This window comes from Melitaea cinxia, chromosome Z (genome assembly GCF_905220565.1).
Source record: "Melitaea cinxia chromosome Z, ilMelCinx1.1, whole genome shotgun sequence".
Taxonomy (NCBI): domain Eukaryota; kingdom Metazoa; phylum Arthropoda; class Insecta; order Lepidoptera; family Nymphalidae; genus Melitaea; species Melitaea cinxia.
The window spans coordinates 1,285,121-1,515,339 of NC_059424.1; the positions used below are offsets into that span (position 1 = coordinate 1,285,121).

The window sequence follows — 230,219 nt, forward strand, 5'->3', positions numbered from 1 at the left end:
ACTATTAGTGAATTCCTATGAATCTTCCGCATCTATAAGGGGGATTCACAGGCGCATAACCTGAAGAAGAGATTCAACGCTGCCTCCAAGTCTTACAGGTAGTAAATCGCTAGGGCAAAGTTCAAACACAGCAGAATTGGCGAGAGACTATTGGGCTTTCCAAATGGAACCCGTGCCTTTTGTTTCTTACAAAAGCTGTCGAAGGTAACGTTTTTTAGTCTACACTTCCATCATTGCGCGAACCTGAAGGTTCTCTGGCACATTATGCGAAAAAGTAAGCGAAAATTCTTTGCACTCTTTTTGCGTCGAATTCAACTCTTGACGATGAGGGAAAAGCACCATCGAGCATTCCACGGTGCGAGCACGCGATGCGTAATGTGCACTATGAGCAGTGTCGTTTGTCGTGTTCTGCATTCTTTCGATGCCAAGAAGTCTAGTGGTGCTAATAGTATCCACCAGTGGTTTGCAACCAATGTGTGAGCTTCGTGTGCATTCTTTCCGCGTACATTCAAAGTGTGGAATGACCTTACTAAAATTTGGGGGTTTTCAAGCGTCTAGTGTCTACATCTTTTCTCTAAAGGCCATGGGCGACGGTAGCCATTATAAATCAGATGGCTTCGCCTGCTTGTGTGCCCCATTCTTATATAAAAAAAGATTAATTCATTGTTCATAATGATTAACTGAATCCCGAAATAAACGATACAGAATGTTATCCACAATTGGGCGCACGCTTGACTTGGATAAAAGGGGATTGCTTTTCAGACTTCAGTCATTTCTGAAGTGAAAACTCTATAGGTATGTATGCCATTTTTTTATTCTTTTTTCCAGGAAGCACAAGATTAAGTGACATTGTGGATAATATTTTACTAATTTTTGCTTACACACCTTACTTGTTATAATACCCTGTAAATAGGGGGCCCTGTATCATTGATACGGCTGATACGGCAGTAGTTACGCCCTGAGTGGCACCCAATTCCCTACTGCGGGAATACGTATATTCTCAACTTACTTTACTCTATTCTTTTTAACCCTGTTGTACCTGCTTATCTAAAACGACGATTTAAATTTCTTAGTGATTCCAATGAACGCAGTCTTCGTTCTGAGGAAAGCTTACTTCTTGAATTTCCCTCTCACTCCTCTTTCTTTTATACTAAATCTTTCACTGTTCAAGCTTGTCGACTTAGGAATTCTATAGACGTGTAAAATCGGTTTCTATTTTTAACCGACTTCCAAAAAAGGAGAAAGCTCTCAATTTAACTGTATTTTTTATGTATGTTACTTCAGAACTTTTGACTGAGTGGACCGATTTCAACAATTTTTTTTTTAATCGAAAGGTGGTGTGTGTCATTTGGTCTCACTTAAGTTTATTTGAGATCTAACAACAACTTTTCGAGTTATATAAATAATACGTTTTTACTTGACTATTTTCGTCTACCTACGTTGTATTATACCGCGTAACTTTTTACTGGGTGTAACGATTTTGATGATTTTTAATTTAATCGTAAGCTGATGTTTATCGTGTAGTCATATTTAAATTTTACCGAGATCTGATAAGAACTTTTTGAGTAATCTTTAATAACGCGTATTTACTTGACTATATTTTCGTCTACCTTTGTTGTATTACATGTCGATGTAATTGAAGTCGGCTTTTTTTCCTTTGCGTACAAGTCGAACTCGGTCCACCCAGTCAAAAGTTCTGAAGTAAAATATATACAAAAAAAAGAAAAATACAGTCGAATTAAGAACCTCCTCCTTTTTTGGAAGTCGGTTAAAAATCAATTTGATACGTATTATTATTTTCTGTTGGTGTACAATAAAGTGTATTGTTATGTTATGTCATGTTAATCAACCACTCTTTAAAAAAATTGAATAGATTACGTAATTTGCCTAACTAAAAAAACATAATTAAAATAATAATTGAAAAAGCCGCCTTCATGATTTTTGTGAGTGTACAGTACATAATGTGTGAAATTGTTGTGATTTATTTAGGTACTAAGACAAACGTTTTATACTATGTATGTACTACATTACATAATATATATATTATTCTTACACTTATACTATATACTACATGTATACACTATAATTATGTATGTATCTCAATACCCATTCTTACACACACCTCAACCATGTAATTACATACCTAATTCATAAATAAAGTACCTAAGTATTTCGATAATTACCCACAAAAATATAGTAATGTATCAAGTCACAAAGAGTATCCAAGTCAAAATAATAAAACATAATAATAAGTAGTTTACGAAATCCAATAATAGTAAAGCCGAATCACAGCAATACGATGCAGAACAAATTCAATAAAACAAGCCAAATTCAGAAAAATAGCACTATGCGCTATATGTACTCGTAGTCAATAAGAAACGAAAGATGCGAATACTCAAATATCGTCAACAATTAATAGCTGAATAGCCGGCGCACGCACACTAAGAACGCGACAGTCACACGTAGAAAAAACGGAGCGGAGATGGTGCGGGGCGCGGTAGCGGCATGCAGCGCGACAGAAACATTTTATTCAAATACCTATTTTTGAAAAGTCTCTTCGGTACCCTTTCCTCTTAATACCATACGATAGTTTGTGTTAGGCGATACGAAGTTCGCCGGGTCAGCTAGTAGTTATATAAAATTTACGTTTCGTGAAGTTATCTGAAGTTTCTATTAATATTGAGTATTAGCCGGAAAAGCTGGAGCCGTACAATTTAATAAATCCATAATAATGATATGATATAGACGATTTTTGTAAGCGCGCTAATCTCAGGAAATACTGGTTCGGATCTGGAAAATCTTTTTGTGTTGGATTTAGGCTGGTTCCTCCTCGAATTATCACGTGTGAAACCGCGTAACAGCTAGTAGTGAATATATAAAGGAATTTACATAGGTATATTCATTCTTATTTTAAGAAAATTAGATTTGTTGGGTTGTTGCTGTCCTATGATATCCCAACGGTACAGAGGGCCTTCGTAAGACGTTTCCATCCGCTTTTGTCCTGTGTCACTCGCTCCACGTCCCTCCAATTAAGCCCAGCTGCTCGCAGCTCGGCGTCGACAGTTCGCTGCCACGTGTGCGCCAGCCGGCCCCCGCGCGGCCTCCACGTGAACGCGGCCCTGGCAGTGTTGTCCTCTGGTCTTCGGAGGGTGTGCCCTATGACGTGCGGACAACACTTCCAGACTTGTTGGGCATCTGAATAATAATTATATGAACAAGTATGTTAAACATAAACACGGTCGTCTGATCCTAAGAAATAAAATTTAAATTGCCTACGTTTTAAGTAACAGCCGGCTGATATGAACACATATTTTTTTTTTGATAAATCATATTATGATTATGCGTATATGAACAAACTAGCTAGTGCCCGTGACTTCGTCTGCGTAGGATCAGTAAGTACTTCGAGTAGCTTATTATCTTCTTAATATCTATATTTTTACCAAAATGCATCAAAATTGGTACTGTGACATAAAAATCATTTTTTTTTTTTTTTATAAATTTTGATCCACGGGCTCAAAATGCCCGTGCCTTTGTTTATCATGCATGCATTATAATACTACAGGCGATTTTATAATATATTAATTATCAATTTTCATTGTATTTATGGTTCATTTATTTTGCGATAATGGCTTACTCATAAAAAACTGTCGCGGACTTTTCTGTAAGACTAATTAAGATAAACATTTCTCTCATACATTATATACGTGTAAACTCCACAGTTTTTGCAGCGCACGTCAGAATAGCTCGCAGATGGCATATTTTTTTTCAACTTACTTGACAATTGTCGTTTTATTTTGGATTTTATCGTTATATTGTTATGTTAAGAAAGAATTATTTCTGAAAAGTCGTAGGAAGGCGTGTGTGAATTGCACACGCGAACTTTTTTTGAGATTGGTAAAATTGGTGTGAACCTCAATTTGCGAAGTTATTGTACTATTGTTTATCCAATATATTTACAAGTCTTACAGTGATTTTTTCAATATGTACAGTTTCTTACGACACTAAATAAAAAAATAAATAAAACATGAAAATTATCTTATGTTGACTCAGCTTTGAACCCGTATTCGACTGTAATTGAAATACATTTTACGTACACTCACTGTTGGCATAAGTGAGTAAACACGAAATTACACAATAAGATTTTTTAAAAATACGATTAAAACCGTGGAAAATTGCTAGTAATTAAACTAGATGATGCTTTATCATGTCATTTAAGCACTCTATAAACATTAAATCCTTAAAAAGATATAAGTTATAAAGTATTTTGTACTTATGTTTTCCAGACGGCAGGAGTGAAAATTCTGGAAAGTCGTAGGAAGGTAGACCGTTGCGATGACGATGATCACGATCTCGTCAAAAAGTTGTAAGCGCCACGTAATGTATTCTGTCACGTTCTCTCTTACACATTAATGTGTTTATCGCTACATCGTGTCACATTTTCGTTTCATCGAAACTTCAAAACAGTTTTAAAATAATTTTGCACATTGTTTTAAAATATAAAGAGGGTTGAGCCCTTCTCGATATGAAACTCGTTACCATAGCAACGGTGTAACAAACAAAATATTGCATTTAAATTGCTAATGCTTCACGTGTTTACTTGAAGATTTACTTTCAAGCTAGCTTGAAAACTTCATTTTGTATAAAGTTAATCTAGCTCGTAGGTACTCTAGAATTCGTTTTAGTCACTCTTTTATTATGTATTTTTATTCACAACAAATTGACATCGTAAGATTGGAGTTCAAACTCTGGTCTCCACGGCAAAAAACACAGGTTACAATTTTTTTTAAGAGTAACCACTCCTCTTCTAAGCTGTATATCAAAATAAAACATTAACCGAATTCAAAGTTAGATCGAATTTCAAATTTTTTGTTATGACGAAAAAGTTACACTGACGGACAATTTAAAAAAAATATATGTTTCGTCTTTTAGCTGAGACATCTAAAATTCTTTTTCCATAAATACCTCTCTTGTAAATCATCATTTCAGCCTATTGCAGTCCACTGCTGGACATGGGCCTCCACAAGTTCACGCCAAGAATGGCGCAAACTTGTGTGTGTCGCACATACTCACTACGCTGGGCAGGCGGGTTGGTGACCGCAGGGCTGGCTTTGTCGCACCGAAGACGCCGCTGCCCGTCTTCAGCCTGTGTATTTCAAAGATCTCTTGTAAATATAAATGTTAAATTAAATCTGATTAGGATATAATTAAAAAGAAATTACATTTTTACTTGTATTTTTATTGATTTATTGTGCTGTAAAAAACATTTACTCAAACATTACTTCAAAATAAATAGTTAGAACAGTCGGCCGTTACCTGTAACACAAGCATTAAGTTGCTTACCATAGGAACAGCCGACCGTGTGTGCATGTTATAAGATAAAAAAATAAATAAAAAAAATACTGATATTTTAGAGAGATATCGTCTTTTACGTTATGTACTAATTTTATTGGAAAACCCCGTATTTACGTAGTATGAGTGTATTATTTCGTACTATCAATATCGCGTTGTCTTCTTCGATAAAGTAAAAAGTTCGCTTATACAATTACCATACAAAATTTAACTTAAAAAATGTACACAGAATAATTTAATAAATTTGTTGAGTATATCATGTGAAGCCTTAGCCGATAAATACCTAGCTCCTCGTCAGAGGATGAAATTATATATTATTCCTTTGTAAATCAAAGATTCATTGTAGTTTATATAATAATGCTACAAACTTCGAGAGATTTTCAATTCGAATACGCTGATTAAGATCACGATATCTTGATCATTCTTTTTTTTTTCATTTTTTTTTTACAAATGGCCACTCTTTGTCAACTTGCGTTAAGTGATTACTGTAACCTATGGACGTCTGCATCACCTGGTCTCAAGCGCAATGCCGACTGTTCTCCCGCTATCACCACACTATCCCTAATAGTTCTAATTTTTTTTTGACAATAGGAACACAGCACTATCTACTCGAGAACGGATTAAAACACTATTTGGCTCTGATCATCTGTAAGTTTGAGCTTCTTCAACTTTTGTGCTGCCTCTGATTTTCAGCATATTTCTAGCTTTGCTCCAAGATGAGTAACCGTTAAAATCATATCATTTCTTGACAAGGTCCATTATCCTTTTACGGAATCAAAGCAAAGTATGATGCATAGTTGACGCAATCTGAACAAACATGTTAATTAATAATGAATTTTCAGTGTGTAATCATCTGACAAGTATTTACGCAGTTCGTTTTACGATTTCGCCGCAGATTGAAAGACGAGCTGTCTTCAATTGACTTTTGTCCCACTTTTAATATCAATTTATTTTTGGACGCACGAAAACAATTAGATCTAAAAATATTACGTTCATGAATTGTATTCAATGATAAAAGTACTTGAATATGTTACAAATCATGCGTTCGAAATTTATTTCAATACGTTTTTATTTTAGAGAAATATTAAAAAATAAAGCGAAATTTAATGTTTGAAAATGGAATGACAAATAGGGTGTCAACTATAAGTTGTCTTAAATCAAACTTTTCGCCAAGCGAAACAAACGATAAATATTAAACAACATAATAGGTTCTTTGTTTTAAAGCGAAGTTATAAATTGTTTAATAACATGTTCTCTGATTACTGATACGTATGTTATTGTGGAATGTATGTGGTTGTTGTGCCTGTTTGAGTCTGTTCAGAAGCGTTGAATCTACCCTGTTGAAACCAATGCTAAATTTTAAAAAAGAGTAATTGTCGAGTCTCTTACGATTCAGTTGAACGCTTCCACCTTCTTCTCTTACTTTTCAGATGAAAGTACATTACGGTTTTAACAAATCCGGTGGTAGCTCCATGTTTACCTAAAACGTTATTGTACGTTGACAATATGATTTTATTTGATTTTATGGAAGACTTGAATCAACACATTTCAATATCTAAAAGAGTATATTTTATGTTTCATGAATTAATCAATTTGTAATTGATTTAAAATAGTTTCATAATAATCTTATCTTGTTTAATTTAATATTAATTAACGATTCTGATAACTTTATACGATTGCGTGATTTTTTTTATATAAGTAATCAGTAAGCTGATCTTGGTTCCTGAATTTTTTTAAAAAAATTCTTTACAGCTTATAAATTTTCCACAATCTGTTCTAGACCTCGAAAGTTACATCCAATATATTTGATCACGGCTTATTTTATCTGGTTGGAACTAGAAATGTTGAAGATATTTTTCATGACAGACTTGACGTTTGAGTACTATGATTGATTAAAATATTTACATCTACGTGCTTAACTGATAATCTTAAGTATTATTGACTGATAAGGTACGGATATCTTGCTGGTATTTTTTATCAATACATTTCACTGTAATTTCGCTTAGATTGAAGTGTAGTTTTATAATTTCATAATATTTCTTAATAGCGGTTAAATAAAATTTTACGTGCATAACGTAGGAAGTTAGCTAATTTTTTTAATATCTTGCAGATAGTAAGCGACGTTAGCTTTCATGTACCTACCTAACGTACATTACAGGGATGAATTGAAATAATTGTGTTGGCTCGCAAACGAAAGACAAACGATTTTAATTACATCGACCAGTAATACAACGTAGGTAAACGAAAGATAGTCAAGTAAATACGCATTATAGTATTAAAAGACGTGTCTAATTATTTTATATTAAATTGAAAGCAAAAGTCCAACAGACGATGAACAATTGTTAAATATGAAGAACCCAAAATCCTGCTCACTTTTTTTGTAAGGGGTAGCAAATCAGGAAATACATTAGTCCGTGTCGAGTTAAAACATGATTTAAAAAGCTTACATTAATTTTCTGTACTAAAAAAAAAAACTAAGTAATTTTTGACTGAAATGGCGTACGCCCTGCCGTCGCCAAATCGCCTGCCCAGCGTGGTGACTACGGGCAACACACGTGAGTTCACGCCATTTTGACGCGAACTTGTGGAGGCCTATGTCCAGCAGTGGACTGCGATAGGCTAAAGTGATGTGTGCCCGTTGATTTTTGTTTTATTTCAGCTTGGATATTAACCTTTGACTTGAATCTACATTATCCATACACAATGCCATCTCATGACATTATGTTACATACACATAAAACGAACAGGGTTTAAGACTCCGCTGTCTTGACATCTATAGCATTATGGTATAAAGGGCACTGAGTCTAATTAAAAAGAAAAATACAATACATATTTATTCGCTTCCATTTCCATTCCATATGCAGTGGAGCAGCGTGGTGGATTAAGTTTTTACCCTTTTCTGACATGGAGAATGAAGCCTATGCCCAGCAGTGAGATGTTACAGACTGAATCAATCAATCAATCATTTATATATCTTTATATAAATAAAAATGAGTATTGCTAATGGCGTAACTCGAGAATGGTCGAGAATGGCTCGACCAATCCGGCTAATTTATTTTTTGTATGTTCCTTAAGGCCCACGGAAGGTTTTAATACTAAAAAAATCCCATATTAACTTTTGACAGAAAAGTCTGTCCGTGCAGCTAGTTTATGTATAAGGCAATAATTAAAAACTAGTTATTTATATTCAATATCGTAAATAATCTGATTCAATGTAAAGTATCTAGAATCAAACCACAGTAGGATTAGAATCTTGTGGAAACACACAAGACAATCTACCAACAAACAACGCCTAAACCACAAAAACTTGTTACGACTCTAATAGACTACGATGCAAGAGTTATATATAAAGACAACAGTACCAATATGTCGTTAGCTTACGATGGACTCGACAAGTCTAAGCGGATCTTCCCTCATCGTAATCGAAACGTAGTGGAGTTTAACTGAGGTAGGGCACAGCAGGAATTTCCTGCTCAAAATATGGAGCAGCTCGACTGGGGTAGTACCTCGACCTTACAGAAGATCACAGCAAAATAATACTGTTTTCAAGCAGTATTGTGTTCCTGTTGGTGAGTAAGGTGACCAGAGCTCTTGGGGGGATTGGGGATTGGGTCGGTAACGCGCTTGCGATGCTTCAGGTATTGCAGGCGTCTATAAGCTACGGTAATCGCTTACCATCAGGTGAGCCTTTTGCCGACCTAGTGACATAAAAAAAAAAAACGTTTTATTACACCGGGATGACAGCGAAACGATGCCGTATAGATATTTGGCAGACGGCGCTTAAGAAGTCCGCTGGCAAATATGATGATTGATTACAATATTAACTTTCTATCAATACCTATAGCGATAAATATTGAGCATTGATTTTATTTAGATTTCCCGCCGATAATTCTTTATCAGCACATTTTGTTTTAAGTACGTGAAGTTATTTTTTCTCTTGATATCGATAAACCAGAGTCACGATTTCGTTTTTCATTAATGTACGAGTATGCAATATTATTTTCAGTACATGTAGAGCATTATTTTAATACGTTGTACGATCACAGATTATATAATTTTAAAATTGAAAATAATAAGACCGAAGAATATTAATTTTTAAAGACAATATCTGTTAAGTTATATATTATTATATAGATATATAACACGTAACGCCATATTTTTTTCAAGCCAAATTGTACCACATAACCATTCCGTAAGAAATTCGTTCCTCCAACAACATAATATTGAATCCTATAAAATTTAGACAAATTCAATTCAAAGACGGCACAATCCAAAATCATCTGTCTCATTTCCTAAGAGCAATTGGATTGAATTTCAATGAGTGTGATTACGGCACGGTGGCGAGACCTACGAGGATAGACGCCCAGATTGGAAACAATTTTTTTTTAACTGAGGTAGGGCACAGCAGGAAATTTCCTGCTCAAAATATGGTGCAGCCCCACTGGGGTAGTACCTCGACCTTACAGAAGATCACAGCTAAATAATGATGTTTTCAAGCAGTGTTGTGTTCCTGTTTGTGAGTAAGGTGACTAGAGGTCCTAGGGGGAATTGAGGATAGAGTCAGCAACGCCCTTGCAGTGCATCAGGTGCGCCGTACGCTTGGTTGCCGACCTAGTTATATATAAAAACATAAACTAAAAACATTTTTTTACAATCCAAATATTCAACCCGAGCAGGAATCAAACACGCGACCGCTGGCGTGTTGGCGCTAACACAGCACACGAACCACTAAACCAGAGCGGTCGTCATATTCTTCTCCTATTTAAATATAGCTTAATTCTCCTCAGTGATAACGTAATATAAAACGTTCACTTGGTGAAATAATTCTTAAAATCTGTCCAGTAGTTATTGAGTATGTATGATATAGCATCGATAAGTGTGGACTGAAAAACAATAATCCAATCATCAGTTATATAACCGTTTTTTGTCTAATAATAGAATAACTAGATTTTAATTTATAAGGAAAAGTATATTTTATTATTTTGTATATAAGTTAAAATAAGGTTAAATATAAACAATAATTATAATTCACTAGTTGTACCCGGAGCGCGTTGCTACGCTTTTTTTTTTGGTCGTACCAACTCAGAAACCTTTTTGGGCTCATGCACTACACTGCTGAAGATCATGACACGATCAAGTGCATAGTTTACGATCCTACAAAGGATATACAGACAAACATAAATATATATAGAATAGATATATTACTTTATTATAAAAAATACTTAATAAAATTAATTTTAATGAAGGGTTTTTGTTCAGGCAGCATAATGCCAATTATGGTGTCAGGCCGTCGGTGTATTTTTTGGTTTTAACGCTGTATCCTGGTCCAGATAATACTTTGATGATTGGCTGTTTTTATGTATAAGATACTAGCTGTGCTCCACGGTTACAGTCGCGTTAGTTTTAAGAAAAAAACTTATTGAAGTACTATATATCGACTTCCTCTATGGCCTATCGAAAATAAAAGAAAAAATTTCGATTCGGAACAGTAGCAAACGAACAAAGCCTTAATTTTTAAAATATTACTAAAGATTATTAATTATTTTTAAGTATTCGTGTGTTCAATATTTAATTAGCTTGATGTATTTTCCTTAGTTTACACAAATTTCTGAACGCACATATTTTGACAACCAATATATATACGTCAATCCTTTTTCATAACTGATAATTTTATACATTTTTTAAATCTAGAATACGCAATAGCGTTTTCGAGATCCGAATATCGTGTATTTATTTTGTCGATTTGAAACCTTTATTTAAATACGGAGAGTTTACCGTATCGACGGGATGAACAATGTTTGACAGTTGCAAAAAACCCATGACCTTTTGTTTGGAATTTTTTTCATTTTTTTTTCAGTTGTTCTGCTATTTGGTACGGAGACAAATACAACAAATCAATTTACACACATATATATATATATATATATATATAGGAAATAGTACAATAATACAAAAAATTAAAAAAAAAAACTTATTATACAAGTAATACATAAAACAATACAGTTTCCAATAGTAAACAATTCACCAATGAGTTAAAAAGCACACATTAATAAGAAATAATCGATAAATTACACACAGATATATAAATAGTTCATCACTCATCATCATCATCACTTCGGCCTATTGCAGTCCACTGCTGGACATAGGCCTCCACAAGTTCAGGCCAAAAATGGCGTGAACTCATGTGTGTTACGCGTAGTCACCACGCTGAGCAGGCGGGTTGGTGACCGGTTTGTCGTACCGAAGACGCTGCTGCCCGTCTTCGGCCTGTGTGTTTCAAAGCCAGCAGTTGGTAGTGGAACTGTGTTATCCTTTAGTTGCCTCTTACGACATCCACGGAAAGAGAGGGAGTGGCTATATTCTTTAATGCCGTAGCCACACAGCTTAAAAATATAAATAATTCAAACAGTAGCAAATTGAATAATTCGGTAAACAAATAGGTAATTATTAAGATGTGTGTATATCACTGTCAAGTAGGTAGCACACTGAAGTTAATACGAAAAATTGCCTTTACATTTGATACTGACGGTTCAAATATTCGGAATATTCCATCAAACAATAAACGCTTATTATTATATTTAGCTTAATCATCTTTTACATGTTATTTCCTTGTTTCGATAACAGCGTATACTAATATAGTTTCAGTAGGTAATGTTTACGTTTAATTCGTATTACTTGATGTGTTTTTAAAAATGTTAATTTTGATATTAACATTTTTTTAAATTTATTATCTCTCCAAATTGCCCATGCCTTTTATTAACGTCATGCATTTGCATTTCCTACAGGCGATTTATTATTTAAGACTTCAGATCAACAGTCCTGTGTCTGCATAGTAAAGAAAGAACGTGGTCCGACGCTGATAGTATTTCTCTATTACAATTTTTTTTTATTTATTATTTGCGCATTTTTCAATTTTTTATCGATATTAAAATTATTAAAATAGGCGGAATCCACGGACGCTAAATCGTCTAGGAAATTTATATGAAATATTAGCTTTTATGGAATAGAAAATATTATAAAAAACTAAGAACTTGTTAATGGTTTTTTTAATGAACCCGATTTCTATAAAGAAAATGCACATCATCATCATCATCTCACGAACGCCCACGGCTGGCCATAAGTCTCCCCTAAAGCTTTCCACGATGATCGGTTCTGCGCAGCACGCATCCAGCAGCTTCCCGTGACCCTGACCAGATCGTCGGTCCACCTCGTGAAAAAAATGCACAAACTTATTATCTCATATCGGGGTGAATAATCTTCCTTTCATTTGCTTCTTAAGGATTGCATATTTGCAATATTTTTCAGTCAGTTCTGTAACTCATACTGAATATTTTAGAGAATATGTTTTGATACAGATGAGTAGTAATGGGGATGAACAATAAAGAAGAATAAATAACTAGTATACTTAATACAAAACCACTCTGGTGCTGTGGTGCCAGAAGTCGCCTAAAACACCGACCGTTCGATTCCCGCTTGGGATGGATATTTGTAAGTGTACAAATATATCTATCCCGTTTGGAACTTTGGATGTCTGTCCTTGTAAGTGTACCACCGTGCCTCGGAGAGCACCTTAAGCAGTCCATCCCGGTTATTATCATAAATACTTGATAGTGATCGTTACTCATAGTAGGGAATATATCCGCCAACCCGCAGTGGAGTACCGTGGTGAAATAAGCTCCAATCCTCATCCTATACGGAGAAAGAGGTCTATGCCCATGGGATGTTAGTGGCTGAATCGAATCGTATTGTTCAAATCAACTTCATTTTGAAAAACATTCATGTCTATAAAATTTTCATCACGTTTAAGAGAACACGAATTTTTTCCTAGTTTATTTGTTACCAAGCGGAAAATACGCCCTACCATATATAACATAACAAGGTAACACACGCGTGTGAAATCGACGAAAATTGCATTTGGCGGTTTCGTGGAAAGCTTATTAAAATGTGACATTCGATTTCAAAGTTTTTTAAACGATCACACGATTATGACAAAAATGAATTGACTTAACGGCTCTCACTAATAAGAATTAAAAAAAAATCCTCATCATTACATAGTCTGTCTGTATGCTTAGATCTTTAAAACTACGAGCGGATTTTGATGCGGTTTTCTTTAGTAAATAGAGTGATTCCAGAGGTAGGTTTATATGTATAATACATGCATAATATAGTAGAGGAACACTGATTGTTTTTGCAATCGTGCGAAGCCGGGGCGGGTCGCTAGTTTGTAGATAATTATATCGCAATAATGAGTTTATTTTGTTAGTATTTATTAGAACTTTATTTTATGTTGTTGTTACCTAACATTTTTCATTTATTTAATGTATTAAAAAATTATTTGAAATTAGATTCTTCAACTAACATAATATTGGTAAAACATGAAAACTATGTAATGAATAATGATTAAAGAAATAAGTATTATAAATTACCTATAAGTAAGACTAGCTGACCCCGCAAACGTTGTTTTGTCATTGATGTTATTAACCCCCTTAATACCTCCCCTTATAACTTAGGGGTATGAGAAATTGATGTTGGCCAATTTTCAGACCTACCCGATAAGTAAAATTTTATAAAAATCGGTCCAGCCGTTTCGGAGCATATGTTAACTAACATTGATACGAGAATTCTGTATATATACTATGATATTATATAGACTATAATATAATATATACTATGCTATAATATATACTATGATATATCTTATAAGATATAATGAATAAATAGCAACGTGGTAACGCCTCCCAGTTTGACATAATATCGGGATATCAAGTCGTAGTCCCTTCCTCAAGCGCTAATTAACAAGTAACAACCATTTTTTCACAAATGTCTGCAATTAAAACATTTGTAGGTTTTCCAATAGTGACCCGTACTTGGTCTAGTTACAGTTGTAAGCAACGAACAATAAAATAACCCATCAAAAGTGATACATTTGTATTATTTCCGTTCAAACTTAACCTGATCGTCCAGTTGTCCTATTTTCCTCAAGGCTATTTTTCGTCTGTTTACGGCGCCAATAGATCGCGGCACATGACATTGGGCGGGAATCGAATCGATGGTGCCGGCGTCTCACTGTCTGAGTTTCTTTTGACGTCACTGGGAAATGTGTGGGAGAAATGTAAAGGTGAGCGTATACTTGACGCAGAACATGATGCTCGAGATAAATTACAAAAGGAAAGAACGTTAATTTCGTCAACATTACCTACGTATTGTTTTTTAATTTAAATGGAACAATGGAACGCAACGCTAATTAAGAGGAGTATTATTTCTCTTTGATTTTTTGTATGTACCTTAAATATTTCCACAGTCGGGCTGTTACATATTTCGAGCAAAATATTTCCAGTCCTGTGTCTTTAATAAATTAATTTGTTAAAAAGGTACTTTAAAAATTGCAAAAAAAAACATAGAGCCTCCTAATTTTTTGAAGTTGGTTAAAGTTATGATTATAGCTGTAACGTAGTGAATAAATGTTTTACTCAGGTGGGGCACAGTAGGAAATTTCCTGCTCAAAATATGGAGCAGCCCGACTGGGGAGGTACCTCGACCTTACAGAAGATCACAGCTAAATAATATTTCTTTCAAGCAGTGTTGTGTTCCTGTTGGCGAGTAAGGTGACCAGAGCTCCTGATGGGAATTGGGGTCAGCAACGCGCTTGCGATGCTTCTGGTGTTGCAGGCGTCTATCACGAGTATATAAGCTACGGTAATCGCTAACCATCAGGTGAGCCGTACGCTTCTTTGGCGACTAAGTTATATATTAAAAAAATGTTTCGTACGTTCGGCATTCGCTACTAAGTGTGTTCTTTATTTTTTACTCTTACGATTAGCCCTTACGACATCTATAAGACAATGATAGGACTTTGAATTCATCAGAGATATATTTTATAATATTTTGACAAAAAACTGGCCAAAAGGCTAAAGGTTTTTGATAAAAAAGCCATATCGTCATTAATCCTCTTAGCTGATGGCAATATCGTAATGGAAAATGTTTCGAACATTAATATTTTAATGAAAGCGCCTGTTTTGGACTTGCTTGGTACAATTTTCATCTTGTGACGTCACTGCCCATGAAAGTTACATCATTTAGTAATAACCGATTGATTATCGATAAATGTTACACTCCCTTCCTATCATAAATACGCCTGCAAAATAGTACAACAAAGCCTAATCCTATCATAGGTTTATTTTTAAATTTCTGATAAAACCCCATTCCTGTCACACAGCTATTATTTCAATGTATAAGTTTTTTTTACTATCCTTGTCCCACATGGTTTAGTATCAGATCAAGATATTTATTTTTAAATAACATTAATATATGGTAGCCTACTGCGTACTCCGTAATGGGATACATACTCGTATTAGATAATGATTTAATAATGATTCAATATAATGATTTATATGTATAATGTGGATGTACCCATAAAATAAACAAATAAAATAAAATAAATAAAGATATTCCTTTGTACCTTTATCTCGTGTCACTTCATGACAACCGATATTTTATACATATTTACTAGCTGACTCGGCAAACGTTGTCTTGCCGCTAAACGCCATTTAAAAATAGGGGTTGGTGGTAGAAGGGTGAAAGTTTAGGGTTGTATGTATTTTTCAACGGCAAATCATAATAAAATAAAAAAATAATTATTATTAACTAAATATTCAAAAAAAAAATAGGGCTGGACTACCCTTAACATTTAGTGGGATGAAAAATAAATGTTCTTCGATTCTCAGACTTACCCAATATGCACACAAAATTTCATGAGAATCGGTCAAGCCGTTTCGGAGGATTTTAACTACAAACACCGCGACACGAGAATTTTATATATTAGATGTAACATTTACTAACACATACATTAACGGCCACTTTCAATACTCTATATACCTCTGAATATGCTTACTAGAGATAGAATTTTTACGTAAGCTCCATATAAACTGTGTTATAATCTATCGTTAGTGACAGATAGATTATTAAAAACTGCCGTTAAATATTTATTACAATTACCCGGGACTGGATATAGTGTTTGTCTATTTTCAAGTCGGTATCACACACAGAGAGTGGCCAGCACGCCCGACCCCCGATTTACAGATTTCACTCCGTGTACGTCCTAATTTATTTACGCTCCTTCAACTGTACCAAATAATTATTTCCTAGAAACAGCTTTATATACAATATTGTATTATTTGATAAGGAAGCAAACGCTATTTCCCAGAATCTGAAATTATATTTCGAGTCACTCGGTTTGATCCGCAGTAAATTAATACAATCAACCGTTTTCTACTCACCTCGTGATGTTCAATAACATTTAATTAATATTCATGTGATCGTAGACAATACTTATTTCCTTATTCACGTCTAGTCACTTGATTTTTTTTAAGACAAGGATGTACAAAAATGTATTATTGTTTTTTGCACACAAGAGTGGATGAAAAAATATCTCGAAATTTCAAATTTGCTACCACTGTATTTTTGGCTAGTACCTGACAGGTGACAAGCAATCGTGCGTTCCGCTGTCATAAACATACCATCAGACGGTTCATATGGATACCGTAGCCAATGGAGGGCTTCAGAACCATGAGCACTGCAAGCGCTACGGTGACACGACGCTTGGTCGAGGGGCTCACCATAGAACAAAATATATTTGAGAGCAATATTATTCAGCTGTGATCTTCTGTAATTCTGTGTATACATCCCCAGCAATGCTGCTACAAATTTATAGCAAGATATTTCTTGCTATGACCTAATTCGATAAATTGTCACATATTTAGCTCTATAAGCGTCCAATACTATTTCTGAATTAGCTCTTGATATCATCACAACCAACTGCAGCGGCCGATTATTATTTTGTAGTCTGATTTATATTTTTATTTACCGTGATTTTTCTAAACGAAGATACAAAGGTATGCTAATACCTATCATCATATCATCATATATAGTAACTTACTGGAATGAGAATCCTATGTCAAGGGTCCGGACCATTAACGTCATAATAAGCATCTGTACGCCCTTATGTTAAAATTTGCTATGAGTAGAAATGGACCGCTAAAGCAACTAACAATTGCTGTGATCTCTGAAAAAAAAGAAGAAAGGTTTAGATAAATAGATAAGATAGATAAAATAAATAGATAGATAGAGAGTAACATAATAAGTTTTAATTATTTACTAGATAATTATATTTGCAAGCAAACGAAAAATACCGACTTCAATTATATCGTCAAGTAATACAACGTAGGTAGACAAAAAAATAGTCAAGCAAATACGTGTTGTCAAAGATTACTCCAAAAGTAGTAATCAGATCTCGATGAAATTTAAATGTGACTACATGAAAAACACCGGCTTTCGATTAAATAAAAAATCATCAAAATCGGTACACCCAGTAAAATGTTATGCGGATTTTCAAGATTCCCTCGATTTCTCTGGGATCTCTTCATCAGATCCTGGTTTCCTTATCATGGTACCACACCAGGAATATCTCCTTTCCAACAAAAAAAGAATTGTAAAAATCGGTTACAAAAGGTAGCTCGATTCTTGCGATTATCATAAAATGGGTCACGAAGTTTCATGACTAATGCGTAATTTAGTAAATAGAAAATTCTGTTAGGAGATCTTATCTGTGGGAAATCCCACTGTACACCCAGGCAGTTAAGTCGAGCAAGCACTTGTTATGTTAATCCTTTATTTTATGGTTTAATATTTTAACAACCGTATTTTATTATGCGAGTTGCATTTATTACAATGAATACGGAACGTTTTATCACTCTTTTATGATTGAGACCCAATGTAGAGACACATTAAATTATTAATACTTCTCGTTTGTAACACGTAGGTAATAAGTCACAAAAAAAACGAAGAACTATAAATAATAATTATTGTTAATTAATAGTAAAAATCAATTCGTCAGATCACGTGAGATTACGTGATCGTCAGATTACGTGAGATCACATTTTAACATTTTTTACACATAAGCAATCAAATATTTTTGCCAAATGTTTTTGGGCTATTTTCGGTTTTAGGCCATCTATTCCATAAAATAATTGAGTCACGGGAAATATTTGGAATATATTTCGTCTGACCTTCGCTTATTTATTTTTTTTCACTATCTGTTGTTGTTTAATTTGTCACATCCCAAGTACGTATGCTCAGTTTGTGCCGTATCTCATGTTCAGTTTGAGCCCCTCGCGAATTGAAACGGGCCATGACCTTTACGCCCTAGGGTTAATACATCCATGAATCTACGACACAATAAATGAAGTTGAAATCAAAGTATTCATGATATAATTGCTGAAGGCACATTGGGTAGTTCCTAATACATCAAATGATATAATGGTTATAGAAATTGACAATTTTACGTATAACATTGTGGTACAGTAGTCCCTGTAAGTGGTCTTAGTGATAATTCGCACCCACCTCGAACTTACCGAGTTCATTTCAGTTCAAACATGGACATAGAAAAAGACTTTTTAAGAAGTTTAGCACCTTAGTAGATACGTTTACGAATGTAGCACAAAGTTATATATTATCCTTATGTGAAATCAAAAGAGCACTTTAATTTTTAGGGTTCCGTAACTCAAAGGGAAAAAACGGAACCCTTATAGGATCACTTTGTTGGCCACCTGTCTGTTAAGACCCTTTTTCTCAGGAACGCGTGAAGGTATCAAGCTGAAATTCATACCAAATACTCAAGTCTAGTGTCCCTTAGAGCTGTGGAAAAATCAAACTTCTAAGCCAACGTACTCAAAAGATACAGCCGTTTATGGTGCAAATTTTCGACACTCGCAAGGGAATCAAAACCTACAGGGTACCTACTCCCATGAACTCAGAATCTTGAAATTTGGTACGAAGCAACGTATGGCACAGATAAACGAATAATTGTGTTTGCTGACAAACGAAGAAAAACCGACTTCAATTATATCGACAAGTAATACAACGTAGGTAGACGAAAAAATAGTAAAGTAAATACGCATTATCAAAGATTACTCTAAAATTTGTAATCAGATCTCGATGAAATTTAAATGTGACCACATGAAAAACACCGGCTTGCGATTAAATAAAAAATCATCAAAATCGGTACACCCAGTAAAAAGTTATGCGGATTTTCGAGATTCCCTCGATTTCTCTGGGATCTCTTCATCAGATCCTGGTTTCCTTATCATGGTACCACACCAGGAATATCTCCTTTCCAACAAAAAAAGAATTATCAAAATCGGTTCAAAAACGACGGAGTTATCTCCGAACATACATTAAAATATATATATATATATATATATATATATGTATATGGTCGAATTGAGTAACCTCCTTTTTTGAAGTCGTTTAAAAATTATGAAAAGCATAATAAAAATTTAGTTACATTATATAATAAAAATATTTTAAATAATTTTGTTAATTTTGTTAATCTTTACTGTGAGTAACGATCGCTATCAGGTGTATACACCTGATAGCGATCGCAACCACGATAGCAACTGGGACCGATAGCTTAACTTGCTCTCCGAGGCACGGTAGAGAGACGCAAAAGGACAGACATCCAAACCGGAAGGACATATTTGTACAATTACAACTATACGGATAGTTCCCGAGCGAGAATCGAACCAACAAACTGCCGATGTTTAAGCGTGTTCATAGCACACGAATCACAATACAATACAAATACTCTTTATTGTACACTATCAGACAAAAAAAATTACACCGAAAAAGAAAAATTTAAAAACACGTACAAACGGCGGTCTTATCGCTAAAAGAATCACTACACCAGAGCGGTGTTGAAACGTAGGATACGTATTATAAAAAGCAAGCTAGTCGCAAAATCGTTAGTAAAATGTTTTATTTGAACCATGTATGTTTTCTCATGTATGTTTTTTATGGCAAAAAACTATATGGTCGGTTCTACAAAGTTCTGACAAACTCAGATATAGACCAACATAGCTCTGTATTCTGGTTACAGCCCGGGAACCTCTTTGGAGAGGTTTAGTCTGTGTAATTATAGACGAAAGGGGAAAATCTACACACCGATGATAAGGCCTGTCGTAATGTATGGATCAGAATGTTGGGCAACGAAAGTGACAGATGAAAGAAGAGTACACGCAGCCGAGATGAGAATATTGAGATGGATGTGTGGAGTGACGAGGAAAATTCGGATTAGAAATGAGTATGTATGAGGTAGTGAGGAGTTTAAAAGTAACAACCGTGACGGAGTAATTGAAGAGCAGTAGGTTAGCGTGGTAAGGCCATGTAATGAGGAGGGATGAACGCTATATTGGTAAAAGAATGTTTGGGATGAATGTCGAAGGACGAAGAGCGATCGGTGGGCCAAAAGCGATGGATAGATTATGTGAGTGAGGACATAAGAAAGAAAGGAGTAAGCGCTGATGTGACGAATAATCGAGGAATCGAAGAGGAAAACATGATATACCAACCCTACATAAGTGGGATAAGGGCAAGAAGATGATGAATTATAGACGAAGTTATAAAGACGAATAATTTCCGGAAACATATAATGGAAGATGGATCTCCAGACATATGCCGAGCCTGTCATAAGCCTGGATAATCCATTAAACATCATTATATCCGGGTGCAGTCATCTTACTAACAGTGAGTACTTGAACTATCTCTATAAACCCAACGCCATTTCAAATGGTCGTGCATTGCTCTACTGGGATCGATATATTGTCACTGACTGGTTTATTGCAGCCAGTAAACCTGTTATAGTGCTAGTAGACTGATTAGCGCGCCGAGCTGTTATTGTTGAAATTACAGTCCCACATGACGATAATCTCGTAAAGGTGGAAAAAGAAAAATTAAGTAAATACTTAGAACTGGCCCACTAGATAACCGGTCTAGGCTACCTAGCATTTATTACTTACTAGCTGACCCGGCGAACTTCGTATCGCCTAACACAAACTTTATCGTATGGTATTAAAGTTCAAATTGACTTTTAAGTATTATCACAAATCTTTTGTATGGGAGTATAGAAAAGTGTTGTTTTTAGACTTTTTCAGGAAATTTAAATTTTTTTTTTGAATTTTTCTCTCCGTAAGAACCATCCTCGTACTTCAAGGAATATTTTAAAAAAAGAATTAGCGAAATCGGTCCAACCGTTCTCGAGTTTTGCGCTTAGCAACACATTCAGCGACTCATTTTTATATTATAGATTTATGCATACTATATTTATATGTGTGTCTTATACATATAGCACTCACACATCAAGCATATGCGCACGATACCCATAGTATACGATGGATTTGATATTTTAGCTCTTATAATGACACTAGCTGTGCCCGCGACTTCGTCTGCGTGGAATTTAATAAAATAATTATTGTTCAATTCGCAGTTATAAAATATAAAAAATAAAAATATAAGTAGCCTAATTAGGAGTAGTTACTTCTTATTACATCAGCTATCTGCCAGTAAAAGTCCCGTCAAAAGTCCAGCCGTTTCAGAAATTGACCGGAATAATCAGACAGACAGACAGACATAAGGATAAACAAAAATTATTAAAAAAACTATTTTGGTATATGTACCGTGTCTACATATAAATTTAGTAAAAAGCGGTTATTTTAATATTACAAACAGACACTTCCAATTTATTTATTTGTTAATATTTATTTCGTCATTAAAATAAATGAACGATATAGAAAGACAACCGCGCATGCTCCAAAATAAGCCTAGAGACGTAATTTGTGATAATAGATTAATAGCTCTAATTTTTAATAGCTAAATTAGTGTTTAAAAGTTAAACTGGCATATGGAATGTAGCCTCGACAATAACTATTCATATTCTTTGTTAGTCAATGATCTATTAGTGAAGTGTTTCGACTAACACCTTGAGAAACTCTCGCTTGACTGTTGGATCAAGGATCAGATTTAAAATATAGTGTTGCTTTCTTACTCAGCCTGGAACCTTAATTTTGTGCCTCTACCTGTCACCGGAGGACTACTGTTTTATATTGTTAAGTATTTTTATAAATATATATTTAGGAACGTAATAATAGTGAAATATTTTGAATAAAAACATAAATAATTATGGTTTGTAGGTAGGTATTTAGTTATAAAAATATGACACGTACTAATGTTTTTAAAATGTTTATTCTGTCCTGTATTTTGTAAAATGTTTTCTATAGTAACCACATTGCTAGTTGTTACAATTAAAAAAAAATATTAAGTATAAATATTTTTTTATATCTATCTTATGAGTGTTTAACCATATGGCATGTCAATCAAAGCCATCATATCCCAAGCTATAACATATAACAAATTAATTTATACATCAAAATAGTCAAAAATCATTAACAAACTGACTCCATACCCAACTAAAATTATTTTAAACTAATATTATTATTAAATCTGAGTACCTATATAAACATAGTGAGTATAATAATATGTGAGCTTTTATTGTATTCATTAATATAATTTTATTTTTAATCAATTGATTTAAAAAAATAAAACGTACATATTGCAATAATGGTAGCACTGGAGTAAAGTGTTGACACACTAAAAAAATATTGGCTTTGTATTTATTTTATAGAACATAAATGTTAATAAATAATATAAAAAAAATATTTGAACACAAACTGTATAACAATAATCTCTAAATACTTTATCAAATACAAAAATGACGATCTACGATATTAAACCTCACCTTATAAAACGTGTTTTCTCTGTCTAACTTTTAGCAAGAATACCAATAAAAATTATGCGAGCATTAAATATATAATACTACCAATAATATTTTATGTCATTTATATGTTTTTTTTAATTTATTATTAAAATAAGTTATTTTTTTAACGTCCTTCATAAACGAACAGGAGCGTTTCATCAACAAAACAAAATGCATCCAATCAGTAATCAACATGGCTTGTATCTAATGGCAGCCAAAGATATTGTGTTGTAAAATATTGTGTTATAGGAGTTTTAACTGATATATGGCCTAATTTCATGAGCATTTATTAATATTTATTTTAATTCCTATAACATATGAATTGATATCGTGTGTGTTGACTTCATTTTTATTCAATAACGCTAGGAGCAGGTGAGGTGACATGCTTGTCAATAATCAAAAGAAATGATGAATGAATAAGTAGTGCCGGGATTTTGATATTCCTCAACAATGAACGGATGTGTTTTTTTTCTCGGTAAATATATAATAATACGATTGAAGTTGTATCTTCATCATTATCATGTTACATAGTTCATCCATTTATCGGCAGTTCAGAGCGTTTCGAAGCTAAAGATCATCCTTTTTTGTAGATAACATTTTTATCTGTAAATATTATTGAATATTTATGTTGCGTGGGTTGAGATCTCGGGCGATTATGTAACGTAGGTTCGTAAAACGCGTGTCCACGCAGCTTTTGTCTATAAGTTATTGATTAGTGCAGGGCCAATACACAGTGCAAACGTCAAACAACCAGTTGCTCTCACGATAAGATGGCAGTGCGACGTTGTTGCTTGTAGATCTTAAATCGGTAAAATAACATTGACGGTCTAAAAGTGATTCGAAAAACGTTATTTTGATTCTTAGATATCTGAAGAGACTTCCATAAGGCAGGGGAATATTTATTTTCAGGTAATATTTTTAAAAAATTCTAATATATATTATTGTTAAAGAATAAACATTATTATGGGGATTAAAAAGATAATATTTTAGAACATATTAAAATTCTTCATACGTTTTTTTATCCACATTAGAACAGTTTTTTATATATAAAAAGACTTCATATGTATTTAAAAAATAAAAACATATGGATACTTAATGTATGAGTTTGAAAGTATATCAATTGATACAGAAGTGTTATTCAACAAGAGCATATTCTTTGCAATTTTAATATGAACCGTGAACCATATATCCATTCAAAATAATAGAACTAAACAATTACAATATTAAATGTATTTAATAGAAAAATTATTGTATCATCCAACGAACACCAACTAGATACCAATAGACAACACACAGGCTACACGGAAGAACACACGGGCTATTTAAAAACAAAATAGTGTGTTCTTTATGCTTTTGTTAAACGTATGTCTTTCGTACGATAATAATAACATATTGTTTTGTAAGATATGTATCAACAGTATTTGTCTCTTGTGTTTTGACAATACTTTGACGCAGTTGCCGATTTAGTCTCTGTTTTCGACAAAAGCTTGAAGAGGCCATATGGTTGATCTTAATCTGGATGTCTTTGTGTTGTGTGTTCCTAGATCACCAACAAAGGATATCCATCATTCAGCGTGATTTTAAAAGGGTTATTCATTTTTATATTTTTTAACTTGCTGGTATCGATACATGCTACGGGCTATTTTCCGCAACTCGACGTCTTGATGCGCCTTTTTTGCGTGAACTTGCTGGTATTGTGCTTCGATAAATGTTTGGTTCATAATGATTTATATCAACTACACGTGTGTGATGCTGATGATAATATTATAAAAAGTATTGTCTATTTCTAAAAGGTTTACCTGTATTCAATTCATAATTCTCGAGATTTAGAGATTTATATTGAATTGCTCGTCTTTTTATGCTGATTTGGTTCGTGGTGTGGAAATATTTTCATGTTAATTTGGTAATAATTGTGAACATGTTAACCAGTATGTCTTCTGGAACTTGCCAAAATTAGGTTGGTGAGAATGTGCCTTAAACAATCAGAATATTTAATTTTACTTGACGGACTAGTTACAACTGCTTATTTGTAGTATAATATTTGGTTAAATTTGTTACACATACAAACTTACAACAACTGCTCCAGCAATAGAAATTGAAATTATTTTAAATTAAACTTCTTATTGTCTTTTAGTGTGTAAAATAATATTATGTAGAGTATATACATAAAGAAAGAAAATTAACAAATCATATATGAAAGCTAACATAAGCTGCTTATATTAAAAAATTCTTAATAGATTGGTGGACAAAAAGAAATAAGTGTTCTAATTTATGAAAATGGACATATGTTATTTACCAGTGACTATAACATGCATTTAAAAAAAATGCATTAATGAAGGTAAGTAAAAAGTCATAATCGGAGCTTATTGTCGGAATTAATTCAAGAACATAAATACTAATCCATTTAGCTATCTATTATTATTGTGCTGAAAAACTAAATTATTTTGCATCATATCAATAGAAAGTTCTAGTCAAAAAATTTCAAGTTTATAAAGCCTTGCTGCAATTTCACTTTTCATATTTATTCAATTTACTAATTTATGATCATTGTGAAAAAGTTCCAAATTATATAAGGTTGGAATCCCACCAGCAATTTTAGCAGTTATTTCTTTGCAGATGGGTTTTCTGCTTGTATGCTTCTTTATCAAATCTATACATATAATAAAATGGTAGGAAAGTCAAAACTGTACATTGAATATTTTTTTAAAAGAATACTTTGGGGTGATCTACTATCGATACCGAAGCCAAAAATATGGTATTTAGAATTTTAGTTGGGTCAACATATAGGCTACATATTATCACGCTATCACCTACGGGGAACGAGCAGTGAACCTTTATTTCTTCAACGCATATAAGCTAGCTTCACACTATAAATAAAGACATTCTGTAGTATATTTAGTATCAGCATTGCACCCGTGCGAAGCCGGGGCGGGTCACTAGTAAATAATATAAACATATTTTAAATAAGTAATAATTAAGGTAGTTAAAGTTTACAGATACACATATATAATTGAATAGAGAGTACTCGGCAAAAAATTTACTAGAAACTGTTAACAATATAAAAAAGGGTGTGTGTACTTATGTACATGTAACAAGTTATACTTCTTTGACTAGCTAACATCAGGGTGTCGGGGTTTCTGTGACGGTGTGCACGCACATAGTAAAAATTTACTCTCATCATTTTTCCCTAAAGCGCCAAAAGAAATATAACTTTAAAATATTGAAAGCTATTATATTATTATTTAGAAATGTCATTTATAATAATAATAATAATAATATTCTTTATTGCACACCATTAAAAGATACAAACAAAAGTAGTATAATTAGAGGAAGATGTACAAAGGCGGTCTTATCGCTAAAAGAGCGATTTCTTCCAGTCAACCTTTGGGTATAGGACAGCGTATAGAAAAGCGGTTAGGAAGTGTAAAAATAATTGTTATAGAAATTAGAATACATCACAATAGATTATAAAATTATTTATATAATCTTATAAAGATAGCCTTTTTAATAGGACAACGATGGATAAGCAATATTTTTCTAGATCTTTATGAATTCTAGTTGAAATTTAGTTTCAAGCAAACTGAACTGCCTGTACACAAATATTCCTTGTTGATCAGGTGCTGTAAAGTATTCACGTTTTAAATATTCTACATTTCATCATCATTTTTCATTATTGGTTTGTAGAATAAGTGTAGATGTTGTGTGTTATGATACTTTGTTAAAATCACTAACTACAGTGTATCTAATGAATAATTAGTTGAATTTTGTAGTAGTACTTTTTTTATATATTTAGTAATTTAAACATGTTTGATCCCTTTGTAATGTGCTAAACAGATTACAAATTCCATCTAAATTATAGCCAAAGGAGAGGTTTTTGTTTTTTCAATTTATATTATTTCAATTTTGACGAAGTTATAGCTTCATTACATTTTTTTTGTACAACAGAGAAGACATTGAAAAGTTGTTACTTATTAAAGTTATTGATTTTACATTTTAAGTCATATTTTATTTTAAAATTACTGCACAAAAAATTTTTTGAACGCCATTTTTGGCGCGAACTTGTGGACGTCTATGTCCAGCAGTGGACTACGATAGGCTGAAATGATAACTGCACAAACTCAGTATTAACCAAATTTTTATTATTCTGAGTTAAAAATATCTTGTCATTAGAATTGTTGTTCTAATGACCATGACTTGAAATTGTGCGTAAATGATACACAGATTAGGTTTTGACTTCACTAAATTACAATATTACAATTTATATACACAAGTATAGCTTGACACCGTTCACCAATCTCTTATTAAGGAAATACAGTAAGAATAGTGTGATCCTTTTTTAATTTTAATTACAATAAATAACTCGTGTATTTAACAGAAATTTTATTTTGTTTGTATATCAATAATAAAGAACAGCTTTTAATCTTTACATCATATTATCTGAAGTGCAAATAATATTTCTTGTTTGAAGTGTGTCAATTTAGTCCAACATTCAATATTTGATTATTTTCACTACTACAATGTTCAATATAATAAATGTTGATAATAATAATAATAAATGTTGATAATATATTTTTTTATTCTGTGTTTATTAATAACAAATATAATTTTTATATTGATCCAAATTTGGGATCAATGTAAAAATAAATATAATAAATAAATAAAAAAAAGCCTATTAATGAGTTTATGTGCAAAATTTTATATGCATATTATATATAATTTGCAGTTTGCAGCAGTCCTGCTTTCTGCTCCAAGAGTTGTGGGTTCGAATCCCACCAGAGTATGTTATAAATGCTATATATCAGTCGAATATTACCTATAACAAGCATTAAGTTTCTTACGTTAAGAACAGAATCGTATGTGCATGGTATATAATATTTATTTGTCTTTTATAAAATGTATGTAGGTAATATATATTTATTTGATATTGTTATGACTGTACAGGTTTAGTGCAATAATGCTTCCTTCAATATGAAGGAGATTATGAAGGAGATGGTGGGTGGTTGCTGTGTGTGCTCGGACGAGCGCGGTTGGCCTGACAACCCGCTTGTTTACTGTGATGGCAATGGCTGTACTGTTGCGGTTCATCAAGGTATAGTATAATAGAGATTTATATTTACTGTCTTAAAATCTTTAGTGATTTCAGTAATGTGGTGGAGTTCCGTTCTATTGAGTCAGGGCATCAGCAGGAAATATCTTATTCAAAAACAGAGTAATCGTACCATCTCTGAAACGGCTGGACCGATTTTAACGGGATTCACTGGCTGATAGCTGATGGTAATAAGAAGTAACTAGGCTACTTTTTTAGAAATTATTTATTTTTATAACCGCGAACTGAACAATAACTTTTTTTGTTAAATTCCACTCATATGAAGTTGCGGGTACAGATAGTAATAAAATAAGATTAAATATTAGTTGTCTTAGCAAGTATGGAACGGGTTTGTTTATTATGATATCTACTACTACTACTACAATAACCATTTCTAATTTCAATTATGTATACTTGCTTGTATGCAATATAAACACAATAAGAGACTTAACGTATTTAATATTCAGCTTCTGATGGAAAAATTGATTTTAGAAGTTGAGAAGTTGATTTTTTTTTTATATAATAAGAAAGGATTAATAAATATAACAACCGTTACATCAGTCACATAGTAGAACATCGAGTTAATTTCTAGCATTAAAATTGCACTTAATTAATTCTCCAATTAGTGTAAGTGTTTTTGCCTGTTTGACCTTTCTAGCATTACATGCATTAACATTACTTGCAAAGTGAATGAAAATCTATTATTACTAGTATATAAGACTCATTAGTGACCCCGATTAGTCCAATGGTGCTTTAGTGTCCTGATTGACATGTTTTCATCAAGTGTTATAAGCTTTTGTTCATAGAACAATAGAGTTTGTCTTTCAAGAAAACCCCTTCTATCAGATTTCATACCTTTAATGCTATATTCGAGACAATGGATTGTATCAGGTTTAAGAACTTTTTATATGAACGTGTCTATTTCGGTTTCATATATATTTGGTGGAGACTTTGTATATTTTTAACAGACTTCCAAAGAAGAGGATGTTCTCAATTCGACTGTATTATGTTTTGGTGTGTTTATGGTGATTCTTTTTTTAAATCGAAAGTTGGCGCCTGTCGTGTGGCTCCATTTGAATTTGAACGAGATCTGGTTATCTGCGTATTTACTTGACTATTATTCGTCTACTTACTTTATATTATTACTTGTCGATATAATAGAAGACATTTTTTTTTCGTTTGTGAGCAAACATCTTATATATATATATATATATATATATATATATATATATATATATATATATATATATATATATATATATATATTAAAAATTCGTGTCACGATGTATGTTAGCGATAGACTCCGAAACCACTGAACCAATTTTTATCAAATTTCGTAAGTATCTGTAATTTGGTCCATCTTGGGAGATAGGGTAGTTTTTATCTCAATTGGACCCGGTAGGTGGCGCTGCTATCAATATGTAAGCAATCAAATTTGGTAGCTGTTTTCCGGGCAGGACAACGTCTGCCGAGTCCGCTAGTATATATATATATATATATATATATATATATATATATATATATATATAAATAATATATAAGTCTGCCCATTGTACTGGACAATCTGTAACTATCTTAAAACTATGTTTAGTACTAGCTGTGCTCGCGACTTCGTCCGCGTGGAATTTAACAAAAAAGTTGAGCTGGAAAATAAATAAATTTCTAAAATAAAAGTAGCCTAAGTTACTCCTTACATAAAATTGTTGTTTCTCAATATTTGTTATTGCAAATTAAATGTTTATTATTTAATCAGTTAGTTCTATGAAATCCTAATAGATATCCGGTAAATGGCGTCGTATTTCTATTTCTCTATAAGATGGCGGTTCCGCATCTAAGTTGCATAGGTATCCGCTAGATGGCGCCGTATTTCTATTTCTAGATTGTTGATGGCGCGTTTGAATATTGACTTTACATATATTTTTATCCCACATGAATGAATTTATTTTTAATTTATAATAGAAATCCAAAGAATTAGTAAAAAATTGATACAATCTATTATAATTACTGAGACACAGTAACTTGTGGCTGGGTCAGCTAGTCTATACATCTATACAAATAAATAAAATTAGAGTGTCGGTTTGTAATATTAAAAAAAAAACCGCTTTTTACTAAATGCATACCTATGGATGTATATATATATATATATATATTTAAAAAAAAACAAAACAATTTTTACAATTTTTGTCTGTATGTCTGTCTGTTTGTTCCGGCTAATCTCTGAAACGGCAAGACCGATTTTGAAGAATAATAACTTTTATGTTAAATTCCACAGGAACGAAGTCACGGGCACAGCTGGTATTAATATAAAATCATTAATATGTTTACTTACGAACTTTACTTGTTGTCTTAGTTGGTCCCAATTCAGCCCTGGTTTTTTTTCTCTGCATTAGTTTATAGTAGTTCGGTTCTTGTAGACTTGAAGAGTAAATCATTTGTTTTAAAATATTTGAATCTCCTTTAGTAGTGACTGGTAATTTCTTTTATTTCCAGCATGTTACGGAATAATAGCTGTACCAACTGGACCATGGTACTGTAGAAAATGTGAGAGCCCGGAGACAAAGGGCAAAGTTGTAAGTTATCATTTATCATTGTTTATACATAAGAATTTTAGTTTTATACAGTTGTTTTTTATTTTGTATTCAGTAATGGGCTATATTAATTTCTAAAGTATGATAAGGCTAACTAAAATATTGTCTTATTTAGGTTATTTTTATAAGTTTATGAGGCGATATTAAGTACAATACCTAGTTATCAATTATTTATATATAGCAGAATTGCATCCCTTATAACCCTCAACAATTATTCACTTTAATTTTATTGCAGAGATGCGAACTCTGCCCATCTAAATCTGGGGCATTGAAACGCACAGACACAGGAGGCTGGGCCCACGTTGTCTGTGCCTTATACATACCTGAAGTGAGATTTGGAAACGTCACATCTATGGAACCTATCGTTCTGCGTCTCATACCGCCCGAACGATATAATAAGGTAATGTATTAATAATAATAATGGAAACGTCTTGACTCATAGTCCACTAAGATTTACGCCACACAAAACAGAAGCGCAAACGACATGACTACGGCAAATATTTTATGGCCATATATAAAATGTATGCCATTCGCGGGGTTCGAAACCGCAACAGACACAAGCCAGTGCTGTGACCGTTTAGCTAAGACATAGCCATAATAATAAATTCAAAAGAAAAAAATATATATCATGGACCCACACAAACGGTCGTCTGGTACTAATAATACGATATGTAACTTAATCCCAGTGTCATAGGTTAACAGTTGGCTGAAATATATATATATTTTGATAATTTAAGTAGTAGTTAGTAATACATTACACCCAGATTAATGTCGGAGAATTGAACCCTTATCCCTCGGAACAGATAGCAGGGATAACTGCAAAGTACGCTAATGGTCTATTCAAAATGTTATACTGATGTTTTGTAAGAGTTTACTTGTGCTGATACTTCTGGGTATCCAATGGATAAATATTGGTTTTTTAGATTCGTTTCTTAGTATATATAATTTTTTTTTTAATGAAATAATTTACAATTCATTTTGTTTCATATCCTTTTTTTGTGATTAGATGCGCTATTATTGGGTTATTTTTTAATTTTTTAAAATTGTTATTGGAAAATTTAATAATTTTTGATTAATGAGTTTTAGATCTTCTGTGAGAAAAATTATTTTGATTCAGATTATTATTAATTGCTTTGTTTTCTTTATTAACGAGTACCTTTTTTCAGACATGCTACATTTGTCAAGATATGGGAAAAACTCACCGCGCCAACGCTGGTGCTTGTATGCAGTGTAACAAATCTGGTGAGTGTGAAATTGTTTAACTATGATAGACTTTTATTTAACAATAATATGTGAGTATATAGGAAGTTTGAATCAAATTTCGAAGTGGAACTTCTTTAGAATCGTTGTGATTTGACAATCGATGAAACGGAAATGCGTGACGTTGAAGAAACAAATACATAAATGTATAGGAGAGAATGAGATAGAATATATTACACAGTATTTTATTTTCTTGGTGAAAACAAATCTCTCGTTTCAGAAGTTTCACTTCTGCCGTGTGCGAATTCCATGCACACACTTGTTTGTTAATATTTAACATTTATAGCGCGTTTCATACTTTTTTTGTTCTTACCTGTAACTACTAAAGAGATTCCTTATAATAAATAAATGGGGATATGTATAAAATGTATTTATTATATGGATAAATGTTTTGTAGTTTCAAAAAACTAAGGTATTGTACAGCAGGAAATTTTCTGCTCAAACTTTGGAGCAGCCTGACTGGGGAATTAGCTCGACCTTACAGAAGATCACAGCCAATAATACTGCTTTCAAGCAGTGTTGTGTTCCTTTTGGTGATAAGGTGACCAGAGCTCCTGGGGGGAATTAGGGATAATAGTAGGGGTCAGAAACACGCTTGTAATCCTTCTAGTGTTGCAGGCATCTATAGGCTACGGTATTCGCTTACCATATGATCCGTACGCTTGTTTATCGACCTAGTTATATGTATAAAAAAACACTATTTTTTTACATTACTTTAATATTTGTAAAACCCTTGGTCGTATCCACTATGAAATATCATAATGGGTACTTACCTAAACTGCGTTACTATTTTTTAAACCAAACTATTCATATTAGATGCCATTTTGAACAACAAACAACAAAATAGATAGTCGCAAACTGACATAGTGAATTAATATTTAAAGTATAACTTTCAATGTTTCATCATAATTAAAATTGAAGCAAGTTTAAGCTTTAGTTATATATATATAACTAAAGCTTAAACTTGCTACAATATATATTCTCAACAACTCAAATACTTATTTCTATGACGTAAAGAAGAAGTAGTTGTGTAGTTGTGAGTTGAGTCGAAGACACCAGTTGCTGGATTGATTTAAAAATTAAATTTGCGTAAAATATACTATTTACTATGAAGCTATAGGCCTTAAAACATCACACCTCAGCTCATATGTGGGACCATTGTTGGTGATAATCGGTCAATCCTAAGAGCATCGAAGGTTATCAAAAAATAATACTTTGCTTGAATTGGAACGAATGGAATCTAAATAGTCACAAGTCAGACCTTTGTAACAACATACACTGTAATTATCTTAATCTATGTTCAATTATTTAGTAATTATGTTTTAAAATAAAGTTAACGAAAGAAAATTTATATCTCGAAAGTTCGCTTCGTAATTGGTATCATATTTCTTAAGGGCTGTGTTGTTTCAGGATGTAAGCAACAATTTCACGTGACTTGCGCCCAGAGCCTCGGACTGTTGTGCGAGGAAGCTGGCAATTACCTCGATAACGTCAAATACTGCGGATACTGCCAACACCATTACAGCAAACTGGTAGGTACCAGTGATATTATTATCAATAATCAATACTAATAGTGTTTAACTAGAACTTTATATTGGATTTTGGTACTAAAAAGTGGAATTCCACAAAAGTTAAAATAAATATTGACCAAAAAATAATGTATGCCAAATTGGGTGACAAAATCTTCGCCAGAAGTTTTTTAGAAGAATCCAATTAACGGAGTATAATTATGAATAACAACAATTGTAAAATTCTTAATATTTATTGTATTTATTTATCTATGTGTTTTCAATATGGCAGCTATTTAATGTGCTGAAAGAATAACATTTTTTTTGTAACTTAACTATTGCTCATCATAAGCTCTTTTATTTTGCATTGTCTAGTCTTCTTAAAGGCTCTATTGATTAAGTTGTGAGTATAACACCGTGAGATCTCTAATCAGAGATATATTTCCAGAGCTTCTCAAACTATACAGATTTTCTCGTAATTCTTTGTTGATCATTTAATATGATTCATATTGTGTCGGGAATCTTTGGTGTACAAACATAGCTTCTTAATATTTTAATTTTATTATTGTTTAATTATTATATATAACGGTATTTGCTTCATTAAGTTATTAAATAAATAAAACAACGTCCTTGCAAAAGATTTGGCGTCGAATTTTATGCGAACTCTTAATAATAATAATAATAACAATAATAACTCTTCTGAGTAAGTTTAATTTTATTCATTTATCGCTTATGTAATGTACACAATAGAGGAGCTGGCGATTAAGTAAAAACGAATTAATTGTAATACGTATAAAAAAAAAATATTTATTTTTTATTAGTACTGTTTTGTTTTGCTTAAAAGGTTATCAGTCCTAATTTTTAAAATAAACTTTGCAAGTAATACAATTTGGTAGTCGAAAGAATAAACAATTAAGGGGTTGTAAACAGTAAGGAGGTTACAAAAAAAAAACGGATTTTTTAAAAAAAAATTCCTAAAAACACTCAAGTTTATTAATGCGAAAATTGGTGTACACGTGGTGACTTTTAATCGTGTTTTTTAAAGTATTAATTTTGAAAGTTGCTATTGTTAATTTTCTGGAGCTTCTCGTAAAACAGTATTTTCGAGTGACCACTGTTTCTCCGATCTGGATGATAAGAAATCAAAGAAAGAAAAAAACCAAGCGAAAAAATTGGCCTGAAATATGTACGGTCGGCCAAGAAAGTGGTGAACCAGTTTTGATTTAGTTTCCTGGTAATCGAAAATTACAACAAGGTTCGTTATAAAAGGTATTTACTGAAGGAGACATACAATAATGACGTTAACCTAATTGATAAGTATTCATACGTCATTATTGTACATGACATTTTAAACTCTATTAGGTAAAAAAAATATCGTTATCAAAAATCAGATAAAGACGGCAATAGAAGTTGTCAGATCGATCTGACAGCGAAACTAATCTTTATCACCTATGAATCTGCAAGCGGCATTCAATCTTATGGTGGTACACTTTCTTGGCCGACGGTACATTAAAAAAAAAAAACGGTTTTTTAAAAAATCTGTATAATTGGGAACCTCCTGTTTCGAAGTCAGTTTAAAAAGTATTTTTTTTTTATGAAAAATGTTGTACCAGAAAAAAAAAGCGTAACTTTATTACAGTTTTGTTCGCAAGCTTCTCTTTAGTTGTGGACCGAGTGTTAGTTTACTTGTATTCCGAGTTTTGGATTCTATTTAATTCATGCAGCGAAAGTGGTCAGACTTTGAATAAAACAAAATTGCTTTCTAAGCCTATTCATACGTTTAACTTTTTCCCGACTTTAGTTTGCTAATTGTGAAGTTACACTCGGATTTATATTCCGTCATTTTGTACTATTCAACTACCCGCAGTATATCACTAGTTTTGATGTTTATAATAATAAATAATAATAATAATAAATACTCTTTATTGTACACCCATATTTATGCTTGTCTGTCTGTATGACCAGGCTATTTATGTATGGGATTGATTACTCGCCTCAATTACATAAATTCATGAATCGTGTAAAAACAATTAATACTGAGATAATTATAATTAGTGAGATAGTGTTTGTATTTATACGATGACTGAATCTTAATAACAATACTCTTGAAATAAAGTCATTAAGTATTAAAAAATGTTACTAAACAGAAAGTTCCTTATTAAAAAATATAGTTCAGCTTATGTTTGGGCAAATAATGGTCGCATGAAACACTCAGAATTTCTAGCTGTTGGTCGCCTAATTTCCGTTAATACTTAGACAGTTCTAAATCATTCATTTTTATACTCTATCATTCTACGCATTAATTTCTGTCTTTATAACGAAATAAAAATTAAAAAATTCGTATATTTACTGCTTCATACATATTTTTATCAGATACGTGATTTTTTTTTAAATACATTATGTATTCTTACATTATTACAATCTTTAATATGTTTTTAATTATTAAAACGTCGTATAAATCAGTACTTTCGATACATTACTATAAATATAAATTTTAAGTGTAACAGTTTGCCAATACTACATATATGACAATTTATGATTTTAATATTACGTTTAAAACTTACGCCGTTTTACACGCCGATGATAAAAAGAAAATTTTAAATAATTATTCGAGTAGGATTGTTTTGATAGATAATATATTATATAATATTATATCGCATAAAAATTTAACTATTGAATATTATACGTCGGATAACTTTAATGGTGAAGCAGGCCCTGAGTGATATCGGCTTTTGTAGGTGAGTCAGTAATTTTAATAGTAGTTTTGATATTTATGTTTGTAGATTGTTTTATATTCTACGTTACATTGGCGAAATCATCTGTGCTCATTTGGCACTATTGAAACTCATTTTAACCTGAAGAAGAAGAAGAAGATTGTTTTATGTTAACTTCGTTTTAATATTTTATTAATTTGTTTTGAACTTTTAGTACTCGTTTACACATATTTCCTATATTGACAGAGTTAGATGGGTCATTGTTAAGGGCCCAAAGCCTTTGTTCTTTTTTTGAAATTGTAAAGGCCCGTTCATATTGAGTATTTCTATAATTTACAGTAGAGTAAATTAAATTACTTTACTAATATCATTAAAACAATAATAGATATAGTATAAATATTGTTAGTAGTCAATCATTTAGTTTGTTTGAATAAATTAGTGCGCGTATCTTAATTTTGTTTTCGTCAATTTATTTAAATTTTTTATAGTATTTTAATGACAAAGACACAAAGGTTTTAATATTTTTTTATTTCTAAATGATTCAACGAATTAATATTAAAATCATTTTGACTATTAATAAAATATAATATTTACTTTATTTGGATCTAACAACGTTTCCTTGTTTTAATTGATTTTGTAGAGTTAGAAAGGTATAGACATGGTAATATTAATTTCTTAGTTAAACTACTTATAGGTTTATAGGTAAAATAATTGTATTTGCTCGCAAACGAAAAAAAATAACGACTTCAATTACATCGACAAGTAATACATCGTAGGAAGACGAAAATATAGTCAAGTAAATATGCGTTACCAAAGATTACTCAAAAAGTTGTTATCAGATCTCGATAAAATTTATATGTAACCACATGATAAACATCAGCTTTCGATTAAATTAAAATTTATCAAAATCGGTACACCCAGTAAAAAGTTATTGCGGATTTTCGAGAGTTTCCCTCGATTTATCTGGGATTCCATCATCAGATCCTGGTTTCCTTATCATGGTACCAAACTAGGGATATATTCTTTCCAACGAAAAAAGAATTACCAAAATCGGTACATTCAGTAGAAAGTTATGCGGTATAATACAACGTAGGTCATCGAAAAAAGCGTCAAGTAAAAACGCATTATTAGATATAACTCGAAAAGTAGTTGTTAGATCCCAAATAAATTTAAATGGGACCAAATGACACACACTACCTTTCGATAAAAAAAAAAATTGTCGAAATCGGTCCACCCAGTCAAAAGTTCTGAAGTAACATACATTAAAAAAAAATACAGTTTAATTGAGAACCTCCTCCTTTTTTGGAAGTCGGTTAAAACAAAACACATTAAAAAAATATTGGTCTTGTAAAATTTGTGTAGTTAAATGAGACTCGATATTATCAAACATTTTATTTATTTTTAATTTTTCTATTTTAATGCTCGAGAGCTGCTGTGTGTGTTGTGTCTGTCTGTTTGGCCGCGTTAAGCTCAAAATTTGTTGTTCCGATTTCAATTAAACTTTAAGTGATCATATGTTTTTAGGTTAGCCTAATCTGACTAAAACATAACCCCCGCAATTTACAGGAACAAAAGCGGTTACAACAAAAGCAGGTGAAACCGCATAGGTCATATATATGAACTATAAATGAAACATAGTTATTAATATATTCATTTGACATACATTTGCAATTTATCATCACATAATCATCGCATATGCGTTTCACTCACAAATCCGAATCGGATAATGTTTTAACAGGAAGTGGATTATAAACGGAAAACTAATAGCCCAAAGGGTTATATTAACAATGCATGGTTAGCGTATCGAGTTCGCCATAACATCGACGGTCGAACGGGAGCAGTGTTGTTTAATAGTCATTTATAAATACTTAGTGGGAACAGTTGCCAACCGTAATCAATTTTCTATTGTTTCGCTACTTTACTTTGCTCTATTTTTATAAAAACTTTCATAAAATTTGGCTTTAAAGTTTCCTTTGCGTACTTTAAAATTCATTTTAAAGTGATTCTTTTATATATTTATGCGATTCGATTAGTATTCTTCAAAACGCGAAAATATATTTTATAATCGAATTTGAATTTTGACGAAAATTCTATTTTCGACATATATAGATATATAGATAGAACATTGGTTATCGGTTGAGATTAATCAAAATTGTGGGGTACCCTTTAGCTAAGCATAGTAAGTAGGTATATATATGTACAGAAGAAGGGCGGTAACGTGAAGACGATCCCGCCCTACAAGCCGGTGTCTCACGATAGCCAGTCGAGCGACTCGAGTGAAAAGGACGAAGGGTCCCCAGCAGGCAGCGCTACGCCCACGCACACAGCTAAAGCTAAAGGGGTACGTCGATTCGAATACCGGGCCTAGACATTGAATTGCAGGTTTAAAATGGGTGAAAATAACCGACTTCAAATTTTATACTCTGTCACAAATCTCAAATCTTCGTTTTAGAGGAGATGGATGAATTTTAAACGGTTTAAAATGTTTCGAGAAGTAGTCTACTACATTCCCACTGCTGGGCATAGGCCTCTTTCTCCATATAGGAAAGGAATAAATTTATTATCCATTATTTTCTTTTGCAACCTTAGTTCTTAGTATCATTATTGTACATTTTTTGGCTTTAGCAACAAATTGCGAAATGGTGGTCGGAATAAAGCTGGCTGGAGCTGGATGGTCGGAATAAATTTCCAGTTTCCAGTCCTGTCCAGTTATCAGTACACGAGTTTTGTTAAGACTTTTCTTACCCTGTCGTATCATATAGTATTAGTTATAATCCTATATGATTCGACAGAGTTAAGAAGTATGCAATATAAAAACAGATGAAATACTTAATAACATGGTTTTGAAGTCGGTTATAATTTCTAATAACTGTCGAATAAGACAACTTTTCAACATATTTTCCAAGGGTTCTACACGGTTTTATGGTTTTAAGAATGTGGATTTAAGAATTTCGTCGTAAATTAAATAAATATAAAAATAATTCAATACTTTTCTCTTCTCTATTCCTTGATATCTTAGATTTAGTTATGTCGATGATAATAGTGTAGTTTGTTCGAATATAATCTCCTTTCCGTTGATGGTCTTGCTTCCTTTCAAAATTTTATAAACAATGTCTTAATAAAAAAAAAAAAAATTGCAATGGTATCGTTCTATAATGTGCATTCATAGTGTGCATTTTCTTCATTTATTTCTAATTTGTGTTATGTCGTAGCCCGGTCGCAAGTCTTCGCATTCAAGCGGTGGCGCCTCCGGAAAAAATACGCCGAACTCGGTTAAAACCCCTACAAATACACCACAACCTATGGGTAAGTCGTAAATCATTGTCCATAGTTTATTCACTATAGTTCTATCAAATTTTTTTATTATATAGCAAGGTAGAGGGAGTATAAAGTTAAATACAAGTATTTATTATATACGGATATAGTTTGTGAGCTTTGTTAGTTTAATAATATAGCTTGATAATGATATTTAAAGTTTTCCTAGAAATGAAAGTATTTTGGTTTTTGGAAGTTGGGAGTCTTGTATATAACAATAATCTTTAGAAATACCAAACTCGTGTTTGTATTGGCTATGTGCTTGACTGTGATGCGACTAAATAATGCACTTTGTATTTCCGATTAATTAGGATATCAAATAAAAAGGATCCATAGAAAAAAAACTGACTGGTTATAAAAAAAGTAGCATTTAATTATAGTAGTGTATTTTTTTACAAATATAAGTTTGTAATGGGACCATTCTATAAATAAATCATTCAATCAAAAAAGGAAATCACTTACTAAACAATTGGGATTGTTCCCAAATTATCCCGCCCAATAAATATACAAATAGTACAGGAAAATGGAGGATTTTTTCGATTTCATTAAAGTTGGCACATAACGGATTTTTTTAATTCAGATATCAGATATAAGTATTTAATTAAGTATTCTTCTGTCTCTTAAAATTAAATGAATACCGAAGCAGACATTTTAAACTGTTTGTTTTATTAAGTCTTCCGTCCGAAACAAGTACATAACATAGCCAATATAAATATACCGCTAATTAGTTTTACATTTTGCTTATTAGTAAAATAACTTGCGTATATAACGACAATATCAAGCCTATTAATTTTTGTATCCATTAAAATATTAAAATTGATCTGAATATTTTACATCAATATTATCAACATCAAAATGGTATCCCGGAAATCAAGTTAAAATAAAAATAACCCGAGCAGATTGTTCTATTTTAAAACTTATTCTAATTATGTGTGAATTTTATAAATTTAAAATGATCGTATCTTGAATTTTATACATCTATAACATAATTATTTATATTTATAATATATATATTATAAAAAAAAACTAATTTCGACCAAAAATGTCAGTCGATTTCCATAAGAAGTTACCTTGAGATGCTAATAAATGACAACAAAGAATTAAATTCCAATTTTATCAAGATACGACCAAGTGCAGTGTGTCATGAGTTATTTTGGATATAATAAATTTATCTGGCGCAGATATTAGTCGAGACATCATAGAGCTGCTCACTTGGAAGCACAAACACCACAAAAGTTGGTTCCCAAACTTTGTTACTCTGTGTAATGTCGATAGATGTTAAATGGTGTACCGTGTTGAAGAAATACCCAATATTTTTTGGAAAATTTTTAGAATAATTTGAAGATTGGTGTCAAGTAATTACCGTTAACATTTACCTATACTATTGTTGCGAATTTTTTTAAGCCTATTTCTACCCACTCGTCCATTTTTTTATATAAATGAGTAAGGGTATATCATGATAGCAATCATGAATCATCCTTAATTTCCTTCTATCCACCTCGTTTGAGTTGCTGGTTTACTGAAAACGTAAAAAAAAATAATAATTCAAAAACGCTCGTATTATAATTTAAATTTCTGAGTAAAATTTACTCAAAGCTAAACCTGAATACTAACTTTTATTAATGAAATCAACGAACATATTTCTAAATAAGCGCCATCTACAATCGCGGAAAGAAATTAAGTTTACGCAACTGGAATAATAGATGGCAACACTTAACAAATCCGAACAGGATTGCTTTGTGAACTATTAACCCGGTAACAAATATAAATTATTCGTTCCCAGTCCCATTTCATATTTCCTTCTATTTTGTTATTGCTAAGTCCGTTTTGGTGAGCGATATTGCTATGTATGATTTGAATCAAAGATGCGATTATAATGATGTTGAAAGGGTATTTTTTCAATAACTACAATTTAGAAGCATGAATTCATTCCTAATTTTTATTCATAGATATTTGCTGAGGTTTCTTTTATTGTACTATTTATTTTATACGTATTATATGTGAATCATGCTATATTTAATTTTTATTATTACTTTCAAATTCCTAAAAAAAAAAAAAATAATTAGTTCGTATGTAGCTTATTTAAGTATTGTAAGTCTCATCGTGTATTGTTGATCGAAAATTCTTTTAATCGAAAAACAGCTTATGTGAGGATAATGGTTAACAGGTAAGGATTTTGTACCAAAGATATTTTGAAATTTCGACGTTAAGTCTTGAAGCGTACGTCTTATATTCATGTGTCCACTTTCATCGTTATAGAACGGTTGCTACGTTCAGAAAACGGTCTGTTTTAACTCGTAAGTAAAACGAAAGGTTTTTGAAATGCTTGAAATTCAAGTGGGTCATTACGAGGTTTAGTTTTTTGAATATGGGAACGGAACGTAAATAATCAAATTTTGATTATAGTCAATTTACTAGAGCCAGTTATCTGATGACATAACATTGAATAGCGATATTTTAAATCTAACTTTCATTAAAAAGCTGAAGAGTCTGTTTGTTTGTTTGTTTGAACTCACTAATTTCAGGAGCTACTGGTTCGTATTGAAAAAAAAAATTTTTATGACTAGACAGTCCAATATAGGCCAATATATTGGCTATTTAATATGATAGTACGTTTTTATTTACCTTTCTTTAAATGAATCTGCGGGCACAGCTAGTAAGCATCAACTTATCTTTGTTTTGTATTCTTAATATCAAATTTCCTTTCGTTATTAGTTATTCGATATCATGTCGTCGTGTGCGCTATTTAAAAACATTACTCGTCGTTTTAGGAATGTATATTTTTGTTTAAGTGTAAAATTGTCTCTAGTTGATAATAACCGCTTGTTTTAAATGTTAATATTATACTTGTGTTCTATTCGATAACCCCTACATATATAAATGGTGTTTTATAGAATTTCGTATCTAATTATTTTTGATATTGCAATTAGTGTTGTGTTATTATCGCGAGTAAGGCGACCAGAGATCTTTAGGAGATCGGGGCTAGAGTCGCAACGCGCTTGCGATGCTTCTGGTGTCGCAGTCGTCTATAGGCTATGGTAATCGCTTACTATCAGGTGTTCTGTACGCTTGTTTGCCGATCTAGTTGTATAGAAATATTTAAATGTAATAGATAAGAAGAAACCGTCTCCCTCTCGACGGGGATCGTCTACGGGTGAAGGTGGTACTGGTAGTAAGAACAGCACACCAGCGCCCTCTCCACAACACTCTACCGATTCCCAGACTCAAGCCCAAGCCCAAGCCCAGGGTCAGAGTAAAGGTGAGTGATTTTGATGTGGTCGTTTAATTATCGGCTAAATTAAATTGTCAATAAACTATTTCACAATAATGTTCTATTGAAACTATGACGCTATTTCACTTTTACTTTATGATGACAAGGCTCCGCTGGCTAGCTAATTAGTCTGTTGTCAAAAATGTCGATTTTGAATTCGTAGAACAAGTATTGTTGGAATATTTTTCACTCGTTCAAATTTGTTTCTAAATACGAAGTTTCGCGTTTTACAAAAGCCGATATTTCAATGTATATTTCTTGTAAAAAAAAATGTATTTATTGTTAACTAGCTGACTCGGCGAACTTCGTATCGCCTAACAGTGACTTTTAAGTATTATCACAAATCTTTTGTATAGAAAAGATATCTTTTTATAGAAAAGTGTTGTTTTTAGACTTTTTCAGGAAATTTAATTTTTTTTTTTTTTAGAATTTTTCTCTCCGTAAGAACCATCCTCGTACTTCAAGGAATATTAAAAAAAAAAGAATTAGCGGAATCGGTCCAACCGTTCTCGAGTTTTGCGCTTAGCAACACATTCAGCGACTCATTTTTATATTAAAGAAGATGATTATGTTACATTATACGGATTGTCTGGAACATATTATTTTTTCACCAATAAGACCTTGTTGTACAACAAATGTAATTTTAATTGCTTGTATCTTTAATTTTTTCTTTGTTTTGGTGTGCAATCAAGTATATTATTATTAACATTATTATTAATAGGGTCTGGTGGTTCCACACCTAACAACACAGCGAAGATTCCTCTCCCGACCGCGTCTCCAAACACTAACAAGCCGGAGTCGGGCGGCGTCATTAGTTCAGTGGCGTCGGTCAATGCATCTGTGGCTTCTATACCTATGCCACCGACGTAAGTATTTATTAAAAACTGGCTGAGATATAAAAAAATATCAACATATATAAAAAAAAAAAACAAATATTAAAGGTTAAATTGAGTTTTTCAATATTTTTTAAATGTAATAATTTATTTATTTAAAACAGCCCAGTAACATGCACAGTGGTCCAAGCGCCCACATCGAAGCCATCTGTATACCAGGAGTCCGTAATAACCAACACAGAAGCTATCGATACAAAACAGACCAAGAAACGCAAGGCGATCACGGCCACTAATATGTCTATGACCGCAGTGGACTATGCCTCGACTACTCCACCTACAGTGGTAAATATTATATAACTGATCTTAATACTATATATATATATATATATACTATATACTATATACTTATAAGAATTAATAATGTATGTACTTATCTAATACTTTATAGAGTTGTGTAAAATACATGGCAGAATAATTCGATTTTTTTATGTTATTCGATTGTATGTGTATTAATATATGAATATTTATAGCAATAAATATGTATCTATATGAGTCTCCGGCTAGTCGTAGGAACAGACGACCGTATGTATATGTTAAGCGTGAATAATTGTTATATATTATCAAGGATAACTCAAAAATTACCTGTAAGATATTGATAATTGGGGCCACATTACAAGTACCAGGTTTCGATAAAAAGAGAGTCATCAAAATCGGTACACTCTGTAAAATGTTGCAAGGTTAATCAATAGATTGTGTGCTGAAGACCGCACGACAGAAGTAAAAACTTCATTGGCAATCGAAATCAATTATTAGGTGTGTTAATTGAATATACTAAACACAGCGACAAAACAGTGGAGAGCAGCCGACTGTATCTTTCTCGCTCGGGTACAGTCGGCGGTCCCGAGTTCACCCGATCGAGTCTTTCACTTCAGAGCGTGACGGATCAGCCTAAATACCCACGAAAAAATTAGCGTGCGTTGCACCAATTTTTTACTTTAAAAAATAAAGTAACTTCGAGAACCTCCCCCCTTTTCTCGAAATCGGTTAATGACGGGAAATTTCTCTTGCTTTGAGTTATCCTATGTGTATGTTAAACATAAGAAACTTAACTCAAAGCCAGTTCCTAAGTATCTTATCTAGCTGGTAGTGCATTTTTAAATCGAAAATTAGACTCTAATAAACGACTATTATTATTATGTACGATTTTATTTTTGTGTTACCCACACATTAGGAATTCTAAACATTTTGAATATCATATCAAAAATTGACCGCTCCAGCGGGATTCGAACCCGCGTCTCCGACTGACCGTGTCGGCGCTCTAGCCAATTAAGCTATGGAACGATGTACCCGCTCGAGCGAAATTTTTGATATGATGATTTTTATTTTCGGTTTAAGCGAAACGTGGCGCCGTCTATAGTGAGTTCTTTACAGTTTTGACTATTATTATTTTATTTTATTTTTCTATTTTATTTATTTATTACGATTGATCTGTTTAGATGACCGACATCATAGCGCAAAACGCTAACAACCCTTGGGAAACTCCCAACCACGTGAACACCGAGGCTAGCACAGAGTCCGTGGAAAAGATCATCAAAAAGGTAGTTATTACTTTCATGCCAACATTGTACTGAAAATAACGAAAAAATGTATGATGCGACTGAATACGTTCAGTTCAGTGCAAAGAAGAAATTATTAGTTTGATGTGTTTTATTGAAAGCAGTGACTTTAAAGTTAGATGAAAGCTTTGAGGCCTTTTTTGCTTACTTCCTATTATATGGAAAAATATCTTTTTACAATGTAATATGAATGTACTAAATAAATGTGTTTCTGTATAGGCGAAGACAGATGTCGCTGAACCGTCGTCCACACCGGCTCACTTCTCGAGCCTGAGCCCCGCGCCACCCCCACCCCCACCCCCACCAGCTCATAGCCCCAGGTAATGTTATGTAATTAAATAGAGATAATTTTTAGGAATGTTAAATTTTCTTAAAGAAATTTTCTTCCATTAATTCCATTTACACTCTTTCTGAGTATTGGAACCTAAGTCTTATGTTATGTAAAATTGTTAAATAAAAAATAAATAAATAACCGCGTTTAATTTACATTGACGAGTAAGTAGATGAAAAAAAAAGAAAATTGTCAAGAAAATATGAATTATTTCAGATTGCTCGAGAAGTAGTCATTGATCTCGATCAAATTTAAATTAAATTTATCTTTTTTTAAAGTCAGTATAAAACAGTGGCTACCGCAGGCGAATTCTAACGCAAAAGCACACTAATATGATAAAGCTAATTAGTTGTTTTTTTTTTTTTTTTTTTTTTTTTTTTTGTTTGAACGCACTGACTTCTTGTATTGGATAGTCTATTTGCCGAGGAAGGCCTAGGGTATATGTTTTATTACATTGTTTCCTCAAACTAACGCGGGTTAAATCGCGGGGCCCAATTAGCTTAGTATAAAGCTATTTATTTTTTTACCTCAGGCATCTCCCAAGTCCTATGCCAGGACCTAGTGGACTAAACCAGATCTCAAACATACGGTCGCCTTCACATACACAGGTAATTTATGTTTCATTATAAGCACGCTAGAATGTTCGTATTGATATTATTTTAGTTTCCGATACATTATAGACAAGTTTTTTTTTTTTAAATATATACGTTTCAAGCCAAAAAAATCTTTAGTTCACATTAATATGACTAGGCTAACTTTGTGTAGTACATATAAAAATATTTTTTTTTTTTGAATGTGGCAACCACTTTCAAGGTTTTTTTTGTTTGGTTTGTTTTGTGTTGCCACTTTTATATTATTGTTGATATATTTATATTAATAGGCATTATTTTTATACATTTTGTTATATTTGTTTTTTTTTTGTATGCCTAAATGCTAATTCAAGAATCGTGCTTTTTACAGCGCTTACAGGGCGAAATGGCATGTTTATTTCGAAGCTTAGTGTTTGTGCTTTGGCGAGAGCTTTCATTAAAGTTATAAGTAACAAAATTTATTAGACATCATTTCATTCAATATTTTAATGTTTGAAGTGTTTCATGTTTTGTTACATATAATTGTTATTTTTTAGTTAATCTTTCTCTCTTTCTCTCGATAAGTTTTTTAATTTATTCGTTTTTTTTTGCATATAGCTTACATAATATAAGAAGTTTGTCTATCGTCGATTATAATTTTTAAATTATTAGTTTAATGAAAGCTTCATATGTACGAAAATGAAAAAGTACATTGTTTTTTTTTTTTTTTTTGTAAAGCATGAACATATCGTCTCATCTCAGTGTTGCCCGGTTGATAATTTTAATTCACGAAAAATTTTATCAATTTTTTTTTTAATAATTTGGAAACGTTTGTCAAATATTTTTCTTTAATCATTTCATTCGTATGGTGTTGTCCTGTTTTGTAAAAAAGCTTTTTTTGTTTATTTTAGAAAATTAAATGTTACTAAATCATTTTACTATTGCAGCGTTTTATGTGTGCGTTTTTCACAAAAACCGCGACAGTACAAATTGTAGTCGATAAAAGTAAGATTTTATATCTTTATGAAACTGTATTATAATATTTAAATTAGAAAACAATAATAAATCGATAAAATCTATAAACATTTTACATATGAAACGTGCATTTTACTGTATGTCTATACGCGCACATTGTGTATACATGCCTTATACATGTATAACGCACACAGCCGAAATTGCAACATTAATAGAATATTAGCGTTTTCACATTGAAATTCATTTAAAGTAAGACTTTTTTATTTCTTTCAACTTTCACCCATACAGACTAAATCGAAATAAAAAAAAAATACGTTATATAGTCTGTTTATACAAAAAGATTAATACAAATATTCATATTAACAATCAACACAACGGCGACAGTATCTATTAAATTTCGAATTTTCAAAAAAAAAAAAACATTAGTTAGGTTAGTCATAAAGCGTAGCTTACAAAATACGACAACAGAATGAGTGATCGGGTGTCCAGGTAAGCAAGGAGAGGGAGCCATCGCTGCTGGTCTCCGTGCCTCTCACCGGGCACGGGCTCAACCTCACCACGCATGCACAGGTTACATATGTCACTGTTATGTCATAATGATATGAGTTACTTACGTCACTAGTATATCATAAAGACTTAATTTAAATTAAGTATTACTAGTATGTCATAGTGACCTGAGTTTCATACCTCACTGTTATATTATAATGATATGAGTTACTTACGTCACTATTATGTCATAATGACCTGAGTTACATACGTTCGATTCGTCTATATTTTCAGTATAATTGATTTTTCAATACGATTCTGATAATTAGGTCGCCGAAGTTATTTATAATTTCGTTCGAACGCGACGCGAGGCGGAACGATGCGATGCGTTGCAAATGTTTCACGTGACAATATTATTCATATTTAAAAAAAAATTTATAACCGAAAACCATTAAAACAATGAATTAATTTGATAATTATTATTTTTGTGATGTGTTGTATCTCTTCGTGTTTCGTCGCATTTTGTCGCTCGCGTAGACGAAATGCGACGAACGTTTGGAATTAGTTTACAGGTACTTTTATCGCATAAAAATTCGTGATGTAAATAAATTCAAACCAGAATTTCATTTCGATTTATAGTTTTAGGTTTTAGATAAATGATAAGACGGACAAAAAATAAAAGGGGGACAGTCTTTGGTATGAATTCCATTAAGTGAGAGTTTTATTTCATTCATGTTCATACGCATAACGGAAAAATAATTTTAAATGTATAGAAATATGCGCTTTTACCCGTACATCCGAATATGCTTTCGTTACTAACAAATAACTAAATTTAAAATATAAATCGCTAAGCGTAGCTTCATTTTAATCCATTAAGCTTGAACTAACAATGGTTTATATTACAGAAATGCATGGTAAAAAGCAACATTAGCGTTCTTTAGGTCAACATTTCCTTGGGGTGCCCAAGTTTCTAAAACTTACTATTTCCGGTGCACCTTTCACCTATTTATAATATATTTTTGGTCTGTTTTGTCTTTCACCTATTTATATTTTTAGTCTGTTTGGTCATCTTGGTCTACTTGGTCTATTTGGTCTACTCTGTGTACCAACTTAATTTCCTTTAATAATAATAATTTTGTGACAGACTTTTTCTATAATCAAACTTCGTAAATCAAATTATTTAGAGATAAAGTTAACGAATTAAAGAAAAAAAAGGTCTTTAAAAAAAAAAAAAAAAAAAAAAAAAAAACCTTTACAGACCTAAAACTTGAACAGCTTAGTTTTATATTCAAAATATTTACATGGTTGAATGATGATTGCCATGTAATTAAATGTTATTATCTATATCCAAGGATATGGTAAGAGTTAAACTCTTAATAAAGTAACTTTTATCCTCGACTTGTATGTGTAATATAATTTATACTAATTATTATTTCAGTCTCGATCAAATTTAAACGGTACCACATGACAAGCATTCTCTTAGTAAATAATAACTATTATTCTAATTAAATCAAATTAATGTCAATTACAAGCGTATAGCGTTTGCTACGCTGTTTATTTAATACAGCCTATCGTCCGCAACGTCGTTCGCTTAGGAATGTATGTATGGGAATCGTTCATTTTATTTTCATCGCGTCTGTCGCGATTGATTAACAATTTGATTAATTGAAGAATTTTATTAGAATCTATTATGCAAAGAATATCGCTAAAAACTTTATAAAAAGGCCTTTGTAAACAATTCTCGTATTTAGGAACCACCACACATTGTATATATTAATAATAATAATCGTTACTAATTGTATATTGTAATTGAAAATAAAATTATACAAACGGATGTGGTTATGTTAACTGCATGTGTTTGTGGCTTCGGTCTCCTATCACGCGTATCGCTTTACTATATTACGTGATGTTTTTTACGTATGTTTATATTATTATTATTATTATTATTATTATTATTATTATATAACGGCGATTATTTAAATAAAAAAATAATAATTGTAATACGTTGAATATTGTGGTTTATAGATCCCGCAGCCTCAAGATATGGCGCTGTCATCGCCTCATATATTCCATCAGTTCCACAAGCAGGTATTTATGTTTTGTTCGATCTTATGTCATATATAAAATATCAATATATATATATATATTTATTTATTTATTTATTTATTTGGTTTCTGCCTTAGTTTCGGAGAAAAAAATCCTCGATATCGGTCCACCCAGTAAACTGTACTTCGTACTACATAAAAAAATACAGTCGAATTCCGAACCTCCTCCTTTTGTGGAGTCGGTTAACGTGTCGTGTCGGTTTTCGTGTATATTTGTTAGGTCTGAGCACAGCCGACCTGACTTTTAGACTATTTTTATACCCCTAGGTGATAATAGTTATAATGATTGGAATATATAATAATGGAGTATTTTATTTTTCTGTGCGACTATTTACTTGTTTGTTTCATTACAAAAAAAAAAATATTTCGTACTGTCAGTAACTAAAGAATTGTTCTCGGGTTTAAAATAAAAAAATTTCATACATAAATGTGTAGGTTAATTTTTGAAAATTTGTAACATGTATTGTTGAAGTAAAAAAATCGCGTATCGCGCGCATAGTGAACGCGTTACGAGAGCGTTACGAAAAGTGTGATATGGCGAGGCGAACGGAAGTTGAGAGGGAGATATAAGTTAGATGGAGCTGAAGAAGTTTCACTTAATGTGGTCAAAAGCACACTCATTTTTAAATACGTTTATGTTTGACTATAGTATTCCTTCCGACTGTGTGGCTACGGTACTAAAGAATATAGCCACCCTCTCTCTTCCCGTAGATGTCGTAAGAGGCGACTAAGGGATAACACAGTTCCACTACCATCTTGGAACTTATAAAGTCGACCGAAGGCGGGATGGCCATCCAACTGCTGGCTTTTAAACACACAGGCCGAAGACGGGCAGCAGCGTCTTCGGTGCGACAAAGGGCTGCTGTCACCAACCCGCCTGCCCAGCGTGGTGACTATGGGCAAAACACATGAGTTCACGTTATTTTTGGCGTAAACTTGTGGAGGCCTATGTCCAGCAGTGGACTGTATAGGCTGTAATGATGATTCCTTCCGACAGAAGCTAGGTTTACAAACCTCACAATGTCTGCTATTTCAAGCAACTTCCTTTTGTATTAGACCCTTGATTTAACAGTGAAGCGAGACTTAACAGTTTCTTTGTTGTTATCTATACATACATATAAAGGCGGATGAGGTTGTTTGTTTCAAATCGCTTATCTCGGGCGATAAAAAAAGTTCTGTTTGGATTTTTTTTTGGTAAATTTAGATACAGGCGGTAAAAGATCACGTAACATTAAGCGTGGGTAAAGTAGTGCGGTTTGTATAGTTTATGGAAATATAAGCTCGTTTAAGAGTAATAAATAGGCCAAATAAGGTAATGTACCCATACCTAAGTTTGTTATGTGAAACATTTTTATATAGACTCTTTTTGCTAGGCTGGGTACCTTGACTTTTTGTTTTTGTCATTTTTTTTAATTTGTTTATATTTTTTTGACGTTCGTTAACTATGTACAATCTATGGCGAATATGGCGAAATGATTTCTTTCATTTGACTATATTTTAGTCGAAATAATTACTTTGATTTATTTTTATTATTATTAATTTATTTGCATTGTGATTGTTAAAATTTAATGTTATTTTATATGCAAAAATAGTGTGGGATTATTATAATAATATTTTAGTAATCAACTTAACTAACACCAATGCGTTCCCTGTAATGTTATATATATATATATGCATCAAATAAATAAGTTATGGGCGAAGCCAAGCACGTTCTCTAGTCTATAAAATTGTGCTATTATTACAAGTACTTGTTGCTAACTATGATGTATGATGTCTTAAATTGCGTTACACGAGTATTAATTAAATTATCTCAATTACATCGTCTGAAACGTTAAAAACGAAATTATTAACATGTGCTAGTCCACAAATGTTTCTAAAAATAACGCTAAGTAATTATATGACTTACAATTGGCTTTAAGACATGACATTAAGGCACGCTGTGACGCACCGAGAAAGATATTCTTTTGAAAAAAACAAAAATGTCACAAAGAATTATCATTCATGTGTTTTCTGTTAAAACGAAACACTAATTAACCCATATAATGTGTTCTATTACGTACAAAAGTAAGGTGTGCTATGATCAACTTGTACAAAAATTCTTTAAAAAAAAAAAAATCATCTAAATAAAGCTTAAGTGTAACCGTTCGCAGTACGTTATCACCCTTGCGAACGTAGTTATACCTGCCATCCCCTCGCTACCTGAGAATCCCGTAGGCATTCAAATCGACTCAACTAAGTAGTCAGTCATCATCCGACACTCAATTCAGTAACATCTGCCACGAAATTTAAACTATGAAATATTCGCGATGCAAAATTAAATCGCTATTTGAACAATCGTGTGTTTTATAATGGATTTGTGTGTTAGTTTATTGGATACGGTGAAATGGTGAGTAAATAATAAATAATTATATACATTGGTATTTATAATTTTAGATCATAAATTCGCACGTGTTATCTTTAATATAAACAAGCTTTTTTTTTTAATTTACAATCTTATAAATTATTCCTTAGTCTACCCGTGTCCAGATAACACTTTAAATAATTCCTGTTTATTCGTATTTCGAGCGCTATGTCTCGTTTTGTCGCGTTTGCTTTCTGCGGTTTATACTTCACACGTGTCCCCATATCTACTATAATAATGTACAACTTGGTCTGAATGTCGAAAACAGGCGCACTTACTACATTACACAATAATAATAATTGTTAACTCTTCATACCATGACATAATGGTCGAATAAATATATATTTAAAGTTATTAACAGGAAAATTATTTACATTATAACGATAATGCGCGTTTCCATACGCGTTTAATTGCACATAAAAATGATAATTAATTTTAACGATAAAAATAGTTTATATACATATAATATATAATACCTATATAATTTTCAAAATAAAATTTAAAAATGCTTCACAGACGACGGCAAAAACAAACAAAGATACAACAATATCGTCACGAACACGTGAAGCTACGGTTAAGTTGCTATTTTACGAATCGCAGCAAAAACTTCGAGATAAAAATCCTTACCATTTGTCTCGAAACACGAAAAGATCCCAAACACATGTCCATAACATTTGTATTGTTATAATTATTATTAAAACGATTCCAGATTGCGTTTGTGTATTGTTTGCGTATATAAGTTGTTGAAAAGCGTTATGTTGTCAGTTTAATAAAACGAATTGACATCAATTGAGGGTATTTTATAACTTGTAGGGATCCCTTAATTTATCATTAACGCCAATTTGTCATTAAACGTCTGCGGGACCGTGTGATTTGTGACGAAAGTAGTCTAAGATAAATCTGAGAAAATTATATCGAGGTAACGTTGTAACATTTACATATTTTATGTGTATAATTAAAAATTTAACCGTTTATTTACTGTGGAATATAACAAAATTATAATCAGCTTTCTATATACGAAGTAATTTTGTTTAGGAAAAACGAAATTTGCCTTTATGGAAGCAAAATAAATCAATTTAATTTTTTTTTATTTTTGACAAATGTTGGTTCCGTGTCGCGCGAAATCGTCTGCAAAAATATTTTCGATTGTGTTACGTCTTATGAACTGTGAAGGTTTCAATTAAAACATGATTTGTGATACGCCATGGAAGTGGAATTAAAACACTACATATGTAGGTACTTGTACTGAAATTGTAATAAATTGGACGAGTACGATGTTGCGGGTAAAAAGAATACGTTGTACATCTTTAGAGTTAAACAATATATATTATTCTAAGATACAGTATCTTTGCGATTGTGAGACGACTCATTGTGATTTTATTATTATATTTAAATAATAATTATCATCGTTAATCGCTATACAGTGTGGGTAATTTTGTTGTACGTCAAATAATTTTGTGTGTAGGTTATTACGACGACCGCTCTGGTGTAGTGGTGCGTGTGCCGTGCCGACGGCGCCTTAACATCAACGGTCGCGAATTCGATTCCCGCTCGAAGTGAATAATTGTGTTTATACAAAAATTTATATCCGGTCTGGTTGTTAGTCCTTGTGGGTCTCCCCACCGTGCCTAGGAGAGCACGTTAAGCCGTCGGTCCCGGTTGTTTTCATGTACATCTTATAGCGATCGTTACTCATAATAGAGAACATATCCGTCACACCCGCATTGAGCAGCGTGGTGGATTAGGCTCTGATCATTGTCTCTTACACGGGGATGCCCAGCAGTGGATTATTAAAGGCTGAAGCGTAGGTAATTAATTTTATTTATTGATCAGAGAATACGGTGAAATTTATATTTTTTTTAATTAAGTATTTTTATTCAGGTAATACTTGCTCAAAAAATATTTAAACTTCTAAAATGATGTCAATTCTGTTATTATTAAATTTTCTTCCACGTACCGAGTATTTAACAATTGTTAAAAAAAATTAAATCAATTTATCATCAATATCAATGTTATGTTTAATCCACTGATCTGGCGTTATATGGTAAGTAATAAAGCAAAATTGTTGTCAGGCTGCTATGGAACCCGTTCATTCACCTCATGGTATTTCGGGCAGAGGTGCCTGGGGCGGTCTGAACGTGGCCTACGAGATGCAGGACCCGAACAAACCCGGGTGAGTACACTTGTAGTCATTACGAGGGTAGTTTATTTATTTAATTATCAAATAAGTACAAAATATATTTTTTATACCACTGGGATTAGGGGTAGGTGCGTTGACGAGCCTACCCTCTGTTCCCTAGGAGCTTTGGTCACCTTAATCACCGACAGGAAAATAACACTGTTTAAAAGCAGTATTATTTAGCTGTGATCTTCGGTAACGTCAAGGTACTACCCCAGTCGGACTGCTCCCTCTATATACAAATTCACAATCACAAGCAGCAAAAAAAGTCATTAAGGTTTGCACTACAGGACACTCGAGCAGTTTATCTAATATATAAAATTCTCGTGTCGCGGTGTTTGTAGTTAAACTCCTCCGAAACGGTTTGACCGATTCTCGTGAAATTTTGTGTGCATATCGGGTAGGTCTGATAATCGGCCAACATCTATTTTTCATACCCCTTATTTGCAGGGCGGCTGATTAAGGGGGTTAATAATATATATGGCAAAGCAACGTTTGCTGGGTCAGCTATTATTTTATAATTGTTTGCTCACTAATAAAATGCTGACTTCAATTAAACCACAAGTAATTCAGCAGACATAGAAAGCTTTAGATTTAAACAAGAATCATCAAAATCAGTAAACCCAGAGAAAAGGTTTGCGGTAAAATACAATTTTGGTCGACGATTATTTATAACTCGAAAAGTAGGTACCGGTTGATCGCAATTTAATGAAAATGGGACCACATGACACGCGCCACCATTCGATTCAATGATATAATCATCAAAATCGGTCCACCCAGTCAAAAGTTCTGAGTTAACATACACAAAAAATGCAATTGAATTGAGTACTTCTTCTTATTATGGAAGTCGGTTAATAAAGGTAAAAACAATCTCAATAACAGCTTCAATAAGTAATTAATTTTCGGTTTTCTCGATAGGCCTCATTTCGAACACTAAAAATTCTTAAGTTTTCGTTTAAAATTATTATTTTCGATACATTCAACCAAATTTACGGTAGGTGATTAATTAATCGAAGTACTGTGGAAGCGATCGTTCAGTTTGATACCGGATGTCTAAGTTAGAGGTGATTTTGTGAACCTTAATGTTTCAAAGTGAAGTAGGGTATTATAGTGAGTTTTTTTATTTTTTATTTTTTTTTTTACAGTTTTGGATGGTTTCACGCGGTTAGTGTATCAATATGAATATTTAATATTTAAGAAATGTATTGATGGTTTTTAAAAGAGATAGGAGGACTGTTGCGTTCTTTGTCGATTTATCTCAGAAGAATCAACTTTCTGGATTTATGGATATAATTAACTTTATATCCCTACTAATATTATAAATGTGAATGTAAGTTTATTTGTTACGCTTTCACTCGAAAACTACGTAACCGATTATCATGTTTTTCGAGGTATTAGAAGTAACATAATAAATCATATCACCATTCTGTGAATTTAATGACGCAGTCGCGAAGTCGATGAAAAATATCAAAAAGTCAATATCTCACTCTTTCCCATTCTTATCCTCTTCTTTCTCTTCTCGATTTAAACATCATAATTTATCCCCAAAACACGATCGGTGATAGTCTTGTCGAGTTGACCTGTTAATTAAGAAAACATAAAGTATTCGAAGAAATTCTGTAATCCACGTTAGGAGCTCGTGTTCCTCGGTATTTTTAATATCAACTTTATTGCGCACATTCTGGTGTATCATTATCATCATTCCAGCCTATCACAGTCCACTGCTGGACATAGGCCTCCACAAGTTCGCGCCAAAAATGGCGTGAACTCATGTGTGTTACCCATAGTCACCACGCTGGGCCGGCGGGTTGGTGACCGTGATGTGATTCTGGTGTATATTAAATTTTTTTTTTAATTTTATAAAGTAAAAAATGTGTTTATTTTGGTTTTTATAATTTGCTTGGCGAATTCTGTGCAATGCTGCGAATTTTTAACGTTTGTTTCGGAATGTTTATTATGCGAATTACTATGCGCTGTAGAACAGAAGTGAAAACATTCGTAACAGGCAGAAGTTTGACGAGCATCACTAAGTTTTACAGCGTTCAATTGTCTTACTCTGCAATATACATCTTAACTGAGTATTCATATTTTGCTAGGCGTTGAAATGGTTCTAATTTTTCCAACCAATTAAGCAGCGTGGTGTATTAGGTTTCAGCCCTACTTAATGATTTCCTTGCCCATCAGTGGGATGTGAATAATTAATATGTTACAGTACATTCACAAAATGTTTTCGACGTGTTAAAAATTGCAAATATATTTTATTTCTATTGTTGTATATAGTTTTTTATTAGTAAATTTGTGAACAATTTTGCTGTGCGAGACGAAATTCAATTTGTACATGTACATGTGGTGGTAGTGCTAGTTTGTTTAGCCTTAGCTATGTTTTACTGATTCTCTTAATTTAATTTAATTTAATTTACTCTTTATTGTACACATAAAAAAGGTTACAATTTACAAAACGATTCACAAAAAGAAATGTACAACAGGCGGTCTTATCGCTAAACAGCGATCTCTTCCAGACAACCAGCTTGGAGGAGATAATGTGAAAAAAAGCGGAAAGGGTGTACAGAATTAAAATTAATAGAACAGGAAGAAAACCAAATATACACACATACATGCATACATATACATACATACACATATTAAAAATATATTAATAAAAAATATATTAATTCTTCACTAACGAAACCTGAATAGGTGAATAATAATTAAAAAAAAAATAACAATTTGTTCGTTATGATAACGGATTGGTGCAGCGGACACGGTGGCTAGCTATTGTAACAGCCGTTTGCGGGTTCGATCCCCGCTTACGACAAGTGCGGTGTAGGTGGTTTAGATATTTTTCGTATTCTGGGCGTTTGTATTTGTGTTCTATATATTTTCTCGACACAAAATTCTCTTGCAGAAGTATCATGGACATTGAAAAAAAATATTGACGCAAAATAAACACGTACGTTTTAATTTAACTAAAAGTATCATATATCATTTTTATTTAAGTCTCCTAATGAGGTTATTATTTACTCGGTCTACAGTAATTGATGGCATGACAATGTGCTATTGCAGTTCTAGGACTATTAGTGATAAAACCGTCATTAATACTATATACGTTGCCTAGCCTTGTAAATAAATAAGTCCCCTGTCGCCGTAATGCATTGTTTGCTGGTAATTATATCGCTTTAGCGTTCATAGCGTCCGCTAATTTATTGGACTGTATATCGTTTGTTTATTGTTTTATGTTGTTCTATTTTACCTGTTTTTCTGTGTTACCTGTTGTCTTATTTTACCTGTTGATGCGCGTTAGCTCTTAACGCTAAAGCAATGCGAAAAATATCAAGCGTTTACAAGGCTTAGAACAAAGTTTTGCAGCGAAAAAGTAACAACAAGAACGTAGGCGAAATGGTGGTCGTAAAAAAATGTTTATTAATAATATGTTTATATCAACAGCATATATCTTAATATATATAAAACTCGTGTCACAATGTTTGTCCTCAATGGACTCCTAAACCACTTAACCGATTATAATAAAATTCGCACACCATGTGCAGTTTGATCCAACTTGAAAGATAGGCTATATTTTATTTTGATATATTATTATATTTAAGAAAAAAATAAAGAAGGCGGTACAAAGTTCGCCAGGTCAGCTAGTAATAATAAACATTATAACTTATGATACATTTACTATTCTAATCCCTATCCATATATGTATACATTTATATTATAAATGTGAATGTAAGTTTGTTTGTTACGCTTTCACGTGAAACCTACTGAACCGATCATCACAAAACTACACATATTCTTCGAGATATTAGAAGTAACATAGGATACTTTTTACTTAAAAAAAGAAAATCAATGCCAGTGATAAATGCGAAAGTTCACAACGATGAATCGTATGTATGGATGTATGTGTTACACTTTCACGCAAAAAGTACTGTACCGATTTTGATGGAACTTGACACGTAGATAGCTGGAAATCTAGAATGACACATAGGCTACTTTTTCTCCTTACATTCACTGGATTGAAAATTATGCGGGTGATACTGCGCGGTGTAGTTAGTATGTATATAATACTAGTATATAATTTTACAAATACATGGTCATATCATCATCATCATGGCATCAACGTCAGCGGCGAATGCATTTCTCACTCTCGTTTCGCCGACGATATCGTCATATTTGCGGTGACGTTTGATGAGTTAGGCCAAGTGCTGGCCGGCCTAAACGAGTCCTCCCGACCGTATGAACTTAGACAAAACGAAAGTTATGTTTAACAATCGAATTATACGGAGACCGGTATTACCATTACCAGGAAATTGTCTTCTCGAAGTTGTTCATGACTATATTTACCTAGGCCATACTATACAACTAGGCCGCAATAACTTCGAGAAGGAGGCCGATAGGAGGATTCAGTTGGGCTGGGCGGCGTTTGGCAGGCTTCGTCGAGTCTTCACTTGGAAGATTCCGTAATGCTTGAAGACAAAAGTCTTCGAGCAATGCGTCCTGCCTGTGTTAACATACGGAGCCGAGACGTGGACACTGACGAAGGGACTGGTCCACAAGTTTAAAGTCGCTCAACGTGCAATGGAACGGGCTATGCTTGGGGTCTCTCTCAAAGATAGGATTAGAAATGAGACTATCCGCGAGAGAACGAAAGTAACCGACATAGCCCACAGAATTAGCAAGTTGAAGTGGTAGTGGGCTGGTCATCTGTGTCGCAGGACTGATGGCCGTTGGAGCAAATGGGTCCTGGAGTGGAGACCGCGTCTTGGCAAACGCAGTGTGGGACGTCCTCCGGCCCGTTGGATCGACGATCTACGTAAGATTGCCGGTGTAGGTTGGATGAGGATTGCAGGAAACCCCGATGTCTGGCGCGAACTTGGGGAGGCCTGTGTCCAGCAGTGGAGTGCAACAGGCTGAACTGACTGACTGATGGTTATATTAAATACTAGGTCTGTAGGTCTGTAATTTCATATGCAATAGAAAAGTGCAACGTAAGATATAAACATGGTGATTTCGATTGGTGTAAACAATTTGCATAAGTCGTTTTAATGCTTTTTGTAACGCAAGCGTTTTGTTCGATAAGAGGTTAGTATCTGGTTTCAAGCGGAAGTAATCAAGCTGTGGGTCGCATTAATATATTAATTTTTATTCTTATTATTAATATCTTTGATAAATAAAGTGTTTGTTGTTTATCAGTTTAAACAAAATAACAGTAATAATAAATACGGCCCACTTACAGCCCTAGTAGGACCACAGTGGGTATAATATTTTGCGCTCTGATAACACGGCATATCAAAAATGATATGACGTTATACAGTGCATGTCTAAGTGTATTTTAAAAATACCATCACCCGATTGTTATGTACAAAGTTAATAAAGATTGAGCTGTGTATGTAGTAATAAGGAGGTTTAATATGGTACCATGTGAATTCCACAATGACATTAAGTGAACTTTACCTACAGTTAAGTTTCGTACGCTGTGAAAGAGATAGTCAACGTCGCTTCCTATCTTATTCGAATCATCTATTTATATAAAAATCAATTGCTGTTCGTTATTCTAGCTAAAACTCGCGAATAGCTGGACCGATTTGGTTAATATTGATCTTCAATTATTTGTGGAAGTTCGGGATATTATATAGTTTTAATATTTTGTGCTATATTATATTTTAGACAATACGGGTTCGATTTCCGCCTGAGTCTGGGTATAATATTTGTATTTATATATTTATATTAATTATTTACCCTGATGTAGACTCAGTGTGAGGCCTTTTTTTTCGTTACTTACTTCTGACCTAATAGACGTTGTCCTGTCTTACGAACTGACGAACGCGTGATGTTACCACAATCGTATGTTTTCTGAAATAAATATAACTTTCTGTCCAATTGTGTTAATTTTTCATTCCGTAAAAAGCTTCTATGAAGTATTAGTAAACTTGAAAAAGACCCGTATCAGCTTTAGCTGGAACTACTGTTCTCGAGCTTAGCCTTTTGCGATACATCAGCGATTAATTAATTTTTATATATTATAGATTTTAATTTATGATAGATTATATATTTTATATATTATATAGATAGTTATTATTCATTGTAATTTAAAATATAAAAATTAAAATAATAATTTGAATATTAATAATTTACCTATATTATGATATATTTGATTATCCCAATTTTCTATAAGATACGTATAACCGAATCTTTTTTTTTATATTTATATTCTGTAATATTTCAAAGAAAAAAAATATTATAATAATAATAATCAAACAAATTCAATTTTTAAATTATTTTGTAAATGCATGGAAAAAATGCTTTTTTAATCTTATTTTTATTCTTTTATTTTATTTATTTATAGATTTTAATCGAAAGTCCACAAACACTAAATTTAAACGAAACTAAACAATAATTGCTTTTCATGTTTTATCGGAAATATATGTCACCCAAATTCCTTAAAATGTCCAGATTTTCTCGGAGTTTTCCATGATAATCGAGTGCGAGATACATTATTTAACATACATACGTTACTAAAAATTCAGTGGGGCCAGTCCAGGTTTAAAGACACGATCTTACGGCCGAGTGTCGCGTGTTCTATCAACTGGGTCATCGTCCCCATAACATAGCTGAAAGCGAAAACAATGATTATCATAACAACAAAATACTTTACTAATATTAAATAAAATCCTGCTCAATATCTGGAGCAGCCCGACTGGGGTAGTACCTCGACCTTATAGAAGATCACAGCTAAATAATACTGCTTTCAAGCAGCGGGGGATTGGTGGTAAAGTCGGCAACGCGCTTGCGATGATTCTGGAGTTGCAGGTGTTTATAAGCTACTGAGTACTATATATAATAGATATATCAAATGTAGATTTTTGTGCAACTGTGGTGGTAAGCGGTTACTAGAAACGTCACAAGCGTTACAAGCGTGTTGCCGACCCTTCACTGGAGCTTCGGATATCCTACTCACACAGAGACACAACACTACTTGATCATCATTACAGCGTATACAGTCCACTGCTGGACATAGGCCTCCACAAGTTTACGCCAAAAATAACGTGAACTCACGTGTGTTGCCCATAGCCACCACGCTGGGCAGGCGGGTTGGTGACCGCAGGGCTGGCTTTGTCGCATCGAAGACGCTGCTTGATACTACTTGACACTACTTGATAGCAAGGATTATTTGATTGTTATCAACTGTAACGTGAAAGAATCGTTACATACATCATACTTTTCCGATTTTTTTGAGAAAGTTGTTTCCTACCGTGACCTACCTCCATGTTGTCAGATTAAAGTGTATGTTACTTTTTATACCGATATTAACGCATATGAGGGTAAAACGTTTGCGGATGTAAAATGTCAGCGGATCTGGGTTTGATTTAGCGTAAAGATGTGGTCATAAATTAAAATAGCATAAGAAATTTTATTAAAAAAAAAAAAAAAAAATACAATTTTCGTGAAATTAATTTCTTAGCAGACTAAGTAATATTAATATTGTTTGTGTGTGTGTTCTCCAGTCTTTTTGTGATAAAACTGATGAACTATTTTAGTGAACAGTGTACGTATTTGATTCGTTTTTATTATAACAAAGTTATCAGTCTCCGCTGTCGTACAAGGTATAAAACACTTGTATCGTTACGATACGTAAGTTACGTGTGACTTCATGACGTCTGTAAATCTTGTCGAAAGTAAATAATTTTAAGTACACATTGAAACGAGTTTGATTGTTTTATTGATACATTCTGTAACATCTCACTGCTTGCTAAATATTAAATAAATTTACTATATTTAAATGTATAATTGTTAACAGCATAAGCGGTATGCCCGGAACGAGTAAAGACGCCAGCGTTGGTGTGAACCTGGGACCCATGCCACCCGCGGCCATTAGAAACAAGAAACGCGCAGCTATGGCTACTTCCGTGGTTTCAATGGCCAACAACAACATGCCATCTATGCGTGAGTATAAAAAAAACCGCTGAAATCGACACATTTTTTTTATACAATCAATGTTTTATGTCACGCTTGAATGGGAGGTTCCGCTTGAAACCGATAGATGGCGTTTACATATCTCATCAAGGAGCTTACGTCATCCATGTTTATTAATACGTCACACGTAACGTCAGAAATAATTATACGAATTAATTGTTATTGCTCAGTATTATTATTCTTGTTTTAAAATACTCTGCTATCATAATGGAATTGTAAGCTTGTCTTTTATTGTACAAAATAGACAGTCGAAGCCGGAATGTTCGACCGAAACCTCTCGCACGCTTCAATATCTGTTGCATTTTGTTTTAAACGATAATACACGCATCGATTGTTCGTATTATCGTTGTTGTCATGGACTTAAATCCATAACGATGACTATTCTATAGATTAATTGAAAATATTCTATGGAATATGGCGTGGAGAAAGTGTACTTTTGATGTTAACACAATTTTTTTTTAAATCATAACTTATATATAACACGATTTTAATTTCCAATATTCCGTTTCAATTATATTTACACCAGCACGTATTCTAAAAGCCTTGGAAAACACCAGAAGGCTTTAAACGGTCTGAAATTCGACATCGACACGTTAAAATCGTGCTGTATATATCTTATATGGGTTTCAAAAAAAAAGGTCGCTGTTAAATGTTGTTGTAGTTGTAAGGTATATTCGGTGTATATTTATAGAAACAGCCACAGCTCAGAATATCGCGAGTGTGCGTCGTCCACCGCAACCGACTCCGCCACCGATGTACCAAGAGATTATCAAGGATTCGCCGCCCAGTTCGCCTAGTGAGTGAAAAATTAAATTAAAATAATATTATTCCCAATGAAACAGTTAAAAACTATACTTTTACGAGATTGTAAGGCTAGGCTATATCGGAACTGTTATAAAAATATATATATATATATATATATCGAGAAAAAAAACTTATTGAGAAAAAAGTTTATTGAGTTTAAATTTAAAAGGCACATATGTAAATAAAAAATGATTTACTTATACGTGGAAAATACCTTTACACATTACCTTTATACATTATTTTATAAGATCTAATACTCTTTAAACTGCTAAGAACAACCGCAAGAAAATTTGATTTTACATAAAAAAAACCTACATCAAAATCGGTCCACCCGTTAGAGTCGCAATGCCATAGATAAACAATACTACAAACATTAGCGTCAAACGTATAACGCAAATATTTTTGCGTTGAGGTTAAAAATAATATATAAAAAAAAGTGTTATTATTTCTTAATATTTTTAAGCCAATTGTGACTTGTGTCTTCCCTTTTAGTAGGAATAGAAACTCGTTTGAGGACTCGTTGAGGACTTATGCTGTGCTATAAGTGTCCCACTACTGATCTTCACTTTTCTAGAAGGATAGAAGCGTATTTTTTCTGAAGAATGGTAGGAGCGTAGAAGTAGACAGAATACGCCACGATACTGTGACGATACAATACTGATTTTTCTTATAACATTACGGTGGTAAACGGTTCCGTAGTCTATAATCGCTTGCAACCAACTGGCAACATAGCAAATGATTTGCCGATCGTAACCCCGCTATATTATAGCGCGTTCCTCAGAACTCTGGTTACTTCAATCGCTAAAGGAATACAACATTGCTTGAAAGCAGTATTTTGGCTGTGGTCTTATTCACATTCTTTCAAAGTCTCGACTTTTTACTAATAAGTTTTCCTTTATTCCGAAAAAACGAAGTCGACTTGACGTTTATTTTTGTGTACGAATGTAACATCGTCTGTTAGCGATTCTTGGGTTCTAGACACTGGATCATATCGGGTACGTTCGATTCGATCGGTAAAATGACTGAATTCCATGATTGGACAAATAGGTGGCAATAAGAAGGAAATTCCCTGCTCAAAATATGGAGCAGCTCGACTGGCGTAGTACTTCGACCTTACAGAAGATCATGGCTAAATAATACTGCTTTCCACCCATACAGATGTTTGCCATGGTTTGAGTGTTTGTGCAGTCCTTGTGGGTCTCCCCACCGTGCCTCGGAGAGCACGTTAAGCCGTCGGTCCCGGTTGTTATCATGTAAACCTGATAGCGATCGTTACTCATAGGATGGAATTTATTCGCTATTGGATTGGATAGGGAAATTATATCTGATCTTTCTCCTACATGGGCAATAGAGGCCTATGTCCAGCAGTGGGATATTACAGGCTGAAGCGATCGAGCGTAAAATTACTAAAATGTTCTCGACAAATGTCGAACTAGTTTTTCGTTCAATGAATTTCCGTGCCTTTTGCTAAATAATGAAGCAAATTTACTTTGCATATAGCCTGATAACAACTGACCAAATAACATTGTTTTGACGCAACTACTGGCTGGTACGCTATATATATGGTCATACATATGTCTGTCATGGTCTGGGTATTTTTGCTTGTGTCTTGTGTATTTTGACTCTAACACAAGATCGAAGTTCTATTAAAAACTGTTTAGTGCGAAGCCTTTTTTTTATAAAATAGATCTATATATAGTGCAATGGTACTTGTAATAAATTTATACGAATGCTTTTACCCTCAATATTGCTTCACTTTCGAGACATTGTATGGTTATAAATGAAAAATGACAATCTAAAAAAAACTTTTACCGCCTAAAATATATATATCTTAAAATGTATTTATATTTAGACTACAATGATCATAAGTTAAAAATTAAGTTATAGGAATCTGTTATAAATGTAATATGATATGTATTGGACAGTTGGTAATAATAATTATAATAATATTTCAGATTCCGAACGTCCTCTAAAACCGAAATTGGAAAATAAGTAAGTAAACCTTTTAACTACTTATCATATTTTTTTCTTTTTTTAAATAATAGTGTGATATATATATACATATAAATGTGATATTTTTTTTTTGTAATACAAATTATGTTTGTAATATGAAAAACATTTGAACTTTTATAGCCATGAAATATATGAATAAATATAAATATATCATATAACATACACACACGGTCGTCTGTTCCTATGGTAAGCAACTTAATGCTTGTGTTACAGGTAACAGCCGGCTGTTATAACTATTTTTTTTCATAAACATACATAGAAAAAAATACATATATAAATATATAAATAGAAATATTATATTACACCCAGACTCAGGCGGGAATCGAACCCGCAACCCGCTGAACAGAAAGCACTACAAACTGCGCCAACGGGCTAGTCAAAATGAATGTTTTAAAACTTAAAAAAAAATCAATATCGTTCAAAATATTTTTCTTGTTTACTAGAATATTGTTTTATTTATTTATTTATTTATTTATTTATTTATTGATCCACCAACATTTGTTTACATCAATACATACAAAAACAAAAATACATAATATACATAACTTAATCTAGATGTAACAAACACTTACAGGCAGATACATCATGCTTAATAGAAATAAAACTTCTAATCACGAGTTGAAGTAAAAACTAAATAAAAACAAAATAAAAAAAAAACACAAAAAAAGAAAGAAGTATAAACACATTTTAAGATGATTGGAGTTCGGTATTTAACAGCGATCGAACTTTATTAGTTGAGTCTGCATTAATATCAAATAGGTCACTATGGCCATTAACCAGCTTGCAAAGCCTAGGAACAGGGGAGTTTGATCCAAACACTGTTTTACGGGGTGGTGGATAGAGGGGAGCTATTTTGTTACGAGGAGGCCTAATTGGTACACGTATATTTTTATGTAACAGCTGAGGGCAATCAATTTTATTGGTGAAAATTTTAGAAACAAAAAGTAAGTCTAACCGCTTTCTACGCTCGTCCAAGGAAATCATTCGGAAGTGTTTTAGCTGCTTATGATAAGAAGGTATTTCCTTTTTTGAAATTCCGTTTGAAAATAATAAATACCCCAGGAATCTTTTTTGTATTCGCTCTATCTGTAGAGAATGAGTTGCATAGTGAGGCCTCCACACTACCGAACAATATTCCAATACGCTGCGCACAAGGGAGTTGTACAACAGTATTCGAACCCTGTTATCACGCAACCCTTTCATATTCCTTAATGCAAACCCTAGCATTCTTGAGGCTCGACCCACAATCTGCTCAATGTGAGGTACAAATGTCAACCTTTTGTCAAAGACTACACCTAAATCGCGGATTTGCTCTAGTTCCTTGATGTTATTCTGAGCAACATGATACTGGAATGAAATGAAATTTCTCTTTCGACCATACCTTACAAAAAAACACTTTTTTGGGTTAAGATCCATTTCATTACGCAAACACCAATTGACAAGCTCATCGAGATCCTCTTGAAGCTTCACGGAATCCTGCACAGTGTCTATGACTCTTGCTATTTTCAGGTCATCCGCATACATAAAAGTTTTAGAGTATTTAATGACCGTCGGTATATCATTGACAAACATACCGAATAAGATTGGACCCAGGTGAGACCCCTGCGGCACACCAGAAGTTATTCTCCGCGAGCAAGAATGAAAGCCATTAACCACCACAGAAAAAGTACGATTTTCCAAGTAGGATTTTAACCACTGTAAAAGTTCTCCAAAAACACCATAAGCAGAAATTTTACTTAACAATATATCGTGGGGCAAACGATCAAAAGCCTTAGTAAAATCTGTATATATAACATCTATCTGCCTATGAGAATCCAGAGCCTCCGCCAAGTTTTCCGTAAGATCTACCAGATTAGTACATGCTGAACGAGAGGGAACAAAGCCATGCTGTTGAACGCACAGACTCTGTTTAAAGTGACATTGCATAAGGGGACAAATAAGCGATTCAAATACTTTAGCTAATGTGGATATAATGGAAATGGGTCTGTAGTTTGAAACGATATCATCTTCATTTGCCTTGTGAATTGGGACAACTCTCGCTTTTTTCCACTCCATCGGAAATGTTCCCGTCTGTAAAGATGTGTTAAATATTTTTAATAAAGGCTCAACTAGGTACGTAGCACATCTTTTTATAAAAATAGGTGGAATCCCATCCGGGCCTGCACCTTTGCCTTCATCAAGACCCTCCAGCTTCCTCAGTAGAGTTCCAGAATCTATAACAGGAATCGTTAAATATTGACTGCTACTTCTGATGTACCGCAAGGTGTCTCTGTGATCATAGGTTGGAGGACTACTATTCGTGTATGCGGATGCAAAGTGTGACGCAAACATTTCACAAATTTGTTTACCGTCTGAGGTAGAAACTAAACCATCAGTCATATTAATCGGGTAAGAACTCGTGCCACCACGTTTAGCCTTTACATATGCCCAGAAATGTTTAGGGTTCCTTGAAATGTTTTTTTCAGATTCACTAATATATTTATTATAACAAGCAATAGCTAAACGGGTGCAACGTGAATTTAATAAACTCAACTCCAGTTCGTCCATAGGATTTTTATATTTTTGAAAACGACGCCTTAGATTATATTTTTCTTTCAAACATCGTTTCAAGTTACGATCAAACCAAGGTGGGTAACGTGATTTTATCAATTTTTGTTTAGGAACAAATTTTTCAATTATAGCACCAATAGTAGTATAAAAGTTAACAAGCATAGTATTGACGTCATTGCCCTCCCCAATAATCTTTACCCAATCACACTTTTGAAGTTCTTTATAAATATTAAAAAAATCGGCTTTGTAGAAGTTTAATTTGAAAGTTTGGTGATTAAACGACAGTCTTGGTTCCCCATTAAATGAAATATCTATATCTAAAGGCGGGTGTAGCTGGTCAATGGTACTGAACGTAGAGTGACTTGGACGGACCGTGCAAGTTGGAAAATTGGACAGCACCAAATCAAGTATTCTGCCGGATCTATTAACTATATTGTTATGCTGTTTTAGTTCATATACATTTAATAAATCTATTAGAGGTTGACATAAATCTGACACTTTATAATCACAGGAAGAATCCGCTACCGAACTCCAATCGATACTGGCTAAATTAAAGTCACCTAAAATACAATAACAATCACAATGATCTAGCACAACACTACAACTATCAATAAAGTGAGTCAACATCGAACTATGCACTGGAGGAGGTAAATAAACTGCGCAGAGGGCTACACGGCGTGCTGAGGCATGCGATATCGGAATTTCAAGTATGATCCAGAGGTCTTCAAGTTTAGACTCCCAGCCAAATATACGTTTGGAGAGTATTCGTCTGGAAACTGCCACAAGAACACCACCACCTTCTTTTTTGTGGATTAATTCAGCGCTACTCCTATCTTTTCTATAGACCACATACCTCTCATCAAACAGCTCACCGCTAGACACAGAGTTGTTTAACCATGTCTCCGTCAGAACAATTATGTCGTAATCATTACAAAGTACTCCCTGAAGAAAGCTATGTGTTTTAGTTCTCAGTCCACGTGTATTTTGGTAGTATAACTTAATTAAATCGAATTGTAAAAGAAAATTAATAATAATAATAATAATTAATAATAATATTTATATATATGTAAAAAAATATAAATTTTATAAATATAAAAATGAATGTTGTCTGAAATCTAAACAATTCAGCAAAGTACTGTGCATGAGCCCACAAAGGTTTTTGAGTTGGTACGACCAATAAAAAAAAACGTAGCAACGCGCGCAGGGTACAGCTAGTTGTATTATGAAAATAACAAGTGCGCCAATCCTATCACACCCAATCATAATTTAGATTAGCTAGAACAGCGTTTAGTGTACCGCTTTTCGGTATTTAGGTTAGCAGAGATAAGTCGTTATCAGAGGTACACAACACTAAGACAGGGTATACAAACATACTGTCTATAATACAGGGTATTCTGACATAACGCGTTTATCGTTATTGTTACAATTTGGAAAATGAAGGAATAATGCAGATCACTGTGATTCAGCTACAAATATTTGTACAAATCCATGATGCAGAAAGGTGTTAGAAGAATATTATGTTTCGAAATATATTACTTTAAGACAGTACATGAAGTAATTGATGATAATTTTTAAAAAAGTGTGAAGGTTAAGAGTTTATTTTTATGTTGCTAAAAGTTAATAATTTGAAGTATTCGAAAGTGCATGACTTTAATTTTGAAATAAAATAAAGTGCAAGTAATGTAATGTAACTTTGTACAAGTAATTTTTGTATATGTATTCAAAATATGCATAGTCAAGTGATAAAAAAATTACACGACGCTCGATTCTCGTTTACATCGTACTTGAAACGACTTCTATTAAAACTATTTACCAGTACTACTTAAGTCTCTTAGAGTATGAAAAATATATTTGTAATACTCGATACTCATCAGTCATTATACTTATAATACAAAAGTATTAATGTTAGTAAAACACCGAATACTTCTCTCACAGAAAGATTTAGCGAGCAAAGCCACAGGAAACAAAATAATAAGTTTTACGATAAGATTCCAGAACTCGCCAGAACATGAAATTATTATGTTAAGGAGTTATAAGTCCAAGATTTTTATTTTTGTGTTACCCACATTAGGAATTCTAAACATTTCTGAATATCATATCAAAAATTGACCGCTCCAGCGGGGTTCGAACCCGCGCCTCCGACTTGCCGTGTCGGCGCTCTAGCCAATTAAGCTATGGAACGATGCACCCGCTCGAGCGAAATTTTCGATATGATAATTTTTAATTTTCGGTTTAAGCGAACCGTGGCGCCGTCTATAGTGAGCTCTTTACAGAAACCCGTAACTATTCAAAGTTTCATATTACAATGAAAATCTTTGACATCATATCATATCGAAAATTTCGCTCGAGCGGGTGCATCGTTCCATAGCTTAATTGGCTAGAGCGCCGACACGGCAAGTCGGAGGCGCGGGTTCGAACCCCGCTGGAGCGGTCAATTTTTGATATGATATTCAGAAATGTTTAGAGTTATAAGTCCTTAAAGAAAGGTTCACTATTTACTATAAAATTACAAAATTCAAAGACAATAATAATAATAATTCTTTCTTTGCCTGAATATGGTACACAGAAATTTAAATTTAATAGTTTAACCAACGTATTCTATATATTTTTTTTCTTATCAGTCAAAGAATCAAGCAACAAATAATTCTATAATACGCCCAATTTATCAACAGAATCGGGGCAAGTTGCACGGCACCACATATGTTGGGTAACGAATTAAATCCCGAAAGCGGGGCGGCGGCTCGCCTCCAAGAACAGTTAAGTGCAGAGCTGGCCGCCCACGCCGCAGGCACAAACGCGCCTGGTGGGCCCGACGCTCTCGTCCCACCGCCGTTGATCAATAGGGCTACAAATGTGAGTATAATATTATCATTTTAGTTTTAAGATGTGTATTGCACGCCTCCATGGAGGCTGGGCTTTACTCTCACAAAATGATGATCCAGGAAGCGCTTACTCTTAAACCTCTATATTTTTATAACAGTGCATTAATATGCTATATATAGCCACCCCCTCTCTTTCCGTGGATGTCGTAAGAGGCGACTAAGGGATAACACGGTTCCATTACCACCTTGGAACTTAAAAAGCCGACCGGTGGCGGGATAACCATCCAACTGCTTTGCAAGGCTTTGAAATACACAGGCCGAAGACGGGCAGCAGCGTCTTCGGTGCGACAAAGCCAGCCCTGCGGTCACCAACCCGCCTGCCCAGCGTGGTGACTATGGGCAATATACATGAGTTCACGCCATTTGTGGCACTAACTTAGGCAGAAATGATGACGATATATAAAATTCACATTTTTAAACAGAATAAATTTGAAAATATAAAACTATAAATATGAAGTCTTTGAAAACCGTTGTAGAGACATTTTATAATTGATTAAAAATAATTATGAAAGTAACATGAGAATCGTGCCGAAATAAGCTGTTTTTTAGTTTGTCATGAATCTATTGAATATGTAGGCTGAAAAAAATCAATTTTTCATAATAAATATTTTGTACAAATCCCTTACTATATATATATATATATATATATATTATAAATATGCTACTAGAGGGCGCTGCTAGATTTTAGCTTCAAACAACAGTTTTAAAGGAGTGTGTGGAGACGTGTAGTTTTAGCTTTTCCAAAAAAAAAGTATTGGGCATAGCAGGATGCTCAAAATCTGGAGCAGCCCGACCGGGGAAGCACCTCGAACTTTTTTTTATTTTGAAGACATTGTCAGAACGCCAGCGTTTCGCTTTAGTTACATATAGTTAATGATAAGGTTAATAATAGTAACTAGCCCGTTGTAATTTGTACTGCTCCGGAAGGATTCAGAGGGGTGGTTCAATCCAATCAAGTTAATTATCCAAAAGTAACAAACGTATATCCATCCATTCTCCTAAACTTGCATTTATAATGTCAGTAGAATAAAAAAAAAAGAAATATTTTAAGATTATTTTATATCACACACCATCAGTAAAGCTCCAACACTTGACTTCCATTAGTTTCGTAGTTGTCTGTCTGTATAAATAAATGTATATCGCCAAATTTGTTATTAAACACAAAACTCAAAATCATTTGCATCAATTGTAGCCGAATTTTTATTTCAAGAGCTTTGCTAAATATTCTTATTTACATATAATATAATTTAATTATAAATTTACAGACGTCGAGTGCTGGAGGGTCTCGCGGTACTTCCAGTGCTCAGAGCCTCGATCAACTTCTGGAGCGGCAATGGGAGCAAGGATCACAATTTCTAATGGAACAAGCGCAGCATTTCGACAGTAAGCACAGTTTAACACACCTTACATGACACGGTATGACAGACAGTTCCTACTCGATACACAGACACACAAACATACAGACACGCATAGAAGAGTAATTAGCTTGATTCACAGAAATAGTATCAACACCATGTATAAGGAATTTTATCTTTCGTTATTTTGAAGTAAAAGTTTTTTACGCATGCTTGACTTGGGGAGTAAGCTGGTGAATTTGTGACGAAAATGTTACGAAAAGTGTGTGAGATATAAGTTAGATTGAGCTAAAGAACTTTTACTTCAGTCGTGTGGTCTAAAGCACACTCGTTTTTATTTACTAAGGGGTTCTCTATCAAATAAGTCCGCAAATAAGAGGGGCCTTAGTTTAGCCTGACGTTAGGTATATTGACGTGTGAGTGACGAGACGGAGAAAAATTGATGAAGTTTGAAAAATTGAAAATTGTGAAAAACCTAACTTAAACACACATTTAAATATACAGACAAACTATTATGATTTTTCTAGCTGACACGGTCGAGGTCGTTCTACCTTATGAATAGGGACATCAACGTCACCTAGGTTCTAGGGGTATACAAGTACCTTTACGACCTATTCTAAACCTTCCGAATGTACATAAAATATTCATTAATAATTGTGTTTGCTGGCAAACGAAAAAAACCGACTTCAATTATATCGACAAGTCATACAACGTCAGTAGATGAAAAAATAAATAACGAAAGCACTAATCACCACTACAATTTTCGAATGTTCCCTTCGATTTCTCTAGGATGCCATCATCACATCATGGTTTCCTTATCATATATCGAAACGGCTTGACCGATTCTCATGAAATTTCGTGTGCATATTGGGTAGGTCTGAGAATCGAACAACATCTATTTTTCATACCCGAAGTTATGGGGGCGATTAAGGGGGTTAATAATATATATGGCAAAACAACGTTTGCGGGGTCAGCTAGTCGCTATATATAAATGATTAATAGATATGTATAAATGAAATACATTCTAGCGTCCAACCAGCGTGCACGAGCTCCGAACCAAGATTAAAATCACACTCATAAATGATTAAATATCTTTTAAAGATTATTCTTTTTTATAAATATTTTTAATAGCTTAAAAATATTATATTTGAATTGAATTATAATTGAATTTACATTGAAATTATTATAATCTATTAATAATACAAAAATCTCGTATCACGATGTTAGTCCGGAACCTACTGGACCGATTTTAATTAGTTTTTTGTGCATATATTTTAACTTTGTCCAACTTAAAATATAGATCATATTTTTATCACTAAAATTATTTAAAACGTAATATATACCATGTTTTTTATCTTCATTTCGCGGAGCTCGATATTTCAACATTATCTACGAATGACTCGTCGACGAGACTTGAGTTAGACATTCATTGAGATTGAAACAATATTGAAAATATCCCGTTTTAAAATAATTTTAGTAATAAAAATATGTCCTATATTTTAAGTTGGTTGGTTAAATTAAAATCTTAAAAGGCTATATTTTATTTCGATATGTATCTCTACTAATATTATAAAGCTGAAGAGTTTGTTTGTTAGTTTGAACGCGCTAATCTCAGAAACAACTGGTCCGATTTGACAAATTATTTTAGTGTTAGATAGCCCATTTATCGAGGAAGGTTAGGCTATATATCATCATGCAAAGACCAAAAGGAGCGGAGCACCAATGAAGAATGTTTCAAAATCGGGGGTTCTTTTTTTTTCTTTTGAGAGCTTCCGCTGCGTGCGCTGTGAAAAAAGTTAAAATTTCGCAAAAATCATGTATGACAGAATAGATCTCCTTTAAAAGTTCTAAAAAAAAGTCCGCGACAGTATATATCTATCTTTTAAGGTTGGCTCACTATAACCTTTTTTATGCTAACCAAGTTTAGAACACTAAAATAATGCATTATTTGCGAAGATGTTTTTATAAACACGATATTAATCCTTATCTAAATAAATACGTTATTCATCACTAGTATTTCATTTAAAACAAAATAGCCTTTTACATAATTCGATTTCAATTAGTATCTCAGGAGATATCGCAGTTTTAAAATAATATCGCAGCAAAATAATAATCAAGTATTGGGCACGCCTCTGTTCCACGCGGACGAAGTCGCGCGCAGAAGCTAGTAATTATTATATTCACGGCACGAACTTCGCTAGGTCAGCTAGTATATCTTCTTCTATAATATAATAATTGTGTTTGCTCGCAAACGAAAAAAAAACCGACTTCAATTACATCGACAAGTAATACAACGTAGATCGACGAAAAAATAGTCAAGCAACTACGCGTTATTAAAGATTACTCAAAAAGTAGTTATCAGATCTCAATAAAATTTATATGTTACCACATGATAAACATCAGCTTTCGATTAAATTAAAAATTATCAAAATCGGTACACCCAGTAAAAAGTTATTACGGATTTTCGAGAGTTTCCCTCGATTCCTCTGGGATCCCATCATCAGATCCTAGTTTCCTTATCACGGTACCAAACTAGGGATATCCCCTTTCTAACAAAAAAAGAATTATCAAAATCGGTACATCCAGTAGAAAGTTATGCGGTATAATACAACGTAGGTCGACGAAAAAAGCGTCAAGTAAAAACACATTATTAGATATAACTCGAAAAGTAGTTGTTAGATCTCAAATAAATTTAAATGGGACCAATTGGCACACACCACCTTTCGATTAAAATAAAATTTGTCGAAATCGGTCCACACGGGCAAAAGTTCTGATGTAACATACATAAAAAAAAAAAAAAAAAAAAAAAAAAAATACAATCGAATTGAGAACCTCCTCCTTTTTTGGAAGTCGGTTAAAAATGAGTCGCTGAATGTGTTGCTAAGCGCAAAACTCGAGAACGGTTGGACCGATTTCGCTAATTCTTTTTTTAAAATGTTCCTTGAAGTACGAGGATGGTTCTTACGGAGAGAAAAATTCTAAAAAAAAAATTTAAAATTTCCTGAAAAAGTCTAAAAACAACACTTTTCTATACTCCCATACAAAAGATTTGTGATAATACTTAAAAGTCACTGTTAGGCGATACGAAGTTCGCCGGGTCAGCTAGTAAATACATAAATGTAATCCAATCTAACGTGTATCATTCCCTCACAGTAGCGTCTCTCCTCTCCTGCCTGCACCAGCTCCGAACCGAGAACGTCAGGCTCGAGGAGCACGTCGGCAACTTGCTCCAGCGCCGGGACCACTTGCTCGCGGTGAACGCGCGGCTCGCGATACCACTGACGGCGGGTGAGTTACTTGCTCCGGTGAGCACGTGCTCGTGTCGTGCGGGTTGCATGTGAATTACTTGCTCCGGTGAGCACGTGCTCGTGTCGCGTGAGTTTCGTGCGATTCGCTCGCTCCGGTGAGAACGTGCTAGTGTCGTGCGAGTTGCATGTGAATTACTTGATCCGTTGAGCACGCGCTTGTGTCGTGTGAGTTGCGTATGAGTCAGTGACGTGATTGTATGTCTCGTGCGAGTCGAAATTACATTTGAATTTGAAAATTATAATTATAGTTAGTTTTCGATAAATTAATTTAGATAACCTCGATTACTGTATTAGATTTAGATATTGATTATTCTGAAGTGCGTACGAGGGTGTCGAAATAACGCACAAGTCAAGGATCGTGGTTCGATGGGTACGTTTTTTGAATGATATAATTGTTTTATAGTCTGTTCAACGAGAAGAGATACCAAATGTAAACAAAGCCCATCATTTTTTCGTAGCGACGACGGAACAAACAAAATGTAGTCTATCTCTTTCTATCTTGTTTGTTTGCTATCTGCTGCACGTCTCTCTGCAAGGTCGAACGATATTTTAACTGGCGTTGAAAACAATCGGACAGCGTACGGCCCTTGGAATTTGTATTATTTATTTTTATTTCATTTCGTGTCCTGAAGCGCTCGGGTGATTTTTATATTTCGATAATTATTATTTAAGAAGTATCAAATCTTAAATACATAATTATATTTAATTAATTATATTTAATTCAGTAATTGCAAAATATAAATATATTTTACATTTAAAATTTTTGTGTATGTAAAAAAAAGGTTACAAAACCCTGCATAGTTGAATGACCTCGCATTTGGTTTGTTTACATTTGGTATCTCGGCTCGTTGAACGCACTATAGTAAATACGCACGGGTGAGTGATGTATTTGTAAATGGTCGTGTGCGTAAATGAGTGCGTGCATGCGTGCGTGTGCGTGTGTGTTGTGTGTGAGGTACTTGCTCTAAAGTGCGTACGTGTGAGTGACAGATACATATGCCTAAAGTTGTGGTTTAATAGATGCGCATGTGTACGTGACATATTCTAAAGGCCCTAAAAACAATTAAGCGTCTTTTATTCAAATAAGTTTAGAGCGATTCCCTTGTATCACTTATAATTTTATGCATTCATATTTCTTTTTATATCTGAAGCCACAAAAAACAACGTTGAACTCACACTTGTGAGTCACTTGTACCGATGACTTTGTATTACTATAGAGTTGAAATTATTTCTAATTTGCTCTATTGAGCAAGTTCTGTCCCGCTTGCTTCGTTGAGCACGCGCGTGTGCTACGAATACCGGTAATGTTACTACATATTTTAGCTATATCTCTGTCTTAGACCGAATTCTGTATTATTTATATATATTATATGTATCAAATTGTATTATTCTCATGCTTAAACTAGCTTTGATTGACAGAATTTCCAACACAAAAAAAAACTTCTTAAATTTTTAAGCTTTGTATGTAGTTCTTTTTGAATACAGAATTGGATCTCTTATATTTGGTTACACCGTACACTGTCTCCACGCTTTTTATATGTGTAAAAATATAATTATATGGTATATATTAATTTTTATACGATGACTTTATACTAGTAACTTTGGGTTGAAAGTCGGTGCTAAAAACGCGGTTAATGTTACTGCTAAACTTTTCATTTCTGGAGCTTCTTAAGAAACGATATTAGACTCGGGGTGTGAATATCAATGAATATATTTTGAATGAAATCTTGTGAAATAGTAACGTTATACAGTAATCAATTGTGTCTAAGTCATTCCTAAGGAGCTAACTCAATTCGCGTGTCGGTTCTGACACACTTTCTTTTTACATTTTGTAGCAATTTTACATTCTAGCTTGTATTTTTTTTTTTATTACTCGCGTTGTTAGTGGATGTTTACTTGTTTTTGTATGATGTAGTTAGTAATTGATGTTAATTTACAGTGGTGCCGGGTCCAGGGGAGCCGCCTCGTTGTCCGCGCGAGAACGGAGGCCAAGTACGCGGTCCGCAGGGTCCCGTGCGACCCAACGAGACCATCACATCTGACCGACAACATCAGGTATCATTATTCATTTAAAACGTAACAATGACAACTTTCAAAATGAATAAAGTCCATTTTCGCAATTCTATTTACGATGAAATTGATAAGTTAATTCTTTTGTAATACGCTGTTTTTTTTTTTTCGAATAGTGACAAAAAAAATATTTCAATATATTTGCACTATATGCCGCCGCGTTGGCGCAACGGTTACAGCCATGGATTGTATTTGTTGTGCTGGCGGTTGCGGGTTCGATCTCCGCACGTGATAAACATTTGTGTTGGCCATACAGGTGTTTGCCGTGGTCTGGATGTTTGTGCAGTCCTTGTGGGTCTCCCCACCGTGCCTCGGAGAGCACGTTAAGCCGTCGGTCCCGGTTGTTATCATGTACACCTGATAGCGATCATTACTCATAGTAGGGAATATATCCCCAACCAGCATTGGAGCAGCGTGGTGGATTAAGCTCTGATCCTTCTCCTACATGGGGAAAGAGTCCTATGTCCAGTAGTGGGATATTATAGGCTGAAGCGTTGCACCATATTGGATTTCATTTGAATTTTTTTTTTTTTTTAATATTCCGACTACGAAAATTCAATTTAACTTTGTGAACTATGCCGTTAATCATTCCCTCGCTTTATCGTAAAACATTCCCCCACTCTAGCTAATTATGCGCGAGGTGCAACAGAAGCCCAGCTGAAATGAGCCCGAGGCGCTCGACGGGGCTGAAGACCCGGCGCTGCGCACCGTCCACACGTTCATAATGCTCGAACGGCGCCGCCGGCGGGACTTCACCATCGACGCGATCCTGAACTACGACCCCTAGGCCGTATTAGAACACGCGGCCGTACCGCCTCGAGTGGCTGTCGCACCATTGTGTACTGACGTTTTAACGATTTGGGCTATATTGAAACCTGTGGCCGTATTAAGTACAGTGCGTCCAGACGATTTACCCGAATTGGATGTGTAATCTGTGGTCGTATTAAAATAGTGGCTTTAACATCTCCAGTGCGTCCAGGCGATATAGCTATTTAGGCCATATTACATCGTGTGGCCGTATTAAAACCAGTAGCCATCTTAACACCAGTGCGTCCAGACGATTTAGCGAATTGAACTGTGCAACGTTAACGAGAAACGATAACCGTGCGATTTAGTCTTAATGTTTCTTGTAATAGTTAATATTTCACGTAACCATTCATTCAGACCGTTCGCTCATTCATTTAGTTATATTGGGTGGGTTGCTCGTACATGTCCTAATCAATATCTTACCAAAGATTCGTATAACGATTAATAATATAAAATTTCATGTTTTATATTTGGTGAAATAAATTAAACATCATCAATTAGTTAGTTTGACAGAGTGAGGAATCAGTCACTTCACCTGGAACGACTGTACGACCGTACCGACGACGAGTCGTAGTTTCACCCGTGACTCTTTCGTCAAATTCTGTCATTATCGGTTAACTAATTTAATTATAATCGTACTTTAACTTGTCATCCTATTCTATCGTATCGAGCAGCCTACCCTCCAATCACTCATTCCCATTACGCGATCACCACGAATTCTACCATACATACACAGTCACTCAGTCACTTAATCGCTCAATCGCTCAATCACTCAATGACTAAATCACTCAATCGCTCAATCACTCAAAAGCCCAATCACTTATTTACACAATCACTCAATCAATCATTATCATCAAATGTTAATGCTCGAGCAGAGCCGGCGATGCAATGCAACTTTTCCATCGACAGAAAACTACTATAACTTAAATCTAAATTTTCTATAAACAGGATAATTTAACGAATCTCATACAAATAAAGAATTTTTGTTCTTAACAATTTTCTATTGAAAAAACAAAAAACGATTTTTTTTTTTTAAATACAATTAGAAGATTTTTAAAATTTCAAATTATTTTATATTGATAGATCCGCTTCAAGACTTACAACTCGATTTTATATGTACTTACATTTGGCTGTTGAGTAGGTGCTTGTATTGAGTGAATTAATAAGTGGATGGGTAACTTATCCTCGAAATTGGGGGTTCATATCCCATTTTAAGGATAATGAGGTGTTTGGGTAGTTACTAAGAAAATGGGGGGGGGGGTGATTTGTTCAGGTTAAGTGGGAGGGTGGGTTATAGATGTGAAATGTTACAGGCGTGGTTACGGTTAGCTGATTCTAGTTAAATCGTCGCTAGTATGTTGGTATGCTTGATATTGCCAGCCACATGTAGTCGAGTTAAGTCGTTTTAAAGTTCAGATCGCTGTCTAAGCTCGACCATCCAATACGCGTTACATGGATACTAGACTTACCTATAGACCAGACAATTCGCTTAAAACTAAGAATGAATAAGACGTAGCGCGTAAATTTGACGATTAGTTATCTAAAATTATGATTTTTTTTTTGACTCTGTAGATAAAACGAAATTAACGTTTTTTTTTTTTCTCTTATTTCAGTTGATTATATATTATATATTCTGTCTACATTCTCTGTTCTATGAGTTTAGTCGACCCCATGGATTAGCTGAGACACATGGAGTGATATTAAGAGTTATCACGATATTCTTTCAGAGATAAGTCAAATTTTATTCAATTTCGATTGAGCTACGGCGACGTAAATTTTCATTTCGATAAATGTAAAACTTTGTATCGAAATGAAACAAGTCGCTAAAAGTGTAGTTCTCGGAGTCATAACTTTATTGTGTAAATAGATTTTCAGTGTAAATATCATGTAGTAGATTTATTATTGTCTAGTCTATGGGGTTGTCTAAGAATTGTCTACGGTCCTCTAGGTCTGAGTCAGCTACGTGTGTCCAAGTCGCGTCCCGTCATTCTAGATTAAGACGTTTAGGTTAAGATGAATTCACGCGTCTATTGTACGATATATCGAATACTTTTAATTGTAAATTGTAATTAGTATAGTTTAATTTAATCAAGCTACGGAATTATGGATTTTCGATGTTCCAACATGTTAGGACATGAAAAACCGCTTATAAGCAAGTTTCATTACAACGAAAGCTATACATCTTAAGAACGCTAAGTGCAACGGGCGAAGTTTCGCTAGTTATACAACTAGTTTAATATATAATTTAAGTGACGGTTTATATTCGAACAAGTCAATTCGAGACTTAACGTCAAAACGACCATTAATGATAAATATATATTAAAATGAGATCAAAAAATAATTTTAAATCGATGAGACAGTCCAAAATTGATATATTAAACGTAAATATTGCCTGATTAAAATCCTGCATCGTGACGAATTCGAAAATTCTTATGTAATCGCTATATAGTAAATTAGAGTAGGTATTAGTGTATAGATATGGACAATTTAAACTACGACTGTTTAGAACGTAAGTGACTATAAACTGAAAAAAAGAATTCAAAATCCTATTATGAATTGTTTTCGATCACTGAATTTTTTTGTTAAGTTATTATCCGGCGAAAATATTTCACATGAGATCCAAAGAACTATAACGTGTAATTGTAATCTACGGATATATTAGTGATTAAGTACGATTAGATTACCAAAACGGACCTACCCGAACGTAGATTATGACGAAATACAATCTTATACAACAGGAGACGAGCGCGTTACCTTGTCTTCGAAATTAACGCTACAGAGTATCCCGTATCGGTAATAATGTATAAAAATGAATACGATCAATTATTAGTCATTCTTATACATTTTTGACTTACGAAGTAGCTTAACTTTAAGCTATTCACTGATATAACAAGTTTAAACTCGGATTTTACACGTGGACGATTAAAAGTCCCCAAGGAGAATAAAATATTGGAAATGCAGGAAATTGTGTTACGGTACAATGAAAGTAAAGATCCGTATAGGCCGGGAGGCGAACGTCGAAATCGATTAGAGTATTTCACGATTTTTTAACCGCGAAGGTTGATTTGCTTATGAGATTTGTTGATACTGTCAGCCGTGTGAAGACAGGCGGAGGTTGATGTCTAGAGGATACACGTAGGTCGGCGGGTGCGGGGCGGTATCCTCGATATGTTTATTTATTAATACGTGTCCTATAAATCTGAATGTATCGGTGTGACCATCCATATTTTGAACGAGTTTTATAAATATACTTTAAAAATAATTGAATTATATTTATAAATCCGTTAATCCTTCGATGTTAATGTTCATTATTATTGGAATAGTTTACATTTGTGCGTATTTTACATACATTACTTTGGCATTGTATCTGTTCAATTACATCTAAATTCGATAGTCGGAATGTTTGTCCGTATTTTCAATGACCTTATGAGAATCGCGTCCACTAATTGGTATATAGTGAAAGTATATAAATACGCATAAATAAAAACCCACCTATATAATCTGAATGTTGTCATTTTACGTATATAGGTGTTGTCGACGTTCAAATAGTATCGGTGTTGCGTGTCCATTTACAATATTCATCTCATTGTCATTAATCAGATTCGGTGTTATGTGTCCTTTACAATATAAATTTTAAAATACTTTGTTATTTCCTTAATACTTATTTCAAAATTTTCGTCTCCGAGTTTTTTTTTTTAATATATTTCATAATCATTTTTTTTAAATATATTTCTTTACTCCATCGAATTATTATTAATCGATCGGTAAATGTGAGATTTTAATTTTTTTGTGTCGGATGATAATTTTATTGTTTTTTTTACACGTAATTTACCGTTTTGGTACGACTATGTTTCATTCGTCAAATATATTTTAACCTGACTTATATTACATGGATGAGTATATCTTGATAATTTATGGGTAATCTTTAAGCGTAGCGGTAACCGTTAAGCTTAATGTAAGGTCTTCTAATGGAACCGTTAAAATATATAATAAAATTATATATTATATATAATACAATGTTGCTATATCAGGATTGTATAATCGGACCAATTATCATGTACTATAAATACGATTTTGATTACATTTAAATTAAGATTGAATCCCGCAATGTGACAAATTCTTATCCTTCATTAAAAAAAAATAGTAACTACTTTCCTGGATCGGTGGTCAATACATTTACAGGGTCGTTTGCTCAAAAACTATTTATATTAAAAAAAAAAAAGAAATTTAAATGATTCGATAGCGTGCTTGACGGTTGCCGCTTATACTATTTACTAGACCTTAGTCCTGAATGGTCTGTGTTTAGATAAGTAATAGGTAAATTAATTGTTAGTTATAAGTCTATACTATGCATGATCTCAGTCGAATTTTAATATACGCCCAGCGCGCATTCCAATATCGATGGAATATTTCAAAACAACAATTTCAATCACTATTTAAATTTTTACATGAATACTACATATTTCAATTTGTAATTGAAATTTACTGTAATGAAAATTAATTCAATTCGAATTTCAGAAAGTTACAAAACAATATATGAACGGTAATGTAGTGCGCGCTGAGCATATTTCATCATTTACAATCAATCATTAGTTTCGGAATAGATTATTGCGGAAGTCTCATTGAAATCGTACGAAAGCGAGTCACAAATGTATGCACAAGGATAAATTTAAAAAAAAATATAACGCTTATATCGATGTCATTTCCGTTATCTCTGTTCCGAGACGTTAAATAATCCACTGTAACGTGTAGTTAAATGTTTTAAAGTAAATTTATACGTCTAACTTATATATCGACAAAATTATCGTACGATTTATAATCATATATTTATTAAGTGTTTTGATGTAAAGCTTGTTCGCTTTTTATTATTAATTTGTGTAAGTTTTGCGCAGAAGTAAGCGTCGTACGTAATTTTGTCTTTCAGGATAACTGTAATACGCTTGACTTATTGGCATGACATCGTTGGCAAAATAAATTTCTCGTATAAACACCATTGGCATTTTAAATGACACTTAATTAAAAGCGAGAACGGATATGTCAACGCTGACCGGTCAATATTTAGTCTTTGATGTTAACGTATAAACATACTTTGTCTCCGTGACTATTTATTGTCGTTTTTAAATATATCTGTTTTTTTTTTATTCGATTTCATTTTAATATTGTGACAACTGGACAGATCCGAGAGACAATGTGATAAATAACAAATTTTTAGAAAAGTCTATTCTATTCTTTTATTTAAATATTTTATTTAATGGGAGTTTAATCACTTAGTGATTATGTCACCCTCGTAAATGAAATTATACAAACAAGTACATTGGATAAAAATTTATTCATTTATATGAGTAGATAATTGATACCTAAAATAGCATTTAGCTATTTTTGAAAGAGCTTTTTCAAAAAAGTAAAATTTTGATATTTCAATATCGTCTCTCGGTAGTGTCTAATCTATATAGTATGTTATATATATATTATATTATATAAATGATTTAAATAAATTGTAATTGAATCGAGAGTGTTTTTATTCTCAAACAATGGGCTAATTTTTCTTTTATATATAAAAATGTATCTAACAACGATTTTATTGTAATTATTATATAATTTTAAATGCATTTGTGTACTGTATATCAGTCAATTACCAAAATCTGTATTTCCATTTTACTTTCAATAAAGTTAATAAGTGTCTGATGGTCTATTATTTTATTAAAACCTCGTCTTTATATCGTCACATATATTGTGCTATTAAAAGGAAAAACTATTTCCCATTTTCGCAATATTTTTGTTGTTATCTGTTATGTTCTTTTTTGTGGTAGCGAAATGCTATAAAACCTCTTTGTTGAATAGTCTATCCGAGACTAAAGTTTAACTGTTGTTTATACTAAATAATATGAACCATTATTTCCTTAAACTCTTCGGCCTTTAGTAAAATATAGTGCAGCATTAATAAATATATCACACCGGGTTAAATAAAATGTTAAACGTATTTATTATAGCCTACGTAATATACGTATAAGTTCGTCTAATCTGCCATTTTTAAGTAGTTTGTTTTAAAGTCCCGTCAAAATCGGTCCAGCCGTTTCAGAGAGATTAGCCGGAACAAACAGACAGACAAAAATTGTAAAAAATGTTATTTCGCTTTATATACCGTGTATACTCCATCCATGTGCATTTAATAAAAAGCAGCTATTTTAATATTACAAACAGACACTCCAAATTTATTTATTTGTATAGACTAGCTGCCCGGACAGACTTTGTTCTGTCGAAAGTTAATAGTAATTTTTGTTTTTTTTTTTGTATTAATGTTTTCAAGCAGTATTGTGTTCCTGTTGGTGAGTAAGGTGACCAGAGCTCCTGGGGGGATTGGGAATTTGGTCGGCAACGCGCTTGCGATGCTTCTGGTGTTGCAGGCGTCTATAAGTTACGGTACTTGCTTACCATCAGGTGAGCCGTAAGCTTGTTTGCCGACCTAGTGACATAAAAAAAAAATTAAAACCTTCCTTGGGCTTTAAGGAACATACAGAAAATAAATTAGCCGAGTTGGACGCGCCATTTTCGAGTTATGCGCTTAGCAACATTCATTTTTATTTATATAGAAGACAGCAGATCATAGTCGAAATTTGGATCAGCACGTCTGGAGAAGTACCGAAATCTGACAGAATATTTCAGCTAGATAATAATGTTCTTAAGTAGTTAGTGTTCCCGTGGTGAGTACGGTAACCGTGGCTTTCAGGGAGTATGGGCAAACGATAGCGATGCTTTGGTGTTGTGGCGTGTGTAGGATACGGTTTCTGCTTACCATAAGGCAGATCACATGCTTATTAACCACTTTTGTAGAATCAAAAAACAAAAAAAAAAACACGTATTTCACTGTTTTTTTTTTTGCGATACCACATCTCCATAATTTTTTTTTATCGAGTCTAGTGCCAACTACTACAGACTGTTTTCTGCAACTGCGCAGGAAGGTATTGTGTGAAATCTGATCTGATTTTTAATTTTGTAGTTTTTGTTTTATCAAGAAAACAAAATTATCTATCCGAGTGAATAGGTTTTTAAAGTAGGTAACTAATGTATATTAGTATTTTTTTAAAATATATAATATATAAGTTACGTCAGAAATTAAAACAAAAATATTTTAAATCGGACATCTAAAAATAAGTAAAGTTCATTTATTGTTGGAAGTTGTTCCGAGTAATACTCTACCATGACATGACGACACGTGACGCGTAGCGGTCGCAGCTCTGGCTGTTGCGCTGCGGTCGCGGGTTCGATCATCGCTCACAACAGACATTTGTATCGGCCATATATATGTGTTTCCGGACCCCGACACAGGAGAAAATTTCACCGGGGGCCGTTGAGTGTGAACTGTACATTATTTGAAAAAGTAGTTTGAGTGTCAACTGTACATTTTTTAGAAAAAGCCTTACAATTATTTTATATATCATTTTATAGATAATTGCTTGCTCTACCGGCATCAACAACTAAAAAATTTGTTATTGCTTTTTTTTTTGGAAATTAATTAATCATAAAATTATATATATGACGGCTTTAATTTTGAAACAAAGTCAACATGATTGACGTTCGATAATTTTTTGTTCAATTTCAAATCAACTGACGAATAAATACTTTTTTGTAATTTTGTAAAGTGATAATTATTACAATTATTTAATGCGAATTACTTGCACAGATATAGCTAGTATATATATAAATCAGCCGTCTAAATGAAAGTAAACTAACTCTTATTTTAGTTATCTTGCCACTTGATACCTGCCCAAGTGTCACATGGAGAACCTCACAAGTACCCTGCGTACTCATAGCACATGAGACACTACGGAGGGTTCTAAAGGTTTCATCTTTCAGAAAATAAGTTATGTTTTATCGCTATTATATATAATTTATTGTTGAATTGTTGATTGTGATAAAGGGCATTATGGGACTGGCATTTTGCTTAGCTGTAAAAAATCCCATAAACAAAGTAGAAAAAAAAATATTAACTAAATTATGAGAAATATATTAACTAATGACTGCGGCCACCCCTACCTGCAAGTTTATATTTGTGAATTGCAAAAAGTGAATATTTTAAATACATTTTTGTAATTATCCTTATTAAAAAAAAATAGCCAATTATTAACGAGTTTACCTTCTAATATTATCATAGATCAATATGTGTAAAAGTTAACTCGACCAGTTTTGAAATTTCCCTCAATTAAGCTATAATTGAAATATTATATATATTAATATATATTGAATTAAAAACCACCAAGGAAATATTGAAATTAATTATTAAGAAATGTAGGTAAACGAAAACACCAAACGTTTAAACATTTATTTTATTTAGAATCGTCATACAGTTATAATATAGGTACTACAATGACATTTAGTTAATTAAGTCTGCGAAGCTTGAAGAAGGCCATTCACATAGATGTGCACGAACTGAGATGGTCGCATACGTTAGTATTCGCCAGAACACGTAATATCTTTCCACATTTAATCCACTTCCGGTATCAAGGTTAGTGCAAATGTCCTTACAAGAATGGCTTCTTCCATCAGCTACAGACTGATTGACAAAGATACAACATTTTTTTTTAATGAATTAAACATTAAGGTAACTTATTATTATGGTACTTAGAAACATATAGTCTGGATTGTGATTCTCTATGACATATTATAAATATATATTTATGTAACTAGGTCGGCAAACAAGCGTACGGCTCACCTGATGGTAAGCGATTACCGTAGCTTATTTATAGACGCCTGCAACACCAGACGCATCGCAAACGCGTTGCCGACCCTACCCTCAATCCCTCAGGAGCTCTGGCCACCTTATTCACCAACTAGAATACAACGCTTCTGATCTTCTGTAAGGTCGAAGTACTACCCCAAAGAGCAACACGGTGCTCTATGTACTATCCCAATCGGCCTGCTCCATATTTTGAGCAGGAAATTTTCATGCTGTGCCTAATATAGAAATAAAAAGAAACATTTTATGTTAAGCATTAATTTTTTAAATTAATTTTTATGGCATATCGGATATCGCCGCGCGTTTTTGTCTTTAGACACTTGACAGCGGCATAACTAAAAAATGTATTCCAAGCCTTACATTGTTTTTTTTTTTGCATTTTGTGTCTGAATTCATAGAGAATCAAAACCCTAGTGCAGTAAATATTAGTACTTATCTACGTCTTATCCAGTCTAGTATCTCCCCACACAACTTCAGCACTATGTGTCTGAAGTAACACTAATGTAAAGGAGGTCTAATATTACCTTACTCTACTACTTTTAAATATTAGAAGAAAAAAAAACATTCCACATCAAATTTAAATTAGCTGTCAGACTATTCATCTAATGTTTGACATAGTTAAATTTTAAGATGTTATGAAGCAGATTTAAAAATATTTAAAATTAATGGTGTACTTTTAATAAATTTTAACACGACAATGACGGAAGCTCCAGAGCCGAGGGTACAAAATCCTGGGAGGTTAATAATTAAGTACCTTCAAGAGACCAAAGATGGAGCTACAGTTTCGGATGTTATGCAGCACCTTCGCATTGAACATGGGAGCGAAACGTCCGACGAATTAAATAAGACGGTACAATCGATCCTAGAGAGTGGAACGGCGCTTGGGTTTCTAGAACGGAAGGGATCGCGTTTTCTTAATTGGGTGGCGCGAGAAATGTGTGGGAGGCGTCGAAGAAGCCGTTGTAGACGACGACGTCAGCGCCGTATTCGAAGGAAGCGAAGCTGTCGTAGACGTCGCCGTCGCAAGTGCCGATGCGGGTGACTACCAGACTTAACCAGACCAACTCCCAAGCAATCAAACTTGACACCTTCGTATTAAAACGCATTTGTATTTTTGTTTTATAAGTCTCGTGTTGGTTAAATTACGTTTGTATCGCGATTCACATTGATCTTTTTTTGTTATTTTTATGATTTGTCAAATATAATGGGACTATGAATTATAAACATCGATTACTTATTTTATAATAATAAAGACACGTAACATTTATAACATCTTGTATTGGTTAATATGCGATTAAATATTTGCTTAAATTTACGTTTAAATATGTTTTAAACATAGATTATATATTGTAATGGTTAATATATTTGATATCAGAGAAAAAGTATTTTGAAACATCAAATAATACTGCGACTACTAGAATCAGTAAATAAGTTAAATATGTGCACGCAATGCGTTGAATATCGTATGTCCGTGGTTGTGAATTTAAGCTCCGAGTAGTCTCTTGACACTGTATCCGGGAACAGCATACACGAAGAACAGGATGAATAGAGCGACCAAGGTGACGATAGTGCTGTTCACGATGCACCACTTGTAGTTGTGCCAAACGATGTAGCGCATGGATTTCAATGGGTTTAATAACCACATAAATGACGCGTCCGGGCGACTAGGGAATAAAACATTATATATAATTAATATCATACATCAAACACCAGTATTGAATTGAGAAGCTTAACACGAATTATTTAAAAGATATGTTTCTATCTAGACATTAATTATTAAGTCAAACGAATTATGTAGAAGATAAACTGTCTTACTTTGGTTTTTCAAGAGCATCAGGTTCGCTACGTCCGAGTCCGGCCGGCACTTTCTCAGCTTCCTCACGAGTGAGCAAATGTAGTTCTGCTTCGACTTTTCCGGTAAGTTCTATTTCGTCAGTGTCTCCTTTAATATGAAACGGCCACCAGCCCTTAAGACGTCTTTGTTTGAATATGTTCACCATTGGAACACTCCCATCGTTGCAGAGCATTTGTAGAGTGCAGAGCTTTGATGATTTAGCTCCACGTGGGAATCTAGTCAAATCCAGTGTTACGGAACCTAAACGATTATAAAAATTAATTTCCAAGTAAATTTTGAGTACTTAGACCTATGTGTAATTGTAATTTTGTACCCAAGAAATCATCAGCCGTGAAGTGGTCAGCGTCCCAGACTTGTAGTTCCAGACGGGCTGGTATCTTGCTCTCAGTTTCGTCCCACGAGAAGAGAGATTCCTTTCGCGAAATAACTATGCGTTCTTCTGCTTCAAGATAATCAAAAGGGTATTTGAAACGCCAGTTGAAATTTCCTTCACCGGTCAATGAGCGGTAATGTATGTCTGTGCTTTGGCAATCATCAGGACCTTTGAGCCATCTGTAATAAAAAAAGGTTCTTAGATTATTGTTGCGTTGCATTTTATTATAGAGACGTACGCTAAAAACCCTTATTTAAATATATTTCAAAAACAAGTCATTAGGTATATTATTATTAGGTATGATGTTTTTATACTCGGTTTAAGCGAACCGTGGCGCCGTCTATAGTGAGCTCTTTACAGAAACCCGTAACTATTCAAAGTTTCATATTACAATGAAAATCTTAGACAGGATACGACACCATGCTATTTTTAATATGTACGATTTTATTTTTGTGTTACCCACACATTAGGAATTCTAAACATTTTTGAATATCGGTTCGACCCGGTCAATCGGAGACGCGGGTTCGATCACCGCTGGAGCGGTCAATTTTTAATATGATTTTCGAAAATGTTTAGAATTCCTAATGTCTGGGTAACACAAAAATAAAATCATACATATTATTATTAATTTGTGAAAAATAGTAAATGTTGACAATATTACCCCTTCACGTAAATGTCCGACATTTTTTCTCCTGTGAAGAAAGCATCATCTTCCAAGACGACATCATCAGTATTCCAAATAATCACTCTCAACTCATACGATTTCGGCTTGCGAGGAGAGATGTCAAGAGGCGGTCCTGGCAGCGGCATATCCATTGGGAACATGTCTACCCACATCTGAAGACGCCCTTGTTCGATTCCTATAAAATATTTTGAAGTGCTCGTATGTAAGACAGAAACATTGAGTATAGATACAGACGCGTTTACGATTTTTTTTTAGGTTTATATGTCACCAAAACAACGCTTGTAAATCAAAATCGATTCTTATAATATTAATGTTCCAGGTGCTTTGAAAAATGTATAAGATCTATTTTATTACCAGGTTTATTTGGATTGTAAAGAGGTCGTGTTTCTACGTGCTCAGGCACGAGTTTAATTCCAACGCGTGGTACTGTTTCCCACCGATGTAGCACGTATAAAGCCATTTGTTCCTCGTTAGTCTCCGGATCAGAAAATAGCTCATCATCCACCGGCATGTTGAACACTGTGCTACCAACTTCGACATATCCAGGTCCATAAAATGGTGCTTCAATTTTACCATCTTTGCATAATTTAGCCAATATTTGGGTCGGTTTCAATGCGTCGCGCCATCGGTTGTATCCTTGCCTTGATGCGATAAATAAATCATGAATAATTAGTAATTTTTGGAATATTTGCTATATTTTTTAAAACATTTACAATTATAAAAATTCTTAAGTCAACAATGATTTAATCAATATTTTAAAAATACTGAAATACAAATTTGGGCACGATTTAATAATTTGTTGCGACAATTAGGATACCTAATATCAAAATCAATATTAATAATATTAGGTATATAAATGTAATATAATGTAATGGATGTTGCAGCTCCCCGTATTTCAGTGAAACTTAGCGGCCCAAAACATTTTACACACATGACACGTTCAAAAACCTTTTTTTTAAATTGTGAGTCAAAATTAACAAAAGGCAATAATAAAGTCAAGTAAGTTAAATAAGCGATTTATTTTATTAACAACTTTCTTGTTAAAATATAACATAAAATCGTTTATTTCCCGTTTATTTTCTATAATTTAAAATTTTAATACGAGTATTGAAATGGTTTTATGTTGTTGGGTCCTATATGCCACTATACATATAGACAGTTTTAAGTATGATGTTTGTAGGATAATTTTTCTATACTAAGATTATGAAGAGGAAAGATTCGATTGTTTGTTTGTTTGCATTGATAAGGTTCCGAAACTACTGAACCGATTTGAAAAATTCTTTCAATGTTGGGAAGCTACCTGCGGGTAACACAGGCTATATTATATTTTATTATTATTATTATTACAGCCTATACAGTCCACTGCTGGACATAGGCCTCCACAAGTTTACGCCAAAAATAACGTGAACTCATGTGTTTTGCCCATAGTCACCACGCTGGGCAGGCGGGTTGGTGACCGCAGTACTGGCTTTGTCGCACCAAAGACGCTGCTGCCCGTCTTCGGCCTGTGTATTTCAAAGCCAGCAGTTGGATGGTTATCCCGCCATCGGTCGGCTTCTTAAGTTCCAAGATGGTTGTGGAACCTTGTTATCCCTTAGTCGCCTCTTACGACACCCACGGGAAGAGAGGGGGTGGCTAAATTCTTTAGTGCCGTAGCCACACAGCACCTATATTATATATTTAAATAAAATTAAGGGAAAAAGTTATTTTGAAATTTTTGTTAAATACCCGCGCGAAGGCGGACGGGATGCTAATGTGATAATGAAATAATGAGGTGATGTAATACAAACTATAGCAACATTTAAATAATTTATCAAAATTACGTACTTATCATATTTTTTTGGTAAGCCACAAGTGGCCCTGTGGCGGCTGTAAAAGCGATTTTCAAGATCTATTTTCGTTTCGCCGATCAAATCATCAGATCCAAGTAAGTCCCAATCGTATACCTGAATAGTCAGGATTGAGTCCTGTGGGAATGTTCCCTCGATCTCAAAGCATTTGCCGAACACTGGATTAAGTTGCTTTGATACGTAATTTTCTTTGTCGCTAATTCTCTTTGAACCCAGGTGGAGTACGATATAGGGATCAGCCTTTCCGTTCAGGTCCATTGGATGAAGATCAGCAGCTTTTACGATATAAACTCGTACTAGAACGTGTTTAGGGTCATTACTGGGAGCACCTTGAAAATATCCATTGTTGGGATCAAAGCCCATTAGAGTGTGATCATCGGTTTCTTTTGGAAGAGGCCATTTGTAAACTTTAATAGCACCCTAGAACAAGAGTGACTATTAAAAAAAAAGTATTAATAATTTCAAAGAAGTATAAATGAGAAAAGGGGAAGCACACATCGATGGGGCTAAATGTTCAAGAAAAAGTCAGGACATCGAAAATAAAACGAAAAGATGAATGCGTGGCGTGTGAGATAGAGGCACAAAGTTGCTTGTGGACGAAAACGTTCAACTAAAACAACTTACCTTAAATGCTCCAACTACACGACTTTCGTCTTCTGAGTCATCGCCGGTTTTCTTGCCACGATATAGTTCGAAGGTATGTAGCCAGTCCTTGAATTCATTAAACTCTGATACAGCTTCTAATTCATGTGGAATGATCTGTAAATTTAAAATAGACATTTATTTTCATTAAGTAACTAGCTGTCCGGACAGACTTCGTTTTGTCAATAGTTAATAGTAAAATAAATGTACCTAACATTTTCAGAGTGATTAAGTGTGAGTGAGTGACTTTAATTTTTTAATTTATATTTTATTTATTGTTTGTTGTTGTAAAAACTTTCCGTGGGCCTTAAGGAACATACAATAAATAAATTAGCAGAATTGGTCGAGCCATTCTCGAGTTATGCGCCCAGCAACATTCATTTTTATTTATTTAGATTAGTGTAATTAGTATAAATGAAAAACAAACTCTACCTTTGCTAAAGAACAATTCGGAATCTCATTCTTTTTTGTTGGCGCCGTTGGGGTTATTTTTGCCTTATTTGGACCAGACAAGTGACGCTTGGAGCGAGGAGAGTGAACTTCATCGGTTGGTGAACGCGTTTCGTCAATATGCATCAGAGTAGCATGGGCTATTCCTTGGCGTTCTCGCTTAATCTCCTTTTCTTCCTCAATTACCATTTCAACGGATGCAAAGTATTTTGTCCACCAATCTTTGCTTCTGTCGTCACCATCTAGTACTGGTTCTGTGCTTTGTTTCCGCCTCTTACCACTAGTACTAGGCTTGATAACTTTCTTAGCCACTCCTGGTCTTTTAGGTATAGCCCCACGCGCCTCCAAAGGTATTAAAAGGCATTTTTCTTTGTTGATAGTGTAAACGTTCTCTTGTATAATGCTATTGCCATGTAAATCAACATTTTCAAGTTGAATCATGGATTTTCTCCTTTCCTCTATTTCTCTTTCACGTTTGCTCATTGGTGTGTATATATATTTTTGAATCGAATTTATTGTATGTGTTCCCACAAGTGTAGTTCGACCAAAACTGCGACAATCTACAACGCGGATAGTTAACGGTGGGCGATATAGATTTTGATCGGGAAGTTCAATGTCCACGTACTTTACGGGGTACGAAAAATTTGGATTACGTTTAGCGTTCTGAATAACAGTAGAACAGATAATGTGCCCAGCACATTCAATGTCAACTCTGGGTCTGTCCACTGTCAGGAAGTGGATGCGCTTGACATTACGCAAGCCCCAAAATAAAATTTCAACACGGTATTTTGACAACGTTGGTCGTATTCCTCTTGGGACAGGATATCGTGGTTCCAAAATCATATTTTCTGGAAACTCTTTAGGAGTAGGCAATTCTGGCAGTATTGCAGATGTTTGATTGGGTGGAATTTCTAGAATTTCAAAAGTAGCAAGTAGTTCTCCAGCACTTTCATCACCTCGCATGATGTCATACCACTCCAAAGAAGGTGGGAACTGGGGTTTCTCACAGAGATCATCAAAAGAGACCACATGGGGCTTGGCAACGGTGCGCCCAATAAATTCAGATTTACCGACTTGGTCTTGGTCGAAAATTTCGACAACGATAGTAGGAGGATCTGACTTGGTCTGTTCTACAGTGCTGAATATCAAAATATTATCCAGTACAAGGAGTTCATCCCAAGTCGGACTTAATGTTTGATCAATAACGAGAGTATTTGTACTATACTCTTCTATTATTACTCGTGCGAAAGGATCCGAGAGTCCCGAGGAATCTGAACCTATCAGTGATCTCGCTTGATAAATGTAGGCTCTCATTTGAAATGCCTGTAAGTAAAATGTTTTTAAGCATAAAATTAAATAATGTTAAAATTTAAACGAAAATTTACAATAAATTCTATACTTACATGTTTCTCCGCGTAAAATATTGACGGTGGAGGATTGGCTCTTAATTTTTCTATATCATATATTTCGGCCCTTTCGTAGCCTTTAGGGAGATCGTCAAGATAATGTTTTTTGTCCTGAAGTACTCCTAACCAAAGATATCCGCGGACTTTAGCTGGAATCACCCAATCGCTTGGCGTGGTACCTTTCTTTCCCGGCCACTAAAAATATTAAAATAAAATTCGCATCCTTTACAGAACTAACTTTACTCGTGAATACTTTGTAGTATCTTAATTAAAGAGAGATTGTACTAAAAATAATGATACGTATTTATCTATACAAATTTTGCGGGACAAAACCTTTTTTATATTGGTTATTCTAAAGAATTTTTCATAATTAAGATTACACTAAAGTGTAGCGACATCTATCTCGCGATACAGAAACTAGAGAAAACTGACGTATCCTACATCGCGCTATCAAAGTTATCAGAATGATAAAGTATATATACAAGAACCCGACAGCACCCGTCGGGGCGTTAGCCCGATAACACCCGTCTGGTTGGAATATCCTCTCTATTCAACGGTGGATGAAGAACTTTACACCCTGTTCCTCATCTTCAAACTGGAGACGCCAACGTGATTCTACGAAAGCAACAACTGTTTAGACCAACCTAACAGACCGACAGCGCCATTTTGCCTATTGCAAACATTTGCAGTTTTTGGTGCCCTAATTTCTGCTCCAGTGATTCCCGCCACAAGTCTAGGTGTCAAATGTATTTACTTATGTATATTGAAACAGACGACCATGTCGCATCTAATATAAACGTTACCTTCATAAATATTGTTTGCATCTTTCCACACAATCTTCCACGCTCTTCTGATTTGTCCGCATAAATAAGATCTCTAGCAGTGAATCTATGATAAGCTATGCGTTTGCCATTACTTATCATCCAGAGAAAGATATCTGGCATGCTGTGTTGAGCCTAAAAATCATATCAGGATTAAGATATAGCAACAGTCTTAATTATATCAGTTTAAATGAATGTATTGTCATTACTTGCAATCAGAGAAAGTTGTATAAGCAGTGGTCCTAGAGGTAGTGTTTTTCACAGTAACCCACTATTTACTCACGATCAATAAGCCTTTTTATTTAAATTTAAGTACATGTTGTTTTTTTTTCTTAAGATACGCTCGAGCTTTAACTACTTAAACTATTTCATATCTATTTTTTTTTTAATTGTCTCATGCTGTGTGGTTATGGCAGTAAATAATATAGCCACCCCTCTCCTCCGTGAGTATCGTAAGAGGCGACTATAGGGATAACACAATTCCACTACTACCTTGGAACTTATAAAGCCTATAACCAACCAACCGCTGGCTTTAAAATACAAAGGGCGAAGACGGGCAGCAGTGTCTTCGGTGCGACAAATCCAAGCCCTGCGGTCACCAACCCGTCTGCCCAACGTGGTGACTATAGTCAACACACGTAAGCTCACGTCATTTTTGGCTCGAACTAGTGGAGGCCTATGTTCAGCAGTGATGTGATAATGATGGTGATGGTGATGATGAAATTTCGTTTTAAAAATTCTTGCAAGATTATTTACTTACATCTTCACAAAGTTGTTTAAGCCTGTTTAAATATGTAGTGGCCGACTCCAGTCGTTCTATTACGGAATTTATTGTTAGAATAGCTTTTAGACGTCTCATAGACGTCCCGATATACTCCTGTAAAGTTATCATTATGAATAAATGTCAAAATAAGTGAAGAAACCTTTTAATTACTCAATGGAAAAGAAAACGATGTGAATTTCCGTGATTGTTTCTCTTAAGCGGAGATATTGATTTCACTTGATGGCGACACATTTTACTTAATATTTCATTAATAATATATAATAACACCAAATCTCAAATTTAATTAAAAATATTTATCTGAAATAAATTATACTGGTTGGTCAGTATATCGGCATACACCGTTTAACCGATTGATGTGTGATGATTATTATATAATTAATAAACGTTGTGATAGTAGAATCATGTACTTCAGCATTTAGTCGAATATGTACCTATTTACCTACCGATAACGTATTGACAACACTGATGTCCGGTAAAGCGCGAATGATTTTATTTTTCATTTATATGGCGTCTTATTATCAGTGATTGTAATTTATATTTTTTTGTGTATCTTAATAAAATAAACAAATAAAGTACGTACGATCTCCCATAGGCATAGTTTTTGCCTTTCACGATCTAATTTAGTGTTGCCGAATGGTGGTGCTGAACTCAGGGACTTTACATATTTTGCGCAAGAGACGCTCACGGACTCAAACACAGATTTCAAGCCAGCCAGACTGGTGTTATCCATCCCTTCATCACTCTGTAAGGCTGCGTAAGCGTCAGCTAGTCCTTCCTCCTGTGAATTTACGTTGTTTAAAAGTTTAAGCTTACTATTATTAGATATAGTAGAATATTTTTCAATATGTTTAAACATTTTAAACATGTAATAATATCTTAATAAAAGAAATAGTTTTAAAAAAATGTATAATATAGGGGTGTACCATTGGTGAATCAAAATAAATAAATACTTTTCCTTAAATAATGAACGTACACTCTATACGTCTGACTAGTTCTGATTATAAAATGGTTCTTTAGAATAGAGGTCATCACGTAAGTCATCGTCAGTTCGGGGGATACTCACAAATTTGTCAATAATGCTTGCGATCAGGTTAGTGTTGTACATGCGGCGTCGGTGATCGGGCCAAATGCTACGAACATGCATGCATGGTTTGTTATCCCAATATGGCAAGTAATAGTAACTCTTGTCTTTATAAGCTTGAGCCTTGACTGGATTAGTCGTGCTCTGCCAGTAACCCGTACCCGAGCTTACTTCATCTGAAACAAAGGTTAGGTCGTTAGTTTGTTATAAAAAAAAAATTCGAAATGTAACCTATACGAGAATGTTTCAAAGCACTATTTGTGGCGACAGCGTCGTTCGTATTTCGCGCGATAGATGTCGCCACATATTAAATCATCATTTTACAAATAAAAATAATTTTAATGAATTAATTATATTTGATGATATGCTACTATCTATAATTAAATATTTTACCTATACATCTTACATACAAATAAACAAAATTGGAGTGTCTGTTTGTAATATTAAAATAATAGCTTTTTACTAAATTCATATCGACGTATAGGGTACACGGTACATATAACAAAAAAACATTTTTTGCAATGGTTCTGTCTGTTTGTTTGTCTGTCTGTTTGTTCCAGCCTGAAATGGCTGGACCGATTTTGATAGAACCTTCACTGGTAGATGGCTGATGTAATAAGGAGTAACTTAGACTACCTTTGTCTTAGAATTTTATTTATTTTATATGACTCTGCGGATTGTAAAATAAATTTTTTGCTAAATTCCACGCGGACGAAGTCGCGGGCACAGCTAGTTTAATGCTAAAATCTCTTCCTGAAGATTCAGACAGAATGAACTGAGAGGAAATATAGGCCAATACAAATCGAGGCTGAATAACCTGAGAATGTACCCATGTAGATTTAAGTACCCGATATTAGGTCAATAGCTTGATGCTGTTAATAGTTCTGAATGTAAGTTATCCCAAAGGACTATTTTATGCCTTACACTACGTCCTTATTATGTGCAAATCTTTCGTTACCACGGCAAAGGTAATATACAATTTTTTTCCGTACTTTGATTTACTTTACTGTACGGGAATTTATCAAAAAAAATAAATTGGCTGTTCTAAGGATAGATAAAAGAAATTTAAAAAGAGTTTAAGGAAATGGTTTATTTATGTTAGTAGATCGTCGTGTGGATCGAAGCTGTTTTAAGATTTTCAATAACACTCGAAATAAATACTTGACATAATGTTTTTAATGAAACACAGGGTATGATCAACAAGCTAAAAATAAAGAAATAAATTTTAGTAAATAATCTTTGTAAAAACGTATTTACCAAGATTGATATTTTCCAAATCATGTGCCCTCTTCAACGACGTATTCCTTCCATCCAGTACATTTCCAGCGTTACCAATACTTAGTTCAAATAGTATTGGTTTATCAACCAGCTTCTTGTCAACCATATTGACGTCAAACAAGCAACCGAACAAGAAAAATTCCTCATTTCTTTCGAATAAGACTTCGTTGACCGGTATTATCGGTTCCAGCGCAACTTCTGACGTAGGATTCGTTTCGATACTGTTGAGGATCTCCACACGAATTGATATGAAAAGTCTGGAAAGATGAAGGAAGTCTGGTAAGAATGAGTAATTAAACATATGTTCCCAAATTGTATAGATATTTAAAATATTTACGTGCAGTATGTGTGTGTAACATAATGTGCACCTTAATCCTCTACTACAATAATAAATAACTAACAGAGTTACAGCAAATGTGTTCCGTTTTCACAACGAATGCAATGCAGTGTTCTTTATAATTAAGTAATTAGTCTTAAAACAAATAATGTAGTTTTTAATTGTAGTTTCTGTTAGTAAAATAAATATTAATTAATAAACAAATATACGTCTATAGTTAAGACAGTGTCAATCTGTCGCTTCTGTTAATCTTATACTATTAAACGAGCAATTTTTGTATGTATATACATAATCTGAATCTCAGAAACGGCTCCAACAATTTTCATGAAATTTAGTTTGCAGGGAATTTCGGGGGAGATAAATAAATCTAGCTAGGATTTATTTTTAGAAAAAGTCGTTTTATCCCAGTTTTTAGACAATGAAAAAATATCGTAAGAACGAAGGTAAATTTCGCAAATATTAGTAACGTTGTAATAGCTCAGGTGGGAAATCGGCCGATCGCAATCGACCGAAAAGACCACGGTTTAAATCCTCGATCGATTATTGTTTTTTCTTTTTTTTTTCTAATTGCACTCGTTATTTTTTATTTAATAATGTATCTTATTTATTAGTTTATGTAAAATCGAAAAATATTATTATATTTTATCATTATTATTTTTTATTTTTGATTTTTATATTTATTTATATTTTTTATCATTGTCGGTAAAAAAGAAATATTATTCATATTTTATAATAGCGAGCTAAGCTCGGTCACCCAGGTACTCTTAAATTCATCGATTAAGATATCTGATCAAAAGTCTTAGGTGATATTGGCAGCTGCGGAAATGAGAAAATGTATTGCTCGGCCAACGTCAGCCGCATTACTGTAATTATTATCAAGGTTGGTCGTTTAAAAGTACAAGCATACAAACATGCACGTCGGATGTCTTTAAAGATTACGCGGTATTATTATGTAAAGTATACAATATTTTTCAGGATATAGTACACCAAGAAACATTAAAAATTATTATATACTATTAATTATATTTAGTTTACTAACATTTACAATAATATATAAACTGATTGCATAAATAAACGAAAGTCATTAAATGGTAAGACTGATATTCTAATGTTTACGCGAACTCTTATAATGAAACGACTTTTTCGGATGTATCGCTGTTAATTAAGTTATTGGAACGAAGTTCCTTATATGTGCGTTGCGGAGGCGTCACCTAACCGGTAAAAAACGCCCGTAACTATAAATAAAAGCGTAAGATTCTTATGTATAGTTATGTATGATGGCTATAAAGTGTTTAATGATGACTGGTATTATTATGACAGTTTGCTATTATTATTATTATTGTTATAAAACATTGTAAATAAAATAAAGACGTTAAGATAATTTTATAAAGTACTTTTTTAAATTTATCGATTATAAAAAATCATAATAAAAAATGCACTTATACCCGAATAATTATTTTCTTTATATGTCGAATAGAAGTTGAAATCAATATTATATAATGAGCATCTTCGTTCCTATCTGATGTCCCACGACACCACACGGTTTTATTTAAATAGCCCACGTTTCGGATACTTGATAGCACAGTTGTCATTATAATGGTTAGACTGATGTTAAAAAGGTTGAAATTCATTAAAAATTACTAAAAAAGTAGTATACACATAAAGATAAAAAATGTGTCTATATATATATATATATATTGTAAACAGCACTTTTTTAATGTTAATTACTATTAGTAAAAGGACGAACCAGGTAAACTCATTTATTATAGAAGTTGTAAATACTGGGCCACTGAGGGCTCATAGGGACCCAGGTGTCAATACCTATATATACGTAATATAGGTCAATAAGTACCAAGTTATGATTCTTACTTCACTTTGCTAGCAAATATCACATTAAAAATTAAAAAATACGCACAGTCTCACCTGGGTACATTGCTCCATTATTAGCGTATCATTTTACAGCCTATTATATTATATAGCGTATATCAAGTACGCTTTCTTAATACTTGAAGATTATTCTCAACAAAATTAGTAAATTCAGAGATGAGTGCTTTCGAATAATGAATTACCAATAAAACTACTTATTAATAACTAATTTAGGTTTTAGATTAAGTAACGGTTAGATAAATTGTGTAAGCCTTACCTAGCGCGGTACGCCAATCCTTCTCCAATTCCCATATTAAGGCTAGAATTTTGATCAATGATGCTGTAATCTCTTGTGGACCCATACAAGTAGATATATGATGGTCCAAATGTCGGTAGGAAACCTTGATTAGAATCAGGGATAAATAAAATTATATTAATTACATTATATTTATTATTTGGAAAATTACACTGAAAAATAATTTTAAAATAAAAATGAACTTAATCATCATCAAGCCTTTTTTTTAAATAATAAGGCAAAATAATAATTAAAAATGCATCAGAAAATACACAACCTATTCGATTAAGAAATGGCAGATATAATTTAAGGGGATTACTTTAATTTAGTTGGTATACTTATTAATTTTTATTAAGGTTATAAGTCCATAGCTGTAAACGTTTGTTTGCATGGGCGGACCCACGGTGGGGCAAGGGAGGGCATTTGCTATCCTAACTCGAAACTAATAATGGATATTTTAGATTTTAATAAGAAAAAATAAGCTAGATTTAGCTAAAGCCTCCGCAAGGTATCACTGAAATAGTGTACACGGTGAATGTAAATAAAAATTCAGAGTTTTACATTTTTTAGTTATTTTTTGCCCCACCTTTACTAAATTCTGGATACGCCCATGCTTATTATGTATATTTATATTAAAACACAGAACAAACAGCTGAATATACTTCAAATAAAAATTACGTTAAGCCTTTGAAGAACCCAAGACAAAAAAAAATTGGGTTTGTTCATCAAACAGAACTTCTACGTCTGTACTTACATTATTTTTTACTGTGGTATGTTTCTGACCAAAGTACACACTCAAATACACCGCCCATTAAGCATTTGATTATTATTCAACTTTAAAGGCCTTAAAACCGAAGTAATGGACAATAATTTTAATCCCCTTGTTAACGTTGGAACTTAAGGATTAGGAAATGTTTTTATTGTTTTTAAATCAAAAACAAATTTATTCAAACAGGCTTCAAAAGCAAAATAAAATTTTAAAAGTGATCGTTATTGCTAAGAGTGAATCTACCACCAATTTAGAATGCAGATTCTGCAGAGAATGATCGGCAAGAAACTTCGCAGTTATTATTTAAAATACGATATCTACACTGTGTTTTAGTACAAAATTTTACTAATTTCACATTATCTTGCATGGATACGGAGTCACTAAGTCCGCACATCTTTATCATCGATGTAATCCTGCACAGAATGATAAGCTTTATCTATTAATTTCTTAATAACTATTATTATAGTAAGTAGCTATATTTGATGCTATTGTTTATCACTTGTCCTCCTTGAAAATAAGATGTTTGACATGCATACTTCCATAAAACATTATATCTATTCGCCAACTGTTATTGTCAAATCCACGAGTCCAGTTAATTATAGTAAACTGTCTTGAGGATACTATTTTTATAGCAATTATATAATATATATGTTAATGTTAATATGTATATATATGTATTAATATGTATAATAATGTTAATCTTATATATGTTACAATAACATATATAAGATTATTATTAAAACGCTTTTGTGTACTGGTGCGCGTAGTCGCCTAAAACACCGATTGTTTGCGGGTTCGATCCACGCTCGGGGTAGATATTAGTATCAATTTAAATATTTCATTCCTGTTTGGATTTCTGTCCTTGTGGGTCTCCCCACCGGTGTGTCACCCTCGGATAGTATGTTAAGCCGTCGGTCCCGGCTGTTATATACATATAGTATGCATAAATACATAGTAGGAAACATATCCGCCAACCTGCGCTAAAGCAATGTGGCGGATTAAGCTCTAATCCTCGTCCTACATGGAGAAAAAGGCCTTTGCCTAGCAGCCGTTACAAATTTTCGTTACAGGGTTAATTCTTAATTCTATTACAATACCTTTGTCTCCGTCGTGGGATATAGTCTTAAGGTCAATGAAGTGAGTGCCGATGATGTTAGGCTGCACCGTGCGGTTGTCTCTAAGCTGGATCTTCATTCGCTGGCACAGAGGTGGAAACATCTCTGTGAAGACCAGCTGTTCGTTCCACGTTGGCGTGAATGTGTTTTTCTTTATTGATGTACTGCCCTATATTGAAAAAAAAATTGATTTAGATGCAAATGTATGTAATATTTTATATTCGAAAGCCATAATTTGAATGAGATATGGTGACTTTCAACTAAGGTGGAACTGCTGAGGTTTGAAGTACGCAAAAATATCTACTAGATATAATAAAGTAATAAAATGATTTCTCTGAACTTTTCTGTAATACAGCAGTATTTTTATATACGAAACAATCATAATACATCGTGGAAATAAAAAGATAAAAGTTAAATAAAGGTTTAGTAGTTGATAATTTTGACAAGTAACATATTATTATTTACTATTATGGTATGAAGATGACATTCAAATAACACTCTTCCCAAGTGTATTGCGTACCTGTGGTGAGTGAGGAGGCCAGAGCTCCGGGGAAAGGTCATGGGTAAAATCGGCAACGCATTTTTTTTTCTCTTATCTCTTACTTATATAAAATATAAGTATCTGTTACGGCTTTAATTCTCTGTATAAATATATATGTATTGTCTGTCAGTTTGTCGTTTGTTTTATACCGCTACAGGTTCTGCTATAATTACAGCGTTTTTGGCTGCAAATTTTTGCTGTCAAAAACAATGCTGGGCAGTAACCTAGTTGGCCTATTCTTTTTTCGATCCATGTACGTATCCCTCATCCTTTTTTTATCTTTTTATTGTATTATTATAATGTACGTGTCATTTCTATATACATTATACATATTGATATATTACGGTAACCGCTTGCCATCAGTTAAACCGTACTGTGTACCGACCTAGACGCATATAAAAAAAGTTGCTCCAAGTATCAGATAGTAATAAGAGTTAAATACAGCCTAATAATGTTTCGTTAACTCACAGATTTTCCAGCGAAAGACACGTGGACGTAGGGATCAACAAGGTGTTGTCTTTCACCAGTGATTACTTTCTTCACATTTCCTAAAATTGAGTAATTCATCTCAGGAAGACCGTCGGCTTTGTAAACCCTCACAATGAAATGGGCACGCTGGCGCAAAAGCGGCGCGCCGTCCGGCAGAAGCAGGTTTCTGGTAACAAATTTTTACACATTTTACATATCATTATTATTATTATTAAACACCTAATTTTCTTACACTTTAATTTTTTATTAATAATATTGAATTTACTAAACTTACTCATCATTCACGACAGAAACAATAAAGCAAGACTACATATTATGGTTAATCGCAAAAGATTTTCAATAATTCTAAAAAATCCAGTATTAATTAATATAATTTTCTTATGAGAGTGGTTTCAACTAACTCGTAATGAAGATTCCGCTGTGAAGTAAAATTTACTGTTTTAAATATTATTGATATGTGATGATAAGCAGAAGTGCTTTAGATATTATAAATAATAATAAAAAAATTACCAAATCATAAATATTTCAGTAAAAACCACTTCAGTTAATTACACCATAATACATTTTTATTAAAAAAAAAAAAAAAAAAACAGTAAACTGTATGTTAATTATGTTTGAAATGAGTATGAGAACACAAAGCTTTGTTACCTCGAAGGCTTCCATTACGATTACAAAGTCAATAAAACATGGAAAAATGAAAAATAAATTGTTCAATGTGCCGGACCGCGGGCCCCGAGCGTGCTCCATCTCTTCCGGAACTCGAACATAACTTTATGGGATTATAAGTGAACTTTTCGTTTCTCTTTATTTAGTTTTATAACTGACGAAAAGGTTTTCCGCGAACACGTAATAAGGTATGATGAGAATACCTTTGCATTTTTTTATGTTATCGATGCTCTTTATTTTACGTTCATTATATCTTCTTTAATGAAAAAGTTTTAATAATTTATTAAATAGATTATTTATAAAACGTAACGTTTTTAAATGTACCGAATTGGCGCCGCATTGGCGCAACGGTCTTAGTCATGGATTGTTCCTGTTGCGCTAGCGGTTGCGGGTTCAATCCCCGCACATGACAAACATTTGTATGTTTGCCGTGGTCTGGGTGTTTGTGCAGTCCTTGTGGGTCTCCCCACCGTGCCTCGGAGAGCACGTTAAGCCGTCGGTCCCGGTTGTTATCATCTACGCCTGATAGCGTTCGTTACTCATAGTAGGGAATATATGCGACCCGCATTGGAGCAGCGTGGTGGATTAAGCTCTAATTCTACCCCAACATGGGGAAAGAGGCTTGTTCCCAGTAGTGGGATATTACAGGCTGAAGCGCGAAGCGCGTACCGAATTTTATGTGTTTAACAACCGTCTTACTGCTAGAATTTTTTTTAAAGTAATAGACCCATACCACAGATGAGTTGACGCTTAATTTATACGCTGTTCAAATTTTCATTATTTATAAAAAAAAGTATGATAATACGACTAGCTACTCCGCCATTTTGTTTGTTCCACCATATTGGATTTAGAATGACGCCATATAGCTAAATATGCCTTGTTATCCAAACTAAGCGTGTATACAAAATTTTAACTCAATGGGTTGAAGATATATGCTTGAAAATTGAAACTCTAAACTTTTAGCATATCTAACAGTACGATTAAGTGGTTTCTTTATGTTGTATTTATATTCTTTTATAATAATTATTAGTTCGCAACTCTTCAGCAAGGGCTAGTTAAAATTCCATTTCAACTTTATACAATATGGTTATACTAATCAGGATATAATACTATCTATAGAAGTGAACAGGTAAATTCGCGGTTTTTGGTATTACGTATATCATCAAGTTGCACGTGGCCTTAAAAAGAAATGTTTACGAGTCTACCTGGCGGGTAATAAACGTAAGCTGAAAATTCGTACGGTGACATTTAAGGAGATGTATGTGTTACCTTCACATAAACTTTGGACGGTTTCGATGGTACGGTATTAACGTTCACGTTTGTAATTCGAAAAATTTCTACATTTATATGTATATGAAAATTTGTGTTAAATTTTTTTGCAAGTATCAACTATTTAGGACTTTAATTTCGACTTCTATTTTAAAATTTGACTAGCCCGTTGGCGTAGTTTGTGTGTGTGTGTGTGTGTGTGTGATAATTATTTTATTTATTTATTTCATTCAATTTTAAATAAATAAATAAATAAACAAAATGTCTCGTAAAAAGATGGTCGAGATGACCCAGGAGAGATATCATATAAAGTTCAATCACCTAAATCCACCTAGAACTAAAGTATCCTCTAAGTCTAAATACTTAAACGAAACTTAGTTTTTTTTTCAGAAACTCAGAAATTGAGTTCTGTCATTACATTTTCCAGAAGTGCAACGGGCTATAAAACATTTCATTCAAACATTTCAACAGAAATCGAGGGAAACTCTCGAAAATCCGCAATAACTTTTTACTGGGTGTATCGATTTTGATAATTCTTTTTTGGTTAGAAAGGAGATATCCCTAGTTTAGTACCATGATAAGGAAACCAGGATCTGATAATGGGATCCCAGAGAAATCGAGGAAAACTCTTGAAAATCCGCAATAACCTTTTACTGGGTGTACCGATTTTGATAATTTTTAATTTAATCGAAAGCTGATGTTTGTCATGTGGTCGCATATAAATTTTATTGAGATTTGATCACTACTTTTTGATAACGCGTAGTTGCTTGACTATTTTTTCGTCGATCTACGTTGTATTACTCGTCGATGTAATTGAAGTCGGTCTTTTTTTGTTTGCGAGCAAACACAATTATTGAGACGTGTCGTTATAATTAGAAACTGCATGCCACTATAAAGTAAGCGTGAAAAGAATACTCCCAATATATTCCATAATATTATTTTAACGCCCCGAAAAATGTACGTATGTTTTAAAAACACTTCATATTATTAATAATTCTTTTATTGTTTCTTACAGTTTCGTACCAACTTACGTTATAGAGTATTTGTCAAATGTCCAAACGGGCCTCTTATTTTGTGACTACTATAGAAGTAACATAGGATACTTTTTATTGAAAAGAAATTCAATGCGAGCGAAGCCGCGGGTAAAAGCTAGTATTAAATAAGTCTAGTATTTAACAAGTCTCAAAGTCCCGTTAGATGAATGAAAACAAAAACTAAATCTGACACAATAGCAGTTCGTTGAAACTGAGCTAATAAGTACACAATATAATATTAAAACACGCGAGTACGTCGTTTCGACCACGGAATAAGGTAACTTTTTGTATTTCGTGTTTCCATATGCGAGACCTCTTCATATTCATTACGGAATATTTAAGTAGCTGAGGTGAAGCTGTGCTCGTAAATTCTCAACACTTAGCTTGATGATTAACGTATTTGCTTATTTCTTAATACAACAATTCTATACATGGTAATTTTCTATTGTACTAATTATATTATAGCGGTTGAAACATTGTCTTAAGTGATAAATGTGAAAACGTAGCGGAATACAACTGGGGCAGTTTTTAATCTGTAATACTCGGTACAATTTTTGGTGTTACAATATATAAAACAAAGTCACTTCCCGCTATATGTATGTTTACATATTTAAAACGTAAATGTAAAGGAAATTAATGCGGTTTTCTTTAGTAAATAGAGCGATTCCAGAGGAAGGTTTATACGTATAATACATGTATAATATAGTAGAGGAAAACTGATAGTTTTTGCAACCGAACAAAGCCGGGGCGGGTCGCTAGTTTATGATATAATAGTCGTTTAAACATTATCCTATGTAATAAAAGCGGCAACGTAGTGAAAACGGCGGCTTTTAACCTTTACTAGTAGTAGTGTAACGGTACTGCGATACTTCTGGTCTTGCAGGTGTCATAGTCTTAGGCTACAGTAACCGCTCACCATCAGGTAGGCGTTACGCTTGTCTGTTACCCTAGTAGAATAAAATACTTGAATTTAAAATTAATTATTATTAATAAATAAATACTTACGCTTCGATGTCATCGTCATCTTTTTCGCTCTTTGGCGGTATCTTGATAGTGTCTCCTTTACCGATGACGCTGATGTCACACTTGAGGTAGCCTTTAGGCCCGGATATCAAGTCATCCGGATCGGTCAGTAGGGCCCATTTGTGATAAAATTGATGATCTATGGACAAATCAGGATTTTTAGTTACCTTAAATATACTCCACAGTTGAATCGATTATAGAGTATATTATTATTATATTATTATTATTATAGCTATAGATGAATGAAGATAAAACATAAAACAGATTATATATCACAAAATAATTGTTTTGGTTCCTGTTAGTCTCCTAAAACTCGTATATTTTTAAATATTGGTAGCACGAAACACTGATGCAGTCAGTGTTCATACACATACACTTGTTTTACAAACTTTGATGACTATCCACACCTATCTCGTACCGAGTACGTATTAAAATTACAAAAAAAGCTTGTTCTCTTACATATTTGTATTCATTACTTGTGTTCTTTTTATCATTTTGTTTCATCATCAAAAATTATTGCTCTCAATAACCGCTCTGCCTAAATACTGGCAATTTGCTGGTTTGGTTCGTACTTGGGATGGATGTATTTGTACAAATATTATTTCCTGTTTGCATGTCTGTCCTTGTGAGTTTCCCTACGATGCCTCTGAGAGCACGTTAAGCTTTAGGTCGTGGTTGTTATCATAAATACCAGATAGCGATCATTACTCATAGCAGAGAATACATCCGCCAACCTGCAGCGGAGAAGCGTGGAGAATGACGCCTATGGGCAAGGCAGTGGTATGTCATTGAATCGTACAAATTTATTCATATTTGAGATAACGGGATGGCTTTTATTTATAAAAATGTATGGTTGTGAAAAACTGAAACTAAACAGTGAACTACTAAGCAGTGTTGAGTTCCTGTGGTGAGTAAGGTGGCCAGAACTCCTGGGAACGGTCGGGGTGTGATAATGCGCTTACAACGCTCCCGGTACATTTGCTTATCATTACGGACTATAAGCTTTTTTTCTACTATAGTGGTATTAATAAAGAATATGTACAACATCCGGATGCCGCGTTGGCGCAACGGTCACAGCCATGGATTATACCTGTTGCGCTGGCGGTTGCGGGTTCGATCCCCGCACATGACAAACATTTGTATAAACCATACAGGTGTGTGCCGTGGTCTGCCCACCGTGCCTCGGAGAGCACGTAGGGCCGTCGGTCCCGGTTATTATCATGTACACCTCATAGCGATCGTTACTCATAGTAGGGAATATATCCGCCAACCCGCATTGGAGCAGAGTGGTGGATTAAGCTCTGATCCTTCTCCTACGTGGGGAAAGAAGCCTATGCCCAGTAGTGGGATATTACAGGTTGAAGTGTATGTATAATATACTCCTCAATATCTTTATGGCATATTACTTAGTTAAAAAATTTAAAAAATTTAAATTATTCAAATCCTTAGTGTACGCACGTAACAAAGTACACACACGGCGGCTTTAAGCGTGGGTTATGACACCTTATCTCTACCTAACCTAACCTAACCACCCCACCCAAGTATTATTAAATAGCCCTGTTAAGGCAGCACTTAGGATGTTTAGCAGAACTTGTAGAACATGAATATGAACAAATGAAATGCTGACCTGTACTTTTCATGGTTCCTAATACATCGTAGTTTTCAAGTTATTTGGCATATATTGACAGCTGTGACACTTATCTATATTAATATTAATTGAATGTCTGTTTGTAATGTTAAAATAACCGCTTTTTACTAAATGCATATTACATCCATACACGGTACATATACCAAAATATTTTTTTTTTGCAATTTTTGTCTGTCTATCTGTCTGTTTATTCCGGCTAATCTCCGACTACTACTCCGAATCTACAACTGGAACAATTTTGACGGGACTTACACCGGCTGATAGCTGATGTAATAAGGAGTAGCTTACTCTACTTTTATTATAGAAATTTATTTATATTATAACTCTGTGAACTGAAAAACTTTTTTATTAAATTCCACGCGGACGAAGTCGCGGGCACAGCTAGTTATTTATAAATCGAAAAACATTTACGGGAAATTATTTAAAATATTACTTTAGTAATTACAAATTAAAGAATGAAATGAGCGAACGATACGCGTTAACGAATAATAACTGAGTGTATAATATAAATTTTATCACCTCCTGTCGATGATACCGTGTTGAATTTCGAAACATTGTTTTTTTTTTCATGTCACTAGGTCGGCAAACAAGCGTACGGCTCACCTGATGGTAAGCGATTACCGTAGCTTATAGACGCCTGCAACACCAGAAGCATCGCAAGCGCGTTGCCGACCCAATCCCCAATCCCCCCAGGAGCTCTGGTCACCTTACTCACCAACAGGAACACAATACTGCTTGAAAACAGTATTATTTAGCTGTGATCTTCTGTAAGGTCGAGGTACTACCCCAGTCGGGCTGCTCCATATTTTGAGCAGGAAATTCCTGCTGTGCCCTACCTCAGTTAAATTTGGTTATTTTGTGGTATTTCATGCCATCTAAAATCATCGTATATTTTAAAAATAAGACCCGTTATAGTTTACTAAAAATAAGAGCAAAAGATAAATTAAATATTGTATAAAAGCTAAACCTAACCTAACCATTGGTGTCGAAGATAACACGTGATAAAAGTTATAGTTTACAAGTTCGTGTTAATGTTCTGAAACATTTAAACGAATTACATTCAGGAAAGTGTTACATCGTTTTGATCGAAATCGAGTCAATATCAAATATGTCAGACGTCAAAGGAATTAAGGCCCAATATTGAAACTTTGAAGTTTCAAAGGGATATCGTTCTTAAAATTCATTTGTAGCGCTGTGAGAAAATTGAAATCTGTCGAAATTTCTCGAATAGAACACAGCGACAATGCTTTTTCTTTGTCGTTATTTGACTTTAGTTGACTATGTACATATGTCACGTGTTCGTATAAGTTTTTTAATTCAAAGCTGTTTATAGTTACTTTCTGGAATCGCGATACGAAATGAAAGATCAAAAGGCACATTAAGTATTTTAGAAAATGAGCTAGTCAACGAATGAAGTAATGATAAAATCTTCGATATCTCCACCGAATTTTTAATAATAAAATCAAAAACAACGTTCACGTAGCAACATATATAACAGAATTAACATAATGTGATATATAAATTATAAAGAAGAATTTAAAATATAATTCTTGAAAGCGAAGTTTGATTTTTATTCTGATATATAATGTTTGTACTTGGATTTGTTAACTCTGAGAACTTGGTTACAGGTATTAATTAACTCGCAGTTACGTCCGCGTTAAAACTTTGTTTCTAGTCAGATTATATTTGGTCAAGTCGGTCTTTTCTATCCTACACAGTACCTTAATACGACCGATGGTCAATCATGATCAAATTTTGAACAGTGTTGTGGATTTAGAACTTCCATCTAATAACACTTTAAATTATACTAAAACAAACAATCCAATAAGTTATCATTACAGCCTATACAGTCCACTGCTGGACATAGGCCTCCACAATTTTACGCCAAAAATAACGTGAGCTCATGTTTTGCCCAAGGTCAACACGCTGAGCAGACGGGTTGGTGACCGCAGGGCTGGCTTTGTCGCACCGAAGACGCTACTGCCCACCTTCGGCCTGTGTATTTCAAAGCCAGCAGTTGGATGGTTATCCCGCCACTGGTTGGCTTTTTAAGTTCCAAGGTGGTAGCGGAACTGTGTTATCCCTTAGTCGCCTCGACACCCACGGGAAGAGGGGGGGTGGCTATATTCTTTAGTACCGTAGCCACACAGTACCCAATAAGTTACGAAGAAGAAAATTCTCGAGCAATCCTCTTTAGGATAAATTGAATAGCGTTGTAGTTTTACTGTATCCGTTATACCATATAAATATTTTAAGTGCTGAAGTTTATAACGACGTATGGATTGTAATGCTTTTGTTACTCATTTGTGCTAAAAGTAGTTGGCCATTTTCATCCGAACTTATCCATTTATAAAGTTGATAACCCGAATTAATAAATAACTTTGTTTTACCGAAATTTTCAAAGTTAAAATCTATCAACTAAATAGGGTAAAACCTCAGCTAAATTGGGGTAAAATAATGTAAAATGTGTCAGCGTCATAAAGAATCAGACTTTTAGTAGCTCTGTTAACATAATATAATTTCTAATTGTTCTACTTTTTTCCGCCTTTCAACATCTTTTTAAGTTTAATCTTACATAAAAATTTGAAAAATTATGAAATTATATAGAACCTTTTGTAGACTTAAAAATTACAAAAATAAAAATAATTATTTTTTTTTTTAAATAAATATCTACACAATATACACACGGTCGTCTGTTCCTAAAGTAAACAACTTAATGCTTGTGTTATATGTAGTTACCCATATCTGACTCGTATAGCTACATATATTTTTTTTTTCGATAAACATAGTCATAAATATTATATATATAAATAAATATATATATTAAACCCACACTTGGGGGTGGAAATCGAACCTACAATTCCCGGAGCAGAAAGCAGGTTTTAACACCGTTATTTTATAAAAAATTCAATCCACTTATTTTTAAAACAACACATTTAAGAATTGTCCCAAACTGAACAAAAGACATTTACCGAATTATTTTATTACACATTGTAAGGGGCGCGTCAGAAATATAAATGGAATTAGGTACTGTTTGTGTACCTACCTTCTGGTAAGCGATTTCGTTCTCTTATCTTTGTATTTGTTGTATTTAATTCTTATCTGTTTTTTTTTTTTTTTGTTGTGTTTAATCATAAACACTGGCTGTATCCACGAGTTCCTTCGCGTGGAATACTGATTTTGACAGAATTTTTTTTTATATTTTTTTTTTGTTTATTTTGGATTATAAACTCCCTCATTTGGATATTTACATGTTCAACGTGAACGTTGAAAAGTAAATTTGCATAACTTATTTATTAATTAACCAATTGTCATGAAACAAACACTAACTGTTAAGTGAAGCTTACAGAGAAATGAAAGATATCAAACAAATTTCAAAAATCTATAAAGGGCATGGAATTTATTTTCTTCGAGGCACATGTCACATTAAATTAATCTCATTCGCGTGATTCGCAAAACTTAAATGATATGTTAGCCTTTGAAAGCCTTCTTGATAGTAATGAAATGTTTAGTTTTAAGTTTTGTATCAATGAAAGAAACTTTAGGAAGAATATTTAATTTGTAGATTTTTATTCAGGGAGCCTTACCGTGTTACTATAATTAGCAGTGTCGTTGCCTTTTATTTCTTTGTTGCCTTTTATTTTATTATATTCATCTGCCATTTATTGTAAACAAGCTACAATTAGGTACCGACTATTATTTAGTATTTCTTGTGTATAATATAATAAAATTTAATATTGAGCGTGTGTAATTTTCAAAATGGCGAACAATAGTATTTTTAGTCTAGGATCTTTTTGGTAATTAAAACATCAGTTATATTAGTAACCTAGTCGTAAGACATCAATTTTAACTGAGGTAGGGCTCAGCAGGAAATGCTCAAAATATGGTGCAGCCCGACTGGGGTAGACCTCGACTTTACAGAAGATCACAGCTAAATAATACTGTTAGTAATAATACTATTGTGGGTAAGGTGCCCAGTGTTACTGAGAGGAATTGGAAATATGATCGGCAACGCGCTTGTAATGCTTCTAGCGTTGCCGTACGCTTGATACGCGTACAATTTAAGTCTATTGTTGCCCGTTCTCATCTTTAATTTTATATAATTTTTGTCACACTCACAGCTTTTGGATATAAAAACACGGTAGATATTTTTTCTACTGCTACTAAACGTGTATTTAATTATAATTGTAAACACTTGCGTGTCTGTATTCCAGAAAGCCTGAATGCATAACATTCTTGCCACTAGTACTTATTAGTAAATTAGCCAATTTGTAATACTAAAATTCCATATGTAAAGAAGTAATCTATCTATATATTATTTCGTGAATCAAAATCTTTGTACTCCTTTTTACGAAAATAGGACGGAGAAGTATGAAATTTCGTACAGTCATAGTTTATATAGAGAAGGATTGCAGAATGCTAATATTTTTTATAATTATGTATTAAAATATATTAAATCAATAAAAAAAAACATTACACACACTACCGTGTATTTGACTCAACACGCATATTATACTCTTTTGTTGATTGCCAGTCTGTAGTCAAATAGAATTTTTTAAAAAAAAGTTCTTTATTTTCATTATTTTTTGGTTTTCTTTAATTTAAATTTTTAATTATGGTCGAATTTCGACCTCTGGACGACCACTAGTATTATTAACTAGCTCACGGTAAAAACCTATTAACCTATTTATGCCACTTACTACAAAATTTATGACTAATTTTTGACTCTAGCTCGGAACCTTAAAATAACTACAGCGACATAGTCGATGATAAACGTGGCAAACTGTTTTAAATGCAAATCGCAACGCTGCCATTCACTCGTGACAAATTACGTCACTAAAAAGAGAACTTTCATCCTTACTCGACCGTTCCTAAAAATTTTATATAAAATCGGCGATGTTGTTGAAATATGAACAAAAATAGATTTTGCAAACCAATTTTCAGAATATTTTATTGCTATGTACAAATATTTGTCTCTTGAATGTGTCAAAGTCCCTAATAGTTTCCGCGCCATGCCCCGAAGAGCATTTTAGACAATACTAGCTGACCCCGCAAACGTTTCTTTGCCATATATGTTATTAACCCGCTTAATCCCCCCCCCCTTATAACTTAGGGGTATGAAAAATAGATGTTGGCCGATTCTCAAACCTACCCGATATGCCCACAAAATTTTATTAAAATCGGTCGAGCCGTTTTGGAAGAGTTCAATGTTTAACACCATGACACGAGAATTTTATATATTAGAAGATATTCTATGGTGAACCTGTTCTCGCAAACAATACTGTTACTGTATCAAAAACGAAAATGACAATATTCAAGCTGGGGTTGAAGTGACGCAAGCACTCACGCTGTGTATAATAAAATATTTAAGTCAATAACAATGCATAAGTAAAAATAAAACGACACAAAGGGAGGCCAAAAAAAGGATTTGACAAATTTTGGACAATGAATGAAGCCAATGAAACGATATGAAAATTTTAACATTTTAAACAAAAGGCAACAAATAATAAAAGATGTTTGAAAGTATTTCGTTAACTTAAAATATTTGATGTAAGTAATTTTATATAAGAAAAACGGGCGGAATTAACCAGTACATAGTTGCCGTGTGTATCTGTCAACTCTTCTAACACTACCTAGGTACTAAGGTGAAAAAAAAAAAAAAAAACAGTCGAATTGAGAACCTCCTCCTTTTTTGGAAGTCGGTTAAAAAGTGCTAAAGATTGAAGAAACAAAAGGAATTAGTTGTAATCTAAAAATAGGAAAGTGGTATTGGCTCCGAATTCTGTAAGCACAGAAACAGCTACTTAGTACTACAGTAGTTAATTTTAAATTAGTACTAATTTAAAATAGTGCCTTAGTCCTAAAATATTAACATATTAATTGTTCATCAATACTGGTTGTTGCTTATTCATGATTATTGGCTAAATATATTATTTTACATAAAATGACTTCAATTTCAAACTTTCATTTTTGTTTTTGTTTTTAAAGTACCTAAGAAAAATATTAAAATTACACTCATACTCGAGGCGAGAATCGAATCTGTGTCCCAGGTAGTCCGCAAGGTTATGGATAACAGCACCAAACTGCTAGGTACTGTTTTAATATAACTGACAGCCTTTTCCAACTTTAATTTCATTTCAAAAATAATTTTGTTCGCTACACAGTACATAAATTCCTGTGAGCATTAGCCATCCATGTGTTCGTATTTTTTACTTTTCAAAAGTCCGCAATTAAAGTCTCGAATCAGCGCGAGTTAGAAATGGCATGTGTGGTCGAGTGTTAAAAGTTACATACTTTCGTTCTTAAGCGTGTTAAATTTGTAGTATAAAGTATTCCTTTCTTTATAGCAAAAAGAGGAGGTAGAAAGTATGTGGAAATTTTGTGATACTTTGTGAATTTACTGAAATTGGTTATTGTAAAAATTTACTGGTACGTGTCGACAAACGCTAATTTGATAACGTGCGTAGAATGTTTTTGATAATTTGCTTCGAATATAATACTCATGAATGTCACCTAATGTGTATTTTTCTAAATCATATTAACTTGATTATTGGTCTTTTCCTTCCTTAGTGTTGCAAAAGTCAGTGAAGTTATTTCCCCATTTCTAGAATATAAAAAAGATTTTAACGTAAGACTCATAAGTGACAAATAAAGTGGACTTTATTCCTTGCTCTTTATTTGTGTACCACCAGTGACGTAGCGAGCTTTACTCACGCCCGGGGCACAATTACCATATATGTCCAGCAATTTTTTGTTTTTGGACCATTTTGCACCCCTTTGTGAGTAGCACCCGGGGCCTGATGCTGCCTTTGCCCCCTCCTCGCTACGCCACTGTGTAACACATTTCTAATTAAAAGTCTCACTAAGCCGTTGTGTTGTGGCGCTAGTGTACCGGTCAAAATAATTAACAAAATTGGTTGATGTCAACACACACCGGTGCTTTAAGATGCAGGCTGTAGACGATTGCCTCAACATACGTAATACTTATACACTATTCTCACAACACACACAAATAAAAAATAAACTTAAAAAGTATGATCCCATCCAAGAGTAATTAAATCGAAATCTCGCTATAAAAATACAAAAAAAAAAAATACTATCAAGCGAAATTAAAACTTCTCTTTGAAGTTACAATATGTGCGAGTACAAACAGGGTTACTCAGTCGAGCGTGTGTTTGTGGAAGAGGACGCGGACGCCATTTTATTTAATAAAAACACAATTAACTTTTTTTTTTAATTTAGTATGTAACATCTCATTGCTTGGGAATAGGGCTCTTTCTTTGTGTAGGAAGGGTTTAAGCTAAACCCAACACGCTGCTCTGCTGCGGGTTGGCAGATATATTCCCAGCAATGAATATCGATCGCTATCAGATGCCTATGATAACAACCGGGAGTGAAAGCTAAACGTGCTCTAAAAATAATAACTTAATACAGTTGGGACCATTATTTTACGTTATTGTTATTTTTAAGGCATTGTTATTCTAAGAATCTGTAACAGACATTACAGTTGATATGTGCAAGTAACTTGAGTCATAGCATGCAAGTAACATTATTTTAAGTGACTTCAAAAAAGGAACCCTCACCTCAATTCGACCAAAATTTTCGATTACTTTTTTAAGCACGAGTATGTTAACTTCACCAAATGATTTCTATCAAAATTGTGCTCGCGGAAACTCTTTTCCTTTCTTATCTCGACTATGCAGACGCATGCTATCCTGATCTTACTGAGCAGCAACTAACAAGACTTTAGATGCTCCAAAATTTAGTTATTAGATTCGTATTTTCTTTGAGAAAATACGATCACATATCCGATTTTCCGGAAATATAGAATGCTGTCGCTGCTTTACTATGTACTTGAAAATCCCCGGGCCCCAGAGTATCTAAGAGAAAAGTTCATAGTACGTAAATCTGACTATTCATCATATTGCATTCTATAATTGTTCCTTTACAGTGCATTCAATAATTCTGTGTAATGCCTTGCCAAATAGTATTCGGGAGGCTAAAACTCGTACCACTTTTAAGAAGCTAATTAAAGATACTTACCTGAATTGTTAGTTTGTTGAGCTGAACTCTATTAGAAAATTTAGTTATCTGTTAATGTGCTATAAATAAATATATATTCAATTTTATATTTATGATAAATCATTACCTACTTAATAAATGATGTAATATATATATATTTATTTGTGTATTTATTTATTTATATTACTATATTATTAGATTGTAGGATTCACTTTGTTTTGCCTTTTTGATGTATACTCTGTTTTGTTTTAAAATCTCCTTTACCCCAAGGTTGTCTGGAAGAAATTGCTAACCTAGCGATAAGACCGCCTTTGTACATATTATTATTTCGTAAGTTTTTATTTTTTAAGATAGCTATGTACTTATGCACAATAAAGTATATTTCTTCTTCTTCTTCTTCTTCTTCACAGTGGGTATACCGATTTTCATGATTATTTTTTTAAAATCAGAATCAAGCGATTGTAGTGTTATTCCATTTAAATTTAAGAGAACATGACGAGTATGTTTTTAGTTATCATTGATGTTACGTATTTAGTTGACTATTTCTTTTACAAAACAGTAAATTATCTTAGTTTTTCACTTCGTGAGAACCTTAAAGAAAATAGTAGACTTAAGTGAAGTAGGGCACATCACGACTGCAGAAGCACTTCGACCTTACAGAAGATCACGGCTAAATAATCCTGCTTTCAAGCAGTGTTCTGTTCCTGTCGTGAGTAAGGAGACCAGAGCTCCTGGGGAATTGGGGGTACGGTCGGTAGTGCGCTTGGTGTTGACTGCGTCTTTACTACGGATTACCGTAGCGATTACGGTGAGAGGTGAGACGTAGGCTTATATGCCAACCTAGTTATATAATATGTAAAAAAAATACGGTTTATCCGTAAAATTTTATACGAGTTTCACTGCAAAAGCAAAATGAAATATACATACATCACTTTTAACTTTCGTATGTCGATAATTTGAATAAATAATTCTATTGGAACGTTCAATTTAATTTGTATATATATTAATATAATATAATCTTTTAAAAATTCATGTAATATATGTGAGATGGAAAAAATACATCAGATTTTTATTTAAACTCGGTTATATTCGAGGTACTTTTGACTGGCAACACGGTTAAGCCGTCAGTAATTGAATTTCAGTTCGCTGTATGTTTATACCTGAAACTATTAATCCTGTTTAAAAAATTTACAAGATACAATTTTGCTAATGTACGATAGCTGAAATTTAAAACCTTGTTAAAAATATGTCTCGTATAAATAATCCAATAATGGAACAGCACCGCTATAATATCACGTTCATCGAGAGCTTTAGCGAGGATTTTTAATGTACGAAACACTTTACGTTTTAATTTTAACTGGACAATTTTATAAGTGAATATTGAACGCTTCATCCTGTAATATCCCATTACTGAGTATAGGACTCTTTCACCATGTAGGAGAAGGCTCAGAGATTATTCTACCACGCAGCTCTAATGCGGGTTGGCGGGTATATACTATGAGTAACGATCGCTATCAGGTGTACATGATAACAACCAAGACTGACGGCTTAACGTGCTCTCCGTGGTACTGTGGGGAGACCCACAGGGACTGCACAAACACTACGGCAAATGTCTCTATGGCCATTACAAATGTTTGTCATGTTCGAGGATCGAACCCGCAACCAGTGCTGTGACCGTTGCGCCAACACGTCGTCATACGAATATTGAACGTCATAGAATAATTATTTTTAATGCAATTAGGTACTTGAAAAATGAATCTAACGGTAATGAAAAATAACCCGATGTTATTGCTAGGTAGCGATCTCCTCCAGACAACGTAATGGGTTTGTAAAAGAGATGAGATAATTATGATATTTAGATGTACTTAGAGATTGCAATCCGGTGTCATTTTCAATTCGGCTAGATTGATGAAAACAACTACCTAGCTTCTCTTTTTCATTCCAACACCAGCAGACCGTTAATTAAGCGTTAACTATACGCGGTATATGATTTTTTTAAAGGAACTCGAGTGAAATTTAAAAGGGTTTCTTTCGAAAATAGAGAATCTCAATTTAAAAAAAATATATGTCAAATTAAAGGCTAAAATGTTTTAAATTATTTTCTAACGGTTACGGGAATTTTACTTATCATAATGAAACAACTTTTTCGGATTTTATCGCGGTTTATTAAGTTTTTTAAATACTCGACGTTTTGGATATTTTTTTTTATAATAATCATATCTCAATGCACTATTTTTGCTAAACACTTCTAATTTTAGGAGTTTATTTTCGGAACGATAAAAATAAACTATTACCAGGACATTGAAATACTACATGGTTTTTTCCATTTGATTATAAAATTAATATAAGTATTGTGCACACAGATTTCGATAAATCAAAAACGCGTTGGCGGCGCTATTTCACATCTTCGATTTATTCCTAAGGCACTTTTCGTGCTCAGCTATGAAGGAAGGCTTTCTGAAGATGTTTATCTTGTAAGCTCACAAGATAAACTTCTTTATAAAGCTAACAAAGTTTGCACGTTCAGAAGACGTCATTCTGATGCATGTGCCTCAAACTTATGGTGTCGAATTGAGTTTTATTCATTAGCAAACAAATATCATTACAGATTAAAAGAAAATAGCGAATCCTTAGCGACTGGAAGTTTTCTGGTTATATCGGTTGAATAATCGTTTTTTTTTCTGTACATATTTTTTTAACTTTCTACTAAGCATTAGAACATTTAAAATATCCGATTTGGTCCAGTCATTATCCAGTTGCTCTTACCAAAATCTTTTTTTCATTTCGATTTATATAGAAAAGGTTCACACACACTTCAGCCTATCGCAGTCCACTGCTGGACATAGGTCTTCCCAAGTTCGCACCAAAAATGGCGTGAACTCATCTGTTTTGCCCATACTCACTACGCTGGGAGGTAAGGCGGATTGGTGACCGCAGGGCTGGCTTAAACACAATACTTGTCAGAAGCGGAAGTCAAAGGAAACTAACCTAGCTACTATTCATTAAATCTGATAATACAGATACGCATATCTCTAGTGACTATAGTACGGATATATACGTATATGATTACAAGATCACTTGGTTCGACACTCCCTTTGTCTATTTTACCGTAATTGAAATTTGATAAGCTTGTCTGAGCTGCAGTACATGACTGTAATATATGTATATACATCAGAATGTATGCACTAGGATTAAAGCCGATTAGTTAATTTAGGTATTCCACTTAATTTGTAGATAAGGTATGTCTATAATCAATATTTGATGAATTTGCCGTTACAAAGGGACAAAGGTTGTGCGCTATTGAAGCGTTCTTGCATGCAAATGTATGTATATTGTAGATATATTAATATATACAAGTACTAGAGTAAAATCATATGTATTGGCATATTCTAAAATAATTTTTCTTAATAAATAAATAAATAAAATAAATAAATTACTAAATATGGATAATACAAATACTAGAGTTATTGGCATATTCTAAAATTATATATATTAATACGCTAAGGTTATAAGATGTTTGCCTCCCTTTTTAGAAAAAAATCTCACAATTACTCAACAAAAATTATATATAATTTTGTAGACAATTGCTTGCTCTACCGGCGTCAACAACTAAAAACAAATATTATTATGTTATGTTTTTGTAAAATAATTAATTATTAAAATTATATACACGACAGCTTTAATTTTGAAACAGCGTACATATACCAAATTTAAAAACACGGTACATATACCAAAATTACATTTTTTACAATTTTCGTTTGTCTTTCTGTCTGTCTATCTCTCTGTTTGTTCCGGCTAATCCCTGAAACGGCTGGACCGATTTTGATGGGACTTTCACTGGCAGGTAGCTGGTGTAATAAGGAGTAACTAAGTGTACTTTTATTTTAATAATTTATTTATTTTATAACTGCGTACTGAACAAAAACTTTTTTGTTAAATTCCACGCGGAAGAAGTCGCGGGCACAGCTAGTATATTAATAAACTAACCATACACTGCGCGCGTTGCTACGTTTTTTTAATTCTTGGTCGTACCAGTTCAGAAACCTTTGTGAACTTATGTACAACACTTTGCTGAAGATCTTAACATGATCAAATGCAGAGTTTACGATTCTATAAAGGACATACAGACAACATCCATTTTTATATATATAGAATAAAGATACATATCTGTAACATACCCGAAGTCATATTTTCCTGAGGTAATAAACTTAATGCTTGTAAGTGTAATGTTGTACAGATAGCAGCCGAATGATATTGCTACATTGTTTTTATTAAATGTGGCGTTCTAGAATAACTATTTTTTTCATATCGAATTTCCTAAGTAATTGGAAATTAATTAGGAGAACCGTATGGGGCGAATATTAGTCAATTATCATTACAGCCTATACAGTCCACTGCTGGACATAGGCCTCCACAAGTTTACGCCAAAAATAACGTGAACTCGTGTGTTTTGCCCATAGTCACCACGCTGGGCAGGCGGGTTGGTGACCGCAGTACTGGCTTTGTCGCACCGAAGACGCTGCTGCCCGTCTTCGGCCTGTGTATTTCAAAGCCAGCATTTGGATGGTTATCCCGCCATCGGTCGGCTTCTTAAGTTCCAAGGTGGTTGTGGAACCTTGTTATCCCTTAGTCGCCTCTTACGACACCCACGGGAAGAGAGGGGGTGGCTAAATTCTTTAGTGCCGTAGCCACACAGCACTTAGTCAATTAGTCAATTAAGTGTCATGTAATTTATCACATTTATTATTGATCATATTGGCTCTAACAGTTAACGTAAACAAGAAAAGCCTCAGTATATTCTAGCGTGTTACCAATGACACATTACCGTCGATTTCATACCTACTCTAATAATCACAACTCACTTCGAGTATAATATTCAGTCTTCGGTCCATCGTTAAATGTCGTTACGTCATCACTAAGTAACAATTATTTACTGAAGTTCTAAATGTCTAATTCATTTGTTCTGAATATTTTGTTATTACACGATACGATTGTATGAGACATAGTTTATCATATAATTTTTCTAATAATACATATTAAACTAATAAAAATAATAAAAATTGTTATACTCCTTAACTGTATAGGGTTTTAGGTTTTCTTAATAATGTGACAATGCGACACGACGCAATGCGATGCGTAAAATAATACATATATACTAGCTGACCCCGCAAACGTTGTTTTGCCATATATCTTATTAATCCTCTTAATCCGCACACCCCTATAACTTAGGGGTATGAAAAATAGATGTTGTTCGATAATACATTGATTAAAAGTGAGTGAACGCATTTTTCAGATTTTATGAAAATTCTAACCTTAGATGTGTAAATTTTGTATGAAAGTCTTCCATTTCTGAAATTAGAAGCTTGAAATTTAGGTTTTTGGTCGTAAATACATAAAAATGTACTTCGGTATGTTTGAAATTTAGGATACATCAACTTACATCAAAATTATTGACATTTGGTATGAAAGTGCGTCCTAATTTTGCATTTTTTTTCTGGTCTACTATTGAAGTTATAAATATTATTTTAACCTATATTATTAGATCCGATTAGCATTCATTAAAATAAATAAATTAGTCCAGTCTTAAATTCTTTAATGAGTAATAAGTTTGAAAACATGAAATTTTCTTTTAAATGCATATAATGGTAAATTAAAGAAATTAGTTCGTATTACTGAAATTACATTTTAATTTAATACCTACCTACATTTTAATAGTTCCTGAAACGCCTTCCATGAAACGCTCTGCAAGCTGTCTAGTAGGTGCGCACGGAATTTGAACCAAAAATAAAATGTACAAAGAGGTCCTAAGTTGTTGTAATATAATAATACAACCTGTTCGAAATGAGGTACTGCAGACCTTATCTGACAATCAACATCACACATGACTTGCCCTTCACATACCGGAGTCTCATGGACGTTGTATATGCCATTAGCGAGCTTTACGTAAATATGTACTCGTCCAATCCCACCATCCATCTACTCCCTCAGAATGATTGGATACACTGACATAGCAATACCAAAACTCTACGGGACACTCTATACTTGATCTTTACGCAGGAAGAGAGAAAAAATCCTAATGGTCGAGGGATACGGCACCGGCGAAGGATCGCGCTTCATGACGATTCATGAAGCACAAGGGTAAACATACGTAAGATCATCATCGTCCAGACAAAGACCGAGAGGCTAGGAATCCACGACAGTGTGCCTCATGCGGTATTAGCGGTGACAAGACACTAAAACTGTATTTACTACACTGACGACGGTGACGATGCAATCGACAGGTTCGTTAGCTGAGCGCTGGGTGCCTCGACGAAGACCATCTTGGAGCACAACGTAAAAAGAACGATCTACGAGCGTATATGTCACTGGCAAGGCTTTTCTCAAGATGCTAAGGGCAGACGTGGGGTCCAAGGTCAATGAAATAGTGACACCAGTGGGGTGTGTGATGTACAAAGAAAATAAAATTACCTATACGTGGGGGACAGGTATATGTGTGAATATGGATAGATAATTATATGGGTGTATATGCGTAAGTATGTAATGTAATGTATGTGTGTATGTATTGGTGTGAGTGTATGTATACATTTAAAAAAAAACCGTCAGTATCGGACCTCTGGACTGTCGATTTGTAGTTCTGGTGAGAAATCGCTTGTGGTATTATAATGCATGTTTAACAAAATGCATAGGTATTTAGAGCCCGTGGATGCTATGTTTAAATTAAAATAATAATATAATATCGTTCATTTCGCAAAGTTATTAAATAAATAAATTTCTAAAATAAAAGTAGCCTAAGTTAGTCCTTATTACATCAGCTCCAAAGGACGACTCCAGACGACGGGACTCAAGCCCCGTCGAAATCGGTCCAGCAGTTTCAGAGATTAGCCGGAACAAACAAAATAAAAAAAAAATATATATTTTGGTATATATACCGTGTATAAATCCATATGCATTTAGTACAAAGCGGTTATTTTAATATTACAAACAGACACTCCAATTATATTCATTTGTATAGATAAAGTTTTACGCGTAGCCGCGGGCAACTGATGGTAAATCATAAATAAATAACATAATCTCGTTGCACTCTGCTGTTAAATTCTGTTTATATTACAAAAATAAATACAGTTTCTAGTTAAGGTTACAATTAAAATTATAACAACGTAGAAAATTTACAACCTTTTTGGTGTAGTGACGCGAGTAGTCGCCTAAAATACCGACGGTTTGCGGGTTCGATTCCCGCAAGGGATGGTTTGGATGTCTGTACTTGTGGATCTCCCCACCGTGCCTCGGAGAGCACGTTAAGTCACCGGTCTCGGTTGTTATCATAAATATCTGATAGCGATCGTTACTCAGAGTAGAGAATATATCCGCCAACCCGCAGTGGAGCAGCCTGGTGGATTAAGCTCTGATCCTTCCCATACACGTCTTATACATGGGGAAAGAGGCCTATGCCCAGTAGTAGGATATTACAGACAGAAATGAACGAGCGCGACTCCTTCATAGCTAACACTCCACCGAATCATCACTGTAGTCGGATAATGCCCATGTTGTAATATATTGACTAATTGGGAAGCTTACTTAGAGCTTTGAGAATAAATACCATCTTCTACATGAAGAGAGAGGTATTTGGCTAACAGTGGGATATTACAGCTGAATGCATGTAATTTACTTTACTTTATTAATTATTTAATTACTTTACTTACAATTCTGACAATTTTTTTTTTAAATAAAAGTCAGAAGTTACATAAAATCTACACAATATAGTGACAGTATATACAACAGTTGGTTAAAAACAGTTCTCTTCTAGAAACGGTAATGTTACATCCCTACTAATATTATAAATGTGAATGTAAGTTTGTTTGTTAACTACTTAACCGATCATCATGAAACTATGTACACATATTTGGTACTTTTTAATAAGAATAATTCAGTGCGAGCGAAGCCGCGGGTAAAAGCTAGTAGTATAAAATATAAAAGTCCGTTTACATTGTCTCGTTACTCAGCGATATCTTACCAAACAAAATAAATGCTTATAAGTAAAATGAACTTAATTTAAGTTCATTTAACTTATATACACACACATACAATTTAGTCTAAATTATACATAGTTACATAAGTATACACATACACATGTGTGAATGATTCATCATTAATTGTATATTTATTATAGAACATATGTATCATGTCTGTACATGATTTGGTCAATTGGTTTCTATCTTTTTTTACAAATAAAAATAAATTTACTTTGGTGATATAAGCATATAAATTATCTTCTTTAATTAGTGTAAAATCGGTCGATGTCAGTTTCAATAATCATTGCACATGACATAATATACATTTTCTATTAAAATTACAAACAAATTTGATACATAATAAAGAAAAAGACAGAGAATTATTTAAGCGAAGAATTTAACGAAACGAGAAATTTAAGCGAAATGGTAGTGCTAGTATGATGGCTGATGAACAACACTCGAATTACAATCGCTGAGGGTGGATGCAGTAGTTACAATTACGTCGGCTGCATCGCCCCTTGGCAATTGTAACGCAGGTGTTATGCTAGGGCTCCCAGGCTATCTTGTACACGATGATACCTATATAGTCACAGAAAAAAATGTTTCTTTGGATTTTTAACAAATATTCCTCATATCTCATATATGACATATGAGATATGAGGAATATTTGTTTTATATATATATATATATATATATATATATATATATATATATATATATATATATATAGATTCGTTCTTATATTTAAATAAAAATTTAAGCGAAATGGTAGTGCTAGTATGATGGCTGATGAACAACACTCGAATTACAATCGCTGAGGGTCGATGCAGTAGTTACAATTACGTCGGCTGCATCGCCCCTTGGCAATTGTAATACAGGTGTTATGCTAGGGCTCCCAGGCTATCTTGTACACGATGATACCTATATAGTCACACAAAAAAATGTTTCTTTGAATTTTTAACAAATATTCCTCATATCTCATATATATATATATATATATATATATATATATATATATTCGTTCGTATATTTAAATAAAAATTTAAGCGAAATGGTAGTGCTAGTATGATGGCTGATGAACAACACTCGCACTACAATCGCTGAGGGTCGATGCAGTAGTTACAATTACGTCGGTTGCATAGCCCCTTGGCAATTGTAATGCAGGTGTTATGCTAGGGCTCCCAGGCTATCTCGTACACGATGATACCTATATAGTCACACAAAAAAATGTATATATATATATATATATATATATATATATATATATATATATATATATATGTATATGATTAATTAAGCAACTACACTCTCAACACTCAACGTACATAACAGAACATTAAGAGTAATAGAACATTTAGACTGGGTCAAGGATCATTTTGCTTCTTGTAACAATTAGTAAAACTCTGATTAAAAAAATTAGCAAAAATATTATTCACAATGTAAAATACATAATTTACACTTTCATTAAGTGTATGATTACTCAAAAAATTCAAGTTAAATTAAAATATACTTGTTATTTAAACATATGAAAACTACTCTACTACTTTTCTTGTAAAGTGTGGTAAACGTTGACACAATAATTGACATGTGCGCCGGGCAAAACCATCAATTCGGATTTCTACTGTCAACCGTTGATTAGATTTAAACATTATGCAATAAATTCAGAATAAGGTATTTTATCACGACAACACGACACATACGTCTTTAGTCACTCAACAAAAATTGAGAGGTTTTAACTGGGAAGTCTTCATGCTGGATGCATATAGCTCCGATCTTGTACCCACAGATATCCACCTGTTTCAGTCTCTTCAGAATTCTTTAGGTAGTGAAAAGTTAACATCATGAGAGAACTATCAAAAGTAATTATCCCAGTTTTTTAATGAGGATTCCCAAAATTTCTAAAGCAAAAGAATCCTGTCATTACCTACGAGATAGCGGCAAGTTATCAAGCAAAATTGTATATAATAAATAAATTATGATTTTTTTTGTTATTAATTTTTTTTTTCGAAATTTTACAATTTTATACATATTTACGATTCACAACTTAAGAACTAAATATTTACAGATAGTTACGGTACAAATCATGTTCGAAAATGGTGCCCAGACTACTGACAGCATTTCCTCGTAAATTATAACTAATGTAAATAAATTTTGTAAAATCTTACTTAGAATCTATACAAATAAAAAAAAGTGAAGTGTCTCTTTATAATTGGAGTGTCTGCATATAATATTAAAATCACCGCTTTTTACTAAATGCATATAGATGGTATACACGGTACATATACCAAAATGACATTTTTGGAAGGAACATTGCACAGAATTTTAGCAGTAAAACTTGTTGTTCGATTCATACATAGTCTTTTGATTTCAACTCCTCCCCCGTTGATGTAGGAATAAGAATGTGTTAAAGAAATCGTAATAGCAACACTAACAAAATTAATCGTATAATGTATATTAATGTTTTTAAAGAGGCTTCTAGCATCTTTCCCCATACCTTTGATCCGTGCTTGAGTCAACAAAAGCAGCGCTCAGCACGTAGTAACAATCCAAACGTTGCTTGTAATAATACCCGCTACTTTATTTATGCTACGACAACCCTATCTATTCCAGAACTTAAACGGTTTCTTGTATATTTTTACTGTTTATTTGATTTCAAGTAAACACTTTTGATACCTTTTTTCTATTACACTATTATATTACGGTCCGCGTAATGATAAAGAGATACTGTAGCCCATGGATGCATATAATACCTATGGCACTGTGAGCGCATTATCAACCCTAGCTCCAACCTTCCCAGGAGCTTTGGCTAACTTGCCCACCATTGGAACATTACTCTTGAGCAGTATTATTTAGCTGTTTTATCCTGTAAGGATAGTAGTCATCATTACATCATTACAGCCTATACAGTCCACGGTTGGACATAGGCCTCCACAAGTTAACGCTAAAAATAACGTGCACTCATGTGTTTTGCCCATAGTCACCACGCTGGGCAGGCGGGTTGGTGACCGCAGTACTGGCTTTGTTGCACCGAAGACGCTGCTGCCCGTCTTCGGCCTGTGTATTTCAAAGCCAGCTGTTGGATGGTTATCCCACCACCGGTCGGCTTTTTAAGTTCCAAGGTGGTAGCGGAACTGTGTTACACCCACAGGAAGAGAGGGGGTGGCTATATTCTTTAGTACCGTAGCCACACAGTACGTAGTAAGGACAGTAGTATATTCTCTCAATTAGGAAAAATATATTTCCTGCCGTGTCCTATGTTAATATAATTCTTCATTAATTAAATTGATTTTTATTCGTTATAGGTACATAATCATTGTTTATATTGTACATAATCTAGACCAGCCTTTCCCAAAGTGGGCGATAACTATGATGTGGATGTTTGTTTTATTTTCAATAAAATATACTCTGTCTAAATATTATAATGTTGCGTTTAAATAATCATTCTCATTGGCGGGTGTAGTCCGTAAGAGTTAGCTTGAGACCTGAGCGCCGCTGTGTACTACTGCGCTTAGGTCTCAAGTTAACTCTTGCGGGTTATAGTAAAAGTCTCGTTTAGAATTAATGTTTAATCTCCGCTAATATAGCTCGCAATAATTAATTTGATTTGAAATTATAGTGGTTTTTAAGTTGGTGAAAAAATGGGGGCACTATAAAATAATTTATTCTCAAAGTGGGCAGTAGACAAAATAAGTTTGGGAGCCCCTGATCTGGACGGAATCAACAAGTTGTCTTTATGTCTCTTTAGATTAACTGCGTTTATATCGGACTTCGTTGGTTTATAGTACCAACATCAATTCCGTACAGTTAAGTTGTGAACCATCTTTAATTGATCAACAAAATATAAGACATTTTAAAATATTAAATAAAAATGATGCAAATAAAAACAGCTGATGTAAGTTTGGACCTGTTCAATGTTCATTAAACTACAGATTTAGGTCATACGCTACCATAGTTGATCGACCTCAAAATAGTACTTTCTGGAATTTACTGTAATATACTTAGTCATCGTCATATGGGCCTTAGAAGTCGTCCAGTAATCGCGTGATGTTTTAGCAACTTTTTACCTCCTTACCCGTACCCTATTGGACATATGTGGTGAGGTTTTAGACTACCCTAAATATATGTGGTAAGGTGCTTTTTTGCGAAGATAATTGAAATATTCAAAATGTTATTTTGAAATACAGGTATAACCTGATGAAATTTTGGAGGATTAAAGTGATTCAAATTTCTAGCCAAGCATCAAGGTTGTAAAGGGTTTTTGGTTATTGAGATGATGTTATTGTTGTTATAAATATTTAGGAATGTTTATCAGGACCCCTCTCGTATTTAGAAACTTACGGGACGACCCGTTATATAAAATAAGTGATAAAATTTACGTGAAAGAATGGATCCAAATTTAATATAATCAAATAATATAAAACGAAAATTAATAAGATTCAAATATTCTGAATATTGTACAGACTAAAAATCTAAAAGAAAAGATTTATTACAACGACCATAGTAAACAAGACAATGTGCGCCTTTCATCGTTATGAATTTTCCGAAAACAAATTAAAAGTAATTTCAAGGTAATTTTTAAATTGGTAACCTGAGTATGACTATTTTTTAAAAGTAATAAAAATAGAAATGTTGTGTACCAATTACACGGGCCCTAGCTATAAGAGGCCTTGAGCTCAGATTTGTTTAATTTATAGAATACGTAATATATTTCCTTCAGATTTTATTACGAATGATGAAAAAAAAAATTAAAATGAAAAAGGCGAGGTGAAAGAGGTCACATTACAGTCTGACAATACCAATTATAAAAATATAATAATTATACATGAAGCAATGATCAAAATGACTATTATTTATATAATTAGAGTAAAAGTACAGTGATTTTGTTGCGCAGAACAATGGGGCTGACATAGTCGCTAAGCGACCGAAGACTCTACAAAGAAAAAATATATAAATGAAGCAAGATCAGTAAGAGATCACTGGGGCCCAATTAGTGATAAGACCGCATTGTGCTTTTGTAAATTGAAAATTGTATTTTTGTTATTTAAGTGTTCAATACAGTATTAAATGAACGCTTTTGGTTGATATTTCGCATCATACCGTAAGATAGATACATCACTAAAAATGTCTCAGCTAACACATTCCTTAATTTAATTTACAAAAAATGTAATAAAACAATGTCTCGTATCAGAAGAAAGAAGAATGTAGATAATCAGAAAAAGCTGTCTAAGATAAAATGATTCAGGCTTACCTAGGATAGCCTGGTTACGTACTGAAATTCAATGAATGCCTAGACTGTTAGGTGGTAGGTAAGCCTAATATTCGAAGAGTTCTCGGTATTTCAGTTCAAGTTTGCACCCTAGCTATCTGGATGTTTCAGATTAGATTTTTGCTAATTGTTTATTAATCATTAGGTTAAAAAAAACTTTAATTTGAAATAATGATTTGATTTGTCCGAGTTAAGATATTTCAGAAGTTTAATTAAACGTTGTTTTCAACAATAACGCTAAGTGCTTTTTAGTGGAATGGTTATTAATTTCGTACCGGTATTTATTAAAAGGGACTAATGGACAGGATAATGTTGATATTTACTCATACACATTCTGATATATTTGACAATAAATTGTTTGCAAAATTTAATTTTTAAGTAGACTTTTGGACATTATCTCTAATACACTAGGACCGCATAAAAGGGTAGGTTAGAAAATCTTCAACACCCTCAAAAGTAACCGACCTAGCTTCATGAAATAAAGTCTCAATTAAAGAATACTTAATATCAGATAAAATAATACCTAAAGCCTTTTTTTGCTTTTTGTAATCTAAGAGATCTTTGATAGTTTAAGGACTGGTTGTAAGTCTCTGCTCTTCTGCAAGACTTTAAGAAATTCCCGTTTCGCCTGATTAAATAATCATTCATCACCATCATCATTTCAGCCTATTGCAGTCCACTACTGGACATGGGCCTTGACAAGTTCGCGCCAAAATTGTCGTGAACTTGTGTGTGTTGCCAATAGTCACCACGCTGGGTAGGCGGGTTGGTGATCGCTGGGCTGGCTTTGTCGCACCGAAAACGCTGCTGCCCATCTTCGGCCTGTGTATTTCAAAGCCAGCAGTTGAATGGTTATCGCGCCATCGGTCGGCTTTATAAGTTCCAAGGTGGTAGTGGAACTGTGCTATCCCTTAGTCGCCTCTTACGACACCCACGGTAAGAGAGGGGGTGGCTATATTCTTTAATGCCGTAGCCACACAGCTAGATTAAACAATACAGAAGTAGTATCACAACCGCTCATCGCATGCAGGCATAATATATGGTCTAATCGGATTTTGGAACTTCAATCAAGACCTTCTAAAAGGCAACGGCTCATATATTATAATTTTTGCATATTATAATTTGTAATATTATTGATATATGATCATAAGCAACGATATTTTCATTTTTATTTTTTTAGAGTCCTACCTTTTTTGATACCAAATTTAAATAAATGTAGTAAACTAGGAGAAATTCATCAAATAACAGCACTCTAATAAAAAATAAAGTTTTGGAATGTAAAAAGTGGGTTTCGCAGAAGTCCGCTGAATATTGCCAATTATCGATTCGATTTTTAGATCGAACGGTTGGTCAAAAAAAAAACTTATAGTGATATTAGTAGATAATTTTAAGTACTTTAATTTTTTAAAACGAACTATTCACTAAAATTTATTAGTTTTCGAGTTTTAGGCAAAAAACAGTTTTTTTTTGCTTTTTTACGATTTTTTCAATGTTGCGTCACGAAATTTTATCTGCAAACTTCAGATTCGGATGCAGCACCCCAAAATACGTTTGAATAAAAGAAATTAGAACTACCCCAAAACTTTTCCACTAGCGGCCCCTTAGACTACAAATTGACTGTATTTGTATTGACAGGTTAAAATATATACGTAGAGTTAAATTTACAAAACAATTAATACTAAACATTACGATAATTGTGGCCGATATTATACTGTTTTAAACGAGTACATATTAAATTAGATAGTACTGACCTGGCTGGTTCCACACCGTCGCCACATCCAGCTTGAAGGTCCCCAGAAGCTTTTTGGAACGGAACATATTACGTGATTGCATTACCTGCAACAAAACAACACGTATGACATGCGGCATGTTTGAAAATGTACATTTTTAGAACGCTGCGCTAACAACAACAGTCTCTACTATTCTTAGGTTTTACTTTTGAAGTAATACTTTTTTACGCACGCTTGTCTTATGGAGTAAGCTGATGAATACGTGACGAGATCTTTACGAAAAGTGTGATCGGGCAAGACGTCGGAATTTGAGAGGCAGACTTCGCTTCAGCTTATTATATCCCACTGTTGGGCATAGGACATTTAAAACATGTAGGAGAAGGAGAGCTTAATCCACCGTGCTGCTCCAATGCGACTTGGTGGGTATATTCCTAACTATGAGTAACGATCGCTATGAGGCTAGGCTATAAGCTAGTTGGGAGCTAAAGAGGTTTTACTTCAGCCGTGCGGTCTAAAGCACACTTGTTTTTTTAAGTGACTTCATTTGGTTTATTACAATCACGTGTGTTTTGTGTTTTAGTATGGGTAAAATAACACATATCATTTCAACAAATATTTGTTAAATGAAGCGTATAGAAATGAATATAAAGTTATGTATAAATTAAGCTTTTTTACAACATTTACAAACAATATTGTTGGAGATATCGATAACATGAGAGATAAAAGGATGTTGTTACATTATAACTTTTTGTTATGTTAACTAATTTAAAAAATATGGTGATTCTGAATTCGATTTTTTATTTGTATTACTGCATTTTTTACTGGTTGGTAAAAAAGGTAATTTTGATGATCGTTTCTCGGTCGAAACCAAGTGTTTGTCGTGTACATTTCAATTTGATCAAAATCTGATGATAAGTGTCGAAGTTATCCTAGTTATGCGTATTCAATAATAATAATAATAATACTAATAAAAGCGCATTCGTAAGTACTCTGAGAAAGTTGAGCGCTTCCGACAAAATAGCCTCTTCGTGAGTGATCAGAAAAGGTTCTATATAAAGCTGGAGAACCCGATACCGTGCTCTGTTTCCCTAAAACCGAGTACGGTTGACCTCGTCGCCTTCTAATGCAACATATGGTCAAGGGAGGTGGAGCATGAGGACCTTGGATTGCGGCGGTTCAGGATGCATGTGCCAAAATCGAACCGATGAACCCGATCGCCATCTCTACGGAGGACGTCAGTGGTGCGGTCCGGCGGGCTCCAAACTGGAAAATTCCGGGGGCCGACGGTCTGCATCACTACTGGCTAAAAGGGCTCTCGGTCTGCCATGCGATCTCGGCTCGACAGTACCAAGAGGCAACAGATCGGAAGACACTCCCGAACCTTTTCTCTACTGGGATCACTCTCTTAGCTCCTAAGTCCACCAACACCGCAGATTCTACCAACTACCGCCCCATAACTGGTGTGTATGGTATACAGGTAGTATATATGGTAATTGAAAATTTTTTCGACTACCCACGTCGTATTACTTGTCGAGGTAAATTAAAGTCGGTTTTTTTTATATAAGCACAATGATTAGTCTGGTTGTTTGTTATTTTTGAACCCCATCGTGTAGTACATGTTAATGCGTCCCCGCTGTTATCACAAACTCCTTATTAAAACTACTTGTACTAGGGGAAGTACCAACTCCACTTACTTGCACGAGAATAAGGTTGCATATTAAACTCTTAACTTTTTACTAAGCTGGGATAGATTCAGTACTGGGAAATACTAATTTAGTTCATTTCGAAGAAGATAAGAATCATAAATTATTTGATTTTGTTATATTGGCGATATGTTCTTAAATATATTTAAAAAAAAATGAAAGAAACCGAGAGCTGAAGGACGATACGTAAATTAAAAAAAAAATAATAATTAAAAAACTTTGAGCTTAATTAATTGTAAAAAGATATAAAATTTTGTTATCCTAATTAAGCTGTTCTGTTTTACTTTGAAAGTTGAATGTTATATTTTTACGTAGAAAAACATTGTTTAAATTGTTTTGAACAGGTTTCGTTATTTGATATTTTAGAGTATATGTAAAAAATAATTGTTATAATTTAATCATTTGAGTACTTTCGTTCATAATGTAATGAAAATCCCATTTTTACAGGATATATATATATATATATTTTAATTTCTTTTATAATAATAATAATAAAAGATAATGAACGCGTACTAGCTGTTGCCAATAACTTCGAGCAGTATTTAAAAATAATTATCAATAAAGAAATACCTGTAAAATATTTTAAGCCAATGTCTCAAAATTCAATCTGTTCAGATTTTTTTTTTTTTATAGCAAATAGCCCTAAAGAGTATTGAAAAGCGATTCTCAATAAAATCTTTTATTTCTTACCCTACCTTTTGAGCTCTTGTAAATAGTGTATTTCAAACTAGTTATCTATATACGAATACGTAAAGCAAAAATTTTGTACCCCTGTTTAAAAAATTGCATGGACGGAGGAGTATAAAATTTCGCACACATAGTTTATATAGAGAAGGAGTGCAGAATGCTAATATTTTTTTTAAATATGTATACAAAAATTAAATCAATAAAAACAAAAAAATATTACAAACACTACCATATATTAGACGCATACACGCATATATACTTTTTGTTTGTTACTATAGAAGTACTGTATTTGACAACAGAACTTAATATGATATTAAGATATTTAAGTTTTTAAAGATATTAACTGACATTTTAGACTAGGTACTTTCCTCAGAAGAATTTACACTCCGAATTGATAATTTCAAAATAACTGATTAATAATTTATTAAGTAAAAAATGTTACATGCTCTTTAATTTCTTTTGTTTTAATATTTTGTTGTAGTTAATTTAATTGTATAACTCTATCTTAAGTTCTTGCCATGTGGATGTTATTTATGTTATTAGTGTATGTTAGTCAAGTTAATGCAGTTATCACCTATAATTAAAGTTACACTCAGACTCTACTGTTATTGTAAATGTACTTGAAATATGGTGTATACTTTGTTGGTGTTCTATAAATAAATAAATAAATAAATGCTTTGTAAAACTGCGAATCAAAGGTGCTTTGTAAGCTTTTTTGAATTTTTTTTTTTTTTTATAAAATCAAATATTCAACAAAGTTGCAGAAAGAGCTAAATGATTAATTAATTGCTCACAAATAATAAATTCAAATTTCATTTTAGAGTTAACTCAAAAACTACTAGTCGGTTCTCGATCAAATTTAAATGGAACCACATGACAAGTAAAAGTTTCCTAATAAATAAATAAATATAAAAAAAAATTATTAAGATCACAATCAATAAAAAGTTATGATGACAAGCATAAAACCTCCACCTTTTTAGAATTCGATTTAAAAAGAGAACATGTTGCTTAATTGAATATGGCATTTCTCGATTTTTATTTTGAATGTAAGATCATAAAATTCTAGGAAGAAATATATTAACCAATAATACCTTTTTCGACGGTGTCGTTTACTCTATTAGATCAAGTTTACCGGGAGCGAAATGATCTTATCCATGTGTATATAACGAACACTATATGAAGAGCTGTTCAACATACGCTGGTAGTGAACGACTATTAATTTGATCGGTGTCCCTTTCGTAAGCGCGGTAAAGGTTGTTATCTATATAAACCTATATAATATAATAATACAATAATTATTTTATAATATTAAATATACGAGCATGCATTTTTAAATGTTTGTCTACTTAAGTCAATATACAGACAAGGTCGTCTGTTTCGTATTGTATATTTTAGGTAACAACTATGTCAGAAATATTATTATTTTAGTGAGATTTTAGTAATAAAGATAAAAATGAACTGTATCAGATTAAAATTTCCGACTGATAGGTAAAAGTTTATTTATCCACATGGAAGATCGGTCGTAACTGTCAGTTCTACAAGCCATGCTGGGTAAAACCATCATAGACATAAACTCAGAAAAGAAAGGAAAATGAATACCTACAAATATTTGCTTCGAGATTGAACCCTCGATCGTCGGTATTTACGCGAATACGTGTACCATGATACCAAATTACAAAAAAAATTTTAAGCAATTTGTACCGTCAACTATACGAATTTTCCTTGGCCTAAGAGTAAAGAAACTTAAATTTACTACTTGTTTTTTGTAATTTCTAATTTTGTACCGACTTCAACAAAGGAGAAGGTGTCTCAATTTGACCGTTATATTATATATATATATATATATATATATATATATATATATATATATATATATTTATGTGTGTTCGTGGATAACTTCGTCGCTTATGAACCGATTTTGCTGATTTTTTTTTTTTTGTTGGAAGGGAGATATCCCAAGGTTGGTACCATGATAAGGAAATTAGGGTATGATGATGGCATCCCACAGAGATCGAGGGGGAATCTTCGAAAATCGTAGTGGCGACTAGTGCGTTTGTTAACTTTTTTCGTCTACTTACGTTGTATTACTTTGTGAGCAAACACAAAAATTTATATTAATAATGTGTTAATTTAACTCTTCCCAATCAAATCATAAAATATCTTCATCATAGCACATCTTTGAGTGTAACAATACTTCAACACATGACAGGTTAATAACTGCGAAGTTTCTGAGAGTATTATTTCGTGTGTGATCAGAACTAGCGTCGATATCGAATTCCAAAAGCTTTGTACGACAAAGCTTTTGTTTAAAGAGCCGCGCGTAAAGTCCTTTCAAGTTTGGAAGCGATAATCGATAATTTGTGTGGAAATTGACCAAAATCATGGTCCAGATCATTTGTTATGTAGATATGTTCGAATATGTACATTCACTATAAATACAATTTATTTTTATTCCTACAGTTCTTTATCTTTTTTGTTATTGTTTCCTTTTATTCTTATTATTTTTGCTTCCATTTTGAACTATCATAAAATAAAACATATTTACTTACATACATCTTGTAAAAACTTTTTTACTTAGATGTTCTGATTTCAATTTGTGCTGCCCAAAAACTTTTTCTGGTAACTTTTTTGGTATAGAACAGTATACCTAACCTAACCCAATAAAAGAAATATTTCTTCAATTTTCAAAGTAAAATTTTAAGACAGTTGTTTCAACTAATAAGAGCATCCGTTTTCAATGGGATTTAGACCATAAATACTGTGCAAATAATGTCAATTTTGAATATTAACTCGACAAGTTTATTATTATTATTTTTTTTACTTTTATATAACTTGGTCGGCAAACAAGCGTAGGGCTCACCTGATGGTAAGCGATTACCGTAGCTTATAGACGTCTGTAACACTAGAAACATCACAATCGCGTTGCCGACCACTGTTCCAGGAGCTCTGGTCACTTTACTCACCAACAGGGACACAACACTGCTTGAAAACGGTATTATTTTAATATTTTTTTTAATAAAAATAAACCTAGCCGTAATAATATTATAAAAGCAAAACCTTCTGAGGTGGAATGTATGTGTGTTACTCCTTCAAGCTAGAATTACTTAACGGATTGTAATGAAACTTGGTACTTCAGATCAAAAAATCCAGAATAATACATAGGCTAATTTCTAACCAAACATTACCGCGAGATCTAAAGCTATACAAGTGAAACCAAAAGTTGTGTATGGCGTACAACTGCGTATAGCTTCAATAATACAATGTAGCTTGTAATTTAATATCATGTCCAACATAAATATTCCATAAATAATATTCACGAATGTTCACATCGACGTGACGTTACCAATATGACGTGACATAAATGAATTGGCGTATTACAGCGTGTCCTGTTGACGGCAATAGCTTTCAATTTTTATTCGATCCCCTCACATAATTGGATATTCGTGTTCCATACTGGTTTTTTATTATTCGTATTCTGTTATTGCAGTATAATATAGATAATATTACAACAAATTAACAAGCTACTAAGCCGTACGATTGACTTTATTAGCGAGCCATTCTTTGCGTTGAGCCTGTAACACGTTATCTCGTTTAGCATTATTGAAGTATAACTTTTTTACGCCGGTCAATGTTTGACGAGAGAGTTACGAAAAGTGTGATGTCAGGTGGAGGAAGTAAAGAAGTTTAACTTCAGTCGTGTGGTCTAAAACACACTCGTTTTATGTATAAGTGGTGGAATAACTTTGTATGACTTTTGATGACCTGTAGAAATTTTGCTAAAATACACACACACACACATATTTAAATTAATATAGTACATTCTTGACAACAGTGTAAATTTTGAAGTAACAAATATAAATGAACCTCTTTGAAACGTTTTTGGACAATCTCGCTCTGAATCTGACATGAATTCTTTTTTTTTTAAATTCATCTCATACGTGAAGGTAGATATTACACTGGACATTTATAAAGGAAAAATCTATATATTAATACGTGAAGCAAAAACTTTGTACCCCTTTTTAACAAAATTGCGCGGACAGATACGTATGAAATTTCGTACACTTATTTAGTTTATATAGAGAAGGAGTGCAGAATGCTATTTGTTTTAAATTATGCATAAAATATAGATTAATACTGTAAAAAAAAAAACATTACGCACACTACCATGCATTTGAAATACACACGCATATATACTCTTTTGTCTATTATTATAGAAGTAGTCTTTGACAGCAGAACCTTAATAATGTTCAAGCTTATAATTTATTTATTGGTTGAATTTCGACCACTGGACGATCGCTAGTTCTATTCAATGGATATGGATCGATCACACTCGATCCACTCGATCGCTAGTTCTATTCAATGGATATGGATCGATCACACTCGATCCACTCGATCGCTAGTTCTATTCAATGGATATGGATCGATCACACTCGATCCACTCGATCGCTAGTTCTATTCAATGGATAGTATAAAGACGTACGGCTTTACTGTTAGCGGTGTAGGGTTATGGCTTAAGTGCAAATTCCTCCATTAAGAGAAGGAGTCTTTAAAATAGTCATTTACAACACAGAACTGTAGAATTTTATAGGAACGCTGGCTGTGCTCCGCAGTTTCAAACGCGTTAATTTGGAAAAAAGTAGGCTATAGCCATCCTCGGTTAATGGGCTATATAGCACTGAAATAATTTTTCAAATAGGACCAGTAGTTTCTGAGATTAGCACGTTAAAGCAAACAAACAACAAACTCTTCATCTTTGTAATATTAGTATAGACTTAGACAAAAATAGTTCTTTGATTGAAATCGCAAAATGTCATCTTTATTTTATTATTATACTAGCTGTGCCCGCGACTTTGTCCGCGTGGAATTAAACAAAATAGTTATTGAGTTCGTAGAGTTAAAAACATTTTAAAAAACTGAAATAAAAGTGGCCTAAGTTACTCCTTATTACATCAGCTATCTGCCACTGAAAGTTCTGTCAAAATCAGTCCAGCCGTTTCAGAGATTAGTCGGAACAAACAAACAGACAGACATAGACAGACAAAAATTGTAAAAAATGTTATTTCGGTATATGTACCGTGTATAACATCTATATGCATTTAGCAAAAAACCTGTTATTTTAATGTTACAAACAGAGACTCCAATTTTATTTATTTGTATAGATTAAAAACATCCTCCGGGCTCTCAGTTGCCCATGTAATTATATATAACGAGTACTATCTAAAATACTAGCTTTTACCCACGGCCCGCTTTGAAAGCTATTAAATAAGTATTAGAGAGAGATTTTATATTTCGCATTTTTTTAATAAAAAGTATTCTATCTTACTCCTCCAAGAATACATATACAAAGTTTCATGATGATCGGTTAAGTACTTTTCGCGTGAAAGCGTAACAAACAAACTTATATTCACATTTATAATATTAGTAGGGATAGGAATTTGTTTCCTTATCGGCATGCGTTTATTTTTTACAATAGTTTAACTGAAGACCTAAAAAACGTATATATTATCTGTATTTTAATTCACTGCCTTGATTTCACATAATGTACCTTTAATATATTTTTTTATTTTTTTTGTCTCAAGATATAATTGGCTTAGCGGCGTTCTATTTTATGAAAGATATTACTAATTTTATAATGAAAAACAGTCTTTGTTTAAAAAGTGTAACAACGAAGTTTCTTATCGATTTTTTCGAAGGTAGCAACATTTTTAATTATACTCAATTAGTTAAAACTTATATAATTATAATTGATAAAATGCTCTTGAAGTTTACTTGTATAAATTATTTTTTCCGTAAGTACCAAAATATCAGATAAATGAAATAGGAAAAAGCCAATCTCAAATGATACAATCCATCACTTTCAATTATTGAATTATTTGATGTACAAAAAATATGAATTAGTGTAGGCTTTTGTTGGGTTTAAAAAAAAACCGGTAAAAAAAGGTTTAATACAACAGACGAGTTATGTTTACCGTTTTACGTCTGAGCCGATAGATGTCGTCCTGTCTTACGTACTGTCAAATACATTAATCTTTTACATATTTTAATAAAATGGTAAGAAAGTCAAAACTGTACATTGAATATTTTTTTAAAAGAATATTTGGGATGTGATCTACAATCGATACCGAAGCCAAAAATAAAGTTTTTGACTGTTTGTCTGTTTGTCTGTATGTATGTCCGGGATAAACTCAAAAAGTACTGCATGGATTAACTTCAAATTTGGCACGATTATTATTAAGAAGTTGGGTCATTATGTAGTATATTTAGTATTAGCATTGCACCCGTGCGAAACCGGGGCGGACCGCTAGTTTTAAATAGTTGTTAAGATTTTTGAAATCATCACGTAACAGTGGTTTTCTATATAACTGAGCAATTTTCTTAATTTATGACTCTATAAGAATGTTTTACAAAGTATTAAAAAACTTATAAAAGTGTTTTGAAAAATATATGAAAAAAAAAACTCCGCACGCAAATGGCACGCCAACCCGCTTAATTGTGTAATATACCGTTATAAAAGTGAAAAATCATTTCCCCGCCGGAATTGAAAAAAATCATATTCTCCGAAGAACAAAGATACGCCACGAGACGACTAATTAAAACATTTAAATCCCACACCTATCATTAAACTTGTATAACGGAATTGATCCAGCCCTTCTCGATGTTTATGCCTAGCATTTAGCATTTCATTGTAATTTATACAGTACGTATGGTACAATATGATACAGTGTGGTACATATTAACAAGTGTGTCGTAGATGAATAGAAATATTGAAGAATATGTGTCTGTAGAACGAGTATGTAAAGCGAACTTGTCCAAGCTCGTTAGCGCTGACTGAACCATTCTGTTCTGAAAGCGTTTGTTCAGCGTTAAATATGTACCGATACGCTGTATTTCACTCTACGTTTATACGTAATATATTGAAATATATATAAATAATAATAAAGAAACAGTCAGTCAGTCAGTTCAGCCTATTGCAGTCCACTGCAGATGTCTTTAAAGCTTTATCAAACACACAATGCGCAGAGACAATAAAAACTTGGAGTAGCTGATTGTCGTAGGGAATATTGAGGGCAAAAGATCGCGCTGCCGTTTACCAGCAAGATGTACTGATCGAATAAAAAAACATCGAATAAAAAACTTTTGTAAAAGATGCGCTGGACAGGAGCCCTTGGATACAGATCATCAGCGCCAAATGCAAACCTGATACTGACCACAATCCTCAGATATGAGGGACCGACTTGAGAGAGACAGAAAGAAAGAAAAGCTTTATGTGATTTTGGCTGACATTTTTAAGAGAATTTTTCTCTCTAATATGTGTACACAAGAAATCACTTATCGAAAATAGGTTTAAAAAAAAACATTAATCTTACTTTCGAGTAAATTAAAAAGAATATCTACTTTCTAAAAAGGACCAAGTTTTTTGTACAGAAGACGTTTTCTTGATTACTCCGAAGCTAATTGGACGACAGCAAACACGACACTTGGTGCCGTAATGAGTAAAATCTCCTTCCGACGATGGATACATACACAGAATGTTTCCTGGATTTATATACATATATTTTCCCTTTATAATCACGTCATATCAGTTTTCAGTGAATACTTCAGATTTTTTTTCACCTTGATATAAGGTTTTTGAAGAATCACTCAACTCACATCAATTACAGTGTTATAGTTTTATTTTGTATAAAAGGGTAAAAAGGTGATAATACAATAACATTCAAAGGAGCTAATAAATTTGCCCATTGGGGTAGTTCACAGAGTTCCTGCTATCTGCCCCAAGGAAGATTCAATTCTGACCCAGGATCTGGGACTAATGAGTGTATTATATTTGTACTCATGTAAAATCATGATGAACACTGAAAATGTAACCGTATCATATTACCTAAATGCTATTAAATGCTATCATTAATAATTTTTAATTATATAAATAATCCGATATTTATAAAGTAGGTGCCAATTAAATACATATATATGAGACAGAATTTCGCTGATACCTCTAACACAAACCGTAAGTTACCTGTCTTAGGATCAGACGACCATGTATGTTCGACATATTAACACTGTATGATTAGTACTCGAATATATTAATGACGAAAATATTACATTTTTTTTATTCCTTGGGTGATATTTTTATTTAAAATCAAAATCAACTTTGTTCCAACACCAGAGCACTTTCGAATCGTCATTTTACAAAAATTATTTTCAGTGATCTTTCAGTTCATTCGACGTGAGTATCCCAGGGGAGCTGGTAAAGGTTGGTACCTGTTAATATAAACACCAGGCAACGATCGCTACTCTTGGCAAGGAAAGCTATTTACTTTCCCAGTGGAGACGTGCCCTATATCCAGAAGGAGAAATTTATTGATATAATATGATATATTATATTATTGCATAATTGAAACGACGTACCTTGATTGAGAATATATATATAAGTCAAAAGCTGTTATGAAAACAACGTCTAAGACTAATAGTTTACTATAATATGTTACCAACTATTATGTGTAAGTCAATACTTTATAATTTTAAGTAAAATGATTTGTTGCCGTGCTTACTAAAATTCATCATCAACTAAAATTATTCAGAATTTTTTTTTCCGGCAAAACTCCTATTTATCGATGATGAATAGGAGTTTTGTTGATGATGATCAGGCTTTGAATCATTATGCTTGAATTTAATAAGAGCTTAACAGTAAACATCCACGGAATCATACGTCACCCAGTTACATAGTGGACAGCAGGTGATAGACGAAAATAGATGATTGACGAAAATTACAAAATAGCGAAAATGAAGCGAAGGTGAATCCATCACATAAAAACTAGTGGAATATAATCTCTATAAATCAGTGCAACAAACAGGGGACTACCGGATTTGATAATAATTTATGAACACGATACAATACTGTCGGATTTTACTGGTTAGATTGTCAGGTGAATAAACCATTGTTATTAGCCTTCTAAAATCTTAGGTCGGGGAAAAGTCTCTTCGTGTTTTGTATAAAAATTCATGGTAAGATTTCACCAAAACTTATTTACATTAATTATGATACATATGTACCATTTTGTTCGACAGCTTGTCGCCATCTTGTAGGTAGTGACAGGATTCTGTTGCTGAAGAAATTTCGAGACTTATCATTAAAAAAATCGAGACAGCTAGTCTTGATAGTCCCCTTTTGATGTTAGCTTTGCACTACCTAGAACCTTCTGAAGAGAATGAAACAGACAGAAATCATAGGGTGCAAAATTGAGGCTATATGGTGGATGCATTAAGACTTCCCAATCAATTGAATCTCTCAATTTTTGTTGATTGACTAAAGACGTATATGTTTGGGCGTTGTTGTGTTGAAAGACCACGCCTTTTTCGTTGATCAATTCTGGTCGCTTATTCTCAATTTATTGCTTAATCTCATCAGCTGTTGACAGTAAAAATCTGAATCAACTAATTATCGCTCAACTGATGTTAAGCGATTACTGTAGCGTATAGACGCCTGCAACATGAAAAGTATCGCAAACGCGTTGCCGACCCTATTTCGAATTCCCCCAGGAGCTCTGCTCACCTTACTCGCTAGCAGGAACACAACACTGCTTGAAAATAGCATCATTTAGCTGTGATCTTCTGTAAGGTCGAGGTTACTTCCTAAGTCAGGCTGCTCCATATTTTGAGCAGGAAATTTCATGCTGTGCCCTACCTCAGTTAATTATGCCCATAATGAAATTTACTAGAAATCTTGGAATTCCAATCCTATGTCATGTCATGATATTCTGTGCAACTTAACGGATCTTTTCCTACGATCTATTTCGTATATTCATATCGTAGATAATCCACTTTCATAACCAGTGAAACACCTGATGGCAATCGTTGTTCATAGTAGGGAATATATCCGTCAACTTGCATTGGAGCAGCGTGGTAGATTAAACTCAAATCCTTCTCCTGAATGGGGAAAGAGGTCTAAGTCTACCAGTAGTATATTAGAGACTGAAGCGCGATAAATCTCTTTATAAATGTTTTGATAATATACGTCTTAAGAGATAATTTAAAACGAGTTCACGGTCCATTAGGTTTCTTTCAGTGAGTTCGTGTAGCACCCGTAAATCGAGCTTTTTTTGTATATTCAAATTCAAAATTCAAAATATTTTATTCAGCATAAAATTATTACAATTTCTTACTGAACGTCATGAGTCTACTACCAGTTCGGAAAGAAGAAGCCTCTGACCTGAGAAGAACTGGCGGAAGAAACTCAGCGGGACTAATATCATATTTTTTTTTTTTTACAGTAATGTTTTTTTTTTTTTTTTCCCAAAGCAAATCGAATTGAACAATAATTTTATAAGTTGAAATAGCCTGGAAGCGATCACATCATTCCCAAGGCGTACTGTCTTCTAGAAAATCATTAATCGAATAATATCCTTTACTACACAATCGTTTTTTCACAATTTTTTTAAATTTAGCAATAGAAGCTTTTTGAACGTTTTCTGGGAGCCTGTTGTATAAGCGTATACATTGTCCATAAAAGGAATTACTGACTCGGCGTAAGCGAGTTACAGGCACTGCAAGTTTATGTTTGTTCCTAGTATTAATGCTATGCATGTCGCAATTCCTGGGAAATTCGTGTATATTTTTATGAACATACATAACATTTTCGTACACATATTGAGAAGCAACAGTCAATATTTTTATTTCTTTAAACTTATCTCTTAATGATACTCTAGGGCCTAAACTATAAATTGCACGAATAGCTCTTTTCTGCAGGACAAAAATAGTATTGACAGTAGCTGCATTTCCCCATAATAAGATTCCATATGACATAATGCTATGGAAATAACTAAAATATACTACGCGAGCTGTATCTACGTCAGTAATAAGTCTAATTTTTTTAACCGCGAACGCTGCAGAGCTGAGCCTATTCGCTATCCCCTCAATATGAAGATCCCACCGCAATTTCGAATCTATAGTGATGCCTAGGAATTTAGTGGACTCCACCGGTTTTAACATCTCTCCTCCCAATTCTACACCATTATCAACAAGTTTAACATTAGGTGTCGTGAATTTTATTAATTTTGTTTTTTTTTTATTTAATAATAAATTATTTGAATCAAACCAGTAGACAACCTTTGAGAGAGCATCGTTTACATCGTCGTATATAAGTAAATTACGTTTCACCTTAAAAATAAGTGAAGTGTCATCAGCGAACAATACTATCTCATGCTTGTCCTGTACAAAAAATGGCAAATCATTTATGTAAATAAGGAAGAGAAATGGGCCAAGGATAGAGCCCTGTGGAACCCCCATATCCAGAGGAGCCCCAGGAGATCTCTTACCATTTATATCAACCCTCTGTATTCTATTATTCAAATAGGAATTCAGGAGGTCGAGTGCCTTATCTCTAATCCCATAATGATGCAGTTTCCTGATCAACGTCTCATGGTGCACACAATCAAAGGCCTTGGATAAGTCACAGAATATCCCAAGAGCATCCTGCGACCTCTCCCATGCCTCAAAAATATTTTTAATTAGCTCAACACTAGCATCTGTTGTGGAGCGACCTTTTGTAAAACCAAACTGTTTCTTATGTAGTAGATTGTGTGCATTAAAATGCGATAACATTTGCCCGAGGATGATTTTTTCAAAAATTTTACTAAATGTTGGGAGTACTGAAATTGGTCTGAAATTATTAGGATCTAGGGTACTGCCTGATTTAAAAATAGGAATTACTTTACTGTGTTTCATTAGATCAGGAAACACACCATGTTCTATACAGCCATTAAATATAGTAGCTAGATGAGGTGCGACAACATCAATTATCGAACTAACGACTTTTACAGATAAACCCCATAGATCAGCTGTTTTCTTGACGTCCAGGCTTCTGAAGGCTATTATTATATCTTTGGGGTTTACAGGTTTAAATGTAAATATTACATTACATTCTTTAACGTTTTTCTTTAGCAAAAATTCGGCAATGCCTGGAGACGAATTAAGTGATTGCGTTGTAGAAAGCGGAATGTCAGTGAAAAATTTTTCAAACTCAGATGCAACTTCTCGGTCTGAGGTAACAAATTTATCATTGACATTTAACTTAAAATCGAAGCTGCGATCTGTGACTCTTCCACTTTCACAAGCAATTATGTTCCATGTCGTATAGCCACTAGCTAGCCTTTTTCAAACAGGTAAAACTATTTTATGGTCGATTCTCAGATCTCCAGCTATATTGTAACTATTCAAATCTCGATCGAAGTTTATTAATAACTGGGCGACCAGAGCGAAATGCATCTGCGATATCAAAATTCTCCAACTGAAAACGCTTAAACCAATTTTTTGCTATTCTTACTGACACTGCATTACGTTCACATGTCACAAATGTTCTTCACATTTCACAAATTTTCTTTCAGGCTTGTGTCACATTTTTCCCTTTTTTAAAGTAAAACTACAAAATGTACCAGATTTCCCTATTGAATACACCAATTTTGGCGGATAAAAAAATAAATTAAATGTGGCGGGTACCTTTTTTTACTTTTTAATTTCATTTTTAAAATGTCACCATTTCATGGCGTCAAAATTATTCAGTTACAAACAATAAAACTAAAAAGATTTTATTGCAATTTCTTACTACAAAATATGAAAAGACTTTTTTACTGATTATCCATTAAAGCATTTTTAAATTATAACAGTGATACTATTTATAACATTATTTTAAAGAAAAAAAAAAAAAAAACTATATTTCGATGACCTAAAGGCCTTTATAAGAAAAACGTAAAAAAATTACACATCATCATTTAATATCTGTTACAAGTAGTTTTATTAAAAATGTGTTTTAAAATTAGATAATGTAATGTAATATAGATTAAACATAACATGACTAAAATATTTTCTAATTCATAACCAGAAATGAGAGTTAAACCGAGACATATCCCAAAACTATCGACAACCCGAAGCTCAATGCCATCTCTCACGAAATCTCTTCCTAATGAATTATACACAGTAGCAATAGTGACAGCGATGACGATGCTTCTCATACATCATACCTTTGGGGAGTGTAACTCCTTTTTAGTGTTTAATCCTTAAGAAACAACAAAAAACAAGGGAGTGAAATTGTGATGTGATATGCCGTGAAAACTTTAACGAATTGTTTGTAAATGTTGTTTTAAATCACTAGTACTTGAAAATCTAATTCACTTGAAATTTAAAATCACACTTGAAATTCTAATTATGAACTATTAGAAAAAGATTTTATTTTTAAAAAGCTTTGAGCGTCTTTATTTAAGGTATACAATGTATGTATTTACACTCAGGCGTTGGTATATAATTTAAGATGTTCGTTAATTATTTAGTAAATAAAGTAAAGTAAAGTTTAAATTGGGTACAACTATATTATTCATCAACTATTTTATTTATTATTTTCAATACCTGTTTTAAAAATAAGAAATGCATAAATAAGACAGTGCGTAGCGTTCAATTAATGTTGCCCGCGACTTCGGCCGCGTGGAATGTAACAAAAAAGTTATTGTTCAGTTCGCAAAGTCATAAAATAAATAAATTTCTAAAATAAAAGTTGTCTAAATTACTCCTTATTACATAAGCTATCTGCCAGTGAAAGTCCCGTCAATATCGGTCCAACCGTTTCAGAGATTAGACGGAACAAACAGATAGACAGACAGACAGACAAAAACCAGGTCGCTTAGAACCATATATAAAATCATCATATCAAAAATTTCGATCTAGCGGGTATACCGTTCAATAGCTTAATTGGATAAAGCATAACATGTTCAGTCGGAGATATAGGTTCGATCCGCGCTGGATCGGTCGATTTTTGATATGATATTAAAATTGTTTAGACAGCCAAAAATTGTGAAAAATCTTATTTTGGTATATGTACCGTGTATACATCCATATGCATTTAGTAACAAGCGGTGTATTCAATATTACATACAGACACTTCAATTTTATTTATTTGTATATATTTAAAAGGACAAATAAACTGGGTATCGCTGCCATGACATTTACCCAAGAATAGTATAATTATAATTATATAAATGTACGCTTAGCAATTCTGAACACATTCGCGTTGCATAATACATTGATACAGGATTGTGTAATCGAATTGTATTGATGTATGTCTTAGGGTCTAGAACTTACCGATAACATGATAATTTTATCGAACAGCAATACAGGAGGCATGTGCAAGTCGAACACGAAGTACTGTGAACAATATTTTATAAATTACTAGCTGACCTCGCAAACATTGTTTTGCCATATATGATATTAACCATCTTAATCCCCGTCATAACTTAGTGGTGTGAAAAATAGATGTTATCCGATTCTCAGACCTACCCGATATGTACACAAAATTTTATAAAAATCGGTCATTAAAAAAATGTTATTTTAATTTTCATTTTAATTTGAGGTAGACATTTGATAACTGAAACAATCAGTAGGTATGTTTACGTTCATGGTAAAATTACATATCTGTTTTAGAACCGCAGGCTATTGATAATGTACAGAAAATATAATTGATACCTATGTATCGATAGAAAACGTAATGTGTTAATTAATTTTTTTATTAATTAATGTGTAAATATTCAGAATTACATTTAAAAGTCTACAACAAAGTATTATACTAAGTGAATGTTGGATACGCTTAAATTTATAGCAACATAATCGAGCAAAAGAAATAGAATATTCATTCGTTTTACAATCATATTATATTTCTTTCCTTCCATGTGTTAAATTATCGTATGATGCTGATTATATACTAGCGATCTCTGTTCGTCTATATATTTTTTACACAATAAATAATCACATATATATCATATACTAAAACCTTCTTCGAAATACGCTGCATCATATGGTATGCATCATATAAGTATTATTCCGACCAGTTCATTAGTTTTTGCAGCATAATCGAACAAAAAAACGTTATCTCCATTTATTTGCAAATATGGATAAACAACATTTCGTAGTATTTACAAAGTCTTAATAAAAAATATTCTGCTCTAACTTACTTCATTATAATACGGGCAATTGGTGCTTTCCTTCACGCTGGTAAATTTCTTTGTTTCACCAACTTGTACGCAGACAATTGGGTCCATGTTCAATCCGTTCAGCTGTCGAGCTTCAATGATAGTTATGCAGACTTGAAAGTCCGCAGATTTCAGATCAACTGGTTCTGATGGCTCCACCACTTGTCGCCTGCATCACAAAATTTTGATTAGTAATCATTATACTCACGGCTTGATTAAAACACTTTTGAGGTATACGAAATTCTATGAAGCTTTCATGGTATTTCCTATACCTCAAAAGTGTTTTAAAATTTATAGTAAAGTAGTCGAGCCCGCAAACTTTGTTTTGCCATATATGTTATTAACCCCCTTAGTTTCATCCCTTATAACTTAGTGGTATGAAAAATAGATGTTGGCCGATTCTCAGACCTACCCGATATTCATACTAAATTTTATAAAAATCGAACCACCATTATAAGTATCGTAACTAACATTGTGACACGAGAATTTTATATATAAGAATATTATTTGTAATCTATTTAGCTGATACGACCAACAAACGTCTGAAAATAGCTTTAGCTATTATATAATATTATCTATATAAATAAAAATGAATGTTGCTAAGCGCATAACTCGAGAATGGCTCGACCAGTTTGGCTAATTTATTTTTTTGTATATTCTTTAAGGCCCACGGAAGGTTTCAATACTAAAAAAAATGTAAAAAAACAAACAAAGTCTGTCATTGTGTCAAATAAATATATATTATAATGTAAAAAAAAGTGATATGTCTCTATCTAAAAGTTGATTAAAAAATCTTGAAAATATATTTTAAGCAAGCTTATCAGACCACTTCCACGTGAATGGATTGCAAGAAGCATAAAATAGTCTTTTCTGAATCACCTAATGGGGGTTTTAGTTTTCATACGTTCTATAGTGTTATGAAATAAAATCATTAAACCCCCATTACAAATACCATCTAATTTAATTTACGATAGGCAACAGTAATAGGGGATATAATATCGAAATTGATTTCTGGCGTCACTAACGCCGTCATTCAACTATAATTCCAATCAAACTTAATAGAAAAACTACAAATGTACTAAATCAGCGGAAAGAGTCAATTAGAAACTTTTAATTGGTTGACTTAGTTGATAAAAATTGTATTTGTAAAACAAAATTATTATTATTATTTGTATTAGTGTATAAATAAAGTTACTTTACAATGGTCTTATTAAAAAAATTTGCTCTCATCAATTTGCTCTCGAAAGCATTACATTTTATGCGTTTTAAGTCATCAAATGGGCGGTAGTTGATAAATGTAAGTGATGCGATGATTGTTTACCAAACAATAAAGCACCGGGAGATGACAGTATCACATCAGAGTTGCTAAAAGCTGGAGGCAAGTCCCTTCTAGTGGCGCTCCAAAAGCTTTTTGATACCCTCATAAGTAACAGAACTACTCCGGGGGCGTGGAGCAGACTGAAGCTTGGTGGTTTTGTTCATTAAGAAGAGTGATAGAGCCTTATTGAAGACCTACAGACCCATCGCACTTCTGAGTCACGTCTATAAACTGTTTTCGATATCTATGTCTAATGCCCATGTCACACCCATACCCGTCGTTGTTGTTACTACTCTCGAAGTTGTCGACGAGTACATCTACCTGGGACAACTGATCCGTATGGGTAAGTCCAACTTCGATAGAGAGGTAACTCGTAGAATCCAACTCGGTTGGTCTAGCTTTCGGAAAATTACAAAGTATCTCATCGTCCATTATACCTCAGTGCCTAAAGTCGTGGAGTGTATGTTGTCAGTGATGACCTACGACACTAAGACGTGGTCATTTACCGTTAACCTTTTCCATCGGCTCAAGGTCACTCAGTGGTCGACGGAGAGAGCTATGCTTGGTATTTCGCTACGCGACAGAATCTGAATCGATGAAATTCGTTGACGAACCAAGATCACCGACATAGCTCTAAAAATCTGCAAGATAAAGTGGCAATGTGCAGGCCATATTCTTAGAAGAACCGACAACAGATGGGGAAAATAGGTTCTCCAATGGCGACCACGTTTCGGCAAAAGAAGCACAGGCCATCCTCCAACCAGATAGACTGACGACCCAAGGAAAATCGCGGGAAGCCGCTGGATTCAGAGAGCACAGACCAGAATGGAGTGGCGGGCATTAGGGGAAGTCTACGTCCAGCAGTGGAATTGTAAGCACTGATGAATGGATGCATACCACTGCAATTGGCGAGTTATATTATCATTCGCTATACGAGGTATTTTACAATAAAATCAAGAAGGCGCTAGTCTTAATAGCTGTATATCAGTTTCAAATGAACAATTGTGTCACTGATAGATATACTACTTGGCTACCTAACTGGACTATATAACATTATTCTATGAAGACTATAAACGGGACAAAATATTACAACAACGGGAAAATTTTAGCCTTTTTGGGATCGTTAGGAATAATATCAAAAATTATATGTGAATTCCCAATCTCAGATATCGTAGTTATAAAATGATAGGCCTGTCTATGTCTATTTCTACGGTAGAAAACTTAATGTTTATTTCATAGGTAACAGCCGATATATCAACACATTATATATATAATACTCATATATGTGAGTGAATACATAAGCATATCACACCCAAACTTATGGCGGGAATCGAACCCGCAAGCCCCAGAGCAGAAAGCAGAGTAACTGCAAACTTCACTATCGGGCTTGTCTATTTGTCGTAAGTTGTTGCATCGCGATGTCGCTTTTCAAAATTCTTCCTCGCTTCTCAACATACTTCTAAAATAAATACGAAGTAATATTGACGTCTGAGGATTGTGACGTCTATATTTTTGGAATGATACTGTCAAAAGATATAGAAATATTTTTGATTTTCACGTTTCGTCGAAAATATTCACTACAAGTTTGCGTGAGATGTGTCAAGAATGTCATTTATTTTAAGACCAAGCTAAATGTCACAAGTAAGTGTCATGTTAAGATGTCTTCACGTTTCAGAAAATTATTGGATTCAAGTGTTTCATACGTGTTTATATCAGTACTCGTTTAGTTCTTGAAAGTGTAGTCATAACCACGGATAAAAAGAAATAGAAATAGAAATATAGCTATTTATTGACTACTATAAATAATCCTTTTATTTTTATTTTTGAACTTGAGCAAAACTAGTTTCTGTTTGCGTCTTATGCAGGATGCGCAAAGCGATCTTCAGTCTGTCGCTGAGCGCTCAAACTGCGTGTTTATACTTACAACCTCCCAAAAAAGATACAATCGAAAAGCAAAAAACTTTTACACTATAATGTTATATATATACCTAAAGATGTATGTGGGTGCGGTTGTGAATATTAGACAATTGTATGTTTTAATATATTGAATATGTAATAATTAATTTAATATTAAAATTATTTATTGACTAAATATTTATTTCGAAATAATGAAACCACATTTGTAGTGTATTTTTAACGTTTTTATAAATATATGTCTTTTAAGGTATAAACGATGTTTAGAGCTCTTTATATCGAACACTTGAATGATACGCATCTCTACTAGCTACTACAACGAAAAGAAAAGAAAAAATAATAATTAAAAAAGTTTTTATTGAGAAAACCATTTAGAACCCTGAACCGTTGGTGTTGTTGGGACATCGTTTTAACTAAGTGATGTACCTGTGGCAATATTTCGCGCACTTCCACAGACAAGGTTATTAAATAAAACCTAATATTATTACAAAACATTTAAAATGAGTTTATACATGTACGTTTTTGAATGTCTGTTTTTTTTTTTTTTCTTTTTGCGTGAGGAGGAATAAATCTTTCAAAGACTACGCCGTGAAAGATGATGGTCGGTAGTGTGGGATTTCCACCCACTAAAAAAACCCCCTCGCTCTCCAGCCTCTGATCCCCACGGTACCGCCGATAGGTATTACTTCGCAGGGGGAGGAACTAACTGCCGCTCTTCCTTCAGTTACGTAAGATTTTATATCTCTTTCTTTCTAGCTACTGTCTTTTGCTCTCACTCTTTATATGGAACGCAAGTCGTTAAGGACTTCTGTAGCAAGCGCGCTGACAGCATTCTAAGCAGCCTTGGTGGACAACATTGCCTCCACTACAGTCTGGTTAGATTCTCCGACCGAGGATGCTCTCTAGTTTATCACGCTGAGGGTTGAACCGCGGACACACAAAGAAAACGTGCTCCGCATCTTCAGTGACTTCCAGGCAAGATACCCATCTTAGGTATAGGTACTCTGGAGAATCATCGTGTTTGAAGCGATGGAGGTAAGCCCGAAAGCAGCCATGTCCCGATAACATCTGCGTAAGGTAGTAGTTGACCTCGCCATGACTCCGGTTCAGCCAGATGTCGATCCTCGGTATGGGACGGTGCGTCCACCTACCCTTTACTGCGGCATCCCACTGTTATTGCCATCGGGTTATGCTGTTTCGCCGCTCTTCAGTTCTGAGCTCCTCAGCGCTCAGTGTAGTTGAACTCTTCCGTTGGTATAGGGTTCGTCTTTCCTCGACTAGAACTTTAAGGGGTAAAGTTCCGGAGATGACAGACGATGGTACACCGGTCCAGCCTTTTTCCATGACTCCTGGGTGTCTAGTGGGTCCGCCCAAATGGATATTCCATATGTGAGCACTGTTGTGACTACTGAAGACAGTAGTAGCCTCCTACTCTGTTTTGGGCCTCCGATGTTAGGCATCAGCCGTGCCAGGCTAGCAACCAGTGTTGATGCTTTGGCACTCACGTGTTCGACTTGTTGCTTAAAGTTGAGTCGGGTATCAACCATCACTCCCAGATATCGGATATATGGTTGCGATGTGATTTCTTGCTCGCTGACTTTCAGCGTGATCGCTTCCACCACTTTTCTGCTGGTAATTAGAACAGCTTCAGTCTTCTGTTTAGACAGTTGCAGGTTCATTGACTCCATCCACCGGTTAATTTGCTCGAACGTGATACCGAACATATGGTTCATCTCATCAAGGTGTTTGGCGACGATCACTACGGCTACATCGTCCGCATACGCTACAAGTTTGACGCTTCTTGTAAACGGTAGTCTTAGGAACCCGTCATACATGACGTTCCACAGCAGTGAGTCAAGAACCGAACCCTACGGAACACCTCCAGTGATACGATACTCTTTTGGACCGTCCTTCGTGTCGTACCTTAGGACTCTATTCGTGAAGTAGCTACGATTCTCCGAAGATATCTTGGGACACTTTTTTCTTCGAGGGCTTGCATGATGCAGTCCCAGTTGGCAGAGTTGAAAGAGTATCTGATGTCTAATGCGGCTACCAGACAATACTTTTTCGTACCACCCTTCCATCTGGTTCCTGCGATTGCCTCCTTGACCGTGTCAACTACCAGCTTGATCGCGTCCAGGGTTGATCGTCCTTTCCGAAACCCATACTGGTTATCGGCCAGAAGTGGATCGACAACTGCTTCTATTCTTTGATGTACTATACGCTCGAATGTCTTACCGACTGTATGTGACATACAAAGAGGGCGGTATGATGACGGTTCTTCCGGTGGCCATTTCCCCACAGGGAGAAGCACTAGTTTTTGCTGTTTTCACTTCCGAGGGAAAGTCCCTTCCTTGAGGCATCTGTCGTAGACGCCCAGAAATAGTGCTGGCGCTGCTTTTATAGCTGTTTTTAAAGCAATGTTAGGGATCCCGTCCAATCTCGGCGCTTTGTCATTTCCTAGACGATTGCAAGCCTCCATCAGTTCTTTCTCCGTGAGACGTGGAATGTCCCCCAGTTCACCCTGAGCTATCAGATAGTTAAATTCCTGTTGCTGTGGGAACAGCGCGGTCACGATATTCTTTAGGAGTTGTGGACACATAGGTGGCGGCATTGGCTGGCTTTTCAGGTGAATCATGACCACTTTGTACGGTCTTCCCCAGGGATCCCTCTATCTTTAATAGCCTTGTTCAGTTCCCGACGCGCTTTTTTGTACTCCACTACCAGCTCTGCAGAGTTAGGTCGTCGATGGCTACGCTGGGATATTCTTCTCTTTCTTAGACACTCCGAACGAAGAACTATGATCTGATCGTCCCACCAGTGCACCGAAGGTCTTTGATTTCTGCCACGTTTCCGAGGCATACTAGCGTCACAAGCCTGGGTCACTCTCTTCATCAGGTCCTTGATATTTTCTTCTGCACATCAAGAGGCAATCGGGGCACTATCCAAGACTACCATTAATGCACTTGCGTCGAAAGATTTTACTTTCCAACCAATGGCGTTAGATTGCTTATTAGATCTTCTAGGATTCTGGTCGGTTGATATTTCCCAGATAATCGCGTTGTGGTCACTGGCAGTGACCACAACGCGATTCAACACCTCCCAGTAGGAGTTTCTAATGAGGCTGCTGCTGACGAAAGTGAGGTCCACGATAGGACTTGCTCCTCTAATATAAGTTGGCGTGTCACCACTATTGAGCAGTGCTACATCCAATGTAGTGAAAGCTTCTTGTAGTGCTTTTCTTCGCGCATTAGTGTGTTAGCGGCTCCAGTCCACTGCCCAGGAGTTGAAGTCACCGGCTATCACCACTGGGTGATGCTGCTTCGCGTCCTCGGTCAGTTTGTCCAGGAAGTTAGTGAATTCAGTAATGAGAGACTACGTGGTGCATAGCAGCTGTAGAAGCGAACGCCATCCACCGAAGCCATCGTTACCATTGTTTACCATTTGTTGACACTCTGGAAAGGAAGCTTGCCACAGGACCAAATGAAAGCTTTATTGGTGCTGTCCGTTTCCCATGGTTAGCCCTTGAGATGTTTATATGGCTGTGCTAAAAGCACAAGGTCAAGCTTCAGTTCACGCGCAGTCTGCATTAGCAGATCATGTGCAGCCTCGTAGTGGTTGATGTTGAGCTGCAATATCTTCATGTCCTTCTGTTTTTCAACTTCAGGAGTGCCTCTTGGTACACCGGGCATCTGCTAGTGCCCGCATGGTGGGCCACATTCTCCGTGCCATGTTGTTCAATACGTAATGCTCATCTAGCTGTTTCCCCACAGGTGGCAATCTTGTGTTCTCCTTCTCCGCATTTGATACATAGATTAGATCGGTTCACTTCACTTTTATACTGGACCGCTCGGTGTCCAAAATGCCAGCATTTAAAACATCGGACTGGCCTTACCACTGTTCTGATCCTACAGTTAACCCAACCAATCTTGATCTTGCCGTTTTGCCCTGCTACTTTCTGCGCTGTTGCTGCTGCCAATGTTACCGACGCAGTTTGTGTACCTTCAAATGCTCCACGGATTTTTTTAGCCTTGGCCGTTATGCCACAATCATTTCCGGCTATCTTTTGCAATACGGCTAAGATGTCCTCTCTTCTTGTGGTATTATCAAGATCGCGGATTTTTACATCATCTTCAGGTCCCGTGTTGATGACTTTAGCGTCGTCCTGAAGTATGCCCGTGATAGTCTTTTGCAGGACTTTGCCTCTGTCAGCACTGCTTTTTGACAGCGTGATGAGCATGTCTCTCGCTGCTGTGTTGCGGATTTCAACGACTGTACGCAGGCCTGTTCGCTAGGTACTGCGGTCTTGATCCGAGTGAGTATTTTAAAATACTTCGCCTTATCTTTTGGGTGAAAAATTAGCGGGTCTCATTGCTAACATTCGTGGTTTCTTCTGTGTCGGCTTTGTTGGTGGTGTCTGCGACTTAGACTGGCTTTGTTGCAAAAGCTGTTTTTTACGCTGATTTCTCTTGTCTTTCCTCGATTTTACCTTCTCCCAGGCTGAGTTTTTGTTCTCCTTGATGCCAATCTGTTGAAGCTTCCTAGGATCCTTTTGCTCCTTGTTGAAGGGACTTGGTCTTAGATCCTTTTTCTTCTTGGCTTGAATGTCTGCTGTGTCCGAAGAGTTACGCGTCTTTCTCTTGCCAACCCTAGCACCTTCTTCGCTTCTGTCTCCAGCAACTGATTCGCCGTCACCTTCGACTTCAGTGCCCCTTCTTTCCACAGATTCAGTATCAGTTTGACTGCATATTAGTTTTGCGGCACTTGCATCGTCCGGCGTAACACAAAGACAGTTCTGTTGCATTGTACGCCATTCCTCGTCCAATTCCTTGAACTTTCTAAGGGTATTTGCAACACCAGTCCTCTTAGTTTTTATCTCCTTATGGATATTGATCTTCGATTGGACGAATTCTTGAAGCTCGTTGGTCAGCTTTTCAAGACGTTCCAGCGCTTGCGTCCTTTACATTTCAGCACTACCTAGTAGCGTTGGTTGTTGGGCATGACGCCCATTTCCACTAACTTCTTCCTTCGTTTGATTCTGGTACATATTGGTATTTAATTTTTACATCATTTGTTCCCACGAGTACCTAGGGAAATTTCCGTCCACTCACAGCAGAGCCCCGGTTGCTGGAGTCAGGCCACTAAATACGCCTGGGGTTGGATCCGATGCCCCAGGGGAATCGTTTGCGATGTCACTTCCCTGAGGCCATGCAGTCTTCGACACGGTATCTTAACATCTTAACTTGGGGTGTTTTGTCCGCGGGAGCTATTTTATTTCACTCCTACCCTTCGCTCATACGAGCGGCGAGCATTTTCCTATTCGCTGATGGAGACGCGCCCGGTAGCAGTATCACCTCAGCCCGGGGCGCGCAAGGGGTGTTTGTGTGTGTATATGTGTATGTGTGTGAGTATGTGTGTGTGTGTATGTGTATGTGTTTATGTGTATGTGTGTGTGTGTGTGTGTCTGTGTGTGTGTGTGTATGTGTCTGTGTGTATGCGTGTACGCGCGTGTGTTTGTATGTTTTGTATATTTTAGGTAATTACTCCAAGTAAAGCCTCAGTTTCACCATAATTTTGTTTTGTGAGCCGTTGTTTATCTTTTATATACATAATCTGGCCATAAGTACTGTTACAGTAAAAATAAATAAAATATTACTTTTTTTCGTGAATAAGCCTATTTTTCTTGATTTTACTTTATAGTAACCTTGTCCTGACAGTAACGAATACAAAAAGTAAGAAATATCATCATTGGTTAGTATACATTTCGGCAATTTATTTTTATTTACAGTCTCGTCATAAATGCTGTTACAATTAAAAATAAACAAAATAATACATTTGAATTTGAAATCTACTATTTTTATATGGTTGTTTAGTATGTTTTCTCATTTTCGCGCCAATACATTACAAAATATTTTTGATATTAAAATGGAGTAGGGTAGTAAAGAGAACCAAATCGCACACATCTACACAAAGTAGGTATGGAGCTAAATAGAATTTAAAAAATTCTCCATACGTTTGGTATTACTCAAATGTTTGTGTACCGGGCTATTGATAGGTACAATGAAACCTCCTCTATTCGTCACAGAAAAAAAAATCTGGCCGTCCTGGTGTTCGTCTGAAAAAGGCGATCAAAGCAGTTAGGGAAAGAAATTGAAGAGATCTTGTCCATGTCGCGTATTTTAAAAGATGAATTAGGACTTGCAGCCTACAAGACACTTAATAGTCATTCTGATACTTTAAAAAAGAATAGGGTGGTAAAACCAAAACAGCTACCTAAGTGGTACACAGGAGGTTACAGAAAAATGTTGTTTATCGATGGGAAAGTTTTTACGATTGAGCTATATTTTAACAAACAAAATGACCGTATTTATTCTCAAAGCTCCAAGTAAGCTTCCCAATTAGTCAACAGAGTACAACATGGGCATTATCCGACTACAGTGATGGTTCGGTGGAGTGTTAGCTATGAAGGAGTCGCACTCGCTCGTTTCTCCATGTATCAGACATGTATGAAAAGGATCAGAGCTTAATCCACCACGCTGCTCCAATGCGGGCTGGTGGATATATTCCTTACTATGAGTAACGAGTGCTATCAGGTGTGCATGATAACAACCGGGACCGACGGCTAAACGTGCTCTCCGAGGCAAGGTGGGGAGACCCTCAAGGACTGCACAAACATCCAGATCAAGGTAAACATCTATATGGCCAAAACAAATGCTTGTCATGTGCGGGGATCGAACCCGAAAAATTATGAAGGAGTGACTGAGCCATGTTTTTGTGAAAAAGGTATCAAAACATCAAGATGCCATTCTTGACAAGGTAATTGAGCCTTTTAATAACACCATGTTCAATAACCAAGACTGGTCCTTTCAGCAAGACAGCAGCACCGGATCATAAATCAATCCAACCAATCTTAGTTAGAAACCAACGTTGCAGACTTCATCAGAGCTGAAGACTGGCCGTCATCTAGTCCCGATCTTAGTCCGCTGAATTATGATTTACGATCAGTTTTAGAAAGTATGGCTTGCTTTAATTAATTAATTTGGAGTCCCTAAAACATTCAATATGATTGGCAGTGATGAATTTTCCTATGGAAAGAGTTCGTGCTTCTATTAATAGCCGGCCTCGAAGCTTAGAGGACTATATTGCAGCCAATAGAGACCAATTTGAATAAGCTTTAAATATTTTTAATAGTCTTGTATTTAATGTATTAAACTGCCACTGTAATAGTAATAAACGTTACGTGCAATAGAATAAAAATGTTTTTTTTCCTTGTAACAATATTTAGGGCAAGACTTTGTATATATAAGAAGACTATTTAGTGTATTGTTGATAATCAAATTTAGTTTTAGCATATATACTTTTAGTATCAGCTATTACATATATATTCTATAATATTATATAGCTTTACTAATGAGTGTGAGACTCTAAATATCTTAGTATCTTATTTTTTTTGATGCAACTAGGTCGGCAAACAAGCGTACAGCTCACCTAATGGTAACTAATTACTATAGCCCATAGACGCCTGCAATACAACAAGCATCACAAGCGATTTGCCGACCCTATCCCTAACTGCCCCCAGGAGCTCTGGTCATCTTACTCACCACGGGAACACAACACTGCTTAAATACAGTATTATTTAGCTGTGATCTTCTGTAAGGTCGAGGTACCTCCCCAGTCGGTCTGCTCCAGATTTTGAGCAGAATATATCCTTCTGTGCCCTACCTCAGTGTAGTAGGTATTTACAGATTATAGTAGTATTTATAGCTCTTTTCTGGGGAACCGTTAAAATGTAAAGTACTTAATTTTTGATTACGCCCTTTGACTACGTTCTGGTTCTTACCGGGGGATGTAATAGGAAAGTCATGATTGGGCAAGTGCTGTATAAACCTCGTTTAAAACTTTCTTTGTTGCTGCATGTGTTAGAGCTTTATATCCATAAATAACTTTTCTAATTCAGCCAGTTAAAAGTTCCTTATGGGAATGCCAAAATAATCTTTGCTCGATGATTATACCTAAATATTTGGTTGAAACCATATATTTTATCATTGGTAAGATACGTACATATCATGTTATTTCTCGGTACAGCGATTTGTACTTTTGAAGATATAGGTTCACTTTTTTTTTAATTTATTGAGAAACACGTATAGCTTATCTTAATTGTTTTGAGCGTTACAAAGTTAGATCTAAGTCAATTAGATACTTTTCTTAAGCCAATTCCAGCGGTAAATTGAACACTCCCCAAGTTTTGCCATGAAAGACAATGTCTGTTTAAAGTCATAAAAGTCTTTTTATGTATATTAAAAACAAATTAGGTCTTAAGACACTACCTTGTGGTACTCAGTAAGTTATTTCAAGGTCAGTACTGGTGTATTCCCCTATTTTTACAAACTGAGTCCGACTACTTAGATGGTAGTACATCATCAAATTTAGCTGATTTAATGTAAGAAATATTCTCCAACTCTTTAAAAAGATGGGGATCGATATTAATTTAGATTTAATAGATTATAGTAGTAGAGGTATTAATCATGACTCTTTAAGAACAGATCTCGTACTTCAGTCGAATCCGTTTGATGATAATTTAAATTTGGCCGTGTTGACCGACAAGAGATAAGATTAGAATACAGTGAAAAGTTTTATAGTTTTTTTTTTATGAAATATAGTTGACTAGCAGATTGGTGCGGTTTGAAGTGGTGGTGCTTTCTGCTCTGCTTTCTCGTTTCTGGATGTGCTATATGGATTTATTTATGTAAGTATTATTTATATATTATGTATTTATCGAAATTAAATATGTTGTTATATCAGCCGGCTGTTACCTATAACACAAGCATTATGTTGCTTGTCTCAGGAACAGAAGCCAATGTGTGTATGTTATCTATTTAAAGAAATAACAAAAGTACATTATCTTTATTATCACTTTTTTTTTGAAATTGCGATGTTTTCACAAAAATGGCGTGAACTTATGTATTTTGCCCATAGTCGCCACGCTGGGCAGGCGGTTTGTTGACCGCAGGGCTGGCTTTATCGCCTAATGGCATATCAGTTGGTTTGATTACTCAAATAAAGTATAAAGACTAACAACGATGCTCGTAACGAACAATGCTTTGAAATAAAATATATATATTTTTTAATATTTTTATTTCAACTTAAATTCAAATAATGACATAATAATCAATATAATGACATCAACAGTAACTACACAGCGACAGTGATATCAACATGAAAAGTATAGCTTATTATATATATATATATATATATATATATATATATATATATATAATGTATGTATATATTATAGCGACTGTAGCCGAACCAGGAACACACTGTAATTCGGCTATCAGTGCCTTCCTACTTTAATTTAAAATTACATATTAGTTTCCTCTCATACATTATTTTTGAGGAAAATATTAGTTTTATTTTATAGGTTGGTACTTATTTTAAATTATTTGATAAATTGTTTGTATATGTATGTATGCATGTGTGAGTATGTGAGATAAGATTGTGTGTAATTGTGTAATGAGTTTGTTTGTCGCATGTGAATTATATTTATTTAGATTCTGTCTGTGGGATGATTAGTAGTTTTTTTTTGTATCCTTGTAGCTTAATTTATTTTAATTAGGCATTATTGTCTAAACAAAAAAAAGATACATAAATTTGTTTCGAACTTTTACAAAATAGGCGATTAAAGGAAATACCCGTAAGACTTTTATTTCCTGTAAAATACTTACGTGTGCTTCGGTTTTGGAGCATCAGGGGGCAAAGTAGTGTCAACGAGTATTTCGTCAGATGACGAAGAATGACTCTGTGGTCTCTCCGTATCAGTAGACGTGCCCGCAGTTTCAATGAGTCCTTGTTCTTCATCAGTATTGCGGCGATTTGAGCGACCCAGTCGCATGAAATTTTTTACCCTCTTTATTGTTGATCGTTTGATTGGTGACGATTGGGGCGAGGGACTCTTGGAGGTTGAGGCGCTCATAGACAGCCCGCTACTGAAACAAATTTATTCATTTATTTGTGTGGAACCATGGGATAAGTTTAGGATAGGATAATATAGGTAACAGTTGACTGGTATAGATTTTTTTTTTTGATAAATATACTCAGAAATAATGCATATTTAAATAGCTTCGGTCTGTAATATCCCACAGCTGAGCATATGCCTCTTTTTTCGTCTAGGAGAAGGATCATAGCTTAATCCACCATGCTGCTCCAATGCGGGTTGGCGCATATATTCCCTACTATGAGTAACGATCGCTATCAAGTGTGCATGATAACAACCGGGACCCATAGCTTAACGTGCTTTTCGAGGCACCGAGGGGAGGCAAACATCTGTAAGGCTAATACAAATGTTTGTCATGTGCGGGAATCGAGCCCGAAACCGCCAGCGCAACAGCCACAAACCAGTGCTGTGACCATTGCGCCAACGCGGCGTCAGTCGGCGTATGTTACTGCTAATGCCGCCAAAAATATGTGTACAAATTTTCATGACGATCGGATAACTAGTCATCGCGTAAAATCGTAACAAACAAACTTACATTCAGATTTATATTATTATTAGAGGATTAGAGATTAAGGATATGCCTATATTATTAGAGATTATTATTAGTGTTAGAGATTACGCCTAAGAGTTACTGTTACCGAATTATGCATAATATAAATATTTTGAAGAAACAATCAGCCGACCCTTACTTAAAATTAATAACAAATTATATATAATAGTACAACATGTATTTACCGAAGAAGGCGTTTCCCGACAGACTTGATTTTTCCAGTTTGCGAATCATCCACATCTTCTACATCAATTATTGTATCTTGTTTCAGTTTAAGGGACCTTTCCATTGTAACAATGTTTCTCTCTAACTCTGCTAGAGTGTTGTCGTCGGATGGGAGAGAGGAACTTTGATATGATGTTCCTGGAATAGCTCGTGAAGTACTTGGCGTACTCGGAGTAGGACAGACCACGTGAATAGAGGGCACGACTGGGAGCGGGCGAGACGGCGATCGATGTTTAGGAGTTGCCGGTTGAGGTTGTTGTGTTATCGGCTGCGACCTTTGCGCCTGGGCAGGTGGTTGTTGTGTCCGTTGTGTCTGGCATCGGGTCGGCTGAAGCGGAAGCTGCACCTGGTGCGAACGATGCTGTGCTAGCGTACCGTAATGCTGCGCGGGGGGTGACAAGTGTCTGCGTTGTCCCGAAGTATGAGCTTGTGACGGCCTATGTACTGCCAATGGATGTGTCTGCGGTGACCCGCGGTGGGTTGGATATTCATGTTGTTGAGCCTGCGCTGGTCTATGAAGTGACCTAGACGATTGGCGGCCTTGTAGCCCAGATGGCCCCGGCTGTGGTGATGTTTGTGACTGACTCCTCAATGGCGATCTGTAGCGAATTGGCCCACGTTGGTCATGAGGTCGTGGTTGTACTTGGTTTCTATTTCTCTGTTCTTTACGTCCTCGACCATTTTTATCTTCGTTCTCTTCCGTATAGTAGACATCCATCTTTACGAAAGCCTGAAAAAGAAAACAAATATAAATTTAAACATAATACACACACACACACACACACACACACACACACACTCCGCACGCACCGATGAAATATGCTTATGATGCAGAAAGTCAAAGGTAAGTCAAATTAGGTTGGTAATAAACTATAACTATAAAAACTAAATTTTCGTATTTTTAAAAATTGTAATTATATTTTTATAAATTGTACCTAATTATATAATTTCTTAAAAATACTTCAATGTTATTAGAAAATGGAAATTCTAATGACCCGGATACCTCTACTATTCAGCATACTCCATTCACAGTGCCAAGCAGTATCCATTCATGACTCCAGATAAAGTAAGTTTGATATAGTATTTAGTAATTTGAAATTCGTAACTGTCAATAAAAAGATTTGTACATATCCAACATGATCTTTTTTTTCTTTTAATTTCAGTTCAAATGGTGTTTGGTTGTTTTAAATGTTGATAATTGATTGTGAAGAAAAATGTAGACCATTTTTTTATTCTTTTATAAATAGTTATCAATCATTTATTTTCCTTTGAATGATTTATGAAGCTGATGTAGACAAAAAAAATGTCGAGTAAATACGCATTATCAAAGATTACTCCAAAAGTTGTAATCAGATCTCGATGAAATTTAAATGTGACCACATGATAAACATCGGCTTTCGATTAAATTAAAAATCATCAAAATCGGTACATCCAGTAAAAAGTTATGCGGATTTTCGAGAGTTTCCCTCGATTTTTCTGGGATCCCATCATCAGATCCTGGTTTCCGTATCATGGCACCAAACTAGGGATATCACCTTTCCAACGAAACAAGAATTATTTAAAAAAAGGTTGTTTTTTTTTCTTAATGTGGCTTCTCTATAGCAGCTTGGTAATAGTTGTAGAGATGTAACTTCTAGAAAATAACATACATTTATCGTAATTCACTGAGTATTTAAAGCAAAGATAAAAATTGAGCTACAGATCTTCCCTAAAAGGCGTAGAATTATTCGACGAAACGACGTCTTTAGTAAGACGTCGGTCCCGGTTGTTATCATGTACACCTGATAGCGATCGTTACTCATAGTAGGGATCGTATCGGAAACGTCGGAAATTTAAAAATCTTAATAAGCCGCGACGAAATCCGTAAAAAGTTGTTTTATTATAATGAACATTTATTATTATTATTATTACTATTGTTGTTTTAATGAAATTTATTCTTTAGCAAATATCCGTTCCTAGCCACTCACTACTAAGTTCTATAAGTTTTGCTACTTCATATAATTTATTTAAGAGCGTATTAAGCTCTTATCTAAGAGAAGTATGAGTTTGGCACGTTCTAAAGCTTATGTTGCTTAGTGAATTAAAGCATTTGATGTGTTAAAATTCGTCTAATATTAAAGGAGTGTGATTTGATATTGAAATTTTGACGCGGTTTGGAACGTATTCTAATATTCCTACTTATTAATTATTCAGTTAGTCTATTTATAGCACGTGCAATGTTGTACATGTATGGATGAATATATGTATGTATGTATTTTGTGTATGTTGTATTTAATATGTATACCTATACCTATATTTCTTACGTATGGTTTACGTAAATTGACTTATTTAGCTGTGATATTCTACAAGGTCGAGGTGGCCGAGGTACCCCAGTCAGGCTGTTCCAGATTGTAAGCAGAATACTCTGCTTACAATCTGGAACAGCCTGCTATATCCTACCTAAGTAATCTGAACGATTGCGACTATTTAATTGCTTTTTTACGTCTTTAGGTACCTTTTATCAACCGACTTGCAAAAAAGAATGTCCTCAATTCGACTATTTTTTTTTGGTATGCTACCTCAACTTTTGACTGGGCTAACAGATTTCGATAATGTTTTTGTAATCGAAAGATGTTGTGTGTCATATGGTCCCATTTAATTTTAATTGAGATCTAACAAGCACTTTTCGAGTTATATCAAATAATACGTTTTTACTTGACTATTTTTTTGTCGACCTACGTTGTATTATACCGCATAACTTTTCACTGGGTATACCGATTTTAATAATTTTAAATTTCATCAATAACGCGTATTTACTTGACTATTCTTTTGCTACTTACATTGTATTACTTGTCGATGTTATTAAAGTCGTTTTTTATTCGTTTGCAAGCAAACACAATTATATGTACATCACGCCTTATACACTAAACTTAATCTAAGGCAGATTAATTAAACTAAGAAACCGCGAACATCTCTAGTAATTACACCAATCGTCTAATATAATATCTAGCAACATATATGAATACTAGTTTAATGGATAGCGTAAGGTAAGCTAGACTGTATGAATCATTCCTGACTCTTGGGAGACCAGCTCGTTTGATATGCAGTTACACGTGAAAACTCGTTAACTTTTATAATATATTCATGGATTAACACAAAAATGTATGGAATATATTTTAAATTGGCTGTTTATTTAATTATTTACGATTGCTGCTTTTTCACTCACGGGATTCCTATTATTCATTTTTAATATCCCATACGATTTATAAAATCTAAAAATCGTTTATTTTACATTATGTGCATGAATATAATAAGTAAAGTACGAAAAAAGTAAACCTATTAATATATAGACAAAATCATTTTTCAATTCGAACCAGTGGTTCCTGAGATTCGTGCGTTTAATCAAACAAACAAACATTTAAGCTTTATAACATAAGTATAGTTATGATGATCAAAATCAAAATCATAACCAAAAATAACTTTATTCGAACGGGCTTCGAAAGCACTTTCGAATCGTCATTATACAAATTAAAATTTTAAAGTGATTATTATTATTTTAAATATTACAGCGACCATTGTTTCTGGATATAGATTTTGCAGACAATAATTAGCAAAATACTTCGCAGTTACTCTTTTGAAAATAATATATAAACTGTGTTTTATGTGTTAACCGCGGATTGTGTGTGTACCAAATTAGTAATATCTTGCATGAAATACAGCGTCACGATGTCCACACATCTAAATCGCTTGTTTTACCCTGTAATATCCCGCTACCCCGCATAGGCCTCTTTCCCCATGTAAATTCTCTAATATGAGTAATGATCGCTATCAGGTACACATCATAACATAAGTGCTCTCCAAGGCACGGTGGAGAGACCCACAAGGATTGCACAAATACCCAGACCACGGAAAACATCTGTATGGTCAATACAAATGTTTGTCATGTGCGGGGATCGAACCCACAACCGCCAGCGCAACAGCCACAAACCAGTGCTGTGAACGTTGCGCCAACGCGTCGTTAACATATTTATCAACTGTAAAAAATCCGTAAAAATATTATAATTATTCTAGGTTAATTTCGTTTTCGTTTTGTATTTAGTCGCGTAATATATGTACTTGGTCTGGTAATATTTTTGGTAGAATTATATTCTGGTCTAATGATAAAATAAATGCATGTAAAGGTGAATCCCTGGCGGTCTAAATCGTGTTGAATTTCGATCAACCTCAGAAATATAAAGTTTTGTCTAACAGCGTAAATACTTCGGGGATTTCCTGTAGCCCCTGTTAGAGATTCCATTATACTAAAACGCTCTGCGCGTTGTCTCCACGACGCAACTGTTATAGAAATATAATGAAAAAAATTATTTATTTGATATTGAAAAAAGAAAAAATAAATATTTTTGTTATATAGTCTGCGATGTTGATTGATTATGTTTGCGAATTACTTTATTACCGACAACGTTAAGTCGTTAATTACGACGTATAGGTATTTCGCGATAGTAGAAGCGGGGATGGGTTTATTTTACAACAAATTGACAATTTATCAGATGAAAAATTACAGGCGTCGCATGTGATTACTGATATGATATACTACAACCTAGAACGTTCGTTCGTATCAGCTTTAAAATGATGAAATTTTAAAGCTGATACGAACTTTTTTATTATATATACAACTAGGAAAGATGCTGGCTGTAATTAAATTTAAAAATTATTTTAAAGAGTTATTTAGAAGTATGCTTTTCTAATATATTGTTCGGTTTACTCTATTGAAGTCCACTGCTTTACATAGGCCACATCGAGTTCGTTTTTGCCTTCTAGTGTGAATCATGGGTCCTCAATCAAATTAAAAAAGCCTCTAATCATCTTAATAGCAATAAAACAACAGATCACAAATATCGTATCACAAATATAGTAGTAGCGCTCAAAGGTCCATCCCGTTTATGATAAAGACTTAGAACATAATCCACCTCTTTACATGACAACGACTTGACAGTTACATCACTCAGTATTCCTGCGAAACACATTTATATTTTCTTTGTACACGTTTTTAAGAAAACTTTGATGTTTGATGGCAACAAAAATCTTTTTATATCAAACTAAGCCCCTCCGGGGAGATTCTTTTTCTTTATTCTTCTTTTTTTTGTTAATAATAGTTCCATTAAATTTAATAATAATTTTTTCTTAACTTTTTACTGATTTGATGATTATTTTTTTAATTAATAATTCAAAAGATCTAACAAGTACTTTTTGTTCATTCATTTAGATTAATGGCTTCCAACTGTGCCAAATTAGCACAGATGATTTCGCCAATGTCACGTTTATAATGAGTATTAAATTGACAATTTTCCGACTACCCACGTTATATCACTCGCCGATGTGAATTGAAGTTGTTTTTATCGTTGAACAGCAAACACAATTATAATTATCATTTCTGTGCTTCTTTTGAGTAACGTTTATTAATACTTTCTCAAATACCTTAACAATGGTGATTATTTGTCCGAATCGATTTCGCAAGGTTTCTGGCAAGAAGAATTATTTAGCATTTTAATTTAATTAATTAATTAATTAAGATAGATTTTGACCTTTTTTAAAACACAACAAATGTATACTACAAGTGACGTGATCACATACTATATTATAACCCTAATAAAATTAATATTGAAAGGTACATCCCATCTTTTTAATCGACATAAAAGATAAAATTTTGTCCTTAAAATTTGCAATAGTAACGAATTCCGCTTTGAAAAATTTAATATGCAATAATAGAAACATTTCTGTACAATTTTTCTGAGAATTTAATCGAATGATTTATAATCGCACGAAAAATTCGACGGTCTCGTCTTCAGGAAATGTTTTAAATTTTCAATTTAGACTTTGCAAAGATTGTAAGCGAAAAATGAAGGTTAGAATTTGAAGTATGTTTAATATCAATATCAGCGCGTTCATAGAGATATGAAAGTATTGTAAAACTTGATAAGGCATAGCAGGAAATATCCTCCTGGAAAGAATTGGGGATAGGGTCGGCAACGCGCTTGTGATGCTTCTGGTTTTTAAGGCGTCTGTAAGCTACGGTCGCTCACCATCAGATGAGCCGTACGCTTGTTTGCCGAACTAGTTATATAGAAAATAAAAGTTATGCTCAAAATTTGACCAGCCCGACTGGGGATGTACCTCAACTATACTGAATGTCACATCTAAATAATAGTGCTCTCAAGCATTATTGTGTTCCCGTGGCGAGTAAGGTAACCAAAGCTCCTGTCCTGGCTGGGAGTGTCGAAGATAAGGTTGGCAACGCGCTTGCGATACTTCCGCAACTGCTTAAGGACCTTGTGCATGTTTGCCATTCTTGAAGTATAAAAAATAAAAAAGTAAATAATTTTGTATAAGTTGAGTCATTAATCAAGGCGCAATCGAGGTGGATATTGGGTATGGATAGTATGTATAGTACATGAACATTTATTGGTACGTTGAGAGTTCATAACTGGGATGCAAAACCCTGATTTTTAAGGGCATATTCATTGATACATCGCATCTATATTTATGGTTACTGCTCTATTCATTTAAAGCTAAGTCAGATTAATACAAGCCCATATCAATAAGGCAATAGATAATTTAGATAATAAATCGATTTGTTTGTGTCAACATTATAATTATTCAGTTACTCAATTTTTTATAGATAATTTTATGGCAAATAAAATTTAGTACATTTTTTTTTTTTCGGAAACGACAAGTAAAAGTATGTCATTAATTTAATAAACGAATAAACGTGTCATTTGATAACGAACGTGTTGAAGTGAATTTGTAATACCTAGCGATGACGTCAAGAAACAAGTGACCAAAGTAAACCTACCCAATCCTCCAATTTAACTTTTTTTCGCAAGACAAGTCAAAAAGACGTAATTATAGAGTGTAAACACGATTGTGTCTTTGACATTTTCTCGTCTAAGTTTATTAAAAACTTTCTTCTGTCTTTGTTTGAAGTTGTTAATTAATATTTGGTCGATCTTGTTCAGGTACAAGTTTTATTTTAATTACATCTTTCGTCGCTTCGTTTTTATTTCAATGGGATTGTGATATTGTATTGTTTTAATTTTGTAGCTTTATTTAAGGTTTACACTTAATTTTATACCAAACATTTGCACAACTGCATTTTATGAAAGATAAAATCTTTAAAGTTTTACTTTCTTTTTTTGGTAAACATCTTGTTTTTGTAGATGGTCGTTTGTGCGTATGATTAATTATCTTTGAAAGGTCTGAGGTAAAATACACTAGAATCGTATAAGAACTTTTGACTATATAGATATAAAAGTTATTTTAATAAAAATGGTCAATAGGAAAATATCAAAGCTTTAACAAGTTACAATACTTAGAATAGGTATTATTAATACTAATTTTGTAAAGCTGAAGAGGTCTATTGTAGTAGTGAGTAGTATTAGTGAGCTAATCGCAGGAAGGCCACAGGCCTCGAATTGAAAGTGGTTGATGTGCGTATGCAAGCTTGACCCACATATGTGTTGAACGTTCTTTATTAATCCTTGAATAGGAAATAAATGTAAGCAAACAAACTCTACATATATTGATTTACATTGCTATGACTAGCCCGTTTGGCGCAGTTTGCAGTGGCCATGCTTTCTGTTCCGCGGGTTGTGGTTACGATTCCCGCCTGAATCTGGGTGTAACATATGTATTTATATATGTATTATTTCAATGTAAATTTATCAACAAAAAAAATCGCTTTATCAGTCGGCTGTTCCTATTACACAAGTATTAAGTTGCTCACTGTGGGAACAGACGATCGTGTGTGTATGTTATAAGATATTTATTTATAAGTACATACATTGGTATAGATTTGCGTGTTAACCCGACCATATCATGAAGTATATTATTTGTTCGTGACTGTAAAAGTTAGCAATAATTTTTAACTGTGTATAGTGCATACAATTATAAAACTTATGTTTGTTTTATTAAAGCGTCGTTTTGGTTGTAAATTTTATACTGTACTGTTTGATGTGTTGCGTCATGTATGTAGCTTGGTACTACTTTTGCATAATTCATTCCAGCTTTCATGATCGGATTGGATTTGAAATTTAAATCGTTATGTTTAATGTAATACGTGTCATTGTGTTCTAATAAAATATTTAATTTATTTTATGTAATACAATAAAGACGGGTGCTTTTGATGTAGGCTACACGAGGAAAAGTTTTGGTAAATATTTGAAGCAGACTGATCGACGATACACCAGACGATAGACACACCAGATGACAGACGATAACCTAAGCACGCGAACATTTACACCTAATATATGTTGCTATTTAGTGTAGATTATCCGCCTAACCACAATGGAGAGATGTGGTGAATTAAGCTACAATTCTTGACATATTTGAAAGTTTACCACATGCAATTGCTTTATTACGTTTCAATGTATTTGACGATGAGGAAGTAGAATGACTCTTTGCCTTAATCGGTTCACTTACAAACTCTGGACTCCTCTTCCTCTATGTGACAGGTTTTTTGTAAATAGGGTAGAAGTGTTCCTGATGTAGTTGTGGTAGCCAGAGCTCATGGTTGGGTTGGGGGAAAGGGTTTGAAACGCACTACCATGCTCCTGGTATTGCTGGCGTCCATTAACTATGGTATTAGTTTAATATAGTAGATCACGTCGTTATATCCAGTCAGTAAATAATGAATTTATACTCAGGATCAATAATCAATATCGAAAGCTTACAACGTTTTGTTTAGTAAACACAAACAGTTCTTTAGAATTGCTTACGTGCCTCAGTCGCTATCTGCTCGTTTACTATTTGGATCAGAACGATTTTAATTGAAATTGAATTATTTTACAAATACGTTAACAACACTGTAAGCACTCATTTAACGTATGCTAACTACTAATTGCTACTAGTCTTGAGGCGTATTAAATACTTGGAAGATGTGTATGCGTTGATAGTCCCTTTGTCGAGAAAAGTCGAATGGGGACGCCATAGGTAATTGTATACTTAGGTATCAAGGGGAACATCTCGTGTGCACATAGGCTTGAATTAGCTAGATTAGTTGTAAGCTTGTAAGTATGCTTTTTATTTATTGAAAACAAAAAAAAAAACAATAATTTTAGCATTAACCGCGTTTTTATCAAAACATTTACTATCCGAGGCATGGTGGAGAGACCTACAAGGACAGACCAAACCGGAAAGAAATATTTGTAAATGCGTTACCACCCCGAGCGGGAATCGAACCGGCCAATCGGCAATTCTTTGCCGTCTTACAACTTAAAGTATAAAGGAACTGCTAAGATAGTTTAGTTTAATAAAATGAGCAGTAAATTTAGGTTATTGTAACAATTCCGAAAAATTCCGTCAGCGTCGGACCACACAGTCGGGCAGTCACAGCACTGTCCATCTTTAGTCCTAAGTAATAATTGGCCTGTAGGATACGCATAGTTATAATGCATGATCTTTAATAAAAGGCATGGGCATTTTAAAGCCCGTGTTTATTAATTTTAAATAAATAAAAACGTTATAAATAAAATAGTGAGATAAGGAAACGTTGTGGTCTGAAAGAAGATGTAGTGACAAAAATTCAGAAAGATATGCTCAGATGGTTTGGTCATGTCGAGAGAATGAGTGAAGAACGATTGACGAAAAAAGTGTATAAGGCGAGTGTGGATGGAAGGGTTGGAAGGGGTAGACCTAGGCGGGCGTTCCGAGACTAAATAAGGGACGTCTTGAAAAAAGACCAGGTCAAGAGTACCCTAAGCCGAAGAACATGTATGAAGGGAATAATGAAAGTGGACGTGGAAAGAAGTGGTCTCTGCCTATCCCTACGGGAAAGAGGTGTGATTATATGTATGTATGTATGTATAAAAATGGTGTAATCTATATAAATAAAAATGAATGTTGCTAAGCGCATAACTCGAGACTGGCTCGACCAATTCGGGTAATTTAAGTTTTTGTATATTCTTTAAAGGCCCACGGAAGGTTTTAGTATTTAAAAAAAATAAAAAACTCTATATAAATAAAAATCTACTTATTAACTTTTGACAGAACGAAGTCTTTCCGGGCAGATTGTATTGTATTATAAAATAGTTTTCCTTTAATCAAGTTTTAAATATATATTTTTTTTTACTTGTTTTTTATTAATAAACGACACTTGAAGTTACGCAGTTTATTCAAATTTTAATTCATTCATTACATTATGCTACGAAATTAATTAACAAAATGTAACTAGTTTTTAGACAATTATGTAATTAAACATGTTCAACCAGAATGGAGTCAATGATACTAACGATATTTACCGCTTAGGATCATAATATACAACTTATAAACGAAAATTAAGTGACCCTTCTAACAAAAACTCGAGGCTACGAAACGTGAAATTAAAACTAATATTTTTTTTGTAACCAGGTCTATCTATTTTACATTTGAATATATTTAAATACTAGCGACCCACCCCGGCTTCGCATAGTTGCAAAATCTATCAGTGTTCTCTACTATATTATGCATGTATTATACACATTAACCTTCCTCTTGGATCACTCTATTTACTAAAGAAAACCGCATCAAAATCCGTTGCGTAGTTTCAAATATCTAAACACACAGACAGCGGAATAACAAGATGAACTGGGCTATTCATAAGTAACACCAGTTAAAGTACTCTAATAAAGATACATTAGATCTTTTTAGATTAGATAAGTCAAATAATTTCTAGAATTACATTTAAAATTCATTATTCTTTTGAAGTAATAAAATCTTCACTTCATACTATCTATACTTTGATCCAAAATATTCTCATAAATATTTCTATTAAAATAAACATAAATATATTTTTCTGACAAGCGATTTAATTTATTAATATTTAGAGATGTAAATTTGTTGATGGCTAAAGGAATGGGAAATGGGGTACGATTAAGGCGGGGGGGTGCCGGCTTCCGGTTGTTTCCTTGTCTCTCATATATTATTTATATTGAAGCTTTATACAGCGACCTAGGTAAGTACCAGAAGCGACGTGATGCAATACAACGCGACGAATATTTCGTGTGATAGGAATTTGCTAGACAAAGTACAACATTTTAAAAATAAAATACAAATTTCATATTTAAAAAAATAAATAAGATCACAGCTAAATAATTGTGCTCTCAAGTTGTATCGTGTTCCTGTTACGAGTAAGGTGGACAAAGCTCCTGGGGTATATGACGGGGGTGGAATCGACAAGGCGCTTACGATGTTTTTGCCGTTGTAGGCGTCTATAGGCTACGCGACTTAGCGTCGTCGCGTTCGTGGTTTACATATGACAAAATACAAGAAGGACCCTAATGTTGCTTTTTTTATATAACTAGGTCGGCAAACAAGCGTACGGCTCACCTGGTGGTAAGCGATTATGGAGATAGTCGCCTTACACACTAACAGGAACACATAATGTTTGGTTGATTGTTTGAGAACACAACGACATGAAACAACATGTTTTTCTGTATTTTGTACTTTTCAGAATATGATATTATTTCTTTATTTTCAGACTTCATCAATAATACATCCTGGTAATAAAATTACATTATTAATTTATTATTAATATCTGTACTTAGGATTGACGACTACTTTGAAAAATAAGTAAAATATTAAATAATGTTATTACACGATACTTAATGTACTAATACGCTTAATATAATTAAAAGTAATTTTAGAGTTGAAATTAATTTATAGCCGAAAGAAAGCACGCAAGTTAAAGGGAAACCCGACATTAGTTGATTAAAAAATAGAATTTACAAAAATTACATTTCGGCCATTTTAATTTACAAAAATAACAATTGGGACATTTAACTGCAAACGTTGACGCTAGTTTACTGAGTTTTAACTGTACGTTTAAAAAGAAATAAGTAGCACCTGTGTGTAAGAAAAAATTGTAGTCTAAATATAATAAGCAAGACAAATTTTTTATTACTCTAAAAAATTAAAATAAGTTTAAAAAAAATAGATAACTAGGTCGGCGAATACGCGTACAGCTCAACTGATAGTAAGCGCTTGCCGTAGCTTTTTCTTTTTTTTTAAGTTTTAACATCCATAGGCTCTTGAGTGGCCATGCCTTTTTTATTTACATTTTAATTTTCAAGCGTTGAGGCGTATTATTTTCAACATTGCATGCTTCAAATTACGAACTAAAGCTTATTTTGTCTAATTCGATGGTGAGTCCAAAACTGACCGTGAGAGATATATATACCTATATATACATATATATTTATGTAGGTTAACAATTAAGATAATTATTTACGACCATGTTTTTTTTTTGCCGTAGCTTATAGATGTCTGCAAAGTTCAGAAGTCATCGCAAGCGCATTGCCGGCCCTATCTACGAATAACTAATTCCCCCAGCAGCTCTGTTCACCTCACTCTCCAATAGGAATACAAGACCGCTTAAAAACATTATTATTTAGCTGTGATCTTCTGTAATGTCGAAAGACTACCCTAATCGGGCTACTCCATATTTTGAGCAGGAAATTTTCTGCTGTGCCGTACCTCAGTTAATGTCTGGGAACTAATAAAAGTCTAAGCTATCTCTAATCTAATCTATCAGATGTCAACAGCTTTTACTGAGTTAAAAAAGTGTGCTAATTATCTGCTTTTTTTCCGAATTAGGTATAATACAAAATTATATGACCTATATGGGGGGGGGGGGGGGGTATTGTAACTTAATTGTTGCAATACACTACTCTTTTTTACTTCTAAGTACTCATATAGTATGAGATCCTGTTCATAACACGTGTAGATAATAAAGTTCTTTATAGGATGCTTAAAAAGAAACATAGGTAATGGAGATGTTTACTCCTTTTCTAACTTTCTTTAAATGTAAAAATTTGTTTCAATGAACTCCTAATTTTCACGACACATTATCAATTTAATTGATTAGTTTTTAAGATTGACGCACTGATTTTGCAGAACAGTATTCAATTATTATATTGTATTATTCTGTATACATCTCGAATATCTAAAGATGATATTATGATGTTATTTGCTCGGTCAATTAATGTCAACGATCTGACCGATGGGAGGTCTAGACTTCGATATGGAAATACATCCAGAGAAGCCACAAATGGATAACTGGTAAAGAGATTGAAGACAATACGAAAAATATGGCTACGAGAAAAGGAATATTAAATAGAAATTTAATTTTCACGTTTATACAATACAAAATCACACAATCACGCTCTAAGAACAATAAGCTAGATTTTCTTGAACATGAACTATATTCTCAGGGTTGCGTGAACATACGCTGTAACACATATGTATAATAATTATGAATAATATATTATTTCAAACATAAACCAGCACATATAATTATAGAAACCATACATATACACGAAAGATTTTCACTAAACTCACGAACTTTAGATTTTCATCGGTTGGTTGACAATGAAGTTTCGTTTTAAACCAACTTCGTTAAACTTTTCCCTTTATCGTAGTCAAACCATTGAGTCATTGTTAACCTTATTTTGTTATTCTTACTCAAATAATGCTTTCGTGGTTTGTGTTAATATTTATTATTTATTTAGTTTAAACCTAACATTAATTTTGAGTTAAGGATTAGGCAAATAAGTTAATATTGTGTTAATAATAATATCCCGTTGCTTGGCATAGGCCTTTTTCCCCTGTGGGTGAAGGATCAGAGCTTAATGCACCAAGCTGCTCAAGGGCGGATATATTCCCTACTACGAGTAACGATCGCTATCAGGTGTACGTGATAGCCGACGGCTGCAGCTCGTGCTTTCCGATGCACTGTGGGGAGGCCCGCAACGACTGCACAAACACCCAGACCACGGCAAACATCTGTACAGCCAATACAAATGTTTGTCAACCGCCAGCGCAACAGACAACCAGCGCTGTGACCGTTGCGCCAACGCGTCGTCATATATTGACAGGGCTGGGAATATTATTCTTTACTTACATAAATTATACCGTCCTAAATTTGCTCATTCATAGCGTGTGTGTATCAGGTGAATATTGACGATAAACATGTAATGAAATTAAAACGAAATTTATATTTTTAAACATAAAATGAGTTAACTAATTTACACGTCAAGTTAATGTTTGAACACATTGTGCGGTTCCAACTGCTTGAAATAGATATTTTGATGGGATCAAAAACTCGCAAGAAGATGTGTATTATAAGTGTGATGCCAATGTCTGTTCAGAATTTTATGTCGTTATAAAAATACCAATTTTATGACTAATTTGTATCATCAACCGATTTCTTTTTACGTACTTTTAATTTAATATTCCAGACAAAATCCTAATATGAGTGGCCGTATAAAATGGATCAAAATACTTATTCGCAGTATTTTTCATATTTAATTAATAAGTGAAAGAAATTTGTTCTTGAATAACTATTTCTTTTATAAGTATTGTTTATTATATACAATTAGAAATAACAAGATTATCTGAAAAGCGCTCTTGTATACTGGTGCGTGTATTCGCCTAAACGCCGACGATCGGTGATACTTTCGAACGGATTTTGCACTTATACGAATAATTGTTTCTGATCTGAGTGTACGTCTTTGTGATTTTCTCCATCGTGGTCCGGAGAGAACGTTAAGCGGTTGTTGTCATAGAACTGACTTTAACTGAGGTAGGGCACAGCAGGAATTTCCTGCTCAAAATATGGAGCAGCCCGACTAGGGTAGTACCTCGACCTTACAGACGATCACAGCAAAATAATACTGTTTTCAAGCAGTGTTGTGTTCCTGTTGGTGAGTAAGGTGACCAGAGCACCTGGGGGGATTGGGGATTGGGTCAGCAACGCGCTTGCGATGCTTCTGGTGTTGCAGGTGTCTATAAGCTACGGTAATCGCTTACCATCAGGTGAGCCGTACGCTTGTTTGCCGACCTAGTGACATAAAAAAAAAAACTACTTTCCAACGACTTTTCAAAAGTTTCACTTCTGCCGTGTGTGAATTGCTTATACACACTTTCTGACGTGAAAACTTTTTGTGGCGTACCACACACACATTTTCCCTTAAGTAGTAAGTTAGACAGATTCGTCGCGCTCTGAGGTGAAAGACTCGGTCGAGTCCCGAAATCAGTGTATTTAATTAATACGTTATAATTGTCATTATTAATTTAGTAGTTATTATTATATTATAAATGTACTAGCTGACCCCGCAAACGTTGTTTTGCCATATATTTTATTAACCTTCTCAATCACCCCTCCCTTATAACTTAGGGGAATGAAAAATAGATATTGGCCGATTCTCAGACCTACCCGATATGCACACAAAATTTCATAATATTTTATAAACCCTCTTCCCCCCCCCCCCCCTCCTTATAACTTAGGGGTATGAAAAATAGATGTTGTTTGATTCTCAGACCTACCCAATATGCACACAAAATTTCATGAGAATCGGTCAAGCCGTTTCGGAGGAGTTTAACTACAAACACCGCGACACGAGAATTTTATATATTAGATTACGATTGCCAATGAACTTTTCACTTCTACCGTGCGGTTTTAAGCACACACTTAATTATTTTTACCAATACCGTTTCTCTAACATTATACCTAAATTTGTATTCCAGAACTTATATTTAGAATGTGTTTCTATGTAGTAAATTAGGATAGAGTCTATTTCGTATAATTTACGTCATTTCAGACCGATGCAACGCGATGAATTACATTTGAAATAAGAAACAAACTGTGTTGTAGCTTTAATTCATTGTCCAAGCGAAATACAAACGAGCGTATGAGTCTCCAATTTCTGATTAGTAGCACAAAGGGGAAATGTGAGTAATTAGGAAACATCGTTGAAATAATTTGATACTTTCTCGTATTCCGTTTTTGATATTATTTTGATACACTTTTTCAATTTACAGGTAAATGATCGTGCTTATATTACATGATTTGATGTGGAAATAGGTGCTCCGTTTCAGTTCTGTTCGTAGTTTCATTCATAACTACTATTTAAGACTGTTATTGAGACAACATTATTCTTCCTTTTTAATCGTTTGTGGATGAAGCAATTGCAATAACTTTTGAAAAAGCTTCAGACGATTAAGGCGAAAAGCAGAACAGAATATTAAAAAAATGCAAATAAGACCGTTTGAGCTAGTTTTACCTATGAATAATATAAATCCTAATCTCTTATATGAACGGTGACTGACTGTTACAAGCCAACACTCTTGGCCTATAATAATAAAATTCTCATTCGGGTAACATTGTATTGGGCTCCAAAAGCAACCCAAACAAACAACAACATTACATCGATGATTTGATATAAAGTGTAGCCTTATATTTTTTTATTCGAGAACAAAATGCCGTGTTATCCCTTTTAAATTACAGCAAGATCTGGTAAGCAGTTTTTGAGTGAGTTTGTCGTTTTTTTTATTATAGAATCAAACAAAATTATGAGTCGACTAAATAAAAAATAAAAAAAGCTAGAAAAATCAAGTTTACGAATACGAATGTTTATATGTGGATACGAAACATTGCTATTAACGCCAAACGTAGCGCGATACAGCTCACGTTGGAATGATTTGTAACCGTGAGCTCTGTCATAAATTCTGCCACAGCACTCGCGGCACAACAAGAGTAATTTATATTTGAATCAAATTCACTTTGAAATATGTTCAATATATATGAAGAATTGAAAACTGCAATCTATTGAAGATGCCAGCAAAATGAAAATAAAAAAACACAGTAAATATCCCGTTTTCAAGTAGTTTTAATAATAGAAGTAACCATGTGAATCTAAATCTTATTCCTTCATTCTTTCTAGTAGCGAAGGTAAGGCTCTAAGTTCTAATAGTTTTACTATACGCTAAAATGGACAGTTTATTTCGTATGGAGTTGCTTAATTCTTCTGTTGTTTAATATCATCATCAATAGGGAAATGAAATATTGTGCAGCAGTCAGTACGTATGAGAACCACTATTATTTCACATCTACACAATCGTATATCATTTCTGTATTATAATCGCATATATAATATCACATGTTTTGATCCTCTGAATCAGACCATTTCATGTTTTTGTTTTCCCTAATAACAATAATGCGAATATTTTTTTTTAATCAGACTAATAATCTTGTAATTAGAGAAATGTATGTATTTTCTATATTCAAATGCGCCATCTATAATCTAGAAATAGAAATACGGTGCCATCTATTGTATATCTATGCAACTTAATTGCCAAACCGCCATCTATTATGATTTTATAGAACTAACCGATAAATATAACCGATAATATAATAAACATTTAATTTGCGAAACTTTAAAACTACCCTATCTCCCAAGTTGGACTATATTACAGATGCTTACAATATTTGATAAAAATTGGTACAGTAGTTTATCGCTAACATACACCGTGACACGAATTTATATATATATATATATACGTTCCTAAAAGAAAAATGTCTTTGAATTAGCAAAGTACTAAAGCCCGGACACTGTTGAAAAGAGACCCATTGCATGTTCCGGCCAACTGAAAGCTGATATTTACTGGCTGACATAAAACGACCCTTCACTGCTGTCACCATTTTGTTATGAAAAAATAAGTAGACTCCATATTTAGTTTAATTTTTTTTTTCATTTGAATTTCAAAATAAATGTGATTACCTTATAACAAAAAGCTTTAGTAAATATCTGTTGATGTTTTCTAAAAATAAATTATGTCATAAATATCATAACTTCTTAAATTTAATTGTATAATAAGAAATTAGGTTTCAGATCTCAATCAAAAAGAGATAGTGGAATAACTTTTGAATTTTTCTCATCACCGAGAGTAGCGGTTTTGAGATAAATTATTATAAACTTCACTTGCTTTGATTACTTCGGCTAAAGTACTTTGAAATAAATATCACGATAAGAGACATCAAATAAAATAAGTTAAACTAGAACTTTAATACTCGAAGCTTAAATAAACGCAATTAAAACTTATATTACATTTATTTCTAGACTTAGATACATAGTTTTAACTACGATTGGTTTTAGATTTCTTTGATAAGGTTGAGCTATGTGGTTAGTGCAGTAAAGAATATAACCCTCTCTCTTCCTGTGGGTGTCGTAAGAGGCGACTAAGGGATAACACAGTTACATTACCGCTTTGGAACTTAAAAAGCCGACCGATGGCTGGATAACCATTCAACTACTTACTAGCTTTGAAATACAAAGTTCAAAGACGGGCAACAGCGTCTACGGTGCGACAAAGCCAGCTCTGCGGTCAACAACCCGCCTGCCCAGCGTGATGACTATGGGCAAAACACATGAGTTCACGACGTTTTTAATGTGAACTTGTCGCTGAGCTGTCGTGAGGGCTATATCCAGTTGACTGCGATATGCTAGTGATGAAAAGGTTGGTCATTTTGCTATGAGACAAAATCGATTTTTTATATATATATCTATCTATACTAATAAATGGAGAGCCGGTTTTTTGTTCGTTTATACTTCGAAAGCTACTGAACCGATCGGAATCATACTTATAGAATAAGATGCAGCGTGTTTGTGGTGGTGTAAAAAAATATATGGACGGACAGAGGTCGCTAGTGTTTGATAAATAAACTTGCCTCGCTAATCAAAACGCCATTACTTACTGTTTTCAACAAGAGATTGTAATCATTTTTATAAACAAAGAAAACTTTTGTAAAGCATACAAAGTAAATTGATTCAAGCATGATTATAATCAATAAAATTTATAATCAAATATTCTGATAAGACCAATGTCCATTCAAATAAAATCGTTCCGTTTATAGACAAAGAATCTTTAATTTATTCATACTTTTCCTCTTCATAATATTTATACAAGTTTGAAAATAGAATAAAAAGGTTTTTGTTGCTCTTGTCGAATGATTTTCAAAAAAATGGCCGCGTAATTTTATCAGAGGTAAAATAACATGGCCCTATTGCGCTGTTTGATTTTCGTATAACTATAAAATGTATTTTTAGTTTTGTATTATTTTTCGTTCGTAGTACCATTGAATGAACTATTTTTAATATACCTAGGTACATATATTAGGTACTACGTAATGCATACTAAGTTTATCGATGCTTGTCAAATTGGGACCACGGAGGTTTTGAAAAAAAAATATTACTAGTTGCGGACGCGGTACATTGCGTTTAAATTAAAATTCTGATTTATAATACATTACAAAAAAGTAATTATTCATTCATAATATTCATTTTTGAAGAGTTTACGTTACGATCCGACGGTCCGGTTACGTTACGATACGTTTAAGATCCGACGTTTTTGAACGATCCCTAATAATGTATTTTATATTATACTTGTCTGTGTTAATTGAAGTCGTTTTTTTTTTGAACAAATAAAATTATTTAGATGCTATTCTAAAACTATTTTCATTATTATTATTTTCTTGGCTCGAGCATTTACTTCTTCACAGATTCACCGGTTTGGAGAGCCGGGTACCAAGACCCAGCCAAGAACCCTTTTTCTTAGCCCTTTCAAGGTCCCAGCTGACAAACTTTCCACCGAGATACAGCTGACATTAATTTTCACTCATAGTAGCATTTAAACTACCACCAGGTAAATTTTTAGTTGACAGGAAATCATTGAAAATATAATTTTATTTCATGTTCAAGCAGTCAGCTGACGTATTAACCACCATGTTATGGTCAGCTGACTGATAATAAGTCTATTATGAAGAAAGAAGTATACCTTCGAAAAGGACACTATTTTACAGTAACAAGATGTCCAAAGTAATATACAGTCAATATATCATTTAATCATGTTAAGTAATGATATATCCTGCTCACGGACGGATGTTTGTATTTGACCAAATATTTGTAATTGTATATATATTGTCTGTCTCAATTGTTATTATAAGCGCTTGATAGCGATCGCTACTCTTAGAGTTATCTGCCAATCTGCAATGGAGTAGCTCGGTACATTAAGGTAGATTAAATTCTCATATATGGATAAAGTGGCCTATGCCCAGCAGTGGGATGTTACAGCCTAAATAACATTTTAGTAACTGTATACTAGTAACAATAGGTATAGTAAAAATATTTGTCTATCTACATTTATTGTGATACTTCTTTTAATTTTGTAAAACGGGCCAAAAAAACTAACCGAGGTAGGGCACAGCAGGGAATATCCTGCTCAAATCTAGTGCAGCCCGACTGGGGTACCTCGACCTTTCAGAAGATCACAGCTAAATAATACTGCTTTCAAGCAGTGTTGTGTACCTGTGGTGATTAAGGTGACTAGGCCTCCTGGAGGGATTGTAGGATCGCCAGTACACTGGCGATGCTTATGGTGTTGCAAGCGAGCCGTACGCTTGTTTAACGACCAAGTTGTAAAAAGTCATTGCGAGTGAAACCACGAGAAATATCTAACGATCTATAAAACCATTCATCTGAACGGGCTCACGTTGACCTTTGTTAATATTAAATTAGGCAGTTCCGAAACTAACGTTGTGTTATTCAACTGTTGACGTAATTCCCTTCGGCGGTATTATGTTCAGCAATACCCAACTATGTATTTATTCTTAAACGAACTTTGCAAGAATATCTTCCAACATGTTAATGCTTACGGATTAACACGTGCTCGATTTTTTTTATAATCGTGAAATTTTGTCCTATGCAACGGAGCGCAAATTTTACTGTCTGCTTGATAACTCACTTTGTCTGATATTTCACTTGTCTGATATTCACACTGTCTTATTACAGAAAACTGACCATCATTAGCGCAATTATTAAATTCCATTATTATATATTTTGCTCGGGAAGTCTTTGAGATCACTTTTCATTTTCCTTGTACACTATCTATCTATAATATAAAAATGAGTCGCTGAATGTGTTGCTAAGCGCAAAACTCGAGAACGGTTGGACCGATTTCGCTAATTCTTTTTTTTTAAATATTCTTTGAAGTACGAGGATGGTTCTTACGGAGAGAAAAATTCTAAAAAAAAATTAATAAAATTAAAGAATCGACTGTTAGGCGATACGAACTTCGCCGGGTCAGCTAGTTAATTATATTTATTAAGAAGCTTTTTAGTTTTAGTGTAGTGTGAGAGTATTTTCTGTATATTATTTTGTTATTTTCATTTGTGTATCAGCTGTTGGAGATTCATCAAATAAATAAAAGCATCGCTACTGCACATTTTAGTAAGGATGCGTATTTTATCTTTCAAAGTACTCTCGTTCGATTTTATTAAATTCGATTGTATTTTTTTTTTGTGTGCTATCTCATAATTTTAAGTGGGTTACCGATTTTGATGATTATTTTTTAATCGAAAACCGGTGCTCGTAATGTCGAACCATTTAAATTTTATTGAAACTTGACGATTATTTTTGAGTTATCCCGAATTATGAGAACTTAATTTACTATGTACGATTTTTATTTTTGTGTTACCCACAATTAGGAATTCTAAACATTTTTGAATATCATATCAAAAATTGACCGCTCCAGCGCGGGATTCGAACCCGCGTCTCCGACTGACCGTGTCGGCGCTCTAGCCAATTAAGCTATGGAACGATGTACCCGCTAGAGCGAAATTTTTGATATGATGATTTTTACTTTCAGTTTAAGCGAACCGTGGCGCTGTCTATAGTGAGTTCTTTACAGAGACCCGTAACTATTCAAAGTTTCATATTACAATGAAAATCTTTGACAGGAGACGACACCATGCTATTTTTAATATGTACGATTTTTATTTTTGTGTTACCCACAATTAGGAATTCTAAACATTTTTGAATATCATATCAAAATTTTCAGAACTTAATTTAATAAATAATATAATAAATAATAATAAAATAAAATGTTTAGAACTTAATTTACTATTTTTTCGACTACCAGCGTTTTCATTATTTGTCGATGTAAGCTGAAATCTGTTATTTTTCGTTTGTGAACAAACACAATTATACGTCAAAATAAATGTTTTACGCATTATTAAAATTATTCGCATAGAAGCAATGAACTGTATTTTTGAATATCATATCAAAAATTGACCGCTACAGCGGGGTTCGAACCCGCGTCTCCGACTGACCGTGTCGGCGCTCTAGCCAATTAAGCTATGGAATGATGTACCCGCTTGATCCCCTAGATGCCCGATAGAAAATGACCTGTATATTATTACGCTGAATAGATTCCCGCAACGCAGCTTAAATTTAACAAATAGCTAACTGCCCTACGGGAATGTTACTGACATTGATACAATTCACGAATAGATTCATTGTTAAAAGCTTGAGCTAAAATTTTCAACGAGATATTTATTATTAAGACATATATGTCTTACCTGGTACCAAAATATATTATCTATATCCACCGAAATATCAATAATTTTACAGAATTTGTGTGTCGTTAACATATTTTATTTTCAAAATATTCATTAATTATCTTATTATCCTAACACTATCGTAGAATGACACTGAAGTCAGATATGACCTAGCAGTGTAATTGGTCAGATCTTTTTAATTTAAAGCTTTCATCTTTTTCTTGTTTTCTTTTTCAATTATATTGTACACACTGTGTAGTTTTCAATAAAATTATATTGATTTATTTTTAAATGACAACCGCTCTGGAATTTTTGTGCTTTGGTTTGGTCCGATTCTCATTAGGTATTAGATATTCTCATTAGGTCATACAATTATTTACTCCCGATATAGTTATCTGTCCTTATGGATCTACCCACCGTGCCTCGGAGAGCAAAATTTAAGTTAAGCTATCTTGTCTTGGTCTTGTTGTTATTATTAACAACTAATAGCGATCGTTAATCTTAGTAGGGAATTAATTCGCCAACTAGCAGTGGAGTGGCGTGGTGCAGTAAGCTCATATCCTTCTCCTATATGGGGAAAGTGACCTATGCCCAGCAGTGGGATAACACAACCTGAATCGTCGTCCTATTTATAAATGAATATTTATTAAATCATTTATTTCAATCTTCTCGGTCGTATTCTTATTAAATGATAGGATCTCGGAGGACTGACATGGCAACCTTATACTGTACAATAGTGCCTACTTGAACAATGAATGTTTTCAATTTCAGTTTGTGTTTGATAGACAGATACATTTATGTTCCAGAAATACGGTATCTGTACGATCATTTTCTCTTTGTTGTGGAATTCATTTGATAACAATGTATTTGAAAGTCAATATTAATGTTGTAGCCCGTGACAGCTTCATATGTATACGCCGGTGCAGCGATATTTCTTTCAATAAATTTTAGAATGTCTAAAAACTTAAATTTAATTGGACTATATTTGATCACATTTTAATCTCTTCTGACGATTGACACATACTTGTAGATCGAAATTATGTTGGACATTGTTTTCTATCATTATCATTATACCACAGTCGGGATGTGAAGGATAACACAATACATAAGTGCATTGGAACGTACTTTGCATTGAAAAGAATTTCAGAACTTGATTGATGGCATTATTTAAGATAGGTGACTATGACTCTGGTAAAATTTACATCGTTTAAAAAGGTTTATTGATACTATAAAATTATAAATAATTTTATGTTCCACTAAAAACAACATTACATATCAACATGACTAAATTTGTCTGAATATATATATAATGAAAAGCTTTATTTACAATTAGTTACTCAACTATTATCAACTCTTTGTATAAACATTTTATCAGCAAATATTCTTTCACGTCAAGACTTTGATAATATTATTCTTTATTTATGTAAAGCGCAGAGCGAAAAATTGATACCGTATTCAAATTGAAGATAAATATTGAATTTTATATTTTATCAAAATGTATGATATAATTTCGCGAAAAATGTTTAGTTTTTTTTTTGAATATGTTACAAATGATTTTTTTTACACAACTAGGTCGGCGAACAAGCGTGTGGCTCACCAGATGGTAAGCGATTACCGTAGCCTTTTGGCAGGTTGGCAGATATATTCCCTCAGTGAGTAACAATCGTTATCAAGTGCTAATGATAACAAACGGGACAGAAAATATACATATATACAATTACAAATATTTGTACGAACACAATATCCGTCCCGACCGGAAATGGAACCCTTGACTGTCGGTGTTTAGGCGCCTAAACGGCACTGAACTGGCCAATATGAACAGGTTCTAATTTACTACGATTTAATTGGTCAAGAGGCGTGGCTAAGCTGAGTGACACTATCTGATCTACATTTACATTTTCATTTCAAAAAATTCAGTGAAAACTTCAAATATTTAATGGGTTGGAAATAATTTCGTTATTCGTCTATATATATAAAAATTTCGTGTCACGATGTATGTTAGCGATAAACTCCGAAACCACTGAACCGATATTTATCAAATTTTGTAAGCATCTGTAATTTGGTCCAACTTGTGAAAAGAATTATTTTTTTATCTTAATGATTGATCTCAACATTTGGTATTGTAAATAAAATGTTTATTATACGACTTATGTGTGTATTTATCGGTTGGTTTTATAAAATTCTAACAGATGGCGGTCCGACAGACGCCTGATGGCTTGAAGTTGCACAGATATCCGGTAGATGGCGCCGTCTTTCTATTTCTAGATTATAGATGGCGCGTTTGAATATAGAATTTACATAATTATATTTTAATAAATTATAATTACTGAGCCACAGCAATGCGTGGCTGGGTCAGCTAGTATAAATATAAATTATTTTATTAATGTTAAAACAAAACAGCACAATATAAATATTTGATATCGCCTGAGGTAATTATTTGGGTAGTTAGAAAAATAAATAAATGTACACTAACGTAATATCAATAAGCTATAATTGTTTAGTAGGAGACACTGACTGTAGCGATTACGGTCACCGGTTCGATCCCAGCTCATGACAGATGTTTGCCATGGTCTGGACGTTTGTGCTTGTGTATTTTGTGGGTATTGGGGGTCGTTGATTACAAAAACTTTAGTTATTTATGTATTAATAATTACTTTATTTTACTTTTTATGAATTGTAATTATAGCGAATAATTATTTTAATATCTAGTTATGATTTTAAAGTTACCTATAATGAATAAACTGTCCAACTAAAAGCGTAGTCCGACAGCTCTATTGGCATTCTTTTGGTAGCACCAGAAATGAGGTATATTTCATCATTTTTATGATTTTTATGTTTATTTGGTTACACTATTGTAATATTCCTATTCTTTTCTGTTAATTTTCCTTTTTATATCTCTCTATATATAGACTCATTTTAAACCACTATTTTCGTATACGACAGTCCGCTTCGAACTATTAAAATAATACATATGAATAATATATATTAAAATAATACCATGATAGATATTAAATCATTTATATTCATAGTTTATAATTTAAACTTTATGCTAATATACGATTCGTGGGAGCTAATGTATTCTGTAAATATTAAGAGCCATTTCACAAAAATCGGTAACAATCCGCGAAATTGTAATATTTTGACGTCGTTAATCTCAGTGTTGGATGCAATAATGTAATTTATATTCTTGAAATATAATAGAGCAACCTTTGTTGTAGTCCATAGTCAGATCAGAATTTTGATTTATATTATGTGTATAAAATTATTAACCTTTTCATCAGCCTCCTCCCTGGGTAAACGGTCGCAATGTATACTTTGAAGTCCTACTTTTCAATAACCTCTACGTTGAAACCATTTTAAAAAAAAATATCATAATATGTGGAATATAATTTTGTTGTCCACTATCATAGATTTTTATTCCATTTGTATCTCTATTAAACGATAAAAAAAATTTAAAGTTACGAATATTTTCCAAATAAGTACAATTTTAAATGCGATATTTCTCTTAGAAAACTAAGAAATTTTAACGAACTATCTTCATCAAAGTAAACTTACATCATTAAGGAATACAAAAAAAAATAATTAAAAGATGTAATTATTTTTAATACATTTTATATTAAATAATAAAAAGATAGTATATATTGCCACGCATCAAGCCCGGTAAATCAGTCGAGCGCTAGCGCTCTTAGAGGTAAGGTCCACGCCAAATTCTGCGCAGCCGTCTCTTTCGCTCACACGCGCCAAGCGCCTGTTGTTATAGCGGATAAAACGCATTTGATACTTTCATAATAAAATATAAATAAAATAAACATATTACGAAAATGACTGTAAAATAATATAATGATAATTTCTGTAAACAAATGTATAATTTAATTTTCTTTTCTCACACTATCAATACAAATAGGCATTTCAATCTGTTTGTCTTGTTATTTGTTAATTAATATGTTTGTCGGTGTCGATGTCATTAAATGCTTTTCTATTCATATCGTAAATATTAGATTCATTCGTAAACTGAAAAAACTAAATCAATTTAAAAAATTTGTTTCATAAAATTGATTTTTTTAATTTTATTTTAAATTTATTGACTGTTGTTATATAACATACTTGAAATTTTTAACAAATTAATTATATAAAAAACATTTTATACCATAGTTATAATTTTTATTATACATCAGAAAATGATCACGATGGTCTTTTGGTTGTCACACTATACGTACTAGCACAAAGATCGCGCGGCTCGTACGACTCGCGCGATGCGACCAAATTTACCTAAACTTGCAGAGCGTAAAATTGTGAAATGGCTCTTAATTAAACGAGTCAGTATGTTTTTTTAATTATAGTAATAACTAACTGTTGTTTTTACAAATTCAACAAATATTTATATCAGTATTACCGAGCTAAATCTTTGTAATTCGTACCACCTTTTTCATTTTCGTGAATAAACCTTATTTTCTTTTAAAGAAATCTTCAGCTGACGATAAGTAATACAAAAAAGTAGGAATTATCAAATTTGCTTGGTATAAGCTTATAGACATCTGTAACGCCGGAATCATCGCAAAACTGCTTTAGAACAGTATTATTTAGCTGTTATCTTCTGTAAGGTCGAGGTACTTATCCCAGTCAGGCTGCTCCATATTTTGAGCAGGTAATGTTGCTGCTGTGCTAGGGCACTCCTAATTCAGTTATATTTATATAGCTTATATATATTCGTATAATATAGTTAAAATGTGAAATAAATATAAAATTTCTTTTTTTATAATTTATGTAAAAAGTAATTTAAGCTAAAAGCCAATTTAACGAAGATCTCGATCACGAATGAGTGGTCCCAAAATCCGGTCTTATCTCTTAATGTAGCAATTGCTGTCTCTTAAGTCATTTCGACACGCGTCGCTTTCAAGTTAATTGAGGAGTTGAGTACGACGCTAGAGAATTGGTTTCAGTAACAAGATGTTTAGCGTGTTTGTAATTTGTATTTTAGCATGGTTTTATTTGTATAAAACTCTAATTAGCTATCCCAAGTCGAAGTTTTGCGTGAAAGTGTTGCTAATCATTTTTTGAATATCATATCAAAAATTGACCGCTCCAGCGGGATTCGAACCCGCGTCTCCGACTGACCGTGTCGGCGCTCTAGCCAATTAAGCTATGGAACGATGTACCCGCCAGAGCGAAATTTTTGATATGATGATTTTTTATTTTCGGTTTAAGCGCACCGTGGAAGTGTTACTAATATTCATTAATACACAAAAGAAAATCTGTCATATTTTTAGCATAATCTTGTTGAATAAAAGAATTTTTAATGATAAGAAAGGGAGATCCCAGATTAAGTCTCCTTTATATTCACTCTTAAATTTATAAGCTACGTTAGTTTTTAAATTTTAAATCCGTTAGCTGTTTTACTTTAACATTTGTTTCAGTTATTAGTAGTACTGCTATTATTAAAAAAACGTACATATACAGAAAAACATACACACACACATAACATACACTCGTTATCACGCAAAAAAATAATATATTTATTAAATAGTACTTACTGAAACTGGTTTATTTTCGTCGTCGAGAAGTGAATCAGCAACATGTAGACGTCGATTGAGGGTTACTAAGTGCAAACCAAGCCGGTAGATACCGTATTGTTTAATTTTGCCCCATAAGTTGCGTACCAGCAGTTGAACGATAAGTACTTCACCAGGCTTGAGAGGTTCGTCTATTTCCCATTCAAATCTCTGAAAAAAAACTAAATTGGTTAATACCATTCCATGATTTATTCACATATATGTCTGTCAACTGGACTAAGATTTCGAAGAAGATTTGGTTCGAAGTCGATTTTTCCTCTATAGTTTGGACATAACTAATTCCAGTAGGTTTAAACTTTATGTTGTCAAAACTTCTTGTAAATCTTTATTATTTAATTTTTCAAAAACATTTTCTTTGCTATCGTGTAACAGATGTATTTTAAAAAAACTTCAGAGGTTTATGACGCAATTACTAGTTACTAGAAGGTTGTAACTTACCAAAAACCCTACTAATTAATGCCCATGTTAAGTTGTTTCAATTTCAAGATACGTCTGTTCAACTAAGCCTCTCATATGTTTACAAAGTAAGGTTTGGCTTTACAAGGTGACTAAATGGCTGAAAATAATTTTAGTTTTAGAAGATTATAGAGCTCCAAAAACCATAAACTATTTTGAGTGAATGTTTATACTTGTATTAGCATTAGCGCAGCAAATTCAAGTTTGAACCGTTAGTCCCAAGGGCCACCAAACCCTAAAAGTCATAATAAAATAATAATTAAAAAAAATCTTAGTCATTATTGTTATTTAACATACTTAAAAACAATCATAACTAAAAATCATTAAATAGAATTTCATAGCTTCAATTTACAAAATAATTTTTTAAAATTTTAAATATATATATATAAAATCCAAGCCCAATTTTGTAGTTGAAATTTTTTGAATTTTTTTTTGAAAAAAATATATATATATATATATATATCTTCTCTCTTCATTCTCTTTGCAATATGATCTAACCTCTTTCAGGCGTACAATTGACTTACGAACTGTTCGCTATACAATATTCATTGCTACCCAAAATGGTTCTACTTATAATAGAGAATATTCTTTATTGGTAATAATTAATATCTATGATATATGATGACCATAATTCATAATATAGTAATTGCATTCTTTATAGCAACGCAACGAAATATATATCGCATTAGCAACACAGTTTTTGTTTTGTATTTTAAAGCAACGTTAGGATAGCAAGTATCAAAATGACATATTCTACTAGATCTTCGACTATCTACGGGCCGAGTTTCACTATAGTCAACTACTACATCCTCACAAACTATCTCGACTTGGAATGCTATTCATTCTTTTCACCATTATTTTTGTTAGAATTCTAAGCTGCTTAGAAAATTCCTTCTCGATATTGATATATATTTTTTCGCTCTGTTCTACGTATGAAGTCAATATTCATTTCGACAAAAGTAAAAATAAAGAAAATTCTTCCTTTTAGATGTTTTCGCGTGTTCTAGTTTTCGACTTTTTTAGTTTTATTTAATGCAACGAATAATAATAATAATAAGAAGAAAACGATATTCTTAATATTTTATGACGTTAAATATTTTAAAGTTAACTTAATGACAACGTTTATCGCGTACGATTTTTTTAAGGGCTATTTTATTTAGTCTAGTCAGATTAAACTGGAACTGTTCTGAATATTATTACAGACGAATTTTTTTATAATCTAATATATAATAAGCATAACTTACGTCTGAAGGTAACGATAGATCATTTAAATTAACACCATCGGATCTTGTTACCGAGGCTAATACTAATAGAGAGGCTAATATTATATGACACAAACACAACCTCATAAAAAAATATACTCAATAAAATATATTTAATTTTGATTATCAAATCTGTTTCACGAAATCGTCATGTCACTAGTGTCATCACTGATATTGCAGCTGAATAAATGTAACAGGGATGTGTGTGTGTTAGTAATACGCTAAGTAGTGTGAGAAGTTTTTAACCGACTTCAAAAAAGGAGAAGGTTTTCAGTTCGACTGTATTTTTTATTTATTATCTTATAACTTTTTACTGAGTTCACCGTTTGTGCTTGTCATGTGGTCTGATCAGTACTGTTTGAGTTTTCTCCAATAACGTGCATATACTTGACTATTTTGTCGTCAACAATGTAAATGAAGTTGGTTTTTTTTTCGTTCCCGATCAAACACAATTATTAAATTTAAATAGTGAATCAATTTTACAGAATCGAGCTCTGTACAAAGAAGATATATTCTTTTGTTTCAGTGTTTGATGATAGAAGCAGTTTCAACAGAATCAAAAATTGTAAAATTCTGTTAACGTTCAAACAATTCTGAACTATAAAATATATTAAGATTCTAAATTTTAATTAAAAGGAAACTATAAAGATCACAATATAATTCATGCAAATTTTTATTTGTCGAACTAAGGTTTCTACTTTAGGATCTACTTTTAATTTTGATAATTTTCATGATAATATGTACTTGCTTTCTGTTTAGATTAATTCTGTGCTGTAAAATGTTGTTTTATAGCATAAATTTTACTTGAAATATTAACTTTATAAATATTTTTCCGACATCGGAATTCTATGTTTTGAACAAACATTCAAATGAGTGAATTTTCTGCTTCAACTATTACATTAGCGATATGTTATGCATGATTTATTTATAAATATAACCATAGTAATATTCTTGTGGAATATAAAATACATAGTAATAATCGTTGCACGATTTATTGAAAACATTTTATTTTATATATTTGTTAGTAATAGGTAATATTCTCAAAACGTAATGTGATAACATATAAAGATATGACGTGACATATAACGTGAGAAAACAGAACTACGCGGGTATAGACACGGTAGAAAAATAGCATGCCATAAAAAATTATTATCCAGTTTCTTTATTATAATACAGATAATTTATTCCACACTCGATACGAATTCGATATATGAGTTGAAAATTTTGTCACGTTCTGTATGAGGTTGCAAGAGTGATATTTAGACAGCGATTTATCTCGAACCAATATTTCTTGCTGAATAACAACCAAGTGAAAAATGTAAATGTATTTTCTTTATACTATTATATATATATTTACTTTGTCACTCGGTTTTTCCTGTTAAGACACGTTTACGCTCTAAATTTTCTGACAAACGGCTTTGTTTCATTTGTTTTAATGGTTAGGTTAGGTTAGATTTTAGTTCGCTGAGGCGAGGTGGCGAATGCTAGCGCGACCCCTCTCGCACCACCCAGGCGGATGACTGCTAACACGTGGTGGTTTTTAGTCAGTAGGAGTCTGACATAACCCTCTGGCGCCCCCGCGCTGGAGGGTATCCATAATGGATATTCCCCACGTAAAAAAAAGGTTAGATTTTAGTTAGACACTCAAAGAAGAAGAAGTCGACAAATAGAGATGAAATTACAAAATCTTTAAGAGTTCAAAATTAAATAAATTCTAAATTTTTAAGATTTAAAATTAAAACCAAACCGCTCTTTACAAACTTAACTTACTGGTTTAATTTAAAAAGAATTTTATAGTTTTCGTGCAAATAATGACTTATTGGCTCATTTTGCTAGATTAAGCGGCCACAGTCAAGCTTACACTTGACCCGCACGACTATTAAAAGCAGTGGCAATAATTTTATATGAGACGGTGACATTTAGTACTTATAAGTTTATTAAATTAGCAGTTTTAATCAAAGCCGTCCTCGAAATAAATTATATTTTCTAAACAAAACTGTCAAGTATTTTTATATAAACTTATCATAGGAACAAAGACCTACTTGTGTGTAAGTGAGCAAAATGGATTGAAAATAATACAGAAAAGTTAGATCTACAGTAGCACACGCTTGACCTAAGGTAGCTTACAGGAGCTATACCGCCCAACCTCGGTTCCTCCAGACTTACAGGTTGAGAGCAGTACTAAATTAACTTCACTTACATTATTGATGACAAAATTGTCAAGTATGCATACACATTGTTTGAGGTAACTGAAACAGTACATCAGGTCTCGATCAAATTTAAACGAGACCACATGACAAGCACAAACGGTGCACTCAGTAAAAAGTTATAAGGTAATAAATAAAAAATACAATCGAACTGAGAACCTTCTCCTTTTTTGAAGTCGGTTAAAAACTTCTCACACTACTTAGTGTAGTACTAAATTCCTGTTACATTTATTCAGCTGCAATATCAGTGATGACACCAGTGACATGATTTCGTGAAACAGATTTTACAATCAAAATTAAATATATTTTTTTTGTTTGTGTTTATGTATCAAATTACATTTCAAAATAATGAGCTATAAATGTCTGATTAGGACCTGAAACTCAACTTTCTAGTGTTAAATTTCAAAAGACGTCAATTTTTAATATAAAACGTCTAAATTTTTACGGTAGCCTATTTTCCTCGAATCCTCTTAGTGGTTACAAAGGATTGTATTATGTATCTTTTGTTCCATTTAATACGATATTAGGTATTCCTAGCCCCTTTCTATTATTTTAATTAATATTTTATTAGATATTTAAATTTGTATCTAGTGATTTATGACTCTGATGCATTACTACGATTGCAAACTACGATTACAATAGCCGTTTGAAGTGTTTGTTTTAAGAAATTTAAGAATCGAAATCTAATAGTATACGATGAAATAAATAAATTAATTTCTTCATCACAAATGATAGGAATATTCTTATATACATTTTTTAGTCTCATTACATTCTCGTCTTGAGATAAGGAAATACAAACACTTTCTAGCAACACAACATTGCACGTAAAATGTTCCAATAATAGGACGCTACAAGTGGTTGCATAAATTGATAGGAATGTCGTAGAGCATAACGTGAATATATCTCTTACTATCTTCATTATTAGTATTAGCTTCGGTAACAAGATCCGATGCTGTTAATGTCGAATTGTAAATGTCTTAATTTTTTGATTTCGATTAATATATTGTTATACATTGTCACATATTATCTATCATAGCATGATTTTTATCGATAAAATAAATGACCCACTTGAGCATCGATTGAACGACACGGTTCACGATATGTATGATATAATTTTAATATTTTGTTGTTGTCGTAAAGTGACTCCGTATGTAGAAATGTGTATTTATTTCTAGAATATAATTATTATTATTTTTTTTGAAAAAATAACAATAGTTTATTAAACATTATACATATTTACAATTCACAACTTAAGAACTAAATATTTACAGATAGTTTTGGTATAAATCATGTCCGCATTGAATTGTGCCAAAAATGCTAGCAGCATTTCTCCGTTGAATCGCTATGCCTATTATCTAGGCAAAAAATGCACCAATCCTCCACAAAAAAGTCACCAGTGGAGGCAATAAGGCGAGGAGTTATCTCATTTAAAAAATTTTTAGCACTGCTAGAAAACGGTATAGTAATCTTTCCTCTTTATAATATTAGTATAGACAGCTTTGGCTTAAAAATTCCGGCTACCCTACTCGCCATGGGAAAATAAACACTATTTGACAGGAGTATTAGTTGGTTCTGATCTTTTGTAAGGTTTTTGGGCTGCTCCAGATTTGTAGCAAGATGATTTCTGATGTACCCATGTTCAACAAAGTTTTTTACTTTTATGTTGACATCGAAATGGTTTTCCTGTGTCACAAATTCTTGTGGATATACCCTTAGCTTATAAATGACTAGCGACCCGCCCCACCTTCGCATGGGTGCAATGCTGATACTAAATATACTACAGAATGTCTTTATTTATAGTGTGAAGATAGCTTATAGCATGGTTATTAACATAATTTATTTATTTATTTATTTATTCGAATTGTGGTTATTAACATAATAACAACAACATTCAAATATGCGTCGTTAGATTACACGTTGTTACAGAATGCGTTGAAATAATAAAGGTTCACTGCTCGTTCCCCGTAAGTGATAGCGTAATAATATGTAACCTATATGTTGGCCCGACTTCTTAATAATATTCGTGCCAAATTTGAAGTAAATCCATATATTTTTTTAAGTTTATTCCGGACATACATACAGACAAACAGACAAACATTCTAGAAACTATATTTTTGGCTTCGGTATCGTTTGTATATCCAGCCCAAGTACTCTTAAAACTAACTAAACTCTTAAAACTAACTACTCTAAAAAATATTCAATGTACAGTTTTGACTTTCCTACCATTTTATTATATGTATAGATTAGGCTTGGAGATCATTTGGACTAAGAATTTATTACATGTAAAGAATGAAGCTCGAAACAATACTTATATATTATACAAAAATATATTGCTTGTGACGTATCAATGTTTAAATCACAACTTTTGGATTTAATTAAGCAAAACAAATATCGCTTTGAAAAATGTGTCGTAGACGAGATGGCAAAGTCCACGAATCGTCGCGTCAAACGCTGTCACCGTATCACTTTCAGCTAAACCCAATTAAGCGTGTTTGGGCTCAAGTGAAGTGCTACGTGACAGTAAATAGCAAAAGTTATAAAATCAACGAAGTTCGAACGTCTTGTGTAAATCACATGATAACCAAGATCAAAACAAAAATGGCCGAAGTCGACAATTAGTAGAAAATATGTCAGAGCAGTTTATCATTCACGTGTTGGCTGAAAGTTCAACAGAAGGAAGTGATGATTACAAGAATTAAAATTTTAAAATTCTTCAATATGAACGGGCCTTTACAATTTAAGAACAAGAACAAAGGCGTTGGTCCCACTACTAACAATGACCCATCTCACTCTGTCAATATTGGAAATGTGCGAGAGACATACTCAGTACTTGCTTGTAAAAAAAAAACCAAGTATAGTCTTTTGTTGTTAGTAACTTATCCAGTCTCTTTGTTGTTGTTGATAACTATTGTAGTATTTTATTCTCGGTTTTTTTATAGCAAGAAAACGAATAAATATAATTGTTTTTATATATTGTTATCTTACTTGGTTCACAAAAACGAATTCTCCGTATTGGAGTGGTGTGTCACATACTTTTGGTTTACCTAGAACAAATAATAATTCAGTTTTGTAATATTTTATATGGGATGCATTGTTATGAATGGATTTATTGTCTTTTTTTTCGCTTTTTCTAATTAGCGACCAAAAACATTCGATATTGTGGTTGAAAGTATAAAATGCTCGAGCTAAAATAGCAGCAACTAATATCAATAAATATCAGCAGCAATATAATAATAATCAGCAGCATCTTCGGTGCGACAAAGTCAGTCTTGCGGTCACCAACCCGCTTCCCCAGCGTGGTGACTATGGGCAAAACACATGAGTTCACGCCATTTTTGGCGCAAACTTGTAGAGACCTATGTCCATCAGTGGACTGCGATAGGCTGAAATGATGGGCTAAAATAACAAGATTTATACATAATTTATACAACACGTTCCATATTGAAGTAGGGATATTATAAGTGAAGTTAATAACATATACACACATGTTTGTTTACAACACAAAGACACTTGTTTGAGTTGCTGAATGAATTTGACTTAATATTTTGGGAGAATTTGAATTTATACGACAATATTTTTGATGTGAAAACTTATTTAGCCGTGTTGGGCATTTTTTGGTGGGGGAAAATCTTTATCGGTTCGCGTCACCGACATGCTCATGACTGCGCACGCGCAGCGGCAGTGTGCGGTGCGCGTTAGACTCTTTTTGAATGGGCAGTAGTAACTATACAGCTGACGTAACATGCAACTTTAGTGCTGTGTATATCTTATAAATGAAATTGAATGGATTTAATAAAATTTCAATGCGTATATAATTATATTTATTTTTACTGTTTAATTGTATAATCATTGGGCAGTACAATAGTGAGTACTAAATAAATATATTAATATTTTTAGATAATAAGTTTTCACTTCTATCGTTAGTCTCTATAACTGCCTATTTTTTAACTAGTTTTTTATTATTATTAGTCTGCTATATTCAACGTGCATCAGTCATCTGTCTTCTTCCTTGCATTAAAAGCAATTCTGTTACTTAAACACATTTAAATAATTTGTACATAAAATAAAATCGATTTTAAATTCATTTATTTATCGTCCTCACTTAAAATTTTCTTAAATTTTAACCATAAACAACAATTGACCAATTTAATGAAATGTAAACTCGGTTTAGTAAATACTTCGCGAAACGTTTGTTACGTGAGTGATTAAATATTTATTTTAATTTTATTTCACTGTCAACAGAAACAGTCCTTTATTTTGTTTGAGGCGTAAGAAATAATTGCATAAGGGATTTCAATAAAAATCGAATACAATTTGAACCTATAAAGCTTTATTTCTCAAATAAATAAAACTTTATTTGATATTCAATTTCGAATACATAAATGATAAAGAAATTTAAATCAATTAATTATCTTATTACATATGTACACAGAATTACATTTGATAATTTTGTATTGTTCGGAGCCGTATGACGCCCGTATTTTTTTTTTATTAAGCTTTATTGCACACACAAAAAATAAGATACATTTTAGAACGATTAGATACAAAAACAAATAATGTATGCAAAGGCGGCCTTATCGCTTATCTGTGTCTATAGCGATCTCTTCCAGCCAACCTTTAATAAAAGTAGTATATGAAAAATATGTCGGTAATAGTGCGCAATCAACAACACAAGTTTAATACACATAATTAAATCAATTTATAATGCCGTATGACCTAAACAAATAACACATACATAAATTTGTTTTTTTTTTTAATCTACAGGTGGTTTCATGTGGACTTAAATTTTTCGATCTAACAAGTACTTTTTAAGTTATATCGAATAATGTGTGTTTACTTGACTATTTTTTCGTTGACCGACGTTGTATTTATACCGCATAATTTTTCAATAGGTATACAGATTTTCATGATTCTTATTTTAATCAAAAGCTGATGCTTATTTTATGGTTGCAATTAAATTTGATTGAGATATGATAACAACTTTTTAAGTAATCGTTGATAACGCGCATTTAGTTAAATATTTTTTCGTCTACCTACGTTGTATTACTTGTTGATGTAATGGAAGTCGATTTTTTTTTCGTTTGCGTGCAAATACAATTGTATTACAGCTGCTTTCATCAATTTTCTCCGAGATTAATTTATAATAAGTAACAATTTTTAATCTGGTTATTAAAGGTTCTATGTTACTCTCATTAGCAAAAACAGCATTAGCGGAACCCATTTAAAATCTAGATGAGTGAGAATCATCATAACCTCAAATATTAGGTCTAAATAACTCGAAACTCAGTATGTAGAGAAAACTTTGAATACGCAGCTCATCGTAAGTTGGCTGAAACTTTATATTAAAAAAATTAACGCGTACGTAATAGCGAATACAGTTATTTAAATAATGAATTGTTTGAAAACATCGTAACAAATACCGCAAGTAAACCTTGTAAATAAATAGGCAATATTCAGATCTAACATTCTTAATATTGTTTGAATATTTTTATTCAGTTTTGAACTTTGGGTTCTACGTCAGTGCTTAACTCTGCTGTCTCTGCTATTTGTTGTTTACAGAACCTTAAAATCCACAATATTTAAACTCCAGAAACATTCAAAGAATATCCATTACCGTGACCACTATATTGACAAATACAAAAAATAAAACCTAGACGGCAAGACGTTTTTTTTCCTGATTATGATATTTTGTATGTTTTTTTTTTACACGTTGAAGTACGTTAATCACAATTGGTCACTTCCTTTTTTTAATCCAGTCGGTAATCAGAAAATATAGCAAACGGTAAGCAAATAAAATTCTTAAGAAGTTTATCCAAAACATTTTTTTCCTCAAGATTTAATACACCTCGGGGGTATTTCTTGAATTTCTTGAATCTTGTTTCTAAGGTTAACCTCGATAATTAGTCCAATACGAAAATTGTCTGACATTGTTCAAAATTTTTATTCGAAATGTTTTTGATAATTTTGGGGAAACATATTCCTTATCTTCAGTGATAAGGTCTTTAATCTTGTAATAGTTATATTCAAATCATTAACTATAATAGTCAATTTAGATCAACAGGAACAGAAGTTATTTACGTGAAAATAGTCGACTTCAAGAATTTATTGATGCATTCGTTTAAATGGATTCTCTGCGATGCGCTTCAAACATTCAAAATGAAATTTAAAAGGCCGTAGCGACACACTTATGTTTTATTTTATCTATCTTATCTATATTTTATCTATCGTGGGTTCTTTTTATTTATTACTGGCTGACCCCGCAAACGTTGTTTTGCCATATATGTTATTAACCCCCTTAATGCCCCCCCCCTACAACTTAAGGGTATAAAAATAGATGTAGGTCAATTCTCAGAACTACCCGATATGCACACAAAAATTCATAAAAATCGGTCCACCCGTTTCGGAGGAGTATATTAACAAACATTGTGACACGAGAATTTTATATATAAAATTTAAGGAGCCAACATCCACGAGCTTAGTTTCTGTTGCCTTTTTCTATACGACATTCATTTGTTTCTTTAAAAGAAATACTTCAGACCAACGATTCTAAGACTGCCTCCGTGTAGGTTTATTAATAATAAAGAATTATTAATATCACTAAATTAACTGCCGAATCGGATAACCACAAAATAATATAGATATAACGAAATAGTAACGAGCCCGTCTGTATATGCGGTAAGTATACGTAAAAAGATTTGGACGGTGAATTAAATAATCGAATCACGCTGTAACTACTGCATGGGTTTTAAAATTTGACGTGGTACAAGTTCATACTGCGAGATTCGACACTACTTTCTTTTTCGAAAATTCAATATGATATTTCTTTAAAAGAATTAATGTTAAAATTTTCTACTCTACGCGATTGATTAATCTATAATATCTATAATCTTCTATATCTTCTATAATAATATATATAAAAGCGAAAGGTCACTCACTCATCACGAAATCTCCGAAACTATAACACCTACAAACTTGAAATTTGGCAGGTAGGCTCCAAATAGGACGTAGACATTCGCTAAGAACGGATTGTACAAAACTCGATCCCTAAGAAGGTAAAACGGGGGTTGTAAGTTTGTATGAAAGTCTTTTGTTTTTGAACTAAGAGACTTGAAATTTAAAATATATGCTCTATAGATGGTGAGGAGGTGTCCAAATAATGCATCGTAATCTATATGTATAAAAGAAATAGGTCACTAACTCACTCATCACGAGAACTCAAAAACCGCTGGATGGTCTATCCATCCAGGTTGGACAAAGATAAAATTTTGCAGGGAGGTAGATTATAGTTAGCAGAGTCCGCTAAAAACGGATTTTACGATTTATTTTATTAAAAAGTTACTCGGTTTGATAAGCATTTCAAGTGACTGAAATAAAAAGATAATTTGCGTTAAACATCTTAATAGTAATGCATATCTTCATAACCACGCGGACGTAGTCGCGGGCAACAGTTAGTGTGTTATAGAACAAAGTCCCCATAAGTGTATGTGATCCATTCGCTCAAAATCTACTGAACGGATATTTATGCGGTTTCACCATTGGAGAGAAGGCTCCACCATTGGCAAGAAGAAGGTTTACGGAACGGCTAAGCCGATTTTGATGAGAGTTTCACTGGAAGTTTGCCGGGAAAACTTTCTGACACACTAATTTCAACGCGGGCGAAACCGCGGGCACAGCTAGTATTAAATATAAAGTTTACATAATAGATAGCGGTTGGGCAGCTAAGTTGCATAGATATCCGGTAGATGGCGCCATATTTCTATTTCTCTATAAGGTGGCGGCTTGGCATCTAAGTTAGACAGATTCCCAGTAGATGGCACCGTATTTCTATTTCTAGATTATAGATGGCGCGTTTGAATATAAAATTTACATTCATTTTCATACTTTTAATAATTTATTTGACCAGTCATATCACGAACAGTTAAAAAAAATGTAAGTTTGAAAAGTATATGTTGGTTTGAGCTAATTTCAACATTTCGATAAAAACCCATTACTTTCAAATAGTGGCGGAACGTTTTATTTTCAATGGCATATAAATGAATCTAATTTTATTTTTTATTTTTATTTTTTTTTTATTTTTTGCAAATGTTAATTTAGTTCTATCAAACGAATAGTAAAAAATTGATTCAATCTATTATCGTTTCTGAACCACAGCAATGCGTGACTGGGTCAGCTAGTATATATTCCAAATAAACGAGTCCTCAATTATAGATAGTGTTTTAAGTGCATTCTCTTGTTTATTTCGAGATTTCGAGTGTATTTGACAATAGATAATTAGAATACTCACGATTTTTTACCTCGTAAAGGATATTGTACAATTCGTAATTCTTGCTTTCAAATACATCGAAAGTTATATACAACGTAAGTAAACGAAAAATGTGTCATCAAAGATTACTCAAAAACTAGTAAAATTACTAAAACACAATTATATTGTAGGAACACATTTTATATGGTCTTGTATTCGATCCCGAATGTAGTTACTTATAAAGCAATGAATTAATAAAACACTGTTTCTAGTCTAATTTGTAATTGTTGTGACCCTAAAATGATTTAAGGAACACGTAAAGGTGTCGGTCACATTTGTTATCATAAGCACTTGATAGTTCTCGTTGTGCTTAACAGATAATGGTTTATTATTATTCGTCAATTCACAAAAGAGCCTTCTCTTAAGGGAAGATGATCTTGTCCAGCTATCAAGCGCTTAGAAGGTGTGTCAATTCAGTTAATTTAAGTATTAATTAATATCATATTATGTTTTGGTAATATGAAAGATATAAAGTTCATTAGTTTAAAATTTTTTAGCAGGAAGAAAAAGTTTTTTAACCGACTTCCAAAAAAGGAGGAGGTTCTCAATTCAACTGTATTTTTTTTTTATCTATGTTACATCAAAACTTTTGACTGGGTAGACCGATTTCGACAAATCTTTTTTTAATCGAAAGGTGGTGTGTGTCAATTGGTCCCATTTAAATTTTTTTGCGATCTAAAAACTACTTTTCGAGTTATATCTAATAATGCGTTTTTACTTGCCGCTTTTTTCGTCGACCTACGCTGTATTATACCGCATAACTTTCTACTGGATGTACCGATTTTGATAATTCTTTTTTGTTGAAAAGGGGATATTCTTAGTTTGGTACCATGATAAAGAAAGAAACCGGGATCTGATGATGGGATTCCAGAGAAATCGAGGGAAACTCTCGAAAATCCGCAATAACTTTTTACTGGGTGTACCGATTTTGATAATTTTTAATTTAATCGAAAGCTGATATTTATCATGTGGTCACATATAAATTTTATCGAGATCTGATAACTACTTTTTGAGTAATCTTTGATAACACGTAGTTACTTGACTATTTTTTCGTCGATCTACGTTGTATTACTCGTCGATGTAATTGAAGTCGGTTTTTTTTTTCGTTTGCGAGCAAACACAATTATTTAGTAAAAGTGATCAATCTAACGAGCAAATTAAAATTGCCTAAGTATAAATTTTTTTGACTAGCCCGTTGGCGCAGTTTGTAGTGACCGGTCTGTAGTGCTTTCTGTTCCGAAGGTTTTGGGTTCGATTCCCACTCCGAGTCTGGGTGGGTATAAATATTTGTTTGTATTTTTATATCGAAAAAAAATATATATGCAGCTATACCAGTCGGCTGTTACCTATAACACAAGCATTAAGTTGCTTATTTTAGGAATAGACGTCCGTGTGTGTATTGTGTAGATATTTATTATTATTATTATTAATTTTTGTATGCTTATTGAAATCTTAATTATATTACATAATTATAAAACTTACTATTATTAAAAGTATATCAAATTGGTAAACATAATAAGGAAAGCTAAGCCTACGCCTTATGGTATGGTTAGACAATCAGAGTATGAACCCATCCTGCAGAATCTCATGATGTCCTATATGCAAAGCCTTAGCTGTGATCTAACCCTAATAAACTGTGATAATTGACACCTCCGGTGCCAAGCGCTCTCTACTGAATTAATTAAAAAAACTGCCTTTATGTCTGTGTGACGCTGAATATTTGTATAATTATGTCCAATATCAGCTTACCGAGTCTAAATTAAGCCACAGTGAAAGAGATAAGTTTGACAAAAAGAGATAAGGATTACAAAATGAAAGTGCATTAATATAATTGTGTATTTTCGCGAACGAAAAAAAACACGGACTTCAGTTACATAGATGAGTAATACAACGTAAATCGTCAAAAAATAGTCAAGTAAATACCATTATTAGCGGTAACTCAAAAATTAAACGCTCAAATATATTTACAAAGAATAAACTGCTACTGCCCTCTAGTGGATAATACAGCTCACTGCGTTATAGCAGATGTAGCCATGTAACATCATTTGATCGATAGTCACTGAAGTAGTTTTACTGAATTCCGATAGATGGCGCGCAAACTAACATGTGCTCAGGCACTCTCACGCATCATCAAAGATAACTCGAATTAATAATTATTAATTACTCATTATATCTCGATTATATTTAAATGGGACGACGTGACATTAGGTTTTGATTTATAAGAGACTAGCGACCCGCCTCGGCTTCTCACGGGTGCAATGCTACATCATATTAGAAACCTCTAAAACTATCATGTTTCTCTACTGTATTATGCATGTATTACACATATACCTTCCTCTGGAATCACTGATTGATTTTTAATTATTTAAGAGAAACAAATGTCATATTTTAATTTTCCTGTTTTTCTAATTTTTTATATTCGGTAATTTTTTCTTGATTTTCATTAAATCAACTTTATTAAAATTAAAATTCTGTATTATAAGAAAAAATACTGAAAAGGCTTAATGTAATGCGATGTATATTATCAAAATATTTTGAACATTTACACCAATTAAACTAATTGGTAATCTTAACTTCGGATTATCTCTGGAAATGTTTTACCGTTTCGACCTTGGTTAATACTCTCCACGAATAAATAATTATCCGACGTAAACCTACACAACTAGGCCGGTTACCCACTTATACTTCATCATAACCTGAATGAGATATATATATAAGATATACCACAGAGTTGCAGCTTATCTTGATATTTAGGATTTCAAATGCCTCTAGTATGTTCACTCACTGCACATATCAGATGTATGTATCTAGGCAGTGGATTTGTTTGGTGGCATCAATCTAGATGTATATCTGTACGTGTCTGTGCATAAGTGAGTAGGTATATGTTTTCAGGAATCGAGACACGATTCAATGCTGCCGTTGACTGTTGCGTTTATTTTTATATGTTTACTAACTGACTCGCAAACGTTGTCTTGCCGCTAAACGCTATTTAAAAATAGGGGCTGGTGATAGAAGGGTGAAAATTTAGGGTTGTAACATATGTATTTTTCAACGCCAAATCATAATAAAATAAAAAACAAATAGTTTATTAAAAAAAATAGAGGTGGACTACCCTTAACATTTAGGGGGATGAAAAATAGATGTTGTTCAATTCTCTGACCTACCCAATATTCATACAAAATTTCATGAGAATCGGTCAAGCCGTTTCGGAGGAGTTTAACTACAATAACAGCGACGCGAGAATTTTATATATTAGAATTTTTAACAAATAAACGAACAGCTTACAGAAATTAAATATGTTGTCTAACATTAGCCTTCATAAGAGATAATCTTAATCCTTCAACGTCTTTGAAAATAATAAATCCTTTGTAATAAAATATTGAGTCGTATTTTATCAAGTAATCTGATCCGTTCAAATCCATACAAAAAAAATTTAAGCGAAATTCGTTATGATGGATGGCAGGGTGCTTTTATTACATAGATTTTGAATACTTAATTTTTTAAGTAAATAGGTAATAGTTTAATTAAGCACAACAACGCGAATATATTTTAAAACATTACAGTAGCTCAATTGATTCGATTTCTTGTATCAATATAGATGTCATTTTGACTCAAAGTAAAGATATAACCAGTGTTGGTGAAACAAGCCAAAACTATCTTTGAACTATCCTAAAAGTTGCAAGTGAAATTTGATGATGTATTTATTGTTAAGTGGTTACAATATAGAGGACTTGGTAGTTACTGTGAACTACCCTCGAAATTAGGAGACGAGTATAATATAATCTCGGAAAACAGCTCCGATAAGTAAAGCTATTACTATCGACAAACATATCCCTAATATAACCTTATTAATGCTAATGTAAGTTTGTCTGTTACGCTTTCACGCAAAAACTGCTGAGCCGATCATCGTGAAACTTTGTGTACATATTGTTGGAGATATTAAAAGTAACAGAGGCTACCTGCTGTTAAAAAAAATCAATACGAGTGAAGCCGCGAGTAAAATCCAGTACATTATATAGTTTTTGTAACAAATAAATAAATTCAATAATCATTACAAATTAGCAGCCGTCACCTAATTTACGAATGACGGTATGAAATTTAATGGAAAATAAGCTCTAAATAGTGTAAGTCCCTATTTCAGTTTTATTTCTTATTAAAAAAACATTTCAGAGAGAGAGGCGTCTAACACAGGTTCAACTTTAACTCGGGTTCATAGCGAGCGCGCTATGTAGCAAAATATAAAAAAGAGGGTTTACGAAATAATTGGTTCATACGATTTTTAATTGAAACTACGTTCAGTATGAGCGGTGTTCGTAGCATTTTAAGGCTTTGAATAGTAAAATCTTCAACTACTAATTTTTATTTAGAAATCATGCCTACTACCCGACTTGAAACAGGTGGGCGATAAGTATTGTGAAATCTTAGCTATAGATTTCCAATTAAAAAGTAAATAATATTAGTACCGGTTATTGCCACTTAATCGCTTATGTCGCTAAAGTCGATGCCTAAACATATTTAGCATCAAACGATGCAAATCAAATAAAAAGCGCTTTGATGGCACCATACTAAGTTAATACGGTTATTGCTAGTTCGCCGGTAATATAATCCGGAAAACCGGACATCCGATGGCCGGATATTCTCAAAGAACGTTTGATGTGTATTTTAGCGAGACATCCTTAGAACACATGCTAAATATTATTTAACTAGCTTTCAGCTTCCGCTTGGACGTCGATATGATGATATCAAATCATGATTTTAGATGTTTCGTTATGTCAATATACGAATCTCAAATAACGAAGCATTTTTCTGCTAAAAGAATTTTTGAAATCGATCCCATACTTTTCAGTTTATTAATATACAATTTTTTTTATCTTTTTAATATTATTATTGATTTAAGTCGGTGGTGGATTTATAAGACATTTTCTTGCAGTGAATTATTATTATGATTGTAACTCAAAAGGGTAAAAATCTTAGTAAATACTAGCTGACCTGGCGAACTTTGTACCGCCTTCTTTACTTTTTTTCTTAAATATAATAATTAATATATCAAAATAAAATATAGCCTATCTTTCAAGTTGGATCGAACTGCACATGGTGTGCGAATTTTATTATAATCGGTTAAGTGGTTTAGGAGTCCATTGAGGACAAACATTGTGACACGAGATTTATATATATTAAGATTAATCAAGAAAGTATTAGTACGTTTAATAGTACTTTAGGATAATTTATTAGAACTTTATGAATATGCCCCTTATCAATTAAAATACCTTTTATGTGAGGCTAATATATATTTTTTTAAATATTGATCGTATATTAATTTTAATTTATCTTTAATTTTAGCTATTTTGCAAAAGATGTTTAATCGACGTAATTTGTAATAAAATTTACTTGTTTTTTTTTTCTAATTCATTTATTCAACTGTCTACAAACTAAATACATTGACGAAATATACATATATATTTCAATGATACTAAATAACATTGTCATTTGTTTACTAACATTTCAGTAGCAATAAGTTTTATTAGTTAAATTAAAGTTGTTACACAAAGATTGTAATCGAACATATAATTTGTTATATAAAATAAATATTATATACCCTAATATACTTTTAAAACATATATCTCACGATCAAAGCGCTAACAATTAATGCCATACTACATATCAACTTCTTTAAACACATCAGTTTTTTGTGTGTGTATTATTATGAAATTAACAAATTAATACAAATATTTTAGTTAATTTTGTCCAGTGACGATAAAATATATATTGATAACGATATCCGTTTTAATATATTCTACATCCTCACAAGCTTTAAACTTTGCTTTTCCAAAATTTTATGCAATTTCAAATTAATTATTCGATAATAACAGATAATATTCATTATTTACTTTTTTTTTTAAATATAGAAAAAATGTATTAAATTATTTTAGTATCTGCATTAAGAGTTAGAACCAAAGTTAAAGTCAGCATCTAAATTATTAATTTCACAATCATGAAAATCAGAATCATTATTAATATCGTAACGAACGACAAGCTCAATATACGCAGAATGTGTAAAATAATGAAGAAAATTAAACGTTCTCCCATCAAAAGGATAAAAAATACGACGGGAATTATTAACATCAAGATATTAGGTTCGAAATCGTAATCAAACTCGTTGTAGTTCAAGCTGAAAATAATCCTGCCGGTCCTGTTAGAACTATTGATTTCATGTTGGTTATCAATGATGGTCACGATGTCGCTACCGCTGTTGCTTTCGCTATCAGCTTGGCTGTACAGGTCGTCAATGTCAGTATTGGAGTCTGACTCGCTGAAATCATCGTAATCTTTTTCGGCGCCCATATTGTTATGGCTCTGCATGTCTGTTGGTGTTGGCCTTACTGTTGGTCGTCTCTTTTCATACTTATTGCGGAAGGTTGAATCCGCCTTTTCCTAAGTATAAAAATATTTTATGTAGAATTTCGCGATAAGAAAATTGTGACTTATCGCTTATCTGTTTGCACGAAGAGCTTGCTTTAAGTTATACGAACACGACATTACGGTAACTTTAATTTTTATGTTTGCTTTAAAAAATACACCACCGAAACAACTGACAAAATTTGATGCTCAGATAGATTACATTTATTATTGACGATACTCTGTTGACGACCGACAGGATTACAAAGATTACTTATCTTAATAATAATAATAATAATAATTTTCTCATATAAAATTACTTATATGAGAAAAAAAATAGCGCTTAATGGATGATGCTTTGCGAATAATTTTCCTATCTAGAGTAACGATAATTAAGACCTATATGCTTAAAACTAGGATCAACGGTATTACATAGTCGCCGTGACGCAGTAATCAATAAATCATATTATGAATGTTTTTTTTTTGTTTTGTTTTTGTTTTTGTTAAATTAATTGCATATAAAAATATATCCAGAAAACTTTAAGAGCGAATTAAGATGTTTTGGAAAACCGTTATTACAAGCATTTGAATTTTTGATCCGAATTTTAGTTTATTTAACTAATTTTCAGTACAAAAAAAAACGAAGTTTTGTATATTCATGGAAACATTATTTTCTCTATTATTTAGATATTTAGGTCAATTTTACAATTTACGTTTTCACGTTGACTGTTACGGAATTAATTAATCAAATAATTTTTTCTCCAATTGAATTTTAATCAAAAATATCTATTGATTTTGTAATCTATATTTTTTCAAAAATATAATCATTGATTCATTCAGATCAATTTTATTTAGCCTTCTTTTATTCCTACCCTTCTGCTACACGGTGAAAGACTTATGCCCAGCTGTGGGGTGTCGGAGTTTTATTCGAATTTTTATTAGCGCTATTGTGTAAAAACGCGTATACAATATATATATTTGACATTTCTCAAAAGAAAGTGAAATGGTAAGATAACTTAGTACAAATAAATGTAATTTTCCAGTATTTTAGTCGAATGCGTATATTATATATATTTATAGTAATATTATTATTTATTGTAATTATTAATATTGTACTATATGAAGGTAAATTGAATTAAGATTATCTATCGCACATTTTAATTATTTTTTAATCGCATTTGCAAATTTATACTAATATTATAGAGCTGAATAGTTTGTTTGGTTTAGCTAATTTCGGGAACCACCGGTTCGATTTTAAAAATTCTCTTACTGGTCAAATAGCTTTTTCGTCGATGAATGCTATCAGCCTAAAGGTTTTATAATATTACGCGACAAATGGGAATGGAGAGTCAGTATTTTTTTTTTTGCAAAAACGTAACAATGTTTTTTTTATAGGACACTATGTGGATAGATTTTAAAATTTGTTTACGAATAAAGTCGCCGGCAACAGCTAGTTAGGATTACATCGATATTTTACATAAAACAAGGTTTTAATATCTCATCACGGGACTTGAATTAGTTTTCTGTCTGTAAATGTAAGTCAAAAGAAAAGTACTTGTACGAATTTGTAGTAAAATTTTAGGAAACAGTTGTTTTTTACTTTTACCATCACCATTAATATACCTAGTGAGTTGAAAATATTTCTTTTACATTTTATAATCAAATTGATAAGGTGCGAAGCAGCTTATACATTAATTTCGCAATAACAGAAATAAGATAATATTTTCGCCAGAGCCCTAATTTACAAAAAGCCATATAATGACACTAAGACGTGCTTATGTTAGATGATGTCTTTGTTTTTAGTTTTATGAGTTTTACGTGAGAAAATTGTTTTTTCATGAGAGTTTTCCTAGCGATTGCGTGCAGAACACACGCAAACTAAATACAAATTTTATTCGCAAAGCTCGTATCGCAGATGAATGAAACATACAACAATTAACACAGAAAATATATTTAAAATCGAGGGATAGGAGGAAATTATTTTTAAATGTAATTTTTAACGAAATGAGTGAAAATAAAATAGTAAAAAAAAAATGTTGGGAGCAACTGAATAAAACAATTTTAAATAAATAAAATAAGTTAATTAGAATAAAATTCAAAGAAAAATAAATAAAAATTATTACAATTTATATAGAAACAAAAAGTAAAACAAAGGTAAGAGAGAAAAAGCAGTGAAATATTAAAGAAAATACCTTACCTCTGAACTCGAGCCTCACGGATTTTTCTTTTTTATTTTTAACAACTTTGAAACAGATCAAATAAACGATAAGTGGCATTTTAGTTTAATAAAAACCAGAAATAACGAATTAATTCCTAACGTCGAGTTTAAAGTTAACAGAAAATTACACAGTGGATTATACCAGAAAAAAGCACTTCAAGTTAAGAGAGGGTAGATACGTACACAGTGATTTCTATGCCCGCAATGGTAAGGCCGTTCCGCGCTTGGCACTTATATACCCTCGGCCTGAACGGGGGATGTGGGATGGTTCTCCCGGACTTGCGCTACGCCTGTTGCTTCATGTTACATAGCTATTCTATTTATGTATTATTATTGTTCGTATGTAATTTAAAATGTAAGGTAATAATAAAATTATTAATTTTCGTATAATATAAATCTGTATATAATGTATCTGCTTGTTGACTGTATATAACTGATAATTAGTAACTTTTGAAAAATAAACGTTTATATATTTTAAATATTAGGTCGTTTAATTTTTTTAAAGCAAATACAATAATTCCGTCACGACTTTAAATTATGTATAAAATTCGTTACATACATGTTTTATTTGATTAAATGTTTTGGTATAAGGAATATTTAGGTTTACGCCTCGTTGCGATAGCCGTCGGCCGTCGGCAACTAGTTAGGGCAATATTTAACCAGAAACTATTTGAAAATATACAAAAAGTCTAAGTTTAAATTGATATAAAATTTATTAAAAATAAAATCGTACAACATAATCTTTATTGTCAAACATAATTTGTTAAAAAATATACAACCGTCTTCCAGAAAATAGACTTTAAAGTTTCTACCTTATTCGCTATCGTGTACAAAATTATTACAGTAATATAATTAAAAAATTACACTTTTTACAATAGAATTTACTCAATAAATAATAAAATAAATAAATAATAATAATAAATAAATATCTACACAATACACGCACGGTCATCTGTTCCTAAAGTAAGCAACTTAATGCTTGTGTTATAGGTAACAGCCGACTGGTATATAGCTACATATATTTTTTTTTTTCGATAAACATACTTATAAATAATACATATATAAATTTATAAATAAATATTTATATTACACCCAGACTCGGGGTGGGAATCGAACCCACAACCCTCGGAGCAGAAAGCAGGGTCACTACAAACTGCGCCAACGGGCTAGTCATATATATTTTTTTAATTCAATATATTTTTTTAGTCCAACAATGAACATATTTGTCTGAAACAGGATATTGTGCTACGGTTCTACGAACTATCGTAGCACTGCTACATGTTAAATTAAAACCTTTGTAAAAATAACATTATTCCGTTATTTGTTTTACTTGTATCAACAATTGTGCATACATTTCCGTTTTATTAAGTCGTAACGTGAAGTTTTATAGCCTATATCATTTCTATGTAATGTTTTATCCTAATTATGTAAGAATTTCAATCATATTATTAGTTTTATGGATATAAATAAATAAACAATAAATGTTACATTTATATAATACAAGTATAGAATTTAGCGCATTGGTCCCAGCAATGTTCCGTTGAAATCGCGGGTTCGATTATTACTAGTGATAATTATTAATGTACGTCTAAGTTATGTAAGTATAATCTGGGTATTTTTGTGTTTGTTGGAATAACTTCTAAGCCTAGATATCATAGAAATAATTAAAACGTTGACAACTTTAAGCATATTAGGAGCTATTGTATATTATATATTGTTATATATTATATCTATGAAAAAGAAATGAAGGAAATTTGTTGATAAATACTGTTTTTTGTGCCAAAAAGGTAACACAAACTAATTGCCTAGATTCAGCAATTTGTTGAAATAGTTTTAAAAGTAATAATAGTTAATAAGTTATTAACATTAAAAATGTGTTTCAATTTCAAATAAGTTAATAAACGCATTCGCATTTTTTCCTAAAAATCATTATACAAATTGCATACATATTTCAGTGGTTGTGTTACTACGAGTAATGTTATAAAAACGTAAGTATGTGAGGATGGGTGGCAGTTTATTACTCTTTCACGCGTAAATACAAATTTTATCGTAATTAAACTAAATACGAAGATATCAGGTATATTCAAAATGAGTCATAGATTACTTTTTATGTCGATATTCCCGTGGGATCGGATCACGAAGGTGGAGTGTCAAGGTGCCGCTGCTACTTATTACATAAATTCACCTTTCATTAGATTCGATTAGTATTGAATATTTAACGTAGGCTTGTACCCACTTCTATAAATAAAATTGTTATTGAAATTTTATTATATGATTAGGGAGGCTAATAAAATATTTTTTTTTTCGAGTAGGCGTCTGTTCCCATGAACTTCATGACGTCATGACGTCGACACAGTAATCGCAATTCAAATAATAATATATTTCTTCTACACCAAAAATAAACAAAGAGTTAAATAATAACAATATATATTTATAAAAAAAAAAAAACAAAAGATATATTTTATCGCTAAAGGCGCGATTTTTTTCAGACAACGAGTTTAGGCTGATGTGCAAACGGTAATTGTTTTATTACCTGCACAACGTTAATATTTCTACAGACCATTACAGTACGTCGTAGTCAAACCGATTGTGATTGTGTTCTATACCCGTCTGTTACAGAATGCCTATCCTACTGAAAGACATTGCGTGTAATTACACCTTTTATTTATTTATCTTTAACCTAAATGTAAAGTAACATAGGTTCTTTGTTTACATCAGTATTTTTAAGTACAGAATTTTAAAAGAAATGTCACATTTTTATGTTTTAAGAACAACAGATTATTAAAACATGTTAATTAAATACAACAAAAGAAACTTACAAAAATATTTTCGTTTGTAATATAAAGTTTATTAATTGTTCCTTGCTGTCCCTTGTTTATTACTTGTTGAAGGGTTTTGGCTTTTAAATAACAGCTATAATGCTACAGGTATTGTTTAATTTAAATTACGTACAAAAAAAAATCTTGGAAGTATTTCCATGTTGAATTGGTCATTTAGAATTGTACACACATTTACGTTGATTAGAATTTCACTTAAAACTTTATAGTTTCTTATTCTCTTTATTATGTTGGCAACGTTTTAAGGTCATTTTCATTATATATTAAAGTAGACGACCCGTGCCCACATTGTTGCGCGTTAATTATTTTTGTGATGCAAATATATAATAGTAAAATTTTCATCTCGCTCGCATTTTTCTGACTTGATTTACATATACTATTAGCTTTCACTTAATTTTGTATTCAAAAACAATAAAATATAGCCTATTTTACTCCTGAATAGTGTCGTTTTCTGTTAGTGAAAGAATTTTCATTCAGAAGATTATCCCCTACAAACAAACAAAGTTAAAAACTTTACCTCTTTATAATAATAGGGGTTACAGTATGAAATTGCCGTTTTATTGTAATAGATACTTTGAATTGACATAGAACCTTCATGGTTTGAGATTTTTGAATGAAACTTTTTTCATATGGTACCTACGTAGTTCTTTTTTTAAAAAATATGCAACATTCGATTATCAACTTTCAGTTGTTTTTTTTTTTTATTCAGCTTAGACAAGAAAGATGGATACTTCAAAAATTCGAATGATTTTTGAATACGAGTTACGATGCAGAACTAACGCGGCAGAAACCGCTTGCAATATCAATGTTAGGTTTAGAGGGGACTGCTAATGAACGCACCGTGCGGTTTTAATTTAAACGCTTTCGTGTTGGAAACTTTGATTTAAAGAACGAACCACGTTGAATACCGCCCACGGGTGAATAACAATGAATTGAAAGAGATGTTGGAACCCGATCCGAGCCAAACTACACAGGAATTAGCGGCATGGTTTAACGTTACTTTACTAACAATATTGGACTCATTTGTGTCAAATCAATAAAATTAAAAAATACAAAAATGGGTGTACCTCATGATTTGACTGATCTGCAGAAAGAAACGCGTGTTGAATCTTGCGTTGGCTTGTTGAATGGATACGGAAATGAAGGAATATTTGATCGAATTGTGACATGTGACGAAAAGTTTAGTCTTTACAACAACCGTAAGCGAAAATGCAATGGCTGACCCCAGGTCAAACGCCGCAACAGTGTACCATTTTTTTTATGATTTGGACAATTTTCTATGTGATAAAAAGTTTTCTTCTCAGGAGGCAGTACAAAATGCTTTCACACAGTTTGTCGAATCTAGATCACTAGAGTTCTATCGCAAAGGCATAAATGATCTTCCTAGGCAGCAATGTATAGATAATAATAGAAACTATTTGAATTAAATCATCATCATCATTTCCGCCTATCACAATCCACTGCTGGACATAGGCCTCCACAAGTTCACGCCGAAAATGGTCTGAACTCATGTGTGTTACTCATAGTCACCACGCTGGGCAGGCGGGTTGGTGACCGCAGGGCTGGCTTTGTCGCACCGAAGACGCTGCTGCCCGTCTACGGCCTGTGTATTTCAAAGCCAGCAGTTGGATGGTTATCCCGCCATCGGTCGGCTTTTTAAGTTTCAAGGTGGTAGTGGAACTGTGTTATCCCTTAGTCGCCTCTTACGACACCCACGAGAAGAGAGGGGGTGGCTATATTCTTCGTTGCCGTAATCACACAGCAATTTTTTTGGATTAAATAAATATGTTAAATTAAAAAAAAAAAAAAACGAATTTCAATTTTTCAGTATAAATCAGCAATTTCATACTTCAACCCCTAATATTAGTATAGAAGTATAGAGTATATAACGGTTGACTTTACACATTTGTGGTATTCCTCACTGATTTAGTGAATGCAATGACTTATTTCTTTGATGGGTTCTGATATGGCCCGCTAAGCTGTATTTAGTCTTAAATTACCTACAGCAGGTATGCTAGTAAAGCTGTCCCAAAACGGAGTGTGCGTATGAAGAGTAATGAGGGAGACTATTGGACAGATATATCCATTGTCAAAGACATAACAGGAGTTCATAGGCTACGTTAACCGCTCACCATCAGACAAACCGTACGCTTGTTTGCTACCATAAACACACAGCAACAATCTACAACTCCTATCCGACACTTAACGCCAGAAATACCTTGAAGTAGATAACTCTACTAAAATGTATTGATATTCCACTTTATTTTATTGCAATTTTCGATATGTTGGCACAGCGGTCACAATACTGTTTTGTGGCTGTTGCGCTGGCGGTTGTGGGATAATTCCCCGCATATGACAAACATTTGTGTTGGCCATACAGATGTTTGCCATGGTCTGGGTGTTTGTGCAGTCCTTGTGGGTCTCCAACTTGCCTCGGAGAGCACGTACACCTGATATGTACACCTGATAGCGATCATTACTCATAGTAGGGAATATATCTACCAACCTGCATTGGAGCAGCGAGGTGTATTAAGCTCTGATCCTTCTCCGACATGGGAAAAGAGGCCTATGCCTAGCAGTGCGATACTACAGGCTATAGCGTAATTTTTGGAGAGACGTTAAATAGTAGAACTATAGAATATGAAAAAGTAAGACCAGTATTAGTTCATGGACGTTATTGTTAACGTTTAATAGTTTCCTTTACATGAATAGCTGTGTAATATTATTTAGCCTAAATTGTAACCAGAATTAGAAGCTGTAATCAAACGCGAATTAGTTTTTTCTAGTTTAAATATCGGACCGAAAATTGTGAAAGCTTATTCCTTTAGCTAAAGCAATTTTAACAGTAGTATAAAAATATTATTACAGTGTATAGAAATGGCTTCAGTAAGACTTTATTGAATGTGTGTACAACTGGCTGGCACTGCGCCAACTCAGTCGCCGCAACAGGTTGTCGTGCTACAAGTCGCACGCCAGTTTGATCCCCGCGAGTGACGAATGTTTGTATAGGTCATATACGTGTATATTTATTGTTAGATATATTAATCAATAAACTCCATCTTGTATATAACATTTCCGTGTCACAATGTTAGTTACAATACTGTTCCGAAACGGCTGAACCGGTTTTTATGAAATTTTCTGTGCATATCGTGTAGGTCTGAGAATTGGCCAACATCTATTTTTCATACCCCTCAGCTATGAGGGGGGGATTAAGGTGTAATAACATATGTGGCAAAACAACGTTTGCGGGAACAGCTAGTGGTCTGGGTGTTTGTGCAGTCCTTATGGGTCTCCCCGCCTTGCCTCGGAGAGCACGTTAATCCGTCGGTCCCGGTTATTATCATAAAGACATGACAGTCATCGTTACTCATAGTAGAGATTACGAGTATATCCGCCAATCCGCAGTGGAGCAGCGTGGATTAAGACCCGACCCTTTTCCTACATAAGAAAAAGGCCTACGACCAGCAATGGGATGTTAGAGACTGAATCGAATATATGTTTGTTATGGTCTGGATTTGGGTTTGTATATTTTGTATTTATTTTTAGTTTTATTGTTTGACGCCGCGTTAGCGCCGGTTACAGCCATGGATTGTACCTGTTGCGCTGGCGGTTGCGGGTTTGAAACCCGCACATAACAAACATTTGTAATAGCCATACAGGTGTTTGCCGTGGTCTGGGTGTTTGTGCAGTCCTTGTGGGTCTCCCCACCGTGCCTCGGACAGCACGTTAAGCCGTCGGTCCCGGTTGTTATCATGTACACTTGATAGCAATCGTTACTCATAGTAGGGAATATATCCGCCATGGAGCAGTGTGGTGGATTAAGCTCTGATCCTTCTCCTACATAGGGAAAGAGGCCTATGCCTAGCAGTGCGATACTACAGGCTATAGCGTAGTGGAATATTACAGGCTGAAGCGATGTTCTATTTATGTTTCGTTCTCCCGACACAGCATTTCACGCAGTATCTGTTAATATTATCAAATATTTTGTATCACAAGAATAACTGAGCTTTAAAAGTCTTGCGAATTAACGTAAAATATTCTATTGAACAATAAAATAACATGTATATAAATTTTAGTATTATTAATATACTAAAACACTTTATTGCAAATAATGTACACTATATTGCAAAAACTTGAAAAAAAATATCTCTCTAAAAGTAAGTAAATCTCTCTACGAATTGATTCTATGACAAGGGCTCTCAAAGATGTTCCAGTCGGATGACTGAAGTGGTTACGGACGTCTCTTACTAGACCCAAAACAAATTTATTGATTCTATATATTAGAATATAATTATTTCGACTTAATTTTTTGCTACGGCAACTTTAATATTATAATAACAAAATCACTATTCAAAATATATTTTTTGATTAAGCTTCATAAGCTACGAGAGAGGTTTTTAAAACAAAAGCATTTTTAAATCGCCATTTAAAAAAAAATACCATGTTCTTTACTATAGCGAATGTGAAACTACCCTCAATTTAGAATATAGATTCTTCTGAGAATAGGCAAAAAACATCCCCGTTAACATTACTGACAATTATAAATTCTTCCACATGTCCCGCCAGCGCTAAACGAACAACATCAAAACACAGACGTTATTGTATAATCTAGTAGTGATTAATATTATTTAGCTATTAAACACACATAAAACTTTTCCATTATTATCTATCATACTACAATTGCTAAATCATGAATTATTATAAATTTCTTTTTAATAAAATTCTATTAATAGCTTAGAACTCAGACAATGAGAAGATATTATTTTGTAATTGTGTGATTTTATAAGGTGTATAATTAATCTATATGTTGTATGGCTATGGCATTAAAGTATATAGCCACATGTGCTGTAGCTCTACCCGTGGGTGTCGTAGGAGGCGACTAAGGGGTAACACAGTTCCATTACTACTTTGGAACTTATAAAGCCGACCGATAACGGGATAGCCATTCAACTGTTGGCTTTGAAATATGTAGGCCGCAGACGGGCAGCAGCGTCTTCGGTGCGACAAAGCCAGCCCTGCGGTCACCAACCCGCCTGCCTAGCGTGGTGACTATGGGTAACACACATGAGTTCACACCATTCTTGGTGCGAACTTGTGGAGGTCTGAGCTCAGCAGTGGAGTGCAATAGGCTGAAATGATGATGATGATGATGATGATAGTTAAGCTGTCTTTCACACTTGAGCCAAATCATGAAAGAACGGAATTGTCATATTATCTCTTGGTGTTGACAGAAATTACTTACATTCAGTGCAAGCGTTTGACATCGCCTTTGGAAATGCAACAATTTACATAGTTTTTAACCAGCTTCAAAAAAAAGAGGAGGTTCTCAATTTAAGTATATTTTTTATGTGTGTTGCTTCAATTTTTTATTTTCATGGTTATTTTTTATTCGAAAACAAAACAAGATCTGACAAGTGATTTTGAGCTATCTATAATAATGCGCATTTGTTTTACTTTTGGTTTGCCAGCAAAAACATTTCTTTATCAACGTTTTCTTTGAAACTCTGTCGCTCGTCATAAGCTATCTCCATTAACTACTGAGAGGGACTGTCATGTACATATGTATAAAAGTCCCTAATAAAGATAATAAAATAAAATAAAAAAACTACTGAGAGCTTAAGTAGAAAAACGAAATTCCTCGCGAACGAGTGTTACAAGTAGGGGTGGCCGGGGTAAATGTTCCGATTTTGGAGTAGGACGCAATATGAATGTAGTAGAAAGAATAATAATCTATGATTCCTATATAACTAGCTATAGATTTTATCCTTGTTTTAAATTTTATAGTCAAATTCATTGAAATAATAACATCTTTTGAGACAGGATAATTTATCTGGCTTTATTTAGAAATGTCGTAAGCGCCTTGAAAATTTTTATAGCAATTATTCCTGAATATATTATTGCTTATTTGAAAATTATAATTATTCCTTCGACAGGAATGATCACTTAAAACATTATATTAGAACTTAATTTAGACTTGTTACTTAAAATCTACTTCTGGCCGGAAACTAAATCCCCGATTTTTTATAGCACTCTACTAGTGGGAATTTTTTTATCTAAATTACCAGTTCATATTTTTTATTATTACGTCGGTAAAATCGGAAAATATTATTCATATTTATTATGTAATTCGTATTTAAATATGATTTCAAAAAAAAAAAAAAAAAAACGATTACTAAAAATACCGAGCGAACTGAGCTTACTCAGTTTCACTCTCAATCCCCAATCCCCCCAGGAGCTCTGGTCACCTTACACACCAACAGCAACACAATACTGCTTGAAACCAGCTATTTAGCTGTGGTCCTCTGTAAGGTACTCGTACTGTGCCCCACCTCAGTTAATTTTCCCAAACGCTTGAATACTTATTTATGTTACATGCAATCAAAGGCCTAAACCTAAAATTATTTTTAAAATTTCATACCATTAAAATTTATTAGGCTTCAGCCTGTAATATCCCACTGCTGGGTATAGGTTTTTTTCTCCATGTAAGAGAAGGCTCAGAGCTTCACCCACCACGGTGCTCCAATGAGGGTTGGCGGATATATTCTCTACTATGAGTAACGATCGCTATCAAGTGTACAGTTATCGCATCAATGCAATAAATGTTATGTGATGTAGTAAATGTAATGTGATATTATAATAAATATAAATATCGTCTCACAATCAACGGGCCCCAATACACAAGTACAAATGCCCAAACTACTGCAAACATTTTATGGCCTTTAAAAATGTTTGTCGTGTGTTGGGATGGAACCCGCCAGCGCAACAGACATAAGCCAGTTTTGTGACTGTTGCGTCAACTCTTTGTTATGTTACATCAGTGATGTAGCGAGCTTAATTCGTGCCCGAGACACAATACCTTCCACCCCCCCACACACACACATTCGTAAACCATATAGTATGTCCAGCAATTTTTAGTTTTGCAAACCATCGGCACCCCTTTGTGCGTAGCGCCCGGAGCATGATGCCCCCCTTGCCCCCGCTCGCCCCATCGCTACGCCACTGTGTTACATACATATAACAATTCTCCAATAACTAGATGAGTATATCTGTAATAATGACGATAGTTAGTGAAGTGTATTGTTGGAATGGTTAGATTATTCAGTAGAACCAATCAGTTCATGTTATAAGAAAACTACACCACTAGTCAGTTATTGTTTTTAACCGACTTCCAAAAAAGGAGGAGGTTCTCAATTCGACTGTATTTTTTTTTATGTATGTTACATCAGAACTTTTGACCGTGTGGACCGATTTCGACATTTTTGTTAATCGAAAGGTGGTGTGTGTCAATTGGTCCCATTTAAATTTATTTGAGATCTAACAACTACTTTTCGAGTTATATCTAATAATGCGTTTTTACTTGACGCTTTTTTCGTCGACCTACGTTGTATTATACCGCATAACTTTCTACTGGATGTACCGATTTTGATAATTCTTTTTTTCGTTGGAAAGGAGATATCCCTAGTTTAGTTCCATGATAAGAAAACCAGGATTTGATGATGGGATCCCAGAGAAATAGAGGGAAACTCTTGAAAATCTGCAATAACTTTTTACTAAGTCTACCGATTTTGATAATTCTTTTTTTGTTGGAAAGAAGATATCCTTAGTTTAGTACCATGATAAGGAAACCAGTATCTGATGATGGGATCCCAGAGAAATCGAGGGAACTTCTTGAAAATCCGCAATGACTTTTTACTGGGTGTACCGATTTTAATAATTTTTAATTTAATTACACATTAATAATAATATATTAATTTAATTACACATTACATTAATTACACCTACAGATTTATACACAAACCCACACTAATACACCTTCGTCTTACATGCACACACCTACACGAACACACATTCACGAACACACATTCACCTTTTCATGTCTTACACTCACCTCTAACTGCAGTGGAGGGGACGGAACATAGCCGTTTACTTTTTATTACGTTCTGTTATTTTTTAAATATAGTGTCTAGTTATGTATTTTATAATGATTGATATCTTTATATATCAGTGTGATCCTATTTTGGCCATATTTATACATTATATTGTAACATATACTATTGTAACATAACGCTGTCGGATTGCCTATAAAATAAATAAATAAATAAATAATCGAAAGCTGATGTTTGTCATGTGGTCACAAATAAATTTTATTGAGATCTGATAACTGCTTTTTGAGTAATCATTGATAACGCGTAGTTACTTGACTATTTTTTCATCGATCTACGTTGTATTACTCGTCGATGTAATTGAAGTTTTTTTCGTTTGCGAGCAAACACAATTATTACATCATACCTATATATATATACACACTAATGTAAATTTATTGTCAGTACCTGGGTATTCGAACTTAATTCTAGAGTTGTGGACTCTTATTAAAACGAAATACGGGTACAGGTAGGACTAGGAATCTACGACCAAATAATATTTACAAACATACACAGTAAATGAATTGTTAATTTCATTAAAATTTAGTAATTATTAAAATCATATATTATTATAATAGATACTACTAGAAAATATTGTAAATTTGTGACAAACGTGTGCATATGTAAAAAAAAAATGTTATTACCACTTAGTAACAATTACCATAGAAATAATGAAACATAGCCACCCCCTCTCTTCCCGTGGGTGTCGTAAGAAGCGATTAAGTGATAGCACAGTTCCAATACCAACTTGGAACTTAAAAAGCCGACCGATGGCGGGAACTTCCGGAAAACTATAACTTGGGGATCTTTAAGTCGCGAGTGAATAGGTTACTTCTAGGTAAGCTTGCCTCATCCTAGACCGCATTTTCACTTATCATCAAGTGAAATAGTGGTCAAGCCTATCATTGTATAAAAAAAGATAACCATCCAACTGCTGGTTTTGAAATACACAGTCAGATTAATTAGCTTAAAATTTAACTGAGGGCACGCCCAGTTCCCTTAAAAGAAGAAAAGTGAAAAGGGCTTCAAAAGTTGAATCTAGGTTAAGAGAAGATCAAAGTGTGTCACCTGTCTTATACTCGAGACCCATTAGTATTTATATAAGTCAAGTACCAATCCTTTGCCCATAGATATGTATATAAAAGATGAAATTTTAGCCTCAGGCCGTTTTATTTTAGTTATACGTATAACAGCAACGTACATAATTGTTCCTTTTGCAAAAAAATACTGACTTCAAATTAGATCGTCAAGTAATAAAACGTGAATATACGTGGCTTTTCAAAGTAAATTAAAAACGGATTATTAGGGATAACTCAAAAACCGGGGACTGTGTTACACGCAGAAGCTTTCGAGAAATAAATAAAATACATCATGTTATGAGATAAATAAAAAAATAAAGATATATTGTAATAAGCATACACGAAATTATTAAGAATTGAATACTTCCACTTTTTTCAGAGTTAGTTAAGTTACTCTACCGTAATTTTTTCAAAACACCATCTATATTTATCTGTGCCGGTCTAGTGCTTTGATGCAAGAGCTTTTCCATCTTTCTTACAGTGACTTTAAACAACTTGAACAGAAGAGTTAGAGACTAATTAATTTATTGGTTACGCATTTTATTGTAGTTTGCTTTTAAGAAACGCTGTAAGTGTCAGACCTGAGGTATGATAAAAAATTAAGTTGAGTGACACGAGGCGTTGGTGCAACGGTCATAGTATTGGTTTGTGCTGTTGCGCTGGCGGTTGCGGGTTCGATCCTCGCACATGACAAACATTTGTATTGGGTGTTTGTGCAGTCCTTGTGGGTCTCCCCACCGTGCCTCGGACAGCACGTTAAGCCATCGGTCCCGGTTGTTATCATGTGTACGTAATAGCGATCATTACTCATCGTAGAGAATATATCCGCCAACCCGCATTGGAGCAGCGTGATGGATTAAGATCTGATCCTTCTCCTACATGAGGAAAGAGGCCTATGCCCAGCAGTTGGATATAAGGCTGAAGCGTAAGTTGAGTGAAATCATATGAAACAACTTACGATAACACTTAAAGTCGCTGAGAGATACATTTTACAGTGCTTTTAGCTGTTAATATAAGACATAGGCATGCCCAGTAACAATTTTATATCTTTAGCTCAATTAATAGGATTATTTTCTTAAAGATTGTTTTATAATGCGATGAAAAGATTAAAGAAAAATTTTCCTTAGATATTTTTCTAGTCATAATTAAGAAAATTACGCGCTACTTCGTCAGGGAATTTTCCACTGAAATGTTTATTTCAAATTATATATTAATATTTTATTTCAAACGTTGCCTGTTTCTCTCAGTGAAAATTACCTGCCAGTTCAAATCAATTCAAAGTTTTCTTAATGAAAAGATCAAATCATGTTCAATTAGATTTTTTTTTCGAATTATAAGAGTGAATTTTTACGGTCCGTGCGCACAACAATCACGAAAAAACCGACTCCCTGAAGTTAGCTAGTCAACGAAGAAGAAGTTAGCAACGTTAAATTAGCTAGCAAATGAAGTATAACTTCTTACGTGCGTACATAAGTACACATACTTTTTTTGTACTATAAGGATGTCAAACAACGGAGCCTACCATCGCCTGCAATATCGAGAGCATTTCAAACGTGCTACCGACCCTAACCCTAACCCGGAGCTTTAGCTATCTAACTCACAACAAAAACACAACGTCACTGAAAGACAGCCTTTGATCTTTTGTGAGATCTTACTTCACCAGTAAGGCTACTCCAAAATTTTGGTCATGATATTGTTTGTGAGACTGTTTTAGGTACTATAATATATCTAACTCATTAAGGTTACAGATGTTTACTTTCATTTAAACTCATATAGTCATTCGCGTGGCAAATAAAAATGTGTACATAAAAATTTTGCACAGTCTATTTCATAGGTGGCAGACCTGGTCAGTGATTTTGTAAATCAAATAAATAACTTAGTTTTTGTCAATATTTTTGAAATTATTCTAGTGATATTTATGTAGTAGTATTATAAATATTTTCTATTCTTGATTTATCGTCTGCAACCCGTCTATTAGAACTGAAACAAAGCAAGACCGGATTCAAAATTAGACTCTAATTCCAGTTATCTGAATATAAACTCAGAATGCGTTTCCTTTGGATAAATTATTACTTTATTATTCTATTAAATATTAACGGTAACTTGAAACTCACTAAAGAAATTAATCCTTATATCATACAATAAAGGTTTTCAAAACAAACAATATACAGTAACATTCAATTGCATCTTCTTTGCTTCTTCTTTGAAGTCCGCCCATTGTACTTCACTGTCTGTAACTATCTTCATGCTTTGTTTGTAATATATTTGAGGTGTACAATAAAATATAAAATAATAATAGAATATCTATAAATAACTAGAAATGTCTCTCTAGTCTTACATCTCTACACGCAGTCTCATCATAATCCTCTTATATAACTTACTAATAGACGTGAAGCATTCGGGTTGTTTTCGCTAATACTGCACTATTGAACGTAGCTCGACTATCAATAGCTCTTATTAGTTTTCTCAATACATTTCCGACTTATTATGAAATATGAATATTAAATTGAACGCATTAAATTGCACATAAAAAGTAGAGACGTACAAAGAGAACAAATATTATTTAAAAAATAAAAAAACATAATCTTCCAAATGTCATTAGTATATTGTTATCAAAATAAATATTAGAAAATAGTTTAGTTTTCCTTTGGATGACATAAATATGTATGAATTGTTTATATTTATATATATGTGTATATGTGAATGTATGTGTGTAATCATATGTATGTATGTATAATTTTATAATCTATTCTAATTTCTATAACGATTATTTACACTTCCTAACCGCTTTTCTATGTGCTGTCCTATACTCAAAGGTTGTCTGGAAGAAATCGCTCTTTTAGCGATAAGACCGCCTTTGTACATCTTCCTCTAATTATACTACTTTTGTTTGTATCTTTTAATGGTTTGAAATAAAGAATATTATTATTATTATTTATAGTAGTTAATAAATGTATGACCGGCCTGACGGTAAACGGTTACTGCAGACGTTTGACAGCTGCATCCAGAATCTTCGGTAACTTGTCTTTCCACAGGAACACAAATTGTTTGAGAGTATTATTTGGCTGTGATCAGGTAGGTGCCTCCCCAGTCCCCAGGGGTCCCGTTAAGCTATATTTGTATTTCCTACTGTGTCCTACCTCTATAAGAATACACATTAAGGATATAGATGTTTACTTTCATTATTTAAACTCATATAGTCATTCGCGTGGCAAATAACAATGTGAACATAAAAATTTTGCAGCAGTCCATTTCATAGGTGGCAGACCTGGACAGTGATTTTGTAAATTATGTAAATAAGGCGTGAGAGAATGCATTAGTCTTTAATACGTTTTTTGAAGAGAACCTTTATATCTGACAGGTCTAAATAGTTCCCTGTCTAAACAAAGGTTAAGGATTATTCATGAAGGCTTCATATTTATAAAATGAATTGATCAGGTAATGTATTGTATTTCTTGAAGTGGCCCGTTATGTTTTTTTAAATTTAAATTCCTATATCATAGAATTGGCCGCTTGGCCGCTTGAATTATAGGATTATGACTGTTCCATTTTGTGTTTGTAAAATATAGTTATTAAAATAAATGTGTCACTCGTGCTACTGTAGCCTTCTCCTGATGAAATAATTTTGAAATCGGTCCGAACTTTGAATTCATTCATTACAAAATAAAAGATCAAATCATCCATCTTTGTAATATTGCTATGGACAAAAATTTATAACTTTTCTAATTTCTTTATTGATAATTTAAACAATAAAAATATGTGTTCTCTATTCATAATTCAAACAATAAAATTATCTGTTCTCATCGGACATGCTTATTGGCCTTTAATAATTAACTATTGATATGAAAATATATTTCGAAATGCGAACGGCTCTTATTTTTTATATTATCTGTTTTCATATTTTTCTACTTTCAGCGTGTTTATCTTATCGGAGGATCTTAAGTGTGACAGACGAATCAAAAGACGCACGTGTGATTCTGTAAAGATTCGACGTATGAAATCTAAAAAATATAATAAGTATTTTCTATTTTCGCTACAAGAATTCGCCAATGGAAAATTTATTTGTCAACTCCTTATGTAATAAATTGGTAATGTTTTATGTGTTTGTATTTATCAGAGCTAACTAATTAAGAAACTCGCTGGAGTTTAATACGCCATGAAATTTTCGTTGTACGAGTATAATAAAATATATTTTTTTAGAGGCAAAGGATGTTGACACATAAGTGTACGCGTAAAGTACGTAGGTATATTTGTACAAAATATCTTAAATAAATTTTAATTTAACTTGTTTACGAATAACAACCTTCAGAAATATTTGAGTTTTTTTTTTTTTTTTTACAGATTAATTCAGTGAATATTACGGCGTGGGTATGGGCGTAGATTTTCTAGATGGATATTAAAATTCAAATTACCTCGTTTCTGTAGCTATTTTAGTACATATTTGTTTATATCCTTTGATAAAATACGTACAAAATAATCCCACACGTAAATATTAGATGAGAAAATTTTTCCATACGAAAACAGTATTTTTACGTACATGGAACGTTTCAAATTACGATTACAAGTAGGTACTATAATATATCAAATGAAGTTTTAAAAATATGGTATATTTTTTTTAATATTTGAATTTGAAATGTCATTTGGAACTCGATAAAACGAAAAATGAGTCACGATAAAGAAACTCATAAGTGTATAGAACAGAATGAGATAGAATACCTACATTACTGCTCAAAACGCGTCGTTTACGCCAAACGACGCGTTTTCGTGGCGCTTACAACCTTTTCACGAGACCATAATCGTCAATATAACAAATCGGAACGGCGTACCTTCAACTTTTCATAATTGTCTCTTATGTCATATGTACATTGCACACACACCTTTTTACGATTAAAATTCTTACGATAACAAGGCTTAATTAAATAACGAACTGAGCTCTAAAACTGGTAGATTAACATAATAATAATATAATGCAGCGTTAATCTTGATCTTGATGAGCTTTTTATCAATCACAATCACTTCAGCCTATCGCAGTCTACTGTTGGACATAGGCCCCCACAAATTCGCGCAAAAATGGCGTGAACTCATGTGTGTTGCCCATAGTCACCACGCTGGGCGGGTTGGTGACCGCAGGGCTGGCTTTGTCGCACCGAAGACGCTGTTGCCCGTCTTTGGCCTTTGTATTTCAAAGCTAGTAGTTGGATGGTTATCCCGCCATCGGTAGGCTTTTTAAGTTCCAAGGTGGTAGAGAACTAAGAGAAAAGAAGAGGAATAGAACGCAAATTCGTTGAAATATCTGTAAATAATTATTATAGCAAAAGGATGAACCAATATTTGGTACCTAAAATATTTAATGACATAGTTTGGCTTCGAAAATTAAATTGTGATAAAAAAATAAGATAGTTGACTCTAAAAAATAAATTGAAAATGAATTAATTACTAGCCGAGTTCGCAAAAAGCTTAAAATTGGTTTTTAACTTTAAAATTGGAAGTTTAGTTAAGTTTTATTTTTAAAATTGTTTAATTTTGTTAAAGATGTGACTATTAATTTACGTTAGATATAGATTATTTTATGATAAATATATATTAAAAAAAAATAATATTATGTGTTAATTATATGTTGAAAAGCTAACGCTTGTTAATTGTTAATTAATGTTGAATTAATATTCCGCCGATAAACTGTCACGCAGTTTGGCGGATTATAAAATTGTGCAGTATTTGGTCAAATAAAGAATTTATTATTATTTATTGTGTAATCCCTTAGTCTCCTCTCATAACATCCACGGAAAGAGAGGGGGTGGCTATATTTTTTCCTGCCGTAACCACACAGCATGGCTGCTCTGAATTTCGAGCGACATTTTTTGCTCTGCCCAATCTCAATAGATATATTCTTCAATAAAAGATAAAGTTTTATTTAGGTCTGACGGGATATTTATCAACATCGCAAGAGCTGTACCCGTGTCCAGGGGTAGATATTTTTTTTAGAGTAAAAGAACAACTTTATTTTTACTTTTAAAAAGACATATATAAAAACATTATATAGACATTATGTAAAAGACATGGATATATGAAATGAAAATTTCCATACAAAGAGACTTCACAGCTTTACAAAGTGAAATTATATTGTTAGCTGTGACATTGTTGTGACAAAAATGTTAAATAGTATTATATCCTGTTGCAAAGGTAATATGAAAAGCGTATTGTACATCTGTGTAAAACTCTCAAACGTATTTTAGGTATTGAAATTAATTCTAGCGTAATATCGTTTGAGCTCTTTCAAATAGCTATCTGACTACATAAAAGTTCATTCGTATTTCATCCCCTTTGGTTTTTTGTTTGAGTGCATTTTTACTTTTTACTGTC

General features: G+C 33.5%; 2 protein-coding genes and 2 non-coding genes across 4 annotated transcripts; 2 read left to right on the forward strand and 2 right to left on the reverse strand.

Annotated features, from left to right (window-relative positions):
- The first annotated feature begins 27,961 nt into the window (after positions 1 to 27,961).
- On the forward strand, positions 27,962 to 77,847 carry LOC123668471 (protein AF-10). The gene is given in 25 exon segments (XM_045602201.1): positions 27,962 to 28,082; positions 30,570 to 30,649; positions 30,903 to 31,067; positions 31,834 to 31,909; positions 33,338 to 33,459; positions 35,237 to 35,251; positions 38,320 to 38,490; positions 39,362 to 39,455; positions 42,577 to 42,717; positions 43,457 to 43,601; positions 43,733 to 43,910; positions 45,065 to 45,166; positions 45,404 to 45,504; positions 46,015 to 46,123; positions 47,549 to 47,629; positions 49,571 to 49,633; positions 54,124 to 54,224; positions 62,029 to 62,174; positions 62,896 to 63,000; positions 64,964 to 65,000; positions 70,244 to 70,424; positions 71,719 to 71,836; positions 74,962 to 75,096; positions 77,056 to 77,171; positions 77,812 to 77,847. Coding segments are annotated over 25 exon segments (2,739 nt in total).
- Trnaa-ggc lies at positions 69,681 to 69,753 on the reverse strand. The gene has a single exon. It is a non-coding gene; the product is annotated as a tRNA-Ala (tRNA).
- Positions 69,930 to 70,002, forward strand: Trnaa-ggc. Its single transcript has one exon. It is a non-coding gene; the product is annotated as a tRNA-Ala (tRNA).
- Positions 77,848 to 88,168: 10,321 nt separating the features above from the next.
- LOC123668472 (otoferlin-like) lies at positions 88,169 to 150,853 on the reverse strand. Its single transcript, XM_045602202.1, has 22 exons — positions 150,756 to 150,853; positions 149,412 to 149,598; positions 148,546 to 148,608; positions 132,053 to 132,137; positions 107,339 to 107,495; positions 103,344 to 103,530; positions 102,317 to 102,503; positions 100,433 to 100,556; positions 97,932 to 98,209; positions 96,657 to 96,850; positions 96,174 to 96,371; positions 95,570 to 95,686; positions 94,792 to 94,944; positions 93,986 to 94,183; positions 92,565 to 93,905; positions 92,115 to 92,249; positions 91,468 to 91,910; positions 89,995 to 90,281; positions 89,617 to 89,815; positions 88,896 to 89,134; positions 88,543 to 88,822; positions 88,169 to 88,391 (listed from the first exon to the last, which is right to left on the reverse strand). Exons 1-22 carry the CDS (start codon positions 150,851 to 150,853, stop codon positions 88,211 to 88,213), a joined length of 5,331 nt encoding a protein of 1,776 aa, XP_045458158.1. The 3' UTR covers positions 88,169 to 88,210.
- Positions 150,854 to 230,219: the final 79,366 nt, after the last annotated feature.

Excerpts from the sequence above, each read along its gene's own strand:
- LOC123668472 (XM_045602202.1), bottom strand. The coding sequence starts at position 150,853 with ATGAGGGTATCAAAAAGCTTTTGGAGCGCCACTAGAAGGGACTTGCCT. Across the intron at positions 107,496-132,052 it reads GACGGTGTGGAACCAGCCAG|ATCATCAATTTTATCACAAA; the intron begins GTCAGTACTATC and ends ATTTGTCCATAG. Across the intron at positions 88,392-88,542 it reads GATGCTCTTGAAAAACCAAA|TCGCCCGGACGCGTCATTTA; the intron begins GTAAGACAGTTT and ends TTTATTCCCTAG.